The 284,396-nt window shown below is 40.3% G+C and overlaps 8 protein-coding genes across 10 annotated transcripts; 3 read left to right on the top strand and 5 right to left on the bottom strand.

The window, feature by feature from the left end:
- Positions 1–38,623: 38,623 nt before the first annotated feature.
- Positions 38,624–74,929, bottom strand: LOC118825252 (pikachurin-like). 2 transcript variants are annotated; one of them, XM_036595847.1, is made up of 23 exons: positions 74,590–74,929; positions 71,706–71,815; positions 68,398–68,484; positions 66,734–66,760; positions 66,355–66,472; positions 66,081–66,216; positions 61,255–61,421; positions 60,255–60,358; positions 59,808–60,162; positions 55,394–55,494; positions 55,090–55,190; positions 54,843–54,987; positions 51,773–51,971; positions 50,756–50,881; positions 50,387–50,630; positions 46,078–46,189; positions 45,844–45,960; positions 45,044–45,224; positions 43,125–43,203; positions 42,888–43,031; positions 41,555–41,638; positions 41,305–41,408; positions 38,624–39,423 (listed from the first exon to the last, which is right to left on the bottom strand). In XM_036595847.1, exons 1-23 carry the CDS (start codon positions 74,687–74,689, stop codon positions 39,278–39,280), a joined length of 3,087 nt encoding a protein of 1,028 aa, XP_036451740.1. In that variant the 5' UTR covers positions 74,690–74,929; the 3' UTR covers positions 38,624–39,277. The 2 variants fall into 2 exon arrangements, with proteins under 2 accessions (XP_036451740.1, XP_036451741.1); XM_036595848.1 differs by having other exon boundaries at positions 51,782–51,971.
- Positions 74,930–105,672: 30,743 nt separating this feature from the next.
- gdnfa (glial cell derived neurotrophic factor a) lies at positions 105,673–114,706 on the top strand. Its single transcript, XM_036595708.1, has 3 exons — positions 105,673–106,176; positions 108,771–108,992; positions 111,823–114,706. The coding sequence occupies exons 2-3, from the start codon at positions 108,797–108,799 to the stop codon at positions 112,362–112,364; spliced, it is 738 nt and encodes a 245-aa protein (XP_036451601.1). The 5' UTR covers positions 105,673–106,176; positions 108,771–108,796; the 3' UTR covers positions 112,365–114,706.
- Positions 114,707–118,423: 3,717 nt separating this feature from the next.
- LOC118824768 (WD repeat-containing protein 70) lies at positions 118,424–186,301 on the bottom strand. 2 transcript variants are annotated; one of them, XM_036595155.1, is made up of 18 exons: positions 186,249–186,301; positions 185,733–185,780; positions 185,508–185,591; positions 184,497–184,587; positions 183,480–183,666; positions 179,453–179,512; positions 176,596–176,729; positions 174,036–174,189; positions 168,159–168,235; positions 153,050–153,224; positions 141,855–141,954; positions 141,180–141,264; positions 140,871–141,009; positions 134,719–134,819; positions 134,259–134,338; positions 129,944–130,060; positions 128,140–128,302; positions 118,424–118,841 (listed from the first exon to the last, which is right to left on the bottom strand). In XM_036595155.1, the coding sequence occupies exons 1-18, from the start codon at positions 186,271–186,273 to the stop codon at positions 118,754–118,756; spliced, it is 1,908 nt and encodes a 635-aa protein (XP_036451048.1). In that variant the 5' UTR covers positions 186,274–186,301; the 3' UTR covers positions 118,424–118,753. The 2 variants fall into 2 exon arrangements, with proteins under 2 accessions (XP_036451048.1, XP_036451049.1); XM_036595156.1 differs by having other exon boundaries at positions 183,480–183,663.
- Positions 186,302–188,434: 2,133 nt separating this feature from the next.
- Positions 188,435–218,035, bottom strand: cplane1 (ciliogenesis and planar polarity effector 1). The gene is made up of 53 exons (XM_036595094.1): positions 217,293–218,035; positions 217,020–217,155; positions 216,825–216,944; positions 216,510–216,742; positions 216,315–216,421; positions 216,079–216,235; positions 215,576–215,679; positions 215,306–215,488; positions 213,644–213,893; positions 213,390–213,539; positions 211,706–212,415; positions 211,422–211,612; positions 210,689–210,769; positions 210,416–210,580; positions 210,051–210,218; positions 209,720–209,948; positions 209,187–209,317; positions 208,682–208,899; positions 208,272–208,436; positions 208,036–208,171; positions 207,502–207,611; positions 207,230–207,376; positions 207,012–207,135; positions 206,041–206,362; positions 204,577–205,513; positions 203,260–203,414; positions 202,778–202,917; positions 202,546–202,649; positions 202,393–202,451; positions 202,082–202,144; positions 201,665–201,857; positions 201,206–201,577; positions 200,458–201,111; positions 199,369–199,535; positions 198,945–199,041; positions 198,640–198,685; positions 197,905–198,039; positions 197,657–197,728; positions 197,303–197,427; positions 195,678–195,885; positions 195,308–195,558; positions 195,136–195,226; positions 194,751–194,951; positions 194,575–194,610; positions 194,072–194,105; positions 193,859–193,987; positions 193,410–193,569; positions 193,218–193,273; positions 191,764–191,901; positions 191,204–191,361; positions 190,342–190,437; positions 190,067–190,227; positions 188,435–188,831 (listed from the first exon to the last, which is right to left on the bottom strand). The coding sequence occupies exons 1-53, from the start codon at positions 217,371–217,373 to the stop codon at positions 188,712–188,714; spliced, it is 9,576 nt and encodes a 3,191-aa protein (XP_036450987.1). The 5' UTR covers positions 217,374–218,035; the 3' UTR covers positions 188,435–188,711.
- A 1,834-nt stretch (positions 218,036–219,869) lies between these two features.
- LOC118825083 (alpha-1B adrenergic receptor-like) lies at positions 219,870–220,874 on the top strand. The gene has a single exon (XM_036595620.1). It carries the CDS (start codon positions 219,870–219,872, stop codon positions 220,872–220,874), a length of 1,005 nt encoding a protein of 334 aa, XP_036451513.1.
- A 3,496-nt stretch (positions 220,875–224,370) lies between these two features.
- On the top strand, positions 224,371–225,398 carry LOC118825082 (alpha-1A adrenergic receptor-like). Its single transcript, XM_036595619.1, has 2 exons — positions 224,371–225,120; positions 225,156–225,398. The coding sequence occupies exons 1-2, from the start codon at positions 224,371–224,373 to the stop codon at positions 225,396–225,398; spliced, it is 993 nt and encodes a 330-aa protein (XP_036451512.1).
- Positions 225,399–225,804: 406 nt separating this feature from the next.
- On the bottom strand, positions 225,805–238,705 carry nup155 (nucleoporin 155). The gene is made up of 35 exons (XM_036595153.1): positions 238,622–238,705; positions 237,173–237,335; positions 236,915–237,052; positions 236,667–236,763; positions 236,024–236,094; positions 235,762–235,854; positions 235,348–235,611; positions 235,113–235,186; positions 234,914–235,005; positions 234,685–234,782; positions 234,423–234,590; positions 234,239–234,339; positions 233,941–234,111; positions 233,743–233,853; positions 233,516–233,610; positions 233,327–233,412; positions 233,108–233,170; positions 232,671–232,821; positions 232,497–232,563; positions 231,884–231,999; positions 231,699–231,802; positions 231,470–231,603; positions 231,090–231,281; positions 230,872–231,010; positions 230,630–230,765; positions 230,362–230,515; positions 230,157–230,261; positions 229,707–229,861; positions 229,494–229,623; positions 229,235–229,348; positions 228,975–229,095; positions 228,753–228,863; positions 228,272–228,408; positions 227,046–227,152; positions 225,805–226,960 (listed from the first exon to the last, which is right to left on the bottom strand). Exons 2-35 carry the CDS (start codon positions 237,312–237,314, stop codon positions 226,822–226,824), a joined length of 4,176 nt encoding a protein of 1,391 aa, XP_036451046.1. The 5' UTR covers positions 237,315–237,335; positions 238,622–238,705; the 3' UTR covers positions 225,805–226,821.
- A 1,790-nt stretch (positions 238,706–240,495) lies between these two features.
- Positions 240,496–272,951, bottom strand: LOC118824375 (nipped-B-like protein). The gene is given in 49 exon segments (XM_036594479.1): positions 240,496–241,632; positions 241,814–241,990; positions 242,213–242,387; positions 242,506–242,849; positions 242,979–243,125; positions 243,221–243,421; positions 243,538–243,645; positions 243,770–243,960; positions 244,057–244,207; positions 244,209–244,231; positions 244,348–244,438; positions 244,531–244,685; positions 244,791–244,884; positions 244,994–245,134; positions 245,298–245,434; positions 245,592–245,700; positions 245,836–245,889; positions 246,016–246,114; positions 246,356–246,490; positions 247,112–247,258; positions 247,402–247,500; positions 247,740–247,842; positions 247,976–248,196; positions 248,339–248,425; positions 248,517–248,660; positions 248,781–248,873; positions 248,875–248,914; positions 249,009–249,091; positions 249,187–249,319; positions 249,427–249,527; positions 249,658–249,738; positions 249,840–249,991; positions 250,241–250,472; positions 250,696–250,782; positions 250,918–251,024; positions 251,170–251,256; positions 251,350–251,421; positions 251,786–251,971; positions 255,272–255,445; positions 255,708–257,039; positions 257,515–258,051; positions 258,224–258,314; positions 258,464–258,615; positions 259,233–259,384; positions 259,497–259,608; positions 260,927–261,027; positions 261,745–261,910; positions 266,308–266,456; positions 272,555–272,951. Coding segments are annotated over 48 exon segments (8,040 nt in total). The 5' UTR covers positions 266,372–266,456; positions 272,555–272,951; the 3' UTR covers positions 240,496–241,260.
- Positions 272,952–284,396: the final 11,445 nt, after the last annotated feature.

Raw genomic sequence — 284,396 nt, 5'->3', positions numbered from 1 at the left:
AAAGTAAGCTCAACTTTATCTGGGTTACTGTATTTGCTACCATAACAGTACAGTACAGTATCTTATTTGATAAGATAACATTAAATAACATTATAGAAAAGATGTTAAGATCAGTTAGCTAACCATATGCTTTTCTTAGCCTAGCTTCTGACACTTGATCAGTCAGTCAGATTAAACAGGACTGTACAGTGCTCAGATTTGTGGTTGAATTTGTGAAGAGAAATATTACTATTAATGCTTTAGCATTCGCTCACCTGAAAGGGTAGCTTGCATCACTAAAACCTTCTCCTTATTAGACTTAAAAACTTTCCACTTTAACATTGAGTAACTAAACAGGTTTTTCTGCTTTGATTAAAATGAACAGAATCTCCAGAATCCATTTTTGTTTACTTTAAGTTGTTATACTCCTGCTGAAAAATAGCAGGTCAACTAGCCATTAGCTAGTTGACCAGCATAGGGTTAGTTTTTGTTTGAGTTTGATGGTTAAGATGGTCAACTAAAATAACCAGCATGACCAAGCTGGTTGACCAGCATGAGCAGTCTGATGAAATTGGCCAATTAGCATGTTCAGCATGGCTAAATTAGCCAACCAGCATGACCATGCTTTTGGCCAGCATGACCAAGTTAGTCGATCAGCATGACCAAGCTTTTTGACCAAAAAGACAAAATTAGTCGACCAGCACGACCAGCATAACGGAACTAGCCAGCTTGGTCAAGTTGGTCATGCTGGCAGGCCAGCTAAATCATCAAACTCAAATGAAAACATATCCGATACTGGTCAAGTAGCTAGTTAATCCACCAGCCTAACCAGCTGGTTGACTAGCATAGGGTTTAGGGTATAGCATGTTTTCATCTAGTCCAACTGGATATCCAGCATTTTGACCACTTAGATCACCAAACGTCATCTGAAACTAGCCACCAGCAGATGCTATTTCAGCAGGTAGATAAAGCAAAATCATGGAAATCAGATAGGAACAGAAGAATCATTCAGCTATTCAGAACCAGCCTTGACTGACCGACCTGACATGAATATTTAAAAATTTTGAAATCACTGGTAAAAACTTTGCAAAAATCACATAAACAGATTGTAGCATTTGGATCAAACAACACAAAAATGTGTTTTTTTTTCTGGCTTCATATCTGCACATCTCTATGACAAGGAGGAATTTTACCCTCTTAGAACTTTACAAACAGGATGATTGAAGAGATTTTCTGCAACATAGCCGCCTTGTTGAGCATTACAACATTTCCATTCATATTTCATCCAGTGAACTGTCTCCTCCTCCTTTATAATGTTTCTGGACTGCTTAACAGCTTGACAAGTGACTGATGATCGAGACATGCAGTTTTCATGATGCTAATTATTGTTCATATGTTTCTATTATTTTTTCTTTACAATAAGCAAAAACATAATTATTTGTTAGCTATATAGCTCCAAAGAGGCAAACTTTGGACATAAAACATGTCTTGGCAGATCGATTAAGAGGAAAACCGTATACTTATTTATTTTTTGCTGAAGTAGTAGTAGAAAGTAAAGTAAAGTAGTAGAATTATAACTAGAGGGGGAAAGGTTGTAAACAAACTTTGAGTTGGCCTGACAAAACCCTTGTTAAGAAAACCCAGGTGTTTGCTTTGTTATCCTAGGTGGTTGCTAAGGTGTTGCTAGGCAACTGCTATGAAATCCAAGGTAGTTCGTAAAGTGTTGCTAGGCTATTGCTATGGTATCCCAGGTGGTTGCTAAGGCAATGCATGGCCATTGCTATGGAGCCCTAGGTGGTTACTAATGTGTTGTTAGGCCATTGCTGTCGTATTCCAGGTGGTAGCGAAGGTGTTGCTTAGTCATTGATATGTTATTCCAGGTGGTTGCTAAGGCGTTGTTGGGCCATTGCTATGGTGTCCCAGGTGGTAGCTAATATGTGTGTATGTATATGTGCTAGTATGTATGAAGGGCAGTGTGAGAGATGTCCCTTGTGGCAGTTCTTGGCAGTTAGATCTAAATTTTCCCCTCCCTCTGCCAAATGAAAGCTTGTACAAAAACTACACATGTAATTGGTCCCAAAAGCACAAGCACAAGCTCACTATTCCCACATAGACTCCACGATCATGCAAAGGTATGTGGCTTTAGCTTGAAAACTGCAACCCATAAAAAATGGTAGAATAATAAGTAAGTTTATCAAGCCAACCTAATTGCAATGTGTTGACCATCTAAAATGCTACCAATAATGCCACCTACCTGTCTTCTGAAAGTCTTCACACTAATCCAAATCTATCTTCTCAAACCTCTATCTATCCAGATTTATCTTTCTCAGGGTTATGTGTTCCGTGGCTGTAAGTATTGATCACTTCCACGTAAAGCCTGCTGTCTAAGGTGTAGCAAACATGACCTCTCTACCTTACACCAAGAGGCCTTTCTTTCTTTACAGCAAATCAATCGATCTCTCTTGAGTTTCGTAATGATTTTCAAGCTGAGAGTTGCGTTCCATAACTGCCTGAAATGTTTTAGTTTGGTGCAGATGTAGACTGAGCTTACATCATGACATGTGTCTTACAAATTTGAGCTTAAATACCATGTGGTTGTATAATATTGAGGTTTGGTGCGATTAAAATGCTAACTATCGGAAAACTCAGGGTTCTAACAGGTTCTGCTGGAGAGGGACACCTGAAGCCCCAGAGTGAAATCACTGCTACATCTTGTTTGATGTCAGCTTTGTGGTGGAATGGACTTTCTGACCACGTCATTTCTTTTGGAGTACTGTGTGCTTTCACAGAAGTAATTTCCTCTTTCCATTTAGAGAACCATCAAAACCACAAAAGCAAATGATTCAGGCAATCATCAATTTCACACTAGAGCTGATGCAGAAATAACAACAAACAAACATGTCAGGTCACATATGGCTATGAAAGACGTTCTACTAGATACTAGACGCGAGGTCTTTCCACTGATGATAAAAAGTGATATATTGGTATGTATGTGCTTAAATCAATGATGTAGCCTACATGCTGATGTGCACTGATGACTTAATAACACGGATATCAAAAAATAGGGTTTCATTAACATTATTCAAGTGCAGCTCTAAAGTCTAAAGTGTTTATTATTTTTAGATGCTTGATAAATAATAAGCAATACAACATGAGAGTGCGTTATCACGAATAACGTGGTCATTTCGGTCGCTGGTACAAGCTGAAGTCAAGCACAGGAGATAATAATTATTCCCGATAACACATAGTGTTGAGTGTTCTATGCAACAGCTCTGCAAAACAAAGAAAAAAGTAAAGCAAAGAAGCCCTGAACATTGTATAAAAACATGCTTTAATATTGGCAATTCCTTCCGCCAAAAAAAGTAGTACCCGTTTGCATTCACAGTATCAGTCTCAACTCTGCTTTTTCAAGATTTTTCAAGATTAATCTGGAAGTCATTTTGTTAAAGCCAGTCTGTAAAGCATTTCACAGCTTATCTTGCTGGCTGAAGTTGTTTAGCTGTTTCTGCACAGCTGCTGACTGAAAAGCCTGCTTAGGGGCAATTAAAGGTTCTAAATATAATGTAGACCTGCTGTCACACCCTTCTTTAGCATCTAATCAAACAGGCTGCAGGTCAAATATTATCTATGTATATGTATGTAGTAGAAACTTACACTATATGGACAAAAGTATTGGGACACCCCTCCTAATTATTGAGTTCACCCATTGCTAACAGATGGATAAAATTAAGCACATAGTCTTTCAGTCTTCATAGACAAACACTGGCAGTAGAATGGGTCATACTGAAAGCTCAGTGCTTTAAACATGGCACTGTCAAACGATGCCACCTCTGCCACAAGTCAGTTTGTGAAATTTCTGGCCTGCTAGATCTGCCCCTGTCAACTGTAAGTGCTATTATTGTGAATTGGAAGCACCTAGGAGCAACAACAGCTTAGCCCCGAAGTGGTAGACCACGCAAACTCACAGAGTGGGGCCGCCGACTGCTACAGGGCACAGTGCCAATCCTCTTTTTGGACAATTCTATGCTTCCAACTTTGTGGGAACAGTTTGGGGAAGAACCTTTTCTGTTCCAGCATGACTGAGCCCCAGTGCACAAAGTAAGGTCCATAAAGGCGTGGCTGGGTGAGTTTGGTGTGGAAGACCTTGACTGGCCTGCACAGAGCCCTGACCTCAACCCCATCGAACACCTTTAGGATGAACTACATCTGACAAGATCAAGATCTGATTTTTCACAAGTTCTTATTACAAAAGCTTATCTTATAGAATCTTGTCTAATCTCCAGTTAGGACATCCTAATTTACTCTTTTAAATTCAACAGTCAACTGATGATCCGTGCCCAGCTGAAACATAAACATGTAATCAAAATATTGTTAAAAATGTAAGTTACGGCTTCTTACTGGTGTAAAAAGGTCAAAACAACACTATACTACTATAGTATATTGAGCACATTATGACAGTGGCCCCTGCTGTTAGTCAGAGCATCACTGTCTTGTTGTTTCTGATTAAAATTGTGCAAAACAGATAAAACAGCAATGTTATGGCATGTTTTCTGCAAATGAGCTGGGATGTGACTGACAGTGACTGTGACATTTTTTCAAAGGAGAAATGAAAAGTTGAAATGGCTCTAAAAGCTATAACAAAAATTGTTGGTAAGAAGGTTGAATTTTACCTTGAATTTAAGGTGCAAAGTCAGATTTTTTTTCTCTTGCTATTGCAAACAAACTTCTGTAATAACCTACGATAAAAAAAATCACAAAAGTGCATAATTAAAGGGTTCTTCCCTTGTGAAAGGGTTGTTTAGATTGATGGAGAACATGCTGAACATGATTCTATATAGCACCAAAAAGGGCTCTTCTGTTGTTATGATGTCAAGCTTGTAACAGTAGCAGAACCCTTTTTTGGTGCTAAATAGAACCCTTTTCAAAAAGGTTCTGTATAGAACCACATACAGCACTTTCCCCATCAGGGTGATGAATGAGTGATGAAAGGATTCCTCAGCTTTCATGCAGAGTGCTTTGACTGTTCATGGTTCTATGTAGAACCAATTTCTTTAGTAAAGAGCCATTGAAGAACAATTGTGTACATGTGTCATGCAAAGTTCTTTAGTGCGCTGGCTAAATTGCAATGTGAAACCAAAACTAACCGGATCAAATGTATACAGTGTAATACAAACATGAGCCTTGGCTCAGACTGTTTGGGGAATAAAAATGCCCTAAATTTACCACAGGACTGCTCAGTTTCAGTTTCCATTTCCCAAACACTTCAGCCAACCGTGCTACATTATCCCTGCTAATAAACAGCCACACGTTCCGCTCTGTCTCATCATTATTCAGCACCATCACTGTAACATTTTATGTGACAAGTTTTCATCCACACATGAAGGTAATAAGAGGGGACGGTGGAGATCGTGTCTGCAGTGTCTGAGATTTTTAAAATGCAAGAAAAGAAAAACATCTCACAATTTAACCCCCATTTTTCAGTTTAAATAAATGCAGTGTCATTACACTGATAGTGAACTACGCTGCCCCTCACTGTTGCCTAAAAATGATAGAAATAGACAGTTAAAATAGAAGTTAGGACACCTTGGGTGTAATAGCTACTGTCCTAAATTAAGTCCGAACTGAAGTGTTTATGGTGACCAAACAGAGATTTCGGAGTTGAGATGTTTCAGTAATACAGCCCCTGGGAGTAAACTGGGATCCCTAGTGCAAAACAGCATTAAAAGGCACCCCATACAAAAAGACACAATAAATTAATTTAACGATTCCCTGATGGGCAATGAAGGGTCTAACATACACACCCCACCTCTGTATTACCCACACAACAGCTTGCTCTCAGACAGGGATGCGCATTATAAATGCAATAATAAAAAGTGGGGCCTGACAACGACTCTAATGATTACATGAAGTGCTTAAGCCGAGAGTGCGGTGATTAAAATGAAGTGGTCATGCTGCCCGAGCTGCCTGCGCTGTTCATTTAGGTGCTGATCGTAAGAGGATTTTATCATGTATATTAATGTAATAGAATCGGGAACACCCATATGGTCATGCAATGCCTAGAAGGGATGCTTCCTGTTTCTCACTGGCCCACATCACTGCAGGAGAGGACATCACTCTCTCACGGTGACCTTGACCCCGAGGGCAGGAGCTACTGAAAGAGCCTGTTCATACTACACATATATACAGTTCGATCTAACCCTGGATTCTCTGTCTCACGACTGTGCATCACTTTTTACTGGTGTAATAAATAGAGTTGATGCAGTCAATAGTTGATGCATTAAGCTTGAGCTCTTTGCACATGCGCAGCATACATGCAACTAATATTGTATAAAAAAGGTGATGCTCGTCTGTGTAGCGCTGTGGCTAAACATGGTGTGTTTAGACTGGAGAGGAGGATGTTAAAACACATGCACTTAAAAAAGATTGTTCTTCAGGGGTTCTTTAGTAAAGGCAATGGTTCTATTTAGAACTATGAGTTCTATATACAACCCCATTTCCAAAAACGTTGGGACACAGTGCAAAGTGGACATAAAACCAGAATGCAATCATGTGCAAATAATTTAAAAACCCTATATTTAATTGAAAATAGTACAAAAACAACATATCAAATGTTGAAACTGAGAAATTTTATTGTTTTTTGAAACAATATATGCTGATTTTGAACTTGAGGCCAGCAACACGTTTCAAAAAGGTTGGGACAGGGGCAACAAATGACTGGTAAAGTTGTGCAATGCTAAAAAACACCTGGTAGTTAATTGGTAAAATGTTAGTAACATGATAGGGTATAAAAAGAGAATCGTAGAGAGGCTGAGTCTTTCAGAAATAGAGATGATGAGGGGTTCATCACTCTGTAAAAGACTGCAAGTGCAATAATTCAAGAATAACATTTCTCAATGTAAAATAGCAAAGAACTTAAGGATTTCAGCATATACAGTACATAATATCATTAAAAGAGTCAAGAGGCCATAATCTTCAGGCCCTCAGACAGCACTGCATTAAAAACAGACATGATTCTGTAGTGGACATCACTGCCTGGGCTCAGGAACACTTCTGAAAACCACTGTCTGTGAACACAGTTCGTGGCTGCATCCACAAATGCAAGTTAAAACTCTAGAACGCAAAGAAGAAACCATATATAAAGAGAATCCAGAAACACTGCCGAATTTTCTGGGCCTGAGCTCATTTAAGGTGGACTGAGGTGAAGTGGAAAAGTGTCCTGTGGTCAGACGAATCAAAATTGGAAATTCTTTTTGGAAATCAAGGACGCCGCGTCCTCTGGACTGGAGACCATCAGGCTTGCGGACCGTTCAAAAGTGACGGTATGGAGGTGCATTAATGCACATGGCATGGATGACTTGCACATCTCTGAAGGCACCATTAATGCTGAATGATTTATACATGTTTTGAGAGCAACATGCCGCCATCTAGATGACGTCTTTTTCAGAGAAGACTTTACTTATTTCAGCAAGGCGATGCCAAACCACATTCTGCATGTATTACAAGAGTCTGGGTGTTTAACTGGCCTGCCTGCAGTCCAGACCTGTCACCCACTGAAAACATTTGCCACATTATGAAAAGAAAAATAAAACAAAGGAGACCCTGAACTGATGAGCAGCTGAAATCCTGTATCAAACAAGACAGGGAAAATATTTCACTTTCAAACCTACAGCAGTGTCTCCTCAGTTCCCAAACGCTTACAGTGTGTTGTTAAACATGCACCCGTCCCAACTTTTTTGGAACGTGTTGTTGGTATCAAATTCAAAATGTGCATATATTTTTCACAAAACAATAACATTTCTCAGTTTTAAGATTTGGTTTGTGGTCTTTGTATTTTCAGTTAAATAAAGGGTTTAAATGATTTGCACATCATTCATCCCAACTTTTTTGGAAACGGGGCTGTAGAACCATCTTATGCTTAAAAGGTTCTTTTGAAATTGTTCTTCAGACTGATGGAGAATGTGTTGTATATGGTTCTATATGGCACCAAAAAGGGTTCTTTTATTACAAGCTTGACATCATAACAATAGCAGAACCCTTTTTGGTGTTATATAGAACCATTTTCAAATAGGGTCTATATAGAACCATATACAACACATTCTTCATCAATCTAAAGAACTATTTCACGTGCAAAGAACTATTTAAGCATAAAAAAGTTCTATATAGAATACATGGTTCTGAATAGAACCATTCCTTTTACTAAAGACCCCATGAAGAACCTTCTTTTTTAAGAGTGTAATATAAAATGATTTTGTTGAAAATGTTGTTGCTGACACTAGATTGGTTACAGCTGTATAACCAGCTTTATATATAATATTACTGTTAAATTATTTACTTATTATTTATAAAGGGTAGTGAAAGAAAGAGACGAAGGAAAAGTAAATCTACTGGACTGTGAGTGGAAAATGAGCGATGAAAAGAGGCATTTTGTCTAATACTGTGCTTAATCACTGGTGGGCCGTCCGGAAAACACTGAGCAAAAAGCCAGTGGGCCGCTGGCTTTGCTGTCAGCAGGCCAACAGTGGCCCACTGTCCTCTTGCTATATGGGTTAGAAAAGAAGCAAACAGAGGAGTGAATTTATAAACACGATTTATTTATAAGGCACACTGCCTCGGTCATTCAAAAGCTAAGGGAAATCTTTTAGCCAATGTGGGTTAAATCACAACCCAGTTTAACCTTATATAAGAGGCAGTCATCGTCTTCCACGAGATAAATTGTTTTCTATTCAAGAACAGAGAAATGTCTTTTCTAACCATAGGCCAAAAACTGAGACTGCGGAATAAACTTTGTATGTTGTCAACCTTTTTTGCTGTCAACTTTTAACATTTACCATTAGTGGTGGGTGATATAGCAAAAAAATATTAGATCACAATACTTCAAGACATTTTCACGATACATGATATGCACCACCATAATTCGTTTTTCTGAAATGTAATAAGTTGGAATAGAACCTGTATTTTCACATCTAAAAATACAATAATACTAATACATTTACAAGTACAGGGTGATTCAAAAAGACTAATCCGATTTCAGATCAATGAAGTAAATTGTAAATAGTTTAAGGAGCATAAAGTTCATTATGTAATTTTACAAGTGCTCAATATGACCCTCCTCCAGCTTTACGGACAACATCAACGCCATAGTCAAATTCACCCCATACTCGACTGAGCATGTCGGGTGTCGCTGCACTCACGGCTCTTTCAGTGCGATTTCGGAGATCATCCAGTGCTGTGGAACCAACGACGAACGCTCTGAGCTGTTGGAGGTTCACTGTCGACGAAAATCACACTGCACAGTTATGACGGATTCACTCTTATTGAAGTGGACAACGCAAAACGCTTTCTGCTCAGGGGTCTCATCTCCTCTCAGACGGAAGGGAGCCATCTTCTCGTGACAGTCAGAAACTCTATGACCCCCTCTTTCAATTAGTATGTGATTGGTTCCTCGGCAACTCACGGTAGTAAAAAATATGGCGCTTTGAAATCAGATGAATCTTTTTGAATGATCCTTGTACAATGATTTTTATTCAATGTTTGTTTACAAACTGTGATGCACTAATTATAATAATAGGCTAGTTATGCTCACTTTGAAATAATATATATAGTTAGTCAGTGCTCTTTAAGTACTGCCGATATCCACGATATGCTCAGAAAAGCATATTGTGACATAATTTACCATCAAATCCAAATATCGTCAAGAATCTAGCATCAGTTTTTGACAGCGGGCTTATGCTGCATGCCTAACCTGCTTGAGGGCTGGATAAGTTTGGGATTTCATACTACACATAGCCTACAGATGTTAGCAAATCATACTATATAGATATTAAGAATATAAAGCAATTATTACTCCAGTATGCACTAACATGGTGGCAGTGGTGAAGGCATCACTATTTGCTGTTATAAATACTTTACTTTCTACATATTAAAGTAGATTTTATTCCTTTGAAACACTCACGACTCCTTGTGTTTCACATGATTGGCTGTTCACCATAAACATTCCATTTTCAAGCATTAATTAAAACTTCAGTATCTAAACCTGAATTAACAGAGAAAGTTGTCAACCTCTGTTGGAAAATGAGTTATCCACGGTTGCATTTGTTAGGCTTTGTGAAGCTGAAACGTAGTCAGGAACCCTGTCTAAGTCTGACCTTGCTTTGTGAAACAGGCCCAAAGTCTCAGAGGGTCCATATTTTAAAATTTTCTTGTACTTTATTTTTCCCCTTGATGTCCACTTATAATATTTGTGTGGTTTTATGTAGTAAAAAATGGTCATAATTCATTTTTACATGACCATTTTCCAACCTCTCTTTATCCCTTGGTTTTAACCAGGCACCTTTTATTATTGTGCCTTTTAAACTGATATCCACCAACTGGCCACTCCATTAAGTACACCTCCTTATTTTTGTCCTTTTTATCAGCTACACTTGCTAGAGGAGCACTCTGTAGTTCTACAATTACAGACTATAGTCCATCTGTTGCTCTGCATACTTTGTTAGCCCCCTTTTACCCTGTTCTTCAGTGGTCAGGATCCCCTCACAGGACCACCACAGGGCAGGTGTTATTGGGTGGTGGGCCGTTTTCAGCGCTGCAGTGACACTGACGTGGTGGTATATTAGCATGAGTTGCACTAGTATGAGTGCATTAGACACATGCGACCAATATTAGGGAAAAAACAAAAATATTGATTAATATTGGGAAAAAACATGAAATGTGGCCTGTGCAAAAGTTAGGGCACATTTTTTTTTCTCAAATATATTAAGGCTGCATTGTGCAAGACAAGTGATGCTTCTCTAAGTCAGAAGGAAAAAAACACGCTAAAAAAAAGTTTGTGCGCTGCTGTGAATCACCCTGAAATAGTAATTTAAGTTACTGGAGTTTTTCTAACCACATTATACACCTTTACACACTCAGAAAGAAGGTCTGGCTCGATGTTTAGGCCTCAAATGCAAGTTTTGACTGAGTTCTCTATGACTAGTCCTTTAATGCACTCGCAATCATCAGATTCATCCACTCGGGGAAGGGGTCTGAAGCACAACCTAAAATACAAAGTGTTCTTCTGCACATTGCATATACTTACACATTTCCACCAGAGAGGTCTCCAAATTCCCAAAACTTAAATAGTGCAGCTTTTGGCTTAAACAGAAATTGTGCACTAAAACACGCAAAAACATACCATTTTTAAAGTAACTGTAGAGGATGTGTAACTTATTTTCACTTAGAAATCAACAAAACTTGTCATTTGACCAGAACTTTTGCATACAACTGTAAATCAGCTCTTTGAAACTCTTTGAAACTTGAGAAAACAAGCACCATTTATTGAACGCAACTGGACTTTTCTACTGTCTGACTTAAACCACCTCAAACTGGAATATTTCCACAACCAAAACTCAGCTAAATTAACAAAAATGCTTATGCAAGGCTTATAAAAGGACTTAAGTTGCCTTTTTTCACATAGGACAGAGGATGACACAACAACAACATTATGGAGTGCAAAATCTGTTCACACAGTGCAGGATAAGATAATGGATAGTAAACAAATCCAGTGTTGCGAAAAACTGTGAAAAAGGCCCAAAAAAGCACAATTGCAAATACAAAGAAAGCCTCATTCCCATCATAGAATCCAAAAATGAAGGTGTCTTTTACCTGTCTCCTCTGCGCTGACCCTGCGTCTCTAGGGAACGGACGAGGCGGACATGCAGCGTCTTCTGCGCAGCATGTGAGAGAGCAGCTGAGCGAGAGGCTGGAGGTGGAGATTGAGCTTGGAGGGTGAGCAGAGCTCAGACTGCTGCCCCGCTCTAATCCCATCCAGCAGGAAGGCAATCAGCTGCCCTCACACCCGCTCACCCGCACCGCTCACCCACCGCATTGATTTCCTATCCACTGTTGTCACATCCTATTCTTAACAATCTGTTAACCCTCACAAACACCCTTCATTATATTCTGCCCCTTATTGAGCTTTTTCATTCTCTTGTGAACCACTTTTAGTGCGATTTAGAACAGGGGGTCAAACTCAACCACTGAAAGGGCCATATTAAAAAATCTCAACAAGTCCATAGGGCAGCTGTGTTTTTATTTTGTTTTTACTTAACATTTTGCCAAGACCACAACTGGCCATTGTTTGTTCAAAATATGCCAAAACTAGACTACAGTAGCTGCAGATAACTGTTAAACCTCTTTAAATGTCCCCAAAATATACAGAGATTTTTAAAAACGGCCCAGTCGCTTGAACTAGACACCGGGCATCCTTTTTTTCTTGTTTTGTTTTTGTGGTGCTGTCCCATAGATCATTGTTGGGGAGGGGGTGGGTGCACATTATGTTGCAGTGTATGCTGGGAACTGTAGTGCAGTTCATAATGAAAAGGGCTAATATTAATAGAAAATTAAAATACTTTTGCAGGGCGAATAGGATTGTGCCACGGGCCTAACTTGGCCCGCAGGCCTTGTGTTTGACACATGCGATTTAGATCAACACATTTGTTGTGAACCAACATTTGCCGAAAAACGTTTGTCAAAACTTTTAACTCTTCCTTTTACAGTCCCTTATGTTCTAGCTATTAACCAGGAAAGTGTGTGGGACAAACTCCAAAAATACTAGATAACCTTTGGCTAATCTGATGGCTAAAACAGTCTAGCAAGTGGAATGCCAAACAAGTTCTAGGTTTCCAAAGCGCTGAGAAGTTATTTTGGGTAAAATGTTATTAATTAACCAGACAGTTAAAGTGATTTTTTAAGCAGGGAAAAAAATCAGAAAAACCTCCAAGTAGATATATTAGATAAAAAGGCGAAACACTTGAAGATGCACAGTATCTTACATAGTACATACCGGTCTACTGAAACTGAATGTGGGCTGCAAAAGAAAGTAAAGATTCCTTCTATGATTTTACTTTAACATTTTCCAGTTCATTTTCCTGCTTATAGCTGCACCATGTAAGTTGTAGGGATTTGGAGACCTCTCTGGTGGAACTGTGTAATTGCATGCAATGTGCGGAAGAACACTGTGAGTTGTGCTTCAGACCCTTCCCTGAACGGATGAATCTGGTGATTGTGAGCACGGTGAAGGACGTGTTATCTGAGGATGTGAGTAAAAGACTACTGTCATCATATAACGTTGCTTTTGTTTGGCATTTCAGTGTGATTTATTTATATTGTCCTGCAACATCATGTTATGTATAATTACGCTTTTATATCTTTTGTACCTCAAGTTAATACCTAGAACTTAAGGGACTGTAAAAGAAAGTGTTACCCCTACTAAGAAAATCAACAAAATAATTTGGGTGATCAAACTCGCATATGTATATATTAGTAATCGCAAGAAGCAGCCCTGGATTGAATGCATTATGAAAACTCACATTAGACCATTTGATTATTTTGATATTATTTGGAATTATTGATTAAAAATACACTGTATACACAAACTATACAGTAGTGGAATGTTGACAAAAACACTACAGTTTATTTATGTTTAAAAATATCCTGAGAATTTTATTTTGGCCAAAAAGGAGTGCATACCTCATTATTATTATAAATATTATTATACTATTATTCTAATCAGTTATACCATTCCAAAATCAATGAAGTTGAATCTGCATTTTCAGGTGATATATTTTACACCCCTAGTGGCCAACAGCTTAAAATGAATAAAACCACCCTTGCCAAGATGTGGCCATCATCTTTAATGAGGACAGATGTGTAGAAACTTTTGGAGGCCCACATATGCAAGTAGATGTCTGGAAATATCTGAAAAAATTTTAACAAATAATGCACAGACTCAAAAACAAGGTCCGGCTCAATGTATATGTTCAACATTATTCACGTGCTCAGGGAAGGGTTTCAAAGCACAATCGACATTACAAAATGTTCTTCCACACATTGTGTGCAATTACACATTTCCACCAGAGAGGTCTCCAAATCTCCAAATCGTACATAGTGCAGCTTTAAGGTGTAGTGTACTGGGATATTTTGCAACTTTTTTTGTAGCTCTAGGAATCTAAGGGTTAATCTCAAACACATCCTCCATAGAGAACAAACTTCAGCACATTTTAATGCACAATCACTGTTTATTTGCTGCATTTAACATATTGAGAGGAAATAAACGTGAAATGTGGCCTGTGTAAAAGTTCTACAATTTGCAGAAAAATATAGAAAAATACAGTATTTCCACACCACAGATAAAATGCTTTGCCAATATTTCCACATCACTTATACTACAACTGTGTCATTGCAAATGTGAAAGACAGAGGCTACATACAGCTGTTGGCAACACACCATCAACTCTTATTACTGGCCCAGTGATATACTAAAGCTAATGCATAGTCTAGTTTAACAGGTTTTTTTCCATTGCAAGAGGTCATGTTTATATTCTGGTTCAAAAAATCCAGCACCTAATTATTATTTTTTTCATTTTTAGGTGAATTGCTTTGCCATAATTTTGTGATACTAAGTCACTATTTTGAGACATGAAGTCATTATTTTGAGATGCCAAGTCATTGAGACACTATCTCATTATTTTAAGATGCTATCTCATGTTGAGATGCAAAGTCATTATTTTGAGACGTTGTCATTGAGACACTAAGTCATTATTTTGAAATGCTGTCTCATTATTTTTAGACACTAAGTCATTATTTTGAAATGCTGTCTCATTATTTTTAGACACTAAGTCATTATTTTGAGATGCTAAGTCATTGAGACGCTATCTGATTATTTTAAGACACTATCTCATTGTTTTGAGATGCTATCTCATTGTTTTGAGATGCTATCTCATTATGTTGAAATGCTATTTCATTATTTTGAGATGTGAAGTCATTATTTTAAGACACTATCTCATTATTTTAAGATGCTATCTCATTATTTTGAGACACGAAGTCATTATTTGAAGACAATATCTCATTATTTGAAGACAATATCTCATTATTTTGAGATGCTATCTCATTATTTTGAGAGGCTATTTCAGAATTTGAAGATGCTATCTCATTATTTTGAGATGCAAAGTCACTGAGACGCTATCTCATTAAGTCATTATTTTGAGACACTAAATCATTATGTTGAGATGCGAAGTGATTAGTTTGAGACACTAAGTCATTGAGACGCTCTCATTATTTTGAGACACTAAGTCATTATTTTGAGATGCTGTCTCATTATTTTGAGACACTAAGTCATTATTTTGAGACGCTGTCATTATTTTGAGATGCTATCTCATCATTTTGAGACACTAGTTTCTTCTCCTTTAGAGGACGCATTAACTCGTTTTCACTTAGAAAACCAACAAAACATAATTGTACTGGCGATTGTTCAAAATTTGCATGTGACTTTGTAAGCAAAGTCAACTCTGCATATTTTCTTGGGTAAAAAAAGAAGAAATTGGAGGTGAGTGTTGAAGTGTAAATGGGTTTTTGTGCAGTGTTGGTGGGGGTTCAGCTGAACAGTAGGAGCGACTATAATATATTGCCACAAATAGTTCACATGTGCAAATTCAGCCCTAAACCTTCTAGGCAGTGAACCCCATATCGTATGATAGAAACACAGAGAGGCATTAGAATGTGCATCATCCTCACAGTGAGGATTACAGAAATGACAGAAACAGCATCACAATGCCAGCAGGAAACACAGAGACGTGTGTGTGTAGCGGCAGATCACATTTCAGTGGCTGTGTCTGACATTTCAGTAATATATACTTAAAACAGGCACTGATTTTTATTACAGCATAAATAGATAAAGAGCAAATAAAGTTTTAGCCCCAGTCGTTTCTCTCGGCCTTCAAGCCATTTAACACATTTGTAAAGAGTTTGTAGGTCAGATGGGAGTCTGAAGATGTATCCCCTCTCCCCCTGGGCAGCAGCCGCGGTGCCACAGAGCATCAGGCCTTTTAAATAAGCAGCCATGTGTAAAGGGACTCCTTAGAGAGGAGAGATTACACAGATAAAAGCCTACCCACTTTTATCATCTTACGCTTCAAAAGCACAGCTAGCTCTCCTCCGCTGCCCCCTCGCCAAGACTTTACGGGACTGAATATCTCAGTACATACTGAGATGCCATTGAAACTCTGAAACATCTGATTTCAAATATTAAAAATATCAAAAGGTATAAATCAGCTGTCTCAGCACGAGCATATGAATCTATGGAGGCCAATAGAGATGCAAAGCTCAACTGCTTGATTAGGATTCCTTAAGGTCCTGGGGACAGTGGCACCGTAAGGGGGGCTGGACGATTACAAGGGTCCTGAAGGGACAAGGGCCTACAAAGATCGTGGCTTTTTTGTCATGTGATTTTTAGGCAAACTGAAATAATAAAAATAGTTTTAGATACAGTGCTAGCAGCAATGCATCATTCTGTCACCCCTCCAGTGAGCCCCTCTGTGTTAACGTCCAGTGGTGTGGCCTGGTCATGGTACGTCAGAAGAACGAGTTTTTAATTCAAATGAAACACAAATGAGGTTTTCAAGGCTGGGGTGGTATAAAAATGGTATATAGTGCTGGTAACAAACAAACAACCAAAAGACAGGCGAATGAAATAGCTTGCTAGCTCAGTGATATGAACTATATGGAAAAAATATATACCCAACCCATCGTCAACTGTTATTATTACTTGCCCAGTATATATTTATATAACTAAAGCTAATGTATAGTCTAGTTCAACAGAAGGTTTTTTCCATGGCAAGAGGTCATGTTTATATTCTGGTTTAAAAAAATCCAGCACCTAATTATTATTTTTTTCATTATAAGGTAAATTGCTTTGCCATCATTTTAAGACGCTAAGTCATTATTTTGAGATGTTTAGTCATTATTTTGAGACGCCATCTTATTATTTTGAAATGCTATCTTATTATTTTGAGATGCTATCTCATTATTTTGAGACACTAAGTCATTATTTCAAGATGCTATCTCATTATTTTGAGACGCTTAGTCATTATTTTGAGATGCTATCTCATTATTTTGAGATGCTATCTCATTATTTTCAGCTGCTATCTCATTATTTTGAGACACTAAGTCATTATTTCAAGATGCTATCTCATTATTTGAGATGCTTAGTCATTATTTTGAGATGGTATCTCATTATTTTGAGACTCTAAGTCATTATTTTTAGACATTCATTTAAGTGGCAGGAATAGGCTTTTATACCACAGGTATCTACATGGTTAGAAGCTTACTTTGAGCTCTGCCTTCATGAGACATTAGGTTGATTTATAAAAATCACACTCAGCTTTTTTCCATCCTAAAAAGTCTAAGTTCCCACCCACATTTATCCCCAAAATTCTCCCCAGACGTGTGTTCCCGGTGTGAGAATGTCTGGCTCGACAAGAATACATCAGTGCAACTATACAGTTTCACACCCCTAGTGGCCAACATCTTTAATGAGAACAGATCATTCAATACGGAATCAATTCTTGAACTCCAACACGTCTGGGAGTTGGGGTCAACACTTGGCCAATGAGAATCAGAGTCGAAATGCTTGGAGTTAACTGTTCAATTCTTTTGACTCCATACTTTTTCATCGTAAGTGGACAGAGGGACAGTTTGACGGAGGCCTGTGTAATGCAGGAAAGAGCTGGAGTAGTGTTAGTTTGTTTAATTGCCAGGCTTTACAATGGGCCAACACTGCTCACCAGCCAATGTCTGCCTCTACAGTGCACCGCTCTGCACCCTAACTCTCTACTGAAAACCAAACTCTAAAAAGAAAACCAAACTCTGAAAGGACATGGGGGGAAACATTTTCTACAATTGGTAAAAAAACCCACCTGCCTGTAAAATGACCTGAGATTTTTTTCTCAAATTAATTATCTCAAGACAATTTTCTCAGGATAATTTTTTGAACGTCTTATTTTTTGACTTCTCTAAACACTTTGCATGCAACCTAAAGCCATTAAATTGTCCAGAAAGCCGTAGCTGCTCTTGAATGAAAACCAATACCTCAGTTATACTTGTGTTCCTCCAAAACAGCCTGTTGTATTTCAAAACATATTTCAGTGGCGCTCTGATATAATATAATGACGTCTGTTGGCGAGCACTGAAACAATGTCTTTGTATTTGAGTTCAAAATAAAGTCCAATATAGCGGTCAGTTTCCAGTAGAATAATTCCAATCACGGATACACAAACTTCCAGCACCCCTGAAAAGTGGACAGTGGGCTTGGTGAGATAATAGTGAGCGGAATGCTGCCTGAATGGCATATTGGTGCCACCTACAGGGCAGAGGGAGTTTCCTATATATCTCAAGAAATTATCTCAGGATATTTAACATGACATTTATCCTGATAAAATTACCTTGTGATAATTATTTTATGATAATTATCCTGAGATTAATATCCCAAGGTAGTTATCTTGAGATAATTATCCTGAGAAAATTACAGTGAGATACTTATCCTGAGATAATTATCCTGAGAAAATTACAGTGAGATACTTATCCTGAGATAATTATCCAATGATAATTTGAGAAAAAAAATCTCAGGTCATTTAGTTGGCATATTTTTCCCCATGTCCTTTTAGGGGATCCATAGCATTTTCTTCATGATTAGGGTTGCAATAAACAATGATTAGAAAGAGTTCAAGGAAAGAAAAACAAAAATTAATTTTTCACAGAATGTTATGGAAAATATGATAAAGCTGAAGTTGGCTTCTTAATCGCCAGCTTCTTATTCAGATTTTCCGTTCCACCTTAAATATTGCTGCAGCTACATTCTGACACCAGTGCAACTGCTGCATCGGAAAGGAACGGAAAGTTTGGATAAAAAGCCAACTTCAGCTTTGTGATAGGAGGAACAGAAGGTAACGTCCAGCTGCTCCGGAATGAAACTTCACTTTAAATCTCATTAACTGGTTCATAACAGGTCATTTTCAAATCATTATGACTGAAGCTTTCATAAGCTTGAGCTCAATTCAGCAGACTCATTATGTCATATGACTTTAGACTCGCCTCAAGAAAATCCAGGAAAACTTGGGACTCGACTTTGACTTCAACACCAGTGACTCGAACTCTGACTTGAGCGTCATGACTTGGAAAGACTCGAGACACAAAGTGGAAGAAACGTGGACAGTCTGACTGCAGACGGGACTCTACACAGTCGGTTATTTGTCATATGAATGGATTTGTTTCCTGCTGTAAATTGAATAAACAACAACGTCGTCGGATGTCTGTTACTGTGCTCATGCTCAGTTTATTTTACTTCAGAAGACAAAGTGAAGCATATTGAGTTAAGTTTGCCTCCATAAACTGGAAACAAGCGAAGTGTCAACAGCATCGATGTGCCCTCACTCAGCACTGAAACTCCAGTCTTACTGCAGAAACTCACCAGGCGAACTGACCGTTTTTCTCATGGTAGCAAAACAAAAGAAACACAGCGTCTCTTTTTGACCGACTTAACAGCTTCTGCAGGTAAAACCAATACAACATTTACCACGAGGCTGTAGTTGACTTTTTATTCACCAGCTTCGTATTGGAATTTGTCGTTCCACCTTAAATGGTGCAGCAGTTACATTCCGGCGCCTCACTGCTGTACCATTTAAGGTGGGATCATTTTGCTGTCTTTTCTGTAAACTTTGTTCAGCTCAGTCATTTTGGTTTCTGTTGTCGTCTCAATTCAATTCAAACTAGCGCTTGTTTTTAGTTCGCTTAGCTAGTTTTAGTGCTGAGTTGGTTTTTATTTTAATCCTGTGCACCCAGTGTTCCCAAAAATGATCAAAAATTATCTTCAAATACAAAGCTTTTTTTAATTAAGACATACATCATCTAAACCGCTTATCCTTCTGGGTCACGGTGGGGTGCTGGAGCCTATCCCAGCTGTCATTGGGCAGAAGGCAGGATACACCCTGGACAGGTCCATCGCAGGGCAGACAGACATACACATTCACACCTAGGGGCAATTTAGCATGTCCAATCAGCCTGACTGCATGTTTTTTGGACTGTGGGAGGAAACCCACGCAGACAACATGCAAACTCCACACAGAAATGACCCTGGTCACCCGGCCGGGAATCGAACCCAGGCCATTCTTGCTGTGAGGCGACAGCACTACCCACTGGGCCACCGTGCCGCCCTTAAGTTCAGGAAATTAAGACGGGTCTTAATTTCACTCAACACGTGAACTTCCTGTTCTGCAAAAGCTGTTGTGAAGGCCTGTGGAACAGTAACTCATAAAAGCATGAAAAATCTTTATGGAGGGCAGTTTGCTGTGAATTTCGGTCCACTTTCAGAAACAACTTTGCTGTTGCTTTTACCCTAATTGCTTCTCTCTCGTACAAATTTTGTGTTTCAACCCCTGTGTTTCCCTGGACTGCATTTTGCCTTATTATCTGAAGGCTGTGAGAAGGACATGACCACCAGCTGATCTCCTAGGTCTACTCTCCACATCTTCTGCAACAAAGCACATGCTTGTTTCCCCAGGAAAATACAGACAAGAAGCTATTTCAGTTGTAAACAGACATAAAACAGTAATGAAAGGAGCAGTTAAAGGCGTCTATTCAGCTGCAAGTGAACTGCCCAAAGCACACTTTGGTTTTCCGAACTCTTGGTATCATGTTAGATTAGATTTATAACACATGGAAAAGGGGGCTCAAAGTTTCAGTGGACAGTGAAGATGGGCTGGACTTCTAACAACAGCCACTCACTATACACCTCTATGTATTCAGTATGAGCAAACAGTGCCACATGAGGTTCATGGCCTTTTTAAATTAAAGGGAAATTCCACTGAATTTTGTATAGTTAAATGGTTAAGATGAAAACAGAGTCATTCAGAGTGGTTTGGTGTGAAATGCTCCGGTCTAGAGTTCACAGCGGCGGTGATAAGAAATTAGACGTCCACTTCTAAAAGCTCTCTCACAGAAAGTTACTGCATGAAATGGCTGTAAACACTGCCTGAAACATTTGTTTTATGATGGTCTTGAGAGGTTTTTGGCCTAGAATGCATTATTTCAAATTCATTCATAGGCAAAATCGTCCCCAAAGAAAACATACTTTTTTAGTTATTCCACTATTTTACCATTATCAACATTGTAACATTGGAAAACATATTCACTGGTCATTTTGGATAGTAAATAAAATGGCTATATTTGTGTTGTAAACATTGTGACCCCTGGTTCCCATCACCACCACTGTAAGGACATCTCTTTAAAAAGAAACCACTCTGAATGACTTTGTTGACATTTGTTTGAAATCCCAATCATTATTCTCATCAGAGAATGCTGTAATGACAGTTAGGTTTAGTGCATATACACTGACCGGTCACTTCATTAATTACACCCCCTTGTATCTACACTCATTATATAATATAGATGCACTTTGTAGTTCTACAATTACAGACTGTAGTCCATCTGTTTCTCTGCATACTTTATCTCATCTTTACCTGAATTATCAGTGGATAGGACCCCCACAAGACCACCACAGAGCAGGTATTATTTGGGTGATGGATCATTCTCAGCACTGCAGTGGCACTGACGTGGCAGTAGCGTGTTAGTGTGTGTTGTGCTGGTCTGAGTGGATCAGACACAGCAGTGCTGCTGGAATTTTAGACAGCTCAGTGTCACTGCTGGACTGAGAATCGTCCACCAACCAAAAACCTCCAGCCAATAAAGTCCTTTGACCACTGATGAAGGACTAGAGGATGACCAACACAAACTGTGCAGCAGCAGATGAGCTATCGTCTCTGACTTTACATCTACAAGGTGGACCATCAAGGTAGGAATGTCTAATAGAGTGGACAGTGAGTGGACACAGTTTTAAAAAACTCCAGCAGCACTGCTGTGTCTGCTGGAGTTTTTTACTCGTACCAGCACAACACACTCAGATGGACTACAGTCTGTAACTGTAGAACTACAAAGTGCACCTATATAGTAAGTGGAGCAAAAAGTTTTGGCAAGTACTGTATTTGCATGTATACACAACTGTTTACAAGTTTGGAATCAATGTGTTGAATGATATAAAAGGAATTTGGTTTCAGATGAATGTTGTCTGTAGAAGATGACAGATAAAAAGCTGTATAGCATCAAGAATGATGTTATATTAAACTTCATATCCAGAATTCCTCATATTTGAAAAGTGGAGATCAATTTGCAACGTAGGTAACTTGACAAAATGAATGTAAATAAAGCATGTGCTATTATATCGTCGCTGTCCAAAGAAAAACAAGCATCTCCAAAATAGTAACTTTACAGGAAGACAAGGCAGAAACACTCTTACCTTTCAGTTTATGTTAATGTGAAGAGATTTCATTCAAAGTGATTTTAGAGCATTTCTATTGGTCCATGCATCATGAAATTTCTACACAACCTAAAGGACAGCAGGTGGGTTGAAACGATGTAGAAAAATAAAAATCAGCAAAAATGGAGATACATGGTTTTCTTTGGACAGCAACACACACATACACACACACACACACACACACACACACATACACACATACATACAAGTGTGTACATATATATATATTAGTTAACGTCCAATTTTGTTGAAATTGTGCACTAAAGTTTATATATATATATATATATATATATGTATATATATATATATATATATATATATATATATATATATATATATATATATATATATTGATACAATATACAGAGCGGGCTGTATTTTCAAATTAGAATCTCTTACCATCAGTGTGTTTCTCAGCTGTGGGTCCCCCTGTCTTTAGCCTTAACAGATCTCTCCCAGACACGGATCTCCCTCTGAAGCCCTCTGCTCAAAGCGTCTCTGTTGGACAGCAGTGTTGCGTGCGCAGTGGTTCAGGTCTCTGTGAGTGAGAATGGCTCATCAGCGTTCACTCTGGAGGACTGAGAGCAGACGAGGTGTGAAAGGAGTTGCTGGGTGATCCTGATGCTGCAGCTGCCTGCGCTGCTCGGCCCCCTAAGAAGCTCTGAGATGCTCAGTGAGAGCAGGCAAGCATGAGCCCCTTTAACAGTCCGCCTGCAGCTGGCTGCGCTGAGAGCTGTTAACTAGACTTGGCAGAGCGTTCAGAGCGTGATCCCAGCCTTGCCTCTTCTCAGTGGAGAGGAACTTCAAACCATGATTCCACTGTTATTTATGCATGACGTCACAGTCGTGACAAATTGACAGGGCCAGATTAAGGCAGTCTGGCGCCCGTAGGCATTAGAGTTATGGTGCTATGTCTCCACAAACTCTGCAAGCATAACACAAACAGTGCATATTCATTGATAATACTAAAATGTACAAAAAGTATACCAGTGTTTATACATTTGATTTCCAGTTAAGACATTTGTACTGTTTTGGTTCATTTACAGGTCAAAGTAGATTTATAAATCACTGCTTTCTGTCTTTTATTCCCTGTTATTTCCGTTTTTATTCCCAACTTTTTGGGAGTTGGGGTTTGTAAACAAACTCATTCAGAGTGGTTTGACATGAAATGGTTCACTGCAGAGAAACTTACTGACTCTGATTTCTTTACAGTTGTGCTGAACCAGGTTGTGCAACGTCTACAACACAAATATAGCCATTTTGTTTACTATCCAAAACAACCAGTGAACCTACATGTGACTTTTGAGCTTCTATATGTAATGTTGATGATATAAAATAGTGGAAAATCTAAAAAAAATGTTTATTACTTATTGGTTACTATTTTGCCTTATAGTCCTCTCTCTTTGCCATCAATAGATTTAAAAAAATAATAATTTCAGGCCAAAATCATCGGCTGTCAAAAGTATTGTGAAACATTTCAGACATCAGGCAGCGTATTTGTAACAATTACATGTATAAACTTTCTGTGAGGAGCTTTTAGAGGTATTAAACTCTTCAGACGTCTGGTTCCTATCACCACCACTGTGAACAATTCTGACTCTGCTTCTCTCTTGGCATCAAGCATCAAAAATCAGGGGAATTCCCCGTTATCCAGCTGGATAAAACTCACCTTGATATCAACTAACACCACAAAGAAAACAACAAGAAAAAAAAGAAGAAAAAAAATTTAACTAATGATTAAAGTGCACTGCATAAAAAGTAGAAGGGTTTCAGCGAAAGCATAGCCTGATAGGGAATCACCTCGCTAATGAAAATCACGCCAAAATGATTGTTTTGTTTGTGTTTTTACCTCGTAAAGTGTGTTTGCATGCACATACTGATTATTCAAATGGTCATGTAAACAGCACACTCTGATTTCTTAGATTGGAGTAAGGTCTAGAAATCCAATTTAGAATTCTGATAAAAGAGCTGGATTTCAGCTCAGTAATCAGATTTCTCATGTGAACTCTTACTCTGATTTCTTTCGTATTTCTCAGTCTGTGCATGTCCAAAAACAGACGGCGGTACTGGAAATAAGCGAGCAGCAGCAGCAAAACACTGAAATGAAGGATTTAAATGTTCTTCATCTTCTAGATGATGTATGTTCATATTTTCATGTAAAAATGGCTCTACGTTTTTTGTTTTTTTTTTTAAAAGCAGCGGCACGAAGTTTGAGTTTACGTTACATTTACATTACATCTGCTTCTGTGAGTTTATTGGCTGGTTGAAAAGCAGAAATCTGTTTACTGTCTGACTCATGTAGACCCAGAGTTTCACATTATCTGATTACTCAAGTGCATGCAAACGCTTTGATCGGATTACTGACAAAATCTGACTTTCTGCATTTATCAGATTAATAAGTGCATGTAAATGAACTCATAGAGATCTTGGTGAGTCACACATCTATGACATGTAACACTAAACAGATCAGACAAGCAATCAGACTGTTAACCACTATTTAGATAAGAGAGAATAAAAATAGAAATATAATAAATAACATAATAAAGAATAATGAATAATAAATAGCCATGGAGGAGCTAAAGAGAAGTGTGAATATCTGTACATACACACTTAAAAAAGATCATTCTTCAAGAGTTCTTTAGTGAAGAAAATGGTTCTATATATAACCATGAACACTCAAAGAACCTTTTGCATGATTAATGCATCAGATTAATGGAGAATGTGGTGTATATGGTTCTATATAGAACCTTTTTGAAAAGGGTTCTATATAGCACCAAAAATGGTTCTGTTATGGTTATAATGTTAAGCTTGTAACTATAGAGGAATCCTTTTTGGTGCTATATAGAACCCATTGCAAAAACATTGTCCATCAATGTGAAGAACCCTCTAACAATACTAAGAACCCTTTAATCATGCAAATGATTCTTTGAGTGTTCATATAGAACCATTTTCTTTACTAAAGAACCTTTGAAGAACCATCTGTTTTAAGTGTGTATGCAGATAAGAACAACTATACATGATAGTCTGATGACATTCACTATACAAACTACATACAGAATATTACAGAATGACATGAATATTTACAGAAATGTAACATCTGTAACCTCTATATTGATACTGAAGAGGCAAAACAAAGGTCAGACACAACAAGTTAATGATTTGAACTAACCAAACCATGGCAAAGAACTGAACTGGCCTTTTAACCGTCCCTGGGGAAATTATTTGGCTTTTGGTCTCTTCACTCAACTTGTCACGGTGCTTTTAAAACCTAGAAATACATTTTAACATATCAGGATCAGTATTGATTGATCAGGTGATGGATTATTGAGTGACTCCTTTGTTTTTCTGATGAGACAAAACCTGTGTGTCCATAGATTTGACCCAAAGAACACAACAGTGCTGTCAACATTTACTTTCAAGTGATGGACACAGAATGGACAAAGCTCATAGTCCTAACAGGCTCTTAGGTGGAAAAGAAGAACATATGATACATGTACAAACATCATAATGTAAAGACGTTCCAGCTGAGTTACAGTGACTCAGCTACTGTCAGAAATTTTACCCAGAAACATCTGATAATCACTATTTATAGAAATAAACTCTGTAATAGTGAAATAAAAGCTACATGCTATTTTAGGCCCAGTTTATTTTGGGTGTGAAAGCTCATCTTGTTAGCCAAGTGGTCTTCATCATCTAGTTAAGTGGTCCCTGCAGAATGTCTGGTCTTTGGAGGGTCACAGCATTACACAGAATAGTCGATTTTAATAGACCTTTTAGGCCATTTTGTAATTATTAGCATCCATTAGCATTCAGGCAAGCCCTGGGCCTAAGGCATTTTTGTCCATGGGAAAAGTAAATAGTGAAAATCATCAGGGTTAACTAATAATTTCCAAAACACGTACATTTTGTCTTGTGTACATTCCCCCTCTCCAAATATCACTGTCATTTGAAATACGAGATCTTAAGTACACCTGCACACCTACTTATTCATGCCATTATCTAATCAGCCAATCATAAAATCATGCTGATAAGGGCCAGCAGCTTCAGGTAATGTTCACATCAACCATCAGAATGGGGAAAAAATGTGATGTCAGTCATTTGACTGTGGCATGATTATTGGTGCCAGATAAGCTGGTTTGAGTATTTCTATAACTGCTGATCTGCTGAGATTTTCAGGCACAAGAGTCTGTAGAGTTACTCAGAATGGCGCGATAAAGCAAAAACATTCAGCGAGCGTCATTTAATGAGAGAGGTCATCAGAGAATGGCCAGACTGATTCGAGCTGACAGAAAGACTACGGTACCGTTAAATCACAACTCTGTATAATTGTGGTGAACAGAAAAGCATCTCAGAATGCATATCATGTCCAGCCTTGAGGTGGATGGGCTACAACAGCAGAAGACCACATTGGGTTCAACTTCTGTCAGCCAGGAACAGAAAACTGAGGTTGCAGTGGGCACAGGCTGACCAAAACTGGACAGTTGAAGACTGGAAAAGCACAGCCTGGTCTGGTGAATCTTGGTTTCTGCTGAGGCACACAGACGGTAAGGTCAGAATTTGGCACCAACAGCATGAATCCATGGACCAAACCTGCCTTGTGTCTATAGTCCAGGCTATTGGAGATGGTGTAATGGTGTGGGATGTGTTTTCTTGGCACATTTTGGGCCAATTAATGCCAATCAATCATCGTTTGAAAGCCACAGTCGATTTGTTGTTGACCATATGCATCCCTTCATGGCCACAGTTTACTCATCTCCTAATTGCTACTTCCAGCACGGTAACGCACAATGTCTAGAAAAACCCTCTTCTGATGTATCTTGAAGGTGGGAGGAATTTTCCAAAACTACAGTTGCTTTGTTTGGAAGGAAGGCAGACAGCCAATGCTGCTAGAAAACTAAATATCTTGTTACAGCTGTATATCTGTATTGAATTGTATGATGGTTGTATGATGTATTTGCATAATGTTGGGTATTGTACTGAGAGAGCACTGTTGAAAACATGAAATCAACCATATATATACATATATATATATGGGGGGGGTAATGCTGTGGGGTTGTTTTTCAATGGTTCGTCTAGGCCCCTTAGTTCCAGTGAAGGGAAATCTTAATGCTTCAGCAGACCAAGACATCTTGGACAATTGTACGCCTCTAACTTTGTGGGAACAGTTTGGGGAAAAACCTTTTCTGTTCCAGCATGACTGAGCCCCAGTGCACAAAGCAAGGTGTGGAAGAACTTGACTGGCCCGCACAGAGCCCTGACCTCAACCCCATCAAACTCCTTTAGGATGAACTAGAACAGAGATTGTGAGCCAGGCTCTCTCGTCCAACATCAGTGTTTGACCTCACAAATGCTCTTCTAGATGAATGGGCAGAAATTCCCACAGACACTCTCCAAAATTTTGGAGAAAGTTTCCCAGAAGAGTGGAAGCTGTTATAGCTGCAAAAGGGGGACCAACTCCATATTATTGCCTAGGGATTTAGAATGGGATGCAGGTGTAATGTGTAGGTATCCCAATATATGTGTAGGTTATATAACAGTATGTTGAAGTATGTAGTAACGGCATGCAGATAAAAATGGCTTAGACCTGGTATCTGTATTTGGGCATGTCACCATCTACAAATGATGCAATTGTCTATTCCCAGTTAACTTCCATTCAAAGTTAAGAAAGTTTTTTTCACTCTTCTGTGAAGTTACCATGTTGGAGATATGAGGTTTTGTTGCGACAGCAGCGATACAAGTATCTGTGAATGGGGTCCAATTTGTACAATGCATTGTGGTCCGATCACTCAAACCACTTTTGGAGGCGGTCAGTGACGCACATGGCCCCGATGCATCCCGGACAGCAGGGGAATCTTAAGGGTGGTTCCACTATTTTATTAGCTCAAGTGAAGGGTGTTAGATGAGCCCTCAGAGAGCTAAGAGACTGAGTAAGTAAGGCCAGAAATCATTGCGACCTTCTGCAATTCCCTTTTCAAATCTGAAAATAATAGCAGACAAGGCTGCTTCAAAGCCATAGCAACAAAACACTGTGGCGTCCAGGGGCATCAGACTGCTAGTAATGGTGGACCTGACTAATCAGGGCCCTGCCTGGATGAAGGGCCCTCCAAAAGCCTTGCAAATAAATTGATTTTGGTTTCTATTTGTCTAATTTTGATACTTTCTGTTATTAAAGAAATAAACACTAAGTTCCATGGTAGTTGCTTATCTGTGTGTTGCTTTTTTATTACAATTAGCCAGTAAGCAGTCACTTATAGCCCACACGAGCTGATAAAAAGGAGGATTTGATTCAATGCAGTTAGTAAGCATTTTAAGAACCCTGTGAAGTTCAGCCTCAGCCCAGTAGCGAAGCTGTAAAACTCTCTGTTAGTTGTAGAGGCTGCTGAGGGAGAGAGAGCTGCAGCTCTTCCTTTATTCATGTAACTAAAGACAGGAGAGAAAGCTAAACTCACCAAAGTAGGCAGCTAACAGGTGTTCCAACTCCAAATCAACCATTTGTTTAGCAGTTAAAAAAGTGATTATAAATATACTTTAATCATTTTTTGCTTTTGTTTTTCTCTTTTAAATGTCCTCTTATTACATTGGTTATCTTGAACAGAGACTAATTTAAGTAAGTCAGAATCTCTTACTCGACAAAATTACTTAAAGCAAGTAAAATGCCTAAAAATAATTATTTAAATAATAATTTTTTGACCTATAAATAACATAATAAACACTTTTTTTTTCTTGACCTTTTTGGCATGGGGCCTGAGAACACTTCTGTGCCAGGAGCACAAAATTTGATGATACACTCCTGGTAGCATCAGAGCATGCTTTGGCTCCCATGATGCATTGCTCATGCTTAGCTGGGTCTGTATTTGGTTGCATTTTCAAGTATGTGACGTTAATGCTCATAGTTTAAGTGAACTTTGCAGCAGTCTGGTTAAGTACTGTGTTTGGGAGTGTGGCCTGTCATCCAGGTTTAGGTCCTGATTCATAACCCCTGGCGGGATTTTGTAGCCATGATAGAGGTTTGAAGAGCATATTTCCTCCCTCTGGAATTAAGTGATTTTCCTCTCTTGGCTGCCGAGTCAATTCTAAATAAGGCTGGGTATGAACTCTGAGTTGTCTACACTTCTTCTGTGTACCCCCACCCCCCACCCCCACCACGATGATACGATACTTTAAAATGTTTAATATTTCAAACGAAAAAAAACACTGATACAACTTCATTACTTTACTCTGCTAGCTTGCTAGTTAGCAACCAAAGGCTACACAGCTTAATAAAGGCAATACATGATTGTAAAGTGAAACTTACAGCAATTATTCAAAGCAATTATTTATCAAATGTATGTACTCTTATGATCAGATATCTGAAAAAAAACTCTCCTGAATGTTTTAAGAATTGGCCGTATAGTTGGGGGATTGTGACTTTGATCCCTGGTGATGCTACAGCTATCTGTGGCAGAGAGTACAGTAGGCCTTAATCTCAGGGTGAGTAGGACGGCCCTAGTTCCTCCATCACTCAGCACAGCATGATCTCCTCCAAGCGAGTTGAGCTGTCCAATGATGTGTAGTTAGTGGCAGTTGCTGGCTTACCATGTTTTGGAGGAAGTATGTGCTAGCCTTCACCCTCTGGTAGTATTGTGTGATTGGGGGAGACCTGGCTAGCGGGTGGGCACGGCTAAATGGAGAGGGGATGGGAAAAATTACAAAAAAAAGCTCTATATTACAGAGTTGCATGAATAGCCAATTAGTAACTGTCACACAGCCGATTGAAAAATATGCTCCTCACTGTCCAGGTCTGGCATCAGCGGGTCATCTAGTCAATCATCATGCTAAACTCCACTAAAAAACTATGTAGCTATGTAGCTACACTGGTGACGTGATTTCAAACGTGAATGCAAGAGAAATGGAGATGCATCCTCTTGCCTTCCAAATTCTTCAAAATCCTCTATCAAAAGCATGAATCTTTGGCGCTCATCTTGAATCCCAGCACTTACGTCACTCTAGATTTGACATCGTCAGTGTTTGTCGCAATGCAAGTGACGCAAAAGACACCAAATTTGAGCAGCCAGAGCGTCCAGACTGGGACACATCTGCATCGGATTTCATGTGGTTTTTTGCTGTCCGGACAATCAAAAAATCAATCTGGATGCAATACCAAAAACTGGATTTGGGCTGGCAGTCCGGACAAGGCCTAATCAATTGTTTGATGATTGAGACCAACTGATTGAATGAGTGCATTCAGTGTGCTTCTGCTTGATGGGAGAACCTGCAGCCATACCGGCCCTTTGTGGATAAGACTGGTGACCCCAGTACTGGGATATGCAGGCAGCCTGCAATTAGCTGGCATTGTACTGAACAATAGAAAGACAGAAGACTAAATCTCAGAGAGCAGCAGGTCTAATTATTCTCCCTTGTTCTTTTGGCCACGGACTGCTTCATTTTCGATGGTGTGGACGTCACAATCAATCAACTGCAAAAAATCAAAGCAAAAAATCTATACTAGTAATTGAGATGAATGTCCTAAAATCAGAACCTCTATTAGTTCTGAATGACTGGAATTCGGTGTTATGACAACAACCATTTTTCAAGGGCTAACTCCAACTCTAACAGCACCTTGGGCCAAAATTAGAACATGAGCCACAAGTTAAATGCCATTTGTGGACAAGTTTCCGTTATTTTCTTTTGCATTCAATTAATATCTATGACTCAGTAGCTTTTTAAACTTAGCTTCACTCTCGTCAGAGGGAAACCCATCCAGCTTAACACTGTGTCAGTATTTCAGCACCATCTTCCTGCTAGGTTATAGTAAGGGTGTTTTTTGGTGATTTAGCCTGGCTGCTGTGCATATGCAGACTGAGCTTTGTTTACTTCCATGTTGCTCAACTGTCTACCATCAGAGTGTCTTGGTTGTATCACTGTGCTAGTGTTCCTCATTACAGTGAAGTCATTCTTATAGCCAAACCCGGAGGACAGATATTTTCTGAATGAGGTCTCCTCTTAATCTCATGTACTTCTCCTAGACACAGTTCAAGGGGACCTATTATGCCTTCCAGTTTTTTCCTTTCCTTTTTCCTTTTTGTGCATGTAAATGGTCTGCAAAGTTGTAAAGCCCAAAGCACACGCCAGAGGGAGTAACTCGATTGTGCTCAGCTGCCTGAAAGGCCTTGTTGGAATTCCAGCCCTTTTCTCGTAACACAATCCATATTACCCGCCTACACGCCCTCAAACAGCGCACAGCAACTACTGGAGGCCGGGAGGAGTTTGTTCAGTGTTGTAGCCATGTCGAGAAGACGCTGACCTGACTTTCAGGATCAGACTCTGGTTCAAACTGATATGGCAGAAGTGACGCCATTGGAAAAATAGCCACAGTGGTGCTTACTGGTGCTCAAGAGAAGGGTCCGTCTGCAGACTGCAAGACAGGGACGGAACATGTAGGGCTGGAACCGCTCTGGAGGCTGACCAATCAGAACAGGTTGGGTAAGATGACCAGTCAGAGCACACTGGGCTCATCTGGAGGCGGGGCTTAAAGACACAGGAGCGTTTTTAACAGAGCATTTCAGACAGATGGTGAAGAGACATGTACAATATGAGAAAAATAATGTGTTTTTGGAACACTGAAGCATGTAAATCTATTCTAACAGACCCCAAAAATAAATTTCTGAACATTAAAAATGAGCATAATAAGTCCCCTTTAAGTCCTGTTTGAATTGAGTGAGACTCAAGCCATTTTCTCCTCTTTCAGAAATTTGTCTGCTGAGAAAAAAACCCTCAGATTTTCTCACTTTGATCAGAATATTACACATACGGATTAACTGTTCTGTGTCTCAGCCCAGTCTTAGCTTAATAATACTTCCATAAGAAAGGTGTAAGACCTCGTTATTTTCTTATATAGCTCTGTATCACTGAACTCTTTCAGCAGCACATCAGTGTAGAATACTTTTCTCATTCTTATACTTACTTATACTTATAATGAAATGCTGATGTTAATCTCCTCTTTTCTCCTAAAGGGGGTTTTAGGAGAAAAAAATCAGAAATCAGTTCATTAATACAACACTGAGATCTGCTTTATTTCTTTGAGACAATCTTAAGAAAGACATCTTTTCCTCTGGGGGGGGCACTTGAGCAAGTGGAACATGTGCACCCTTGCTTTTAAATGGAAAATAGACTTTCTGTTGGAATAACTGTGTGAGCACAAGTTTACAAGTTTAACTTCTAAGTTTATATTTTTCATGTAACTTTTTCAGACTCCTATAAAAGAAAACTGTCATGTGAGTAGATGTGTGAAAATGCCTCACATTTTGCTGAGATCTTTAGGCAAGAACAAGGCAGGCCACCACGCAGAAGAGCTTATTGATTTGGAAGCACATTCCCGCAGATACAGGAAGAAAAATTTGGCCTGTTTTCTCAATGGTGGTTTCTAACAGCAGTAAGTATTTTTATCTCAAAACAATGACTTCTGAATATTTTGATTATATTGAAATAATAGTTTTGTAATTTTGACTGATTATGTCAAAATAATGGTTTATGTTCTCGAGATTTTGACTGATTATGTCAAAATAATGATTTATGTTCTTGAGATTTTGACTGATTATGTCAAAATAATGGTTTATGTTCTCGAGATTTTGACTGATTATGTCAAAATAATGATTTATGTTCTCGAGATTTTGACTGATTTTGTCAAAATAACAGTTTATTTTCTTGCGATTTTGACTGTTTATGTCAAAATAATGGTTGATGTTCTCAAGATTTGACTGATTATGCAACAGGTCACTTCCACAATGTTATCAACATTAAATGCAAATTTAATTTCTGCAAATTTTACTGCACAGTTTCTATTTATTTGCCAAGGTTGAAATACTGGACATAAATAAAACACATTTTAAATGTGTTAAAACTCCTGCATGAATTTACTATTAACTGTCAATTAAAGAACAGTGTTGGTCATTTGGGTTGTCAGATTTGTTTTGAGTGGGACTTTTTTGGAAGAAGATGCTTCTAGCCTGCTCCACCACTCGTACAGAGCTAAAATCAATATCCAGCTTTTATGGTAACTGGACAAAAAGAACAGACGTGTGGAGGTCTAGCTTGCTAGCTGTTGGTTATGCTAAGTTAGCTTTAGCTTGGTAAGTTTCTCAGACTCTGAAAGTGTTTTGTGTGGGCGGGGCAAGAGACGTCAGCCTTGTGATTGGTCAGGGGAAATCTTTATGGAAGATTTCCCCTGACCAAGATTAGGACCACCCAGTTTACGTCAAGAGGAGAGAAATATGGTGAAATATATCATCATTTATAGGTCATTGGAACATTATTCAAAGGGTAAACTTAGCACATGTTCACTGTTTGCCTGTAGGAACAAGATCAACCTAAATAGAAAGAAAACTCAGATTTAAGTTCCCTGGGTCTTTAACTGTGTTAAATGGTTTAAGTGTGTTTACATGCACATAGTCAGATTTCTGCAGTTATCTGATTATTCAAATGTAAGCATACTCCAGTTTCTTAGTTCAGAGCAAGGTCTCGAAATCCGATTAAGAATTCTGATAAAGACAGCTGGATTTTAGCTCAGTAATCAGATTTCTCTGCATGTAAACTCTGATTTCTTTCAGATTTCTCAGTCTGCGTGCAAAAACAGACTGGAAATAAGCAAACCAAATACATTCTTGATGAAATGAAGCAAAAATAAATATTGTTCATCTTCCAGATGATGTATGTTTATATTTTCAGGTAAAGTGGCACAATGTTTAAAAGAAACCCTTGTCATGTTTCACTCTACGTTTACGTCACGTCTTCTTCTGTAAGTTTATTTGCTGGTTTCAAAGCAGAAATCTGATTACTGCCTGACTCATGTAGACCCGGAGTTTCCCCATTATCTGATTACCCATATGTCCGAGGAAACGCATTGATCGGGTTATTGACAAAATCTGATTTTCTGCAGTTATCGGATTATTAAGACATTCATTGTCGGTTTTGAAAAAGAAACACTTTCCTGAACCACTAGCACAGCGCCTGAGCACGTTTACGGTGCGCACAGAAAAAAGAAAAAATATCATTGAGTTTTAAGATTTGCAGTCAAGTTTACAGCACCTTTAAATAATCTCAAATAGACGTGCTTATGAGGTTTCTAATAAAATTATGTTGCATAGCCACAATGTGTGCATATTTTTGTCCAATTGTCCCAGTGCAAAGCTAAAGAGGCAAACTTTAAACATTCAGCATGTTAAATGTGTTTGACATAAGAGCAAAATTATGTAAATTTGCTTTTTCACTAATCTGTTCCTTTAAATGGGCTTTCAAATTTGAGTGGGCAATGAAAGATAAAAGCTGTTGGCTTTATTTATTAGTTTCCACCTATACACACAGTATTTTGTGCCATTTCTAAAAGATTCATCTTATAGTGTTAGCATCTTCTATCACTGTTAGCACTATTAGCACGTCTGCGTTCTTTTTATGCCATCCAAAAACCACCAATTCATCCTGTTAGCAATGAAGGCCAAGCCAGCATTAAAGGACAGATCCTTAAACAAAAACATTTTTTTTACTGAGGAGCTATGAAGAAAAAGAGAGAGAGCAAAGCAATCACTAGTAAGTGATCAGGACTGTGACAAACTCATGCATTTAAGTAACTGGATGAAACTGTCATTGACAGCTGCTGTTAAAGCCTCCAGACCGGCCGCTGCAGGGGTGCGAAGCAGGAAGATGTTTGTGGCTAGTCAACAGGCTTTACTTCTGTAGGCCAGTCTATCACACACTGCTGACAATCCGAGCGCTGTTTAGCATGTGTCAAATAGGAATTTCTCTCACTGAATAAACGGATTAATGATTCAATTTCAAAGCGAAAAGAGACAGCGGTTTCTGCTTGAGCAGGTGTTCACCTCGCCAAAATCCCAACTGCTTAAGCAGTTCAAATAAATATATTAGAGGTGCTCTATAAGCCCATAAATGGAGTTACCATGCATAAATCTGGTGAATGAACAACAAAGTCCTGGACAAGGCTGTAAATTTGATGGGCTCTACTGCTGCGCTGTCTATAGAGATTTGGATTTAGCTCTGAAACCTCCTCAATGGAAGGCCCCATGCGCTACATGGACGAGCTTGTGTAACCTAACAGGACGGGAGGTGCAAGGTAAAACATCCGCCGCATAAGGCCATCTCGGGGGAGCTCTAGGTTGTATACAGAGTGAAAGCAAGAACCCAGTAGGGAAAATCAGAGGAAATGTGTCATAAAAGCTGCTAGCAATGGGGCAGTCAGTCCATGGAGTGACGAAGAACAGACAGAGTGAGGTGAGCAACTGGGAGCAGAGGTCATGCTTGGAGCGTAGGGGAGTGGTGCCAAGCCAGCAGAGAGGAGAAGCCACATCGTCCATCTTGCCGTGGGACAAGAAACTTTCTCAGGAAAGGGAGGGAGAAGAGTGATGAGCCAAGGGACTGAGGAACAAAAGCGCTCTTATTGCTGCAGAACATCTATTTAGGCCAGGGCAAAGCGGACAAGGGGTCTGCAGAAGAGCCTTCGAGTATCCTCACAATGTTGCTATTATAAGAGGTCATGCGAGCTAATTGCCCAAGACCCATATCTTCAGGCTAGAGATATGACGCAATAACCTAAACCACCAGCAGTGCATTAGGGCAAAGCAAATATCTAGACTTGAACTGATTCTTCACTAAGCCCTGCCACACTTTTGCCACAGCTGATAACCTCAAGCTGCGCTAACTGTAAAACAGCAGCAGAGTTCTTGGGAAGGTACAAGGTGTTACATGATGGTCTCCATTTAGCTACCCACTGGACAAGGCTAATCTAATTTACAAGTAACCAGTGGTCACCAACCTGGTTTCCTGCAGACATTAGCTCTGACCCTAATTAACCCCACCTAATCCATTTAATCACTGCCTTCAGAAGTCCTTGATTGGCTGAGTGAGATGTGGTAGATTTGAGTTGGAGATGAAGCCTGCCGGGAGGTTTCCAGTTATCTAGCCACTGGACGAGGCTATCTAACTTACAAGTAACACAAAGTGGCAGCATATTGTGCACTTACAGTTGCTACAACTGAACAGTCTGCATTTAGGGGTTTAGCAGGGTCAATTGACTAAGCTGCCTCTATGCTGTTTCCATGCTGTTTCGCTGTGCTAGTCAACCAAAGTTTAATAAAGTACTTTGAAACTCCACAGCGCAGTTATAATGTATAAAACTCACCAGGCTTTGCAAGTGAATGCAAGGTCTCCTAAAAGAAGTGTGTGAGTTTTATCGACTCCAGGGATTTTATGAGTTAACAGTAACAAAAAAGCCTTTATTAGCTAGCCACGCCTGCTAATTGGCTAACTCAGAGCAGACGTATGCGTGCGATTTCTGTCATATTTAATAGGTATTGTGGCCTTTGGTGTTGTTTAATCCAGATCATACATGTCTCACCTTTCCCGTGCATAAAAATTCGACTCCTCCTCCAAACTCTTGGGATGTTAGGTAGGCCAGTGGTCACCGACTTCCCACAGACATTAGCTCTGACCTTAATTAACCCCAAAACGGACCTATTTAATTATTGCCTTCAGAAGTCCTTGATTAGCTGAAAGAGGTGTGCTAGATTTGATTGGCGGTGAAAACTGTAGGAAGGTGTCCAGGAGGTGTGACCACTGAACAAGGCTATCCAATTTACAGGTCACATAAAGTGGCAGCATACTGTGCACTAATAGCTGCTGAGCTACATTTGAACAGTCTGCATTTAGGGTTTGGCAAGGACACTTGGCTAAGCCTCTATGCTCTTTCTAACCTTGGGTCTGCCCTGTACAGTGCAGACATGATGTATAATGATGTATAATGATGTATTAATGAACTGAACAGGCTTTGCATGTAAATGCAGGGTCTCTTAAGAGAAGAGCTTGAGTATAGCTGACTGCTCTCTGTTAGTCTCTAATGCTGCAGAAGAGCCACAGGCTGCAGAGATCCCTTAGTGAACATCAGCTGTCACTGTGACCTTAGCCAGAGCTCCAGCACGCATAACCACTTCTTAAAGGAATGCTTGAGAGCGCTAACTCTGGTAATAACAAATGAATGCTAGTAAAGCCTGTTATGCTAACCTGTCCCCATTAGCTTATGCACATTAATGTCTCTGGGCCAATTATATCTTTTAAAATGATTAAATGAACACACAGTCTAACAAAAGCTGACAGTGTCTTCTGCAGGTAGCTTTGGGGATAGCTCTTCACTATAGGGTTGTAATGAAAAATGGAAATGCATCTCAAGATATGCTGCTGCCTCAAGTCCACAATTTTGTTTCCCTTGAGTCAGTGTGAGCGTGCAAGAGGCTGAGAACAGGAATACCTTTCAAAATGGCAGCCAGGATTTCCTCAAAGCCAAGTGCAGAGGGGAAGCATGTGAATGCCTTTCGTTTCCCGGAATCGGATTGCTATTGGCTATAGGGGCCTATTGGCATTATGCTAATGTGATTATGCTAACTTGTCCCCAACTACTTATCCACATTAGTATCTTTGGGCAAATTATATCATTTAAAATGATAAAATGATCAAATTATCTAACATAAGCTGACAGTATATATGTTTTGCAGTTAGCTTTGAGGATAGCTCGTTGCCATAGGGATGTGATAAAAAAAATCTCAGGATCCTTTGAGTAAACATGAGAGTTTGAGGGGCTGAGAACTGGAATGCTCTTCAAGACGACAGCAAGGAGTTTCCCAAGGCCTAGTGCAGAGGGGTAGTTCGGAAGTGCTTTGCTTTTCCGTAATCAGAATGCAGGGCTGGTAGCCCTTTTGTTGTAGGGTTGTGTTAAAATCTTTGGATAGCCACTGTCTAAAGTCTACAGTTTTGTGAGTTCCCTTTTGAGTTAAACTAAGTTTTCAGGGGGCTGCCTTGAATGCCCTTTAGGATGGTGGCAAGGTCTGAGAGCGCCTTTCTTTTCCGGAATCAGATGCAGGGCTAGTAGGAGCCTGTTCGCATTATGCACATGCAATCATGCTAACTGCCTCAAAATGGCATCGTTGTTAGCCACCGTATGATTGGGCTTGTATTAAAATTCCAGTATCTGCTTCGGAATGACATGTTCTGTGGCCTGCTTGAAATGCTGTTGACAGACATAGCCTCAGGTGACTTCTGACAGAATCATAAGAAGGATGAGACAAGATTGCACCTCTCCTTCACATTGGCCGGAGACCCAGCTAGCCCCAGAGACTGTCTCAACTGATTTGGGCAGTGTAACTGATAACACTAGAGCAGATTTCGAATGAGTCATTCATTAGCTGTAGTTTGCTTATGGACACCCTCAGAGTAGAAGAGCACCATGCTTTAAAACACTAAGAGACATTAATTAACTCCAATTAATCTGAGTAAAGTTATATCATGGTGACAGTCGCAAAGAGACAACCACACAGCATTGCCACTAGCCTTGCTTGATGATCACCTCTGACGTAAACGTATGAAACCTACAGAGAGATGACATAACATAACAAAACATTTATTAAGGTTCAGTAAACTGTGTAGTTTCTTCCAAGCTTGAACGACACAAGCTGCAGTATGTCTGCACAACATAGAAATGGTTCTTCAGTGCCAAACATCTGTGGCATTGACCAAGCATTTTTGTGTGCTTTGGATTCGCAGAAGAAAAAAGGCAACGATTAGAGACATTTTTGAAGGAACCCCAAAAATGTTTCATAACTTGAATAGGAAGACTTCTGACAATGGAAACATTTTGAAGCTCTTCTAACCACAACCACATTGAGCAGAACTGTTGCTATGTTGTTAGGCATTCCCAAGAATGCTTCAGTTAAGGCAAGGAATTCCGCGTTATTAACAGATAATTAAGAAAATGCCACATTGGTTATTCATTCAATAATGATTCCAACAATCCTTGTAAACTCGCTGAAGGCCTCTTATGTAGACGATCAAAACAAGCACACAAACAACAAGAGATTAGAGTTCCGCTCCCATTTGTGAGAGCTGAGCAGTGCTCCATGCTCCAATAAGTGTCATAAGGCTTTAGGAAGATTGCGAAGTTCTTCAAGGAGGGATTAAGAGGAACCAATAGGCAGGTCAGTGCATAGCCTAATTCTCCTGAGTAAATGATCCACCACCTCCTAGGCCTGGTTATGATGTAAGCGCTTAACAGCTTTATAGAGATCATGTGATGAGGCCGCAGGCCTCACTGGAGACACGTGTTGATGTTTTTGCCATCAGAAGCATCCTCCATCAGTCCTATGTGGTAGTCAGTGGACAGAGTAAGGTGCGAGATGCAGCCAACCAGGCCACGTAGGTACGGCCTATGGTGAGAGGCTTCTTTTACTCCACCTAAAACAGAAACACCAAACTTTATTATTTACATCATCATTACCATCAACATTAGATGTGATCTTGATTTGATTACAAGCTAATTCAAAGCATTATGAGGCTTAAATTTCACCATCTTTGACTGAATTTGATTCATCTGTACGTAGGGATGCAGCAGTCTGTGAATTCTGGGCCAGTGCCAATATCTGATATTTTTCATGTACCACAGTATGTGAATAGCTATGAAAATAAAAACCATTGATTAGTAAATTCTGTTTGACCTGTATTTGATGTTTTTCCATATAAACTTCGTTTTTTTGTTTGTTTTGTTTTGGTTTTAATTTACACTCATATCAGATTTGATGCCTGCAACATAAAAGTTGGGACCGAAGCATGTTTACCACCATGTTACATCACCTTTTCACAACACTAAACAATCTTTGGCGGACTGAAGACACCAATCCAGTCTTCAGATGTGCAACCAAACAGAGCCTTCATTGTCATGTATTTTACTAGTGGCGCTAGTATACCCACATATTATGACACATCCTGGCTTTGGAACTTTATGCTGGTAACAATCTGGATGCTTATTAGAAGTTAAGCTCTGATTGCTCGAGCCCAGAGAAGTCGGCAGTGTTTCTCGACATTATTGAAATATGACTTCTGCTGTGCAAAGTACAGTCTTAACTTGGTTTTGTGGATGCAGAGCTGAATGGTGTTTACTGATGATAGTTTATCAAAGTATTCCAGAGCCCATGTGATGATATCCATCACAGAAGCACGCCGCCTGAGGGACTGAAGGTCAAGGCCATTCAGCTGTGGTTTTCTTGCCCTTCAGCACAGAGATTTCTCCGGATTCCCTGATTTTTTTGGTAATATTATGCACCATAGAATGGATTATTCACTGTTGGTGAGCCTTGACAAATTGTGCTCAAGGACTAGGCCTTTTCTGAATGCCCCTTTTATACCCAAGCATGATGATTACATTACATTTCACAATGGTCCTAGTCTGAAATTGCCCTTGTTTCAATTTTTTGGAAGGTGTTGCATCATGTAAGTCTTATTCAAGTTCAGAATAAGACTTACAAAAAACAATCATGTTGATAAGGTAAGGCATCATATATCCTGGCTTTGTATTGTTTGCATTTAAATACAGGTCAGTGTGGAATTACAAATCACTTTCTGTTTAAGTTTGTGTTTCACATACTGTCCTGACTTTTTTGGAACTGAGGTTTGTATATATCTGCCAATGCAGAGGCCAAATATACACAATTTTATGAAATGCAGACACACACACACACACACACACACACATTTTCTAAGCTGCTTATCCTTCTGGGTCGCGAGGGGACCTGGAGCCTATCCCAGTGGTCACTGGGCGGAAGGCAGGAAAGACCCTGGCCAGGTCGCCAGTCCGTTGCAGGGCAGACACACAGACATACACATTCATACCTAGGGGCAATTTAGCATCGCCAATCAGCCTGACTGCATGCCTTTGGACTGTGGGAGGAAACCGGAGTACCCGGAGGAAACCCACGCAGACACGGGGAGAACATGCAAACTCCACACAGAAAGGACCCTGGACGCCCGGCTGGGGAATCGAACCCAGGCCCTTCTTGCTGTGAGGCAACAGCAGATGCAGATATGGTTCTGATATTGTCATACATCCCTAGTTATTTTGGTAAGATTCTGAATTATTTAAAAAACATACTAAATACATAAATATAACTAGAGAAACTACTTACACAGTTTACTATATACCTTGGCCAAAAATGAGTATATACTTCATTAAATATTATGTCATATAAACCAAAATCGATGCAGTTGAATCACCACTTTAATAGATTTTACTTTAATGTTCACTGCTATGTCTATACCATCAGTAACATTAACACAGCTCACCTACATACAGGGCCCCACCAGTGTTGAGCTGTCTCATTCTGCCTGGCGATTTTCCCACTTTGGTGGTGGAGTTATCCACACTCAGTTTGCCCATCTGCCCATCTCTGAAGACAAGAGCAGGTATTTAACACAGACAGCAGAGACAGTTGAGAATGGGACAGCATGTGTCAGTGGCTGTTTATTCTCACTTTTAAGGCAGACAATAATACATCTGTCTATGGTTCAATGAATGCCTGATTGAGGATCTTACCTGACTACTTTAACCCTGTGCCATCTGCCATCAATAAACGATCCATTGACTGTGAGGGTATTCGTCCCACTACCGAGGTTATAGCTGGAGGAGAGTCACAATCAGAGAACGGTAATATTATATGTTTTTGTTTCTCAGGAGTGGATAATACTATATAATATTGTTAATATTATAACAATAATCACATTATTTAATGATATTATAACAGGCTTTGTATAAATAAATAGTAGTAATAAATAGTATTAAGTATTTGAAATATTTGTACTTTACTCCAGTAATGAAGAATACTTGTATTCAGGTGATTTTTCTTTTTTTTTCCTATGCCAATCATTCATTTAAATGTATATTTTTGTTAAATAATCCAATCAAAATCGTATCAGTGTAAAATGAAACTGCACATGCTAATTTGGTTTTAACCAACACTGGCCATTTGTCCAAGCATCACACATCAGCAAACAAAGAAAACTCAACACTTGACAATTATGACAGTAAATCATCTAGCGGTATAACTGTTATTTTCACTTAAGCATTATTTCTCTATACCTTTTCACACGCTTGTGAGGCATTACATCCTATGCTTTCCTAAATATACCTTGCTTGTCAGCTTCTAGAGCACTAAACAACTGCACAAGTCATAAAAAAGACATTTAATCCAATTACAGACAGCCTATAACAACAACAACTGAGTATAATATAATATACTGCATTGTAACAAATGGATTTACGGAATAACTGAAACCCCTTCTCCTTCCAATCTAATGCCCTATAAATTCCTATCTCTACCTTCTGTGTCCTGTGATGAAGTTTTCCCACCACATTACCACCCCATTCCTCCCTGTTCCTCAGTATTATCTGTCAGTCCTAACACCGTCCAAATAGCGGGGGTCCAGTCTCCCCTCATACTTCCACCATAGACTATGAGTACACAACAGTGCATTCATTATGGCAGTCTCAGTCACAATGATAATCTCCAGTGTGTCCACAGATGAATGCATTTTTTACCCAGTTCCCTCCCCTCCCCCAATTTAGTCCAGGCCAATTCTCACTTGGTAGCTAGATCACAAGATGGTGCCAAGCTGGGCATGTGAAGGCTAGCATGTGCTTCCTCTGATGCATGTGAAGCCAGTCACTTTTTGAACTGCCACTAATGCAACATCATTAGCCAGCTCAACATGCTTGGAGGAGAACACTAACTGGCAATTCTATTAGACACCAATGTTGGTTAGCTCTCCTACTTATGGGCTCGAACTTGTGATTTTCTGGAAACAGAGGCTATACCGTGCGTGTAGTTGTGCATGTTGGGGTGGCAGAGGAATGTAGATTTGTAATGAACCTGAAGACAACTGCTCCACCATGTAAAGCCAGAAACATGTAGTCACTGTTGGGGCGCATGGTGGTGTCACCTATCCACATCAACAGACCTTCCTGAGCTGTGCTTCTGAAATACATCTGTATGTGAGTCCTGGAGCCTGATACTCTGGAGAGGAGAAAGAAAGCAGGAACGATTTCATGTTTGATGTACAGTATTCACAGTGCTTATGTCTGTGTAGATTCCAGACTGAAAGGTTACCTTTTCAGGATGTCTTTGCTGTAATACATGAGGTAGCTTCTGCCAGTGAATTGTGGGATCTCAACAGCTCCACTCACTGCTAGAGGAAAACAGTGTGCTACAGGTGAATGGCCACTAGGCGGTGTAAAGTTCCAGAGAAGTCAAAGCTGGCAAAGATTAAAGGGGCATTCCGACCTAAAACTAGCATTTTATGTTATTTGTCATATTATGTATTATTCTGTTGGGCAGCATTTTGATGGAATTCACAATATGGTATCTTTTGTGTTCATCAGTGATCTCTCACCACAATACAGCATACCGCTCTTGTCAGAACAGACCTTGTATGTCCAAAATAGTAACTTTACAGGAGAAGGAAAAAGCATACTTTGCTTTCAATGTAAGTCAATGGAACCAGACTTCTTTCGAAGTCATTTTGGGTCATTGCTTTTGGTCCATTCATTATGAAATTTACACACAATGTAAAGGGCAACAGGCATTTTTAAAACCTCAAAAACTGAAAAACGGACAACAATGGAGATACGTGGTTTTGTTCCGACAGCAGTGATACATATACTCCACAGCAATAAAGAAACCCTGACCGCTAGCCTAGCCACTCCTGCAGAGGCTAATAAATACAGACATCATATTTAGCTTCCTAGCAGTAACATTAGTTGTCTGGCTTCCTTTCGCCAGCTAATGGGGAAAAATATTTCAAACACCCTGCCCTCAAGTATCCACACCAAATCCCTTTGTAGTTTTTCAAAAGATGCTCCCACCTTCAAGGTACTTCATCAGAAGGGGCTTTTCTTAGTCTTTAAACTGGAAAATCTCACTCTCAAGACTTTTGTGGCACCACTGTAAGAGGCAAGTTGGCATGTTTACAACTGATGTTGTAATGGTCATATTTTTCATTTTGGCCTGAGTGCCACTTTAAACAATGTTACTGTTGGCTAATTTATGTGGAAAAATAAATAAGTGCAAAAAGTACTTCATAGAGCTGTTCTTGGACAGCAGATGACCATTCAGGCAAAAACACCTCAAAAATAGCAGTTGTATTTCCAAGTCTATGGCAACTTGGTTAGCCCAAAATACAGTCATATGCAAAAGTTTGTGCACCCTTGGTCCTATTACCATCCATCATCTAAACCGCTTATCCTCCTGGGTCGCTGGAGCCTATCCCAGCTGTCATTGGGCGGAAGGCAGGATACACCCTGGACAGGTCGCCAGTCCATCGCAGGGCAGACAGACAGACATACACAGTCACACACACACTCACACCTAGGGGCAATCTAGCACATCCAATTGGTTTGGACCATGGGAGGAAACCGGAGTACCCGGAGGAAACCCACGCAGACACGGGGAGAACAGGCAAACTCCACACAGAAACAACCCTGGTCACCCAGCCGGGAATCGAACCCAGGCCCTTCCTGCTGTGAGGTGACAGCGCTACCCACTGCGCCACCGTGCCGCCCTGGTCATATTACGTTTTGTTTCATTTTTCAGTGAAAGTAGGTCAACACATGCTCTACAGTGAACATGCGTCTGCACATTTTAATGCACGATTACTCTTCATTTGCTGAATTTAACATACTGGGAAAAAGTAAAACATAAAATGTGGCCTGTGTAAAAGTTAGGCACATTTTATAGTTTATGTGTTATTTTTTCCACTGTGTTAAACTCAGTTAATAAATAGAAATTGTGCATTAAATTTGCAGCAAAGTGTCATATTTAAGTGTGTTCTCTGTAGAGAATGTTCTAACTTATTTTTACTTAGAAAATAAAAAAAAACAATGCAATAATTCCAATGTTACCCATGTTTAGCAGAAAATAACAGAGATAGATGCCAGTATCTGGTCAGCAGTGTGGAGTACAGACCATTTGAAAAGCAGTCACCCCATGTAAAGCCAGGAAAATGTCAATGAATAAGTGCTGTCATTTACCACTCTGGCAGCGTTTGCCCTTATACCCCAGTGGGCAGTCACACTCATAGCCGTCATGTTTTGGCTGGCATACTCCTCCATTGGCACACGGGCTGTCTGCACATGGGTGGACCGCATTCTCTACATTCACCCCTTTTAGTGAACCAGCAGTCAGATGAATGACATGGTCATTCACAATGACCTGGAAGGCAAACAGGACACATGTACATATCAGAACATCAGCAAGTCTACAAAATTAGACATTTTAAAGACAGATTTTTTATTCTTATCACAACCTCATTTCCAAAAAAGTTGGGATACTGTACAAAATTTTACTAAAAACAATGCAATGGTGTGCAAATAATTTAAATCCTTTATTTAGTTGAAAAGAGGGGATGAAAAAGGGGCATTCCTTTAAAGGGGAATTCCACTAATATTTCAAAATTTCTGTATAAATGGTAAAGATGTAAACACAGTCAATCAGAGTCATATGATCTGAAATGTGACATTGTAGAGAACTAACCAAGTCAGAATTGTTCACAGTGGTGGTGATAGGAACGATATTTCTGAAGCATATAATGCCATTTAATACACTGAACAGTTACAAATATGTGGACATGTTCACATCTCATCGATTTAAATATGCAAAAATTTGAGATTTTCAAACATAATATTTCAGCACATGTATAATATCAAAGCAAAAAGTCTAATAAATAAATGAAATGATCAAACATGGATATTCTCTCAAGACAAGCAATAAGTGAGATATATATATTAATAATATGTTCCAGTAGCACATGGCCTTGTGAATGCTAATGTACCTTTTGAATGCTTCCAGTAAAAGGCACGTGAACTAAAGCACTGTCCTTTGTGAGATCGTAGTTTGGGACGCCTCCGAAATAAAGCGGTGAGCTGCACCTGATCTGAGTGAAGGCACCCTGAAAGAGCGGCACGGAATCAGAAAAATGTGAGTGACTAAAAGACTGAAACCCTGCACCACACTGTTACATAGAAATGAAACATATAAACACATAGTGACCTTTACTATGCACTACCTCAGCCATGCCCTCCACAGGCTTCTGGTTGTCCAGCTGCAAGATGCCCCTTCTGGCTGTGCGAGACACCCTCAGCTCGTGCCATCTGAACAGACTTACTGGCTCCTCACTCCTGAAATAACAAGACAGAAAAGGACAAATATCATCACTGTCCTGCAGCGTTACAAATAAACTACAAAATTAAATTACTATGTATTATTTTATAAAGAATAAAAACTTTTGGAAGAAAATGTGGATTTAAATATTTCAAACAATTCACCAAAAGCTGTTTTTGGGTGTTTAATTTAATGGTTTAAGAATTTAGTGTACACGAAGTTATTAAATGATGAAATAATGATCTATTTACATTAATTTTTGTCAAGTTCTGCCTTTAGATTTGATCTCCACTTTTTAAAATATGGTACAATTCTTGAAAATTAATCTTATTCTCTATTATTAATCTCTATTACTTAATTTCTTGCTGTTATACAGCTGATGTTCTACAGCTTTCACAGTCATTTTATCATTTTCTACAGCTCTCCTCATCATTTACAGCTTCCTAGTGTTCTACAATTTATGTAAACCCTGCGAAGTTGCCCAGGATTGAGATATTAAATTATATAAAGGTTTTCTGGTGTCAGTGACAACATTTTATGTGAACCTGTGAACTCCTACAACCCATGTGTCAAACACAAGGCCCACGGGCCAGATCAGGCCCTCGACACTATTCTCTCTGGCCCGCAGAAGTATTTTAATTTTCTATTAATATTAGCCTGTTTTACAGTGCGCTGCACTACAGTCCCCAGCATGCACTGCAATGTTATGTGCACTCCGACTCTCCTCCCCCAACAACAATCCATGGGACAGTGGTTACACCTCAATTCTACACAGTTCTACGCAATTCCACACCAGTTGTATCACCAAACAACTAACTGCAGTTCAGCCAATATAAACACTTAACGTTAGCTTAGCAGCTCATTGAGGCCAAGTATTAATGAACTTGCAGCAAAGAAAAGATGTCAGGTTTCTCGTTCAAGCAGTTAGGTAGGTTTAAAAGACTGAGCTCCTGGAGACGTTTAAATTTTGAATATTTCAAGTATCCATGTAATATTTCAAAGTCTACTACAAGTGTCTGTATTTTACTGTTGAAGCTTTTGCAAAATTTGAATAAACAATGGCCAGTTCAGGTTATAGCACAACATTAATATGGCCCTTTTACTCGTTGAGTTTGACACCCTTGTCCTGCAAAGCCTTAAACCTGTCCAAATCATTAAAGTGCCAGATGTAATGTCAGGCGTCTGCAGTTAGATGGAGCTCTCTGCAAATTCAACCACCACCTTCAGCTTCAGACTGGGTTAGAAAGGTAGAAGTTACTATGGCCAAAACTGAGGGCTGCCTTGATGCCTCACTGCACGTGCACGTCTCATGTCTCAGTGTCCTAGAAGCGCTTGGAAATAAAGGTTCTTGTAACTGAATTGACTTTGAGACAAGCTTTGAAGGCAGCAACATGTCATGATGTTACCAAGACACTGACAGCTGAGCGCTAGCTGGTGGTACAACCTGCTAGAAAAACCAGCATAGACCAGCAGTGCTGGTCACTAGCAAAACTAGCATATGTAGTGTTTTGGACGTTGTTATTCTGGTCAGCAGCAATAGAAGCTGATATGCTGACCATTTTCAAAACCATTACATCATAGCTGTTGCACAAAAACCTTTTATCTCCATTTTTGTCATTTTTCACTTTTCCACATAATTTGAAAAGTCCAGCTACACCTTTGGCTTGTATTCAAATACTGGAATAAACCGACCAAAAGAAATGGTCCAAATTACTCACTGCAAAAAATTATATCTTAACAGGAGAAATCGTCTTAAATCTAGTCTAAATATCTAATATTTCTCATTTTAAGACGGCTGTACAAATATTATAAGATTATATAACTAATTTTTAGATGTTTTTACTTGTTTAAATTAATTTAAATAAAATTATCCCACTGTCTTGGTGGATAATTTTGCTTGTTGCAAACATATTTCTTAAAATAAGCCAAATTGTCTGCCAATATAGTGATCAGTTTACTTAATAAAATTGCTCAATAAAAGTAACAAAAAATCTAGAAATAAGTAAAAAATCTTATTATAAGCTGACAATAATTTCAGCCCTGAGGAATGTTAGATATATCAACTAGATTTAAGACAGTTTAACTTGTCAAGACACCATTTTTTGCAATGCTTGGATAAAAATCTGGTTACACTGACAACAACTTTTTTCTGTCTCCTGTAAAGTTGCACCTATTTGGAAAACAAGGTTCTGACTGCAACAACATGTTGTGTTCTCAATACTGGTGTGCTGGTCAATCAGCATGACTATGCTGGGTGATCAGCTAAACCAGAACGAGACTAGCTGGTACTGGGCCATTTTTTCTCCTGCAGCAGTTTATTTAATGTTAATTTTAATAAACAACAGCTCAATTTGAACATGTAAATTGAGAAACTTTTCACAACAAAAGCAAATATACACAAGTGATGAGACATACAACTATTTCATCTGTGTTCTCAGAGAGAGAGTGTGATGCACCGTGGTGTGAGGAAATCACACACAGGTGTGTAAAATAATGGAGAAGGACATGGTGGATAGCGATGGCTTACACTGAGCTTAAGTTAGACCCGCTCATGGCATTTATGTATGGCTTTAACTTGGGCTAGTAGTAGGGTTGTCACCTCAGCCCTGTAAAATCCCTGGACAGTCGATCAGTGCCTTGTTTTTTTTAATAGATTCAGCAGACAGGTAGCTGTGCTCACAATACAGCCTAAGCTAGACAGATGACGGGTCATCTACAGAGCCTAACCCTTTCAGTTATCAGGTTGAAGTGCTGCCTAGTGCCTAAACCTGTCCCAAACACTGTCGCTATGTTATGGGTACGAATCGAAACCCTATTATAATTGTGTTTTGATTAGTTCTAATTAAACACACAAATGGTTTGACTGCATAAAAAGAAGCAGTTTTAACTTCACAAGAAATATTAACATATAAAAATGCCTGGTTCCTGCACATTTTATGTCTAGGAATGGAATTTTTTCCTGACCAAGTAACCAAATACCTGGACTATCTGGGGAAGTCCTGGACAGGTGGTAACCCTAGTTAGTAATGAGGGTGAAATATATAACTTTAGGCCTGCAAAATGCAGAACTTTCAGCAGCCCCACAGTGTATATTCTAGTCATTCTGTCAACTTTTTAGTTTTGGTCATATAATAATGAACATATGGTTTAGTCATATAACAATGGACATAGTCAGTCACTCAGTTTAAACATGACTGGGTTCTTATGTAGGGTATGTTTAATGATTTTATTAATATGCTTTGCCGCACTTATCAGTACCGCAGTCAATAAGGGGAACACTTTTTAATTTCTCGGTGCACCAATACAGAATTCAGTAGATGTGTGCGCTCAACAGTGTGTGTGCATATCAAGTATTTTACACTGAACAGCTTTTAGATACGGACGTTTCTGTTTTATAACTTGTCGGTTAAAAACTAATCACACACTAGTAATAATTATGGTCGGTTATCAGTTGAAAGAATTCGCCAGAATTCACATTCCCGTAAGGACACACTGACAGCTGTAAGCTAAATGTTGGTCAAATTACATGTTTTGTTGATTTTGTAGGTGAAAACAGTGCACATCCTCTGCAAATGAGAAGTAAACGCACTTCTGCATATTTTAATGCACAGTTACTAAAATTACTATTGGGAAAAATTATAAAAATTAAATGTGGTTTGTGCAAATGTTATGCCTTTTGCACATTCTGTCTTTATGTTTTATTTTTTCCAATATGTTAAGGGAAAAAAAAGATACTGTGCACTTAAATCTGCACAAGTTTGTTACTTGTAGAGGATGTGTTATCTTACTGACACTCAAAAAAAAAAAAAGCCTTTGCAAATGGGCCAGATGGAGGTATCTCACATAGATGGAGGCAGCATCTGTTATGTTTTGGACACAGCCTAGTAACTGTACACCACTGAGCAGTGGCAAAGAATTGTAACCAGTGGCAATTATAACAACCAGCAGTGCCAGGTCCAGACCCCTTTCGTCTTCACTGAACCCCTTTTATCGTTACTTGCACAATTTTGCAACCATGACTCAAGGCAGTCTACGAGTTAATAATACACTTCAATTAGTAGCCTACGCTGGAGCATCATCTTGGTTGAGGCATTCAGTAGCAATAGCAAGAGAACAAATTCATTTGTAATTTTGTCAGTAATTTGCATCATTTTTTGTACTCGGGTCCATAAATACTACATCACCGTTACACCATTGATCTTAATGGTACACACTTGATTGCAGCAGCCCCGGATCCACAATCAAAGCGGAACTCTACATATCCTCCCACCAAGGTGACTGACAGGAAGTCCCTGCTGTCTGAGTCTTCACTGTAGAGCAGGGTGCCGTCATAGGCTGTGGGCAGGAAGGTCATTTCAAGCTCCATAAAGGACAGGTAGTGCTGTGCAGGCTGCGGCCAGGGCACACTCAGGTAGGATCCCAAGGTCTCATTAAAGAGAGGGAGGAAGAGCGAGAACGCTGTACATACATAAACATAAACACTGTCGGTCCAGTGGCAAATCTCAAACTCAACAGAGCATATAGCTGTACTGTAACTTAAAACTGTTTTCCTGAATACTTTGTTCGTAATAATGCGCACTTACTTTCCTGGCACAGTGGACCTCTATAGCCGAGTGGACAGAGACATACATGGTTGTCTGCTCGGTTAGCATAGCACACCCCTCCATTCTCACAGTTGACGTCTATGCAGACACCGTCACTGCACTCGCCTGCAACCAACAGTAGATATTACACTCATACCACACAGCAAATAGCACAATAATGCATAATAATACATTTGCATTTCGACAAATTGGTATAAATTACGTTTTATTATAGTAATATTCAATAACATATTAAAATTTTTGGCCAAAAGAAAAAAAAACTCAGGCTATTTTCAAACACAAAAATAAAAAAACATGTGGTTAAAAGTGTTTATTGTCTATATTTCACTACTGTGTAATAGTTCCTTCAGTCAACTTTGTAATCGTATCAAAATAATCAAATCCAACTTAATATGAGAGGCTAAAGTTTGTTATGGCCAGTTCCCACTTACTTGCTAGATGTCTCCATCTACATGATGCTACCAGACTGGGAGGGTGAAGGCTAGCACAGAGATAAGCCCCACCTTATCATTTTAAACTGCTGCTAATGCAATGTCATCGTACTTTCAGGAGAATGCTAACAGCTAATTCTGTTACACTCTCTAACAGATGCTTGTGTAGGCCAATTATGCTTTCTTGGACTCCAGCTGACGGACGGCTGTGGCATCGCCTGGAACCGAACTTTCAACCTCACAATAATAGGGCCAGTGCACTTGGGAGCCCATCTTGAATCTTTTCCTAAAGACCCATAATTGAACTGTTGTGTGGTCAGAGATTTACACCCTTAGCTAGAAGCTTTGCTAGGCTGTTATTATATAAAGCACCACAAGAGGGCCCTCTAGAAAAGCACATAGCCAAGCCAACGTCACCAAAAGAAAACACGAGTCTACTGAGATTTAGATGCTGCTCACAAGCCGAGCTGCTTAAACCCTTCTAAATCAGAGCAATATGAGAGAATTAGCCTACAGGTGGCAAAGGTGAGAGGCTAAAGGTGACAACACACATTCCATGACTCACTCTGCTCACCTACATCTGCCCCACTCAGAGCTCGCCCCATAGGCCATGGCCTCATGTCAATCATCCTGCCATTCACAGAGAGGCTCTGGACGCAGCCCTGGAAGCCCCGGTTGGTTCCGGCTGCTTTGGCCAGCCAATAAATGGAGGGCGAGCCACCGAGGTAAAGCGGAGTGCGAAAGGTGATCTTGGTGAACTCGCCCTGCAGTGTGGGAATAGCAAGGCAAAGAAGAATAGTGTCTGATTACTGCTTTTCAGAAATGAAGGCAGTCAAAAATAAACCAATGTAAGATACTGATATGGACATAGAATTAATATTAAAGGGTACTTTTTCTGCGTAATTCAATCAGTGAGATGTATACAAAGTCATTCCGATGTTCTGATGTGAAATGGCTCACTGTAGAGAGAGTTGGATCTCTTTTAAGAGGTGGTGACTGGAGCCAAAGTTTGCAAAGATAGCTATTTTATTTGCTATCTTAAATAATCTATGAAGTTAGACATGTCTTCTGAGTTTTTACATGTTATGTTGAAAGTTGTAAAATTGTAGTGAAGTTTTCTTCGCACACTAACTTTCATTACAATGCCCTGCATCTATTTTTAAAATATGCTTTAGGCCAAAACTTATTTCAAAACAATTTCTTAGACATCAGGCAGGGTATTTACCTTGTACCTGTCTCTTGTAGGTGATAGCTTTAGGAAACACAATGAAAATCAAGACTCTGTTGACAGGCTGACCAGTTGTGGGTCAGATTTCTTAGTGGATGTCAGGAAATGACAACTAAATCATGAAAACACTGAAATACTAAACCTTGGTACTAAAACTCAGAGAAAGCTGCTTTATGAGAAGTACTTTTGCTTCGCATACCAAACCTGAAGTATGAAATGCAGTAACTGCAGTAAAATGCAGTCAGTAAAGTAGCTTTTTATCATTTGAGAAATACTGCTGAAGTTCATCCTTTTCTATCTCAGAGCAATGCAGAGAAACTTGTTCATGCATTTGTTACAAGCAGAGTTGATCACTGTAATGCTCTTCTTACTGGACTTCCTAAGAAAATGATCCATCCCTAAAATACGGCAGCGTGCATCCTAACAAAAACAAAGCAGAGAAATCACATCACTCCCGTTTAGAAACTGCACTGACTGCCTGTATCGTTCAGGATAGATTTCAAGGTTCTGCTACTAGTTTAAAAGTCTCTAAATGGTCTTAAAGCTCCACTTACATCACAGAATATCTGTTCCTGTTCTAGCACCTGATCTTAGATCTTCAGATACTGACCTTTTGCAAATACCTTCTGTAAAATACAGAAAACATGGAGTCAAGCTCAGTGCCCACTTTTAAGAAACATTTGAAAACGTATCTCTTTTTAATTTGATCTGTGTTATGGTCTTATATGATTTTAAAGTAATACTCTTAGTTTCTTTTCTCACTGTTAAGCTTTATCAACTGTCTGTAAAGCACTTTGAGCTGTCAACCGGTATGAAAAGCGCCTTCTGAATAAAGATATTATTATTCACAGTAGTAGGAGTATTTATTATAACAATTTTATGTATAAACTTTCTGTGAGGCCGGTTCCTATCACCACCACTGTGATTTCTTTCTCTGTTAGTTTCTATACAATGAAGCATTTCACATCAAAGCATTCTGAATAACTTTGATTACATCTTAGCAATTTAATTAGGCAGAAATCTCAAAGGATTTGTGGAATTAAAGCTAATGTCTGACTGTCATCTTTACTAAAAAACAAAATACATTGAGTTAATTCAAAAGTGTTCCACATGAATAAAATACATTACACCAAAATTTTTGTCTTTCGTTTTACTTGTTTTTAGCAGTAACTGTCTTGATGTACAGCAAAAAATGGCTTGTGAAATCATTGTAAATGTAGTCAGTAATAATCTAATAATTCTCATTATGGAATGGCTGTAATATTGTGAAAGTGTCTTATTCTATTGGCAGATAATTTAGCGTGTTTCAAAAAAAAACAATTAAGTAAAATTACTTAATTAAGATCATTTTACTAGAGAAAATTAGAGGAATTCAGCTGATTTTTCAAAACGTTTTGCATAATTCAGGTAGTAAGACATGACCAAAGTCATTCTTATGGTTCAAATTCTAGAGAAACTGACAGTCAGAACTGTTCACAGTGGTGGTGATAGGAACCAGACATCTGAAGAGTTTGTCTACAAAAGCAACATCACAGAAAGTTATTACATGAAATGGTTATGACTACACTGCCTGAGACACTGTGATAATAATAATAATAATAATAATAATAATAATAATAATAATAATAATAATTATAATGATAATAATAATAATCATAATAAGTTACATTTATATAGCGCCTTTTTCAATCCCAAGGTCGCTTTACATAACAAAGGGAAAAAAAAACACCTAAGACTAAGCAGTGAGGGAGGAAGAAAAATGCTCATGAAAGAGAAATATACAGTATACAGTGTTATACACTAGATAAAATTTAGGCTTGTAAAACACATTCATAGCCGAGAGGACATGCAGGGCAAAATATTACCCCAAGAAAATGAGTTTTTTGGACTTTACCACTTTTTTTACTTCATCAACATTACATATAAAAAAAAATCTGGTTGTTTTGGATAGTAAATAAAATGATTATGTTTGCATTGTACATATTGTGACCCCTGGCTCTTATCACCACCACTGGAAAGAAATCAGAGTAAGCTTCTCTACAATGAACACATCAGTCTGAATCACTTTGTTTACATTATAACAATTAAAATGTACACATAAATAAAATTCTGAAAAATATGGAATTCCACTTAAAAACTAGTTAAAGAGTAAAGAAATAGGTTGAACTGCCTTATAATATTCTTATGACAATCACATAATTAGAAATATCAATACCACCTGATTTAAATTTTATTTTCACTTACTAGGATTTTTTTGTAGCGTAATATATTTTATTTATGTGGAACCAACATGTATATTTGAATTAAGTTTTAGGTAAAATGTGTGTAAACCTGTGGTATATTTTACGTTTCCAACATGCTAATATCTGAAATCTGCTGACATTAAGTTGAACACAATGTTTCTCACCGCAGAGCGTCCAGTAAGCGGTGTGTTATTGTCCACTCTCAGCCAGCTGCTCAGGCCCTCTCTGAACACAGTCACTGTGTGCCAAACTCCCAACGTCACCCGACTCCGAGCCGTTATCTGACCTGTTCCTGTACCACAGTTATACCTGCAAACACACATAGCGCTGACTAGATTGTGAAATACTCAACACACATGACTTAGATCACTTTTATTTCCATCATAATCTCTGTTTATATGGCTTCTGAACCTGAAGTGAAGTTTTCCTCTGATAAGGGCAAGCGAGGCAAAGTCCCCCTCTCCCTGGTCATTCTCCCCACAGTACAGCAGGAGGCCATCCTCACTGTCTGCCTATAAGGAAGCAGCAAAATGCTAATATTGCTAATAGTGACTCAAAATAGTTGTGTTCATTAGAATTAGATTCAGAATGTAATTGTAACTGAAATTTACCAGCTGTCTTGGACTGTTAGCCATGTTAGCATTATTAAACGAAGTATTCCTTTAATGGACTACAAAAAACACAAAATGAGAACCAAACTGATCGCATTTCTTACCCTGAATTCAAGTCTGATTTCAAATGAGTAGTAAGAGTTCTTCAGAGGTTCGAAGGCAATGTAAGAGTAGCCACTGAACTTCGGAAACCGTACAGCTACGACTAAAATGTAAAAAGAAAGATGGAATTGAGCTTCTTAGACTTCTCACACTGTGTCCCACAGGCTAAAATGGTTTGGATGAATCAGATGTTAGGCATGTGGGTCAAAACAGGACCAGATCCAGGACAACCTCATATGGTTTTGCCTCTCGTCTATAATTGTGGACCAATTCTGGTGTAAATGTTGTAGCCCAACAATGTAGTTGGGCCAGATTTGAGCCTTATACATCACCAAATAGCACTGTGCTAACTGCACAGCTGAATCAGCCCACACCTGTCTCAAAACATGTTGAATTGTAAAGTAATATCCAATAGATGTGCTTATATGGTTTCTGACACTGTATGGCATACTGTTATCTATGGCATATCTATGCCATACTGTTACTATTAACTATGCCAGTATGCCAAAATCTTCAAAATGGCTGTTTTTAGCTATGCTAATATGCTAATTTGTCTAATTTTAATAGATCGCAGTATGTCATACAGTGTTAAAAACCACATAAGCAAGTCTATTTCAGATAACTTCACAGCTTGACACTGTTTAAGGGAAGCGTATAATGAGTTAGGCAATCTGTGCAATGCTAAACTTTAAAATCTTCCGTTTTTTGTTAGCCACGTTAGCCTTGTTGCTCTAGTGCAAAACTACAGAAGCAAATATTTAACACAGAACATATCTTGGCTTATTGACTACTTTTGGGGTAAGAGGGAAACTGTGTGGCCAATATTTAGCCAAACTGTTACTTTATTTCTGAGGAAAATAGCATTGTTTAAAATAAGTGGTGAAAAAAGAGGAAAAGATGACCATAAGATGTTATAATAAGCAGTTAAAAAAGCAGGACCAAGAAATAGCTGCAAGGAATGAAAAACAAAAAGTGCATGTGATACATGTTGAGTCATATTCAAAAGTTTGGGCACCCCTGATCAAATGACGTGTTGTTGATTTTCATTGAAAATAGGTCAACACGTCCTCTACAGAGAACACACTACTACACACTTAATGCACAATTACTGTTTATTTGCTGAATTTAACATATCGGGAAAAAATAAATAAAAAATGAAAAACGTGGCCTGTGCAAAAGTTATGGCACATTTAATGATACGTTTTTGCCAATATGTTAAATTATCAACTAAACAGATTTTGCATTAAAGAGAGAATTGGCTGCAGAATTAGCAGAGAAATTAGCAGATAATTGTCAGAAAATTGTCATAATTAAGTTTGTTGCCTGTAGAGGATGTGTTAACTTATTTTCTCTTATAAAATCAACAAAATAAAACATAATTTGACCAAAGCACATTTGCATACAACAGTGTATCAGTGAATTTTGTATGGAGTATGGCACTTTCCTTCGGTCCCTCTGAGGTCTGGAAGGAAGGTCACCGCTGCTGTCACTGAGCGCTGCAGCTCATTGGGCAGAAACGAAGTGCCCTGTTGTGGATCTGTAACCTTAACATCTGTGACAAGTGTGAACGGAGAGAGTGCACTCAGGACGCCAGCACGTCTTCTGCCCTTCAGCAACGCCGCGCCACCGGGCTCAGCGCAGTGTCATGACCTTTTAAACACATTACTTGAAGAGGCGGCAAGAAGAAGGACAGTGCAAGCATATGCAAGTCTTAAATGTCACATAAGGCACCACAATCTTTATTATCTTGGGTTTGATGTGCCTGTCCTTAGGGACGCTAGGCCTTCTTTTAAAATGTGAATGTTCTTAATGGACCTCATTCACCAACCGTTCTTCAGAAGAAAGTTCTTCTTAAACTCCACAAAGATTCTGATGTTCACCAGTGTTTTGTTATTTGGGATTTGTTCTTAGGTAAGAACAGAATCTACACACACTCAAGAGCACAAAGGTGTGAGCAATTCTGCGGTTTAAGAAAACGTCATGAATCTGATGTAGACTTTTTCTTAGGACCTTTCTCAAGAACTAATTTAAGAAAAACTTTATTTAATATACTGGTGAATGAGGACCAATGTTACTTATAAGTAGAGCAACATATTCCAACCAGTAAACATATAAACACTATATGGACAAAAGTATTAGGACAGCTACTCATTACACCTACAGGAGCTTTTATGACATCCCCGTTCTAAATCCATAGGCATTAATATGGAGTTGGTCCCCCTTTGCAGCTATAACAGCTTCCGCTCTTCTGGGAAGATTTCTACAAGATTCTGGAGTGTGTCTGTGGGACTTGTTGCCCATTTGTCCAGAAGAGCATTTGTGAGGTCAGACATTGATGTCGAGAGGGCCTGGCTCACAATCTCTGTTCTAGTTCTTCCTAAAGGTGTTTGATAAGGCTGCGGTCAGGACTAGAGGCCAGTCAAATTCTTGCACACCAAACTCACCCAGCTATGCCTTTATGGACCTTGCTTTTTGGGCTTTCCCCAAACTGTTCCCACAAAGTTGAAAGCACACAATTGTCCAAAATGTCTTTGTGCTGAAGCATTAAGATTTCCCTTCACTGGAGCTAAGGTTTCTAGACCAACTCCTGAAAAACAGCCCCATATCATCATCCCTCCTCCACCAAACTTTACAGCTGGCACAGTGCAGTCAGGCAGGTAACGTTCTCCTGGCATTCACCAAACCCAGACTCGTCCATCAGACCACCAGATATAGAGGCGTGATTCGTTACACCACAAAGTCCAGTGGCGGCGCTTTACACCACTCCATCCGACGCTTGGCATTGTGCTTGGTCATGTAAGGCTTGCATGCAGCTGCTTTAGAACGACGTATTCTTTCACAAATGTTTGTAAAGGCAGACTGCAAGACTGGGTGCTTGATTTAATACACTTGTGGCAAAGGGACTGAAATAAACACCTGAATTCAATGACTACGAAGTGTGTCCCGATACTTCTGTCCATAGGCTGTGAAATGTTGAATGAAATTAACTGCACTTAGAGTTGTTGATGATTTTTTTTAAATGTGGCATTGCTTATTCCAAAGTATCAAGCTTCAAAACTAAATATCATGATAAATATCATGTTTCAAGAAAACGTCATGAAGTCTCATCATGATGTTTTTTTCATAATGATATTTTTGCCATATCGCCTACCCCTAACTGGAGCTTCCCACTTTGTGGGAACTGGAGTTTTCCATTTTGCTGTTGCTTTTGTTAGTTTGCTGCTCTTTGACTAATCCACAGATCTCCTGCAAGCACTGTCCATATCGAAGGTGATGAATGTATCACTTTGAAAGCCATTTAAAAGCTGTATTTGAATGAGAGGGCTACAATTGCAGATCCTATCATAGCAACATACAGCACGCATGCAGCTGGGCCTGGACTTCTACGGATGGTTTGAACAGTCCACCTTCGTTTATTCACTCTGCAGTCAAAGTAGCCATTAAGTCCAAGTTATTAATTATTCAATGTGAGGAAAAATATACAAAAACACATACAAAAGCCTGAACAATTATAATATAATAATATAATTTATTTATAATATAATAATATCATTTATAATATATAATAATATAATACCATTTTTTCCCACCATTTTTTTGTTCAGTCTTAGAAGTTGGTTGCATTTTCTTCTTCCCATGGTCTAAGCTATCCCAAACACATTCAAACACATTCAAACATGTTAAGGTCTGGGCTCTGGAGTGGACAGTCCATTGTTCTAAGAACACTAGCAGAATTTTGGATTCACAAACTACAGGCTACTAAACACCCAGACGTACATGAAGATCTAGATTTCACTGCTTTTTCTGAAACATTTAGTTATACTAAGCTTTGATGAATAGTATGGGCCAGAATGACACCATCTGCTGGAGTGTTTATAAGCTTACACCCTTTTCTAGGCCACAAAATTGTGTTTCAAATGGGAGATTCCTATTGGTGGAAAACCACTAGAAAAGGGCCATGTTTTGACTCCCTGACAAAGGCTTGCTGTTGAAACGCATCAGAGTTTTATAAAGGAAGTGCTCCTATCCAAACTATTTTTGGACACCAGCAGTGTGTCTGTTTTTCCAATTTTCTTCTTCTTTTACTTTTTTGCGGGTGGGGGGGGTGGGGTATGACAGGGTCTTGCCCAAATTTATTTGATGACCCCTGTAGTACATAGAGGTGGGAACAAGTTTTCACACTTGAGTCCCAGGGCAAGACAGTCCAGCCTCAATTCAAGTCCCAAATCAGTACAGGTAAGTCGAGTCCTAAACAAGTCAGTATGTATTCTTTAGCAGATATAATTCCATTTCAGCACTGAAGACCAAAAACAATGGTCGCATCATCAAATTTGTGACTTACGTGTGACTCAAGTCCAAGTAATATGACTCAAGTCCACACATCTGAAAGTAATCAGGCCTAATAAGCACACTTACTGTCTGAGCAGGTTCCTCCACCTCGGCCAAGAGCACAGTGGCAGCGTGAGCCTCCATTAGTGAAGTCATCGATACAGACGCTGTTTGGAGGACATGCTGTGTCCTCACAGGGCAGATCATACAGTCGCCTTGCCGGCCCTGTCCAGTGGTTCACTGGGACATGGGGAGCTGGAGCTGGAGTGGTGGAGAAAGGCTCTGAGGATGAGGAGAATGAAGACGTGCTGGCAGTAGGCGTTGTGGTGAAGCCAAAGCTCGAATTGTTCATGCCATAACTAACACCACTTAAGCTTGCTTGAGACCCTGAATTTCCCAAAGATGTTTGACTCTCTTGATCCACAGGAAGATCATGCATTAGCTGGAAAATAAAGGAGGGGAGTGCCATATTGTGAAATTTCATTTTAGGCATTTTATTAACTATAAACTGGACACCAATGATGATTGTCTTACCTCTTCATGGAAGGTATCAATGTGATAGTCATAAACATCTAAATCATAATCATTCAGTTGATGGTCTGTGGAGGGCTGTTGACCACTGCCAGTTTCTTGCACACCTGGGAACCAAGAAGGGTTGTCATTTCTCAGCCCATGTTAACAATGACTGACACTTGTTGGAATAAACGTCTTTTTTAATATAATAGGCCTTTATAAATGTCTATATAAGTTTATGTCAGTCATGAAAGACTTACGTTGATGTTGTGTAACCTTAAAGGTGAATTCCACCAATTTTTCAAAATGTCTGCATAATTGAGTGGTTAGGATGTAAACAAAGTCATTCAGAGTGGTTTGATGTGAAATTGTTCATTTGTAGAGAATCTTGCTGATACAGATTTCTTTACAGTGGTGGTGATAGGAACAAGGGGTCCTGATGTCTACAACACAAATATAGCCATTTTATTTACTATGCAAAACCACCTGTGAACCTTCACATGTCTTCTGAGTTTTTATATCTAATGTTGATGGTAAAATAGTTATAAATCTAAAAAAAAAAAATAGTCTTTGGGGACTATTTTGCCTTAGAACACCCTGCATGCATCCCTCCACCAAGAGTAAGATTAAAATAAACTGATTAAAATACATTATAGGCCAAAGATTTATCACAAAATTCCTGTAAAACTATGTGTCAGACATCAGGCTAAGTAATCATAATCATTTCATGTAATAACTTTCTGTGAGGGAGCTTTTAGATGAATTAAACACTTCAGCCGTCTGGTTCCTATTATCACCACTGTGAACGATTCTGACTCAGTAAGTTTCTCTGGAACAAACCATTTTACACCAAACTACTCTGAATGACTTTGTTTACATCTTAACCATTTAATTATGTGTTATGAGTTCCCCTTTAAGAACACACTCAAATATCCCCTCCCTAAGGGAAAACCTCTGGAAACGCAGACCCCAGATCTTTACACTAAGCTACTATGCCTTCACAAACGTCCCTCAGACTCACTAAGCGTCCAGATGGGGCCAGTAACAGGGCTTGGTTGGCTTTCTCCATACATGTTCACCGCCCGCATCAGGAACTGGTATTGTGTATCAGGGCTCATGCCTCTCAGAACCATGGAGTGGGTCTTTGCTGGCACCCTGATAGACTTCCACTCAGAGTCCAGCTCAGGTCTAGACATCAGAGACAATAACAAAACAAATTGCACAGAATTACAATACCTTGCTGTCTTCAGAAAACCTTGTGTCTACAAAGCTTCAACATAACTTAGAATAATGTAACTTCTAAAGGTTTTCGTTTCAAATTTATATCTTTTATTTCTATCATGCAAGGTAAAAGGCAGGAGAGGTGTGTCTTTTATTTCTATCATGCAAGGTAAAAGGCAGGAGAGGTGTGTCTTTTATTTCTATCATGCAAGGTAAAAGGCAGGAGAGGTGAGCCAGCAACCAGAAGGTTGTGGGTTCAAATCCCAGGACTGGCGGGTACACGTGGTTGTGCCCTTGGACTTAACCCCCCACTGCCCCACGTGGCGCTGCTCTACCAGCAACACTGTGCTGCTTCCAGACCGGACACGGTTTGGCAATTTCCTTCATAGGATCAATAAAATGCATAATGTTACGAGATTTTCTTATGATAGTCATAACTATCATATTGATAAGCATCAGCGTTCACGGCAAGTTCACTGTCATTTAATGATACTGGAAATGTGATCTCAGCAGTCAGGCCCATGATAGCCACTGTTCACTGGTACTCAGCAGCATAAATGCTTCAGTCAAGTGTTGTGGAAACAACTCGGTCGACTATGTTCCTTAGCTTAGAACCACAGTTGTCGGTGACAGTAATAAAAGCATGGTGTAGTTTAATAGAAATGTTTTCTCAATGATCGCTCACTGAAACAAGTGGAAATATTCAGTGAAAAAGTGGATTTCAAACTTTCAATCAGTTGTCTGTAAGTTAAAGAGTCTGAGGAATAGTTATTGTTGTACCACCTAAGCCAGGCATGTCAAACTGGGGACGGTTCGGGGCCAAAGTGCAGCAGAGGTTAGTGTTTACCCTCATCTAACACTAATTTTCTACACGAATTCAATTCATGAAGTCCTTGCTAATTAGCCGATGAGCTGAATCAGGTGTGTTTAATGAGGCAGTGTGCTGAAGTCTGCAATGTTTTGGCCTGCGAGGACTGGAGCCTGACACATGTGATCTAAGCAATGCCACTATCGATGGCAGATTGCAAAATGATGCCACAGCCATCCGTGGCCAGGATTCCAAAAAGTAAAGCGGTCTCTCTATGTGGGTAGGATGGTCCTCGCTCTCCATACACCACACAGCGCAATGCTAGCTAATGTTTTAACTGATGTAACAGAATTGGTAGTTAGCATTCTCTTCCAAGCATGTTGATCTGTCCTATGACATGGTGTTTGCGGCAGTTACACCCATTATATTTTTAATCATTATTTTGTAACCTGTCAATTCAGCATGTAAATCAAAAATAAATGTAATCCACCACAAAAATATGTAATTACCAGAAAGGAACCCTCAGGGTCTTCTAGGCCTTCAGAGAAGGCCTAATGATTGCTGGAAACTAAAAAAAGCATGTCTGTAATTTGTTAGTTAATTCAATATAATCATGCTTGTATTTTAACTCTGCAAGTATTATAGTGTAACTCATAGTGTAAGTTCATTGTAAAGTTCTGGGTTAAATTTTTCAAATGCATGCAAAAATGGAAAAGTGGCCAGTCAGGAATTGTTTTCTTCATAGTATCTAAGTAGATGTAGCTAAGCAAGCTCTCATATTGGATAGCACTGAAGAGAAGTCCTGACACTTTTGATTAACCATCAGCATAATTACGAAGTTGCAGAGGGAACAACCAATGATGTTTTGATTTCCAGTGACAAATTTTGTGAGGAAAAAGCGTCACTCTAGGCCTTCTGGAAGTCTCATATGCATCACTGAATGTGAGTAAGCGCAGCAGCCTAATCAATACGTTGTTAGAAATGGAAAACACAAGCAGCAGCAGCTCTGTACCAGACCCCTCATAAATATATGCTAATATGTCTGTCATAAGCTTCAAGCGAAACATAAAATGTCTGTTAGGAGCTTCAAATGTCTATGTTTGATGTAAAATTGCTAAAACTGAGGACGCTAGCAAAAATTAGCATCAACATACCAGCGGATTTTTTCCTTATGTTGTGACCACTTTTAGACATTTATGGCCCAAATTAAAGGCCCAGCTCTACTACTCACAGTTAATCACTGGTAATTATGTAACTACATTTAAATATTATAGCAAAATGACAATAATACTTTATCTAAACTAGTATTTATTTTTCCTAATAGCTAATATGAAGTCATGATCAGTAAAGTACTCAGCAGGCCAGTTTTGGTGCTGCAAAAACAATCCAATCCAACAGCTTCCACTAAAGTGCATTCATATGTTTACAACTCTGTGGTCTTGGGATAGTCTTGACACTGCTTCAGCTTTTTTGACTGGAGCTTTAAGAGTCTAGACAGCATTGGTTGGGTAAGGGCCATCTGGTTGCCATGAATAAGACAGACACCATGTGAATAAAAGGCTGTCTAGAACTTTTCATTAACACAGATCTACATAAACAGCCTTGTTCACTCATGAGCAGCTCCGGACCACCATTGAGATGCTGCCTAACATGTGTGCTATAGTGCTCCTCAACAGAATCTGGCGACTCTGGTGGACTCAACTGAATGGACTTGGAATTAAAATGCTCCCAAAAAGCTGCTTTTCAGCTCCCCAGCAGTCTTCTGGACAATAGAGCGAGTCACGTCTTTCTGATCTAAGTGTGTGGTCCTGTGATAACGTCAAATCACATTTGGATGTGAGGGCTAATGCTGAACCGCGTTTCCTCCATTCAGTCAAAATGCATCAACAACAACATTGTTAATGTGTGAACATGTAAAGAAACTCTGAGCTTCTCTGCTGTTACAGGTTTCTTATGAGCATCATTCCAGTCCATATGCTCTTCTGTTGACTTGGAAAGGGTACATGTGATTCAGCTTCAGCAGCTTGTTCTCATTTAGCATTTCAAGTGATTTATTATTTTTCCAAAGCTCCATATAAAAATGTCACTACTCATAAAATGAAAGGAAAGACACAGCCCAGGAGACGAGATTGACTGACTGATAAAGTTCCTACACCAAGTATGTAGGTTATCTGGAAAGCAATAGGTACAGTGAGATAAGACGTTTATGGGCTGCTGATGGTAAAATGTGGACCAGCTGAACAGCTGACACTATTCTGGGCCCATAAAGAAAGAGTTCAGGTCAGGTTGGTGCATTCTTGTTATTACATGGCTTTAACCAGCTCAAGCTGGTTAAGCTGGTTGACCAGTTTAGCTGGAAAACCAACATAGGGTACACTTTGATGGTTTAGCTGGTCTAACAGCATGACCAACTTGATCAAGCTGGTCAACAAGCATGACCAGCATGAACAGGCTAGTCGATCATCTTGATCATGCTGGTTGATCAGTTTGGTCACTCTTCTTGACCAGTTGGTCAACTTGATCATGACGGTAGGCCAGCTAAACCATAAAACTCAAATGAAAACATATAATTTGCTGTTTTTTGTCTACGTTTATAGGTTTAGCTTGATCAAGCTGGTCAACAAGCATGACCAAACTGGTGGATTAGCATGAACAGGATAGTCGATCAGCTTAAGCATGCTGATCCACCAGCTTTGTCGTACTTCTTGACCAGCTTGGTCAGGTTGATCATGACGGTAGGCCGTCTAAACCATAAAACTCAAATGAAAACATATCCTTTGCCGTTTTTTGTCTGAGGTTTAGCTGGTCCACCAGCATGACCAACTTGATAAAGCTAGTCAACAAGCATGACCAAACAGGTGGATTAGCATGACCAGGCTGGCCCACTAGTTCATGCTAGTCATGCTGGTAGACAAACTAAACCATCAAACACAGACAAAAACCAGCAAAGGATATGTTTTCATTTGAGTTTTATGGTCTTGCTGGCCTACCGTCATGATCAACTTGATCAAACTGGTTAACAAGCACGACCAAACTGGTGGATCAGCATGACCAAGCTGGTCGACCAGTGTGAACAAGCTAGTTGATCAGCTTGACCAAGATGATCATGATGGTAGGCCAGCTAAACCATAAAACTGCTGGTTGACCAGCTTAGGATATGTTTTCACCTTGTCCAGCTTGTCAACCACCTTGACCGTCAAAGACCTTCTGAAAACAGCTGGTCTTAGCTGTATTTTTCACAAAGGTGGTCTCCATTAAAAGGTGGCATCTATGGTATGCAACTGAGTTCCATAAGAACAATCTACACTACATGTTCAAAAATGTAGACCCCAGCTCACCCAGTGCTTCTTATGAAATCAAGGGTATTAATAGGGAGTTTGCCCCTGCTTTGCTGTAGCACCAGCCACTGCTATTTTGGAAGGGCTTTACACTAGATGCTGGAACATTGCTGCAAGGATTCGATTGCATTCAGCCATAAGAACATTAGTGAGATCAAGTGCTGATGCTGGATGGTCAGTTCTGGATCACTCCAACTCATCTCAAAGGTATTGGATGGAGCTCCATCACTCCAGAAAACAAAGTTAAACTGCTCCACAGGCCAATACTGGGGGGCTTTATACCCTCGTAGCTGACAATTGGGCTCTGGGCATGGTAACATTACGGTCATGTGTGGCTGCTCCAGAGCATCCCATTCTATTGGCAGTGCTTTTCTATGGAGATGCTATGGAAGCTGGGTGTGTACAGTTAAACATCTGAAGTTCAATCTACCAAACTGTGAGTCTACAGAAGTAGAGGAGCATTGCTGTACAACATCGTACCTGATATAGGACACGTGGAAGTACAAGACAGGTGGACTGTCGTCGCTTAAATCAGGTTGCCATGACAGTGCAATCTCTGTGTCAGACACGGCCGTGACACTGGGCTCAGGTGGGGGCGCCGGGTGCATGCAGTGATCTTTGGATGACAAAATAATGGAAAATGAAAATTGTTCAATTTGTCAACTGTTCCCGAAGGCAGTTCCTAATAAAGCATGTGGATCTAATGCCATGAGTGTATTTCCTTCAAACAAATCCATCTCCTTTTCAGACTGACCGTTAGCGCTGGTGCTGACACTCCGGGGCATGCTGGGCCGTCCCTGACCTGCCCATCCATAAGCCCCCACCGAGACTGAATACTCAGTAGCCACATCCAGATTTCCAATGACCGTGCCCTAGAAGAAAACCCAAAGAATATTCAGTGTTAGATGTATGGTCTGCATGAGATGAACGGCAGAATACAAATTATCCAGAAATTTTGAAAAATCAATGGCATTTCCCTTTACACTGCTAGGGCCTATCTGTGGACCAATGCTTCATCCAGAAATACCAGCATGATGATCCATTAAAGCTGGTAGGATCCAGTTATAATTTGCCTGCAGTATGGAGTGTTATGTTGATGTGTCGTGCATCTTAGAATCTCTAAAAGGACTTACAAATTCTGCATGGCCGTTATTCTGCACCTGAAAGAAACAAGCAGTTCATAAAGTCTTAAGTTATATTAAATTCTTACAAGTTTATTGTAATTTTAATAAGAATAGTAACATTTAGGAGCATCACTAAACTAAATTTACTGGAGCACATGCCCCACTACAATCACAGGGCGAAATATTTAACCTTGATCATTGGGCTAAACAACACAACACAAACATTACGACTGCATGAATTCTCAGACACTACATTTCCCATAGTGCCCCTGTATATTTTCTTTTGAATTTCCCATGAACTCAGACTCTCCAGCACCTGTTCTCAGTATAGAGACAGAAGTAGGCGGACATGGACGTACACAAGTATTTAACAAGTATGAGTAATACTAACACCTGTGTTAAGGGTAACCACTTGTAGTCTAACAAAATTGTAAACTAGGCCGCTAAATCAAAGATTTTAGGTAAGCTGGAAGCTGTTATTATAGTCTAATTGATTTTAATAAACACACACCCATTTAATAAACACACACACATTTCCTAAACCGCTTACCTTTCTGGGTTGTGGGTGATTTTAATACAGCAGGATTTAGTTTTACTTTTTTTCAAGAAAAGTAATTTTTTCAAATACAGGGACATTTTGCAAAGCTAGCATGAACAAATGATACAAAAACAAAATAACAAGTCTGGCACGAGAAGGGAGCAGGAGTGAGAGGAGCAGCAGAACAAGGAGAAGGAGTGAAAGGAGAACTGTAACTGGGAGAAGGAGTGAAATAAGAACCGTAACAGGGAGAAGGAGTGAAAGGAGAACCGTAACAGGGAGAAAGAGTGAAATGAGAACCGTAACAGGAAGAAGGAGTGAAATGAGAACCGTAACAGGGAGAAGGAGTGAAATGAGAACCGTAACAGGAAGAAGGAGTGAAATGAGAACCGTAACAGGGAGAAAGAGTGAAATGAGAACCGTAACAGGGAGAAGGAGTGAAATGAGAACCGTAACAGGGAGAAGGAGTGAAATGAGAACCGTAACAGGGAGAAGGAGTGAAAGGAGAACCGTAACAGGGAGAAGGAGTAAAAATAGAACCATAACAGGGAGAAGGACTGAAATGAGAACCGTAACAGGGAGAAAGAGTGAAATGAGAACCGTAACAGGAAGAAGGAGTGAAATGAGAACTGTAACAGGGAGAAGGAGTGAAAGGAGAACCGTAACAGGGAGAAAGAGTGAAAGGAGAACCGTAACAGGAGAAAGAGTGAAAGGAGAACCGTAACAGGGAGAAGGAGTAAAAGGAGAACCGTAACAGGGAGACGGAGTGAAAGGAGAACCGTAACAGGGAGAAGGAGTGAAAGGAGAACCGTAACAGGGAGAAGGAGTGAAAGGAGAACCGTAACAGGGAGAAGGAGTGAAAGGAGAACCAGAAAAGGGGGAAAGAGTAGATAAAAGGTTCTCAAAATTGATTTGGGTAAAAAGGCTACAGGTCCAAAGCAAACAAGACTCTCAGTATCCACATCAATACTTTGACACCAGGAGCAGCACTTTAACTGTGCCTGATTTGACATGTTTTCCTGGAGTGACTGGCAAGCAAAGAAGACGAGCTGTGCCCCATTTGATTTAGAGAGTGCTCCAGTACAACCAGCAGTCTAGAAACTCCCCTGACAACAAGGCTTTTTTGCACACTTACTCTGCTCCGCATTTCCAGGGTGATGGGAATGTCCACCACTACTTCTTCTCTTCCTGATGAGGAGCTCTTTGTCTCCGTGCAGGTGACCTATAAGAAGAAACAAATGCGTCACATCAAAAACGTTAACTGTAAAGTGTAAAATGGGGTATTAAGTGTAAAGGATGCAAGAATTTAGTCGTAAAATCAGCCTCAAAGATTCAAAGATTCGTGGCTTTCCTGGTTCAATCTAGTATTGTTTCAAGGAGGGGGTCACTCTAGTAGATGACCTTTTCACTCACTTGCTTACAAACCGTGACACCGAATAAGATTTGCTTTTGGCTTCTGTTTAACCAAAAACGTGCAGAGGGACACAGACAATTCAGTAATCAACCACCATTGATCTCTGTATTGACTAACTTGTGAACTAATGATCGGTTCAGTCATGAAGGACATAGCAGTGCAAAGTAGGCATGAGCTCATTCTTTAGCAATGTAGCCAAGCCATCATTAGGACAGACGCCCCAGCCCTGTGAGCACCACAGCCGAACTAATTGTGCCCAAGTGTTGAACCGTGACAGGACAGACAGACAGACAGACTCTCAAGACTAAACCTCTATTAAAACAACAAAACACGAATGGAGCTGCATGACAGGCATTCGATCTGGAGTGATGATGCAACGTATTGCAGAATAGAAATGTGTGCTAGATCAAGTACAAATGTAAAAATGAAGGTTCTTCAAGGGTTCTTTAGTAAAGGCAGTGGTTCTATTTAGAACCATGAGTTCTATATAGAACCACAAACTTAAAAAGATGGTTCTTCAAGGGTTATTTAGCAAAGGCAGTTGTTCTTTTTAGGACCGTAAGCTCTATATAGAACCACACACTTTAAAAGATGGTTCCTCAAGGGTTATTTAGCAAAGGTAATGGTTCTATTTAGAACCATGAGTTATGTATACAGCCACACACTTAAAAAAAGATGGTTCTTCAAAGGTTCTTTAGCAAAGGCAGTGGTTCTATTTAGAACCACACTTAAAAAAGATGGTTCTTCAAGGGTTCTTTAGTAAAGGCAGTGGTTCTATTTAGAACCATGTGTTCTATATAGAACCACACACTTAAAAAAAAGATGGTTCTTCAAGGGTGCTTTAGTAAAGGCAGTGGCTCTTTTTAGAACCATGAGTTGTGTATAAAGCTATAAAGCACACATTTAAAAAAGATGGTTCTTCAAGCGTTCTTTAGCTCTATACAAAACCATGAACACTTAAAGAACCATTTGCATGCTTAAATGGAGCCATTTGACCGTGCAAAGAATCGAATGGTTCTTTTAGCATTCATGGATCTATGTAGAACCACTGCCTTTACTAAAGAACCCTTGATTAACCTTTTTTTAAGGTTAAAAACGATGGTTCTTCAAGGGTTCTTTAGTCAAGGCAGTGATTCTATTTAGAACCATGAGTTCTATATAAAACCACACACTTAAAAAAGATGTTTTTTCAAGTTCTATATAGCTCCATTTTCATGCTTAAATGATTCTTCAGATTGATGGAAAATGTCTTGTACGGTTCTATATAGCACATAAAGGGTTCTGATATTGTTACAAGCTTGACATCATAGCAATAGCAGAGCCTTTTGGGTGCTATACAGAATCATTTTCAAAAAGGTTCTACATAGAACCATATACGACATATTTTCCATTAATCTGAAGAATGATTTCGCCATGCAACTAACCATTTAAGCAAGCAAATGGTTCTTTGAGTGTTCATGGTTCTGTATAGAACCGTTGCTTTCACTAAAGAACCCTTGAAGAATGATCTTTGTAAGAGTGCATTTGCCTGCTTAAATAGTTCTCTGCGTAGTGAAATGGTTCTTCACATTGACAGGCAACGTGTTGTATATGGTTCTATATAGAACCTTTTTGAAAATGGTTCTGTATAGCACCAACAAGGGTTCTTCTGTTGTTACAAACTTGAAATCGTAACAATAGCAGAACCCTTTTTCAAAAGGTTCTATACAGTATCATACACAACACTTTCTTTATCTGAAGAACGATTTCAGCCTGCAAAGAACCATTTAAGCATGCAAATTATTCTATACAGAAGTTGTGTTTCTACATAGAACCTTTGCCTTTACTATAGTTGATATATCATCTTTTTTAAGTGTATAGAGTGCGATAGACATTCCAGAGCACGTCTTTAACTAGAACCTACAATCATTCATAAAAAAGTAAGACGTTTCCTTCAGACGCTCTGAAACTGAAAGAATGACTTGCATTTCAGTCTGAAGAGTTAAAAGTACGACAGCTAAGAAATAAAGATTAGTTCAATTTAAGATTATCCACAGATTACGTTATTCCAAGGAGAAATGAAGTAAGATTTATCCTTCCTTTTCTAAACTGTGCGACAGATTAAAGCATCGGATTGATCCTTGAGACATACAATTTGGTTCTGCTCCAAAATGTCTTATTTTTGGGCTGATATATTTAACTGGTTTTCCCAGGTGTACAGCAGAGAGATTTCTCCTGACCCAGTGTCGGCTCTGATTGGTTGCTTGGTTACCTCACTTTCTTTACCATATAGACAACAGCAGGCATTAATGTTTGGCATGGTTTTGGCAAAAATGATTATTCTTAGGGAGTGGAAATCTGAAATTCCTCCCTCATTTAACAAACAGCTTTCTGAAACAGTTCCTTCTATAGACCTGGAGAAATTATGACATATCAATGCAGGTTCAATCAAGAAGACTGGGGAGGTATGGGACCCTTTCATTGAACACCTTCAATGCCAGTGACTGAGCTGTGGCATCCCATTTGGTAATTTAAATGTTTTATTATAATTATTATAACACCTGCTATTATGTTTTACATTTTTTTTTACTTATTGATATTGTCTGTTTTTGTTTTTTGGGGCATGGGCTGCTGTATATGTACAGTGTCTGAACTTTTGTCTTATTCTACAAAAAAACAATAAAACCAAAAACCAAATAATTTAATTAAAAAAAAAAAAGGGTAAGGAAATAAAGATTTTAAACCACACTGTCAGGTCAGTGTGGGAGGATGTGAGGTTTGCAGTAGGAAACAAACAGCTTCACTTGTCTCAACAGGCAAGCTGAAATTGGAAATTGAATTTGTCTGAAATCTAATTTATTGAAAACCAGTTCTCTCTATCCAGGATGGTGGGAAAGGGCTTCAGAAGTTCTGGTAGAGGTCATGCAGTGGTAGCACTTACTGGGTCCTGGATTAAACCCTGTCGTAAATGTAGATCATATAATTTACTCTATAAATTCAGACAAATTGCATACTTAGTAGCTTTTTCGTGGAGATGCTATGAGGTTTACCTTGTATCCAGTGGTGGTGCTCACATGTCGCCAAGGCATTCTCCATCTTACACTGATGGCAGTACAGTTTACACTCTCCGCCTGAACATCCAGCGGAGGGCTGAGGTACTCTGTAACAAAAAAAAACATCCAAATATATAACACACGTAACATTACAGCCAAAGTTTCACCCCTTATGGTAACCTTGTTACTGCATAAGCCCATTTGCAACTGATGTTGTCAGACTTTGCACCCCTTGTTAGTTTTTTACAAAAAGCTAGCAAAGTAAACCCCTAAAGAAGAGGGGTGGGGGTCTTTGAGTTTTCTTTAGTAAAGGCAATGGTTATATAACCATGACAACTCCTAGAACCATCTGAATAGATCTTCATTATAATTGTACACCTGTTGTACACACTGTTAGAATAAAGGTTCTGTGCAGGTACATTTTTCATTCATCAATGTACAAACAGTGTAAATGTTCCCTCAAAGGTACAACAGTGATTTCAAGGTCCAGTTGTGATCCTTAGTTTTTCCAGGTGAAAAGTAAATATTTATACCTTTTTATAATCTAATCTTTTGAAACAGAACAGTAAAATAAAAAGCCTGGAGACGAGACGGGGTGTGTGGAGTCAGTACAGCAAAATATCATTTAAACGGATTATGGTACAATTATGTTCCCTGACTAAAGGTACTGAGATGTTCCCTTGAGGGCACCGCCTCAGTGAAAAGAGGGGAACTGCCCCAGTGACAGTTTCAGACCTTTTTTTTGAGAGTGTCTGATCCTTAAAAGAACTTTTTGAAAAATGTTCTATATATGGGGTTCTCTACCTGGTCAAACGGTTCTTCATACTGATGGAGAATATGCTGTAGATGGTTCTGTATAGAACTTTTTTGATAAGGGTTCTATGTAGCACCAAAAAGTTTCTTCTATTGTTAGAAGCTTGACATTGCAACAACAGAAGAAACCTTTTTGGTGCTCTATAGAACCATTTTCAAAAAGGTTCTATACTAGTCGTGGGGCGATAAATGATATTATCGAATATCGTGATAATTTCAACCAGTGACGATATTAAATTATGATTTAATTTTTTATGTACCTTTGCCATGTGACTTTTTTTTTGTCGTTCTTTGTATTTAACCATTGACTTTGTACAAGCATTCTAATCTATGGTAGCTATGTTAAAATTTTAGACAATTTTAGAAATTTCAGACATTTAAGTATGGACCACGCAAACATAACTAATAACCTACAAATATACGTCTTTAAAATGTCACATTAGAATGTAGGGTTTCAGTCTGGCAAAGAATGCTGGGTATATGCAAATGAAACACTCCGCTACATGTGACCGTCTCCCTAGACGGTGAAAAATGGATGAACTTGTACAGAAGAAGGGTGTTACCGCGCCCGATTGGCAATATTTTGGTTTACAACCAGACGAACACAGAGAACCGTTAGATGTTAACAGTGTTACATGCCGTCTATGCAGAAAACTGATCATCACCAAAGGCGGCAATACTACCAACTTGCAAGCACATCTCAAGATACATCATCCAACTCAGTACGCTAAACTGGGTCCGGCACACAGAGAAGGCAGTTCGTCGAATCAATCAACAATCACAAGTGCTTTCACAAAATGTACAAAGTACAAATGTAACAGTGCAAAGGGCCAAAAAAGGCCGAGAAAGGGCCGAAAAAGGGCCAAGAAAGGGCAGAGAAAGGGGCGAGAAAGGGCCTGAGAAAGGGGTGAGAGAGGGCCGAAAAAGGGGCGAGAGTGCAGTGTAACCTGTTACATAGTGAAGGGTCTGCTGCCATTCAACACAGGTGAAGCCATCATTCAGAGAAATGTTACAGACCTTGAATCCACAGTACGAGCTGCCAAGCCGTAAATACTTCAGCAAGACAGCGGCGCCTGAGATGTATAATAATGTTAATTATGTATGAACAATCTAGGTTGTTAAAGACTATTATTATTATTATTATTATTATTATTTTCTTTTCTTTAACATAACTTTGTTTTTCCCAGAATTAATTATTAAGATTCACTGCTATAATTCTCCTTAGCTGTTCCACTGGGATGCAGCAGTTCACTCACATAGACTGCAGTAAAATGATCACGGGACTGAAACAGATGAAAGGCCCGCTCACTTGGGTTTTCCTTGGTAAATTAATTTTTAACACGATAATATTGTTTATCGTGATGATTCTGGAGACGAGAATCGTTTGTCTAAATTTACATTATCGCCCCAGCCTATTCTATACAGAACCATTTGCATGCTTAAAAGGTTTTTTGCATGGTGAAATCGTTCTTTAGAATGATGTAGAATGTGTTGTATATGGTTCTATGTAGAACCTTTTTGAAAATGGTTCTGTATAGTACCAAAATGGGTTCTGCTATTGTTACAATGTCAAGCTTGTGACCCTTTTTTGTGTTATAAAGGACCATACACAACACATTTTCCATCAATCTGAAAAACCATTTAATCATGCAAATAGTTCTATATAGAACTCCTGTACACTCTTAGAAAAGGTTCTTCAAGGGTTCTTTAGTAAAGACAATGGTTCTGTATAGATCCATACACACTAAAAGAACCATTTGATTCTTTGCATCATATATAGAACACATAGCGCCAGTGTGCACTATCTGCATTTGTACATGTTTCTTATTGTAGCAATAAAAACAATAATATTCATTAAAAAATGAAAATATCTTAAACTGAGATTTTACAATAAAATAATCTATAAAGTCTTTTACTGTAAAAAGTGGTGGTAATAATTAACAGTGTGCTTGTCTGTTCTAATTGACGCAAGACTAAGAGTCTCTGTTGTAAAGCAGGGCAGTTTTCATAGTAAATCTCTTACGTAACAACTTTCTATTGACAGCTCTACCATGCTGACCTGTCTTACCTGCTGTGCCATCACTTTTCCTCCTGACCACTCCGGCTGGCGTCCCTCCAAACATCAGCACCGCGAGAATGAGCACTGCCTGCAGTCTGAAAAGCTCCATGTCTTAGCCTAAATGACCGATACAGTGAAAAATGAAGTCTTTCACAACAGAGAGAAATCCCAAGATGACAGATAAGTCCACTCCTCACTCAGCGTCCAGCCTCCAGAGCTCCAGACTGAACCAGCAGACTGATGAACACACAGCCAAGAGACACAGACTGCTCCACAGCCGGCAGAGCAGCCTGAAAGAGTCGTCTACTGAAACATGTCCACTCAGTACCATCTCCCCACGGCAGAGTGCCTCACTCTCCCTCACTCCTCGGCTAGCGGTGCAGAGCTGAGGTGATTTTGTTAAGCTTGGAGATGCGTAACCATGTTAAGAAGATAACAATGTAATCCCACTCTCAGGGCTACACATTTGATAAGCAACAGAAGGATACACACTTAAAAAGATGCCTCTTTAAGGGTTCTTGGTTCTATTTAGAACCATGAGTTCTATATAGGACCATTCCATGCTTAAATGGTTCTTTGCATGGTAAAATGTTCTCTAGATTGATGGAGAATGTGTTGTAGATGGTTCTGTATACAACTAAAAAAGTTGGGACGCTGTGCAAAATGTAAATAAAAGCAGAATGCAATGACATGCTAATCATTTAAACCCTATATTTAATTGAATTTACTGAAATGGTACAAAGACAACATATCAAATGTTGAAACTCATTTGAAGAAATATTATTGTTTTTTTAAAAATACTGAAATTTTGCATTTGATGCAAAAAAAAGTTGTATTTGTTTAAAAATGTTGGGACAGGGGCATGTTTACCACTGTGTTGCTTCACCACTTCTTTTAACAACATTCTGTAAGCATATGGGAACTGACCAATCGTGTTTTGAGAGTGAAATGTTTTCCTGTTCTTGCTTGATATAGGATTTCAGCTGCTCAACAGTTCAAAGTTTCCTTATTTTCGTCTGGGTGGCAGCATATGTTGCTCCAAAACATGTTTATATCGTTCAGCATTAATGGTGCCTTCACAGATGTGCAAGTCACCCATGCCATGTGCACTAATGCACCCCTATACCATCATGAATACTGGCTTTTGAACTGTGCACTGATAAGCCAGATGGTCTCTCTCTTCTTTAGCCTGGAGGATTTCCTCAGTCCCTCTCTTAAATGAGCTCAGGCCCAGAGAAGGCGGCAGCGTTTCTGGATCCTGTTTATATATGTTTTTTCTTTGCATTTTACAGTTTTAATTTGCATTTGCTGAGGCACAGACTAACTGTGTTTACAGACAGTTCCCATGTAGTGATTTTCACTACAGAATCATGTCTGTTTTTAATCCAGTGCCACAGGCAGGGCCCGAAGATCACGGCCAGTCAATACTGGTTACTGTATGTCCCTTACATACAGAGATTTCTCCAGATTCTTTGATATTATGTACCGTAGATGATGAAATCCCCAATTTCACTATTTTACATTGAGAAATGTTATTCTTGAATTGTAACACTATTTGCCCGCACAATCTTTCACAGAGTTGTGAACCCCTCCTTATCTTTAATTCTGAAAGTCTCAGAATGAGATTCTCTTTTTATACTCAATCATGTTACTGACCTGTTGCCATTTAACCTAATTAGTTGTTTCCACCAGGTGTATTTTTAGCATTACACAGCTTTACCAGTATTTTGTTGCCCCTGTCCCAACTTTTCTAAAGATTTTCTCTATTGCTGGCATTAAATTCCAAATGGGCATATTTTTCAAAAAACATAACAAAACATCTCAGTTTCAGTTTCAGTTTTATGTTTTTGTATTATTTTTCATTAAATATGGGGTTTAAATGATTTGCACATAATTTCTTTTGCTTTTATTTACATTTGCACAGCATCCCAGCTTTTTTGGAAACAAGGTTGTAGAACCTTTCTGTTCTATATTGCACCAAGAATGGTTCTGAACCCTTTTTGGAGCTATCAAAATTATATACAACACATTCTCAATCAATCTTAAGAACCATTCCACCACGCAAAGAACCATGCATAGAACTCATAGTTCTAAATAGAACCATTGCCTTTCTAAAGAATCCTTGAAGACCCATCTGTTTTAAGTGTGTATGTACCATAAAACCAGCCAAAACAAGCATAAACTACACTATACAGAGATATTAAACTTCAGAACGTTCTGTCTGTCCAGGAAAAAGTGAAATCCTTTTCTGGCCGCTGTCAAACTTTTTAATATGTCAGCATTTCTTTATGAAGTTTAAACCACATCCTTTTATGCAGTTAAACCACTGAATGTTTTGAATGGTTCAACATAAGGACTGCTGGTGACATGTTTAGGGTCTATACAGCACTACGCCTCCATAACTGAGAAGAAATATATAAATGATGATTTTATATATATTAAGCTTATTACTTTCTCAATCGATGCCTTGGGTTTAAACAGATCATAACATCCCAGATAGCAGGCATTATTATTGTCCTGCAAACAAGGTCTAACTAGTTTTTAATCTCCTCAGATTTTCAGTGCACATAGTTTTGTATTTTTGAAAGAAATATTACAAAATACTGAGAGGAAAAAAATTATGACTAGGGCTAGTCTAAAATTATTTTGTTGAAATTTTGTTGCTGACACTGTGATTGGTTACAGCTGTATGGCTTCATTTATGATATTGCTGGTAAAATTATTTACTAAACTAAGTTTAAAAAGGATAATTAAAGAAAGAAAGAAAGAAAAATGAGTAAACTTGACTGTGAGTGGAAAATGAGCGATGAAAAGTGGCTTTTTGTCTAATACTCTGCTTAACCACCAGCAGGCTGCCAGCTTTGCCAATGAGTGAGCCAACAGTGGCCCATTATCCTCTTGCTCAGGGCCATAATGAGGATCTAAATTTGAGTGAGGTCCATTTTGCAATTTTCGAATGTGACCTACATCTCACAGTGAATAAAATAACTACCAAATATGAGTTTTACACCAACCGTAAGTTTATCCTTTCTTTTTCTTTACTCATTCGCCAAATCATTGCTCCTTTTTTAACCATACATATCTGCTATACACCTTTTCCTTTCATTTGTTCAATCCTCATCACTCCATTCTTCCATAAACTGCTATTATTGTTCTATAAACTTGACTCCAGTTATCCTGTTTTACTTTGAATAATCATTTAACTATTAATTTATGTTTGTTTTCATTTGCAAATACATATTGAGGCCTACACTAAATCAAGAGATAGTTTCAAATAGATTTTATTTCATTTACCCCTCTCTGTGTCTCTCTGTCTCTCTCTCTGCTTGTCTCTTTTGCATCTCTGTCCTCATTGATTACTGAAAAAACACACATTAAACATGTTATAAAAATCTGTCTGTACCAAACACCAGACAACAGGAAAGGTAGCCACTCATACAGTTAATGAGACAAAACACAGCCTAACACACCTGCTGACTCCTTAATAATGTTAGATACATGATGCTATACCATCAATATGCTGGTTAACAGTGAACTTTCTCATGCTGGTCGTATGTTATGAGTCGGTAACACAATACAACTTTAATTTAATCACTAATATAGCCAACTATGGAGCCTGTAGCCTATACTGAGCTACTGGAGCTAAAGCATGCTGATTCAGCCAGCAACACTGCGAGTGCTCAGCTATGGAGTTTACATTTTACAAGCATTATGTACAGAGCGGGCAGTTCAGTTTAGGGCCGAACCACAGCTGTTCTGGGGTCAGCTGAGAACCTGTCACTGTTCACTGTGTAGTCGCTTTTCCCACACTGGGTCCTGGGTCTCATAAAACCCTTCAGAAACGTCCGAGGACCTTGGTGTCCTAACGCTAGTCACGAACATGACAGGCGCTGCTAATGTACTAAAGCAGTTACGCATGGCAGTGGTTACTAAGCAGTGACTGGAGGGCTGAAAAAATAATGTGGAGCTTGGCAGATTTTGATCGGTCATAATACAGTGACAGTGCTCACAGAAAACAAATCAAATTTCATCATCCCAGAAATACAGCATGATAAATATTCTGCTCCTGTTTGATTGTTTCATTTAATCTCATGAATGGAGGAAAGTGAAAAAACCCTTCTGAAACTATGAGGTTTGGACCTCGGTGTTCTCATAGCTAGTTACGGCCATGCTCTTGCTATCTGCAAGGTATATGTACACCGATCAGGCATAACATTCTGACCACCTCCTTGTTTCTATGCTCATTGTCCATTTTATCAGCTCCACTTACTATATAGGTGCACTTTGTAGTTCTACAGTTACAGACTGTAGTCCATCTGTTTCTCTGTATACTCTGTTAGCCCCCTTTTACCCTGTTCTTCAGTGGTCAGGACCCCCATGGACCCTCACAGAGCAGGTACTATTTGGGTGGTGGATCATTCTCAGCACTGCAGTGACACTGACGTGGTGGTGGTGTGTTAGTGTGTGTTGCGCTGATCTGAGTGGATCAGACACAGCAGTGCTGCTGGAGTTTTTAAACACCTCAGTGTCACTGCTGGACTGAGAATAGTCCACCAACCAAAAATATCCAGCCAACAGCGTCCTGTGGGCAGCATCTTGTGACCACTGATGAAGGACTAGAGGATGACCAACACAAACTGTGCTGTTCTCCATCAATCTGAAGAACCATTTCACCATGCAAAGAACTGTTTAAAATGAAATAGCACCGGTTCCTTTACTAGCACACTCTTTTTAAAGAGTGTACTACAGCACAAGATCTGTAAGATACACTCACAACAAGGGGTTCTTTGGAGCGACTCACAGAAGGACCACTTCTGGTGGCATAAGGAACCTTTTGATGGATGTTTTGTAAAGAACGAGTGTCATAAATGATATTTTTTTTCCTGGAATAAAAAGTACAAGTCAAGAACTTTTATTTTTAAGACTATTTTATAGCAAACAGTCATTTATTCCCATGAATATCCTCCAGTATCACTGCAAAAACACAAACAACTTTGAAATAGTCATCAAACAGAATGCATTAAATTTGTGTGAGGTTCTTTGTTAGTGATCAGAGATCAGGAAGTGGAGTGATCCCACTTCTCAGAAGAGCTGAAAGTATCCCTGTTCCAGGAAGACAGTCCAGAGCCTTTCCTTCTTTCTCTCCCCCTGTGATCACACTGATGCCTGCGGCCTCTGCTTATCTGACCTCCTGCTGGTCATCAGTACGCCTTTACGGGATTCTCAGAACCTCAGGCTACCATCTGAGAACACATCAGCAATCAAGATCACAAAATCCAATAGAAGCTCTCAATTGTGCCGTTCTCATCCGTTTCGTAGTCCTTTCGATTTTACGACATGCAGGATTCAAAAAACAAATCTGATAGTGGTCAAACTTTGAGGCTCCGTGCTTAAAGGGTCTAATTTAATTGTCTGATTCAATCATTACGATATAAAAAAGTGAACCGAAAGTGATGTGAAAGGTTTAGAGTCTGAATTGTTCACAGTGGCGGTGATAGGAACCGGACGTCTGAAGAGTATAAAGCCTTTAAGAGCTCAAATAGAAAGACTCCTGATACATTGTTTTACAATAGGTTTCAGGTAAGGCTGTAGCCTGAAATGTAGTATATGCAGCGCTGCCTGCTCTAAAAATGCAGGGGTGTGGCTAAGATTAGGCTCCACCTATGGAGGAAAACTCTTTGTATTTCAGTAGTGACATGAAAACGTGGGACGGCATTTTTTAAACATAGTCATACAACAGTTAGTTCCAGCCACGCAAGCCGATTGGTTGAGAAGCGTTCTAACCGTGAAGTTATTTCGCCATAACAGCACGGGTTTTTCACAAACACTGTATCACTCAGCTGAGACGCAGTTGCTAAGCAACGACTTTGACAGCTGTAGGAGACGCTCAAGACATTTGAACGTTTTTACTTCTTACTTTGCCACAAACAGAAAATGGACACTTTTAAGATCACATTTGACCGACAGCCGATTTGGTCAGACTCTGAAGATGAGACGACACTAAATTCCCAAACTGTCATCACCACTGAGCAGCTTTTCAGTCGGCAGCTGTGACAGAAGACCAGCTAAACAACCTGGAATCAGCCAGAAATGAACCCAACACCATTCGCCAAACTAAATGGGCTGTAAGATGCTTTACAGACTGGCTGGAACAAAACAACATTAATAATGATCTGGCAAAAACTGACAAAACTGAGCTGAACTTGATATTGCGGCAGTTTTATGGCTCAGTCTGATTTGGCCAGACTCTGAAGATGAGACCACACGTTTGGCAAATGGTATCCGGTTCATTTTGGATAATTCCAGGTTGTTTAGGTGTTCTTCTTGTTCTTGTTCTTGTTCTTAACTTGTAAAAAGTTTATGACTTGGGAAAAAGTCTGGTTCCATTGACTTACATTAAAAGTAAAGCATGTTTTTTTCTTCTCCTGTAAAGTTACATTTTCTCTTTTTTCAGGACAAATGTTGTTGGATGTGGGCATTTCACATTCAATAAATATCAACACTATATTGATTAATATCACCTTTATTAGAGAAAAAAGTATTTCTATTATACATCTTTTCCCAGTGTTTTTGAATGAAACGCTTCATTTATCAGTCAAAGTGCTGTGGGAGAGAGACCCCTAGTGGGCTCACTACCACTCCCATTCACACGCTGCCATTCACAGCTCAGGTATTGTGCTCTTCTCCTGTAGTAGTGTTTGTAAGAGGGTTCTGTACTTCTGTGTATGTTGAGCTCTCAGAGGTATTCATAACGGCAGAATTGGAGATGACATTCTCAAATTGCACACACTGGGAGGCTATTTTCGAGAGTATGAGTGACATATTTAGGATCTTGGACCTTTGTGCTTTTGGCTTGGGGCAGCTCAAACACATTCCACATCTCTTACCCAAACACTGCTCCTCAACACGACCCCCACTGAACCCTGACTTACACATGAACCCAGGGGTCACCAGCGTGCTATTTCTATTTCAACAAAAGCCCAAGCATGCATACACACACACACACACACATTCCCCATAACATAACATATATAATTTCATTATGCTGTCCTTCAATTCAACTTATTTCCTTTTTCTTTATTGAAGATCTGCCAAACATCCATGAAAAGACAGCCATTAACAGAGAACTGAAACAGGTTGTAATTAACCCGAAAGATGTATACAGAGTAAACACTGGTAGACTCTATACTAATCAAATAAGCATGTGCTACTCTTTCTTATGAACACGAGAGGAATTTTTACAATTTTCAACACGGTAAAATGTAAACAAAGTCATTCAGAGTGGTTTGGTGTGAAATGCTCCCATCTAGAGGAACTTGTCGAGTCAGAATTGTTCACAGTGGCGGTGATAAGAACTCTATGAAATCTATGCTTCTTCAAGCTACATCAGAGAAACGTATTACACGAAATAGTCATGAATTCCAGAGACATTGTTTAATTATAGGTTTCAGATCAGGCTTTGGCTTATAATGTATTTTTTAAGGGCTCATATACAGGTAGATTTTTGTAAATATGTTGGTTTGCATGTGTGTGTATATATATATATATATATATATATATATATATATATATATATATATATATATATATATATACATATACATACACATACAACCCCATTTCCAAAAAAGTTGGGATGCTGTGCAGAATGTAAATAAAAATAGAATTCAATGAAATGCAAATCATGTAAGCCATATTCTAAAGGAAAATACTACAAAGACAACATATCAAATGTAAAAAACTGAGAAATATGCCCATTTTGAAGTCCAACAACAAAAAAGTTCCAAAAAAGTTGGGACGGGGGCCTGTTTACCACTGTGTTTCATCACCTCTTCTTTAACAACACTTTGTAAGTGTTTGGGAACTGAGGAGACACTGCTGTAGTTTTGAAAGTGAAATGTTTCCCATTGCCGTTTGATATAGGATTTCAGCTGCTCATCAGTTCAGGGTCTCCTTTGTCATATTTTTCATTTCATAACGCGCCAAATGTTTTCAGTGGGTGACAGGTCTGGACTGTAGGCAGGTCAGTTTAGCACCCAGACTCTTTTAATACCTAGCCATGCTATTGTAATGCATGCAGAATGTGGTGTGACATCGTCTTGCTGAAATAATCAAGGCCGCCCCTGAAAAAGACGTCGTCTGGATGGCAGCATATGTTGCCAAAACATGTATATATCGTTCAGCATTAATGGTGCCTTCACAGATGTGCCAGTCATCCATGCCATGTGCACTAATGCTCCCCTGAACCATCATGAATACTGGCTTTTGAACTGTGCACTGATAACAAGCTGAGTGGTCTTTAGCCTGGGGGACACAGTGTCCATGATTTCCAAAAAGAATTTCTAGTGTTGATTTGTCAGATCACAGAACACTTTTCCACTTCCCCTCAGTCTGTTTTAAATTAGCTCAGGCCCAGAGAAGGTGGCAGCATTTCTGGACCCTGTTTATATGTGGTTTCTTCTTTGTGTTTTAGAGTTTTAACTTGCATTTGTGGATACAGCCATGAACTGTTTTCATAGACAGTGGTTTTCAGAAGTGTTTCTGACACCATGCAGTGATTTCCACTACAGAATCATGCCTGTTTTTAATGCAGTGCCACCTGAGGGCCCAAAGATCATGGCCAGCAAATACTGTTTTTTGGCCTTGTCCCTTGCATACAGAGATTTCTCCACATTCTCTGAATCATTTAATGTTATTATGTACAGTAGATGATAAAACCCCCAAATTCTTTTCTATTTTACGTTAAGAAACGTTATTCTTGAATTGTTGCACTATTTGATCGTGCAGAGTGGTGAACCCCTCCCCATCTTTACTTCTGAAAGACTCCGCCTTTCTGAGATGCTTTTTTTATACCTGATCATGTTACTGACCTGTTGTCAATCAACCACCAGGTGTTTTTTTAGCATTACACAACTTTACCAGCCTTTTGTCGCCCCATCCCAACTTTTTTGGGACGTGCATCAAATTCAAAATGGGCATATATTTAAAAAAATAAATAAATAAATTTCTCAGTTTCAACATTTGATATTTTGTACTATTTTCAATGAAACATAGGGTTTAAAGGATTTGTGCATCATTGCATTTTGTTTTTATATACATTTTGCACAGCATCCCAACCTTTTTGGAAATGGGGTTGTATTTATATACACACACATGCAAACCAACATATTTACATATATCCACCTACAGCAGTTTAACCCCTTCCACCTTCCACTCACACTGAAGTTATAAGGAGTGTTTCAGCCCAGACTGCTTTTTGAGTGATAGACAATGCAGGGCATCTAATCAGAACATTTACATGTATTGGTCTTAAAGGAACAGTATCAAAAGCAGCCTCTTTGACTCTGACTGAGAAATAAAGAGGAGTTGGTAAAATGTAAAAAAATCATTATTATTATGACTCTACATAAAATTACACAAACTTTTTAGGTGGACCTTACGGCAAAAATAAACCAATCTTTCAGATCTTTTCCCACTATTTAGCCATTATTACTGCTACATAAAAACAACTTAGAAGACAAGTCTGAGTTCACTGATTGTTTTGGACAGTAAATAAAATGGCTATATACCATAAATGGCTGACCACTTCATTTAAACCACCTCCTTGTTTTAAGTGTTGTTGGTATGAGTGAATCAGACACAGCAGTGCTGCTGGAGTTTTTAAACACCTCAGTGTCACTGCTGGACTGAGAATAGTCCACCAACCAAAAATATCCAGCCAACAGTGTCGTGTTGGCAGCGTCCTGTGACCACTGATGAAGGATTAGAGGATGACCAACACAAACCGTGCAGCAGCAGATGAGCTATCGTCTCTGACTTTACATCTACAAGGTGGACCGACAAGTTAAGAGTGTCTAATAGAGTGGACAGTGAGTGGACACAGGGTTTAAAAACTCTACACACAAGGCACACAAGCTATGTCAGTGTCACTGCAGTGCTGAAAACGTTCCACCACCCAAATAACATCTGCTCTGTGGTGGTCCTGACTGCTAAAGAACAGAGTGAAAGGGGGCTAACAAAGTATGAGTCAGTAACAGAGCACTGATTGACTTTGTTTACATCTCAGTGATTTGAATAATGCATCTCTGGAATTCCCCTTTAATATGGCTCGCCTTGCTTAGCTTGCACTTTCTCTGCATCACTGTAGGCCACAGATGCTAAAAATGTTACAACTGTTGGCACATTAAACATGAGCATCAGCACTATCTAAAGAGCGGCATCTTGTTTTCCTCTGCATCTCACTGCCATCCTGTGGACACACAGGAAAAGCACTGAAACTGGAAGCCCTGCAAGCATGGAGAAACAGCTAGCGCTGGTGGTCTAGAGTGCAGAGCTCCACAGCTGCAAATAATATTCCAGGATGTGTGTTAGTGTGTACGTGCATGTGTGGAAGAGATTTCTGTGTCTCTGACCCCTCCTTTGGACCAGTGTGCGCTTCCACCTGGACTGGAGCAGGCCTTGATCACTGGCCCTCTTAAACATTACAACCTCCATTAATGCGTTCTCCGCTAAGCCATAGGCCAACAGGCCAAACAGAGCCGGAGCTTCATCCGGCCAAACGCTGACATAAAAAACAGATCAAGTTGCTTCAACGGTCTATTTTAGACACTCCGCCTTAATATATCCTGCAATATTAATAACCAAGAAGTGGTGTTGTTCTGAGGTGATGTGATATCATGTATGAGTTACGGGTTTATTAAAGACCTGCATTAAAAAAAGAAAAACTGATGTGTTCATCTGACACCCACATGTGCTTAGATTTATACTATTAACTAATAGCTTTACAATTTTATTTAGATGCTACTCTCTGATGCAATAGAATACCCATCGTATGCAAAAGTTTGAGCACCCCCATCACTAAAATTTTAGTGCACAGTTTCCATTTATTTTCTTAATTTAACATATTAGGAAAAAATACACCATAAAATAAAACACGCCTTAACTCTTGCACAGGCAGCATTTTAGGTTCTATTTTTTTAGCGCATTAATGCATGATCAATGCATTAAAATGTGCAGAAGTGCAAAACGTTATCTGACTAGGGTCGCGCAAATTTTTGCATATGACTGTAGTTCATGCTTTTACTCTTTAATACAATATAGCTTCTATGAACTAATAGCTTTACGACAATATTGTTAATCCATTTATCTCAAATACAATAGAGTATAGTTTCATGCTCTAATGGTCACATAGTTTAGTTATATTAACAGATAACAATACAAAGCTCTGCTTGGCCTGCACAGTATAATAAAGAGAGTGGAGTACAAGTTCAAGTAGTGCTTGTGATCATCATCTTGAACTTCTATAGCAATTTCTACAGTAATTGGACAGATATGAAGTTTTTGTACCATTTAAAAGTAACTTTTCTCATCATGTGTTTTTCAGCTACTAAAACTGTGTGAATAAGGCAAAACTTATACAACTAAGCCTCCCCAAATAAACAATAGAAGTCCATATCTTCACATAAATGCAAAGCAGTTGGGTCTATAATATGATGTGCATAATTGTGTGTCCAATATTGTCCTTTTAAATAATGTAATAAACGCAGAGCACATGGTTCTACAATACCTCCTTTCTGTAAAACATTTTCAGCGTATCAAAATAAAACTCGAAAAATTTTATTTTATTATTAAAAATAAAAGTCTTAAAAACATCAAGTGGTGTGACCATCCAAGCATATATGCAGATTAGGTAAATGATTAAAAATGTTCATTTATTCATATAAATCTCTACAAAACCTTTAAAATCATAACATGTTGCACAATATGGCAGCTTGAAAAGTATTCGAAAACTTTTATGATTAATGATTAAATCAAAAATGTGGCACAACCTAATACAAATGGCTTTTATTCTCACATGCTTTTAAGAAAGAGTGGTCAGCGTCTTGCATGATAAAAAAAGACCCCAAGTGACTTGCATGGTGCAACGCAAAGGTTTGAAGTCCTTTCACAAATATTAAAAAAATGATAATTTTTGAGACATGGTCAGGCTGGTCCAGTTCACCAGGTCAGGTGGTGTGACCCCTGGAAAACCATGACATTTTACGTTTATTCATTTAAAGGAAGGGTTCAAACACAGAGGTTTATACAGGTCCAAGTACAAAGACGTATAAATGTTTTCAGTAGTAGTAAATAACTTAATATTATATTTTTTATGTTATTGTGTGGTTGACATTTTCTGTTTGAAGTCCTGCATAAAAATACATTTATACCATTATAAAAGTTATGAAAGCAAAAATATATATACTGAATAAATTCTTGCAGATATAGAAATCATCATGTCACATCATGTCCTTTTTAATTAAAATTTAAATGATCAAATCAAAAGCCTTACTTCTCATTAGATCCAGTTCAAAAAAAGTCTTTTTCATGCAGATTCATCAAGAATGTGGTACAGATGTTGTGTAAATAAACATACTTCCTCATGCTAAGTTTTGCTGAACTACTTTGCCCCTTCTCATTTTTTAACACATAATTACACATTTATATTTTTACAACTACTTTTACATATTTAAGTTGTCTGGACCAAACAACTTAGATTTGTATTGAATTGTGTTTTGCATCCAATTACCAGGCTTTTTAGCAGCTGTTACAAGCAACACCACCTGTGGGGTTAGTGGTAACATTTGCCCGATCACTTTCGGTTGAACTGTTCACAAATGGTAGATGCTACACACAAAGTTTACATTTTCATTTGTAGCAGAGATATGCAGGTTGCTTGTTTAAAAAATATTAATCTTACTCAAATACACTATATGGAAAAATAGTGCAAAAGTATTGGGACACCTAATTATTGAGTTCAGGTGGCTCAGCCACACCCATTGCTAACAGGTGTATAAAATCAAGCAGATAGCCATGAAATCCCCATAGACGAAAACTGGCAGTAGAATGGGTCGTACTGAAGAGCAGGGTCATTAGAAAATTTAATTCATGTATCCATACAAAAGACCAGTTCTCCCCAAACACACAATGCAGTGGGCAATAAATTAAAACCTGGCTTTACTCAATGTAATGTCACTAAATAACAAAACACTCCTCATTCAAGATCTTGGTAAAGAGCATTAGTTTGATTTCATGTTTTTATCAGAAACGTGGCTCATGAAAGTGGCACAGCAACTCTACTTGAAGCTGCTCCTGAAAAGTACAGATTTATGCATACAGTAAGACAGGGTAAGCGAGGAGGAGCCGCCTCCCAAACAAAATAGTAACTTTTTGGCAGAAATGGTGGAATTAATATCAGTTGTTTCCATAAGCTATGATAAAACTCTTATCTCTGGGGACTTTAGCTTACATACTGATAATCCATCAGACAGTAACAGAGACTTTTGAAGAAGCGCGTGGGCAGCCGTGCCCACAAGCTTGGTCACATCCTGGATCAGGTAATCATTAAGGGTTTAAAACGCAAGCATGGCCCTCATCTCTGACGTTTTCATATCAGATCATTTCTGTACTTTCTTTCAAATCAATATAGAAGTAAGGAAGAAGCTACTTTTTACGCCAGCTTAAGAGAAATTGTCATAAATCAGAGGAAAACTAAGCTGCAGGTACATTATTAGTTACCTACTATAATGCTATGGAAATATCCGGACAGTCATACCTCTCTAGTGTAATTACTAAACACGAAGATAATACCAAAATCCTGTTTTCCACCAAAGACTGACAAATTAATCTGCTAGTGCATCTCATGGTGATTTATCTTCTAAAATTTGCGAAGTTTGCAATTCATTTTCAAAATGAAAAAGGCTTGATAAGACAGAGCTCAGCTCAGCTGACTGAAACGAGCTCCTATAACCTTCCTGATAAGCCGCCTACATCAGTAATGACATCTTTCTCTGTCATCAATTATCAGGAGCTTACAACCGTTATAAACAAATTAAGTTGATCCACATGTGATCTTGACCCTGTGCCTACTTCGCTCCATGGTTTTGACTGTGTTCAAAGTGATGTTTCAACTGTTGTGAACTGTTCTCTGTCAACAGGTGTTTTTCCAGACGCTTTTGAAACGGCCTTGATGCAGCCTCTGCTAAAAAAGAATAACATGGATCCTTCCATACTAAATCATTTTAGACCAATTTCAAACCTTCCTTTTTAAGTCTTAGAAAAAAGGTGTTTTTAAGCAATTAAATGTGTATCTGGTGTTAAACAAGTCATATAAAAAGTTTCAGTCAGGTTTTCGTTCTAACAATAGTACTTAGACAGAACTGGTTTGTGTTGCGAATGATCTCAGGCTCAGCACTGATGGATAAAATCCTTCTATTTTGGTCTTATTGGATATTGGAGCAGCTTTTCATACTGTTAATGACAAGATTCTAAAGTGTAAAGGGTAAGCCTCTCAGGCAGTTTTCAAGTTTAAAGCATATTTAGTGAATAGACGGCTCTTGGTTTCATTGGGAAACCATTTATCAGAACGTGTGGGGTCCCACAAGGTTCAGATTTAGGGTCTTTGCTTTTCTCTTTGTACATATTACCTCTAGGTGATGTCATTAGGAAACATAATATCAATTTTCATAGCTATGCTGATGACATTAAATTATACATTTCCATTCTTTCTGATCAAGACTCAGACCAGCTGTTGTCAGATATTTCTCAGTATTTCTAACAAAAACAAAGCAGAGAGATCACATCATTCCCATCTTGAAAGAACTGTACTGACTGTCTAAATCTTTCAGAATAAATTTTAAAGTTGTGCTAATAGTTTTTAAGGCTCTAAATGGCTTAAAGCACCTGCTTGCATCCCAGAATGTCTGTCTATGTTGCAGCACATGATCTTATATTGGCCTAGCAAATATTGGCCTTCTGTAAATTCCTTCCATAAAATACAGAAAATGTGGAGAGATGCATTCAGTTAGTAGGCTTCTATACTGTGGAACTCAGTTCCACCTTTTATTGTACAGATAAGAAACATTTAAAACTGTATCTCTAACTTAGCATTTAATTTAAACTCTCTGTCTTTTGATAATTATTTTTTTTATTTGATCTGTGTAATTGTCTTATATGATTTTACATTAATTCTCAATTTCTTCTATTACTGCTAAGCTTTATCATCTGTCTGGAAAGCATTTTGAGCTGCCACTGGCATGAAATTTGCTACATAAATGAAAATTATTATTACATTCCGCCCTGCTAGGCCTGCCCTGGTCAACAGTAAGTGCTATCATTGTGAATTGGAAGCATCTAGGAGCAACAACAGCTTTGTTACTAAGAGGTAGACCTTGGGAACTAACAGAACAAGGCCACTGAATGCTCAAGCTGAAAATCTCCTACACCAACATCAGTACAAGAACGTTGGGAGCTTCGTAAAATGGGCAGCTGCACACAAGCCTAAGGCCATGATGTGCAATGCCAAGCGTCAGCTGGAGTAGTTTCAAGCAAACCACCACTGGACTCTGGTGCAGTGAAAACATTTTCTCTCGAGTGATATATCAAGTTTCAATATCTGGCAGTCTGATTAACAAATATGAGTTTGGTGTATGCCAGGAGAATGCGACCTACCAGAATGCATAGTGCCAACCAATAAGTTTGGTGGAGGTGGGATAATTGTCTGGGGCTGTTTTTCAAGTTTTGGGCCCCTTAGTTCCAGTGAAGGGTAATAGTAATGCTACAGAAGACATTTTAGACAATTATATGCTTCCAACTTTGTGGCAACAGTTTGGAGAAGGCCCTTTCCTGTTCCAGCACAAAGCAAATCTCCATAAACACATGGTTTGATGAACTCCAGTGACCTGCACCTCAACCACACTGAACATCTTTGGGATATATTGGAATGTCGACTGCGAGCCAGGCCTTCTCTCCCAACATCAGTGCCTGAACAAAATGTTCTTTTGACTGACTTGGGACAAATTCCCACATTCCAAAATCTGGGAAGAGTGGAGGATCTTATAGCTGCAAAGGGGGGATGACTCCATATCAATGCCCATGATTTTGGAATGGAATGTATTTTTAAAATGGTCTGGTAAAACCAAAATGTGTTGGTGTATATTGCACTGTCAGCAACTCTTGCTGCTCACCTGTGTAGTTCCTTATATAGACACCGGGTTTGGTGCCATTTGATAAGCTTTATCTTTCTTTATTCCCAAAATACCCATCAAAAAAGAACCTGACATTCCAGCCTCTCCATGTGTCCCTCTAGTATAACGATTATTTTTGCCATTATCTTTCATCCTTTTTGCCCACATACAGTACAATGCGGTACAATACTGTCAAGGAGCTGTCGCCCCCTCACAGGGCTCTGAAATCGGATGACACTCCAAAGGCCGGGCGAGCAAAGGCGGCCCAGCTGGGACATGTGTCCCAATCTGGGCCACCTCCACCTTCTTGCGGTCTCCCGCTTCTTTTTTGTGTGTTGCCCTCCAGCCACGGTGTGAAAGTCCCATCTGCCTTCTCGAAGGCCCGGGCCTTTCTCTTGGCATAATGATCCCTTTAAGCCAATTCCCTTTGTGGAGCACGAAGGATCCCGTTTCTCTTTTGAAATCTTTTTTCTCCTTTCCTCCCCTCCTGCTTCTTCTTTATGTGCCGGTGAAAGGGAGCTCCTTCAGTTGTTCAAGAAAATAATCAAACTCCTCGTCGGTTTCACCACAAAGTCCTACAGCCGTCCGTCTTCGCCGTGTCCGCCTCAGGTGACGCGGACACCGATCCTCAGACTGGAAGGCGAAAAAAGCAAAGAAGACGTGAAAGAAAAGGAAGAATGGAATGTTAAAATATGTTGCAGTCATCTGAGAGACAGATAATTGACCCCACCATTGACCCACACTTAAATTTTTGAAGGTACAGTAAGAAAATATTGGGTGTCTCATTTTCTCATGACGGTTCCGGCGGCTATGAATAAATGAATCCTGTTCTTAACATTCTTTCAAAGGTAAGTATAATAAGCTCCTAATATATCACTGGTTCTGAACCCAGCTGTTAGACCTGGCCTTAAAAATCAATCTAGAGGCTAAGTCTTGACCGTGAACGGGTCACCGTTCCCTCTCATGCACAGTTTTCCCAGCTGTCCGAAGACATTTACAGCAGCTGTGTTGCCAGAGCACATCCCTGCATCTCCAAGCATATTTGTTATTGCCATGCACAGGAAGATGACAAGCGTCCGTAACATGAGAACGCATTTTAAAAGCACGGGTGGATCCATCAGCACAGGTCAACGGTGCATCAGCTATGAACAGGTGGATAACGCAGGCACAACTACATTTCATAATAGCAGTGGCAGGCAGGTGAGGCCAAATTTCACACTGTCTGAACAGACTGGATGAAAAATTGAAGTGTGGTGTGCTGACCTGTTGCCACAGCACAGTTTAAATTACCAAAAGGGGAATATGGTAGCAGTCATTGTACACAGCCTACTACAACTGGGCCTCTACTATTATCAATTCTTGTGTCTGGATGGGGAAAATTGGAAGTGGAGATGGGTTGTGAACCACATATAAATCTGAAGAGCAGATTTTTCTTATTATGTTTTTGCAGTTATTCAACTTGCTAGGAACAAATATGATGATTTTTCAAGCTATTCCTACTGCAGTTCCAACTGCATTTATCTCTGCGATAAAATAACACAGCTCACTCTTAAAAATGCTTCTTCAAGAATTCTTTAGTAAAGGCAAAGGCTCTGTACATATACATACACATATACATATACATTGTTGAATGCATACATGGTTCCTTGCATGGCTAAATAGATCTTCTCTATGATGGGAAACCAGTTATATATAGTTCTTTAAACAGCCCTTTTGAAATGGTTCTATATAGTACCAAAAGAGGTTCCACTGTTACAATTTAAAGAACCCTTTTTGACCAAGAATGTGTGAATCTGCTGTAATCAAACCATGCACTAGTAATGGTTAGTATGGGTAATACAGTTGACTCACACCACTGAACATGGTGTCCTACAGTATGTACTGCTTTTGGCACATATAGCAATTTACGGGATCTATGATGTGGAGTACTGTGCAAGTTAAAGAAACATCCTTTCATTTATTTAATTTCCAGTCAATTTCCAGTTACGTATTTTTCATTGTGTCAAGGAAAAAAAAGCAGAAAACTTATATTTAACAGAAATTTACACACCTAAATATCATGTTTTAGTGTTTACTGTGCCCACCTTGTGCTTTTATTACAGCTTTCATTCTATTTAGGAGATATGCCTTCGGGTTTCCAAAGAAATAGGCAGGGATATTGTTCCACTCCTTCAAAGTTCAGTCCAAGTAATCTCAAACATATTCAGTGCTGCTGAGGTCTGGACTCTGGGGTGGTCAGTCAATTATTCTGTGAACACCATCAGCTTTTTTGTTTGATTTGCAAAAGTTCTTGTTCTCTGTTGAGTTGTCCTCTTATAATGAAAGGATGGAATGTGGATTTTTCCAGATCTGAAGTAAGAGTGGAGCTTGATTTTCTCCTCTCTCTCAAAGATGAAAGCTTTAGGTGCTGTTTATCTGATGGGGACAGTTTACATGGTCAACCAGGTCTTGCATGGTTGTTTGGAGTCCCATTTTATCTGCCTCTTTTAAATCTTCCCAAGTCTAGCTTTGTAAACTCTTCTGGTTTTCACTTTTTCACTTTCCCTTGTGCAAGTGGATTATCTTATAGCTCATCTCCTGAGTAGTATCTCCTGAAAAACAGCTGTTTTGTCTTGGTAACTAAGTAAATGAAGGGTGGTCTCAGGCTTCTGCACTGTAGCTACACTCACTGAGCAGTTTATTAGGAACAGCTTCTTGTATCGACACTCTTTGTCCATTTTATCAGCTCCACTTATCATATAGGTGCACTTTGTAGTTCTACAATTACAGACTGTAGTGCTGCTGGAGTTTTTAACACCTCAGTGTCACTGCTGGACTGAGAATAGTACCAGGATTAAGAAACAGTGATCTAGATTGCTGTATGTACATTGACAAAATCACCTTGTAGCCCACGCTCTATTAAAAAAGATGGTTCTTCAAGTGTTCTTTAGTAAAGAAAATGGTTCTATATAGAACCATGAACACTCAAAGAACCCTCTGCATTATTAAGGGGTTCATTGCATCGGGTTCAATAGAAGAACCCTTTTTTGGTGCTATATAGCACCCTTTTTCATGCAAACTGTTCATTGAGTATTCATGGTTCTGTACAAAACCATTTTCTTTACTAAAGAACCCTTGAAGAACCCCCTTTTTAAACATCCATTTTACCAGCTCCACTTACTATATAGGTGCACTTTGTAGTTCTACAGTTACAGACTGTAGTCCATGTTTCTCTGTATACTCTGTTAGCCCCCTTTTACCCTGTTCTTCAGTGGTCAGGACCCCCATGGACCCTCACAGAGCAGGTACTATTTGGGTGGTGGATCATTCTCAGCACTGCAGTAACACTGATGTGGTGGTGGCATGTTAGTGTGTGTTGCGCTGGTACGTGTGGATCAGACACAGCAGTGCTGCTGGAGTTTTTAAACACCTCAGTGTCACTGCTGGACTGAGAAAAGTCCACCAACCAAACATATCCAGCCAACAGTGTCCTGTGGGCAGCGTCCTGTGACCACTGATGAAGGACTAAAGGATGACCAACACAAACTGCAGCAACAGATGAACTACTGTCTCTGACTTCGCATCTACAAGGTGGACCAATAAGATAGGAGTGTCTAATAGAGTGGACAGTGAGTGGACACAGTGTTAAAAAACTCCAGCAGCACTGCTGTGTCTGATCCACTCAAACCAGCGCAACACACCCTAACACACCACCACGTCAGTGTTACTGCAGTGCTGAGAATGATCACTCAAATAATACCTGCTCTGTGGGGGTCCTGACCATTTAACAGAAAGGGGCCTAGCATGGACTACAGTCTGTAATTATAGTACAAAGTGCATCTACATGGTAAGTGGAGCTGATAAAACAGACAATGAGCATAGAAACAAGGAGCTGTCCCTAATAAAGTGCTCAATGAGTGTATATCCTAGATAAGTTCAGTTTCTGGGTGTATTTGCTGCAGCATATAAGGACAAGCTAGCAACTCCACCAGTAGCACACATTCATTTTCAGTGAGGCTGAGAGGGGACATGACATATCTGACATTTCAGGGGCTTCATTAGTGTTATGGGAAAAAACCAGCAGTGATCCATCTAGAAGATGCAGTCAGCTAGAACTCCAGACTAGAAGAGAACCGGTGGGCATGACTCAGAACTCACTCTTGAGTTTTGACAGTCTGACTGCTTGTAATGCAGAAGGATCAACACACACTTGCAACTCACTACTGCAAACACCCATAACATCCCTAGCAAATGTAGGTTAAGACACGCCTGTACTCGGAGTCTCTTACCCTGATTGGCTACAGATGAATGTCAAGGACTCACTCAGGTGATTGTCTTCCTGATTGTCTGTAACTGCTGTGAACAAGACCATCAAATGACTTTGACACTTAGGAGAACAGCTTCACTTTCAATCAAGGTCAGTGAAATGCAGAAAAAAAGGCTGTGAAGGAGAATGTCTTTGGTTTTGCAACAGGCTCTAAGAACATTAGTTCAACAATCTAGATCAGTATTTCTTAATCCTTCCACAAGCGACCCACATCATCACACAGTTTCAAGTATTCCTTGACACCTGATCCAGCTCATCAACTGATTATCGAGCCCTTCATGCGCTGGATCAGATTTGCTGAATCAATGATATACTTGAGACTGTGCAGTGCAGTGGGTTGCCAGTACCAGGATTAAGAAACAGTGATCTAGATTGCTACATGTAATTTGACAAAATCACCTTGTAGCCCACACTCTTCTGGATGAAGATGGTTCTTCAAGTGTTCTTTAGTAAAGAAAATGGTTCCATATGGAACCATGAACAGTCAAAGAACCCTCAGCATTATTAAAGAGTTCATTGCATCGGGTTCTTCAGATTGATGTAGAAGGTGCTGTAGAGGGTTCCATATAGAATGTTTTTAAAAGAGTTCTATATAGCACTAAAAAAGGTTCTTCTACTGTTACAATTTCAAGCTTGTTACAATAGAAGAACGCTTTTTGGTGCTATACAGCACCCTTTTTCATGCAAACTGTTCTTTGAGTATTCATGGTTCTGTACAGAACCATTTTCTTTACTAAAGAACCCTTGAAGAACCCCCTTTTTAAATGTATACATTAGATCAATCAATGTAGTCGTACACTCTTAGCCCGCAGGATGGTTTAATGTACACACACTACACATATGTACATATATATACATGTGTGTATATATATATATATATGTGTGTGTGTGTGTGTGTATATATATATATATATATATATATATATATATATATATATATATATATAAACACACACGTATAAGGTGAATAGTTCTCGATATAGCTGCCATGCTTACATGCTTACAACTTCTTCCTTGCACACTGACAAGTTCAGTTCACCTCAGCTCTCATTGGCTGACAGTCTTTCATGCATGATGTTAACATCATGTTACACACCAGAGAATCAGTGTCAGTCCCACACTACAGGATACTGGGTCGTAAATACTGTAACATGTTGCCATTCACAATCGGGGCAGCCCAAACTGGACTGGCAGAAGATGAGAGGAGTAAAGACTGGTTGATAGACACCCCACACCACAGTATGATCAGGAAAGATCATCGTTTAAAATCACCCTGTTATCAGGATTGTCTAGAGGAGCAAATCAGCCTCAAAATCAGCCTGATTATCCTGTAGTGTGGGCCCGGCAAAATCCGGCAGTCCATGATAGCAACGATACCATATACTGAAGGAACTACGTTTCTTGGTAGAATACTTGTTTATATTATTAATAATGATTACTTTTAAATAGTAATAAACTCCTTTGCGTCGTGCCTAAGGACACCCTTCCCCATGGTAAGATTGCAGTAACGCCCAGCCTCTCATGTTCTATTGCTTTATTAAACTGATCTTCTCGCTCTGATAACTTCACCATTAACTGGACTGCATAGTTTTAATTTTTTGTCATTTAATCAAGAGCATGCAACTGCTATTCATGTTCACTGCAGTATTTAATAAAGAAACATAGCTATACAAGCAGCCTTTATTTTATCTGCTATGATAAGGCTAATAGCTGTTATGTTAGCGCCTAGCTAGCAATACATTCACTGAGTTTCAAATGAATTTTAGCAGCTCCACCAGCTTTTGAAAGTTTGAAAATGTGTAAAACCTAAACCTGTACCAGTACGTTGTTGGGTATACGCATTACCTTAGTAAGATGGCAATGAGGTGAACTTTTTTTACTCTGAGTCAGGGCTAGCTGCTCTGAGGTGATACTCAGTCCCTTAGCATGCTTTTTCACTGCAGCAAATTCACACTGAAGCATGGTGGAGCTCCAAGACATGATGGCATTAATGGTTTCAAATTAAAATGAACATAAAAATGAAAATTAGGGGAGCCATGAGGTGGATAAAGCAGAAAGCAAAAGGTTTTCCCAACAGACATTTTCCTTCATTCTTTCTCAGCAGTAGAAGAACAAAATGGGGCACGTTTGCACTTCTTAAAAGGCATATAGACCCTATTTTTCCCCCAAAACATCTGACATTACAGCCTCAAACACTAATGCTTTACCATTATTGACCATATTTGGGTTCAGTCTGTCCTGTTTGTATTTACCACCACGTGAAATGCTTCTACCGCTGACTGGATGTGTTATCCACCTAGAAGTATAGCCAACATTCATGTTTACAAACATTATGATTTGATCTGTAACTTGGCAACAAGTAAATTTGCCTAATATATCAAATATTACTGTGATATAAGGCCATTGTATGTTTGAATCTGCATGTCATACCTGGATACATTAACTGCACACTGCTAAAAGTATTTGGAATAACTAATTGGTAGCTACTAGCATATTTCCACATGTACCATTCATACACAAAACAATAAGCATTTTTATTATGTGTGTAAATATTGATATAAAACTGAGGGGACTTTTTCTTGCATGCAGTTGAGGAAATCTGTGTTTATGCCAAACATGGCACGCTCGATTTGCCTCGCCTACTCGCAAACATGAGCTGGCAGCCGGCCAGGCGTGATTTGTCTTTAATTAGGCCGTGCCCTCTGAAACATTCTGCATGATTCACACCAACTCTGTTGCCATACTCTCGCTGATCCTGCTGGAGCCGGGCCCACTGGAAGATTCCCGACTTCAACCTGACCTTGCAATCCAATTAACATTAACATTATCATGTACACTCAGCAGCGAGCCTCAAGGCCACTGATTAGCGTAGCTCTTGTCATTTGTTTATAGGTTATTAGCATTGTGAACAACACTGCGCATGTTACTGTTGGCATGACAGTCTTAGAACATTCAAGGAAGGCCTCACTGCCAGTAAATGATGAAGGATGCCAAAGACATTCCATGTCTAGGTGAAAAACTCTATTCAGTACAGTACATGCTAACATTTTTCCTCCTGTGTGGAAAACTCCATACAAGTCCAATTTCATCTAATTATGGAGCTATTTTCACATTATGTAATCTTAATTTCCAGTAATGACGGTTTATTGAATTTGAAAGTGTAGAACAACATTTAAGTATTTGATTGGTGCCAGAATACATATGAGGTAAGGAGAACCAGCTGTAGCAATAAGAAAATTAGTGGGTCTTTATGGGTCTCATTTAAAGCCTCTGTGTCGAGCTGTGCTCTATAACTTTCATGGCGGTTTCACTGAATGGTGCGTTTGAACTGGCCTTTGTTGTTATCTATGAGTGATTGATGCGATGGGAGTCAATGCTGAAGTGGATTCGGTTACTCTACCTGGACTCGCAGTCACTGATACCTCAGTCCATTATTACATAAGTATTACATCTGGTGTCATACTTGGAGGGAGGATCACAGACGTTAAGGTACTATAGAGCACATACAGTAGGTACGGCCTTAGGCAAGGTAGTGTTTCACGTGATTTTGAGTCGCAGGGATCAAACAGCATTAGTCAACACACCTATAAAATAAGTCAAAGATGGTTCAGGGAGCTTCAGCAAGATAAATACTATGGCTGTGACCTTGAAGCCGTGCTAACTCCCCTGCTCTGTTTTTCAGTTTGCGAGCCTACCTTATGGCCATACATGATCATTCGGGTCCAGCAGGCCAGCTGCCACAGCTTGCGAGAGAGACATAATATCCTCTGGATATAGAGTGACACGGATCCAGAGAGTGGCTTAGCTGCCTGCTTTCTTTGATCCGCTGGGTTGCAGAGGCAGCATGGCGCTGCCAACTCCCTGTGCACCATGGCCGGATGGACACCTCTCTCCACCCCCCGCCCCTGAACACATGATGGTGGCCGGATTAGATCAGGACTTGGAGGAATGGAGGCCAGAAACAGAATCCCACTCCGGACTCAGATCATTGCTAGGCCTGAAAGCGCACCCTCGCCCCCCCCCCAAACCATCCCTGGCACTTCCTCCTCCAATTAGTATGACCTTGTTACGTGGTGGAGGGAGTCTGCAGGCTGAAAGTCAAGACGAAGTCCATGTAATACCACACTTTTAGCACTGAATGCTAGAGGTTAGCATCAAAATAGCCCTCTGTGGTTGAGGAAATGGGTAGCATGTGAGAAGACTGCTGCAAACAACAAGCATCATCATTAAGGCATTGCCTTAATAATGTTAGCTGTGGACATTCATGACAAACGATTTGATTAAAAGACCGGTTATAGAGTGCTCAGCCACTCCATTATCCTAAAAGCAGTGCAGGTCAGAACTGACACCAATGTACATGCTTACTAAGGGGGCCCATACGCCCCTAATGAGACAGGGTGTGACTAGCAGCTGGTGGTGGTCATGCCAAAGGCCCCTCATAGGTACAATATCAACACAAAGGCATTCCGAAAGTGGCATCCATCCCCAGTGTGGTGGGCCTCCAAGCACAATCAGGCGTGACCGCAGAGGGTGGCTTGGGCAGAGGGCAAGCTGCTTGGGGCTTACAGAGACGGCACCAGGGTCCATCTGTGGGGTGCTTGTCCCGTGCGGACCCACCAGCAACAATTACCAGCAAGGGACTGGCCCTGCCAAATTCCTTGCAGCATTCCTGGTTTGGTCCTGTAGCAAGCTGGACACCGTGACTCCTGTAAGAATTTAGACTCCTGGAGATCAACCAAGTCAACATCGATCTGTAGGACAGGTCCCAACGCTAATGCAAAAGAAGGCAGTCTACCTAGGTCAGCTATGCTCTTGATAGACCTACTTGGCCTTGGCATGTCAATTCTGGAAGAAGGTACTGAGAAAATACAGACAATAAAATCCTGGGAAGATGTCCAGCATATCTTCTCCATGCTGTATGTGTCTCTGACGGCTTGGAAACTTAGTCGAGGCCTCTACCAGAGTCTAGAGGCCAATGGCTCCCTCGACCCGTGATGAAAGTCCAGAAGTATCTGTGCCCCGAAACATTAATCATCCCTTATCTGCATTTATCACATATAGCTGCCACGCCCAGGGAGCATTGCAGAGTGGAAATCTCACTCTCTGTTTTCTCCCCAGGGTTGCTCACTGATCTCTGCACTGTCCCCCTCTTTGCACTTAACCAACTCACCCTGCCTAAAGCGTCTCTAATAATAACTGGGCTACGATTGTGTGACACCACAGCCATTCCCACCTAGCCCAGATAACGCTTGCAGAACCCCTAAAACTTTTATCCGAGAGAGGGGAGGGATGAACAAAGGTGATGTCAAGAAACCCAAATGCACCTGCTCAGGCAAGATCTGTACTAACTACAGATTACATATTTCTGTCTTAAATCAGTTTAAAATAAATATTTTAATGGTAATGTTTATAAAAACGGTGAAGGCCAAATGGAGCATTCATTACTGGATTAACCTGCAAACAGACACTTGGAGAAAACAGTTGCAAGCTAAGGTTGAAGCACTGATGTTGTTTATAAGGTTAGATCGACCTGCAATCAACTAGCACAGATAATTTGTCTCGCACAGTAATATGGCCTGATTAGATTGGATACAAAGATCCAGTCCAGAGGTCTCAACCTGCTGCTGTTATGAGAAGAGCTTGGAGATTCTCCCTGAAGGTTGTCAAACCGTAGGGTTATGTATTACGTGTGAATTGTAAGGTCCTGTCAGAAAAATCCTTGGGAAACGCTTGCCTCCAGTAGTACTCCACTTATCACATGGGTGACTACTGTTCCCAGGCCCACAAAAAAAAGCATGGGTTTGGGTTCTGTTTCAAAGAAAATGGTCATAATCACTACTCAAAACTAGCTTGTTGACCTTTAACACCTACTGGCGTTACGTTGGTGCTGATGTCATGCATATTTACATTAATCTAAGCTTCACGCTGATTCACTTTCAATGCTTACTAATTCTTACTAGTTTATTGCTGTAATAATGGGTCCTCAGTCAAAACAGACAAGCCCTCTCAGGTGTTACCTAGAGTTTCAACCTGGAAGAAGAACAGGATGTTTACCTCATTTCTAGGCAAGAGGCCAATGGCCCGCAAAGGAAATAGTCCTATGTATGAATGGTACCCATGTTGCGTGGCACTCTGATCTTTGTCCACTCTCTCTACACCCGTGGCACATAAAGGTTATAATTAAACCATTCTGATGCCCAAAGTTCCCTGCTTACTCAATCAGAATTTCCATAGTCATTTGATTTTTTTTTTTTTTTTAACAACAGTTTTACACATAGGGGCAAATGTCACGTTACAAGCAGCTACGAGCAGACATTCATTGCATAACAAATTATTTTCAGCTGTCAGCTATTGTTCAATAGACTGACATCACAAAATTACCTATATAAAAATAGAGTGTGTCATGGTAAAATGCTAAATAATTTTTTCAATATTACATTGTTATATGGAAAGCATTACTGTGCACATGTATGCACTCTATCTGGACTTCGAAAACTCGCAAGACAGCGATTCCTTGCTGGAAAACCTAAAGCAGAGACATTGGGCCTCTAGCCAGTTATGACCGCACAGCATAAATATAACCATGCTTGCATATTTCGGTGGACGAGCAACAGAGATTGGACTTCACTATGGAATGAGAAGCTCAGAATGTCAACCAAAGCAAAATCAGCCACATAGTTCTTCTTCAAGGCCTTGTGAAGCTCTAATAAAACATCATTTCCTATAATGAGGTGTAAAGATCCTGAGTAAGTAGAGTACAGTAGGACATTCGATCAGAATTTCTATTAGTTAGTATTCAAAGACTTCACTGATTTCAAAAAATGCTTTACTCTAATTTGCAGTGTGGGTTTGCACCATGATTCTTTGGGATAAGAGTCATAGTAGATGAGTCATACCCTATTTGGAGTGGGAAACCGTGTCACAAAGGTTGCAGGGCTTGAAAAAGATGCTTGAAATATTAGGCACAGGTCCAAAAGTCAGGATGTACATTTACACAGTTGACATAAAATTGAACAATACTTTTCCTTTATGATTTCTCTGATTTTTCTTTTTTTTTTTATCCTGTTTCATAGTCACTCTGCATCTGTCACAAAAACAATTTTCAACATTTGAGAAACCATTTTTGGGTAACACTTTCTATGAATGTCACATTTGTAAGCATCTATAAACACATTTATAACATGTTATAATGTATTCATAAGGCATTATAAACATGGTTATAAATATTTATAAAAAGGAATTACACTGAATTACACTTTATAGCCATGTTTATTATACATTATGAATTGTTAATATAATGCATTATAAATAGTGTTAATAACATGTTATAATGTCAGTGCCAAAGAAGTCAGTCCCAGCTTGGAGAGCGTAAAGACAAATACCAAGCTAACGGTGGTGAACATTACCTTTCCCACATTGGGTAAAACACTGATGGCAGCACTAGTTTAAACTCTGACATTTGAAGCCTGTAATGTGCTTTACTGTGAATGTTTTAGTGTTTCAGTAAATCCTTCAGTTAATATTTCAACTTGAAGCCTCACTCTTAACACTGGAGGAGGCTTTAGTACAGTACGCTTCACTTTACTTAGAGCGGACAAATACGACTTATGAACTCTTATAATTTGTTATGATCAGTACTTATAATGTATTATGTTAACAATTCATAATGCATAATAAACATGGCTATAACATATAATGCATTTTTATAAATATTTATAGCTATGTTTATAATGTCTTATGAATGCATTATAACATGTTATGAATGTGTTTATAGATGCTTACAAAGGTGACATTCATAGAAAGTGTTACCCCATTTTTAATATAAAACAATATTTTTAAGAGGTTTAACTTAGGAATTTGTATAAAACAGATTCAAGTTTACTTTTTTATATATCATTAACATTATACTACATTTACAAAAATATATATTTTATTTACAAAAAATTGAGAATTTGGTCACTGGTGTTATCAGGACTCCTATGTTACATTTTAACACAGTATTTTTAGCTCTATTAAACTGCTTCATTAGGTCGAGGCTCATCAGAGAGGAAGCATCTCAAGGCACGAGAAGGCGAGTCACACTCTCTCACTATATTTCATTAATTTATTAATAATTTTGTTTGTCAGGCAGCACAGAACTTTTATGTGTCACCAGTGTTTAACTTAATTAAAATTTTGTCAAACTAATGTTGTATATCATCTGACCGCCAATGAGTCAGCCGATTTACAAAATCCTCAATTTTAACCCGAACGTCACTGGAGTCGCCGTCACTGGCGTCACACCATATTCATGTAACACCAGCGACATGTAAAATATGTTTGTAATTAAGCTCTCCTTTATGCATATATGATAATAGGAGATGTTAATGGATGTTAATGGAGATGTTAGAACCTCATTAAGAATGGTTTTAGGTTCTCTGGGGCTGTAAAGCATAAACTCATACAATGAAATATAAAAAAGCCCAAATTCTGTATCATTCTGTACAAGCATGCTTGGGTCTACACGAGTTGCAAGGCTGCATCTCGAAACACTATTATGACTTCAGCGCTGAAACATAAATATCAGGGGTGATTGGCATGCCTGTTGTAAGCCCTTACAGAGGAGAGACGCGCTCCAGGGTGTAGTCCCTCCCCCGGCCTGAAAGGCTAAACGAACACATGCAATAGTACACAGTCCAAGTCAAATAGCTCAGACACATTCACCTTAATACCTATTCAGAGCAAAACAAACCAGGCCCTGTCATCAAGGATTTGAATGTCAGGAGGAGGATTTAAGTCCATCGCTTAGTCTAATGTAATAAACCGTCTATCCAGCAAATACAATGAAACTAGCTTAGCTCTGGGAATGTTTGTGTTCTGGCTTGCTGTACATACCGTCTAGTTAGATTCATAGAGTCCATATAGCCAAACAGTGCAGGCCAAAACAGTTCTTTATGACAGAAATGACAGTACGAGATCAAAGGGCAGTCGGGGTATATGTTACCTAACAAAATGGCGGAAGCTCCTCAGGTGCACAACAGAAGTAACAGGAGTAGCAGGGTTGCCTTTCTGAGCCTTGTCATCCATATAATCCCCAACAGCTATTTGTGACACCAAACACCTTGCAGTCCGATGTTGAATATCACAAGGGGGATGTGTTATTCATATCAGGCCTGTTGCATGCATTCATCTACAGGAGCTGCAGTGCATTTCCATCCATGTTATCACAGGCTCTGTATGAGAAAGAGGAAGACATTGCATATTGTAGTTTTGGTCTTAGGCAAGAGCTCTCTCAAATAATGGATACACTGTGTGTTGTAGAAGCTTTTGGATGCTTCCAACAAAATGTAAAATCTAACTCAAAGTCTGACTCCTTATCTGTGAAAATGGCCAGTAAGAGGATGTGGTATGTATGCAGCTGACGAACACCTGTTTCAGTTTCAGTGTATTTCAGTGCAACCATGGAGTCTTTTGTGGACACACTGATATTTGTGGGCTGATGCCCTTCATTTATTTAATTTCCAGTCAAAGTGGCCATCAAGGACAGCTTATTCATTCTTCACAGATTTATATTTACATATCTGTTGTCAGAAGAAAACGGTGTTTCTCCATTTTTCAGTTTTTGACATAATTTGAAAATGTCTGCTGCCCTTTACATTGTGTGTAAATTTCATGATGAATGAACCAAAAGAAATGGCCCAAAACGACTTGGAAAAAAGTCTGGTTCCATTGACTTACATTAAAAGTAAAGTAGGTTTTTCCTTCTGCTGTAAAGTTACCATTTTGGAGATATGAGGTTTTGTTTCGACAACAGTGACATTTATTGTGGAAACATTGTCGAAACAAAACCTCATATCTCGATTTTGACAGTTTTCTGTTGTCCAATAATGATGAATTGCCCAAAAGAAATGGCCCAGAAAAAAGTCTGGTTCCATTGCCTTACAGTAAAAGTATGCTCCAACAGCTCTCTCTCTCTCTATTATTTATATATATATATATATATATATATATATATAGTAATAAGTATACATATATATACACATATATAGATATATGTGTATATATATGTATACTTATTATATTATAAATACAATACTTTATCTGTATATCTATATATATATATATATATATATATATATATCTATATATATATATATATATAGATAGATAGATAGATAGATAGATAGATATACAGACAGACAGACAGACAGATAGACGGATAGATGAACAATGGACTGACCACCTCAGAGTCCAGACTGCAACAACTTCTAAGACTGAACTGCGGAAGTGTCCTGGAAAATATCTTTGAAAAACTGAAAGTGAGTCTCCTGAAAAGATATATTCAGTTCTTGTGAACTGAACGTTTTGCACTTTTTTGAACTGAAATTGCCTTTTTGATGGGACGTTACATAAATAAAGACTGGTTTCTGACTTCTGCACAGCACTGTAAACAAACATTAATGAAATGCAGAAACTGGGATTACATTTACCTGGATTAGCATTACCCAGAAATTACATAACCCAGCTTTCTCGACCCAGGCTGGCCTAGTGGCGTCGCTGCATTCCTGGACATCTGATAGTGGACCGTCAGGCTGGCACAATCTCTGTTTATATTTACAGCTGTACAGTTAATTGATATGAAGAAAACTTTTGCCGCCTGCACGGTTTGGTCCAGGAGGCTGGTAAAGGGATGGAGGTGGTGGGGTGGAGGGGGGGAGTGTAGGAGGCGGACTCAAGAGACGTCAGTGCTCTCCAGCCCCATAAAAGCCATAAGGACAGGCACATGCGCGTCTGTATGGATAGCAGCGGTCGAGCAGCTCCCCCTTACAACTGAACGGGAGTGAAAGGAAGCGCAAAGCCCACAGCAGGAGTTTTACCTGAGCAGGAGGATTGGTGGGGGGCTCTACGGGGGGAGAGAAATGATGGAGCTGGACGGGAGCCATCAGTGAAGGTCCCGTGTGGCTGATCTGAGGGAAGAGTGGCCGGCTGTTTGGTACGACTCGCTGTTCGGTCTGCGGGGTCATGCTGCCTTTATTCCCAATGTCCATCGTGGATCTGCGCGTAAGAGCGCACGGACGGGAGCCAGCCGCGCGCTGAGCGGAGCGCACGGGACGAAGGAGGGGGTGGGGTGGGGGGGGTCTACCGAACACATACACACACACAGTGGACGAAGCGCTCTGAATGGATGCGGATTATTTGAAGGCTCCCTCTCCCGGACGCCACTCTAATAACGCAGCGTGGATCCTTCAACGTGACTCGGAATTGCGTGTGTGTCCGGACTGCAGGTCTGCATGGGTCCGAGCTAAGGTGAGTCAGGCTGGGACTGAGACCATAGCACTCTTCTGCACTCCTATAAGATCCGATTTTGGACCACGTTTAGGACTGGATGCCCAATCCAGCATGTAACCTCCTCTGGTTACACATTTCCAAGTACGTGGTCAGTGTTGTGGTCAAGGGAGCATAGCGTGTACCTGCTGTTTATGTCTGTTCACTGTTGTTTATGTAGACTTTAGGGCCAGGTGTTCCAGCACTGTGTGATTTTCTGGGTCTGTGGAAAGTGCATGCATGCAAGTTTGCTCTTGTGCTTGTTAAATAGTTCAGGTTCTCTCTAGACAAAACAACTTACCTCTACTACGGTTCTTTGAGGCTTCTTCAGTAAAAGGAATGGCTCTATATAGAACTAAATGGTTCTTTGCCTGGTGACATGGTTCCTCAGACTGATGGAGAATGTGTTATGTTGTTCTATTTAGATCCTTTTTGAAAATGGTTCCATATAGCACGAAAAAGGGTTCTTTGATTGTTACAAGCTAGACATCACAACAACAGCAAAACCCTTTTTGACATTTTACCATGCAAAGAACCGATTAAGCATACAGTGTTTGATACAGAACTCATGTTTCTAAATAGAACCATCACCTGTACTATAGAAGCCTTGAAGAACCATCTTTTTTAAGAGTGTATATAGCAGCAAAAAGCGTAATTCTATGCTTGATATTTTAACAATAGAAGAACCTTTTAGGTGCTATATAGAACCATTTTCTATATAGAGCCATATACAACACATTCTCCAAGAACCATTTCACCATGCAAAGAACCATTTAAGCATGAAATAGTTCTATATAGAGCCGTCCTCTTTACTACAGAATCCTTGAAGAACCATCTTTTTTTAAAAGCGTATACAGAACCATTTTCAAAAACATTCTATATAGAGCCATATACAACACATTCTCCATCAATCTGAAGAACCATTTCAACCATGCAAAGAACCATTTAAGCATGGGATGGTTCTCTAAGCTCATGGTTCTAAATAGAAGCATTCCCCTAACTAAGGAACTTTGAAGAACCATCTCTTTAAAGAGTGTATACATATTTTTAAAAAGATTCTATATAGAGCCATTTACAACACATTCTCCAGCAGCCTGAAGAACCATTCAAGCATTAAATGGTTCTATATAGAACTCACTGATCTAAATCTTGTTTAGCGTGTAGTTGGAACTCGGCTATCTATGGTTGAATGTAGCTGTTTCGGTTGCTTCTTCTTTCAAAACAAACTTGTTTCCCATATATGTTTAATGCACTATATTGGATTTGCAAGACATCACAGACAGACTGGTGTAATTAATAATGGGTCCTAGAGTCCTACAGTCAGTGTGCAACATAAAAACATGGAAAATATATGATAGCTAATTATTAGACACATTGAGAAAGGAAAGGAAAAATCTATAGATTTTTATTCCCAAATACATTGCTACTAGTTTTTTCCGTTCACTTGATTTCCGAAGCTCTCACCAAGAAAGTCCAGTATTTGTAGTTTCCATTCAATAACTAGTTTGGCTAATCAGTCCATCAGTTAATTAAGTCAGGTGTGCTGCTGATAGAATCTAACAAATCCATGCAACGGCTGGAGTGCAATGAGAAGTCGACCAAACCTGTGTTGTTCTAGGCAACATAATAACTTTTTTAAAAGCAAAACATCTAGGAACATTGTATACAGTGTTTTTACAGGCAAGAACACGCTTACTATACAGTCTTAAACAGTCTTCATGGGTGCCTAAGACTGTTGCACAGCACTGTTTTATAAACATGTTTATTATTTTGGTAACACTTATTTGGATGGTCCACTGTAGATGCTCAGGAGGTGTTTAAGTAACATTCAACTAAATATCTATTAAATGTAACTGCACATGAAAATCTATCCCTAACACTAAACCTAACCCCTAAGGCAAAACCTACACCTACTCCTAAACCTGACCTGACCCTAATGTTGCTGATAATCAATTATCACCAGAAATTTTGTTAATGATTTAAGTATCAGTAGATCATCTATAGGGGACCATCCAAATACACGCTACTGAAGGCAGAGGTTGCGAGTAAGGATCAGGGGCTCTGGCACAGAACACACATTCTCTGCTTCAGCTGTACTGACAAAAATCTGTTCGGCATTAACCGAATTTACGCAAGCGGTCTTTGCTATTCTGGACTTGTGAACTGAAGACTGAAGCCTATTTTTAATTCAGCCAATGTTTGCATTTTTAAACCCACCACATTCTATTTTATTCATATGTATCCAAAAGTACTCTTGATTTCAAGAAACATGCCAAACTTGTAATTTTTGGTATTTCCTGTCTTGCTCATCACAAGACGGATTTTTTGTAGGTTAACCATGGTAAATTAAAAAATTGTCAGTGACCCAATTAGAATGGAGAAGAAGAGACCTCAAAACAAACAAAATAATACAGCAGGGTCTCATATGTTTCACCTCAACATAGTCTCTTCCTTCTCTTTTCCTTATCCTGAGAAAAAGGATGGAAATGGAAACCAGCCGTTAGCCATCTGTATAACTGCACTTTGTGCAGGTGAGCCAGAGTAACCTTCAGCATGGCCTTTCCTTTTCTTTGCAGCTCCTTCCATAGGAACGGAGTCTAAAATGAAGTTATGGGATGTTCTAGCCACGTGTTTGTTGCTCCTGAGCTCTGTGTCCGCTCGCCCTCTGTTCCACAAGCTGCAGCCGTCGAAGAGAGCTTCACTGCCACAGCATCTCACTGAGCCCCTCGCTGTGGACCCCATCATAGACTCCCGTCCTGAAGCTGCCAGTCTGAAACAAGCGTCCATGGAAGAACAATGTAAGTCCACGTTTTAAAAAAGCGGGCTGGGGCTCTATTTGGCAGGGGTTGCCAATTCTGGTGCTGGAGTACTACTGCCTTGAACATTTTAGTGTGTTCGCTGCTCTAAAGCATCCACTTCAATTCAGGAAGTGCTTGTTAATTGGCAGACTAGTTGGATCAGGTGTGTTAGAGAAGGGAAATCACCAAAACATGCAGCTCGGGGGTACTGCAGGACCAGGACTGGGAACTACTGCTTGACGGAAAGTGGTTACCATGATGAGTGCACTTACTGTGAGACGGTTTCTTCAGCTGTATAAATTCAAAAAGCCCACCTGCTTACGCGTATCAGCATGCCTCATTTCAAAGTCGGACAGAACTGTGTTGTCAAACATCATTTTTCACTTAAGCAGAGAACATAAACTATGTTGACCGACTCTTCCTGTGTCATGGAAGACTAAGCTAAATTGCACCACAGTGACCCTTCTGCCAACATACAGATTTCCAATGTGGCTACGCTGAAACCAGAGCTTCTTAACCACGAGGGATACCAACTATTTGGCCCAAACCACTTTGAAAAGATCCGTCTTAGAGAAGATATGTAATTATATTTGTATCTGTTTTACAAACACCGTAGCTTCATACACTGTGGTCATAGCAGTCTTGATCTCCATCTGTCTGGGTATGCCATTATGCAATTTGAAAGTAAAGGGCAGCACAGATGACAACTAAGGTGACAGTGCCCTAAACACAGGGATTGAGTTGACCTTTCTTCTCTGGATTTGTTTAGCTTCCCTACCGCTCCTTCCAGCAGACCAGTGTTTATTATTTTCAGACTCACAAAGGGAGACTACAATAGCCATGTCCCTAACAAAGTTACTGCTGCAAATCCAGAATCCAGGCAAACGACGACACGAAGGGAAAAGGTTTTGCTGTATATGGACGTTTTAGGTAACAGAGAGCCATACTTTCCCTGTGTTTATGTCCATTTCAACAGCTGTGTGGGAGGTTCTCCATTTGTTTAACAGAAGATGACACTGTCTTGTCTTTACACGGCTGTAAACCTGCGAATTTTCTAGATAAGGTATGGAATGCTAAGCGAGTCCATCCCTTATCCTAAGGACTGTTTCCTTTAGTCCATGGTTTAGTGGCACACAACGGCATCCGGGTGTGCAACCATGTCCGTGTAAACGAGAACCTTCTTGTCAGGTGAGGCAGAGTAAACTTCAGCAGAGTAACCTTTATGTCCGAAATACATGTACATTTTAAAAGAACATGATATGCTCCCTCAAAACTCTTGGAGCCAAGTAAAAGCTTGGGATAGTCTGATGCCCACTGCAACTGCAGAAAGCAAAAAAGTAGGTTAACTGTACAAAACAAACACATATTGAATCACTCAGTGGTTTGTCCATGATATAGTGCCTCGGTATTTCTTTGTGTCTTCAGTAGTTGTGAACAGCTTTTGGTGAGCTTTAGAGAAGTGAGATAAAAAAAGATCACGTAACCTGCTGGCTGATAGTTCCACAGGTGACTCCTAATGAAATTCAGCTCCTGTCTGACCACGCAGGCAGTCTGCACGCTACACAAAGGGAAGGCGTTAAGGATAACGCTATCATAACAAGAATGACAGAATTCTCATCACACCCTCGTAGCACACACTCCTATAAACACACCTCAAATTACCCTGACTTACCTGGCTCATGGTGCAATTTAATGGAATTTTCGGATTGTCGCTTCCTCCAATTACATTACTTTTTGAGTGGATGCATTATAATACAATTAGTTTTGGTTTTTTTTTTTTCCAAATGACACATGGTCTCGAGAGAGCTTTTCCAGATGTCATAATGCAGTCCATTTCGCTGACTTGTGAGAGAGAGAACTTGAGGGAGTTCCTTCTTTAATGAAATCACTGTGTATTACACGTAGATCAAAGGACTCTTCATCTTTCTCCTCCACGTTCAAGAGCAGGACAGAGCGTATGTTTTGAGTTTGCCGTTCAACAGATGTATCCTGCTGTACCTCAATGTCATAATCTAAATGCATTTTCTGTGTATTTAAGGGGAACAGAATCTAGAAAATAAAATCAGTCATCAAGTGAGGGACTGCATATCACCTTGTATCTTTACTCCTTTCATTTCAGGAAAAAGGAGCACATTAGCAGGGACAGTATGTGCTCACACACAGAGGACAATAGTTCTCAACCCTATTCCTGGAATACCCTAGTCTCGCTGGACCAGATGTGATCTCATAACAAGAACGTCTGGAGACAACCATGAGAAACTCTGGGGTAAATGTGGGTGGGACCGTAGACTTATTAGGGTCGAAAAAGGAATGATATTTCTAAACTTCAGTGTCTTGTGAAGGTGGCGCTTGAAGTACGAGGTGGTTCACTTTTTGAAATTGTCAGCAAAGCCTCTCGTCAGCCCATGGATGTAATGTAAGTTAGTATGGCAGAAAAGCCCCCCTAGAAAATTTCAATTAAGCAGTAGTATTTGCTAGGACTTTAAAAGAGCACAGACTATCTGGGGGTAAGGCTTTAGAGGGGGTGCACCCTTGTTTGCCGCAGATTTTACAGCAATCCGACACCAAAAGTTTAACAAGTTGTCCTTAGATGTGTATGTTGTTATGAGAACAGATCTGGCCCCTTAAGACTGTCCTGCACAGTTATTTTCTCTGCTCTAACACACCCAACTCAACTTAGGAAAGGCTTGTCAAGAAGCTGAGTAGTTGGTTCAGAAAACATGAAAAAACGCAGGGCAGGGCAACTTGAGAATCAGGGTTGGGAACCTCTGATATAAGGCATGGCAACTCAATACTCAGTTTCTGATGATTTCTGTTTTGTCTCTTCAAGATGACATCAACGGCCTCTATCCGGAGCAGTTTGATGATGTAATGGACTTCATTGAAGCGACCATTGGCAGATTACGGAGGTCCCCTGCGGTGGAAGGTGGCTTGGAGGGCCGGAAGGACAAGGGGAGACAGAGAGGGGCAGCAAACACAGAAAGAGGAGGACGTGGACGTGGAGAAAGAAAGAAGGGTCGAGGACGGGGAGGAGGCCGAGGGAGCAAAGGGGGTCGAGAGGAACTGGTGAAAGGTCAAGGCCGTGGGTGCCTTCTCAAAGAAATCCACCTCAATGTAACAGACTTGGGGTTGGGGTACCGGACCAAAGAGGAGTTGATATTCAGGTACTGCAGTGGTCCTTGTCACGATGCAGAGACCAACTATGACAAGATCCTGAACAACCTCACCCACAACAAGAAGCTGGACAAAGACTCGCCTTCGAGAACTTGCTGTCGGCCGATCGCGTTCGACGATGATCTCTCTTTCTTGGACGATGACCTGGAGTACCACACTCTCAAGAAGCATTCCGCCAAGAAGTGTGCCTGTGTCTGACTTGAGGATGCGCAAGTGAGAGGGGGAAAAAAAGACACTTGGATGAAACGCAGGAGTCTCGCACTTCAGAGGGCTTGAGGCCAGTGCAAAGACTAATGCTGCTTCTCGGAGGGAAAGTGCAGGGCTTGAGTGTGTCATAGCTTATTCTCCAGACACCCAAAAAGCACAGCCCGAGAAAAGCTAGCAGCGCAGAGGCACACGACAGATCTGGTGGAAGTCTTTCAACCCAAAAGAGTGAGATTCAAGAGCGAAAGCTTCAGGAAAAAGTACTCTAGCTGAGGAGCAGCGACTAAGTATTCACTTTGTTACCAAACAAAACCAGAGCATTTCCTTATAAGTGTGGCTTCAAATGTAAATGATATCTAAATGGCAACAATAACATACTTCATCAGCAAGTCACAGACAAATCACAACCCGACAGCTGTATCGTTGAAGTATACACAAACACTAATTTAGGCAGTGTGTGTGGTAGCGTTTTGGATGGGTGCTTTGCTGTAAGTGAGTTGGAGAGCCTGTGGACAGCACAAATTTTATGGATCTCTCCATGAACTGCAGACAGTGGTGGTCATGCCATGCCGACCACAGCGGACCTCAAACGTTTACATTCAGAAAGTCCGAGCGCCCTTCTCAAGACGCGGACTGACCCCACGGCAGCCGTGACAGACTCATCACAAAAATGTTTAATATTCAGAAAGTTATCTATATATATAGTATATATGAAAAGCGTATTTATTGAAATTTAATTAACTTATTGTTATTTATTACGATCCATTGTATTAGAGTGTTTTTTTTCTTATTTATTTGTGGAGCTTTTTTTCCTCCGTCTTGGATGGTGCCAAAGTGGAGCATGTGTTTCTAAGGAAAAGCAGATGACGTGATAATCTAGCCTCAAGGTTTTAGCTGTAAAATAATCACTCACTGATTATAGGACATTAGAACCCAGTCTCACCTCTTTTGTTGGCTAAAACGAATGGTACAGTCAGACCTCATTTCAAAAATAATAACCAGATAACTTAAGGACAAGTGGACCAACTGTTCTTTGAAAGGGAAAAAAAAAAAACTCAGTTATATTTAACAGCTTGCTATACTCTTCACCATTACTGTAATTTTACATTGCTAAGGAAAAGAGAATCTAAATTTGGAGATATGGGGGGGGGAGGGGGTGCACAGCCTGTGGTAGACCAGTCAATGTTTACTCGAATGGAACAGTTTTAGCAAAACGTTAACATTGGCTCTCCAACTGCTCTACACCAATTATCTGTTTGCAAGAGAAAATACAGCTCCTGCCCAGTGTGTTTATTCTTAGACATAATAAATTCACTACTGGGGAGGTTTCTAGCATAGCTACACGGTGCCCCATGGAGACCCAAAAATCACAAACAGACAACATCCTTCTGAATCAAGCGGGGATTTGAAAAGTGCTCCAGCTACCTAACGTCTAGGAGTTCCTCCTGAGGTCACTAAGGCCACCTCAGCAGCTTGTCGGCCAAGTCTTAGCCCCCTTGATCTGGGTTTAGAAAACGATCCCCAAACATTTAACTTAAGCTGCTCTGATTGTCATGGCTCCCTGGTGTTTAATACCATTTAAGCAAGATCTGCTTCTGTCTTCCTCAGCCAAATTGAAATAAACCTCCTTAACTGAAGATAAAACAATTGGGAAGGCTGCCCCGCATCCAAGCACATGCCTGGAATAAAACGAGGACAGGCTTGGTCTGAAATCCAGATAGTAAACACAAACACGCACTCTGAAACAGGACTTTCATACAGAGTAGCACGCACTCTCAGAAACAGCTGGTGATGCCTACGTCACAAGCGTTGAGAGAGCAGATTTTGGTCTCTGCCACGCAGAAAGACCCTGGGGGAGCGCCTTGACAATTCCGTGGATTACGGAGCAAAATCAGGGCTCACACAACGAGCATGGAGCTAGCTTTACTCTATAATCCCTTATATACAGTACACAGCACAAAATCCACACAATTCAGATGGGGTATTTAGGCCAAACTACAACCTCACCCCCCCAAAAAATCACAAGTTAGCTCCATTTAACTTGGCATTGTTCATCAGCTGTATCTCCACAATCTTAAATAGCAAACATTAATGAGCCTTTTCAGAAGAGAGAAAATACAAGAGTGCGCTCAATAGCTCAACTGCTTGGCTCCATACCTAACACGCATACACAGTTGTGCATGCTGTGTTCTGTACTCCTCTGTCCTGGTGTATGATGGTTTGCTCAAGTGTTAAAGTGTTCTGTTGTGACTGAAGTTTGTGGATGCTTCTGAGGTGCTCTTAAGGTTGTGGAACCTTAAGGGAATCTTAGCACGCAAAGTAATGTTAAAAAAAGAGATGTGACGAGAAACAATTTCCAGTAAGAATTTGAAGGGAAGCAGATTGTAACTTTTCCATCCTGCAGTGTGTTGTCAAGTCCTGTGAAAAGTTGTCTTGTTTTGTGTTACTGAACCAAAGCTCTCTACAGACTTTATTTTTGTACAATATTCATTTTATAACTTTTTACAGAATAAAACTTGTTTCTATCACTTGGATGATTACATGTTGAGAAATCACAAATGTGCAAATGATGTCCTAACATTAACGTGTGCCAATACTCTTAAGGTAATGAAAAAAGAATTTTTTAAACATCCCACAAATGCAGACTAAGTGTACTTAATCATCGTTTACCGAATATTACACTGAAAAAAATTCAAACAAAGAAATGGACAAAATTACAGATAAAATTGAGGCTTCAAAGTGGCTCTTATTACTGCTTTTAGTAATGAAGTAGTGTATAGTAGGCCAGTTCAAAACTGCTCCCTAGTAGGTCCACATTTTTGCTTCAACTTGCAACACATAACAGCAATACGGTTAGGAACCACTGCTATAACATACATTTGTCCATTTTAATAGTGAGTGATGACTCAGTTATGCAGTTTGCACAGTGCTGACTGGTCAAGTATATGCTTCTATTCTACTACTGTTCTATTACTCTATTACTTCAGACACCAAACGTCTTCACTCAGTAACAAATTTGCCTTCTGGGCTGAACTATTGCTGTAAGATATGCTAGTAGTCAGAGCAGTACTGAAAGGAAAAGAGAAGGACACTTGGATCTCTGGGTTCGAGCTGGACTGAGGTGTGACGAGGGGCTGTAAGAATAAACCAGGCAGAAGAAAGCTGTCCAGCTCTTCAACTGCTGTTCTGCATTCCTGAACGCAGGCCCAGGATTCTACGGTAAACAAAAGCGGGTTGTAAAGCTACACGGTGCAGTAAATCTGGGCACTTGGAGGAAATGTTTCCACCGAGCTGAGGGCTCCGCGCAGAGAGAGGTAGTGCTGGGGCTGGGTGGGTGGGGGTGGACAGAGCTGAAGATTCGTACAGAGCTTCCTCCACCCTGCCTCGCAGCTGGTCTCACCGTCACAGCAACTCTCAGCAGACGAAAACATGACAATTCCAGAATAAAAATGAGCCACGTGAAGACTGTCAGTGCAGTGCCAGTGCAGTAGGAACAAGGTACCAGGAAAGATCTGGAAGTGGTTCAGTCCCTGAAGTACCCACAGACCAAGACCAATGATCAATTAAGCATGAGGAAACTCTGGACACAGCGTGTTCACCATGAATTAATTTGGCTAGATGGAAACACGATGCCCTCGAAAAGTCTGAGAACATCTTGGCTCACTGTTATGTTTCAATTAAGTAAGAACCATCCCTGCAGGTGCAGTTAGCAAAAACATTTATTAACTTTTACTTCATGTGTCCTCCTTGGTCTGAAGATAAGCCTAAATAAAGATCTGAGTTTTCTTTTCCAAACTGCTGAAAATCTTTTGCCACAAAGTTGGTTTGATCATTTGAAAGGTTTGAGCGCTGACATCAAAACAAGGAGATAAAATATTTGCACTCTGGCATTAATTTCAAGGTAGTACTTTAATCAGTTGTTCTGCCAGTTGTGCAGTTCTGTAGTTTTCTGTTTAATATGCTAAAACCATTACAAACTGCCAAGGGACACACTGAATATGGATATTGTGGGCTGAGGTCGATATCCAATATTTATAAAATATATATGTATAAAACAAACATTTATTAAGTGTAGGAACTGCATCTTCCCAGATTACCATTTCAGACAAATGCAATATTAATTTGTAGAGGATTATAAATGCAGAAAAATGAATAAAATGCAAATATTTTAGCACAACAGCACCTGCTCATACAGAGTAGTTGAATCAAATCAATCAAAGCTATGTTCACCTCGTAGTAAGCGGTCAGGCAAATACTACCGCCTGCCATTTGAGCGCAATGTGAAAACAAGACGAGGTCCACCGACGGGTTCCCAGTGACATATAGGGGCCGCAGCAGGCCCCCCAAAGCCGCAACACACCCTTCAGCCCACAACTAAAGCAGCAGGATGAGCGCAGTAGGCATGGATGTGGTGCGTGACATCAGCCAGTGCAGCATTCCGGCATTCCACGGCCAGGAACAGACACTGGAGCAGGGTGGGCAGCTGCTGACATCACCACTCAGAATAGGCTCTGATGGATTAGGCCGCAGGGCCGGCTAAGCCGCGCTGCTTCGCTACACATTACCGTTTTTGCGGAGACTTAAGCAAACGCTTTCTCCTCTTCCTTCTGGCTTGGGGGGGCTGCGAGGACAATTCGCTTTCGAGGGTTTTGTGGTTAGAACATTCTTTCGTCAGCATCTCAGGAGATGGCTGCCACAGCTGGTCCTAATGGCCCCTTCTCTGCAGTAATTACAGCGAGAGGGGATTTGGAAGGGGGAGAAATTCGTAGCTCAGAGGATTATTTATAGGTCTATATGGTAGTATCCATTGACTAGAAGCAATGGGGAAAAGGGAGGGGGAAGGGGGAAGGATTCTTATCCATGCATTGGCCCCAGGAAATAGCTTTAGATGGGCTCGAACAGAAGTAAAACAAGTGCATTAAAAGGGATCTTTGAAACTGATAGTATTTCAAGTTCCTGTGTCTAAAAAAAAATCCCCCCTGAATTTCTGCTAGGTTAGCCAGAGGGTAAATTCCATTGGGTTGTAATGAGTAGAAATATGTAATCCACGTATCCCACAAGCCCCACCTCATTACCCGCCCCATCCATCACCTATAGCCTATTATAGGTACTAGATTATGCAACAGATCTAAAAGAAGGCATAAAAACATTTCTTAAGGAATAAATATTGGGTCTCAGAATTGCACTGACAAAAGGTCAAAGTCTGAAAAACTACAAATAACAAAAACTATGCAGTAATTCACAAATATGAAAAATTTTTAAGGAAACATGCACACAGAGGAGTCCTGTTTGAAGTAACTGACAAATTACGTTCAAATGCCTTTCATGGCAGACCCATGCAGAGATCTGAGTCATCGATTGCCAGTACGAAAAGAATCAATGGCAGGCATTTTGCTGCTGCAATATTGCCATGTCTATTTCTCTGAGCAACTGCCAGCACTAAAAGGTAAAAGTGCTCTCCCAAGTGATGCTTGAACAGCTAGAACTGGCAAAAAAAGGGAAGTAGCTAAAAATTATTTCAAAATAAATATTTACCGAATGCAGTGACTCACCGGGAGAAAACCAAACACCTCTGGACTGACTAAGATAGACAGTGCATTTGGTGGAAAAGTCTAGGCCTGAGATGGGAGGAGGGAGGTAGAAAGATGGATTGCGACTCTTGAGATTCAGCAGATTGGAATCTGTTGTGACACAGCAGCCTCCTGTTTGTGTACAGGCCGGGAGTCACAGAGCTGGACCTCGGCACAAACATCTGAGCTCACCCTGCTGGAAGGCCACAAAGTGGTAATCGAAACGACGCGGCAACTGCAGAGGGGCTCCGAGGGCGCCCTGCAGCTCGAGGAAAGAAAAAAAAATATATATATATCACATTCCTTTATTAGAGAAATTTATGGACGGTCACACACCATTTAGAGAGGGCTGATCTATGTTTTCCCACACATCATGAGCAAAAAAGGTGAACAAACACACAGCGGAGGAAAAACACACACAAAAGCAAATGTAATTGTCGGCTGGTTTTGCCAACGCCAACACTTAAATGACAAAACGCAAACTGACCACACACAGTAGATGTTTATTTTTAAGCACGACAGAAAACTACGAATGGAAAAGAGAAGAAAAAATGATATCAAAGCCAAGTTATATCCAAACCACAGTGTGTACAACTAGGACTTCTGCCCATTATGGAAATCAATTACAAATGGGCTCTGCACAATGCTGAGGCTGTCTCTTCACTCGCTCTCTCATGCGCACACACATACACTAAAACTGGATGAAAAACTAAGAGTTTGAACACATTTTTTCGGAGGTTACAAACTCCACCAGATTCTGTGTCCATGAAAACTCTCCACACGGAGAGAGAAAGGGAAAACAAGCGCTCTTCTTTAGATCTTGCGCTTCTTCCACTCTGGCTCCTTGTCAGTGTCCTCTTCTTCGGATTCCTCTTCTGCAAACACAGGATCCGGCTGGGTCCTACGCAAGAAACGAGACAAGAACCACAGTCAACCCGTTTCTGCAACATCTCTCAAGTGTTATTTAGAAATGACCCTTGGTACAGTGCACTAGCCTCCATTCCTACTGTATTTTAACTTCATTTATCTCAAATGTTGTCTTTGATTTCAGTCATTTCTTCCTTTTCAATTGAACGTTTGCAGAATACTGATTGATATCTCTCAGCCAATCACAACAGTCACTATACACTACTTCATCCATCAAGCGAAGGAAGATAAAACAAAGGACAAACAGCAGGGGCAGTACATTATTTCAAACTTATTTGGTTAATTGAAGAATGTTTAATTTTCTGTGAAAATATTTTTATTAAACATTTTCAGTAAATAAACAGACAGACCAACAAACAGACAGACATACAGAAAGACGCAAATTCATCTAAAATAAATCCAATTCAACAAGGTCCTGTCCCAAACTTCTTTAACAGAGTCAACTGCCGCAGACCAAGCGACCATACTATCAGCCTTGGCTCGATTCAGTCTGGCAGTGACCTGCTCCAGCACCATGACATCCATAAAATAGAGCAAGTACGCAGATCTTAAGTGCACACTCAGTTCTGCACAAAATTTCAAAATTGCTGTCTTTACAACTCTCAGAGAAGCCATTACTATTTTCTTTTGACTGGGTTTCAAGCTTCCACCGCAGGGGTCCATGCTGCCAAGGACCTCCCTGCCAGCTCCCACAGCCTATATGGCACTGCACCGGTCCCCTATGCTGGGTCTTTTTGCGCTGAGCCTGGCCGGGTTACGCGGGCTGCCCGGCCACCAGGTGCTCGCCGAGGGACACTACCCCCAGGCCTGGCTTCAAGGGTAGATTCCGGTAACCCTCTCCCGGGCAGGGTACACAATCTCGTGTCGCCTAGTCAAGGAGGATTTTGGATAAAATTTGTCTCGGCCTTCCCTCCAGACTTGTTCACCTTGGGAGACTCTACCAGGAGCATACTGCTCCAGACAACTTGGCTCTGAGGATCCCTAGACCACAGTTCCCTAGGCCCCAATCCAGGAAGGGTTACTGTGACCCTATCTGGATTTAGTGGTTAAAGATGATGATGATGATGATGATGGGTTTCAAGTATCGAAATGTCTCCGAGCAGAAACAAAGCTGGATCTAAGGGCAGGTCTACTTCTAAAAGAGTAGTGAGCAAGGAAGCTGTCACTTCCCAGAGATGCTTCACTAGAAGACACTGCCAGAAAACATGAATAAATGTTCCGAGAGCATCTGAAGAGCATTTAGAGCAAAGTGTAGCAGTGGAACAATTCACTTGGAATGCCCGGCAAGAGGTTACATAAAATTAGTGTGCCAGTTTATTAGTGTATCAGCTGATGGGCAAAGACTTTCAGATGAAGAAAATAAAAAAAGAAATCGGATCCCAATCCAAATCTGACTCATCTATGGCTGGGTCACGAGCAAAGTGTTAGAAATAACTTCGTTATTTGTTAGTAGATATCATGCCCCGGGATAAGAATGTCTACTTCAGACAAACGCTGGCCTGATCATTTGGAGGTCGTTGGTGTTTTACTTCCATTTCCACAGCTGAAAAAGTTCTAGATTAAACTCCTGTGGAAGACCCATCTTACTGTGACAACCATACAATGTTTTTTTCCAAAATGTACACCTCTGTACCTAGATGTTCCTTTGCACAAGAACTTTTTAATGCTACAGTTACTACCAGGTGGTTCAAACTGAAAGTTTGACAGATAATAACTAAGAGAAGTGGGACTTGTTAGAATTTTATGGTAATCCAGTGGTCAACATGGCTCTTTCAATCTTCCCGTAAAGCATTTTGTAGACTTGCTTTTAAAAGAAGCTAATTTATTATTATATTTATAATGCAGGATATAATCCAAACGTCTGAGTGTGTTCCTACATCTGTTACAGCGTTTCCGCTCAATGAGGAAAATGAACATACACAAGTAGGTGCCTTGACAGATGACGGCAATATAGTCGGCCTGAAGTTTGAAAAGCGCTGGGAAAATGCTGGGAACTGCTGTTACTACTCTAATCAAGAAAGACTTGCCAAAGCTTCTGGGAGAGCCTGAATAAGGCCCTCAGTGAAGGAGATTAAGAGAGAATGTTTGGGGGAAGGAGTGGTAGAAAAAGAGACAGATAGAAAGGGAAAGCAGGAGTGATTGAGAGAGAGACTGAGAGAAAGGGAGAGAGCGCGATAGGGAGGCAGGGGGATTAAACCATTTCCCTACTTTCATCACTCTATTCAGCACAGTGATTAAAATGCAACATCTGGTCCTGGGTGAGTCATGGTGGGGACGCAATTTCACCAGAGAAACGGGTACATAATAAAGAGAATGCACTGAGAACAATTGTGCCGACACCTCAGAGAAACCTTCAAGTTTTAAAAGCTGGACAAATGCTCCACATACAGACCAAAATTTGTTTCCCTCACCTTATCTTAGAAGTGCTGCAACAGGACAGTAATTAATCGTATTGTGATAAAACACATAAATACACTGCATAGTTTTATGAGGATTTCGTGGAAATCATCAGTACTGAACGAACAATGGCCAAGTGCCTGTTTCATAACAAAGAGAGCATAATTAGCAACATTTAAAAACAATTTAAAGTATAACTCAAAACTGCTAGCCAGTACATGACTAGCAAACACACACTTGAACAGTTGTACACACACAAAATTATAATATTTTGCATTAAAATACTAAAGTTTACTTAATTGCAGAAAATACATGTTTCATTAGTGACAATTCTTTAGATAGGATCTGCCTATGGAGTAAAATTCTTTGTTTTGGAAGTGACATGGAAAAAGTGGGACAGAATTTTTTGAATTACTTTTTTTATTTAAAAATTAAACTCCTGATCTATCTAAATCTTTCAGCTTGAATTTAAAAGGATTCAAAAAGACCTTTAAAAAACGTAAAAGTCTTATTTTCTCAAGTGTAAATTTAGGGGTTATGGTTTGGGACAGACAACTCCCAACACAAAGTCCCCTCTAAATTATGATTTTGATTATGAAATTATGATTAAACTAATGCAATTAATGCCTTGAGTTTAAATAGATCATGACATAATCCTTGTAAATATATATGGTCTGAATACTTAATTGTTTTTTACTGTGGGACTGCAGTTTGAACTAATTTGATACAAAGGTCCATATGTGCATGTATATATAGTTTTTTGTATATACATGCACACCCACCTTGTACCTACATTTATTGCCTATTTTATCAGCTCCACTTACTATATAGGTGCACTTTGTAGTTCTACAGTTACAGACTGTAGTCCATCTGTTTCTCTGATACTTTGTTAGCCCCCTTTTACTTGTTCTTCCATGGTCTGGATCCTCACAGGACCACCACAGAGCAGGCGTTATTTGGGTGGTCATTCTCAGCACTGCAGTGACACTGATGTGGTGGTGTTGTGTTAGGGTGTGTGTACGAATGGATCAGACAAAGCAGTGCTGCTGGAGTTTTCAAACACTTTACTTATTGTCCACTCTATTAGACACTCCTACCTTGTTGGTCCACCTTGTAGATGTAGAGTCAGAGACGATAGCTCATCTGTTGCTGCACAGTTTGTGTTGGTCATCCTCTAGTCCTTCATCAGTGGTCACAGAATGCTGTCAGCTTGATATTTTTGGCTGGTGGACTATTCTTAGCACTGCTCTGTCTGATCCACTCATACCAGTGCTACCACCACGACACTGGTGTCACGGCAGTGCTTTAATACCTACTCTGCGGTGGTCCTGCTGTGGTGGTCATTGTACAGCTACAAAATGCAATATGGTAAGTGGATCTGATAAAAGTTTCAATCAGTGTAAAGATGTACCTAATAACGTGACCAATGAGTGCACAAACATCCATAAGGAAAAAAAAAATGAAAACAGAAAAAGAAAAAAAAACAAAAAAAACAAAAAAAAACACATTACTGATTAAATCTACTTTCAATAAGACAAAATTGAGCTGACAAATAAAAAAAATAAATACAACTAAAAACATAAATTTAGGTTTTGTCGTCTACTGTAGCCACGAAATCCAGCGTCCTTCACAATGGAGAACGGCTGGACATCTAAGGCAACGAATTCCAGATTTTTTTGTTTTTTAGTTATGATATGCATTTTGGAACTGTCATTCATGATTTTTTTCTCATTTAAAAAAAAACTGTGGTTAAAGATGGTGTCAGTGATGGTGTCAGTCATTTCGCTCTGTTTCTGTAATTTTGTTGTATTCTACATTTCGAGCAGGATGTTGCATTTTCATTAATAGTGTGGTGGAGAAGGTTTTGGGTGTTTTACTCCCTTATGATGCTCAGCATGAAGAGTTATTACAAATCACTTATCTAATGTCCCACACAGAAAGCAGCAAAGAAGCAAATAGTTCCACAAAACCGAAATGTTCACTGTTGATCTACTACTGCTCAAACTGTGAACATGTGCAGGAAAGTCAAGGGAACAAACAGCATTTTTAATCATTACTTTTCATTTTCATTACCAAACCATTTTTAAGTTTTACATTTTGATGCTTTGTTGCAGGCCAACTTAATCTTTGCTTTTTCACGAAAACGTTCAGCTGTTTTTCTCTTTCAGCAGCCAAAATTTAATGCATCCTTAATATTTTTTTTAATGTGGCACTGCTGATGTATTTTGTTTCAACTCACCAATCTTCAGAAAAAGAAATAACGTGATGCATTTCGTGTATCTTGAAAATGTCTTCATAATCGTGATGTTGTATTTTAGCCTTAGCGCCCACCCCTCCCTTATCTTTAAACACTGTTGGTCCTGTAAAGGGCAACAGTGACCTCACCACCTGCTCTGCGTAGTTCAAAGAGATTACAACCCTGCATGCTTCATGGAAGCACTCAATTAACCGCACACTAATGCTAGCGCGTGGTCCGGTCAGGTCCAGCTGCCATATGCCACACACCGCTAGGACCTAGAGATGGAGTGTTCTCCAATGAGATCATCGAGACCACTGGTGATGGTAACTAGCAAGGAAGTATAACCGAGGACACATCGGGGGAAAGACATGGTATGTGTAGTAGCAGAAGCAAAAGATAGCAGTGACACAGGACACAAGAGAAGGTATGCGGTTGACATGCAATCACTATCCAGGTTCTCGAATGTCTGCTGCATAGTATTTCTATGTGGGCAGGTCTCCGAGGTTATGTGTGCATATGTGTGTGTCTGCGCCTCACCAGTCTGCTCTCCGACACCTGAGGAAAGCAATTAAAGCTGCACGACAAAAGAAGAAACAGGATCGTTCGGCCATGGAACCCTTTTCTGTGCCAAAGTGCTACAATAGCTCTTGTTAGTGTCAACAGTGTCATTAGCTGTAGTAATTGAGGGATGTGTGTGGACGAGGACGTGCTACTCTAAAAGGCTGCGCTCCGTTGTAATGATGCGGATAAGGTTACAAGCTACCGTTCATACGTCAGAGTCACCAACAGTAGCCTATATTTCAAATTCACGTCTCTGTTAGGCTGCAACAGAACATGTAAACGTCTGTGTCACAAAATTAAATTATAGCACACTTAGGTAATCCCATGGATTACTCAAATGTACCACACTTGAATTTCCATTTTCATTCATCATAACGTTGAGATTTACATAATGACTTAAATGTCAAGGGCTTTAAAGCAATTCCCATTACATTTTTCAGAACTGAAAACACCTGCTTTGAGAAAGCGGAAGAACACAAATCAGAGTTTTAAATATTTGTCTTAACACGGCTATTTATGTTTTCCAAATAAGTTTTGTGTTCCGTTTGTCAAATATGCAACCGTTCAAAATTCAAGTTTGTGTTCACACAGCCCACGCTCTTTTAAAAGATTTTACCCCTTTAGTTTCTTTTCTTACTTAATTTTCCTCCTCCCACAACAGTTTTTAATCTGACATGCAAGAGCCATCCATTTGTGACATAATCTCATGAGACGCTCATGAAAACATGAATTAGCAGAAAGTAACACAGTGAATCGATTCAGCAAAGTACAACCCCAGTTCCAAAAAAGTTGGGACGCTGGGTAAAATGTGAATAAATGTAAATAAAAAACCGAAAGCAATGATTTGCAAATCTCATACACCCATATTTTATTCACAATAGAACACAGAACACATATCAGATGTTGTAAATGAGACATTTTACCGATTCATGAAAAATATTAACTCATTTAGTATTTGATGGCAATAAAATATGGATCTATGAGATTTGCAAATCATTGCATTCTGTTTTTATTTACATTTATTTACACTTTACACAGAGTTCCAACTTTTTTGGAATTGGGGTTTTACATATTAGTCCAGCCAAAAGCATGTTTAATTTGTTTGTATAGTATATTTAATGCTGTATGTTCAATATGTTATATGTTTGATGTGTTGTGTGTCACTACACAGTAACCGGCACTACAGTGGAAGATTTAATTCAGCGTTCGGGGCAATGATGGGCCAGTTCAGGTCAGTGTTAGACAGAGTTTTGTTAGTTTCTGATTTGATGGTGTCGTTCAAGTTGGTTTCAGACAGAATTTTGTAAGAATTGGGTTCAGACTCAAGATGCAACGTTGTGCCTCAGGTCAGACTCGGACGGAAATTTCTCAGGAAGTTCAGACCAAAACTTAATTTGTAGTCTTATATTTTTACTCTTTGTTGTCTGCCAATTAAATCTGCTTTTTTCAGTCACAAATTTCAGCTGTTTGCCCTTTTCAGTGGCTGAAATTGTAGTGCAGCCCTGCTATCAAATTTCAGAAAAACTAATACTGTGAAGCAAATCAGGCATTGGGAAAAATGTCTTTCTGCATTGCTAAAACTAAGTTTAAATCACAATGTGATGTGTGTGTTACGTCAGACTTCAAGCCCTAATACAAAGTGCACAAAAAAAGAACCAAAGCTGCCTTCTAGGGTTGTACATCTCTGACTTCTTACATAATTTGATTCACTGAAATTACAGTTCTTTAGTAAAATGATTTGAATGCATCATGAAATCACAAATTTTACCATAATTCAATTTGATTACACTACGTACACAAACATGACAGAAGGAACAACATTACTGTGCAACAGTTCCAAGCATCTAAAAAATAATACATAAAATATTTGCCTGTGCAAAAACTCCATACATTACAATAAATACAAACAAATAATCCACTGTGATTTCCTCTCCTCAAGGAAAGACACAATTTGTCTAATCAATCCATCAAATTAAATCAAATGTGCTCCTCGTGGAATTTAACACATCCATTCGATGGCTAGAGTGCAGCAAGAAGTCACAAACCACACCTGTGTTCTTTTAACTATACGCTATTCATCAAACCAACATGTTAAATCACTTTTTGAAAAACAATTCTTGATACATTTTACTATATTTATGTTTATTTGTATTTATTAGTGTTTTGGCAAGAACTGTATTTGCACAGTAGTGGAATACATAAAAATAAAAACAATAAGCTTTTTTATTTATTTTTATGGTTGAAAATAGAGGATTTTGGCCAAAACAATGAGAGAACACTATCAAATATTTGAGTATATGTAATATAGCGATTGTAACTCCCCACTAATACAGCTTACAAAGGGTCTGATCTAGCTCTGCTATCTGTTACTAATCAGGCCTTGTCAGGGTGTACTCTTTTTGGACAAGCTGGTGGGTGAACAGACCACCTCTGAAAGCAGCTCCATTCCTTCATCCCAGTCCAGGTAAACATCCCGTGGAGGAAAGAGGACGAAGAAGAGGGGGAGAGATGGAGAGATAGCAGGCTGACAGCTTCTTATCAGCCAACGCTCCGGGAGAAAGCATTTTTTCAGTTCTTTTGGGAACTAAAAGCTACCCTCTTAACTGTGATGCACATGCCAAAAATGTCAATACAAAAACCAAGACAGGTGCCTTTGCTTATAGTCTGCAGTCCCACATTTTTTAACGATATATAAACAGAGCATAAAATTAGGGCTTCGACAGCCATTAAAATTCCAAAAAGTTGGAAAAAGGTCTTACTGAAACACCTATTTGGCAAAAGACGCAATTTTCTCCACAAACGAGCCAGTGCACTTTGATTAAAGGGGGATTCCGGCCTAAAACTAATATTTAACATGTACGTTGTCATGGTATGCTCTACTTTGCAATGTAGCATTGTATTACAATTTTACATACTGTTTTCATGTTTTCATGAACATGTTCTGTCCTACTACAATACCCAGCTTACAGTATGCAAATACATCACATAACAATTGAGAATCCCTGTGGTGCCAACCAATCCTGACTGCTAACCTAGCCAGTGATCTACAGGCTAACGAATACAACCAAGCTGGTAATAGTATAACTCTTAGCTTGGTTGTTGAACAAGATTCAAATGTAAAATGCCTGTGGAGTTCAGCATTACAGTGGAAAATTTGTAATATGAACCAAACTCAGGATAGCTAGGTAGCCACCTTGCTAACATTAGCTTTTACAATGCTGTCCTCCTCATCTATTTCTGTCACTCAAGTCATCTATTCTGTCCGTTGTAACAGCAATTAGAAAACAAGCAAGGGAAAAAAAAAAAAGAAACGTAAACAGCCTTCCCTCAAAAACCACCCTAAAGATGTTGTAGTTCCTACAACCCTTAAGACACATCGTCCAAAGTATCTTTTCTTGTTTTTAAACCAGAAAATCTCGCTCTAGAGACTGATGCACCGCCGTAGGAGGCGAGCAGACAGGTTTACAATATGTAGCGATGGTTACATCTTTGATTTTGGCCAGCGAGTCCTTTAAAATAATGAATCCAGTGAGAAGTCTGTAAGAAACATGTCACAAATAAGCATTTTAGAAAAACCTGACAGGCCTCTTAATCTAACTAATACTATTTTCCATTTCCTCCAGATGACCTTTGTCTCTACTACAGCTCAATCTGCAACATGAGTCATCTCAGGTAGTCCTTCAAACCTGCACAGCTTTTTAAACATTCATGCATCAGTCAGCCAAGGTGTGACAACAGGGGTACGATACGCAGGTGCAACCTGAGAGGAGTCACGCACACATGAGTACATACACACACACACATACACACACACAAACAAACATGCTCCCTATCACACACATTCAAACACACAAAGACCCCTCAGCACACTCCAGTTACAGCAGCACTCGTCTACATCACTGGCCTCGTCTGCGTGAGGGGCTCCATGTTGCCTTTATGCCTGCCAGGTGGCTGTTTTTTTTCCTGTTTTCCTAAGACTCTAATCAGAGACCTGCCTGTCACTCTTTTTTCCTATCTCCTATCTCTTCACCCTTACCCTGTCAGAGTGATGTGAACCGACTGCGTGGTTACTTACTGCTCATAGGCCGGGGCGACCCAGTACGGGTTCTCAGCTGCATCTTTGGCGTGCCGCAGGATGGCCTCTCGGGGGTTGCTGTCGTCCGTCTTGTCCAGTGCAATGTTCTTCACGATGTAGGACGACAGGGTGCCGCCATGGGCTGCCACACGACCTCCTCTGCCTGCTCCAAAACAGGAGAAAGAAAAGGAAACGTGAGGCGAAATGCACACCCTTCTGAAACGTACAAAAACAACTCAATACTGCCTTAAATTAATTCGTTGTATAACACTCAGGGCTGGGCAAACCGGGCCTTCCTCCTTCACATGTACACGGGCCTAAACGTTAAGGAAAACATCCTCCCCCGCACAGTGAAAGTGTATTTATGTTGTAATTAAACATAGGATACACAACAATCTGATGGAGGCACAGAGATGGGCTGCTGGGTTCCTGTTCCATGATTAGGGAGCTGAGTGAGAACCCTCTGGTTAAAACCGTAGCCCGGCAAAAAAAATAATTTATGTAATTATCGCGTCTGTAGTCCATCAGCAAAGACTAGTTTTGTGTCCGAGGTTTAGTTGTGCACTGGAGTTATGAGGCTAAGTTAACAAGCAAGGGAACTTTAGAGCCTACAAACTGCCTAAATCAACACATACTTGCTTTAAACCAACTGAGTTGTTAAGTAATCTCAAATGGACTATCTGACATACTATCTACAAACACAGACAAAAATACAGACATAATTCAGAATTCAAGATAATTATTCCTACTTTTGATTGCTATACAAGCTACTTTTGTTCATTTTTACAGATACAGATTTATTATTTATTTTATTGCATATTCGTATTCATGTGAACAGCCCTACTTCAAACAGCTCTGGTCAAATTACATTAAGTGAAACACCTCGAACCTAACTATGCAAACAAGCTTCAAATTCTAGTGCACAGTTTCTATTTATTTGCCAAGTTAAACATTTTAGGAAAAAAATAAAACATGCAATTTAAAATGTGGCACTTTTGCACAGGCCACATTTTAGATTTTATTTTTTTCTGGTTGATTTGTTAAACTGTTGATTTCAGCAAATCATCAATAATCGCATATTAAAATGTGCATAACTGTGTTCTCCATAGAGGATGTGTTAACTTATTTTCATTTAGAGAATCAAATAAAAACATGTAACACACTCAAAATATTGCATACGATTATAGATATACCACTGTACACCAAGTCTGAGATCCTGATATAGCTTATAGCTCCAGTGTAAAACTAAAGAATGATACTCAGTACACAAAACATTTCTTGGAGGATGGACCATCTAAGGGGAACATTATGTAAATTTGCATTTGTTTTTTGTTTTTTTTTTACTTTCATCATCTCACTTTAAAGAGAGTTTGTGGTCCTGAGGAGGGCGGCCGTTCACCACTACTGACAGGACATGGAAAAGGTCGTGGAGGCCAGAACGCTGTCCCCGCAGTCAGCTGGGAGGGGCTTCCCGAGTCTGCGTCTCACTTTTTTTTTTTTTTTGTGGTTCTGTTCTGAAGGCTGACTCAAACAGAGCAGGGGAAGAGCCAAGCCAGTCCCTGCTGGTCCTCTGCCAAGTCTTTAATGTAATCTTACAGTGTGTTTACTTAAACCCGCAGTCTCAATCCCACAGAGGCCAGCCACAGCAGCCTCGGATCTGGAGGAACTGCAGCCAGGCGGGGACATAGCGGCTGGGGCCCGATGGGCCAAATACTTGTGTGTGTGTGTGTGTGTGTGTGTTACATCAGGGTTGGGGTTGTGTTGGTAAGGCAAAATCCACCATTTGATGGGGGTTTTACATCACCTGGACCAGACACAGGCGGCTCGGGCTTATGGGACCTCACAGGGTCGAGCCGGTCCTTCTCCAGCTGCTTCCTGGTGCTGCGCTGTCTTGCCTCTCGGAACATTGGCAGTGCATGGGCTAGGGAGAGAGAGAGACACACACACGCACATTATATATACATACATACATACATACATACATAAATGTACATAGGAAAAAAATAAAACATGCAATTTTTTTTCTCTCCACCATCCCTCTCTCTCTCTCTCAATGGCCCATCATTCCACTTCTCCCCTTGAATTTTCCATGGCTATCTGGAGATGCGTCACTCAGGTCAGCCTATCACGTTACTGCACAGTGAATCAGCACTTGTTAAACTGTGTGGTAAATACTTTGGTTGTTACTAGTGATGATTTCAATAATCGATTAATCGGTTCATTATAGTTTTGATCAATCGATTATTTAGGAAAAGAAAATAGTGCAGCCGGTATTCTGTCAATGTGCAAAAGGTTAAAGCACCTTATAAAATTAGAATTAAAAAGCAGGGCAGTAAACAGGTAATTCGCTCAGAAAAACACTAAGAATACAAATAACATTAATACAATAACATAACATTTTGCTATAAACCAAACTGACCATTGTTTATTCAAAATACATAAAAACTTCAACAGTAAAATATAGGCACTTGTCGTAGACCTTGAAATATTACATGAATACTTGAAATATTCAAAATGTAAATGTCCCCAGGTGCTCGGTCTTTTACACCCACCTATTTGCTTGAATTAGACACCTGGTTTTGTTTTTATTTGCTGCAAGTTCATTAATCTCAATTTCTGAGCTGATGTTAAGTGCTTATACTGGCTGAACTGCAGTTTGTTGTTCGGCGATACGACTGGTGTGAAACTGTGTGGAATTGTGTAGAACTGAGGTTCAACCGCTGTCCTTTAGATTGTTGCTGGGGTAGGAGAGTCGGAGTACACGTTACGTTGCAGTGCATGCTGGGGCCGGATAAGATTGTGTGTTGTGTGGGCCTTGTGTTTGACATATGGGATCTAAAACCAGCTTTGGGGAATTAATACTTCATTAAATTAAATGATATTTGTTGATTTTACAAGCAAAACACATTTATTGCTATAAAAACAGACACACACACACATTAGTGTTGCTGTGGTGGCGAAATCTCCCATCTCTAAAACGGTGATTTTACATGACAAAAGAAAAAACTTTCTTAAATTCGAATGGAATCTAACTGATTTATATGATTTATATGGATTTAATGGATAAATAGGATTTTGAAGTCATTTCTATTGGTCCATTCATCTCAAAATATTAACACAGCGTAAAGGGCAGCTGACATTTTCAAATTCTGCACAAAAAAAGAAAAACAACAAAAATGAAGACAAGTTTTTGTTCCAGTAACGACGGTATATAGATAGAAGCGAAGAGAAGCAAACCAAAACTCACAGACGTAAAGCTCACTCCAGAGCCTCTAACTGAGAAGGATGTAAAGTGAGTACTACACCCTTGAGCTCCATCATAGCAACCAGTGGGGGTTGTAAAGCTCGCTGTGTTTTTATTTACCTTTGATTAAGGTCTCCCGATTTCACAGTGTGTCAAACACAACCAAAACACATGACTGTGGGAGCTTGTGTTTGGTGCGTGCTTGTATATGTGTATGTGTGTGCGTTGCACTCCGGGGTCACAGGGAGAAACTCGGAGTAGGAAAGATGAAGCGATTTTCCATTCAGGGGCTCTGTTGTCACTGTGCAGTGTTAATTCTTCTCCTGCATGCTACATTAAGCAAAAAGGTTACTGGTGACACATTCAATCGTTCTTTTTTTTTCTCTCCACCATCCCTCTCTCTCTCTCTCAATGGCCCATCATTCCACTTCTCCCCTTGAATTTTCCATGGCTATCTGGAGATGCGTCACTCAGGTCAGCCTATCACGTTACCGCATAGTGAATCAGCACTGGTTAAATTGTGTGGTAAATACTTTGGTTGTTACTAGCGGTGATTTCAATAATCGATTAATCGGTTCATTATAGTTTTGATCAATCGATTATTTAGGAAAAGAAAATAGTGCAGCCGGTATTCTGTCAATAACTAAACATTTAATGTCACATACAAAGTTTCTTTAAACATTTTAAAAAAACATGGATTTTTCCTCCTTATGCATAATTCTCTTTCAAACAAAAAACACCTTCCCTATCCTCAAAATCAATCTGTATTGCCCTAAAAAAAAAAACACTTTAACTCAAGGTGAGAAAAGCGTAGAAACAAAGGAACAACACAGGGAGCAAATCTTACATGGCAGTCCTAGTATTATTATGGAGAGGGTCTGATTCTCCAAAAACTTTGCACTGCTATTCAAATAACATCTCATCTAATGATAAAGCAAAGATGAATGAATTAGCTTGTGTGGTTGGTAACATCATAATCAAACCTGATTTTAGCATACGAAGCAGCCCAGCTATCAGCCATGTAGGACCACAAAGCATGTTCCCCACTCGTCAAACAGCAGCAACTATGCATGCAACGTCAACGTTTCCAAAAACAGCCGTCCACATGAAACACAGAAAACGTTTTTTAAATCTCCACCCTGGAGAGCATTTTCCAAAAGCTCCGTTTTGAGTGAACTAAAAAGGTAATAAAATTTGGAGAGCGAATGTTTTAAAGAAACTTCCATGTCGGAATCAATGAGCAGGTCTGTGTGAATTAGCGCACTAGCAAGGAATGAGTATAATTTAGCAGAGCAGTTCAGATGAAAACACAGCTCATCTCTTCAGCCAACACTGTTTATTTCACTAAACTAAAACAGTTTGCTGAAAAACAGACAATGACATGCTGTTTTTAAATTTTGTCTATATGTTTACTGTGGTTTACTCACCATACTAAGCATTTTGCCATTCTCTGTCACGAATATGTTACTTCAGATCTTACAGAAAACAGTCTTTTAAAACAATGGTAAAGTGAAGTTTTCCCCACAGTTGTGCATAACACAACTACAGCCTCCCTCTTTCATACAAGTGATGTAAATGAGGAGCACAAAGTCATAACAACCAATCGATTAGATTCAACGATTTTTTATTATTGCCATTATCAATAAGGTTGATTAGTTAGGCCTAATTGTTAGCTCTGATTATTAGTGATCAAGTAACCTATCAAATTATTTTGATGACTAATCAAGCAATTAGAAATAATAGTATTCTAATAATAATAATGCCATAATAACAATGCATTAATTCCTTGTTATTGAAGAGCAACATGCTGATGCAGATCCTTGAATTCCACCCCCCCCAGTCCTTTGGAAATACCTGCAGAATCGCTTGTTATGCAGGTTCAGCTAGCTTTTATAAGAGGCGGCAGGACTCCCAGTGTTGTCTTTTTTGTAGAATGTTTTCAAAGTGTACAGACAGAAAAATGCCTTGGACTTGGTGTGAAGGTCCCACTATGCTAAAATTGTCTGTAAAAAAAAATCGTATAGGCCTTAACAGTCCAGCCCCACCCTCAATCGCTATCGACTATCGGTCGATCGCCTTTGAGCACGATCGGTGATCAGTACCGGCCCCAGCAACACTGATTGGTCCATCTCTACAAACAGTTGCTATGTTCTGATTCTGACTGCTAATCACTAACCTCGATTCAAGAAGAATGGGGAATTGTAATCGAATAATTTTTAAAACTGGGTAATCATGACAGCCCTGCTCAACACTACTATGAGCGCTGGAGATTATCCTTCATGGTATACACAGGGATGGGAGTTTGACGGTTATGTGAAACTGAAAGGAGTTATGTACAGATTGGGATGAGGGGATGGTACCAGAAGATCATGCAGGTGGGGAGGGGAGAGAGCGTTGGGGGCAAAGGGCGTGTGTGTGTGTGCGCGTGTGCGTGGCACGCTCTGGCGTGAGTGAAGCCCTCATGGCAGGCGCGTGGCTTCTGGAGTGACGGCCGCTAATGGCATTGTGCCCTGCGGGTGAGGGACCGTGTGGGACAGCAATCCGATGGAAAGCACTCACACAGACACACACAGACCCGACTGCGGCACTAATGGGCCTGTGACAGAAGTGAATGGAGGATAACGCCTCTGAGGGCGGAGGGCAGCACTATTGTCTACCCAAGCTGCTCTGGCATTACGTATGATAGATAATGTGCAAGTGAGTCAGTGCAATTAGTGCAAGCATGTGTGTGCATACATCAAAGGCAGGCGTGTGCGCCTCTATTTGTGTGTGTGCGGTTTGTGAAAGATAGCCCAGGCTGTCTGGCTACTCGCCCCTGGCCTGTGAACAGTGTGGTAAGTGTGAGGTTTGCTGGCTGGACTTCTGCGGCACTCACGGGTGATGATGTAGTCTTGCGTCAGCGTCTCGGCCTGCTTCTCCTTCCTCTTGTTCTTCACCACACATAGCTTAGCGCCCCTGAAAAGTCCAAAAGGGGAGGATCTGAGTGAAGATCCGATCTCTGTAAATTCAAAAATTACCCTACGACTTTAACTATTACCATGCAAACATTGATTTCTGCAAAAGAGGCCCTGGCATCCCCTGCCCTTAGTAATCATTGCTAATGGACTCGAACAGGACAGTTTAATGAACAGCTTCATCTGACGGCCTCCACGGTTAGTTCATCAGACATGTCTGTCTCCACTACTCTATCTGATCCTTCCTGAAGTAATTACTGAGCTGTGAGTCACTGGGTGAGCATGCACATGCACAGAGCTATTATTCCTCTTTGGAGATGTGTGAACTGTGGGAGAAAGAGTGTCTGGCCCAGGGGGAGGGGACACTTGAGCTCACTGCACCTCTGACTCTTGACTGGGTCGTAGTAGACCTTGGCCAGACCGTTCCCTGTTCCAACCATGATCTGGTTCAGCTTCGGATGCCAGAGACAGCGAACCACACTCTGGAGAGGGAGAAAGAGACAGAGCAAGAGAAAAACAGAAGGGGGTGGGGGGTGTTGAGGGGAGTGAAAGAGAGAGAAAAAAAATTCATTTGGGACAGGAAAAGGAAACATACGGAATGCCGAGGAAAACAGTGAGCAGAAATTAAGATAAGGGAGCACTTTTCTGCAGAAGGCTCTGAAATGTACGCCAGCTGTATCTGCGCTGCTGAGCAGAGGTGAGACTGGACTCTCTTCTCACTAAGCTCCAGTTGACTATATTTGGGTGTTGGGTAGAGGCCTGGATCTCGCAGTCTCTGTGTGACAGATGGGCCACTGCCAAGGGGCATGTGACCGTGTGTGTAAGTGAGAGAGTGAGAGAGAGAGAGAGAGAGAGAGAGAGAGAGAGAGAGAGAGAAAGAGAGAGAGAGAGAAAGAGAGAGACGAAAGAGAAAGAAAGACGGACACACAGACGATGTAGTGGGCAGGAAAAGCTCTACAGCTATGAACGTGATGGACTGCATTAAGATTTGAATAGAAGGAGGGTGCATGGCTACTCTTCTTTGCACACGTCTTCAACTTGTTCCGCAAACAGGAAACTGTTCATTTTATATTATAAGAATGCCCGACCGTGGAGAACCAGAGCTATAAGACCAGGCTATATTTAGTGCATCCCACAGCACATTAAGGCCAAGTACATTAAGCTATATAGGAAATCCAGGGGGAATGTATCATTTTTGTATAGTAAACACAAAAGTCAGGGACAGATTCGAGTCTGTATGGCTTCTGGAAAACAAAGTGCGGAGAAGAGTATAATAAATACTTGTGAGGTGGACAGAATGGAACGACTCATTCCAAACAACCTTAGTGCTGGTGGAGTGTGCAAGGGAGAAGCCTGTAGATCAACAGAGACCTGCAGGGGCAGTAGGGGGTCTGCAGCAGGGAGAAAGCTGCTTAGCGTCCAGCTGTTGAGGTCTTCACCCAGCCCTGGACAGTCAGGGCTCCCTCTCTACCTCCAATCCAGAAGCCTGTCTCCATTAAGCCCGCGTGACCCAGAATAGGGCTTTAGACCCTTTATCACCGTGCCCCGCAGACCCTTATTTACTTAACTGGATGTAGTGGGCTTAATCCGTCCCACTGCGCATGTGGTGGAGTAATTGATTATTTAGAAAGATCCAGAATGAGGACTGAAACTTTCCTTATGCAGAAATGCCAGTAATCCCTTTGTAGTACACATTGCATCACAGCTCAAGACTACACGTTTCATTTTCAGCACATCTGCACACACGATGAGGGAAATGTGTGAGTGGCATGTGTATGAGGAAAGCTCGATTCAAACTGTGCAACAACAGATGTCTTACAAGTTTTCTGCCTGTCACATGAAATAGGGCCAATAAAGTTACAGTCAAATTTGCTGCAGATATCATTTATGTTCACATGTGTTGTATTCCACATCATATGATAAGGATTCTTTGAAAATGACCACATTGTGCTGGGGACTTCAAACAGCACAATTTAATGACGAATTGCTGTTTGTGGCTTTTTAGACATACATTATAGTAGTGGTCACATTCTGAGATTTGGGCCTAAATTAATGACACTGTCAGTCATAGACTGTCTTTGGGTGTAGAACTATATCAACCAATGACAAACAAGTCACATTAAGCATTTTAGACCATGGCAGGGCTCAAGAATTATGTCTGCCCGATTGCCCGGGGCAAGTAAAACTCATGTCGGGACAGCAGCACGAAAAATCACTTGCCTGGTTGGGCAAATTCGTGTTGAGGTGGGGGGATGCACAAACTCAATTCACTTGAATATTTAACCCCTAACCATGCAAAAATGGTCTTATCCATTCACGCATCGAGTCAACACAAACCAATGGCTCTGCCTGGTAGCCAGTACTGTACTGGCTTAGAATGTAAGGTATTTGCTAACTTGCACATGCAAATGCTAACGTTAAGATTTTTTGTCAAGATCCTTCAAAGCATCCATGACAGCCAATTCTTAACTACTGCTTTTGTTGTCCAATCTGGAATTCTAGCTTTTTGAAGAGCCAGGTTTTAAAAATAACATGGCTTGCTGAAGGAAAGGTTCTAATATTCGCTGACTTGTGCAAAAAGAAAAGTGAAACAATACTGTGAGAATGCACACTTATTTCAAAAATAAACAACCGTAACTAAATAAATTAGCTTTCGTGTGCTCATTTATATTTGAACAATGCTTTAAAATACAAAGATTTGTGGTTTGGGACAGTGAACATTCAGGTCACTTGCCAGACTGAGCAAGTTGGGAAAAAAGTTAAATTTGAACCCTGTATGGATTTAAAACAACGGCCAAAGAATTTCACAATTGGTGTTTTTTGTTTTATAATTGTGCAGGATACCTAAAAGAATATTTGTTCATATAGGTAACAGATCTTAAGGCATACGTTCTCCTTACTTTATTCGTCCTCCCTTCCTTCATCACCTTAAAACGGGTTTTAACCTGGCGTGCTGAATTTAGAAATAAACAGTGAAAGTACAGATCAGTGCATCCAAAAGGATGTTGGCTCAGCCAAAACAGCTGGAAGTAATAACCCATACTTTACCAAAATGCCACATGGTGGTTTGTCTAGTACATTTGGTCACCAATATCAGTAAAATTTAACAGTACTTGAGACCAATTCAATACCACAACAAATGCAGAAATGCCATTAAGCACAATTCTTTATTTGCAAGCTATATTATGAAAACCCTAGCAATTCAATGATCAGCAATTCAAAGGCTAAACCAGTGAGCTGAAGGTCAGTGAAAACTGATCAAACATTCTAAAACAATTACCAACGTAATAATGTTGGCAGCTGTTTTTATAATGTCGAGAAAAAGAACTGGCAAGTCCAGCGAGAGTGTATAGGGGAAAACATTCTACTACCAACAATCACATAATTTGATTGCGGTTTTGAGATGCACTATATTACCTTTATTACCTTGCTAACCTGCATTCAAATTCAAACCATTTCTATCGGCTCGACATTTTTAGACGGTGGCTCAAACAAAAAAAAGGGTCAAAACGACAATCTGTGCTGAAATCTGCATGTGGAATTTAAATTACTGGGCCTCCATTCAGTGACGTAAGCGACAATGTGAAGTCTGAACCAATCACAGTCAGAAGGAGGTCTCAGATCACACGCTTGTCAAGACGTCTATTTAGCAGCCACAGCAACCCGCCCCAAACCAGCCACACCGTTATGGCTCACAAAGATGTCTTTTTTTTTTGCTCTGAAACGTCTTCTCCTTTGAAATATACTGGTGGTTGCAGTGCTGCGGCAGCAGTAGCACTGGTTGCCAGTGTGGTTTTCTAGAATGCGTGCTGAGTTCTTTATTTGCAGTCAGTTAGACAGGATTGTGGTGCTGAATTAACTTGATACTACCACTACTTTACACAAAACAGAACAGTTACATTTTTCTACATTTTTTATGGACTTTGCACCAAGTGCTGGTACGGCTGACATCCCTATTTACATGTGCATCTCAGTTTGTAAAAAACTAAATAAAAATGAAATGACGCAAGACAGAAAAATTAGGTCTGGAGCAATGACAAGAGGAGTCACCAGCTCTAACTCGGCAGGATTTTTTGACTGCCGTGTGAATATCCAATCTTTTCCAGATTGAATTAGTGTTTGCGGGAAGGACACAGGGGGACATTCGGGCGTCCCCTTTGTTCTTGAATCTTTCCTAAACAGTGTGAGCTGTCTAGCTTGCAGGAGGTTTGTGTCAGGCCAAGTGTACGTCATAGAGAGGGAGACCATGAAGACACATGGGGGATAAAGATGAGTCTCAACACTGTGGCTAGGTCTGGTTATAAAAGAAAAACACACAACACCACACACACAGTGCGCAGCAGAGCCAGACTACCCTGAGAGAAAGAAGAGACAAATCACCTGTGCCTCGACCTCCGCACCAAAGATTAAGGCTTAGCTGTATGTCATACAGTCTGCCTTTAAGAGCAGGGAGAGGGAAATGGAGAAGCAGGTTTGTGTTCAAAGTGTGTCAACCATGAGCTGTGTACTCTAGTTCATGCAAACAAGGATGCATGTGTGACACATGGTGTGAGAATGGTGAACGTGTGGTCTGGACGCCAGCCCCAAGGGGCCCCTAGAAAACCTCAGGAATTCATCTACACCTCTAACCAACAAAAGGAACCAACCAACGGTCCAGATAAGACTCTGAGGCTGTCAGCAATGTTTGGACGAAGGTTTCAAAATAACACTGCGATGGTGGATGAAAGAAACATATTACTACCCTGTGCTCCGTCCTTCTGGGCTGTGTCAAGCATGGGCGATATGAAGGAGTCAAACCACGGAAACATCAAAGCAAAACACCTGCATCCTGTCTTAACAGAGCAGGATAAGCCTGCAACGGACAAGCTTTTAGCTCAGTGCGGCTTTATGCGGTTTGATTACATTGGACTGTATATATTTTTAGCATCTGCTAAAGCCTTTCCATCCTGGAGACAGAGACGACCTTGGCTTTATGTTATAATACCACCCTATACCCGGTGATATGTACAAGAACGTTCACTGCACTTGCAAAAAAGAGAAGTTCTGGCTCTCCAGGCATGTTGGAAAAATGGACAGCTCACCTGATTTCTTACCTTGTGAAAACGTGGGCTAAGCCAGGAGCTACCAATAGAGTATTTGCATAAGCTATCCTGGAAATGTGCCCTCTGCCTCCCCGCTTCTTGCCCAGAGCACGACCCTGATCCAGGGTTATGTCGAATGTTTACACCCACATGATTGGTGGCCCTTCTTTTCACAGGACCGCCTGGCGCACCACTTCATAAAAAGACAGCACTTAAATTCTTCAGCCGAGAGCCACGTTGGATAAACACGGTAAATAGCGGGCTTGTCAGGGTCGCTCCGGGGCAAGTCACCTATAAATAACTCTGGGAGGGCCTCTGAACGCTGCAGAAGCATTTGCACAACTGTAAACCTGATTCTGTAGATACAGAACATAAATGAGAAGACACACTTCGACACTGGATTCTCTTTGTTGTTGTTAAGGCTGCCAAGATGGGGAGCAGAGCACCAAGGTCGCTTTCCTCCATCAAGTCTTGCTGAAGATGAGCCAGACTGAGGTAGAAGCTATTAAGGCCCCGTCAGGCAGCAGTGCTATGACTAGAGATGACTAGAGTGACGGCGAAGTTCTAAAGCCAAAGCCCACTCGCGTGACAAATCTGTTCAAGAGCGCATTCCATCATGAACAGCCATGGACAGCCATCAAGCATTGTTAAGAGAGAGGGCTTCATGTCTTCTGCCCCAATCATCCACTCACTGACCTCAACAGCATCCTGAGATGTTTCACTTGCTTCAAACCAAGTCCCCTCAAAGAGAGTGTCATGAATTTCACTTTCTTGAACAGAGGAACAGATCGAGAGTTTCGTTTGTTCTATGCAAGTGGGAGAAAATCACTCCCCTGCATTAGCTATTCAACCATGACAATGGTACTTCCAAATAACTTTTTGCTTGTGCAAATGGTCAGATACCTGCCCTGTACTAAGTAGATATCACAATTCACAAACAAGCATCGTCAACCCTGCCAGTTCATTTGCATTTCCAGCAGCGAGAGCATGCTGTTCCCCTGCTTGGGTTTGGCTAATCTTGTAAACAGTCTTTCTCCCCAGCGGGCAGACCACAAGGTTTCATTTAATGGGATTTTTGTAGTATTTCATTAAAAAAAATGAGACTTTTCTCATTCAGATCACCCAGATAGGTGGATGAAAATATTTCACATTCCTAAACATACTTTTCCAAAGGCCTATACATAATTGAGAAGGGTGTTAAATTTAATTGAGGCAATCTACGGGCAGCTGTAAAGGGTAATAGGCAAGTCTAATCCTCTGAGCTGAATCAGCTCTAGTTAAATGGACGATTAAGAAATTAGAGTAAATCTACATTTCAATCTGTTAGCCATGACCTTCCTTACTAAGCACAAAAGGTAGGCTGTAGCACTTGGAACAGAAATATCATCTCAACCAGTCTGTGTTTATGGAAAAGACTGGTCAGAGCTTTGTGTACATGGCTGGCATACTTACCGCACTGGCCACCTCAATCTCATACACTTTCCTGAAGGACTCTCTGTCGAAGAAGACCAGTTTGCCATTTCCCTCTTCTCGCTTCACTGAAGTGCCTGTCACCAGGAGTTTATCATCAGGACTGAAACAGCAGTCTGTCCTGCGTTCAGATACACAACAGCAGGGGAAACATTATCACCAGCAACCCTCAAAATGGGCTAAATATATAAACGCTATACTGTGTGCTTTATTTGAAGTCATCATCAACTTTATGAACTAAGAAAGAGGAGAAAATGTTAGACTGCAAAGACTATAGACAACTAGGCTTACATTGGGAAATAGGAGGTCAACCCTGTGGCCACTTGGAGGGGCTTCTTGAAGTTGCGAATGTCCCACGTCTTTAGAGTGTCATCTCCTGCAAACACACACAAAATGGTATGAATATGAAAAGAGTAGAAAATCTCAAGACTAAGAACAATGATGAATGCCGAGATGCTAATCAAGTGACTAATGAGAACATTAAAGTCTTTTAGCATGTGATGGAATAAGATGTGAAAAACTGAAGATCAATTGTATGAGAGTGTGAATCAGACTCGGTGTACACTAAGCGGCCAGGCTGACTGCTCTGAGGTCAGACTTCACTCAGATGTGTCACACTGAAGGCTGAGCAACGCCTGCACTGGGGATCTCCACACGCTGACTAATGAGTCAATTTCAGCCAACGGTGGACAGCGGGCTCAAAGGAAGGTCTGTAATGCAAGCCAAAACCCAAATGCGTGTGTATATGTAAACCAATGGACCCTGCTGGAGAGCAGCACTCAACCTCTTCTTCTCATGTCACTTTGGTTTCAGAGAAAAAGACAAAACCTTCATTCTTCAGGGACAACGTGCCTTTTGTCGCCAGGGCCAGACACTGCAACCCCCAGGTTCTGCACAGTCATAGATAAAACAGCAACTGCTCCAGATTGACGGAAATACGAGGGTTGATAACAAATAGGATCTCACCTCCTCGTGAAGCCAGAGTTGTTCCATCATAGGAAAAGGTAAGGCAGGAGGTGTCAGAGCCAGGAGCATGGGCTTGGCGACAGTGGAACTTTGTGTGGACCTAGACAGACCAAACAAAAAAAAATGAATTGGATTTTCAAGTAACAGCTACAAACTTTCTTCATCCATGAACATATACAGCACATATATTTCAATTGTGACTCAGACTCAAGTTCACCATAAGGCTGTCGCCAAGTCACTTTTGTGCTATGTGAAGAGTTCCTATTCGCCACTTAAGTCACATAAAGGCCCTTTCATGCTCGATCACTTTAGGAGGCCATGAGGTTTCCATTTGCTGGAGGGGGAAAAACATACCATGTTTGAATTCAACCCTGAAAACCACCAAAGTTTTGGAAATGTTTGGACCTTTGCAATTCCATCACTGTTTTGATCTGGTAAAATCGAAAATGTCTGCCATCGTTTACCTTGGCCTTGACAGTCTACCATCTTGCTGACATTATCCTGTTAGAATTACAAAGTACCATCAATCTAATATCAACCTATATAACAAAAAATTGGAATCCATGTTCTGGAGTCAAGTGTAAGGTTTTCATTTACTGCTTTATGTTATTCAGCATAAATTTACTGCCGTAATCCTTGTAACCTATTCCTCTTATCCACACAAACAAATTACTTAAAGTCTGCAAGAATAAAGATGTTATCTTCTCCTGAGGAAAGGCCCTCACTCAACGGCTGCTTGAAGAACCCTGTCTCATGCCAAAGCTCTCGTCACTCATGGTAAAAATCTTCAGAATTCATACTCCGTTCACAGCTCAGGTCTCAGCGCTCCCTGCCTGAAGCAAAGAGCTTTCACCAGTGATCACCTCCTCATCACGCCATTGTGTAAAGAACCTGCACATAGAAAATGTGTCTGCATGTTGATGGTCATTGCAACTTGAGACATGGCCAACAGTCCCTGTCCTAGCTGGTGTTACTGCTGTCAAGTCAAGCAGCGATGACTGTGTGTGGTCTAGTTCCATCAATGCACATGGACAACAGTGGAGCCCCATGGTAGGAGAAAGACCCTGCACTCGAAACAGCTGGACCCATGTTTATCGAAGTTGGGATGGTGATTTAAAGCAGTTAGTAAAAGCCTCTATTCAGATCCATCAATAGCTGTGCTTGGGTAAGGCTCTGCAGCGTTGCATGTGACGAGATGGACACGTGCCTTATGCCACAGAAACTGAGTGGTATTTCCCCCATGGGACAAAATCCATAAAACTCACCGCACAGCCTGGCAGCTTTATGTCCAAGTGTGGTTTTATTCGCAGGTTAAAAACAGCCAATAAAAATGAATTTCATTTGCACAGAATGGCACATTTATAGATCATAGAGAGGGACAGGAATGGCAATTTTGTCTCTGGGGAGTGCTGAGTACAGTAAGAGTGTGCTTGGTGTTTAACACCAACACTGTCCTCCAACTGACCGAAGCTCTGAGAAACCAAACCAAAACCACTTTCACATACTAAAAACTGAACACGCGAAGCATATAAACTAAATCATCTGTTAGTTATCAACTCCCACTATTCTGAAACATAACACACAGAATAAACTTTTTTTTGTCTATGCTCCCTTTCAACACAGACTGGCGCATTATCTGAGGAGCAAATCTGACCAGGTGTTCTCAAGACGGGCAGGAAAATCCACTCAGTGCCTTCTCAGCACCTAGCGGTCTGTTTAACATTTGACTCTTTAGCATTAGAGAGGGAAAATGTGCCAAGGTCCACAGATCAAGAGAAAGGCTGAACCTACTCCAAAGCCACATAATAAACATAACCCTCCATCACTTTCTAACAACCTAAACATGTTTCTTGCTTTCTTTTTCTGCTTGTAACTAGTGAAGACATTGAAGATCTGTTCTGTGTGTGAACCGTGTATATAAAATGATATATATTCTGAACGATACAGAAATATTTCTCAGTTTGTCTCTCCCTGGTGCCTCTATATGGCAGGATGCAGTGGATAGCATACCTACACTAAGTGCAACCAGACTGCATGCATAACACGAGACAGACAAGAAATATCAGGGAGGTTTGGCAATGAGTCTACTCAAATGAATGGACACGTTACGAGACACTGCATATGAAAATCATCATACTATTTTACTAGTAGCATAATAAATTAAGACTGATAGAAAATAAAGGCAGCTTAATGTTAAATGCATGAGCAGTCTTTGGGGTAATGAGGGGGAGGAAAAAGAGAAGGGAAAAAGATAAATGAAATGAGGGGATAAATGATTGGTTCAGAAAACATTTTTACAAGGTCCATTACAATCATAAGGGTTTTTATGAGCTGACATTGCTCATGTTTAAAGCCTGCAACATATTATCTGGGAAAAAAATTAACAGGGCAAGAAAGCTACCTTGTTTTTACTGAGCACTAGGACTGTGACAACTAATCATGTAAAATTGATTACTCAATGAAAACAAATTAACATTCACTATGAATTGACTAAGTGATTAGTGATTAAACATGGCGCCCAAAGCTATGTTCAGTGGACCGATATTGATCCACAAGGGTGCAGTATTAGCCCACAAATCAAAGAGAAAATCCAGAATATGATGGTACATAATTTGGTATGATATCATAAATGCAACTATGTTAGTAGTTACTAACTGCCTGTATATGCAGTAAAAGATTTTGCTTGATGAGGTCTAGACTGAAAAGCTCAGCAGACAGGCTAACAGGCTACTCCAATAATATTCAGAGTTAGGTTGTGGTAACACTGGACTGTGGCCTCACTATTTTTTCACTAGGCTGGAGCAAAAACAAGTTGAGTATGGGCAATACTGTTACAATTAAGTTTGGTGAAAGGCTAACTTTAATTAACTAGCTTGTTTTTTTTATAACTCTGAGTGACAAGCGACATTATATTAACGGACAGGCAGTTCCTGTTAGCAAAGCTAAATTAACCCTACCAAAAGCAAACTGCTTTTTCCGCGTTGTGACTTTTCTCATTCAAGTGGATTGGCTTTTTTTTTTGCATTGTGTATTTTTTCTCACGCTCAGTGTGTCCATTGCCTTAGGCTATACCAAAAGACTCGCTGTAAAACTGGAACAAAGTAAAGAATATGCCACTTAAATGTCTGTTACAAGCTTCAAATGCCTCAAAAGTCTTAAGCAGAGCTGTAGCTTTAAAGCTTGTGTGGGAAATGAATGTACTGCACAATTTGCTTGGCACTAGCATAACACTGAAATCCCCATAGATTTCAGCCACTGGAAGTAAGTGTTATTGTAACAGTGGTACTTAGGATAATTATAAAACAAACATTTCTGCAATAAATACAACTATATACTGATTTGTGTGGCTGTGATGAGTTCATGAAATGACAGGATCAAAAAAGCATCAAAAGTTGCTCAAATTTTTTTTTCCAAGGGTGCATTAAAATGGCTTCAAAAGCATTTAATTACATTGGCTAATACATTCAGGCATCTTGATAATGCATACTTTTATTTCTACTGCTCTGTCTTGCAGTAAGACACAGAGCCTGGTAGATGAGCTATTCTACTGCTATAGTTTTTCAACTAAGGCTTCTGTTGTATCTTTTAAGGTATTTTGGATCTTTGAAAGGCTCTGCATAGTATGTTATTGTTCCCTTGAGCTATTTTTCTCTTGTTTGGTCTTTATTACTCCATTAATCATTTCAAATACTCGCTTAATTGTGGAAATGAATCGCTAGATTATGATAATAGCCACAGCATTACTGATCTCTATGAGTTATCCATTAAGGCTACTATAACAAGGTTAACTAAGAGACTGTTTTAGCTATGCTAAGATCTCGAAGCCTTGAAGCTCTCAAAGACACCATGCAAAAAGGTGCATCCCAGCTTGTTATGGCAATTCTAACCCTGCTTTGGGATCCATTTTCCATTTTTATTTGAAATATCGAGTGCACATTCCACAAGTACATAAGCATGTGTCAAGGGCACCAGAAGGCCGGCTAGCATGTACTTGGAGATCAAGGAGAGTGACAAAGAGACAGATATGTAAAGACAGAGAGGTGAAAACCAGTTTCCTGAGTCACTGGTGAAGAGGATGAGTGCAGCATTGTCACCCAGGTGATGGGCAGGGGTACGAAGCAAAAGGGGCATGGTTGTCAGCACTCCCACAGGAGCTAGCAGAGAAGTCATTAATGTGGAGCGCAGAGATAACACTGCTTCACACACCCTTAGCACCAGATTACACTCAACCAGCCCTGCGCAGCGTCCTCCGAGGCTCCTCTTTGCCACTCTTTTGCCAGACCAATTTTCTCTCGCATAATTGGTCCGTGTTTCTCTCCTCTTCTGTCGGCACTCTTTATCTGACTGTCTCCACCTGCTCACAGCATTAATGGAGCGCAGCCGTACTGATTGCTAAAAGCTCACAAGGCCCACTCCAGTTTAATTCATTCGTGACCGCGCCAGGAGAGTCGCACGGTGTGAAATTGAGAAAACGCAGGTACGTTTACTTCTTATCTTGACCAAGTCTGGACAGTTTGGCAAGCTCCCAGCACTTTCAGCGACTAAAATTTCACTATTCTACTTAAGGTCCCACCACAGGGTGAGCGTTAAAAGAACAAGCTGCACCCTCCATATACTACTGAAGACTGACAGGATCTCCAAAAACCCTTTAATAAATTCTAACAAAATGAATTCAACGGCGTGGCAAGCGCAGGGCTAAACGCATCAGCTTAATGGTCAGGACATCCGGCCTAGCGCCTTCTCCAGTTTCAGCTTTTGGCAGAGTAGCACACGGCACCCCCCTGCTGCTGCTGCTGCTGCTGCAGCTCTTCTGGGACTTCAGGGGGTACATTTTGTCAAGCAGAGACATAAGGTGAGGTCTGTTGGACTGGCATTGAGGGAAACAGGTGGAGATTTGATTAGTGTTGACACGATATATCTAGCCCCCTTCCCTTGGCGGAGAAAGGCCGCCACTGTCCCGCTGCTGGAGGACCAGGTCAGGTTTCCGTCTGACCGCGAGCCCTGATTACTGGAGGAGCCGAAGGCGAAACTCTTGCCTCTCTCAGTCTGTCATCGCCAACACCAGGATAGGGATCAGCCACTGGAGATTTCACGCTCCGGCTCTTCTTTTGAAAAAACACAGGTAGACAGCTTGCTTTGACTTTGTGGAATCTTGATGGAAAACCGAGGGGAGAGCACCTGACCGGTGTAGATGCAGGTTTGGCCTTAAGAGTCAGCAAAGGATCACTCTGAAGCAGACATTACTGCTTTACGCTCTGCTAAGCAAAGTCAAATGTGAAGGCACACAGATGTTTCAATCAACCTATTCCCTTTGATTCTGCTTAGGGACATAAAGGTAATTTCTTGAATTCACTCTCCAGAGATTTGTCAAAACAATCCTAATCTCAGCAGTCAATAATGCCTCTGTGCACAAAGAGCGTTTTTCCTTGTAGTGTTTTAAGAAAGGTCTACCAGTCAATTAAAATAACAAGCAAGATAAGGTCTTATACGTTTTTAAAACACAGGTTACTGTAATTCACCAACAGGTAGGGTTATACTTGAAAGCCACAGTAATTAGGACAGACATTTCCTCACTTAGGATCTTCAGGTTAGGAATATTCAGAGACTGAGATTTAGCAAGACAGTTAGTAAAACATGGTTCCAAGTCGAAATCCAGAGTAAACGTTAGTCGGCCAATTTCAGGCACTGACATAGACCTGGAACAGCGCCTTCATTTGTTTTACGATTGTGCCTTGAAGAACTCTTTAAGTGAGAGCAAACTTGCCCAGATGTGCAGCTGAGAAGAAAGTCTGCTCTTAAAGCTAACGCAAAAGCCTCCGTCACAGCTGGAGGAAAACAATCAAATCATGAAACGAGATATTTGCTGCTTGTCGAGGAGGTGTACGTCATTCTGGTGCTCCCGTCTGGAACAGGCTTGTTCTGCGTTTTACATCTCTGATTAAAAGAACAAGATCAGCTGCTGGGTAGGGAGTCGTCAAGCTGAACGGAGTGTTAAGAAGTAGAGGAAATGTGTAAAACACGGTACAAATGGGACAGATAAACCAATGTCAAACACACACACACATTCAAAGAACATCCTAAAGGTGTGTTTGTGCACATTCAGGGCTCGGTTCCTTGAGTGAAGACTAACAGCAACTGCTCAGTTGTTACAACAGAAGGACCCTTTTGATGCTATATAGAAACCTTTTCAAAAAGGTTCTACATAGAACCACATACAGCACATTCAATCTATCTGAAGAAAGCAAAGAACCATTTACGCATGCAAAGGGTTCTTTGAGTGTTCATGGTTCTATATAAAAACATTTTCTTTACTAAAGAACCCTTGAAGAACCATTTTTTTGTGTAATTTACATTTCAGCCGTCACTTCTGTAAGGATGTTTGGAAAGAATCTCACTCTGTAATGGGTAATGTAAACTTTTACAACATTTAAAAAGCACCAGAGGTACTGGAAACTTGCGTCAAATTTCCAGTCAGATTATATGATTTAATACGTGTTGATAGAAAACTCAATTACAATAATTAATTATTTATTGAATTAATAATTTATGAACTATAATAAATCCTGATAAATCTTTTATCAGGGTTTACAATATCACTTTACTATATTAAAAAAACAAAAAACAGAACAGTGAATCTGTCAGAAATTATTTCAATGTAATATTTTAAGGCTAATTAAAATATTATTACATTTATTTTTATTAAAAAATTTAATTTAAAAAATGTAAAAGTATTGGGACTCCTCCGACACCTGCTAAGCTTTCGCTGGGCTCACTGTGATCGTTTATATCAGCGTCTCTCATCACAGAGGGAAAGTAGCAACACGTGAATAGAATGTGACTTTGTAGTGAACCGTGTACCTTAAAAAAAAGTTTAAAACTGCAGCTTGGTGGACTAAAATGCTGTGACGGCATTTCAAACTGTCCACGATAACACTATCGTGTGCTGTACTGAATTACAAAATACCAAAAAAAAATAATATTCATGGCACTAAAATTTATAACTGTTTTCTTTTAGTTTCACTGACTAACAGAGAAGGTGATCTCTGTGCAGATAAGTGGACGTGCCATCTGCAGGCACATCTAAAGCGCCAGTCATAGCCACAATCATATCATAACATGCTTAAAGAAGACCTTTATTATGCTGTTTAATGAATGCAGCCAAATCCAGGTCTGGCACTTCCACCCTACTGAAAACAGGCAAAGTTTGGGGAACCTGAAATTAGCAGAAGGTACGGAGGCCCTTCTTTAGGAGTGTGAAGGGTGATGGGCAGTTTCCCTGAAAGATAGAGTTTCAGCACATGGTGCTGAGAAGGAAGCCAAGATTAACAGAGGAAGCGTATCAAAACACTGTAAGAGTTAGCAACTGGAACCGAATACCTTTTCACCCGTTAGCATGAGATTTAGTGTGGACATCAACTAGTATATGTAAACTACTGCTTTATAGAGAGGAAGTCCCACATCTCAAATAGGGCTGTTCACATAAACAACAAAACCTCCTATTAAAAGCGCAACATGCCAACTTCGACTACGAAAACCTCATCTGACACAAATATGGCCAAAATGCTGACAAAAATCATAAGGCAGACTGAACAGTTTGTACTTTGATGTGTTGTAAAACTGAGGAACTGCGTACATAATGACGTAAGGCTCCTAGCTAATGGAGCACAAGTGGAGCGTCACCCATCTTATTTGGGATTGCAAGCCATAACTACACAGATGAGAATGCATTACCTAGCAACCATCAAAAAGGAAGCTTGCAGCAGTGGAATGCAGGCTGAGGCAAAGGAACAAGCGCGCAATCAGGGTTCATGCTGAGCAACACCAAAGGAATCGTCTAGATCTCCAATGAAGGATCAATCAGGCCCATCACTCACATACAGGTGAATGCCCGTCTGCCCCAATAACAAGATCAAGGTCGTCTAGCAAATTGAAACTGTCTGTATGCATGTTCAGCTCATGAGTAATGGCTGGAGAGGTAAGCCACTGACTTAAACAATATACCTAGTCTAAACTGTAACATCATAATTCGGATGGGCTCATGACAGCAAAGGAAGACGCATCAAGTCAGGAAGTTCAAAAAAATATGTGAACAGTATACGCATTATTCGAGAAGGTCTGGAATGTGGATTGCACGAAGTCCAGTAAAGTACGTCATTCTAGGTCATACACAGCTTCATTACACGAAGGAAACTCTGGCCCAATGATGGCCTTCCTAAAGGCCAAAGAGTGGGCAGAGCTGCTGGACCCAGAAGACAGGGCAGGGGTTCAAGCTTGGACCTTCAAGAAGCAGGCTGTTATTGTAAGCTCCTGGTGAATGCAGGGTAAATATTTAGTCTACAAGAACAACCTCTAATAAATTACAGTTTTTTTTTTTACCCAATCTTTTTGGGTCAGCTGCTGCAGACGGAGGCAGCTGGGGGTCTGAGCACAGAGCTGGGCAGCCATGACCGATGCATTTGCTCAATGAATAATGTATTTGCATTCACACTGGCTTACAGTTATCTGTTTACACTTTCTTACAGTGTATCACGTAGCCCATTACATCTCAATCCCAGAAGGTCACACATTTGTCCACTCGTTCAGACATTAGTTAATGTCATGTCCCCTCAATACGGCGCCTTTGTATTGTGCTCGGAATTCTTCCTCCTCCACGTGTAAAAGGTAAAAGGTTCTCAGGCTGAAAACAATGAGTCAGTTTTGACAGTCCTTGGCAGCTACATATGGGTGGCTGCATATACAAGTAACACATCGTGTTGCTGACTTTCCTTGGCCATAAAATGCTGGACTTTGGCCAGCCAGCCAGGAATGCAAGACACCTGGGGACATCGTCTGTTATCTAAATAGAAATAACTTACAGCCATTGACATGGGGTTCTGCAGAGTGTTAAAGCTCAGCCCTTAAGTCCTCCTTAAATAAATACACTGCAGGGTGAGACTTTGGCCAAAGGTGATGGAAAGAAGAACTTCTCAGGTGCACCAGAGACCCTGGGCGAAAACCAGACAGGCAAAGTCACTCCTTTTTTGAGAGGAAATAAGGCAAAATATGAAGAACGCATGAAGAACATAATACAATACTTAAAAGTAAAGAGGGAAAAAATGGAAAAAAAAACCCTGCCTGAAAACCAGACTACCACTGCTATAGCTGCAGTACCTCCAGACACTTAAAAAGATGCTTTGGTCTGGTCTGCGCTAAAGTATATTAGTTTAACAGGGATGAGAAGGTAATGTAATAAAGTAATTTGGTAAGCTGTCTGAGTCCTTTACTTGCCTTGTTCTGCCTGGTGTCTGGCTGCAAACAAAGACCCGTGGCCTGTCACTCATGGCCTTTACACGACAATGCTGGTTACATGCAGGCCCTGATCACACACATTCACAATCACTCAACCTTGTAAAGAGAAAGAGAAAGAATGGGTGGGGGGCTTTAATGGGGGTACACAGCAGGGTCCATATGCTCTGCATTAACTCCTAACATTCCTGCTACCAATTAAGCCCACATCCAGACCAACTCTGTCTTTTAATGATGATAATCACTTCAGACATTTCAGCTGAACATCAGCCTGATTTGGTTTTTTCGGCAAGTTTGTTTAGAGAGAAAACCTTTTGAAAAACTGCATGGGACTAACTTAAAGGTAAACCCCCCACCCCCCCATCATGCCATTACAAGTACACTAGTGAGAAAGTGTAAACTTTCCGGAGTCGGTGGGAAAAAGGAACTGTGGCAATAGCGGCGATGGGAAGGGTCATAACAACGTGGGAAGGGATTAACAGTGATAGCTTGGACCGAACATCACCTACTCAATCTTTCAAAATTGCTTTATGAACAGTTTCCCAGGTTTCTACTCCACTTCTACCATAAATGAAGACCAAAAAAAGAAAAAAAAAGAAAAAGAAACAAACTCAACATTGGTCGGGTTGCAGCATGACAGCTGTGAACGAGTATATGAAGGATTGAGTGCCAAACCCTCCCTTTTTTCTAAGTGATCCCTTTAGAGGACGCGTCACCTGGTAATTTCCTCCAGGCTTTGGACACTGAGCAGAACTCCGTTGTCGTGAAAGCCTCCAAGGCTGGCTAGGAAGACCGCAGAGCAGACTGTACTAAGGACATTTATACAGTCAGATAGAAGATGTGACTGTCTGACCAAGGGTCTGGTTCCACTCAAGTCACATTGGTTCATTCTTCACCATCTACAGATGCTGACACAGACACACAGCACCCATACACACAGTTAATTATCTGAATCAGACAGAATGCTACTCAGGAGCCAAAGAATACAAGCACTTCTATGCCTCACTCAAAGAACTGGAATGCACAGTCTGATTGTGCGTAATTAATTAAAAGAACAAAGGGGTTATAATTAGATCTCCCAGTGACCTCAATATTCCCCTTAATCATGACACAAGCCTATTACATCAGATGCTATTTTTCTACTAGACAGATCCTTATCATATCTTTCAGTAGGAATGGCTAAAACTGAGTACACAAGAACCCATTTTGCGCAGCCAATACAAAAAGCCAAAATGCCTGCTTGCAGTTCAGCAGTGTAAACTGGCAGACCTGAAACTTCCCCCAGCCTCTATATCTCCTTTGCTAGGAGTTCACTAAATGGGACCTTATAACAGCATACCTTCCATTACTCTCTGGGGTACATTCTGAACTGAACACACACTGCGAGCCTGCCCTGAGGCCTGAACAAAAGGCAGAGATCCTCAAACGGCCCCACATCTGCTCAGAGACCAACACACAGCACGCATCAACTCTGACCGCAGCCTCTATCCATCCATGTCACGCCTGAGACTAGGCAGGAGGACACCCAGGCAGCTTATTTACAGAGGAGTGCTGCCGTAAACATCGTTTTCCTCACTTTCCCGCTTCATGACACTGCAGAGACCTGGTCAGTATCACTGCCCCCATTGAACTTTAACCTGCTTCAGTCTTGGATGGTCAAGCCTATGCTGACCTCTTGTTTCCACATGCCAAGGTTGGCATGACAGTGGCCAGCACCATTTTACTGCTCCCCTCAAAGCCAGACACTTCCCCACAGAGGCCCACCTACAGCAAATATCCAAACCACTTAAACATCCTGCTATAAAAAAAAGAGCTTCTTGACATCACTTGTTTGCTCAGTTACTGCTGTATGCAGACAAAAATGTAATCTGCACAGTCACTGAAGACTTCAGAGATAGTGGAGGACTCACGCTTAAGTTTCTGTCCCAGATCTGGATAGTGCCATCCTGGCAGCCTGCGGCAATGAGCTTGCCATCCCGGCTGTAGGTGCAGCAGGTGGGGGTGACTCTCTTGCCCTGCAGGGAGCGAGGCTTGAACACAGACTTGTGCTTTTTCTCATTGTTCAGGTCCCAAGTCCTCACAGTCCTGATGAAAAGAGAGGCCAAAGGTCAGTCACAAAGTGTACAAATCACTGCATATATCAAGAAGTGATATACTGTGTAAAGGTCAGAGAGCACCCTTCATTTATTTAATTTCCAGTCAAAGTATTACGTACAAGTTATTCACTTTTCAGCATCAGAAACAGAAAACATTTAACAGAAAATTATACAGATGACTGAAGAACTATATAAAATTAATAATTGTGAACAGCATCTGAAGCAAAAGTGAAGCTTGATTTTCTCCTCTCTCTCAAAGATAAAAGATTTAAGTGCTGCTTATCTGATAGCAACCAAGTTTTGGTTGTTGGCCAGATCTTGTAAGGTTTTTTAGCAGTCCTATTTTGTTAATATATTTTTATATATATTTTTTTTACTCCAGTTTTGGAAACTCCTGTCCCCGCCCTCCACTTCTTTCCCTTTGACTTTAACCCTTTTTGCAAGTGGATTATAGTACATATAATCCCCTCAGCAGACCTGCCAACCTTGGGAAAACATTTTTCAACATTTAATTAAAAGCCCACTTTGCTTAGCACATGGTCATTTCCCTCACTTGCCGTCCTGTCGGTGTCCACCTCATCTGACGTCAGGTTTATTTTAACTGTAAGGCACACACTCACATACACACACCTCCCGGGCAACTTTCTAGGTACCGTTATTTCTGTGGCATGTGCACTTGCTGTTTTCATTCTGCCATGATCTACTCTTTTCATTATGACTAGGTTTGGCTGCAATAATAATTATGACTGCAGTAGTGTGAAAAGTCACGTTTAACAATTGGCGACACACAAACAGTATAACTTAACATTACCAACTTAAATGCCTGATGAACAAGCAAGCTAGATAGCAAATTATGTAACGTTAGGCTAACGTTATTAACATTATGATTTTTTTTACCCCAAGGTTGGCAGGTGTGCGTTAGCTAACTCCGTCCACAATTTCAACTTTCCACGTCCACTCCAGATAACTTTTGCTGAAGTGTCAAAAGCACCGTCCTTGTGGAAGCTTGTGGAACCAGCCAGACGGAGTGAGGAGGGCAAATGAGAGGAATATAAAACATTTCGTGTTGCTATCGGTTTGCAGTCCCTTGAAATAATTGACATTTGTCATCCCCGAGGAATAAACCCAGCGCTATGATTGGTCGAACACTTCTTCTTTTGTTTTTCGGAAGGCTTGATGCTGCTGCCTCTTGCTGTTAGAGTTGAGTACTGCATGTGCACAAGCAAATTCTCAGGAGTCATGCCACTACACTGGAATGACAAGACGTGGAAACAAAAAATGAAATCACCACAGCAGTACCACTAAAAGAGCTTATCCTGCACAATTTTGAACGACTTACAGAGTTCTACAGAGGTATGCGTGCATCTATCCTGGATGCTATTGGGTGTCATGTCATAGCTTTAAGTATGACGCAACCATCGCAAGCATCCATACTGCTCAAATATTTCTTCAACAAGGAGGAGTCATAAAAGCAGCGAGAGAGAGGAGAGAGAGAGAGAACAGTAGATCAGCATGACAGGCATATTCGAAGGATCCATGAAATTCCAATTTTCTTCTCTACATCTGCTCAACACATTACAGCTGTTGGGGGAGGAGCGAAGAAAGAAAGAGAGCGAGAAATAAAAACACACACAACAGCCACATGCGCATCTTCGGCACTGGGGAATTAAAAAAAAGACAGGAGAGCAATGTAATGTGATTCCCAGGCAGCAAACGGTTGCTTTTTAGTGCAGGACGCTGGCATGTCGGATACGTGGCTGCTGAGATGCAAACAGGCAAAAAGCAAACTCAGTATTAAAAAGAGCAGAGTAGCACCAGTCAGGTTTTATTTAGGTCAGGCCACTCAAGAGGACCCTCAAGTGTCACGGCAGCAATGTGACGGACAGGGAATATAGATAAACCACATAAACACAGGCTGAATGGGTCACAGCTACCCTAGGGTGTCGAAGACAGGCTCCTAATATAGCTGTTGAGCAGCATATTTTACTTCCGCTAACAACACAAACACAGCACAACTGCAAGACTGTAGTGAGTTAACAGACCCAAAGATGTTTTAACGCTGGTTCCTTTGTTCAGAAAGACAACTTAGTTTGTCACCTTTCTCTCAGCATTGACTTTACATTGTTTGCTGACTTTCCCCCCTCAGACAGTGACCCCTATCTAAGGCAGAAGCCAGGAGTCAGATGAGAGGAAAAAAGGAAGGCAGGAAGAGGTCAGCGTGAGTCAACCTGTTCAAATTTGCACCACACCAAGCAGGCAAGAGCGCCTGGTGCCTTGAGAGTCAGACCGGCACGCTAAGCGTGTCCAAGTGCTTCTCTGCCCTGCTGTATACTTTAACTTGCCGTGACCCCCTGGGTCAGAGGGTCCTGAGAGGACTGTAAACACAACGATAGCTCCAATAGCAGCCAGGACTGGATTCCAACACAGCTACATGCTCATCGTGTTTAAATAAGGGAGGGGGGGTGCATAGGGATGCCAGGGAAAACAAATGTCAAAAAGCCTGTTTGAGGATGGTGGGAAATTCATCATATAACAAGACATACTTGGGAATAAGTTCAGACACCAACAAAGCAAAGCTCCATCTAGTTTTAGCTAGTGTTGTAGCATTCGAGTGCGTGCTCGGGTAAACTAATGGTCTCAGTCTAGTCTCGGCCTCGAAATCATACAGACTCAGCCTAATCTGGATAAAGAGGACTCTGAAACTGTTCTGGAGACTAGCCGAGTGCGACGCCTCCGCCTGAGGTAACTGGAAACAGAAGTTTTATTTTGTCATTATTAAAGATCAACAATTCCTTCAGAGAGGATAAAACATCCTTTCTCTACATATTTACATAAAATCTGTTTACTGTCAGTTGAGGATCTAATTGATCTCTTCATGATGGCTGAACTGGTTATTATTTGTTTGTTGATGTTAATTGGTTCCAAAATTCAAACATCCTCTGAACTTCCTCAAACAATGTTATTATTACTATGTTTACCTCAGCCAACAACACAAACGCAACATTTAAAAAAATGGATGCATGTTGTTGGGTTTACCACTGGATGTCTGCACTGTATAGGATCAATTGGCATGGGATGAGACATCTCAGTATAAAAGACAGAGATGTGAGTGGCTACTCGATTTATGCCCCGTCTTTACTCCAGATAAGAGCAGAAAACATATTGAAACAATAAATTCATCCATTTGCTGTTGTCGGAACAAAACCTTGTATCTCTATTTTTGTTGTTTTTCAGTTTTTGACATAATTTGAAAATGCTTTTTGTCCTTTATATTGTGTAGGGGTGCGGGAAAAAAATTGATTCTTAGATGCATCGCGATGCGGAAGTGAACGATTCTGAATCGCACAAATGTCAAAAATCGATTTTCTAAATATTTCATTTAGAACGTAATGTTGACGGAACACAAAAGGCGGAACTTGGAAGTGCGGAAGTGCAGCGCCCGGACAGTCTGTGGCGGCACACAACAAAAACACAAGTGGAAGAGCGAGAAATCCGACCGGCTCCTCTGCATTAAAGGCAGGTTAGATCAGGAGTCACAACCCAAATGATAACATTTTGACCTTTCAACAAAAATCAAACCACCTTGGGAGCCGCAACATTTAATGTCCAGTATGTGTTAATGTCCTAGTATAGGCTAAACAATATAAACGAAAACGCAGATTTATTTTGCTCTGCTTTAAGCTTTAGCTTAGCTCAGCTATAGCCGCTTGCCTCCCATCTCCGCCAGAAAACCTCAGAAGTAGATCAGTTAAATGTCTCTCAACGTTCGACTGTATTACGAGGCTGAAGTCGCTTCTCGTTCTCCAGCTTCTTGTTCGAATTTACCCGTTCCACCTTAAATTCTAACTGAGGCGCCGAATGTAAATGCAGAACCATTTAAGGGGGAATTGTAGAATTCGAAAGAGAAGCGACTTCAGCCTCGCCACTTTTTACTGTTTGACAGTCTCTCGTTGCAGATTTAACGTACCAGGAAACCAACTGCGCTGCTTATAAATGCGAATAACACATCGCTGCTATGTGACCTGCAGTCTGCACGGCGGTTCTCAGTCGTTGCGAAACAGGGCTTTCGCGCTATGTTGCACACGTCCCATCTCAAAGATATTTTACTGACACGCCGATTCCCCTGCCCCCGTCTCTACAACAAGACCAAAACCGAAGTTATAAAATCACTGAATTAAAAGGGTAGAATAGCTGTAACGTGCTGCGTGGTCATCCACTGACACTGGATCTTATTTCACCGTAACTGTGCATTTTACCGCAGATGAGTGGCAGCAGCGTCTCGTGCTCCAAACAAGAGCACTGAATGAGAGTCTTCCAGTTCACTTACCACATCACTTCCATTTGTTTTATTAAAAAAGATATTGGAAGTAAATTCATTATGAATCATTACAAATACTTCGCTTTAAAAGTAAATTCATTATGGATCATTACAAATACTTTGTGTATATTTTGTGTATATTGAATACATTTCTGTTGGTTTTTTTTGTATTTTTATTTATTTACTTTCTGTAGAGTGGTTACCTGTGCCTCACCACAAGCATTTCAATGCATACATGTCCTGACATGTTGTGCAAATGACAAATAAACTTGAAACTTGAACTCGAATGTTGAGCTCACACAGTGAGAAGATATAAATGCTATATAGAAAAAAAAAAAGATGCATCGATAATCGTTTTATAATCGCATCGCAGCCCTCTGAATCGTAATCGAATCGTGAGGTGCCTAGAGATTCCCACCCCTAATATTGTGTATAAATTTCATGATGAATGGTCCAAAAGAAACTGCCCAAAATTACTTGGAAAAACTCTGGTTTCATTGACTTACATTAAAGGTAAAGTAGTTTTTTTCTTTCTCCTGTAAAGTTATCATCTTGGAGATACAAGGTTTTGTTCTGACAGCAGTGCATTATTGTATTTTCCTTAAACTTTTGCCTTACTGTCTTAAATGAACGAAGTACGTCATTAGCATCGGCATTAGCTTGGAAATTCACAGTCAACTTCACCGCACAAAACTAAACTTTTTTCTGTGAATTTTACATGTTCTGAGTTGTACAAGTGAGATAGGACAGTAACGTTAATCTACATGCAGGCTTGATCTTAGCCGCAGAGAACACAAGTAAACGCTTCTTTGAGTGCCCCCATACTTAAGAAACTCCATTTCCACACCATGATAGCACTTTCACCGACAGATGAAAAGGACTATCAATCGAGTGGTCAATTTAGGATCACAAGGGATATGTCTATAGAGAAAGAAAGTAGAAATCTAAGTCCCCTGAGAGGCGAGTGATGGCTGACCGTATGAGGGGCCTGTGTGGCGACAGATGGTCCCACCTGTCTCAATGGAGTTGTCTCTGTGCTGTTTACACAGGATCCTCGTGCTTACAGCACCCATCCTAACTGGTAACGGAAACTTTTCACAGAGCACAAAGAAGGGATAACTGAAAAGACTTCAATGGCCCTCTTTTTTTTCTTTCCAAAACATAGAAGGTTTTTTTTGTTTTTTTTTTGGTACAATTTCGTCATGTTATTTCTACGGGTTGAACAATGATGTAAGGCTGAGTTTAATTTGAGAAAGGTGCTATGTTAAAAAAAAACAAAAAAAACAAAACTAAATTTAAGCTTTAAATTGAGAGGGAACCAACAGGTTGCTGGCCTCCCTGTGTCCTGTTCATTTCTCTCAGCCGTTCTCCATGCCTTGTACAAGCTTCTTTCCTAGCCAGTCTAAGAAATGTTTAAAGCATTAGTGGAAGTGTTGGTCCAGCAAAGCTGGTGTATGCTAGCGTGCACACGAAGTGCTTTCATAATTATGGATATTGTATGTGTAACTGAAGCATGTTTAATTGAATGTGACGGGCAAAAGTGTGGTGACACGGAACCTTTCCCCTCCGTCCCTTCTACCGTGTTAATTCGGCACACACTGAGGAGGGTGTGCGCTAAAAGACGAAAGCCATACAATCCCAGTCATGCGTGGGCAGTTTACGACCTAACACAGCCATTCACACATAAACCTAGAGGTTCAGGCCTGACGGGGGCCTACAACGCCCCCCGTCCTCTTTCCACAACTCTCCCCACCTCAGCAGATGCTATCTGCCTTAGGGCTGGTGTTTAGCTCTGGGAGACACAAGTGGCAGGGACAATTCCCCCAGATGAATGGATAAGGAGGGCGGTATAAAAGAGTAGCTGATCAAAGCAGAGGGATGGGGCTGAATGGGGCTGAGGGTTGAGGCCCCTAGAGGCTGGATGTGTGGGTGTTATCACCCTGCTGATTACGAAGAGAAGCTGGCCTTGTTTTAGGGGCCGCTGACGATAAGGGGGGGGAAGTGCCAGGGGAACAAATAAGGCTTTGCCAAGCAGAGGGGATTCCTCCACTCGAATAATTAAGAAGGGACTGCTTCTTGAGCCACCTCCAATCAGAGCACAGATTGTTAAAGTTGTTGGACTTCGAATAAAGACGGACATGCACCAATAACTCTGCTATTCAGTTTTTTCAAAGAATAGTAGTGGAAGCGACTTCCTCCCAGTCACATGTTGGAGAAGTGAATGAGGACATCTGGGGGTGGGGGGGGTGGGGGCAAGGTTCCTCAGAAGTACAGCGTTAGCCACAAAAACACAAACTCCAAATGGTATGAGCATTCTTGATGGAGACATGGAACACTTCATCTGTAAAGGGGAGCGCAGTTTCAGACTCACTGGACTGTAGACGAACCTGATGCATCTCTCACCCAATGCCCCGACTTGTTCCTCAGCCCCAAAGGACATGAGTCTCACACCATTTTAACTGTGGAGATGTAGTTTCACGGGTGGAAGACAGAGTTCACCCCAGTAAAAGGCCCAAATTAGGTTATCTCCAATTCCATGGTGAGTTGCAAGAGGACAGGGTTACATATAGAAAAATGAGAGACATACTCTGGCGACAACTGTGGTATGCAAGAAATGAACAAATATTAAGTGATCTTGGCATCTCAGAGAGGTGAAGAAGGTTATCTTGCAACAAATGAGACTAAATACATGTCTAAAGTGATAGATCATTCATAAATAGAGGAATTTCGAGTGCAACATTTTAAACATATTTGTCTACAATGTAAGTTTATGTAATAAACATTGACAAAGTGAATGTTAAATACCTTGTTGTGTTGCTACAGTCAAAAAACAATGATGAAATGATGTAAAATATGAATACATTTTCTTCAACCAACTAGTTTCTGAACAAGATAAGGACCATATGCAGCTCAGCAAAAGTTTCAATATCACCTTGTAACATACTTTCCCAACCCTCACCTAAACGAAGTATAAAATGCTACAAAACCAACCACCTGGAAAAGAAAGAAATATTTCAATAAATTCAACACAGATCAATGTCCATCCATATGGAAATTCCAGGCAGATTCCAATATTTGATTTTTTTTAAAGTACATATCTGTCAGTGCTAATTTATATACACACTTATAAAAAGAAGATTAAGAGACATCAGAATTGCACTGCAGAAAAATCTAAAACTTATTTGTAAATGGTTTCCTAATGCAGTAAAATATACTGGTATGATTCCGATATCATTGCTTGCGCCCACTGAATACCTTTAAGAACAGGTGCCAAACCACCAGTAAAGGCTCAGACAGAGCTTTATCCTGAGCCAAAATCCCTATACTCACGCCCAGTGGGGCATTTAAGGAATCCGCGGCATTCGATCTAGAGCAGAAGATTCTTCAGGTGGTGTTACAGGAGATTTGAGCTGTGGGGCAAAGGGTAGTGGTGTGGAGAGATCTCTCAGAAGCCATTACACGGTGTCAGAAAAATCTGACTTTACAGCTTGCCCTCGGCAAACCGTGGGCGAAGAATGTTGCCTCATGAAAAGAGGAGGCTGAATAAACTATATTGGCAGCCAAAACTGAGGCACTGAGGCCCCACATCAGGGTAAATGTTTCTGAAAGCACATCAGGTGAATAGCATTCGTCTCACTGCAAGTGAAGCAGAAATATGCAAGCCAGAAGTTGTTCTCAGCAGTGTAACCACATTAGCATCATTTGTACACAACAGGGTAATATGAAATTAAAATTAAGCTCACCACATAGTTCTTTGAAACAAATATGAAATCTCTGAGCACAAGCAACTTCATGGGAGTATGGGAACATGAATTCACACTTTATGATTAAAAACAAAAAAACACATGTTCTGTAGAGCTTCATGTCAAAGAGCACTCTACTCCCAAGATTATAATATACAGCATAACGCTCATCAAATTACTCAACTGGACATTTCTGCAGCAAACATTCCTCGAGTATGGAAATCCCCTTGCATACAACTCTTCTATGTTATCTAAAATGCTTTTAATGCTATCTCACATGGCAGAGAAAGCAGTTCTTCACCAAATAACTTGGCAGGAAAGCCGGTCTGCTTAAAGCAGGCTGTGAATAAGCACATGGGTGGCCAGGGGGACGTCTAGTCTTATTCAGATATGAATGGGGAATGTCTGCTGTGCAGACTAAATGGCAGAGACGGTCGACAGCAGTGTGGTGGTTAGAAACTGGCCAATCATGAATGGGCTAGAAGCTGACAAACTGTATAGCAACAGCAGATGGGCTACACAATTGTACAGTTACAAAATAGACTTACACTCTTTGAAAAAAGAAATTTAAGCTGTCAGATTTTTTTCTTTGAGCGATACTACAGAAGAACCATTCTGGTTTCCTAAAGAACCTTTTTTATAAATGAGATGTCTAAGTGTGAAGAATTTAAAGGTACCTAAAGGAACCTAATCCAAAAGGTAAAACCTTTTATCAATTTAAGGGCTTTACCACTACATTATATGTTGGTTCTTTAAACTTCTTTACTTCTTTAAGGATTTTCAAACTCATGCATTTCATTTACAAAAACTGTTCTCTAAAATAACCCAAAAACTCTTTTTTATGGCTTTGGGGCCTTTTTGGCATGTTTATTTTTATGAGTGTATAAGGTAAGTGGACCTCATAAAGCGGCCAGTAAAGTACAAGGAAGGTGTTGCTAATAAAGTGGAGAGTGAGTGTAGAAGTCCCACCGCCTTTGGTTATTGTTTTGACATCTGACAAGCTTTTGAGCTGGGCATGTCAACTATGGTGGTTTCAATGTTAACGACAGATGATTTACTAAGATTTTTAATCATTTTTGGAGCAACACATCCAAGATTCTCCAGCATGCATTTCAAGACATACACAACACTGTGATATCACAGCAGCGAAATAGGACTACGTGGATAAAGCCTACGGATCACATCCAAAAAGTGAGAAAACTTATCAAATAGTGATCCATGTAGAAGACTAAAATAAAACAGCAGCAACAGCAGCACTGCAAGGTAAGGAAATACATAACTGTATGTATCTTAAGGATGAGACTGAATGCCCCATTAGGTCTTTTAAATACAATTAAGGTAAGCTATCTGTAATCTAGTTTCAAGGGTCACACATGATCTTGGAACAAGAACATATGTCTGGGGACAACTTGTTAAACTTTTGGTGACAGACTGTGCTGCAAACAAGGGTACACCCCCTTAAAACCTGCTCCCAAACTCCTATAGTCTGTGCTCCTTTAATTACCAGAGTATAACTGATGACAAGCAAAACAAGCTAACTAGCAAAGCGTCTATCTTAAACCAATGGAACAGGTTTTCCCTACAAGGGGTAAGTTTCTTGAGGGACTTTTCAGCCATGCTAACTTATGTTATATCAATGGACTAATGACAGGCTTGTTGTCCGTCAGACAATGTTGACAAGTGCACTTTTGGCCCCTTCTTTGAGCTCCGCCTTCACAAAACATTGGATTAGTTTAGAAATCTCAGACTCAGTTTGTCAGAATTTCAGAATCTCAGCTTGTTCTCACACTACAATACGTCCCCACAAGCTCCCACCCACATTTTGCTCAAAATTCCTCAAGGTTATCCCAAACTTTCATGTTGTAAGATCTTGTCTGGCCCAGCAAGAGTAATCATTCTCCATTTTGCTCTAAAGTTCACATGAATTTTGTGCTTATATCGACTTATATCGATACTAAAACCAACAGAGAGATTCTTTGTCGGCAAGCCAGTCCTGTTTAATCCTGATCCTGCACCTTTCCTCGCGTCAACCGTTTAGGAAATGGGTAAAATTGACTCCTCCAAAGTCTTGGGATATCAGGTATTCTGTTTACAGCACCCCACAAAAAACACTACGGAATATACAGTGGGTGCTTGAAAGTTTGTAAACCCTTTAGAATTTTCTATATCTCTGCATGAACTTGACATAAAACATTGTCAGAAGTCCTAATAGTAGATAAAGAGAACCAAATTAAACAAACGAGACAAAAATATTAGACTTGGTCATTTCTTTATTGAGGAAAACGATCCAATATTACACATCTGTGGCAAAGTATGTAAACCTTTGTTTTCAGAGCAGCAATAACTGCAACAAAACATTTCCAGTAACTGTTTATTAGTCCTGCACATTGGCTTGGTGGAATTTTAGCCCATTTCTCCATACAAAACAGCAGCAAGTGTTATGTTGGTGGGTTTCCTCCCACGAACTGCTTGCTTCAGGTCCACAACATTTCTATAGGACTAAGGTCAGGACTTTGACTTGGCCATTCCAAAACATAATATTTATTCTTCTTTAACCATTCCTTGGTAGAACGACTTGTGTGCTTAGGGTAGTTGTCTTGATGCATGACCCACATTTTCTTGAGTTTCAGCTCACGGACAGATGTCCCGACTTTTTCTTTAGAATTTGCTGGTATAATTCAGAGTTCATTGTTCCATTAATGATGCAGCAAAACAGGCCCAAACCATGATACTACCACCACCGTGTTTCACAGATGGGATAAGGTTTTATGCTGGAATGCAGTGTTTACCTTTCTCCAAACATAACGCTTCTCACTGAAACCCAAATGATCTATTTCGGTCTCATCCATCCACAAAACATAGTTCCAACAGCCTTCTGGCTTGTCCATGTGATCTTTAGCATTCTCCTCGCAACCCTGCCATGCACACCACTGTTGTTCAGTGTTCTACTGATGGTGGACTCATGAACATTAACATTAGCCACTGTGAGACAGGCCTTTAGTTGCTTCGAAGTTACCCTGGGTTCCTCTGTGATCTTGCGGACTATGATCTTTGTTGGTCGACCACTCCTGGAGAGCGTAACGATGGTCTTAAATTTCCTCTATTTGTACACAATCTGTCTGACTGTGGATTGGGGGAGCCCAAACTCTTTAGAGATGGTTTTGTAACCTTTTCCAGCCTGATGAGCATCAACAACTCTTCTTCTGAGGTCCTCAGAAATCTCCTTTGTTCGTGCCATGATACACTTCCACAAACATGTGTTGTGAAGATTAGACTGTGACAGATCCCTGTTCTTTAAATAAAACAGGGTGGTCACTCACACCTGATTGCCATCCCACTGATTAAAAACACCTGACTCAATTTATCTGCTAATCCTAAAGGTTCACATACTTTTGCCACTCACAGATGTGTAATATTGGATCATTTTCCTCAATAAAAAAAATGACCAAGTCTAATATTTTTGTCTCATTTGTTTAATTTGGTTCTCTTTATCTACTTTTAGGACGTGTGTAAAAAACTGATGACGTTTTAGGTCAAATTTACGCAGAAATATAAAAAAATTTCTAAAGGTTTCAGAAACTTTGAAGCACCATTGTATCTGAAAGTTTGAAGGGCCCAGGCATAGTTATCTGTGCTAATTTAGGACTGGACAATCATTTAAGGGAAGGGTTTAGCAAAAAGACAGTTCCAGAGCTGTGAAGTCTTCTCTACTCTCCTCACTACACCGACCTCTGTCGAGTACTCATACAGGTTGAAGGGGGACCAGTGACGTGAGTTTGCAAGTTGTTTAGGCTACAACTGTCGATAATTAAACTTGATTATTAAGTTGTGTCTGTGAACCAATTTTTTTTTTCCATTCATGATAAAACAAACAATAAGCCATTCTGCCCTGCAATCTGTCATTATGACCATTTTAAAATATGGACATTATAGAGCTTTTGTACAGCGCACTGCTAATAAAAATTCACACCGATTTTACGAACACGTTTATCGACTAATTGTCACAGCTCTTGCATGCTGGCATGGCTGACCTTTGGGCCAGCAGTTGGGATCAACGTGCAGCTGTTCAGAGTCCCTCGAGCCCTGCACCGCTGCCCCCATTAGCAAATCAGAGGGACCGCCTCACTCATACATTTTCATTAGGCTGTGGGCTTAATCTACAATGACTTGGACATTATCACGCTTCTTAGCCAGCTTCTTCTCACCTCTGACCCTCAGCTAATCAGACTGAAGCGCTGTGCCTCACTTGAGCAAAGCAGTGGAGTTAGCCTCCAACTCCCCTGTCTCATGTTAACACCCACCATGATCATTATACTCTCTGCGAGACCCTCTTAGGCTGGAAGTGTGATTGAGAGAGACAGAGGCAAGAAATAAAAAAGGAAAAACACAGGCGAAACACAGGGGAGCCAGGCCACACGAGTTGATCGCAGAACACCTCCCGTCACTTCGCAGCCCCCTCTCCCAGTCTCTGGAGTCCACGGTGCTGAAATGAGGTCCAGCCAGGGACAGCGCACATCTGCAGCTGCTCTGGCCCGAAATTGCTCCCTGTTCCCTCCTCTCACACAGCTGGCAACACCCATGGTAACGTGCCACGGGATGATTTCCAGAAAGTAAATTAAACCGGAATAAAACAGCCCCGTATGTGTAACTGCAGGCCACACTGTAAACACTCGACAACGTTGTTTTCTGGTGGCCATTTTCAATAACAATGACAGTGTTGGGTTTCCACACTGTGGCCTGTCCAGACCATTATAGTAATCACGGAGTGTGCGCTTACAAACACACATGCAGCCTCAACTCATGATTACATTAGCGGAGTTAGCTTTTCAATTATGAAAATACATTTTATATATTTGTTTAAAGTGGTTTTAAACCTTTGGTGAAATTTGCAGCAGTACTTTGAAAGACATAAGAGTTTCTCTTCGGGCTATTGGGTATTTTTGTATCACCTGCCCTCTGCAAACCTGCTTGTTGTCGACTAAATAACTTTTTTTTCACTACCTGAAAATGACATTAAAATGAAATAATCAATTTAGACATACTTGCTGACACATCTTCTTGGCAGCTTCTACTTCGCAGAGCTTGAGGTGTACTTTTCTTTTATTTTTTTTTCCCCGTTTTGTTTTCACTGCGAACCAGTCAGTCGTAAAATCATGAACATGTGTTAGCAGTGTTTAATGCAGGATCCTCACAATTCACTTTGTAAACAACCTTTCTAACATTAGCAGTACAATGGAAATTTCCCTTAATACCATGACTGGATTCCTTTTTTTTTTCATGTTAGAACCATGTATCTTTATATTTTATGATTTATTTTAAACCAAAGCTTAAACAAAATCTGACACTTCTAAGAGGCATTCGGACAACATATTGTTTGTATGTTGACTTCTTCAATATAGACTTAAAACGGGCTGCAATAAATATTGATAAAACCCAATAAATACGATAATTAAAAGTTGCAGAAACAGAAAAGCCTTTCAAATAACCGCCAGGTTTACCACTTTTATGAACCCGGGAACTTCTGTGGGGAAACAAACGCTAATCGAGCCAAACACTAGATTCTCAACAGTAGCACGCAGCTGCAGCTCTGCACATCGATCAACACAAAGCGGACTCCTTGTGATTTGGCAGAGTTTGTAGACTCTCACAGTTCCAGACAATAGTTTTAACTTCAGATGCAGCCCAAATAAGTTTTGTACATCCCTGGATTGCTAACAGGCTCTCAGTTGCGTTTATTACTGAGAAGAAATGAGAGTGCTCTGGCTAGCCAGCTGTCCAAAGCGGTAAGAAAATGATTGATATTTGCTATAGTTCTAGACAAACTTAAAGCCTATCTCTGAATATTATCAAAGACTGTCAGCCAGACTGTTTGCTGAGCCGGTTAGCCTACTCTAATAAAGACAGTATCCAGTCTAATCAGCCTTCAGAGAGCCTGTTAACAGCAACCAAAAGCCTCCCATTACGTATAAAGAAGCTCTTTGGGGGAATTGGCGTATATTATCCACAAATGTCATTACGGATGTCATTTGGTCCTGGCAGGTGACGTACATCACATAGAGCTAATAGATAAGAGAACAGTCAATTGTAAGAGAAAATGGGGGAGTTTGAAGTGAAAATGTTGATGATAATCAAAGGATTCACACAAAATACATATTATGGCTTTAAAATGATTCTTATTAGCATCATATATCACTCATATATATATTTATTTATTGTAAGTTTTTGTTTTATTTTTTGCTATTCCTGGATCCACCATCCTTTTAAGTTTCCACATATGTGGAAAACTTAAAAAGCCATTCCAGTATAGCAATTTATGCTACTGTTGATCAGATTGTGCTATTGTGATATAAGTAATAGGTAGATATATAAGCTAGAATAATCATGACACATGGTAAAAGTGTGTAAAAAAGACATAGTAAAAGCATTGGTAAAAGACACAGCAACAGCAAGTTTGGATCATTAAAAACAACCCTTGCGGGAGACACAGAGATCCTGAAGATTATCCGGGATTATCCACTAAACCACAAGAACAAATGGTGTTTTGAAACGAACAGCCTCGCAAGATATGAGGCAGGACACTCTGGAGTTGGCCGTGATATATTCTGCTGAGGAACAAACTTACCTTTGGGACAGCAGAAAACCTAGAAAAGTTCACTGTACTCAAGGTCTGCATTAACACAAGTGACCCTGGTTATATAACTCAAGCACTGAGTCAAAGAAACCACTGTGGCAGGCATGGCTGACCTTTACTGCCTTAAACTGCTATATGCACTGGAATTCTATATTGAGCTGGAGGGCTCATGCTCCTGAAGGGGCCTACCTCTGTACTCAAATTTCTGCTCATCTTTTAGGGATTACTCACCCATCGTTGGAACAGGTGAGGAACTCTTCTTTGATCTTGGGGTGCCAACAGCCGCTGTTCAGCATGGCCGTGTGGCCCTGTGGAGCAACACAAGACAAACAGCTTGACATCAACTGTCTCTGTGGGCCTCAAACACAGAGTGTGAATAGAAGGAATGTTAAATGTGCCCTGTGGGTTTTTTTAAGTACTGTTAATTTACAGGCAACTGAATAAGATGCGATGACAGTTCAGCAGTAAAACACAGGGTTCTAATGTAATCTTTTTGCCAAGAAACACTGGTGCTTCTGTACTGAAATGAACAGGAAAACACAGAAAAGTACAACTTAATATGAACTTTTTTTATTCTCTCTTTTTTCTTCATTTCTCCCATCAATCAGAAAGGATGCTAATTCAGCAATCAGGTTTTTCCTGCATTGTCCAAGCCCTTAAGGATGATTTGAAATCAACATTAGAACATATTTTCCATCTTTCAGTATTTATTATGTTCTTTCTTGACAGTTTCTTTCATTTCATCTGCGTTCATGTCATTTATCTAGTCAACAGAAAGTATGTATTTTGCACCCTGCAGATCTTGTCAGTTTGGCCTGTCAGCTTGTTTACTGGATAGTCAGTCTTGATGGATTCACACTTTATTAAAAGTGTATTATAACAATGCAATTTGTGCTAAAGAGAATGTAGACTAAGGCCTAATCCCATTTCACCCCTTGCCACTACCACTGCTCCCTTCTCTATTGCGTGTTCACGCCTAGGGGTAGGGTGTCCCGATTTTTGTGGTGATAAATGGGTAGGGTGAAGTGTTGGGGCTACATCGCTTTTCAGAGGCACAATCCAAACGGAGTGTTATGAAAAAAAAAAAGAAAAAACGGCAAGATGGCTGCGCAAGCGACCAAAAAAAACCTACATATGTGAGTATTTTCTGTGTTAAAAAATGATGACAACCATTGTATCTTAGTTTAATGCCACTTCAATGTATTATGGCCCTTTTCTTCACAGCAAGCATAAAAAATATTAGTAGTATGCTAAAGTCTCAGTAGCTAGCTAGCTAAATTCCCTGTTCCTGCTGCACCATTTAGGGTAGAACGGGTAAATTCCATAGCTGACTTCAGCTTTATATAACTGGAGAATTAGGGGTGGGTGATAATAAATAATTGCCGCACCACCCCCTCTTTGAAGGCATATGATACCCTAAATTTAACTAAGCGAGGTGCTTAAATTTCACCCCAGTCACTGCAGACTGGCAGGGTCGCCTACAGAGCACCGCTAGTAGCCTGTTAATGATGTAATGTTCTTTTTTATTTGAGGGTCCCATTTCGTAGTGGAAGATTTCAACCACTACCCCTTGCAACTCAGTTCCAAGGAGCAAGGTGACACTCGAAAACAAGGGGTAGGGGTAAAAATAAGAAATGGGACTGGGCCTTGAGGCTTCTTAAAAATTAAATGAGTGCACCAAAACTTGTCTTGTTTGGAGTCGGTTCTTATCAGTGAGCTAAGCCAATTGATCTGACTCACTGAAAAGAGCTGGAATGTCCATCACTAGCTGTGCAATTTTTTATAGCACACCGATGAACTCTACAAAACTCATTTTTCCCTAGTTTTAATTTGAAGTCTAATCAAATTTAAAAACACTCCATATGGAATATTTCTCTGTTATTTGAGAGGGCCATTTAGCTGCTAGTTTCTCTGCATTGCATCCATTTTGTGTCCTGTTTAAATGCTAGCATGTGAAATCAACACGTTTAGCTTTAATTTGGCTAATATTGCTGGGCAGTGAAGGTGAGATTTACGTGAAAGTGCAGCAAAGGCAAAAGAGTTTAGCAGTGAACCAGCAGCTTTTAACTTTTTCAGATTTGACAGCTATGCTGGTTGGTCATTTTGCAGGTTAGTTAGGCTTATTATGACATGCGCGATGAGTCATTAAGCTAATTTTCTCCTAAAGCCCTGCAAATATAGTTGCATTTGAGGGCAGTGGCATGCATAATGGAGTGGTAGGCTATTCAGAGGCAAAGTCTGTCATCGTAGAGGCTCCAAAATCAACACTGTGGTCACTTTTTCTTTTTTAAAGGAGCAAATGTGAGCATTATGCTCAAACTGCAGAACCCCGGTGCCCTACAATAATTACGAAACGAATATTTTCCCTTAAGCCAAAATATCCTTTTCGTATCAGACACTCACTCATTCCACACCATTTTCCTAAAAAGAAACAAAACTGCTTGAAACAAGCCTCCTCAGGAGCCCAACCACCCTCAAATGTTTCAAGCTGTGTGATCACTCACTATCAACCTCAAGTGATTTCCTCTGTTCAAACAGCACAGTAAAATTAGCCATAACAAATAACAACTTCAAGCGAGGTTTGCTCTGAGTGAAGCTCCTCGTGCCCAAAAACAGAACACTGGAGCGCTGCAATCACGGTGGAGTGGAGAGAATTTACTGCAAGTGCCCCATCCAGCCAATTAACCTGCACATACATACACGTAACCTCAAAACCAATTTGACCTGTTTTGGAGTAGCAAAGCAGATCAAACGAGCGGGAGTTGGTTCTCTCTTTACTGTTCCGCACCGAGTTCTCAAAGCTGCGGGCTAATCACATCTCTAATGGTATGACAAAGTTAATTTCTCCCATACGGAAAAAAAGAATAACAAAATAAACAACGGTGGTCAAAGTGCCAGAGATTCAGTTGAATAGGAGGAAGTGTTCTTGCTATGCATGTACGACCCACTCTTTCAACAGCACAAGACAGCTAATTGGCAATGACTAAATAGAAGCAGACAGACACTGGTATATATTTACACGCACGCAGGAAAACATGCCGAGCGCCCCACAAGGAGAAACAGCTAAATTACAAACAGGAGCAGGGAGAAGTGTCACTCTAGATTCTAGGAAAGCCCTGTGTGTGTGTGTAAGGGAGAACGTCTGTGAATGGCATGCGGATACAGCACATTAGCCTGGGTCACCTTCAGTGGGCCACCGCTCAGCTTCACTCCACAGAAAACTGCCTGCAAATTGGAGGCCAATGGAGCAGCGCAATGTTCTCACAAGGGAACTAAAAAAAGAGGCACACCCATTCACCCGGGTGTGTGCGCGTGTGCTGTGTGACTGACTGTGTGGGGCGCAGGGAAACGGACAGACGACCAGGTGCAGTGTTTAGTGACCCTTCAACTCACTGATGCAAGAATTTGAACCACACTTCATTAGGACTTCAACAAACACAGGCTCCAGATGCAGCAAACAAATAGCAGGACGCACCCATAAACTAACCAGGTCACTGCTCGCTACTTCTGAACTAACTTCTTGGAACCTTTCTGTCTATGACCAACTCTAAAGAAATGAGCATTTCTTCCAAATCAATCACAAAACTGACATGGAGCAAACTACACAGGTCACTCACAGCCATAGAAAAACAGCATTTAGTGTTTTACAGCCTTTCAAATCCCAGGCTGACGACAAATTTTTGGCATACTTCAGAATAATCACATCATTAAAGTTCCTGTCGACATGGCTGCAAATGTTTACAATTTTATTTTAATAGTAAAGAAACACTGCGGATTAAGCATTTATGATTGTTACTTTCAGGAAATATTTGTAAAGTAATACAATTCAATAGTACTTAAATGCTCCCAATATTCCAAGCTGCTGGCTGCTCACAACTGTGTGAGTGTGTCAGAACACACATCACCACCGACACCAGAGATGACACATGCAGCAGGCTGGATCAGTGGGATTCAGCCCCACACACCCGAGCCCCCCTGCGGGAAAATAAATGACCTGCTCTTCTCGGCTGCTCCCTGGACGGTAAGTAAAAAGTACAAAACGGAGAACAAGCGGCTAATGTTCGAGAACTCTGGCTTTCATCTTATGACGGGCAGATCACAGACATGTTGTGTCTGTTATTTGAATGCTCAGCACTAATGTTTTATCCATAACCTATAGCTAGCTAGCCAACTGGTCACAAGCTTCCATTAAAGTCAGTACAGTCATATGTAGAGACATGGTGGAGACGTCTTTCATGTGCCTCATTGTGTGCCACATCTGTAAAGTTAAATAGTGGGAATACACTGAGAGCCTTGACGTAAGTGGGGAGACAGCTAACAAAATGCTAAGCTAACATATAGTATCGCTTATAATAGGACACAACAGGTGTCTAATGCAAGTAGGAAGCAGCGTCTAACAAATTTAGAAAAGCTTAAATAACCTACTTGCTGGGAGTTTTGGATGGGAGTCAGAGCAGAATCTCTCAACAGTTTAATCTTTGGTGTATTCATATGATCAAACTCATATAGGTGTGTAAAATTAAGCATAACGCTTTAACAACCTAAATAAAATTGCTGACTTGCAGTTAACTAACCAAAATTATTTTCAATATCATCCATAATATCAAAAATAAGAATAAAAATAAAAAAATAACAACAATACAAGTAATATGTGCACCACAATTCAGGCAATCCATTACAAAAGTGGACGTACTTATTTTACATGCACATTTGTATAAACAAATGCTGCAACTATGTAATGTTTCATTTAAAGACGTACTACACTGTGCCTTTGCTTTGTCCTACTATAGAAAAAAAATACACAGCTAATGCAGAACAGCATTTAAATATATTATTTTAAGAAAATAAACACACTACTCAATCACATGATTCTACCATATTTAAAAAAAGACGTTTTGTTTATTTCACACCAGATTTTTTCCAGTTGTAATTTTAACATTATAAAGTCTAGTCAGTAGGGGGAGCAGTGTGCTCACAGTTCACCCTCAAACTCCACCTACGTGCACAGCCTTGGGCTCACGAGCTGCTGAATGCTGTCATTTTATTGTCTCCCTATGAGATCCTGGTAGGCATTTGACACACTAAAGCTGGTTCATCATTTGCGCTCAAATCTCCACTTGTTTCCAGGTGGTACGAAAGCTTCATTAATCAGACACAGAGTAGTTTATACATCATGTCATTAACACGGTCAAATCCGTGTCCTTTCTTATGCAACTCTGATGACTAAGAGCCCTACGTCTCTAAAAGCTGCCTCAAATAAAATAGCGAAATATCTGTGTTGCAGCCACTGCGACCTCTGGTTACTATTGCCATCACTGTAAAGAAAATCAGTCTATAAAATCTTCTACAATGCCTTCTACAATTTCAAATCACTCTGAATAACTTTGTGACTGAATTATGCAGACGTTTTGTAAAAACTGGAATTCATTTAGTGATTCAAATTAATTCAATGTATCATACATTGTAACGAGAACATCTGAGGGACAATAATAAGAAATTCTAAGCTAAATGTGAGTAGGAATGTAGACTTATTAGGAAGGTAACCGATAAACCAATCCAACGTTTCTTGAAGGCAGAGCTCAAAGTAGGAGCCGATGGTGCATAATACACAGAATAAAAACAAACACGACCTCTTGCAAAAGGAAAACAGTTTTGTTCACTGACAATAGCATTTTGCTAGCTTGTTTCACATGTGTTACTGATTAGCCTCCAGATGTTAAAAGAAAACGAACTCAAGAAATTTGGGGAGTGGGTTTTAGAGGGGGAGTATCATTGTTAGCGGCAGATTTTGCTGTAGTACAAGACCAAAGTTTAACAGGTGGTCCCTAGACCATGTATTCTGGTTATCAGATCAATTCTGACCCCATGAGACTAACAAAACCAATGCTCCACTAATATCAGTGCACCCTAAAATTGGCTAAATATCAATTCTGATGCTATAAAAGTTTGCTTAATAACATGGAATTACTGGTGAAGCAAAAATCCTTCAGTGCAAGGACTGTGCAGGTGACTGAAATATGGGTTAGAGTGGTGTATAGACTTAATATCTCCTTTCAGCTACGTTCTAAAGTGTTCTGCAGAGAAGCCACATAAGTTAAGGCATGGTACCTTGGTATTGGCCATGTCCACAATGTACTGGTCCCCTTTGACGCATTCTAGAACCTGAAAGCCATCCCGATCGAGGACTTTGGCTTGGGAATTTCCTGCCACCACCAGAATCACATCACCAGTGATGCTGTACTGCAAGGATCTGATTTGGTGACTGAAAGAAAAGAACACAGAAAGGTGTTACAAATTATAATAATATGCTAATATGTTAGTTTAAGTCCCACAGAAACAATTTAATTAGTGAGACAAAACGATCAAGATTTATATGGAACAATGAAAAACCTTGATCACAATTTAAGACTTCACAATTAAAATAAAAAGGGGGGAAAGTCATCACCCTGTCTTCAAAACTATTGCAGTCCAGTTCAGACTGCTGACCCACAAGCGTGATTCTATACACACAAATTGAAAGTTTTAGAAACTTAAGTTGCCTATCCTTATACAATTTGTAATGAGTGACAGGATGACCAAAAACATCTTAAATCAATACCCAGTATGCCATCTCTAGTAAAAAAGTACATAATAAAGAAAAGGCCAGTGGCTCTGAGTAGCCAACGCATCCAGTACGTTTTGTACAGAAAACAGCCATGCGCAACGTGTACAGGAAACTGTGAGAGACTTCATGTCTCTACCTCCACGGTCAAAAACATCTGCCTGTTGTGCAAGACTTCCGACCCTTCTGCTTGTTATATAACAGCTTTTAATTGTGAAAAGTCACATGGATGAGACGCCAAATAAAACAATATTTACGGTAGTCATAGTGATTTTAAACACAACAATACGCAAAAGTGGTAGTCTTTGTCGGATGTTTGGTCCGTTTAGTTCCTTCAGAAAAAAAAGCAGGGCATTCCCCGTACGGAGACTCCACACGGCGTTGAGATCACAAGATAAAGACAAGAAAAATAATAACAAAGTTAAGCTTGAGTGCGGTGTTTTCAGAGTAAACCAGATAGTATAATAGCAAACAAAAGTAAATTGTTTGAGAACACTGACAAAGAGAGAAAAAGCTGAAAATTTACGGTTTAAAACCACAAGCTTATTTCTCATTTTCTCTCCTTTGTATGGGCAGTACTGCACGTATCCCTCAGGGATCCAATCATAGTAATCAGACATACGTAGCACGTGAGTCAACATAAAAAACATTTAGGGGCAGCTATTCCTGAGTAAGGCCATGCGCATTTGACTTAGTCATGCTGAAAATGCAATGGAATTAGTTCAAAAGCTTGAATGCCAAAGCATGGATGCATCTCACGGACAGGAGTGTTACCCAGTGTGGGTCACTGCCTTTATAGTCTCCACATGGGCAGTATTGTCTTTGGCTGTGATGCGAGGAGTTTACTGGGGGAGGAACAGCACAGTTTGGCTGATGAGCTGGTTAATGTGCCGTGGCATCGCGCTGATCGTATGCGGGAAAGCCTGCTCCAGCTCAGCCAACTGGCTTCCAATATCTCAAGACACCCAGTTTTCTAAAAACTCACTAGGGTGGGTTTTTCAAATGTTCTTTTTAAATACATCTAGTATTCGAAGTTTCCTTCTTTATATCAGATAGAATTCTTTTGGAACAAAGTACTACGGTCAACAAAAACAGAACTCTTTGGCAATAACTCGGCTCATCATGTTTTGAGAAAGAAAGGCTGCGTGATCCGAAGAACACCATACTCACAATGAAATATGAAGGCGCAAGCATCGTGATCTGGTGCTGCTTCTCAGTAAGTGGCACTGTGGCGTTGCATGCCATACAACAAAACTTGAACAAAGTGATCTACCGGGACATATTCAAAGAGAACTGAATCTCATCAGCCAAAAAAGGGAGAAGACTGACCATCCTCAAAAGAGATCAGTAACACTGAGATATATAACTGGCTCACTACACCGATTCATCCCTTTTTAAAGGCTCAGGCTTTAGCGTGAACCTTTTTAAAGGGACGTTTGTTAAGTTCTTCTTCAGACAGCTTTCTACATGCCATGTGCTTATATTGGAAAAGGTAATAAACATTAACAGTGTTCCTTGTATATTTGTTTTTTTTCCTGTAGTGAGAAATATTACTCTAAAATGTAAATGAACACTGTCTTTTGAAAATATACACATTCCAAATACTTGTATTCCTTTACACCCCAATCCTGCTCAATTACCTTAAAAAGACTTGTGAATAATTTCAATTAGACTTGCTTATGTAGTTTCTGACATCAGGACATGTTACCTATAAAGTGTATAAAAGTACAGAAAAAGATGGCTGATACTACTATTTTAGCTGTGCAACATACTGTTTAGATACCTATTTTCATGTATTTGTTGATCTACTCCTTTACAAAAGAAAACGAAACAACATCTAGACATATCAAGACACAAGCCCTTCAACTGGCTCGGCATCTGGGTGCAGTTAGTTGGCCGGGCCGATCCGACATGAGAGAGAGGCCCCATTCCAGAGGGATGAGATCTAACGTACAACGATGCACATGGGGTCATGCGAGGCCCATGGGTTGAAGAGAGTGAGCCTAACGTAGATGGAGACGAGCAGTGCTGCTGACAGAGATGTTGTGGATCACTGCACGTTCTCACCATTCGCATGGCTGCAGGGACCTGAAGGCCTGCAGCGCAGCGTCCATCCCGGCAAAGTCCCAGAACTTGACGTCGTAGTCATAGCCCCCCGTGACCAGCCGAGCACCAGAGGGATCAAGGCCGAGCGCAGAGACCTGTGGAACACCAGACAGGAAAATGGCAAATCACAGGTTAAAATAAGCACAACGATACACATTTAATTGATTTCTCATGAACACATTTACTGATTCAGTGGGAAACGTGCTAATCAATGACAGCAAACAAACAGTAGCCAAGATAGTTTCATTAGTTTGCCAAGCTTACTTAAGACTTGCTGTTACACATTAAGCTGAGTGTACACTACATGACTTCTAAAATCTTAACAGATTTCGAAAATGGAGAGCACCACACACACAATATGTCAGTGTAGGGCAAGCACTCATAAAGATAAGGCAAAAAAAGGGTATTGCAGACATAACGAGCTTCGGCTATGAAAAGCTAAACTGTTCGTGCTTTTCAGCACGGACAAACTTATTTACAAAAAAGTTGGGACAGTAGGCAAAAAGCACATAACAACAGAAAGCAGTGATTTGTAAACTGTCTTTTATATGTATGTATTTGAAAACAAACACATTTAATATTTTATGTTACCAGTTTAAATGATTTTTGTAAATATACGCTAATTCCGAATTTGATGCCTGGAACACAATCAAAAAAAAGTTGGAACAGGGCAATGTACGACTGGGAAGTTTGCAAAACGATCACAAACACCTGTTTTGGAACGTTTCACAGGTACGAATAGGTAACAGGCAATGCTATCATGATTAGGTATAAAAGGAGCATTCACGGAAGGCTCAGTCATTTACGAGCATTGATAGCACGAGGTTTGCCACTTTGCAAAAATAAAAATTGGGTGAGTGAATATTTTTAACCTGTTCGAAACCATTACACACTGCACCCCAGCTCATGTGCACATCCATCTTATCATCCATGGTTTTATTCAGGGGCGCATTCACCCACTCCTCAAATTCCAGAGCCAATATGAATGCAGCTAGGCTACAACGTTAACAGAGAGACAGAGAGAGAGAGAGAGAGAGAGACAGAGACAAAGAGCTTGGGCAAGAGAGAGCAAGAGAGACTGCAAGGGAGAAAATGTGTGAACACATGAAATTTCACTCAGCGGGAAAACAAACTCAACACAAGCCCAATATTTTGCATGAAAAATAAGCCCGAAACCCAATATTTTGTCAGCACGATCAGCCTTGGGTTGGAGTACCAGAGCTCTAAAATATTTATCATTTTACACAGATGGTGTGGTTTGTTTAGCGTTTCAAGGACTCAGTAAAAAATATACATAAAAATAGATCAATTGTTTAGTAGACAGAGAGGAAACGTGTAGAAGAGACGGTTGATGTGGAGAGAGAAGAATTCTGAAGAGGTCTTTAACAATGGTATTACTGGGGAAACATATCTGTTTTCTATCATAAGCAGGGTTTTCGCTTGTCTTTTGTCATTTTAAATGATTTTGTTTACAAGGCTAAAGCTCATATAAGATGAACTGACACAAAGTGAAAATGTGTGCTGTGGTCTGACAAGTCCACTTTTCAAAGAAGAAAAGGACCGTTCCAATTGTTACCAACACAAAGTCCAAAAGCCAGTGTCTGTTATAGTGTGGGGAAGTGTTAGTAAGTAATTTGCACATTTGTGAAAGCACCATTAATGCTGAGGGATACATACACCAATGTATCCTGCCATTTATACAAAGTTTTTTTTTAGGGACATCCCTGCTTGACTCAGCAAGACAATACCAAGCCATATTCTGCATGTGTTACAAGTGTGGCTTCGTAGTAAGAGAGTGCAGGTGATACACTGGTGCCTGAGTGCAGTTCAGACCTGTCTCATTATGGCGCAATATACAACATACACGACTACTGAGCAGCTTCGATCAAGCAAAAACGAAAAAAAAATCCACTTTCACAGCTTGAACAACTGGAGTCCACAGTTCCGAAATGATTACTAAATGATATTAAAAGGAAAGATGATGTAACACTGAGGTAAAAATACTTCTGTCCCAACTTTTTTGGAACATGTAACAGGCATCAAATTTAGAATGTGCATATAAATACAAAAAACAAATAAGTTAATTAGCTAAAAAATGAAATATCTAGTCTTTGTACTGTTTTCAGTTGGACAGAGGTCAAAAAGGAGTTGCCAATCATTGCTGTCTGTTTATATTTACACTTTTCAACTTTTTTGGAATTGGCTTTGTACAGGAAACATAGCAAAAATGCAATATGTGGTTGAGAAATGCAGATTCCAGTGACAGCTGTAGAAATATTTTACTACTAACTGGAAGCTGGCTTGAAAGAGCGACTCTTTGCCTGTGTTCACCAAGCAGCTCCTTTATCCCTGCGACCCACTGCGTACATGTCTCTTCACCTTTTCTCTTTCTCTCCTAGCTCTCTCACCGGCTGCAGCCTAAATCACTCGTAAAACTACATCAACAACCAAAGGTCAAGCATGTTTAAAAAACCTCTGAAGGCCTCAGATCACTCCAAACTCTCTCACACTACAAGATCATCCTTGTTATTGATCTCTTCCAATCAGGATCTCAACCTGGAAAATTGGCGGCAATTCAGGGTTAAAACTGGGCTAGAAGTCATGCACTGTATGCCCAGCTTTAAGACTTTGTAAGAGTCAGGCACTCTGGCTTTTACAACTATTGTAAACAAAACTACTAGGCAAGTTCACTGTCCACTTTCATTTATAGGCCAATCCAATAGGTGGCATGGAAAGGATAAGTCACAGACACAAGACTTTTATTAAAAAATAATAATAATTAAATAACACACATACAAAAAAAGAAATAAGAACTCACTGTCTTGGTACCATGCTGAAGTGTGATCTCATGAGTGTCTGGAATCTTCTTTACTGGGTCCTGTAAATAGAAAACAAGAGACAGATGGAGAAAGTGAGTTAGAAATGAAACAGAAGTAAAATATGTACTTTCAAACTACATGAGGGTATCCCTCAGTCCAACACGACCCTAAGACAAAACAAAGAAATGTAAAGAACTCAGCCCCTCCACTTTACAGGTCTTGTTTTTCAGGCACCTGTGAATGTTTTTATTCAGACAAGACTAGCGGCCTCCCTCACAAAGCACATTCAAGGTTCCTGTCTCAAGTTTCAGCTTCACAGAACCTAAAAAAATGCAACTATAGTTAACTGGTTTTACAACAGAGGTTAACAACTTTCTCTGTTAACCCAGGTTTAGATGCTCAAATCACCTGATGACAATCTGATATCTATGGCAAACAGCCATTCGGGTAAAACATGAGGAGTCCAGCAACTGTTTTTGCAAAGAAGGAGAAAGAAATCATTCTACATAAATATGTAGAGACTACAGCATTTACTGTTTTAGTGAACAGCAAAAAGCAAAACCGCCGGCAGTTGGTGTGTTGCTTATAACAGTAATACCTGCTTTATATTCTTTATCACTATATAGTATATCTATTACTATGTAGTATTATTATTATTTGGCTTCTTCACTGAAAAATTATACTTTTCACAAAAACTTTACAGAGGAAAAAAAAGTGACAAGAAAAAGGACTGGAGGGCTCCATCTCTATTAGAAGGCTGTCCCTGATTGGTCAGAAACTCTGGCCCCATTGGTACAAGAGCTGTTTATGATCTAAAAGCAGGTTAGGCATGCAGCATACGTTACCACCCAGTAAAAAGTGATCCACCATGGTTAGATTGCTTAAAGATAAGCTTAAAGTACACATGAAGAGGAAATCTTAATGCATTTTCCTTCCGTACCATGAGATACTTCCAAGTGAAATATAGTAGTTCCTGACACCATGATGTTAGAGATATTATACATGATATTATTTGTTAATATATTTCCCCACCCGCTGGTGCATTAGGGACATAATCACAATTTTAGTAGTGTTAATGTTTTAAAGGTGGGCAAAAGTCGTTATACTTTCATAGAAAATGATGGTAAAACTAGAATTTTGTCTCTTAAATGAGATATGAGAAATCATGCCTAATATGACTAGTGACATGAACTAAAAAGATTAAAATAGGTTTCAGCTTGACTTTTTTCACAGTAGCCATAAAACATAATTTCTGCCGTTTTTTAAGCTTCCTCAGTTGTTTAGCTGCTCAGGGGCTCCCACCCCTCCACTTTCACCTCTCATTCCTCACTGGAAGGTCAACACAGTTATGGATGGAAATCATTTATTTGATTATAGTCATTAAATATATCCAAGTTGATCGGTGCTATCTATTTCATTGGCAGGCATCACTGTGACTAACATTGTGCTCGTAATGGGACTGTGGCTTCTCAGTAATGCTTTATAGCAAAACAAAGCCATTTGTGGCAGGTGTCACCTTTCACAACACCTGATCTCCAGTACGTTTTGAACAGGGATCATGATTGAGTGCTTTCCTTGCTCTAGCACACACATTTCAACTCAGGAACGGCTTGTTAATTAGCTGATTAGCTGGATCAGGTGTGCTACAGCAGGTGAAACAACAAAATATGCAGGGCTGGGGTGCTCTGGTAACAGGGCTGGTAACTACTAGTTTAGTGCATGGATGTCTGGTGCACCTGGTCTGACAGGAAGCATTTGCACCAGCAAAGTGATATCAGTGAGGCGGGCCCGTCACCAGCCGCCATATATCACGCAGGCCCACTGCGGCCATCAGCCACGGCGGCCCTGGGAAACGAGGGCATCTGCTCACTGTCTGCCGTGGCGTCAAAGCAGAGGAAACGTTCAGAGAGGCTCAACATGTCACACAAAGGAGTGTATTAGGGAGGGGTGAGAGAGAAAGAAAGGTAGAACGCACTTTTGCAGGGAGCGAGAGTGCGTATGTGTGACAGCTTCTATATACGAGTATATCTCGAAGTAATAATGGCAACACGCCAATGCAAGGGTGAAATGTAAGTGTCAGTAAGCTTTCTGAAGCACACTGTTATAGTGTTAGTTATAATGTGAGTATTACTGCTGTAATAGCAACATACTGCACAATAGTAAATCATAAACTCGTTGGTTGATTGATGCTTCAAAGATTATAGCAGAAGAGACAGAGTCAAACAAGAATTAGAAGGTAAAATTATAAAAAAAAAAAGTCGTGAAAATGGTGCTAAAAAATAACATGAAATAAACCAAATGAATCTCTGGTGTTTCATTCATTCAATGTTCCATTTAAGCTTCGACAAATGAAACCTGTGAAGAAGCTCAGATGAAAATGCGAAGCCACCAATACATAATGAAACTCTGCTGCCCCCTAGTGGAGAGAGATTGTAACAAAAATATAAGCAGCATCCAAAGACAGACGAAAGCGCTGCATCTACAGAGTTATTAAACAGAAAGGATGGTATATGTACATTATTATGCTGTTAGGAAACATTAGTCCAGGTATAACAAGTCAAGTCTATGTATGTTGTATTGGGTGCATTCTAGCATCAAAAACTGGCTTGCTATCAGCAGCAATTCCAGAGTGGGCTTTTAACTGCATTTTAGCACTATTAACAAGTACACTTGTGTTTCAAAGTTTGGATTCACATTTTAAAAGTTAGGAATCACTGTTTAATACATTTTTTAAAATGTGGCAGATACGTTTGCACTATAATTTATGATGCTACTGCTGTACAACTTCACAGATTTCAATTATGTAGTACAAAGCTGTCAAAAATGAACTAAAACATGAGTGAATGAAGATTCTGACAGAGATTTTGAATGAACATTCCCTTAATCAGTAATCAAATAAATTAGATATTGTAATCAATAACCAAATAGGTAGTATTGGCTAACAGAGAATATTAATTCTCTCACAAAGGGTAGGCCTTAGTCTGTCTACATAGGAGATTCCAGACACTGGAAAGCCCCTGGGTTCAAAGACAGGTCTGTCTGTACTTACTGACCCAGTGAAGAGAGGGCAAGTTGATCTTGAAAGGTAAAGCAGACTGGTAAAAACCAGTTGAAACCAGTTTTTAGGAGTGAGCGCAACATGTGATGACCAAATTGATGGACAAAGAGATGCACCTATTAGAGAACAAGCCAATATCAAAATTTGAGAAGTAAGGCAGGGGGATATCAAATTACCCCAGATAAATGGTACATAAACTGTTGTTTGGAACACTGTGTTTGCGCAGTCGGGTCTCTGTGCCACCTGAAATAAAAAAGAAGCCTTTTTCCCTTTTCCACAAACTCAGCATCTGAAGACTCTTTCCTTTTTGACATCTTTTGAGAACTTAGAACAGTTATTAGTGTAGGTGTTTAGCCAGTATTAAAAGATTTCTTTTTTATTTATAATATTATGTTGGAGGCCTGGGGTTGAAGGGGATAGCCCTTGGTCCCGACAATTCCTTAAAGACATTGAGAATAATGTAATAATAAAATTAACATCCAAAATGCCTCACATTTCAAAAGTGGAGATCAAATCTCACAGTAAAAAACCTACCAAGAAATTAATTAATAAATAAATGTTATCTATTAATACTGATTAAAACCTTCAATATTTAATACAACATTGATATACACTCTGCTGTCTAGCTTATAGTATTTCAATCTATACTGTATAACTTCAAATGTATTAAAAATAATACCAATTATTCAAAGGACAAGTGATTCCAATTTTTTGAACATTTCAGACACCAAAACATTTCTTACAAAAATGGCCAAAAGTAGGTCTTTCAGTTTTCAGCCAAGAGAGAAAAAAGGCCTAAAATTTTGGCTGAAAATAACAAGCTATAAGTGAAAGTCAGTGGTCGATCTCATGTGCACCTTAACAAAATTTTTGCACTGCAGTTTCAGATTGTGCAAAGAAAAACAAACTCGCAAAGCATGCACTTTAAATTTCCCCAAGAGTGAAACCAAGTAGACTGCTATACATACATCATCATCCTCCATGGTATCATTATCATCATCATCGTCGTCATCATCGGCTGTACTGCCTCTGTATCCTGGTGGGAGTGGGGGTCCTACCAACTCATCATCATCATCGGCCTGGGCAGTGAGGCCTGGAGGGACCGGAGGGCCGATGAGTTCTGAGTCACTGCTGTCATCGCTGTCCTGCTGCCTGCTTAGAAGAACAACTACAATAAGAACCAAATTCCCAAAGACTCAAACAGAACTGAAATTTCAGCCAACTATTAACTGCCAAATAAATAACTGTGATTAGCAGCTGAACTGCCTTTTTAAAAGATAATTATACTAAAAGCCTGTACTGAAGTACAAGTTTAAAGTGACCAAATTGACCAACTTTCTTCCGAGCTGTCGATATTTAGTAGCTTCCAGCTGATGACAGAAACAGCCCAAGCTCGAATAAACCACCAGTACTCACAGCTGCCCCTTTCAGGTGTCATAGCACCTGTTAGACATTAGAACTTTTGTTACCCAATAAATGCAAATGGGTAGAATAAGTGGTTCCACTTACTCAGCTACAGACACTTTGAGTATTTCCAAATGATAACACTTCTACTCAAGCATAGTTGTGCAAAAAGCAACCTACATTTGATCTAATTTTTGCTCACGCAACATTTTAGTCATTAACATTTAGTTACTAATTCCTTGTTGGCTATAATTTTATTCTGTTGGTTCAGCTCCTGCATGGCTTTCCAATTATTTTAGGGTAAAAGGATCCCTAAAAGGGAAGAATACTATTCATATTAATATACTTAGAAAGCCCCTAAGACCTTGAGTTCCAGTGCCGATAGCTCCACTGCAGTTCTATAGGGAATTCAAGTTGTTTTTCGGAAAGACACTCAAGTCATTATTTAATTCAAGTTACAATTGATTTGCCACTATAACTGTAGTCAACATTCAGGGCTTAGGGTTTAATATTGGTGCAAAATTCCTGAAAACAGATGGGGCATGCCTGGTTTAAGAAATAGCTCTGGCATTAAGACTCACCTGGAAGTGGATGCTGATGGTCTTTCCCTTCGCTTGGAGGCAGTGCTGGGACCACCGCTCAGTGCTCCTTGAGTTTCTTTCTGCCTATCCTCTGTGAAATACAAGAGAGCTTTATTATAGACCAGATCAGAACAGCATCAACTACTCCACACTGTCAAGACATATTTCCAAATATACATCGAACAGCCATAACATTAAAACATTCTACACTCATTGTCTGTTTTATCAGCTCCACTTACCACATCAATGCACTTTGTATTTCTACAATTACAGACTGTAGTTCATCTGTTTCTCTGCATGCTTTCTATTATTTGGGTGGTGGATCATTCTCAGCACTGCAGTAACACTGACGTGGTGGTGGTGTGTTAGTGTGTGTTGCGCTGGTATGAGTGGATCAGACACAGCAGTGCTGCTGGAGTTTTTAAACACCTCAGTGTCACTGCTGGACTGAGAATAGTCCACCAACCGAAAATATCCAGCCAACAGCGTCCTGTGGGCAGCATCCTGTGACCACTGATGAAGGACTAGAGGATGACCAACACAAACTGTGCAGCAGCAGATGAGCTATCGTCTCTGACTTTACATCTACAAAGTGGACCAACAAGGTAGGAGTGTCTAATAGAGTGGACAGTGAGGGGACACAGTGTTTAAAAACTCCAGCAGCACTGCTGTGTCTGATCCACTCAGACCAGTGCAACACACACTAACACACCACCACCACGTCAGTGTTACTGCAGTGCTGAGAATGATCCACCACCCAAATAATACCTGCCCTTGGTGGTCTTAACCTTTGAAGAAGAGGGTGTAAGGGGCTCACAAACTATGCAGAGAAACAGATGGACTACAGTCTGTAACTGTAGAACTACAAAGTGCACCTATATAGTAAGCAGAGTTGATCAAATGGACAGCGAGTGTAGATCCAAAGCGGTGCACTGAATGAAGTGGCCGGTCAGTGTATTCACCTACATATTTAACAAAACCTTCGTTTTTCAAAAGCTCCACAAAACTGACCTAAAACTCGTTGACTCCTTTCAATGGCCGTCCTCCGAGTTTGCTCAAAAATGGCTTCTAAGTCAAATGTTCGAGCCTTTTTTCCTGTCGGAATATGAGAGGGAAGAAATAAGGATATATTACGACCACGACACACTACAATATTCCACAAATATAAAAGTCTCAAGCCTAAATTAGCTACAAAAGTATTAAAAATTATTCAGCAGCAAAAGTAAAGCTACTCACCAAAGCCAGAAAAGCCCATAACAGAGGATATATCTTCGCCGGTCTTTTCTGAGGAAAAATAAAAACATACATTAAGAAGCTGAAGCCAGCCTCTTGTTCGAATTTTCCCGTTCCACCTTAAATGGTGCAGCAGTTACATTCTGGCGCCTCAAGTCAGAATGTAAATGCTGCACCATTTAAGGTGGAACGGGAAAATGTAAACACGAACCTGGTGAATAGCAAGCCAACTCCAGCCTCATATAAATATCAGTCACAAACAAATGAACTATGAACTGAATAACTGGTTTTGTTTGTAAGTTTAAAAGGAAGTTATTCAGTCAGTCAGTCAGCCCCTGTGCTCGCTAATGTTAGCTTGATGTTAGAGAAAATTCACCTAATAAGCAGCCAGCTAGACAATAAAGTTAATATATTTTATATTTCTGGTCAAAATGATTATAGTACTGTGTCGTACTGTACAAATAAAATTGCTACCCCATTTACATACACAACTAAGAACATAAATAAAGTCAAACACACCATCATCTCTTCCACTGGCCGCCATTCTTCTTGAGTGTCAACATTAGAAACCGTTTCTGGAGCGCTTTAGCGCTACCTGTCAAAATAAAAGTCCAGGCTTCAGTTTCAAGTCTTTACTCCAGATGCGTACATTTTTTGTCTTGGGGGCAAAAATGTATTGTTTGTGGTGGGGAGAGGGCCAAAAAGACAAAACCAGTATACAAATAAAGAAGGTAGGTAGGATTTTTTCAAAAAAATGTATAACATTACAGTGTATTTTGTAATCAAAATACTTAATTTGTATTTATTTGTAAGAGGAAAATAAGAATTTGGTAAGGTATATATATTAAATATAATATAAAATATGTTTGTTCTTTCGTTGTGCGAAGGGGTGGGGTTAAAAGAAAATTTTTCTAAATTTCTGCATAATTAAATGTCATATCAACCAAATTATTCAGAGTGGTTTAGTGTGAAATACTTTGTTATTGTGTCAGAATTGTTCACAGTGGTGGTGAAAGGAAGCAGGTGTCTGATGAGTTTTATGTCTCTAAATGTTCCCTCACATAAAGTTGTTACATGAAATGGATATGAACACTCAGGTCAATGTCAGAGACATTGTTTTATGATAACGTTTTGGTCTAAAATGAATTTTAATGGAGGGACACATGCAGGGTGTTCTAAGGCAAAATAGTCCCCAAAGAAAACTTGTTTTTTCAGGTTAACCTGAGTAGCCTTGGTTTATATGCTACCAGTGGTCACAAACCCTGGTCCAGGAGATCCACTTTCCTACAAAGCTTGGTTCCAACTGCAATCTGCCACACCTGCTCCAGCTAATTGACTTCTTCAGAAGGCCTTGATTGGCTGGATCTTAGCATTACCTGAGGGGAGGGACAGCCAGTTATACAGCAGACCCAAAAAGTAGTTGGACATTTATGTCATAATTTCATTCAGTCATCTTTAAAGCCACTTCACCTCCTGGGTTGAAGCCTATCCTAGCGCTCACTCGGTGGAAGGCAGGAAACACCCTGGACAGGTTGCCAGTCCATCACAGGGCAGACACACACATTCACACCTAGGGGCAATTTAGCATCTCCAATTGGCCTGACTGCATGCCTTTGGACTGTGGGAGGAAACCCACTCCACAGAGAGAGGACCCTGGTCACCTGGCCAGGGAATCCATCCCAGGCCCTTCTTGCTGTTAGGCTTTACACAATAATGCCACAACAAAAACAGGAACCTACTAGTAGAGGGACTTTGTCAATTTTTAATAACAAATAAAATATTTTGCTTGGACTAAACAATATATTTTAATAGTACTGGACATGTACACCATGTTCAGGCTTACATGTCTTTACAGTCAGAGTTCCTTTTGATGATCAATAAACACAAGCTCACTGGCACCACTGTAAAAAAAAAAAACCAACAACAAAACAAACAAAATAAAAACAGCCCCAGACCGTTCCACCTCTGTTCTTTACAGTAGTTTGATGTTGTGCTAAAAGTGTTTGTCTCTGAAAACAGTATCATTTTCTTACATTTTTTATGAAGCGACCTAAAAAAACTTTAAACAAAGTTTACCAACAGGTAAAACAAAGTGTCCAAATACTTTTTGGGGCCACTGTATGTCCAAAAGTATCCAGAACACTCCTAATTCTTGAGCTATTTAAAAGGTGCACCCATTGCCGACACAGATGATCAGCAGCTTCTGTAATTGCCAAACAAAAGCTTTGACAATATAATGGGACGCTCTGGAGCAGCTTCACATAAGCCTAAGATTAGAGATGCCATCAGGCTATGAATCAGTGGAACGGTGTTCTCTGGAGTGAAGCAGCTCCATCCACTACCTCTGGGATGAGATGGAAATCCAGAACTAATCATCCAACATCAGCACCTGACCTCACTAATGCTCTTGGGGCTAAATGCAATCAAATAATATTGCCCTAGAATAAAAGATAACTAGAATAAGCAGTCTTAATGCTTTAATGGTGGCAGGCAGAATTATGTTGAACATGAACATATAATTCTTTTTTGTCAAAAATAAATTTTATTTAAAAAAAAAATTCAATATATTACAAATACCAAACAGACGATATTTTTTTACACCAACAACCTTTCTATTTCGATTTCATTTTTCTGCCAATTCTTGTGAAAAATCAGATATTAATGCTGTAAATTAGGAGAAAATAATTAAACAATGCAGTAACAGATCAAATAAATATGTTTAATTCAATACAAAACCTGAACAGAACTAGATCGCTGTATCCAGCATTTGCTAATTACCTGCTTTATTATTAAAAAGCTTCTCTAAATATGCTTAACCTGTACAGAGCTAATCAGATATACTATACAATTTGGATTAAATATTCAGTCATAAACCAGGCAATAACAAAACACACAGTCAAGAACAATGCTGATGGACGAAAGCAGCAGCCATATACTTAAGTCATGTCTGTCCAGCCTTTCAGCACTCCTCCCTTTCTTCAGTTAGACCTCTCCTTCTTCAGCCACTATCCTCTCAATGGCCGCCCAGTCTAGTTTACTCAGCATGCTGCCAGTGCTCTCTGAAAGGGTCTCTAGTCTGTCCTGATCAAACTCCACCTGGTCCTGGACAAAACACCAAATACGAGATTGATGTAAACATGATGTACATATGCAGATGTTGAAGATGGCTTGCACAAATTGTTCAAAATCTTTGTGTAATTCAATCACAAACAGGTAAACAGTCATTCAGAGTAGTTTGATGTGAAATGCTTCGTTCTAGAGAAACGTACTGAGTCAGAATTGTTCGCAGTGATGGTGATAGGAACCAGACGTGTGAAGAATTTGATACCTCACAGAAATGGTTATATATACACTGCTTGATGTCTGAGACATTGTTTATTCATTCATGGTGGAGGGATACATGCAGGGTGCTGTAAGGCAAAATGGTCCCCAAAGGACACTTAAGTTTTTCAGATTTACCACAATTTTATTATCATCCATATTACATCTAAAAACTTTTTGGACAGCGCATAAAACGGCTATATTTGTGTTCCTATCACTACCACTTTAAAGAATGGGTGTCGGCAATTTTTCGGCAATTAACCATTTCATATCAAACCACTCCGAAAGACTTAGTTTACATCTCCATTATTGAATTATATACACGGTTTGAAAATTTGGTGGAATTCTTTAGAAACATAGGCATAGATTAATGAGGGCGGTGGGATGTATGGAGGGGGATGAACTGTCCCGCCAAGTAATTCAACATCCAGACTTTGTGTTTTTAATAGGGTGTTATGAAATTTTACCAGAAAAGCTTTTTTTAAAATCACATGTTCTTAAACAATTATGGCTTAAAGAGAGAGGATCTTTTCTAATGTTCAAGACTGTCAAAGCTGTTTAAAAGTGAGGTAAACTAAGCAGGACACTGCCAGCTCATTATCTACCACAGACTGTAGCTCCCCTGGATTAAAACAGTGCTGTAGACTAATTTGTAAGCTATATGTGTCTAGCTAGTAGGTCTGACAGATTTATTTACTTTGTTAAACAAAAAAACGTCTACATCTGAAGGTGTCTGTGTGATACCAAGGTATGTCTAACTAGGGGCTGTCTGGTTGGACTGAAGAGTCTAAGTTTGAGCCCCGTTGTCCGGGGCCTGGTTGGTGCTGCTGACCAGACGTTAGAATGTCCAGTTAAGTCTCACTCTAGAAGCGTGAGCAGTGGTATGAGCAGTGCGCAACCCCAAAGAAATCTACACCACTGGTTAAAACAAATCAAACCACACTGCCATGTGGAAACGTATTAAAGAAATTGTCACAGCATTTTAGATAAGCAATCTGGATTCAACTGCTTCCCACCTGCTCCATGTCATGGTTTTCAAGTCCAAGAATCCTGCGAATCTCGAGGGGCGTGTCCCAAGGACTCACTACATCTCGTTCCTCTGTGTCCTCCTGGTAGGGCTCTCGCTGTTTTAGAGTCTGCTGTGCGGCTGGGGACTCGTTCGGCCTTGTTTGGGGCCCTTTATAATGGCAGGACAAAAACAGGTAATACAAATCACACTTTCAGTTAAGAACATCAGGCAAAGGCAGCTGACTTAATCAATCAATGTGAATATATATGAATGAAAGCTTACGTGGAGCTGTTATCTTCACTCTTGGTCGACCTCTCAGGTCAGTCAGCATGCCCCGTCGTGTAACCTGGGAAAGCCGGTCACCAGGAAGTGCGCTTGCTAATTGGATAAAGAAGTAAAGAAGTATTCATTAGGGGCTTAAAAATGCCTTGATGCACCATGATGGAAAATCTGAGGGTGGTGACTGAATTACATTGATTTTAAAATGTTGCAATTGATTATAATGGATTCAATAATAGTAAGACAATAGTATTCAATAATGTATGCAGTTACTTTTTAAATTCAAATAAGTAAGTAAAGTAAGTTGGGTTTAAAGGTTTAAAGGTTTATTTGTTTATCTGTTTAAAGTAATCTAAATGAATAGTGGTACAAGTTAAGATTTCACAATGCACAAAACTGTTCTGAAGGTAGTAAGAAGGGATGCACCGAAATTCCATGTTTTTATATGAACTATTTTATTATCTATTGTTAGCTTGGTTTTGACCTACCAAAAGCACATTTTATCAAAGGTGTATTTTCTGTATTACCTTGTAGTTTTATGTATAGTTTGTTTATTCAAAAGCATCATTAAAAAATAAACAAACAAACATGCCCTTTCTTCTGCTTTTCAGTTTTGTTTTTTGTGTCTTAAATTCCAGTTTCAGCATGGAATTTTCATTCTGGTGCATCACTAGCTGTGAGGTCAGTGATTCACATCCCTACTAATGATTATATATATGAAAGCTGTGACATCAAAGTTCTCCTACATTACAGAATACATGTCTAAGCACACAAACCTACATATACAAAGTGCAAACGGAGCTTCCAAGTTAATAACTTTTAAATTAATTTTTAGCATATTTCAAAAAATGAAGGAAAAAAGCACCTGGCCTATGGAGTCCAAGTCTGCTGCTAAGGATCCCAGGTGGTCCTGATGCACTTCTCCTCTGGAGCACTACGGTCCTCCCAAGTGCTGAGACAGAACGCGCTCGTCCTCTTTGGGATTTGGGGCTTTTCTTATTCTTCCTCGTAGACTGGTTCAAACTAGGAGGGGGTGATACGGAAAAAACGCAATATTACAATATTTAAGTTGCACCAAGAATGAACAAATAGGGCCACATCTAAAAAATGGCATCTTTTTTATTCTATGTTTCACACAGTGCACCGCACTAAATTCAGTTAACCAGGACTGTTTTATAATGAGAGCTGTTCAGTGTTCTAATATCCACAATATGCACAGAAAAGCATACTGTGATGCAATTTATCACAATAATAATAATAATATCATCATATTCCCAGCACTTAAATTGTAGCTCTTGTAACACAGTCCTAAGTTTTTATTTGTCCATTTATACGTTAAAGCTCCCACATTTTCATACCTAAGGAAGTGAGCATGCTACACAAAAATATTAGACTGACTCTTAATAGGACTGGGTGCACACTGACCTGAGCCTGGAGTCTTGGGCCTGGGTCATGCTGGTGCTGCTGGAGGCAGTGGGGAGGCTGAGGGGAGCAGTGAGCAGGTCTGTGATGAGACTGCAGGCTTCACGGGCCCTCTGGGAGTGGTGCTCCAGCAGGGCCTGCCTAAGAGCACAAGAAGCTTGAGTGCAGACCTTAGTGTAATAACATCATACTCTAAGGGGCAGATTTACTAACGTGTTGCACCATCGGAAACTCTATTTTGGTTCAAAAGGTGGCTGCTGTGATTTACTAAATAAGCCCAACGGCTCTTTAGTGCCTGTAATGAGAAGAAACCGGCGGAGCTGTTCTTTTGCCTCACTGCACATGGATTTAAAGGAATGTTGTTCTCAATGCATAAAATACTGGGAGGAGATTATTATAAAGAAGCACCTAGTCTGATATATAAAGACTGATACTACATACTGACTCTGTGCTGTTTAACACCAGTGAAAAGCTTTTCTTATTTTTGGTGCTAATGTGGCAGCCATTGTTTATGGTCAGAGAGTTTTTCAAGCACATTACACTTACTTTCAATGAAGAAAAAAATAAATAAATAAATAACACATTTGCCATGTCACATTATTTTTAATGCAATAACGGAAATAAAAGAAATAATTCTTTTTTCAGTATTTAATTTTCTTTGGGTTTACCATACAACACTACGAAGGAGCAAGTTTTGCCTAAAAAATGATTTATCAGTTTTCTTTTCGAAACAGATTTGATTATTAAAAGCACATACTGAAAATCTTCAGTTCTGAAATCCCTGCTTTACTAAAGCTATCCCTTATTTAGCCATTTCTGTGCTGTGGCTTCTGTGATTTATGTGGTAGAATGTGGCAAGAGGTTACACTCAAAACTCCCAAACAACCTGGATGCTTTCAGCGAAATTAAACAGGGGTTTTACGATATCATATGGTTTCCAAATGCACTCGGCACAGAACCAATGCAACTCATTGTTCCAGCTGAAAGTCTAAATATTTACTTATTCTCTTGATATTTTATGTATAATGTCGAAATAACCTGTAATTTTCTCAAAAGTCATTTTCTACTTTAAATAATCACATTCTTTCTTGATAAGTAATAACTCAAATTTTAATAAATAAAAAAATATATATTATTTTCACCTAATGATTTCGAACCTGAAATGGATGGATAAGTCTTCTTTTTTTCTGGTGCAAACAGTTTTTCATGTAAAAGTATGTGAGCCAAACAGGTGGTTATATTGCAATGCTTACATGTTAATAATAAAGTTGCGCCTGTGTTCATTTGCATGAAAGTTCTTAGTAGACTGCTGCTAAATGGGCCAACCCCATCAGCACAAAGTGTTGGTTGAGTACGGGTAATTAGCGCCTCTCTTAGTAAATCTGCCTCCCTTTTGTGTACTCGGTGTGCAATGCAGGACAAAAGGGAAATGTTTATGCATTTACACAAAAACATACTTGTCTCTCTCCTCTTTGATTTTCTTGTTGATTGCCAAGTCTCTAGAGGATGGATTCTGTCAAAAAAACAAGAGGAGACAATTAGACACAGTAAATAAAATTTCAGCTCAATCAAGTTGATTTCAAATCAAGTGAAAAATTCAAAATCTCTTTAAATGCTGAGGAAAATAAATAAGAAGGGACACTGCCTACCACTGAGACAGGGGGAGTGAATGGCTTGCGCTCCATCTCTTTCTTCTCCTCCCTTTGTTTACGGTACTCCACCAGTCTCTCACGCTGCTTCTTCCTCATCCAGGATCTCAGCTCCTTCCTCTCCTCTTCTATCATAGATCTCTTCTGCTGCTCCTCCAGCCTGCAGCTCACCACCAAAAATAAATAAATATAACATTTTATCACTGATTTGAGTGTTTGGCATTGAAATGTTCTGCGATAAATAATCAAGAATTGAATCACGTTCATTACTTTTACCATCCAAAAACAACAATGTTGCTAATAAACAATGAATTACAATTACTGTTAGTTAACATTTCACAAAGAAAATCAAGTTTCATTCACTGATCCCCACATTAACATTTTACAGTGAAGTGTCTACTTTCAAGTACACAGACAACAGCAAAGCCAAGCAAGCTCTCAGACCGTACCTGCTCTGCCTGGCCACTGAAGGAGAGAGGTGGAGTGCTGAGGGCGAGAGGGCCCCCTCCTTCACTAAATCTCCCAAGATGTCAGCAACATCACTCAATCCACTGAGACCCAAGGTTTTATCAGCTGATCTGTTGATAAAAATCAAAAAGGTTTAAGTGGGTAAAAATAGTTGGTAACTACGCAAAAAGCTTTACTTACTAAGGAATACTTACATGTTAGAATTCTCCATCAACGATTCAGCCAATTCTACAATAAAATAAGCACAAATTGATCAGAAAATTGGCACAGAATGTTCCTGCAACAGCGAATAATTCAGCGCATATATTATACAGTCATATGCAAAAGTTGGAACACCCCTTGTCAAAATACATCTGAAAATAAGTTATCATGCCCTCAACATGGGTCACAATATGACATTTTTTTCTGTAACTTTAAAGTGCCCAACTTCTATTTTTTGTTGAATTTAACATATTGAAAACAAAGAAAACATAAAATATAAAATGTGCACATTTTATGTTTAATTTGTTCCCCCAGTATTTTACATTCAGCAAATAAACAGTAATTGTGCATACAAATGTGCAGACATGTGTTCTCTGTAGAGAATGCACTTCATTTTGCCAAACATGGAACTTTCACACACTATGGTATATGTGCATCAACAACACTACAATAAAACCAGTTGGGTGAAATAGAGTGCAGTATATAGGTCACTTACCTTGGCTGGCATTCCACGGAGGCTGCTCCGGTTTCACTAGAAAGACATGAAGATCAAGTTGACCACTCAGACTGAGAACTGGGCTAACTTACACCATTCAAGTGAACCTTTACATTGCTTTGCCTTGGATAAACAACTAATATACAAAGAGTAAGTTTGTTTATGAAGTGACATACCTGTAGGAGAGATGCTGACTCGATGGACAAAGCTCTGTGCAGATGCTGCAAGAGGATAGAGAGTGGAGCGCCCCCTCAGGCCAAGAGGAACATTATCACGTGGTGCAGAGGATATAAACCCTCCATCCTTCAGCTTTTCTTTTTCCTCTGTCATGTGTGCTTGCTCCCCAGTATGACGTAGCATGTATCGGACATTCTTCGCTATTAAGGTCGAGAATAAATGCACATTACAAGGAGATCAACACTTTCATACTTCCTTTGATGTGCTTATTTCTAACAGACACTCCTTTCAAAACAAGTATTTATATTTCATATTTACATAAATACTAATTTAAATACTATCAAGACTAAAAATGTGGTGGAGACAAAAGTTTATCTAACTAACCTTCCTTTGTAACTTTAAGAGTGCTAGAATAAGGCTCGTCCTCCTCACTGGGCATCACTGCAGGACCCAGGGTCTCTATAGTATTCACCAACTAAAATACCAAGATACAGCAATTAAGTTAAAGAGAGGATAAATGCATACAAAGAAATGATATACAGCTAACTTAACTTACCAGCCTGGTATTGGCAAACTCTTGGTCCATGTGGTCAGCTATGCTCTGCAGTGCGGCCAGCTGGGCGTCCATCTCAGCGAGACGAACTGAGACTTGGCTGCGGGACAGTAGGGCCCGGTCCCGTGGGCGTTCTGTATTACCAGGCTTTTCTGGAGCCCTGAAATCCATCAATACCCTGACAGTGACAGGATCTCCATTAGGTTCTGATTGAACACTCACAGCGGCAGGAGGAGAGAAATTTGTTGAGAGACCTGCAGGGGGCAAATAAAAAAAAAAAATGAAGGGAACAGAACAGATCTCTTTAGAATCCGTCACCTGTTTACAAAGAGATTAATATAATGATCCAGCTAAAGGTTAAAGGCAGCAGTACCAGGGAGTTCATCATTCTGCTCATATGTATGGAGCTCTGCATTGGTTGGGGTAGAGTTGGTCACGGAAGCAGCTAAAAGATGAAGCTGAGCGGATGTAGGTGGAGATGAGGACGTGGTCTGGGCAGGGGTCTGGGAAGGGGGCAGGTCCTGCAGTAGACTGCCATCCTCCAGATCGATCACATTGATAAACCTCCGGCCATCCATGTTCTGAAAGAGACACGAACAATGCTGAGTACGAAAGTACACACATATATGATCAGTTTGAGATGCATAAAAAGGAGAAATATCAATTGTAATATATTTGAATAATATGCAATAAAGTGTGCACAGATTTTTTTTGGCCAAAATAAAATTCTCAAGCCATTTTCAAACATAAAAATCCCTAAAAAAAAACAGGTGTCAGATATTTCTTAGTGGATGTCAAAAGACTGTCTGCAACAAAACTGATTCTTAGTACTAAAAATGAGAGAAAATTGCTTTGTAAGAAACTTTTTGCTTCATATACCAAACCTGAAGTATAAAACCTGGGTGTTACCATAGCTCTGCTGTATCCCACATGTAAATGCAGTCACTAAAGTAGCTTTTTATCAGTTGGGAAAAACGCTCAGGTTAAGCCTTTGTTATGCATTTGCTACAAGCAGCGTTACTGTACTGGACTTCCTAAGAAAACAACATAGCCTCTACAACTCATACAAAATGCAGCAGCACAGATTCTAACATAGACAAAAACATATCACCCCCATTTAAACACTGTACTGACTGTCTGTAATTTTCAGGACAGATTTCTGTTACTAGCTTTTAAAGCTCTAAATGATCTTAAACCACCTGTGTACCTCACAGAATGTCTCTCTATGTTCCAGTACGTGATCTTATATCTGAAGGTACTGACCTTCTGCAAACAGCTTACGTAAAAAACAGAAATGTGGAGAGACTCTTTCAGTTATTACGCTTCCAAACTGTGGAACTTAATTCCACCTTTTATTAGAACGTCAAGCTCAGTGCTCACTATATCTTTAACTTGGTGTTTAATTAAAATTTTAACTCTCTTTTATATTTATCTTTTTAATTTGATCTATGTTATGGCTTCATATTATTGTAAATGAATACTTTTCACTTTTATTTATGTAATTTTCCCTTGTATTGCTGTTATTAAACAAACTATAATAAAAGAAAAACTCAACTCTAATTACTTCTATTACTGTTAAAATGAATCATTTCTTATTATGTAAAATACTACTTTCATTGTCAGTATTTTACTACTGTGTAAATAGTTTCTCTAGTCACCTCTGCATATTGAGTATATTTTTTTATTCTGTATTTAATGTATAATTCAATAATTAAAAAAATCAACAATTACTGAATTATACACTATTTAATAATTATGTAATAATTATTCTGAATCATGCCTAATGTGGCTAAATTTCTGCTTTCACAATGCACTGAACTGTCTCCTAAAGAATCGTAATCAAACAGAATTGCGTGGTGCCCTAATGAACAGTTCAATAAAGAGAGTATTGTTGTACTATTACGTTCAGAGATCTGTGACTATTAACCAATTATGATCACATTTATTGAGTTGACACTACAGCATTGTCTACATACAGAACAACAGGTCTTTGCTTACCATATTTACATTGGTCTCTGCAGAGTCAGAGCCCTCTGGCAGCTCATGAGACACTTCCCTAGGAAAGCGCAGGTTGAGGAACACATCGGGTGGAAGAACTGGGGTCACATTAACATGTCCACCTCCTGTAGGGGTGACAGAAATACAGCTGAGGGCAGTCATCTAACTCTATCACTGTCTGAATTACCTGACCTTATTTGGAATGGAAATACAGACACTGTTCCATTTCAAACCCCGTGTGCTGAAGTACAGAGCCAAAACAAGACGCATATAACTGTTCAAATACGTACGGATGTACTGGAGATGCTCTGATGTTGAACTTTATCTAAAGTAATGATGTAAGACAGAACTTACTTGTAGATGCAGAGCCAGGAGACACAGGAAGCTGGGCTGAAACAGCTTTATCAGTGACGGTGTGAGGTGAGGCTAGAAGGGACAAAGCCATCAGAAACATCAGCAGAACTTTCTTAAAGAGTCCATATCACATAAAATCAAACTTTCCTTGCTTTTTTTTAATAGACTTTGATTTAGTATGTAAACATTGTACATTAGTTTCAAAACAAACCCTAATCCACACAAGCTGCAAAAACAGTACTACATACCAGGGTCAGTGTTGGTGCAAGCGTCCTGGATTTCAGGGGGCCGTTTCTGTGTGGCAGCAAAAGCATGAAGCTCTGCTGACGTGGAATAGGCCTCATCTAGCAGTCTTTGACCAGACAGCATTGAGTCGAAGGAACCTGTTAAGTAAATGTGACAGGAGAGTATAAACAGTGAGAGAACGATGCTTTTGTGCAGAACACAGGGACTGAACAAAGAAACAGTTTAACCTCAAATGCTAACAAGGACAAACTGTAATTATCTACATAACTGCTAATTAGTGGTTATTAGCATTCATCAAAGCTGTACTATGTAAGATTTCTTGTTAAAAATAAAAGTAGTAGCATTACTGAATCATGGGTAAAAATGCTAAAACATAGTGTGAGTATGCTGCCTTGAGTCGCTCTGTAAAGCCTGTAAAGCCCAACGTAAAAACAACATTATACTAATGAAGATATGATGACAGCAGATAATTCAATGCCAGTGATGGAAGACACCTTCATCACCAAGTTCTGACTGAGTTCCTTTTGAATTAATTTGCCCGTTCAGGGAAGGGGTCCGAAGTAAAATCGACATTTCAAAATGTTCTTCTGCATGCTGCACGCAATTCCACAATTCCACCAGAGAGGTCTTTAAATCCTTAAACTTAAAAAAGTGTAGCTTTAAATACTAGCAGCACATATGGGCTGCTTTAATAGAATTCTGTGAAGGACTATTAATGCGTCTGTGAAAGCACTCACCTAAAGGAATGGCATAGCCATCTGGAGTAGTTTCTTCTTCCTCAGGCTGCAAACATAAAAAAGTACTCAATAAAAAATACAAGATTATTTACAAAAATTTTTGGTCAAGTTGAAGTACGAAGCCTGAAGTACAAATACAAGTTTGGTGCTGCAAAGACAGCAATAAGCTCATTTAAAAAAAACACATTTCTGTCCTTTATTTAATTTTGTCTGTCTTAATTTTAAAAACATTTTCTAACTATACAGAACTACATTTAGCTGAAGGCCTTCTGGCATTCTTCTAATGAAGATGATGGTTGCTGTACCTGAGATGGAGGGATTATAGAGTCCTCTGGCCTGAATGACACTGCAGGCTTTTCTTCTTTTTTATTCTCCCTTTTCCTCTCTTCTCTTCTTTTGAGCCTGATGAACATGTATTAAAAGCACAAATTAAGCAGAAAGCACTACAGATGCACATGTTGCACCATAGGTGGAGCTGCAAAATAGCAGAAATATCGTCCTTCACATTGGAAATAGATATGACAGTATACAGAGAGGCTGCATAAATAGATCATTAATAATTTTAGAGAACAACTGCTGGAAAACAGTACTGCTTTTCTGCTTACAAGATCCTAGCTATTATGCACGAAACCCAGTAAAGGCTTAAGAACAGGGTGCTCCAGAACAGCATTCTGGCAACCTATGAAAGAATGAAATCAGCGAATGGAAGAAGCTAAGTCAGATAGGTACCTCTTGCTGGAGGGGGCGTCTGTACTTTTTCTCTGTGTAACTTGGTCTGCCTTGAGGAGTTGGAGCTTGGAATCGGCTCCCTGTTTCTTCACTGCAGCCCAGCTCATCAGCTCCTCCAGCGGGATCAGACGAGGAGTACGAACAAGAGGCGCACTGTACTGCAAACCCTGCAATTCAATAATTACAGAACTTTGTTCAAATATTATTTCCACTACCTTTAAACCTTTGGATTCACTTGACATCCTACTTTTCTTTCAAACTGGCACCAAAAAGTATTTGGACATTTGTGCCATTAGGTGTATTGTGTTAGAAAACAAAATGTCAAACCAAAGGGCATTTATTTTATGTCACGTTCTTCTGGTCAAGTATTCTTTTACAGCGCAGCTGAATTGTTGTCATTTAAACAGTTTCTTTGCAGGACTTTGTATGTTTGTATCCAAAATGCTATTGTGCACTTGTGAGTTCATGATACCATCAATGAACACAAACTCCACACCATTGTAAAAATGGTTATATGGTTAAAGGTGTCCAAATTTCTTTGGTGGCCACTGTATATATACAGCAGTAACTTAAAGTAGTAAAATAAAGATTGAGAAATTGTAAACTATATGGCAAAACTTTTTTTTATGTTTTAATATCCCTAGTATGCTCTGAGCTGCAAGAAGTCATTTTACAGTTAAATAACAATATACAATAAAATAAAATATTAATTTACAGTCATTATTTTTTTAACAGTAATTTTTGGTCAAGCTAATTATTTTATTATAAACAATTTTTGGTGCTGTACAGCTTTCTCAGGCATTTTAAAACCATCTACAGCTTTGCTCTTCATTCTGGACACATTTAAGATGTCTTAACTCTCTTAATTCTTTGTCGTGCACAGCGTTTGAAGTCATTTTAGTCATTTAAAATATCAAATTTCACAATTATTGGCACTGTAAAGCTTTCTTAACAATCCTAGAACCATCTACTTCTTTGCTCCTGCTTCTGGATACACTTAAAATGTCTAAACATTTGAATGGTAATGCATGGAGCACCATTTAGCTTCTGGCTTGAAATGTTTTGGGTGTAGAGTGGACTAGAGCTTACTGTACTTGGTGGGTCAGGCTCAGCGCGCAGCAGGTGAAGTCTGGGGTAGTGACCCACTGCTGTAGGGCCCAATGTGGGCTGCTTCACTGTAGCAGAGAAAGGGATGTGAGGCAGCTGGATGTGTTGAGCCTGGGTGGCAGGAGGAAAACGCAGTAGTGGGAGCCCTGTTTGGGGTGCAGGAGGCAGGCGAAGGGCTTCCTTCTCCGCCTCCCTCATAGATGGTACTTTTGGGAAGCATAGTCGAGCTTGTTTGGGGTACTGGTTAAGGTTTAGGTGTGCTGGTGGTGCTGTGGGTTCAGCACACCTCCTACTGTCCTCCTCTGCTCTCCTGCTCACACTGGACTCATACTGACTGAGGTTGAGGTGAAGGGGCTGGGGGCCCCAGGCCTCTCTTACTGTGACCGGAAGAGGGGGACGAAGTAGAGCCGATTGAGAAGGAGGCAACTGGAGAAGCTTCAGCCCCTGCATTACAGGGGTGGTCATCTCTGGGGGGTTAAAGACAGGACGGTCATGAGACCTGCCATTGGAAAGCGCCGATGGGGGAGCTTGATTCTCCACAGTGGTGAGAAGCCCTTGAGATGGACGAATAAAAGGTCTTCCTGCTGTCTGGTCACCTCTAGACCAATCTGAACGAATAGTCAGCTGTTGGATTTCCTACAGTCAGAACAAACAGACGAACAGCTGACACATTATTTGTGACATTAACTTATAACTTGTTTGGAAATATCTCATTTTAGATTTTTTTTACCTGAGTGTTGAATCTTGAATCAATAGGACTTCTTCTTTCTTCACAAGGACTCAGTACAGGTTCTGCTTCCACACTGGACGGCTGCTGGTTAGCAGCTCTGGTTTTCCTGTTCTGGGGCTCAGAAACAGAGATCTGCTCATCTGCATTGTCTAGTCTTACGTTTTGAGTTGTTTGACTGTTTATGCTTTGAGGACGATCTGCAGACTGTGCCACAGTGGGTACGCTGGCTTGGTCCTGGGTTTGTGCAGGTGCAGTGGCATGGGAGGAAGGCACACTGAGCTGTGCCAGCAGCGGGTTGGCTTGGGAAAGGGGCAGGTTTGCAAAGGAGGCTCCCACAACTTGCATAAGACTCATGAAGTTGATCTGCTGCAACTAAAATACAAAAGAAAGTAGGTAAAAGAAGATAATTTTTTCAAATACAAAAAAGTTACTAAACATTCAGCTCTGCTTTTCACTCACTTGCACTAATCTGAAAAGCTCATCCTGGAGAAGCTGTCTGACTGGATCTGGGTGTGCGTCAGCTCCGCTCTGGGGCAACGCTCCACTGGGAGGATGGCTTGAAGTTCCAGGCACAATTGGAGGGTCTGACACTGGGAGACATTCCTGATCAGTCTTCTGAAGAGATGCTGGTTTTGGAGCCTCATGTAGAGGACTAAATGAGTAACAGAGATAAAACTTACAAAACTTTTATACTTACAGATAATGGAAATGTTGTGGTAAAGTACAAAGTAAAGTACTTTTAAAGTAAAAGTTACAATCGTCAAAAGTGTCAAAATGTTAATCAGAACTATGACGGATCCTACAGTATAGTGGTAAAGCATTAAGACGAATGTATGTATACAAAACTTCAGCTTGGTACTCAGTTTAGGTACTTGCCTGGATGCTGTTTCATTTCCAGGTTCTACAGGTGTGCTGTGGCATATGCCACCTTCCTCAGAGCTATAACAGAGACATCTTGATGTTAGATCATCAAAGCTTGAATACAGAACAAAACAATGTCAGTTGCTTGGTTTCAGTTTACCCACACAGTCAAAGGAGGTGCTTTGTTTACACTCAAACCATGGCAACCTGTATGACTAAAGACTTATTGGCTAGAGCCAAGCCTTGGGATGCTTTAAATGCTCCTGTTGAAAAAGGGGTTCTACAATATTAACATAATTTTAATTCAAGCACTGAACTGAACTTACTGAGATTCGGACGACTCATCAGTCGTCTCTGGGCATTCCAAATCTGCCAACGTCAAAGCCTGAAGAAGAAAACAGCGAATCACTGAATTTAGAAAGCAGCCACTATATGGTCTGGTACATTTAACTGGAATGTTCTCAGGCAGTTGTGTTCACCTGCTCTCTGGGAAGTCTAAGTGTTCTGCTCTGGGTCTTGATTTGAACAGAAATATTTGGCCCAAATAAAGAACCTTCCAAGGTCTCCACAATACTGCTGTAATCTGCAAAAAGAACACAAAGACTCTTGGAAACAGCCATCTAAAAGGAGAAGATCACTATTTAAGTAGCAATCAGCAACATAATCAAAATGGTTCATTATTCAGGCTGGTAACTCCAGCAAAGTTCTTACCTTCTGATTCAGACACTGGGAGCAGTTCGCTCTCTCTTCTATTGTCCTCTCTTTTCATCTCAGGATCAGAGGTTATGTCCTCAGGCTCAGACAAGTGAGAGACGCTTTTGTCTTCCTGAATCTCCACAGACTCACACATCCTGCAGAATAAAACAATGCTGCAGAAAAACTGAACAGGTCTGGGTTTTCCAAAAGCACCTTAGCACAAAGACGATTCTTAAATGGTACAGCAAGCATCACAATGGGCCAGTTAAGATAATCAAGCAGTTATGATGATCGTGGAACTAAGATCCTTTTGGGAAACCAGGCACAGTTTGATTTGTGATCAGTGATTAGTTTAAAAAATGTTTAGCAAGTCCCTTTTTTGAGGAACTCCTGTTAGCAGGGACTTCAAAATAATTTGTATATTCGTCTATCAGGGGTTAAACGGAGCACAGGACACAGAGCTACATGTTCATTCTTGAAGCACAACAGGTACTCACCTAGAGCTGTGTCCCTGCTGAGGGTCCAGATCAGGCAGGGTGATAGGGGTCCCTTCTGAAGCAGGGTAGCCGGTGTCCACACTGCTCTCTCTCTCCTTCCTCCAGCCAGACTGGGGCTGGAGGACAGGAGCCACAGTAATCTCCCTCTCCGGAACCTGTGTCAAGAACGAAACCATGTTTAAGTAAAGCTTAACAGCCCTCAAGAATATTTTATTAATACACCTCTAAACATGCTTTTATTGCTCTACACTGTTCAGTTATTAATTGCAAGGCTTACTTACAGATATTAACCTCACCAGTGTTTCCCACACATAGATTACACTTTGACGGTGCACCCAGGTATAGGAACACCACCCAGGAAAATTTTGACTCATTTTAAAATGCTGAACATTCATTTTAACACAAAAATAATGGCAATTTTATTGCTACATGAAAGCAGCTTGGGTCAGGGAAGGAGAAGAGTGAGAGAAAGAGAGTAATGGAGACAGCAGAAGAGTGAGCAGCACAAACACTAGTCCTTGTCTTCTTTCAGTTCAAAAGAATGCCTAATTGCAGTTACACTAGTGACTCAGTTAATATGTACCTAACCTTCAAGCACTGAAAATTATTTGAACAAGAAGTCGCACAAGAAGGAGGAGAGACTTGTAGCTCAAGTACCCTGATGTGTGCAGATTCACTGTGCCAGGTAAGTGCTTTGCTGTCATTAATCCAGCGTAAACTATACTGACATACAGTCAGAAAAAGGCTATATCATAGAGAAGTGCATTTTGGAGCTGGTATTCATGTAAAAGGCACATTTGGAGTCTACCTCATTCTTTGTTCTTGACATGTGCTTAACGCTCTTTGCCAGCAATTCGGGTCTCTGCTGTCAGTCATAAAACACTTCAGTTCAATGTTATTTTTCCTGCCCAAGCCCATAAAAACTGCTGGTAGGCTGTAGTGAGACCTTCTGGTGCAAAAAGGCTCAGAAAGAGATCACCATCGTTTGCAGTTCTAACAAAGATGCCAGTCTAAAACTGAGCCAGGCAGGTCAGGTCAGGTATTATTTTGAATTTAGTTATTTATTTATGCTCTTGAGTTGGTGTCTGCCCCCGTCCCCCTACTCCCCGCCTCAGCACCACAGTATATTTCAAATATGTGGGAAATTCTGATGGGAAACACTGCTTGCAATAAAATATTCAGTAACTACTATGAAACTAATTTCCTAGTTACAAGACTGAGGAACTGAAATTGGGATGCTTAGGGTTTAAAAGGTTAAAGACCAATCAGTACAATTCAGAACAAAATAATGGACAAACATCTTAAACAATAACTCACTTTAAGCTGGACACAGTGCTTGTCAACACCCAGCAGGGCAGCAGTAAATCTCTGCTCCAACAGCCTAAGAGCAAAGAGCACAGCAGGAGCTGAGGCTTTGGCTCTGATGACCACAGGCTCGCCTGCACCCTCTGGCTTCTTTCTGCTGGGCTGAATGACCAGGACGCTTCTGTCTGCCCAGCGGAGCATCCATTCCAGCAGCCTGCCCAGCTGGGGAAACTGAGCTTCCATCTTGGAGTCCAGCTCCAGCTGAAGGTCCACATCAGGGCGGGATACAGTCTTAACAGGCCAGCGCTCTGTTTGTGGAGTCCATGGGAACGAGTTCTGGACTGAGCTCATTTCGGCACTGACAGCAGACCCCCTGAGTTGTGCCTCAATATGGGCCTGGCTACCATTCTGGCGAAGGCTAAATAAACCTGGCTGTTTCCCAGGGAGAGGCTGAACAGCCATGCTGGTCCGAGTTGTGTGGGTCTCACTGATTATAGATGCAGCGAGACCGATTGAGAGGGGTGGCTCAGGAGTATCTGGAAGTGTTTGAAAGCAGTGGCCAGCGCGAAACACAGGGAGCACCACATCCCGTTTTCGGCCAGCTTTGCGGCGTTTCAGTGCAGTCAGCATGTCGAAGGTGTCAGAGTGAAGCTCTCGATCATGCAGCTCTGATGAAAAGCTGCTCAGCAGAGGAAGCTCTGACTCCTCTGAGTCTAGGCTGTCCTTCTCCAGCACATAGCTGAAGAAAAGCTCCAAAAAGCGGAGATATTCCTCATCATCAAGCTCAAACAACCATGTTCCCACAGCTGGTAAGGAGTGATCTTTGTCATCTCCTTGCTCTGTAACTGACACCTGGACTGGTCCCTTGGTCACAGACTTGGAGCTTCTGTTCCCTTTTTTCTTAATTTTTGATTGTTCAGGGCTGTCCTGAGCTTTAGATGACTTGGAGCTGGAAAAACATGGAAGCACATGCAATCATTTAAAGCAAAGCAGCTGTTTTTCACTTTTTCACAGTACAATCAAGATTAAGATATAACAGTAACAGGGCAACGTGCTGCCTTAAAATGATGTGACCAGTTGACAGACAATAGTCCTGTTTGTCTTTTGCCACTGTATAAACCAACAACCAACTGCTCTCACAGACTACATTGCAGACCGCATTCCCTATAGGGAACAAACTTAAATATGGCAATTTTCTGCTAATTTTTGTGCAAAATTTCTATTTATTTGCTGAGGTTAACATATTGAACAAATTAAAACATCAAAACATTTGCACAAGCCACACTTTATGTTCTTTCCAAATCTGAAAACTTTTGCATATGACCTTTATTACCACTATTTCTGTGTTATTTTGTTAAATGTGTCTTACTACTATGGGAGAGATCAGTGGTTATTTGTGTTCTTTGATGATAATCAATTAGCTTTGAGTTTGGGTGGTAAGGGGAGATGTAACAGTAATGACATTAGTAAGAGTACCTGTAAGGTGATCTGGCCTGCAGGTCTGGAGAGAGAGGCTCTGACAATGTATCAGCAGTGTCCCCCTCACTGCCCACTAGGGGCCGCTCACAATCTGTCAACGTGCTGTTACTCAAGCTAGTGCCCAGAGAGAATCGGCTTAATATCGTAGCAGCTCCTCCCCGCTCCTCCTCTTCCTCTCTCTCCCAGAGATGCCGCTCCAGCGGGGCCAGAGTCTTAGCCAAACGCCGCTCCTCTCGGCAGCGCTGCCTCCGCTGATCCTGTATCAGCAGCATCATAGTCTCAGGCTCCTCTTCCTCCTGACCACCACTTGGCTGTGCGGCTATGCATAAATTGGTACTTGTTACTGATAAGCAAATACAATCGATTACATTCATATCATCGTTGGAACAAAATCTATCTGTATTTGGTTTTGTCATGACAGTGATGATATACGGAGATTGTCACAGTACCTCCATTTCAAAACACTACTGTTCAAAAGTTCATCAATGTTTTCAATAACATTTGAATCCAAATAGATACATAAAAAATCTTTCTAATAAGCTTGTCAGGTGCCCTTTTACAGATTTCAAATAATTACAAGGAAGCTGCAAAATAAATGTAAGAAATTTAACTAACTGATTTTATCAATATCCAGAGTTATTTTTCGAATGGTGATCAAATCTTGCGACAGAAAAAAATTCTGGCAAAAAAAAAAATTAAATAGATAATTAGATGGATAATTTAGTTTAATTTGTTAATAAAAAAAGTATTAAAAATGCTGTCCCATATTTTCAAGTCACTAAATCACCGAAATATACCAATTTGAACCTTGACTTTGAACCAATTTGGTAGAATGATCCATATAAAACAAAGATTATAACAAGACATTTCAAACTTGAATGAAAGTATATGTAGGATGTCTTATGCAGTGCACTGAAACTGTGTGTAGTGCACTTTCTAGAGAGGCTAACCCAACAGTCATGTTTAACCTTGTTTTGAGGTCTGCACAGTGCAGGGCCTTAATCTTTGCATCAGTGAGCTGTACTTGTCCCGCAGAGGTACCCGGACAGATTCCTCCTCTTCTGGAAATATCCTGACCAGTGTCTCTGCCACCTGCCCATTTGGGGAGAAGAAAGCACAAGAGGGGTTTAGACACCAGCTTGAGTTGCTGATGGACACAGAGTATTCTGAATAGGCTGGTCTTTACCATTGGAATAGGAGGCAGTTCGGCCACCAGGCTGAGGGCCAAGTCCTGCAGTATCTCTTCAGCACTGAGGAAGCGGGAAAAGGGCAGCAGGCGGCAAACCCAGCGCAGGGCCTCCTCGCACAGCTCGGACACATTAACGTCTATTAACTGCAACACAAAGCACTCCATACAGAAAAAAAACAGCACTGCCAGTCCAGACTTCTATTAGAATATCTATAATAGAATTATTAATTAACATTAGGGCTCTGTTGGGTGATTTTTGTGTAGTGCACCTCAGAGTTTTGAGACTTGGTTCTAGCAGTCTGATACTTTCTACAGGAAACAGTGAGCTGGTCACGAACATTTAGCATCCAGCACAGCCCACACAACTCCCTGAAGCACACTGAGGAACACATGCAGACACACGCATACATTTATACACAGCAATCATTTGAAAAAAAATAAACTGGATACACAATGAAAGAGAGAATTAGAAGCTAATAATAGAAATAACCTCACAAATGTTGCGTCAGATAATGCGGTCAACACCGAAGGTCTAATGATTACCTTAGTACTTTTAGGAAATGATATCACTTAGCACAATTAACACATTTTCAGGCTTTATTCCTTTCTGAGATATAGACTATGCAAGCCTAAAATGTTGTACACTATCTACTGAGCAAAAAGACATTATCTCCTGTAGGTACTGATCAAACCTGAGATGGTTAGCTGAAAACTTCTGTTCTTAAATTCTGTTAGAATCTCTTAACTGTTACTTTCATATCTTCGCAGTGAGACTCTATTGTAACCTATAAAAACATACACACCTATTGTCTGTTTAGCAACGTTGTCCATGTCTCCATGCCCACTGTGCCCCAGGCGGAAAAACCTACGGCGGTTAGTGAACTTCTTCAAGCCCTCTGGCAAGATATCATCTTTAGACTCCACACTGTCCTTTCTGACCTGTTAATAAACCATTGCCAGAAAGCAGGCACTTCTTTAAAATGAATTCAATAAATCTACAAGCTGAGGTGCCCAAATGAGAGGCAGCTAAAATGTTTACCTTGCGGAAGATCTGGCGGCAGCGGCGCAGGCTGCTTATGTACCACTGGGCAGCAGGCCGGGAGCAGTGGGCAGCTCTGAACAGCAGCAGCACTCGCTGCAACACTCCAGCAACATGGCAGCGCAACTCTCTCTCCAGGGCCAGCACTCCACCTTCAACTGAGTCCTGAGAAGAACACAGAGACATTATAGCAAGAAAGTTTAAATGGCAATAAAAATGCTAATATTGGCTGAAATATATGCCTGCATTCAGTGTCTGTTCTTGAGTCCATGCTTAGTTTTCTACAACTTTTAAATGATCAGTCAAAACAACGGTAATCTATTACCTACTGCTTTCATTCATTATTAGCTGTGTTGGTGCTTTTGAGCTAGATATAGCCTATGGCTTACTGCAGGTTCTGTGGAGAGTACCTGTGTGTTAGGAGCAGGCTGTGGACAGTACAGAGGAGGTGCCGGCAGGTAGAATGCAGGAGGCACAAGCATGGGGAGAGAGGAAGCATGCTCTTTGGCTGAATCCAGCAGTTGGGTGAGGGGCTGAGAGACAACATCCACATCAGCCATGACTGAAGCCTTCAGGATTTCCTGCACTGAGGCCTGTAGTAACTCCATGTCTTCTACTTCCACTGTATCTGAGAGAGAAAAAGGTAGGTGTAAATTTTGTGAAGAACGGACCTCCAGAAATAGCCAAAATATACTTATATTAAAATTAAGGTATGCTTGCTCTTTCTCCTGTAAAGTTATCATTTTGGAGATATGAGGTTTCATACTGACAGCAGCGATCGTGAGTGGGTCTGTATGTATGTATACACACACACACACGCACGCACGCACGCACGCACGCACGCACGCACGCACGCACAGTACGTGGGTCAATAGCTTTCCTTTATGTAGGAATAAAATTAACTAAAGCGCAAACCTGTTCCAGTTTTGAAAGCTTGGCCACTTCCATCAAACCCAGTCATGCAGCCCATTAATGACTCCAGCTGAGTCTGAAAGATACAGCCAGGCTGCAATTCTGTAGGGATGTGCAGCTCTTTCCATTTCAGCCTAAAGCAAAAGGCAAAAACTCTTTATTTATCATCATTATAGATTAGTGGTGACTAACCCTTTTCCTGGAGGTCTACTGTCCTACAGGTTTAATCTCTAACCCAAATCTAGCACATCTTATTCAGCTACTTAAGGCAATAATTTGACAGATCAGATGTGATGGATTAGTTTTGGAGCAAAAGTCTAAAGAAAGTAGATCTCCAGGAGCAGGGCTGGTGACCACTGCTCTAAATTAGATATGTGAATATCTTTTTTTTTTAAAGGACAGATCAAGGCAAGCTTATGAAATCATAACTTCTATTACAACAAAGCATCCCAAACATTACATCTATAGTGCAAGATGGCAGAATATTCTAACTGGGTATAAACCCTGAACCCTAGCTGGAGTAAGCCAAAACAGACCTGCTGAAGTCATATTGCTGCCTGCAGTAGGTGGTGTAGGCCAGGCTAAGGGAGGCAGCAGTTTTCCAGTCACCCAGGCTCTGAGCCAGCCACACAGCTTCAGGCAACAGCCCACCCAACAGGAGGAGCTCCAGAGCATAGTCCACCGTCCACACTTCTGACAGGTGCTGTGATCGCACTGCACCCGCCACCCTACTCTGAGACAGCACCACCATGCGCCGCCCTGACACTGACACAGTACACAGTGTGAATTCTCCAGTAATCAATGGAAAATCTCTGTATCTAGCCATTATCAGTCAACCCTTTTCCAGGTTCTTATGTTGTTACTCACACAGAGGTAGATGTAGAGGAGGCAGGATGTCCACATTGTGTGGTGGGAAGATGGCAAGCGGCTGGTTAGTGAAGTAGGAGGCCATGAACCTGCCCAGAGACTGCACCACTGCACAGGCGACTTCGCTGTTCACCCACTGTGGTAGCCAGCCCCCAAAGTCCGCCTCATCTAAGAAGGAGGAGACTGTGAGCACTGAATATTGACACATTGTGCTTCAGTTTCTGGTTACATAGAATTAATAAGCCACAGAGAAACACCTGTTTCTCAAAACAGTAAAACATGAAAATTGCTCATAATGAGAAAGAAAATGTCTGGAGGTGACAGATGATATTCTTTTGGAGTTTTATTATTTATGTGGACCTTACCACAGTTTTCTTGGTCATCTTCTATCACCTGGCCACTTTGTGATTGTAACCGCCTGGCCAGGGAGTCACACATGGCCTGGGCCTCCCTTAGCCGATACTGGAAAAGCTGGCCAAACAGAAGAGCCAGGCAGTAGCGTGTCTCAAGAAAACACGTCCGTGGACCAGCTGCATGACATGCATGGACAAGGGTCTATGACAGAGGCTTATGTGAATGTAATTTAATTCTAACTGAAATGATCATAAAGTCAGCATGACGTGATGTTAAAGGCCTACCCCTTTCTCTTTCTGCCCACAACTGGACTCGCCATGCCTGGACACATTCACTGTATTCACCTAAAATGAAGTGCTGTTCTCCTGCAGTTAAAGAAATATGAGTCAGTCCACTAGAAATGCTAAGAGATTCCCTGCAAAGGAAGATGTTTTGAATCCAATTAGAACACTTTATGAAAAGAAAAAGTACTTTGGGAAAAAAAGAAGCAACAAACATCCTGCAAAAGAAGCAAATCAATCCTGAACTCTTCTTATATCAAAAACAACTGTAATTTAAAAAATAAAAGCCATTTTCTGTCTGAATGAACTTAAAGGGCCTACATCCTACACTCCTGGCAAGGAGGGTTCTATATAGTACTGAAAACGGGTTATTTAATTCATAGAAATAGTAGAACCCTTTCAGTGCTGTATATTGTGTCGCATTTAAAAAGCACTTCATGCTGATACACTTCTAATAATCTTGCTATGAATAGGTAGGGCTAAAGCATAATAGCTGAATAAATGTAAATGGGTTGATTTTTGTGATAACACAAAAACAATCGATTTAAAACGTGCTGTTTTTGTAGCTTAGTTTCCAACATGGACTGAACAGACTAGGGAGTGAATGGTACAGTTGGAAACTTTAATGTTTATATAGTACATCAAACTTCCATTTCACAAAAAGTGAGTAAAACCCACTTTTTCCAACGATATGGGCCCTTTTCATGTATGAACTTACTGGTCGACTAAGTCTGACCTGTTGTGTTATGCAGGGCAGGGCTTTCCTCCAGATGATGTCCAGCTCTTTGTACAGCTTCCTGGATTTGAGAAATGATGTCTGATATGTTCTCTAGTTCCTTGCTCTGGCTTGCTGGGTTTCTTTGATTGTATAACTCTGCCCGATACTGCAAGGCCTGCTTGTACAATTCCCTCCATATAGTTACCAATCTAGAAAAGGTTAAAAACATACATGCACCAAATTAGCAAGAAAAACAATCTTGATTCACCATCTCTTTCAACGACCTTAAAAATCAAGAGAACCTGTTTGAGGGTCTGTTCAGCAGCGGCAGCTGTGGCGTCACAGCTTCAGCCTCTTTGCCTTCCCATAATAGTGGGACAAAGAACATGTCTGAAGGACAAGGAGAACAATCATTCTGGTCCAGATGCACCGTCTTCTGAGGCAAAGTGTATGTTTGATCCAGACTCTCGGACGCCTCCTGGAGAATAAGAAGAGCTGCTGTGAAGTTCTTAGAGGAAGGAACGCTGGCCACGGATAAGGGGAGAAAGAAATGTGCAAAACGTTGAATGAGGTCCACCACAACCCTAAAGCAGCTGCGGCTTCCCTGATGAGGGGAATCCCACGGCAGGAAGCAGAGCAGAGACCTGAGGAGGTCAAATACATGAGAGGTCCAGGTTCCTCTATCCTCCCTGTATGGCTGCACCGCTGGGAGAGCGATCCGGAGCACGCGGGCCAACCGAATGGCACAGGAAACAGCGTATTTCAGCAAACGCTCTCTCTGATCCATGATGCCACCATGGGACACTCCGAGAGCCCAGGCCGTTAGCAGGTTTCGGCGCACCATGGCCAGTTCCTCCAGAAGAGCCGAGGAGCCTTGCTCCGAGTCTTCTGGATCAGCAAGGGACTGAGCATGAAGGGTGTCAAACATCGAGGCAAACTCTAGCCTCCCACCATCTTCCATAACTGAGTGAGTGTACTGGCCTACATCAGAGTCCTCGTCATCATCCTCAACCTGGAGAACCACAAAGAGCAAAAAGGATAAGTATGGCCGGGCAACATTCTTGTCCAAATCAGCTACAGGTATATAATCCTAGTAGGTGAGATTATGGTCTATCGGGGCTTTAACTGGGCCTGAAAACTGTTCAAACCTGAATACAGCCCGAGTCCAACCCAGCACACAACAAACCTCCAAATCTGGAACTCAAGTTTTGAGTCCGGAACCATCATCACGCAAATAAAACTTCATATTTTCTAAAGATAGAGCAGATTAAATTACAGTGTAGTTACAAAAACATAAAATAATATATATTAAAAAAACACCAGTCTAAAATTAAAAAAGATATACATCAAGTAATGCTTTTAAACAGCACCATATACATTTTTAGTCTTGATAAACTCTCCATAACACACTGATATAGCAAGATATTAACCTTCACTTGCTGAATGCTAAAACTCGACATTCTTACATAGAACATGCTACATGTGACACTTAACATAGTGTGGGCCTCATGGACCTCGGTACTAAATTCTGTCTGTGACTCCAGCGTGCCAGGATTAATACTGTTTTAAGGTAGTGACAGCAGGGAGGAAGAATAAAATAAGGAGTAAACTAAAGCAAGCGGAAACGCAGGGCAAAATCTGTTAAAAGTAGCAGGCGGGCTGTGAGAACCTAACTGCACTGGACACTGGCCCACCAGGGACTGTATTTGTGCAGGTCTGCTATAGGCATAATTTGGCTCATTAAAAATTCAGCATTTTCTAATTTGCAGCAGCACCCACCAACAATGATGGTCATTGGCGTATCTTTGTGGTTGTGTATGCATTTTTTTCATCTGGAACTCTCACATTTATATTAGCTGCTTTCACAAACATTACTTTAAAGGCTTGTTGTATCGAGTTTGATTTGTGAATATACTCAAGTCGATTACAGAAAACATAATAAGTTCATATGTATAAAAAATGCAACTCAGTAAAGAGTTGGCTGACCTGTGCTCTCTCAATTGTCAGTTTCAAGTCTCCTGTATCTCGAAGAAATAGAGGTAGAGTTGATGCAGACGTTTCTTTCTCTTTCAGTGCCAACAGACTAGCTGTGAACTTCAGAGTGGACATGGACTCCACTCTGGGCCTAACCTGGGGCTAACCAAACACACAGATATGCACAGATTAGGAAATGAATGCACTGTTAGAAATAAACACAATGAAACTAACTCTCATATTTCTATAGCATCTACCCAACTCACCTGCTCTGACCCCAGGACCTTGCACACTCTCTCCATCCCCTGGGCTGTGTCCAGAAGGAGACTGCTCATCAGCGAAGCAGACGAGGGCTGACTGGGCATTTTCAGCATGGTCACCATGTAGCCATCTGACACAATGAGGCAAGGCAGCCGCGGGTGCCAAGTCACAGAGTACCGCTGTCTCATTGGGTCACGGAGAGACACACTGGAGCTGGAGATGGTATCATCTGGTGGCTGCAAAGGCACTGGAGGTCTGTAAAGAGGTCAGTAAGTCACATTAAACATAAGCAAGAAACACAATAGATTCTCATGCATATGGACATGCATGCATTACAGGGTGTAAATATCTTTCATTATTTTAATGAACCATGCTGAAAAAACTGGAGAACTGCATCAGCATGCAGTCTCAAACCAGTGGTGCCAAAAGCCGTAAACATGTTTTGGGATCATTAGTGACAAACGTTTACTGCTCTAGTACTTACATGTAACAGAGCACAAAATGACCATGTTGGAAGAGGAAAAAGAGAGAGCAGATGACTAGAAGATGTAGGAAAAGAAGAAAGGGAAGCATGATGAAAGAGGACAGGGATCAGAAAAAGAAAACCAGTAAAACCAACAATGAAAAGAAAATGAGTTTAATGGATTTGGATTAACAGAGAAGCAGAAAAACAGCACACTAACAACGTACTTTTCCCAATAAGGGTTATCCATCATATGACACTAAAACAATGACCTCATGCACACCTGCTTGTTTCATGTGTCTTGAGCATCAGGATTATGTCTGGATAGAGATCAAAGTCCCCAAGATTTAAAAATGATTTAAAATCCATCACTCAAACCACTTCAGGAAATGATCCGAGACACATTTGAGTCAGATATTATACAAATGTGAGTGCATCCATATCTCCAAGCCACATTCAACAACCAAAACTAATCCCTGTGCTATGACGCTGCCTCTCCTTCCTGTTCTGCACATGGGAAAAACACCCAGCTGAGTGCCATTTGACTTGACTCAAAAGAGTTTTTCCTCCGAGTTTACTTCAGCAGCTTTTCTAGGTCCGAGATACTTAAAGCATAAGTTCGGTTTCGCTTTACTTCACCTCATTGTTATCCATTGTCTCGCTGCAATAGAATACGTTTTAACGCACGTGGCCCATGACCATGATGGCTAATACTGAAGGCTAATTAAACAGTCATCTTCTTGTAAATATCAGTGTAAAGCTGGTGTAAGAAAATTAATAACACCATTAAAAACTGTGATTTCAGGCCACTGATTTATTTAGAGAACAAGAAAAACTAGTAACATCAATCGCGAGTAGCTGTTGTATATAAGCTGATTTGCATATTATGCCCCAAATAACAATCAGATTTTAATCTGAGTAACTGGAGATGCATTTGATCATCAAGTGTGAATGCATGTGGTTAAAATTTTATCAGGTTACAATCCAGATGCAAGTCACATGAAAAGACTGTGTGCAAACAGGGTCAATGATGCAACTTCACAGTGTCCAATCAGCATCTTTAATACAGAACACAGTTGCAGTAAAGCATTAACAACAGCCAAGTCCTCACTTTTGTCTCAGTAAACATGATTTTACCAAAAATATCTGTTATATCTTACTGATGTCACACTATATTAAAGACCATCTTATCAACTCCACTCACCTGTAAGTGACCAGCGGGTGAAGAGGCAGGAAGTGTGCCGGGCCAAACTCAATGTCACACCCTGTGGTGGAAAGAGAGACCAGACCACCCAAGCGTGCCAGCAAGAGGAGAGAGCCTCTCTTCAACACACAGGCAAGATAGAGCCCTCCTGGACTCCAGCTTACACAGCCCACCCAATATGACCTGCAGGCAACGGCAGGTCATTAAAAGTGGCTATGGTTTAAAACGCGATTGGCATATGCAGAATAACCACACTGGCTTGTTATTTACCTCACATATTTTGATGGGATGTTGAGCTTCTTACTGCCACATCCGCCTAGTGAGCTGGATATGGTCACAAAGTTCTGGACGCTTATGTACAACACCTGAGTAGCCTGTAAGACATGAGGGCAAAATATGTTGAAGATAATGTAGAAGCCTGTTACAACTGTACATTTTAAAACATATATCTCGGCAAATAAAATAACCTTAAATCTAGCCAAATATCTAATATTTCACATTTTGAGACTGTTGAGAATATTATAGAATGTATAACTTATTGCTAAATTTTTTTTTAGCTGTTTTTAGTTTGTTTTTTTTTAATCTACTAAAAGTATTTTATTCCATGGGCAGATATTTCTTAGCTTGTTTTAAACATTTTCTGGAAAAAGCAAAATTATCTGCATTCTGTATTGAAACAAGCTAAAAATGTCCAGAAATAAGTTAAATAACCCTACAGTTATTTCTGCTGATAAGACAGATTTCTTTGCACTGTAAAGACTGGTTTAATTTACCCTCGGATCTTTTTGGTTAAGGATTATTGCTAACAGTTGTCCATCAGGTGAGAAGGCTGGTACCAGCGATCCTCTTGACTTCACAGGTCGACATGCAGGCACAAGGTGGTTGAGTGGATAGGTCTTGGTGACCCACTGTACACTGTATCCTTCCAAACTGTAAAAAAGACAGATCTTCATTAAATTAATTCAAAAGCGACAAATCACTGCCTGCTCTCACGTCTTTGGAATCAAACCTGAGTTTCCTCTCCCAGGTCTGTTCCCACTGAATCTTCAGGAAAGTGACAATCAGCTGCTCTCCACTGGTGAAGACAAAGGCGCTCAGGCAAACATCACCCACAGCCTGAATAAGAGCAGAGAACAAGAAAATGCTTGAAAAAGCAGCCCGACAGTCTGTTTAACCAATGAAACAGACCCTCAGTTGCTCTCACCTGGCTCTGGACAAATACAGAGTGAACAGATGCCTCCTTGTCTTTAGATGAGGGCAGCCGTGCATTTTCTGAGGATGCTATCTGACTCCAGCGGCCCTTGACGTTGCTGTCTCGCAAGCTGTTCAGATCTTGAGGCACCAAGCATTCCCAGATGAAAACCTGGCCAGTAACAGTGACCAGGAGAACCCTCTGTCCATCTCCCGACACCAGCAGAGAGGGGCGCAGTGAAGTTGCTATGTAAGCATGAAACAGCTGGGTCAATGAGATATTTCTAAATACAAATGAAGAAGAAGAGCTCACAGTAACTACACTGACCTTTACCAGCAGAGGCCAGCTCATATACTGCAGATATGGCTGTGACCATCTTTAGGGAGTCTTTGTCTCGGTTCCACAGAAAAAGCTCTCCAGAGACCAATATTCCAGCCAGCCACAGACCTAAGATAAGCAAAGAGCAAGTTAGACACTTCAATGCATCACAAATGCCGTGAAACATTTGGGCTCAGGGCTCACCATTCTGTGACCCAGACATGGTCAGTACTCTTGGCAACAAAGGCTGAAGTTTTGGGGTCTTCTTTTTGGTCTGCCCTGATACCAGATTGATTTCACTGATCCGACTGTCATCCAAAAGAAAGACACCTTCCTTCTCCTGAAAAACAAAAAAGCAAGAAAAGGCTGCACTTGTGCTGTAAAAAACGTTAGAAAGATGTCAGATGATAGAAATCACTCCATAGCACGAAGCACACTCAGATCAACATTAAGTACAGTGAAAACCGAAAGTCTCACCTTTCCGAGCCAGCAGAATCTCGGCCATGGCTTTTTCCGTTTGATGCTGGACGAGAGAAGGACCTCGAACTTTACCTCCATATCTGCAGAATCTGACAGGCCGTCCAGCCTCTCTGCTTTCTTTGGCTTTCAAATCAGTGCCATCCATGTTCTGACTGAGGTCATGCTGATCAAATCATCAGAGCTAGTCTGCTAAACAGCAAGTCGTTTCTTAGAAACATCTGAAATTAAAGAGGACGTGCAGTTTAGCGGCGCTGTAATAACGCTACCAGCTGCTTAGGAAAACATTAAGCTTAACCTAAAGATGTAACGCATTGCCACTTGTGGACACAAAAAACAGCTTCATCCACTCGCGAACCTACAAATGAGGGCGTGTGTTGAAACTACTACTACTAGCTGAATAACAGACGGAACTTAGTAACTTTACGTTTCAAAAGGAACAGCCATAAAGCTGTTTTTACCTCACTTTTAGCGCCGCTAATCAGCGATAAGGACCGTTAGCTGTTTTAGCTAGCTAGTTAGCTAACGCTAGCTTGTCAGTTAGTAACTCATCCAAACGAAGGAGTAAACGGTCAAACCTACAGTACTTCAGCAGCACTGGTTTAATTTCCATCTCTAATATACTCGTACTGTAACCCCATAATCATACAGCACATTTAAGTCAGCTAGTTCACGTTTGTTTACAGTCCATAGGCGCTTTTTTTCCGAAACTCGCTCCGCTTCCAAAGCTACACAGCGCTGAACTATAATTCCCATGATTCCAGGTTCGTTGCCATGGAGCGGGACGCAACCGTGAAGACACACCCACACATTTTTTACTGTTGTACATTACTTGTTATACATTGTTGCTGTTCAAAGAAGTATCTCCAAAATAGTAAGTTTACAGGAGAGGGCAAAACGTTTTCTTATATATATATATATATATATATATATATATATATATATATATATATATATATGTGTGTGTGTATAAAATCATCGGTATTTAATCATTATGAGAAAATATCATTTACATAAGAACAGATGGTCTGAACTTTACACAAACTAAAGAATATATAAAAGAACATATATAACATATAGTTGCTGTCCAATGAAAAACAAGTATCTCCAAAATATTAACGTTACAGGAGAAGGCAAAAACACTCTTACCTTTCAATGTAGGTCAATGTAAAGAGATGTTCCAAGTGATTTTAAAGCATTTCTATTGGTCCATGCATCATGAAAATTTTACACAGCGTGAAATGATGTAGAAAACTAAAAATCAACAAAAATGGAGATACATGGTTTTCATTGGACAGCGACGATATATAAAACATAATATATAAAATAAAATATATACAAGAATGAAACAAGAAAGCTAAAATGTATATATACGTATATATGCCAACAGTAATGTTCAGTGGAGGGGGATAATCGTCTGGTGCTGTTTTTTAGGGCCCCTTGGTTCCAGTGAAGGGTAATGTTAACGCTACAGTATGCAAGACAATTTAGACAAATATGCTACTAACTTTGGGGCCACAATTTGGGGACGACCTCACTGAACACCTTTTAATTTACCTGGAATGGTGATTGTGAGGCTGTTACAGCTGAAACTGGGAGCCATCCCATATTAATGCCTATGTTTTTGGAATGGAATGTCCAACAACCTCATATGGGTGTGATGGTCAAACGTCCACATACATTTATCCATAGATATCTCAACATTTGGTGTGTCTGATTTAATCTCATCTTCAGCTCTGTCTGCACTTCATTCTTTGCATAACTGGAAAATCTCACTAGTCTAACTCACTAGAAAGTTCTTCATAGTGGACTTTCACTTTTTGACCACTTGTTACAGCTGTAGCAGATGTTTGTAAGAAAATGATTTAGAAATGATAATAAGTAATGATAGAGGTGGGCAATGTGATGATATTTTAGCACTATCATGACACATTTTGTTATTGTGATAAACAATGTTCTTTTCTGAGCATGCTGTGAACATAATCAGGACTTGAAGAAAACTAACTAACTGCATGTTTTAAATAAAAAGAGAGGATTATTAATCTGAATTCATTAGATTTAGGGCAGCGTTGTATATGAAAAGTTAAATAAAACCATCATACCCAGGCTGTTTGTAAATGCGGCAGTACTAGTTCATTGTGCCTGTGTGTCAGAATATTGTGATGCATGTCTTTATTGTGAAAATGTCTTTAACTATTGTATGATAATATTTTTGCTATGTCACCCACTCCTAAATAGTGATTTATTGTGGTGGTACTCCAATTGCCATTGTGGCATTTTACCTATGCTAGACCATTCAGGCTATACAGACTAACTAATTGTAGGAAAAACATTAATATGAAACATAAAGTGGACTGCTTGTACTCCCAGTGTAATTTGTTCTGAGTGAGACAGTGGAAACAAATCTGCAGAATCTACATTTCAACAAAGTGGGAGGAGATTTGAATGGCTGTATCCATGGCCACACTGATGAAATTAGTGTGTGATGATGTCATTGTCTGTCATTATAAATTTTAGACTCAACATTCTGTGCCATAGACACCCAAACTTGCCTTCTGAAAGACAGGAGAAGTTGAAATGGATGCACAAGAGTGGATGAAATCTACAATAAGAGGCTTTATGTGTCTGTCTGGGATTATTGGCAACAACTGGCTGGGTTTTCGCTCTCTGCCGAAATCCAGATCTCAGCTCCGAACCAGTGACGTCCTATTTGTCAACTTAGCTTTATCCAATCTAATCACAAATTACATGGTGGACTTGCCGGACACCCTGGACTTTACAAACAACTTTTTGTTGGGCAAGAGGTATTGTGGTGCTTTCAATTTTTGCTCAGACCTCTCAGAGACCAGCAGCATCTTCACCACCCTGTTCATCACTGTGTTCTGGCATCAGAAGCTTGTGGGCTCTCTAAAGCGTGGAGGGGCTCCTGCGCAAATGGACAACATACGCCTTGTTGCAGCATTGCTGGCTGTGAGCTGGATTGTAGCTGTCGTGTTCAGCAGTCCCCATTTCTTCTTTGCCTCTGAGAAGAACGGGAACAAGACTGCATTGAAGTGCATGGAAGACTTTCATTCTCATGAAGCCAAGCAAACCTACGAGCTCCTGTACCTTATATGTGCAAACATTGCTCCCATTCTCGGGATTTTTTTCACCAGCATCCAGATTACAATTACTCTGCTGCAGATTGAGAAGCGAACCAAGGTCAACAAAGGAGGTAACACTTTAGCCAAGAAAAGCAAAAACGTGCCAACAGATTCTGCAGGATGCCCACAAAGACCACCAGAAGCAGTTCTCAGGTCCAACGCTGTGGCCCCCAGCCATGTACCAGGTGTCCAAACTTCCCATGCCAGATCCAGCTCATCTTCAGGAAGTCTGCTGAGGGCTGCCAAGAGCGTGGTAGCAGTGGCCACTATTTTCCTGATCTGCTGGTTCACTCACCTCGTTCTCAGCATAATCAGCACTGTTAAGGAGTCCAGTCTGGTGGTGGAATTCGCCAGTTACATAGGAGCAGTTTACACATGTATCATCCCTTACATTTACCTGTATGGGGTGAAGAAGCTGAATTGTTCCTGCAGAGGCTGAAGATCAGCTTGTCAGGATGAGTACTGCTCTCCCTAACCAGGACAAGATGGGACAGGAGGGGAAATCAGTAAGCTGTAATGTGACTAGACAAGGTGGCACACTGTAGGTAGAAAAAAAAAGAAAAAAACAACAGTGGAAAGTGATGAAGAATATTTTCTATATACGCACAATCCTGAAAATAAACTGTCCTCTATAGAGAACAAACTTAAACATGGCACTGTTGTGCAAATATGATTGCTTAATTTCCATTGTAACGTATTTGAAAAAAAAAAATAAAACATAAAATATTAAATATGCCCTAACTTTTGCACAAGCCACATCTTATGCATTTTATTATTTTATGTATTTATTTTTTTAATTGTGCATTCAAATGTGCAGAGGTGAGTTCTCTGTAGAGGATGAGCTAAATTCGAACAGGGGTGCACAAACTTTTGCACACCACTGTATACTCTCTATATGCATACAATATGTATTTTAGGTAGCTTATACTGTGTACTTCATTAACTGTACTGTCTAAATTTAGACCTCTCAAGATTTAAAGATGCAAGTATTTTTAAATAGCATCTCACTTTATTTTGATTACAGCACAAATAAAGCATTACTGTACTGTAATTTGTTGTTTCCTAATTGGATTTTATCAGTAAAATTATTATTATAAAATTAAAGCTTCTATATGCCATTACAAAATGTAATGCACATGATTTGTTACATACAATTATTCATTTGTTTAGGATGATTACTTTTACTTTCCCCCCCAAACAGACTGAATTTGAGGTAGTTTTAATATTTGCAGTCTGCTCTGGCTTTCGGGGCCAGATGTGCCACTAATAATAATTATATCCTAAAGTCATTTGAGGCATCATAAATTGAGCCACCTACTTAATTATATGTTATTACAAGTAATGACTGTCAACCAAGCAGCAGGAAATCATGCTTGCGTCACAGGGGCAGCTGGGGCAGCCAATTTCTTGACCTGCAGGGAACAATCAATATTAAAATCATTATAAATCCATGCAGCAATAAACCAATCAAATTAGACTATTTTGTAAACAACAATTAATAAGTGAAAGTTAAAATGAGGCTAAACTTTATTTGGTTTTTATTTTCTGTTCCAAATATGCCTTAGTATGGAATTAATAATGTATTTAGAATTAGTGAAAACAATTTATATACAATACTGCACTAAAGTCAGAAACTACCCATTTATTTATTTCACTTCCAGTCAAACCCGCTATTAAATACAAGTTCATTTTTCAGTGTCAGAAAACACTGAATGCAATATCAAATTGTCCAGTATTTGGTGTGTACACCCTTTGTCTTTATTACAGCTTCCATTCATTTTGAGATTTCAGTTTCTCAAGCAAAAGTTCAGTCTTAGAAGTTGGTTGCATTTTCTGTTACAATTCAAGTAATCCCAAACACATTCCGTGATGACGAGGTCTGGACTGTGAAGTGGCCAGTCCATTGTTCTGAGAGCACCAGCAGCTTTGTTGTTTGCTTCTTTGTCTAGTTCCTTTTCTCAGTAAGAGCTTCTTGACAGCTACACATCCTTTCAGACCCATAGTGTTGAATTGTCTTCTCACAGCGGAAGGATGGACTGTGGATGTTTTCAGATCTGAATCAGGAGTGGAGCTTGATTTTCTCCTCTCTCTCAAAGATGAAAGCTTTAAGTGCTCTTTATCTGATTGTGACAGTGTTGGTGGTCTAACAGGTGTTGTGGTTAGCAGTTCTACTCTCTCTGTTCCTTTTTAATCATTTTTGAAACCCAGTTGTGAAAACCTCTGTACTTATTTTCCTTTGACTTTCTCCTTCCTTATGCAAGTGGATTATCTATATCTAACACCCTCAAAAATCTCTTTTGAAAAATCCTGCAGTTTTGATTGAATATTAAATGAAGGGTGGTCTCTTTTTTGGCTTTTTTGAGGCTGACTTTTGAAGCCTTTTAAGAAAATGTCAACAATGTCAGTTCTGCAGGACAAATAAATGCAAGTAAAGCAAAATGAAGTGATGGTGTAGAGACCGCTAGATGCTTTTGGAGGACATTATACCCAGGTCTTGATGAGATGGAGGTTAAAGGGGATGAAGCACCTGTTCCATTTTAACTTACACACCTCCTGTCTGGCCAGGAATTTTGAAAATGTCATACAATAAAATCTAATGTTGGTCTTTGTAATCGCACCAACATAATAATATTTAAAAACAGCATTTTCAAATTGACTTTGAAAAGATCAATAAATAAACCAGCAACTTTAAACCAAAGCTAGATAGGTGACAAATTCAAGGAAAAGCCTGGATAAATGGGTGGAGAATCAGTGACATCTGCATTTAGATCTATGGTTAAGACATCAGTTGTCCAAGCAGGGTTGGAAATGATTCAATCATAAGTGTACATTCAGTGATCATGATGCTCATGCAATAGAACAAAATGTAAAGAACAACAGAACAATCCTTCCTCTGTTAAGAATGCAGGAATTGAAAATGTCAAAGCAGGTCATTCTGCTGCCATGGTTTGGGTCCACTTGTCCTCTTAGAGTCATTACAAATCAATACAAAGCTATTCTGACTGATCTCCTGATTGCTTTCCTGATTGAAGAGTGGTCTTATCCAGGATGACAATGTCCCCAATCCACAGGTCACCAAATGGTTTGACAAGTATGACAGTGATGTGAATCATATGCTACACCTTTCGCAGTCAACCCAGTTGAACACCTATGGGAGTTTTTCGACAGCTATGTTACCACCATCATCAAAACAACAATCGATGGAATATTGTTTGGAAGAGCTGTGCTCCATCCCTCCAAGCTCATAGTGCCCAATCATCTAAGACACTTCATGTTGGTTTTTCCTAGGGCAAAAGCCAGGGGGAGATGTAGGCATGCGGAGGCACAAAACAGGCCACCAAGGGAGCCAAACAATTATGGCTAAGAGGAATTGGCTTTAGAAAAACCAACCTCAGTGACAGCACAGGTAGTGGAAGTGAAATGATCCCCAGTGGGAGGTAGCATGGTGTTCTTGTGAACCCTTCCCCAGAGTACCAGCTCCAGACTTGGGCTTGCGTGTGGTCTGCTGGACTCAAAGACACATTGTCCCTCAGCTAACAACTGGTTAGACCTCATTGGCAGTGCGAGTCAGTAGTTCCAAAGGAGGCTCACGTTTCTCAAAGATATCCTGCCTATGGGTCAGGACAGACAGTGCACTTAGTGTGCCTAGCTGGCTCTGAAACTATAGAAATAAAAACTGAAATACATCATAAAGCTATAGTTAAGGTACAGCAAAAGATCTTCTAGTATTACAATCCTAAATAAACAGGGGAACTCATTCTACATAGTGGGAGGAGATTTTTGTATGATCATGCAGATCACATGAAGTCATGATGTCATGACTCCATATAAATTTAAAACGACAGATCAAAAGAGCACTCCAGGCTGTCCTGCGCAAACTGTCCTCTATGGTTTTGCTGCCAGTCTTTCAGCTGGGAAGAGTCCTACACCTTGAGATGAACGCAAAAGAGTGGACGAAGTCCATAATAAGAGGCTTCATGTGTCTGTCTGGGATTATTGGCAACCACTGGCTTGGTTTTCGCTCTCTGCCAAAATCCAGATCTCAGCTCCGAACTAACGACATCCTGTTTGTCAACTTGGCTTTATCCAATCTAATCACAAACTACTTAGTGGACTTGCCGGACACCCTGGACTTTGTAAAACGTTGGCCCATGGGCAAGATGTATTGTGGTGCTTTCAATTTTTGCTCAAACCTCTCTGAGACCAGCAGCATCTTCACCACCCTGTTCATCACTGTTTTCTGGCATCAGAAGCTTGTGGGCTCTCTAAAGCGTGGAGGGGCTCCTGCGCAGATGGACAATGTACGCCTTGTTGCAGCACTGCTGGTAGGGAGCTGGATTGCAGCTGTTGTGTTCAGCCTTCCACAGTTTTTCTTTGTCTCTGCAGCCATGTGGAATGAGAGCCTTGTAGACTGCGTAGAATATTTTCCCTCTCAAGAAGCCAGGCAAATCTACGAGACGCTGTACCTTACACTGGCAAATGTGGTTCCAATTGTTGGGATTGTGGTTGCAAGCATCCAGATCGCAGTTACGCTACTGCAAAATCAAAAGCGTATCAAGAACACCACCAGAGCGGGAACTAGAGGAGGTAACCCTCCGGTTGCTGAAGACCACAGAAGAGCTGCAGGAGGCAATGCAATGACAAGCGCTACAAACACAACTCCTCCAGAATTCTCAAGCAAAGTTGTAACATCCCCAACCATGAACAAGCCGTCCGAAAGACACAAGACAGATCTATTTCATCTTCAGGGAATCAGGTGAGGGCTGCCAAGAGTGTGGTAGCAGTGGCCACTGTTTTCCTGATCTGCTGGCTAATTCACCTCTTGCTCAGCATAACCAGCACTATTTACCAGTCCACTGTAGTAGATGAGATGACCAGCTATATAGGAGCAGTTTATACATGTATTATCCCTTACATTTACCTACATGGGGTGAAGAAGTTTAACTGCTCATCCAGAGATTAAAAACCAGCTCGTCAGGATGCTTATTCCTCTTTCTTATCAGACATGGTAAGACAAGAGGGAGAAGGGAATGAGTAAGATACAAAGTAGCACACAAAGTATTCACACTCAGTTTTAAAGTCAAAGGAAGGTAAACTTGAAAAATGAATGCAGGTCTCAAACATTTCCATTTTATGGTTTTATGTAGGTTAATGCATATCGGTAGTAAGTCATGTTTGCTTGATGTCACTTGGGGAATCATAAACGAGCCCTTGGGCTTAATTATGTCTTGTTACGAGTAATTATTGTCAACAAAACAGCATGGAAACCATGCTTACGTCTCAGGGACTGCAGAATACTTGGCAAGAGGATGATCTTGAATGATTTCTGCTGAAATCAGTGTATTAAATATTAAAGAGAAAACAAAAACTGGATTGAGAGATTATTTATTCTTATTTCGTTGCTTTACATTACAAATTCGAACAATCAAACCTACTTCTGCAATTCAAAAAGAGGCAAGAGTTTTATATAAAAACCTGTAATTTAAAAAAGGTATCCAATATAGAATCTGCCTCGTGACAAACAAATGACATCTTCGTCTTAAATATTGACACTAGGCTACATGCCAAAAATTAAAAGGAAAAACAAAATCAGAAAAATCTGACTGGAATAGACGAGTACATGTGGACAGCAAATTAAAGACAACCTAAACCTTTGACAACCTAATGGCAGACATCCCGAGCACTAACGGTGGCTCCTGTGTTACAGCCAATTTTGAGAAGTGCTTTCAATTTCATCTCACGGGCACATTCTAATTAGACTACAGTGAATCCATGATAAAAGTAAGTGGAAATTTCCATCAATATGGAAGTGTCAGCAATGAGCTTACCACTGCAAGCACAATTTGAAACAGCTTCATCCAACAATCATAGGATTCTTTTGCTGTTTGCTGTTCAACACGGAAGCGGTAACAACCCCTTTTAGTTGTCTCCAGGTCTTGGACAAAGATTCATACACTTTCTTGCAAAATTATCATATCAAACACTTTGACAAACACACAACTGAAATCACTGAAGTTTGCAAAAAAGTCACTGTTCCAATCCCATCTCTTGTGAACCTACAGCACCCTTGAAAACAGTTTGGCAACTTAATTCCTGTATGCTTAAACAGATGTAAAAGACTTTCCAGGCACTAAGAGAGGTAAACTTGTAGATCAGAGATCTGCTGGAACTGTTTGAATATTTGAGGTTGCATATTTAAAGGAGTGAGTGCTATTAATACACTTTTAATCCCTTAGCATTTTTCCCCCATTTGAGTAAACTCTCCTAGGCCATTGGTGCTACTTTCAAACTCTTATGTGAGCACAGAAGTAACAGAACAGCAGCAATGAGACAAAAACCATTCAGTCATACATTCATGTTACTACGCAAGATGTCACGCTCTGGTCTCAATGCAGTTTCTCTAGTTTGGCTTGCAGAGATTTGAAGTTGCGAATGATTTCCTGCAGGGCAGCGTTGGGGCTCAGAGACTGAAGCTCCACCAGATAGCCACAGATGTTGTCCAGACATACATTGGTGAACCTCCGTCTGAAAAAAAAGGCAAGACATAGGGTAAGGGAGGTTCATAGCTGCGTGACAGGAATCCAGGGAACATAACGTCTTTGAGTTCTACCTGTCATATGTGGGCACTCTGCTGGGGTCGTCCACATATCCTGACAGAAGCACATGAATGCATTCTACTAAGTGGAGAGGCTTCTTTAGACGCTGCCAACATGGATCCTGCAGGAAAACCATGAGAAATTAGTGAAACTGGTGAAAGTTCAGGTCAGAAGCATGAGTCAGAATTGTAATGACTTATGGTATGTTGGTAGTGATATCACTTTAAATACACTATGGCAAAAAGTATGTGGACACTCCTTTTGAATTAAATTGAGTTCAGGTGTTTCAGCCATACCCACCACTAACAGGTATATAAAATGAATTACACATACATGCAGTCTCTATAGAAAAGCATTAGCAGTAGAATGGGTCGTACTGAAAAGATAGGCGACTTTAAACGTGGCACTATTCCAGGATGTGATCAGAAGTAATTTTGTGAAATTTCTGCCCTGGTCAACTATAAGTACCATTACTGTGAATTGGAAGCATCTAGAAGCAACAACAGCTCAGCCACAGAACGGTAGACCACACAAACTTACAGAGCGGGGCTGCCGGGTGCTGAAGTACGTAGCGCATTAAAATCGCCTGCCCTCTGTTAAATCACTCACTACAGAGTTTTAAACTGCCTTTGGAAGCTACATCAGCACAAGCCCTGTGCACTGGGAATTTCATGAAATAGGTTTCCACAACTGAGCAGCTGCACACAAGCCTAAGATTACTACGTGCAATGACGAGCGTTGGCTGGAGTGGTGTAAAGCACACCACCACTGGACTCTGAAGCAGTGAAAACATGTTCTCATTATCTGGCAGTCAGATGGCATCTATCTAGGACCATATAGTGTATAATGCACTCATATAATTTGCACACTCTTATTAACACACTATTGCTCTTAGGTTTATTCATCTGTCTTTGGAAAACTGTAGGGAAAAAAATGGATTATAGGGACATACCCCAAATCACAACGTGCCATGAACACATCAGTTCAGTCAACATATAGCCTCATATTCAATTAAAGTGTCTCTATATACATAGATATTGACAACTTATTTACATATAACCATTTGAAGTATAACATTTTAACTGACGTTCACAATAAATATTACATCAAATGTTAAAAATGGTACTGATAAGAACTAATCACTCAAATATAAAAGAGCACATAATCACATCCACACTTCCATGTGCTCTAAAAATGCTTTGCCGCTAACCGAAATACAGACTGATAGCAGGTCTCATACCCGGCTCTTGAAGAGCTGATCATACACTTCCAGCAGACGTGGGAGCTGCACGCCAATCTCCTGCATAGTGAAGGTGACAAAGCCCACGTCCCAGTTCAGCTTACACACCTCCTGCTCCAGAAACTTGACTAGGAACTCTGAAAATCAGAGAATTAAGAAGATGGTAAAGAAAAACGTCACCTTTTCAAAACTGGATTTCATCCTTTTTTTAAGCATTAAGTCAATTTTTAAGCAGAAGTCTGAAGTGGGGGAAGGAAAAATGTCTTTTAATCTGTCATCAGATCACAACAAATGTCAAATAAAAGCAAAATAATGAATTGCAGAGGCAAAACCCTTTGGCACCTAAGAGCAAATGCAGGCATGCCTTAGCAGGCAAAAAAGGGATCAAGGGAAGCAATTAAACAATTTATATTTGACAAGTGTTGACTTCAAGAGAGTAACCCTCAGAGACACTGTGTTGACAGAGGAAGTAAAATGGTACCCAGAGGAAAGTAACGTGGTGTTCCTGCATACAGCTTCCCCAAGGATACCAGCTTCAGACTCAAGGCCCGCATGCGGTCTGCTGGACTCATAGCCACACTGTCACTCAGCTCTGTAATTTGAAAACATAATAATAATAATAATAATAATAATAATAATAAGTAAAACAATCTTTACAACCGTATCAGCAGTATCATTCACACTGCTCCACCAGGAGACCTACCTTTCTCCATTATCTCCTGCCACAGAGACTGGACCAGGATAGGATCTGAATGGCCAGCACAGTGAATAATAGCCAACTTGCACTCAGACAACCGGAAATGGTCTGCAAACTCTCCATAAAGCTATAACAAAAAGAATGCAATTGAGAAAAGCACAAACTGAGGTAAATTACCTTTCCTCATAAAAAACACCCTAGTTTTCACCAGGTTCTGTGTTGACTACCGGCTGAAGTCTCTGCTACTGAGACCACCATGTGCTTACCTTGGTGATGTCCATTAGCTCAGAGTCAAGCTGAGATATTGCTCCCTGTACAGAGGGATGCTGTGAGTACTGTCTGCTCAGTGTTTCCTGAATCTGCACCTGAATACGCACCACCTGGAGGGCAAGAGATAGAAAATAAAGTAACAAGCTGTGAAAATCCAGCTATTAAACACTCATTCTGCCTAATACAAAGGAACAAAGGCTAGAAGACACGGTCAACATTCTGCATTAGATTAAAGTCTGGCTTGATCTTCCATACCTCCATCTTCTCTTCCAGTTCATGCAGGAACTCGCCATCAGCTCCCATGGATGAGATGCAAGACGAGCTCTTGGCTGAAAGAATGGCCCGGGAGATGTACTCCAGCCTCTGTTTCAGAGAAATCTCTGTGCTGCAGAAACACAAAGATACAATCTGTTATCTTTGTGCACTTCCAACTTACAGGCTCAGCTCCAGGAGTCTATGGTGACGCACCTGTGCATGTCAGCTAGCCTAGCAAGGACATGAGCCGCTTTGCCAAAGTTGCGGCTTTTCTCGTAGTAACGCCACAGGAGATCCATGTTGCGCACTTTGTTCTGGTCCTGCTTTATCATGTGCATTAAATGGTCCTCAAGGTAGGGAGAGTTGACCTATGCAAACCAAAACACAGAATCGGCAGTTAGCATTCATCTTCAAGCACCTTGAGCTGTCAGATGACTCTGCATTAACAGCAGTTTGAAAAGATAAAGTGGTTGGGTTGTTATGTCTGAGGAAACATATGCTTGTCCCCACTTTCCAGGTTGGTAGCTTTGTGTGATAAGGGGACTAAGGGGAGACCTAGCTAGCAGGTGGGAACTGGCCAAACTAGGGAGAAAACGGGGGGGGGGAACATAGATAAAGTACATACAAAAGTTTACTGACTCCAATGCAGAAAACGCCTCTTACCTCAAGGAGTTTGTCAGTGAGGTCAGCCTGGATGAGCCAATTATAAAGAGCGATGTGGAACAGTTCGTCTTGCGACCTCTGAGCTAAACCAAGCATTTGCTCAAACTACAAAAAGCAAAGAGATTATTAAAACTACATGGAAAAACTCAGATTTTATGCTTTGCCTATATTCAGGATGATATTCACAAATAAAAAGTAAACTCACATGGGCGGCAGCATCCTCATTGCTGAGCATATTGGGATCAGACGTCATAACTGGGGGCCCAGGCTGCTTTGGGACACTGGGAGACTGGGGAGCTGCTTTGCTCTGGTTCACCAACTCCTGCATGGTGTCTGTGATGCACTTATAACAAGACAACCTGGGCAGAGGCACAGCCGGTTACTGTTAGGTATTATGACCAGACACTGTAAAGGCTTGGATTAATTATGTTTGAGCATTCCGAGTATACTGAACCCTAGAGATGGTACATTACCTTTCCTGGAAGGCTTGCTGTCCGACAGCATCTTCCTCTGGCTCTCCGTTCTTATAGAAGTGTGGGCCCAATCTCTGGGGGTCTTTCTTATCAGCTGCTGTGAGGCACAGCTCTACAACACCCTCATAAAAACGAACTAGAGAGGAAATGAGGGACCTTTATTTGCCCATTGCTTGGAATTTTGAGATTACCTGAATGAGATTACCACATATAAACGAGTTATGCGATGTATGTGCATTCACCTTGTCGATACTGAGAACAAACAAGTGGCAGGTCCGTGTGGTGGCTGATCTGTTGGTACAGCCGTAATGACTCTTTGACCACGCGCTCCTTCTCTGCCTTATTCTGGACCTGCCTGGAGCTTTGCAGCAACTCATTGGCCTGAAAGGAGAATGGTAAAGTTTATAAGCAATGCAACTACTGCCTGTACTTAAACAGGTTTGAGACAGAAAACCGTTACCTTAGAACAGACACTGTCATCACTGCTGTACAAAAGGGGACAGATCTCACGCAGATGGCAGCTGATGGCATCTACAGAGGCACTGTCTTTTATGTAGACGTTGATGAGGGCAGTGATGAGCGCTCCGGTCAGCTCACGGCCACGAGTCACCACATCTTTAAAGCTGAAGGCTTTCAGCTGCTCCTGGAAATCCTGTAAGACAGGATGCATTATAGACACATTAGAAAAACGAGAGAGAATATGAGACAGAACGAAGGATGATGCGGGGGAAGGAACGGTCTTTTTCAGAGAAGAGGAGCAGACAACTGAAAGAGGTATCTGGCATTAAAAGGGATATAGAGGGGGCAGAGTAGTGAAAAACACTTATGTTGGGTGCACACCTTAGGCAGTTCAGAGATGATGAGGCTGAACTGGTGATCACACAGGAGCTTCCAGAGGGCCAAAGATTGAAAGGAGCGGTGCACCAGTTGCTGGATGCCCTGCAGGGATGCCTTCTCATAGGCCTGTGCTTCAGCTGTAAAGCAACAGCAACATAGTCATTCAGTTTTGCTCTCTCTCCCTCTCACATATACCCACACTTACACATACAGACCAAAATCAATTCCGTACTGTGGTATTTCCTTTGAAGCTCTTGCTGGACTTGCTGTGAGCTGGCACCATCTGGACGCATAAATCCTAGCAGCCTCTGCTGTAGGTTGGCAGGAGAGCTGAAACTGTGGGAGAAAAGACAATTAGCAACTGTAATCGTACCAATGTACAGGCAGAATGTGAAGGTCATGGAAACGGGCTCCTACCTTGCTGCACCTAAAGACGTGGGGCTGAACTGGGAGTTCTTATCAAGAAACTCCTTCAGGCCTTGCAGCTCCAGCAGAACTGTCTCCAGATCAGATGAACTTGCTGTGCTCTCCATCTGACATCACAAGAAAGGAATCAAAACATGATGAGAACATCAAGAAGTCAGACACTGCACACAATCATCATCAACCAAATGAAATACTGATACTTGAAGGACATTAAATCCAACATTAAAAAATCCAGGTACAAAGTATGCACAGCTGTTGACTTCCATAAAGCACATGAAGTCAACAGAAATGGTTAATGGTTTGGTAAACGTACAATTTAACGGAGTATGGTCCAATGTTACAGTGAAGCATGTATAGTAGAGTTACGATGGAAGAATAGTAGCAATAAATAAATTGTCGGTACTTGCAACGTCTTAAAAAAAATCACTTCAACAGAGCATGGCCAAGACAGAAGTTTAAATCAACTCATATATTATTAAGTTGTTCTACTACAACAACAACAACAACAACAACAACAACATTTCATTAAGGATCCCTATAAATTATTGTTGTATTTACAAATGTAATGAGTAATTGTCAATTTTTAACATATGTGCTTACTCACAATATTCACAGTTTGGCTTCCTTTACTGATCGTCATCTCCACTGCCAGACTCCCATCCCAAATGTTGCTGTTATAATGTAATAAATTACTATCAGAACAACTAAGCAAAGTATATGGCAAATAAATAAATAAATAAAAAATTAAAAAGTCCAAGACGCTTTTAGTCTGGCTCACCCAAGTATGCGAGCAAAGTAGACACTGATGCCGTTGTGCTTCCCAGAGAAGAGTACTTCAGGACCAGATGACAGAGCAGGAATGGCAGCACTACCAGGACTCATGGGGGTGGCAGGGATGAAGGGGGTAGACACACTAGGAGGCATCATACCTGGCACAGAGAGAAAGAGAAGCAGGCACCACTCAATGCATCATACCAGTAAAAACAAATTCTAAAATGAATATACATGTTCAAACATAAGGACTACAGAGAATGAAATATGTAGAAAGATAGCAAAGAAAGAAAAGAAAAAAAGAAAAATGGACTATTAAAAAGTTCTGCTAGCATTTTTATTTGATCAAAAGCAAAGCATGCTTTCTAAGCCAAAGCTTTGCATAAGCAGTAATTAATTATGCACATCAGGACCAACTGGTAAACGAGAAGATAGCTTAGGTACCTGGAGCTGGCGTAGCTAAGAAGCTGGGATTGGGAAAAGGACTACCAACAGGCATGGGGGACCCTACAAGTACAACAGTCACACACTATGGGTAAGAACTAGGCTGACCACAAATTGTAAGCAGTCAGTCACTACATAAGACATACTGCAAATTTAGTACAATCAAACAAACAATGTAACTGCTGGACTTGGGTAGCGAATACTAGTGTTACAAATCACCTGGTACAGGAGAACCAAGGAGGGGTCCAACATTGCTTGGTGCACTCATAGCAGAGGGGAAACGCATTTGAGCCTCTCCACCATACCTGTAGCAAAAATAAATTAAACATTTAAAAAAAAATAAAGCGCTTACAACGCTGTTCCAAGGTACTGAAGTAAAGAATAAACCAGCTACAAATAGGTGTAGACCTGAAGAAAGCTCGAGTGGCCCACAAGGAAACCTCTCTGTCACATGCAGCACTGGAGCAAGCCAAGATCAGAGCAGTGGCACATGCCTGTTCTTCCTGTAGAGGAATACAGAGCAGAAAGAAATTAATATAGCAGGCAAAACACACAAAACCTGTCTAAATGTGCTTATGAAGAGAAGGAAAATATAAACATTTAGGAAAATAAACACTGTGAAAGAGAATCCATACCCTGTGGAGTTTGAAGAATCGCTCAATCTCTTCACTTTCACCACCACCACTGCTTACCAGCAGATGGCGCAATTGGTCAACCGGTCTAAGTTTGTGAAAGATATGACTTCCCTGTAAAGAACCAAAAAGGTGACCATACTTAGGTAATTGCACACTGGAAAAGCAAGAAGGTGCAGATCAAGGAAAAGTGACCTATACCTGGGCAGAGAGGAGCACAAATTTCTGAGGTGGGATATTGTGTTGCTGAACCACCACTGGCGAATCAGTTATTGGAATGAAGTCCTTATTTAAAGGAGTTAAGATTTTAGGTGCTTTGGTGTCTTCAAGGGCACAGAGTGCCCATGTGTGTCCATCTATATTTGATGTCATCTGCAAAAGAGTGAGAGTATATTCATGTTGCAAAATTGTGAAAGACATTATGAAAAATATCTGAAAGGCATTACTGCCTGTTGCATTACTATGAAACAGAAAATTAAAGCATGAGAAAACGTTTAACCTGGGCCTCCATGAGTGGCTTCTTAAAGGGAAAGGAGTCATGGTTAATACACCACAGTATATCACTGTCCTCTGTCTCTGATGCTGTCATCAGCAAAACTCCTAAATCACAAAGCAAAACAAAAATTAGGCAAGCTTTACATGCACGAAACACCTTTCATAACTGTGTCAGTCTTGGGCTTTACCTTTGCTGTAGAGTGCCTTGTGTACTTTGGCAGGCTTCTGTAGGGTGGAGGAGGCTGAGAAGCCTGGGGGCAGCCGCACATGTACCAGGGCCAGCAGGCTAGGCCGGGCCATGTTCTGCCTGGCATTAGGTGGAGTGAATGGAGTGGTGCTGAAGTACAAACGTACACCTGCACAGTGCACACAAATTCCAGAGTTACTATGATTTGAAAAGAACCATTGTATTCCTTCAGATGAATCTGGTTTCCTTCCAAGGGCTCTTACCAGCATGAGTGATCGCCAGGAGCTGGCAATCAGAGGACTCAGAACGATCAATAACAGCAATCTGGACGATGGGTTTGAAGACAGAACGATCAATAGTCCTGAAAGAGACATAAAAGCAAGTGATAAAACGGACACCACTGGCTGACATGACACTTTGCACTCTATATGCACAATAGCCAAAACTATAATAACTAACTAGCTTGAACACATGCGTGAAGTGCTGCCCTACCTGGCAATATTCCCAGCAGCAGAAACAATCGAATTCTGAGACATGGCTGCCACTCGACTCATTCCCTGCCCATCTGCACCCAAATCGTAAACCTGGCAGAGGTACAAGTTGGTCAGCAGCATAGTTAAAACACAAACGCACTGAACAACAATTATAAATAAACAAACAAAGAAAGAAAGCAATAAAATTTTAGACCGACCTGCAGCACTCCTTTCTCAGATCTTGTGTACAGAGTGTTGCGTGAATTGTCAATAGCAATCTGAACAACCGGATCTATAACAGTGCATGATTCAGGGAGAAAATTATACAAATTGTGACGTGACTCCAAGACGCTGTGCATAATGAGGAAGCTAGTGCAATGCAAAAAATAACTTAATACCTGACAAAATCAAATGCTAATAAATCAGGTATGTGTGTTTATACAAGTTCCTCACCATCTTCAGAGAAGGAGAACTGCAGCAGGGATGGTATCAGGAAAGACAGGCTGCTCTTGGAGTGGTTTATCTTTTTGCAGCGCTGGCTGAACCAGCCAGCTTCAGCCTGGTAGGCAATCTCGTAGAGGCAGCCGTCCTTGCCAGCCAGAAAGATGCGTCCCAAATCCGTGGAGGTGATGGCCAGCATGTAGGTATTGTCCGTGGGGATGGAGTAGAGTGGGTCAGGGAGGAGCTGCATGGCTCCTGACATACTATCATTTAATCCTGTGAATTAAACATAAGCAGGAGAAGCTTCAGCACACCACTTCTGTCTTAAGCCACACATTTCAGCATTACTTTTTGAAGTACTGGAAGCATGTGGAGTTTAGTACTGTGATATGGGAATAGTCAGGTTGGTTTAAATGAGAGGCCTACCTGTCTGAGCCTTGGGGAAGCTAAGACCAAGGATCACCACATCCACAGGTGTGGCCAACACTAATAGGAAGTGGATGTGAGGCTGGAAAATTCCTGTGGGAGAATGAAGTTACCACATGTAAAACATGCCGTCTATAAAAAGTCTAAGTAAACACACAACAAGTGTACAGGTAATTTAAAGACCCAAAGAAAGAGCTCTGTACGAAGATGTTTTGAATGAGAGATTGAATGCTGAACAATGCAGCATTAGAAAGCCACTCACCTACTTTTGGTTTTACTAGCCCAACTGAAAGGATAGTTTCACTCAGCCCATCAAAATATGCCACATCTCCACTAAACAAGTGGGGAAGAAACACAATGAACATTAAAAAGGACCATATCTTACATTTTTCTTGTATTTCTTTTCCCTGGGCTCCACTTATGACATTTGTGTGAGTTTAAGCACCAAAAACAGCCCTAACTCATTTCTGCACAACCATTTCAAACCTCTCTATATCCCTTAAACAGGCTGATTTTGTTACTGTGCCTTTAAGACTGACATATGCAAGTGATCTCTATTCCGACTGACTGCCCTGTATTTAGCCTTTGAGTCGTCTTGAAACACTCCTTCTACCTTCAGTGTGAGAGGGGTAAAGCTAAACTGAGGTAGTCTGAACGAATGACATTTGTACATGTGGGTGTTGTGGCGACATCACAAAAACAATTACTCAAAACAAGCAGCTTAGTTTCCATATAAGGACTGGAGAGTGAATGGTATGTTCTAAAACTTTAACAATGTTTATCTCCTACAATCAAATTCTTTTACTCCAAAAAAGGGAGGAAAATTCAGTTTCTTGTGATATGGAATTAGGGTTAACCAATCTTGCAAATGTTTTATTACTTCTCACTTTAATGTCAGTACTCACCCATCCTCATAATTCCACATGAATATGTCATTATCTATTGTCAGCCAAGCCCTGCTGATCTCAGGGAAAACTCCCATCATGCAGTTGCACTGCATGTCTGCAAAGTGAGGGGGTTAAGGTATGTATTCACAATAATGTTGAAGTTAAAGTAAGTTAAGGTAAAGCTATTGTGGCATTCACATAAAGCAAGGCATGTAATCACTGATTAGTCCTGTCACTTCAATTGAGGTGTCCATATAAAAGGATACGGCTAAACTGCTCCACAAGCTCTGGAGGGAGAGGGACTCTGCGAACGGCACTCAGCTCTGGCAAGTTGGGCACACTGATAAGCCCTGGTCCCTGTAGAGGGTAATCCATGTCTGATAGCCCAGACAGAGAGGGCATATCTGACAGAGAGAGATGGACAGAGAAGAAACATCAGCATCTTCTGACCCCCCAAAAAAAAAAAAACATTCAGCATAACTGAGATAGTTAAACACGTAAATGACAGCCAAGGGAGTTCTTACTGTGTGAGGGCACATTAAGCAGCTCTGACAGGTCGGGAAAGCAGCGATCTTCCTGCAAGTGTCGGTCGATGAGCCGGCCTGAGTTTTCCAGAGCCTCTTGCAGAGCTGCTGCCATGCTGCTGGGGCCCAGGCTTGACGGCATAGCTGCAGTGATGGAACTTGCCTACAAAAAAGTCAAACAGACTTTTACATGTTTCAGCAACTTTTACATGCAATACCTTTCTAAAATAAACTGTCATAACATGTAAAGTACTTACATAAGGACAAGATATCCATTAACAACAGTCATTACTCTATCTTCATTTTAAGAGAGGCATATTTTGTTTGCTGATGGGTAGTAAAACCATTTATGGTGTTCCATTAGTGCTAAACACCGACATTTCAAGGTTTTTTTTTTTAAATCCAGCCTCATGATCTCAAAAGGAAAGGCGCTTCTGAATTGTTAATTGTTTTAAATCACAATTTGAAAGAGTGCGATTTTAATTATGTCCTGCATTATTCAGTGCTGTCTCAAGATGTTTTAAGCTGGGACATTTCAGCAAATAACACAAAGCTTGTTAACAGGCAGTCTGGCACACTACATTCAGCATTCAAGCAGCCTTTAGCACCTCAACCTTAAAAATAGATGTGCCTGAGCTTGAAAAAACAGGACTGGAGCTGAATTAATAGAAAATAAATCACATTTAAATTGCAATACTGATCAGACCAAGACAATAACATTATCATCTGTTCACTTCTTTTCTTTAACTGTTGAATTTTTTGAGTTTGGGAAACCAAAATTAAAAACATGAAGTGTCTTGTATCTTTTTTTTTGATGAAAACAGCAGTCGTGTAAAACGAAACCAGGCAGTTCTCTCATGTAAACACGGGATATAACGTCTTTACTAGGGACTCAGTTTTAGAGGAAAAAGTGAAGACTTTTTTTTTTATATCAAGTCAACTGTTCAACTGTAGCTAGCAGTATCAACCCATACCACGAGGCTGAAGTTGGCTTTCTGTTCGCCAGCTTCTTGCTCGAATTTTCCCGTTCCACCTTAAATGGTGCAGCAGTTGCGGCTCAGCCTCAGCCGACAGAATGGAACTGCTGCACCATTTAAGGTGGAACGGGAAAATTGGAGGAAGCTAAAAAATAAACAGCTGACTTCAGCTTCATTCACATACCTTATTTACGTTCACAGTTAGCCAAATTCATAGAGTTCAGTGTCTGAATTTCTAACCGTTACCGAAATAACGGCGTTTCTTTACTGCTGTTTTTGGTAAATCTGCATCACAGACGTCAACGGTTAATGCTAGCTTAGCTAGCTTAACAGCTAACCTAGCTCAGTCTGAATCCCAAACAAATCATGAAGCCATGAAACTCAACCGTTTATCAACGTTTATCCGAAAAAGCGCCGGCGAGGCGTTTCTAACCGAACTCACTCGTTTGTAACGGTTAAAAATGGAACTTACAGTTTAAAAACTACTCGCCGCCTCACAATTCCACACTCTCCCGCCAAGCTCGTGCGCTACAGAACGGCTTGCAATGGAGCACCGGGGCTTCTATTTCCGGCTCAAATATTTACCACAGCATTGGTTTTCATAATAAAAGTCCCTCTGGAGCAGTCGGGAGAACTTTACTACGGACTAACGTCAGGCAGAACCGAACCCCTAAAGCGCCATCGGGGAAAATATATATATATTCGCAACGGCGTTGGGTTCCCTTGCAATATTTTTGCATTCTCTCGCAAAGTTTATGCATTCATTTGCAATTATTTTGCATGGCTTCATGCATTAAAAACAGCTGTAATTCACTTTTACATTTACATTTTCCAACCGCTCTTCATCCCTTAGAATTAAACCGTTTTTGTTGCTTTGCCTTTATGACTGACAAACATTAGTGACCTCTGTTCTGATTGGCTGTCCTGCATTGTGCCTTGTTCAAAAAGCAGCACTGAAAATCGCAGCTTAGTTTCCGTAAGTGGACCGTATAGACTGGGGAATAAACGGTACGTTTAAAACAAGATTTTTTTATATTATATTGTACTTTTATTAAAAAAAAGTAAGTTTTGCATGATTTAGAATGAACATTCGTGTTCTTGGTCAGTTATAGCTTCTACCTCTCTGTGCTGAATTGTTCTGTTTCCTTAGAAGGTCATAAACAGCTTTAATACGGAGCAGGCCTACAGATCCCCATTAGGTACGTGTTACTTTGTTTCTTTATTACACCATGGTTTTATCATTTTTAAAATGGTTTCAGCAAATAAGGTATTAAAGATTTTCACAATCATGTTTTGACTAGTCTGGTCTATGTGACAAATCATGAGAAGCCTTTTAGAGGGCAGTCCACCCACCCCATGACGGTATCAGATTTCATACTGAGCAGGGCTGGCAACTTCGAAATTTAAGTTCTTAAAAAGAAATAATAAAAAAAAAAAAATCAAATCGTTTTAACAAGGCATTGAAACACAAAATCCTAATTATTTATGTAATTTAATTCAGAAGTCTTCAAATCTAAATCCTGAATCCAGTCCTGGATTTTATAATCACTGGCAGATATAACACTGGTGGCCAAACAGTTAAATCGAAAGGTCTGTTTACTAACAGTGATTACAAAATCCAGGACCGGAATCAGGATTCAAGGTATAGATTTGAAGACTGCCGACAGTCTCAAGGGGGCGGTTATTTTTCCACACACCTGTGTGTATATATATATATATATATATATATATATATATATATATATATATATATATATATACACACACACACACACACACATATATATATATATATATATATACATACATACATACATACATATATACATATACATATATATATATATATATATATATATATATATATATATATATATATATATATATATATATATAAATAAATAATTACCCTAATTTAATTACATATCAATTTGATGACAGGCACAAAGCTTTTTCTGCAACCCACAAAAGACCTCAACCAAGTGGGGAGGAATCATGTATAGGATACATCTAGCCAACCCTGCTACTATCAGTAGTTTCAAGGAAGTAAAGACCAACAGTCCACCCTGCTAGGAGTAGACAGAATGGTCACAATATATTTCTTTTCGCAAACACAATGGAAGAACGCTGATCTGAAAATAAAAGGCCATTCAAACTAGGGCAAATGTTTGATAATGGCAACCTCTGTCTTGGTGTTCTGCTCTGACTTTACATGGAAAAAAAACAGACAAAAACAATCAAAACATCAAAGTTTCGAACAAGGGAACACGAGGAGCAATTTAGGTTGTCTTCCAGGTGCTACTATTTAAAAAAATAATAAAAGTCAAATGCAAACAAGACAAGTAACAAAGAGAAGTAAAAAAATTTATTGCAGTATTTGTTCCGCCAGAAGTGCTGGGGATCCCTTTTTTCTCTCTAGGGTGACCTAATACATCAAAATCTACATTTACAAAAAAAATCTCCCCCTGCATGTAGGCCACAGATACTGCATGCTCTGCTTTTAACAGAATAAATTATGTCCAGGAGACTCCATTGTACAGCATGAGTAAACAAAAAAAGGAGTAAAACATAAAGCAGAGGAAATATTTAAAAGTTTCTTTCCCTGGACACTGAGCTAAGCTAAAGAAATCCATCCGGTGCTAGGTTTAACTCCAAGAACACTTTATTAAGAACATCAACAGACTAATTTCCAACATTCACTTTAAGTTTATTTTTTTTAAACAGATTTTTTTTGTCAGAGATATAAACATTTTTGTTTTCGTTTGTTGTTTTTTTTGTTAAACTATGATACAGTGGGAGTAAAAATCACACAACCGAGTTGCTGCACAACAGCGAAGGAGCTCCCACACAATGTTTTCCAAACATTTCCTTCTGTATGCGTTTGTCCTGTTTAACTTAAAATGTGTCCAGTATTCTCTCCTGCAGGTCCTCGCGAGTTTAAAATGCTTTTCCTCCCCTCCTCCCTCTCTCCGTGCACTTCTCATCACAAAAGTGAAGCTCAAGGTTTCGTGAGTCTGTAGTATTCTTTTCTTTACTGTCTGGGTTTAGAAAATGTTGGATCCCAATAAAGTTTGGCTGCTGAGAGTTCACGTAAGAGTAACTGTAGTTTAATTAGCTGGAAGTCCCCTCCTTGGCTGCGTACAGTGAACGTAAAGTCTGCACCATTTTATTAGTCAGCTTGTGCGCACTTGTCAAGGCGATTTTCTTGTAAATGATGTCCGACTCCTTGATAGTGTCCACCCAAGGCACCAGTTTGCGTCCGTCCCGTTTCTTGGCCTCGGCCCAAGTGCCGGAGTAGGAGCCGGCCATCCAGTGCACGCTGTAACCGTTGCTCGTCTTCTGGATGACGCGAGCTATCTGCGGCCGGTCCTTGTACTTCGGGCAGCAGATAGCGATGACGTCCATGGCTTCTACCGTTTCATTCATTTGACCTGATGCCTCTGCAGAGTCGCCGCCACCACCTCGTCTGGTTCGCCGTGACGACTGTAGAAGAATATTGAAAAGGGAAAGTTTACAAAAAATGAATTTTAAGAAGTTTCTAAATTATTATACAACAATCTAATTTGAAAGATGAACAAAAAAATGTTTATTTCTCCTGAATGGAAGTACATCTTTTTGGAAATGGAAATCAACTCTCTATAAAATATTTATAATAGAGACTTACTCCAGGCGCCTTCTCATCTCCATCGCTCTCTTCATCGTAAGAGTCAGCAGCGTTGTTCTTCGGGCTGGAGCCTCCCAGAAGAGCAGTGATGGCTTTGTTTCTGGCGTGGGCGCTAGCCGACGCCTCACCTTCCTCATCCTCCTCATCTGGGTCCAAGTGCTCCATCAGTACCTTAAACTGTAGAGCAAACTCAAGTCAATTTGCGTGATGAGTTATGAAAATAGTGAACTGTCAGCCTAAGTCAGAGATTAACTTGATCATCAAGCCATATAGTGGAGATGAATTACAATGCCAGATGCTACATTTTTTTTCACCAAATGCTGTGAATATTTAAGAACGTCAATCAACAAGTCTTAGAGTCCAGTAGACAACAACTCAATCAAGACAAAAGCTACTTACGTCCAAATATTGCTTGACTATCTTCCTCTTGATGTCATAGGTGAGCTCGGTGTTGGATAGGCTGTTGGTCAGGAAGTCTATCGTCTGCCGTGGACTGAAATGCACGTTGTTTTTTCTGTTAACAGCCTTGTCATACACTTTCGCTGACTCCGTGGGAGAGTACTTCTGGATTTTGCTGTTGAAAAGAATACGAGTTGAAAACAAGACTCTATTCCAGTAATTTACAGTGAACTGGTTTTACAGGAATCACTTCCGACATAGTGTTAGGAGTTTAATCAATGAGTGACGCATACCTATCTGAGAAGCCATAGAGGTTCTTCAGGTGCTGCTTGAGCACTAACAAAAGCAGGATGCCCTGAGAGGCATTCGCAAAATCCAGTAGAGGGAGGGGGTTGTCCGGGAGACGGTCCATAACTTTATCCACGTCCTCAACGTCCAGGTCAGAGTCAGAATCAGAGTTCACTGCAGCCATGGCCCGCTTGGGCTTCTTGGCCCTGCGAACAACCTCCTCTTCGTCGCTGCTGCTTTCCCTGCTGCTTGATCGCTCCTCTTCATCATCTTCCTCCTCTGAACTGTATTTCTTTTCTCGCACCTTCTTTTTCTTCTTTTCCCGCTGCCTTGGTTCCTTTAGCAAAGACTAAATGGTCAAGAGGTGAGTGTTAAAACAACAGAGCACAAAGTTAATTGATTGAAATAAAGAAAAAAAAAACAAGGAGAATAAATAACACAAAAAAAACAAAACAAACAGTGACAGAGAGCTGGTCACCTCTTTGAAGGACTGCAGCAAGTTGCTGCCAGACACAGACAGCGTGATGTCAATGTGGTGCATGATGAAGAGAGGCTCTTCCTGGGTCTGGTAGGGGAAATATGCCAGGTTGTCAGCGATGAACAGCAGCATGTTCACCTCCGTCTTCTGCAAGGAAACAGAAACAGTGGGTTTAGAAGACTCACTAATGTCACAAGCCACTATGATACCTCAACCTGTCCCATCTGAATGAAACAACTCACCGCGCTGTCGTCGAACAGGTTGAGCAAGGAGACGAGGAATCCTCGTCGGTGCTGTCTGTTTCCTCGCACCATTGTAAAGAGATGGGAACAAAGGGCTGTACCGGCCTCGTCTTGACGGAAACCTCTGATGAGGGTGTCCTGAGATGCCAAGATGGCCTGCTGCACCTGGTAGGACATCTTCATCCCTGCCACAGCCTTCATCTGGTTTCATACAAAGATTGGATGAATCAGTATACAACACTACCAGATGAACAGTGTTAGGTCATATAAAAATTGGTTCTAAATGCTGCAGGTGTAAACAGGCTTAGGTCACTCACATGAATGAATCCTGTGTACTTCTTATCAATTTCCACCAGCTGCTGGTCTGCTTTATTCCTCATTGTAGGCTCTGGGTCTGTCCCCATGGCAATCAAATAGGGTACACACTATGCAAAAATAAATACAAAAGCCATTCAGACTCGCTGGATTAAAGCAATACGCGAGAAGCCTCCACTCAGTATAACATTGAGTACAATGGGTGCTGCTTAAGTTAGTTCTGCAATTCCGTACCTGTACAGGATGAATGAGGCCCTGGTTGAGCGTAAGGGCGATGACGTTGAGGGCAAAGTGTCGCACGCTGGACTGTGTGTGGAAGAAGGCCTCCAGTACCTGCTTCAAGTACAGCTGCATGATGGAGCTACTCATGCCTGAGGAGATGTCTCCCATCTCTTTGAGGTCTTCTTGCTTGGACAGCTTCTTCCCTGCAGAAGCATAGAACAGTCAGAGGTTCAAACAGGACAGCTCTGCTCACAGTCTAAATGAAAAGGTGAACTAAGGCTATGTGGTGGGGAACTCACACTCTCTGTCAGCCTCCTGCATACGAGAGTCCTCCTCCTGCAGGTACGTCTGCAGATTCTTCAGCACCTGGATCTTCAGGTTTACCGACTTCTTCCTGTCGGAGAGGAGGCCGTTGTACAGAGTCTTCACTTCAGGGACAAACATCAGTCCCTGGGTGCTGGATGAACAGGAAACCTAAGAAAAGCGGTGGAGCAATTTAGTTTTACATACAAAAGATATTTTTTCTTTGCCTGTAGTCTCCATTGGGAACACATTACAGCATGCAACAGACTTTAAAAGCTAAAACATACCTAAACCAATGATGGCCTTGGTCTGGACCTCCTCGTCCTCATTCTTGGTGAAGTAGAGAAGGAGCTCCAACACTTTGTCCTTTATGACGACCTGCGAGAAACAGACCATACCAGATATAAGTGACTGGATGTAGAAGGTCGAACCCGAAATTCTGTGTTCAGTAGAAGATCCCATAATTATACCTTGTTACTGCCTTTGAACTCCTCACGGTCAAAGTCAAAGTGCCTGCACAAAGCCCCCACAGTAAAGAGGGAACGGAGCAATGCAGGTTTGTTGGACACTAGGATCGTGCTATTCGGGTCCTCCTGATGCTGGGTCTTCAGCTTGTTTAGAGCCCCTATGGAACATTGGTTTGTTAAGTACACTTTGTCAGCACACAATGCTTCAGACACACAAATCAGAAAATTAAGATATGCAATAAACTTAACTGCAATACCCTTACCATAGTATCGATTAAAACAAGCCCAGACGAACTTGTAGTTGTGAGTGACCTTGTTTACTACTGCACCAAGACAGCTCACACAATGCTGCACAACCTGAAGAGGGCAGAGATAGAATACAACATTAATGAAAGTAAATGCACGTTCTTGATGCACTCCAAGTCTCTCTCACAGCAATGTGAATTTTAACTGACTCTGTACTGACCGTCATGCCATATTTGATGATGAGCTTCATCAGGTCTTCCTCTATGGTGGTGAGAAAGGTCTCGCTGGGGTGGTCCATTAGAGGCACCACTAGCTCCAAGATTTTAGCCACATTACAAATCACCATGAAATCATTCTGGTTCTGTATTTATGGAAGACACATGGAAGAAATCACTCAACAAAACTTTCAATTTGAGAAGTCTCTACTACAAAATGCATCATTCTGGAGTGTGGTTACACTAATGGGCCACTAGATGGCCACACATCTCCAAAGTTTAAACACCGCAAAAAAGTTTGGTCCTCACATTGCACTTGGTGGTTAGATAGGGCTGCATGGTCATGGCATGTTTCACCATCAGCTGCGCTCGAATTTTGCTGAACAGGTATAACGTGGTGATGCAAGCCACCAAGCGATTTGAGTTTCCCCCCTTATTCTCACAGTCTAAAGAATGACAGCAAAACAAGAGAACATTAGAAACCGAAGAAAACAGTATATCAAAAGGTGCTACTGAAATTTACCACAAATGAAAGGTGTGCTTAATATAACAGATGAAACTGAAAAAAACAAAATTGTGGCCTAAATTGCTTAAGCACAGTACCATCGGGAGACTCTTCATATTTGAGGATGTGCTCCACTAGATTGTCGACGAGCTGAGCGCAGGCCTTCCTGGCCGGCTTGTAGGAGGCGTCTTCCTCCGACTTTAGCAGCTGCACCAACATTAATACATGAACCACAGTGAGAAAAGAGCAAAAGGACAGAGAACACACACACACACACACATGGTGCTACCACTGTGCATTACCACATCCTGCATGAAGCTTTATGGACAACAGTACACTCACATTCTGAAGCAGCTGTTCAAACCAGTCATAACCAGAATCCCTGCACGCAGATACCTGTCAAGAGAAATTATCTCAAGGTTCATCATGCATGAATACTGTGAGATACTGTCAATAAAAATAAGAAATATAGTCGACATCCAAATGAGTTTTGTTAAATTAGGCTCTTAATTTGTTGCTTACCACATCAGTGATATTGAGGATCTTCCTGGTCATGGCTTCTTTATCATGGTTTGGAGTTGGGGTGAACCAGAGCTTCTGGAATGTTTCATTCACCAGTTTCTGAAGTACAGAGTTTAAGTCATATCAACTGTTAGCAAGGGGAAAAGAGATCCAACCCCTTAAAGTTGTGCATTTGGCTGACTGAAGGCAGGAACACAAATAGGCTATGTTAATATAATAACAAAAAAAAATATATATATAAAAAAAAACAAAATATAGATGAAAAAATAATCCCGGACAAGCAATGAAAAGTACATTAAAATAAATAAACAAACAAAAAAAAAGTTGGAAGGACAATCACCTTAATGCCTTCTTCATCGTTGACCCTTCTAATCATCTTCACACACATCTCCGTGATCTTGTTAAAGGTGGGCTGCTCCAGACAGATGTCTCGCAAGATCTTGATCACCCTCTTCCTCACACTAATGCCCGTGTCCTGGAGTAAGGAGCCCATGCATGAGCGTTCATAACGATGCACTCTCATAATTTCAACATGATATACTATCCACAGCCTATAGGTGGCGGCAAAGTGTCACTGAGGATTTTACCTAAGGTGAACTTTCATACTTAGAATGAACTTTAATCTGGAAAGGGACCGTGTCGTCGGCACAGCTGTAACTCTCATTGTTCGGACTGCAGTAGGAGCTATTCAACATAAATGCCTAAAAGGCAGCACATTTCAGCTAGGGCAACTAAGGCCAACATGAGCGTACAAGAGAACCACACTTTCAGATGTTTTTAACTGGAGATGACATACATTTTTGCCCAGAGGACCAAAAGTGAAGATGAGCACAGAACCATGGATCAGGTAAATCCCCATGTAATTCATCTATGTATTGTATGGCACTGCCTATGTAAAACTCATGTTACTGTCAAATGTTTCCCATCACATAGCCAAACAAACATTCTTTGTGGGGTACAGTTTGGAAACCATAATATACAGAGCTCTCTGCTCATTAGCCCTTAAGTGTAGACAGGGAACAGTACACAACCTATACATTTCACAAGTTTTTGGACTACTGGGGCTGTCAGAAGAGTCTAAGGCATCACCACGTACCAGTATTCTCTCAATAAGCATGTCGTAGTACTGCTCGGTCAGCTGGGGACGACTTAGCACAAATCGTCCAAGCAGCTCTACGGCAGCCTCCCGCACACTTGTGGAGTTGTCCATCAGCCGCCCATGGACTCCACGCTGCATGTCCAACTGCGCACACATACACACAAATACATTATCTCTCTCACATACACTCAGCAGAATCAAGACAAAAGAAACACTCAAGCCTTTAAAACAGGCCTTGTCCTTTTCAACAGGTTCTGGTCAGACAGGTGCTCTGTCCTGTCACTCACCCTGGCCAGAATGCTGGGGTCCACAGCTACCACTTCAGACAGACACTTCATTGCTTTCGTTCTCACAGCTATAGCACTCTCTCCCAGCACTCTCAAGATCTGACCAACACAAAGTAGGAGACCTTTGTTGACAACATACTTCACAAAGTACACAGTATACACTGGAAAACTGGAAAAAATGTATTTGTCAGTTTTGAAAAGCTTTATTTAAATCTTTTTTGTCTTTATAAAATTATTATGTTTATATATATAATCGTTTCAGTCGTGTTTCAGCAATGTTCCACCAAAGATCTTAAAGTTTCAAAAGCTGTCTGAGAATATGAGAGCATTGTAATTACCTGCGTTAAATAAATATCAAAGCTCTGTGCAAACGGCCTCATAGAGGCCAAATATCGCACAATTAAACAGGCATCTTCATAGTCCACTGTATCCGAGTTCATTCTGAAGGAGAAAAGGTATGTTGAGTTAGAGTCTGTTTGGACAGTCGTCTATCTACGCTGGGTCTGTACTCACAGACCACAGACAGAAAAATGCAACTCAAACACAGGTGAGGGAGAGGGCTGGGAAGGCTTACTTTAGTGTGCTGAACTGTGAGGGCGCAGTCTTGATTATGGACCGCAAGAACTTCTTGCGCGCCTCAGCTCTCTGCATAATCTCGCCTGTAGTCTCAACATCCTTGGCATGGTGCTGGCCCTCTGACGAGTCTTCTTCCTTCTGATTCTGGGACTTCATGGCCTTCTCTGTTTCTGTCGTGGTGTCCCGGAACCACTGAGCTATGTAGAACTTCCTTGCAAACTGGCAGGGCACAAGACAACACAACCACTTAGATACAGGCCTTGAGCCATATTAAAGAAAATAAATATTCAATTAAAGGAAGATTAAGTAGAAAAAGCATTGAATGGTTCAAATCTGAAGTGTCAGCAATTAGGGTCCTTACCAAAAGAGAAGGGTCAGTCTCCACATTTTCATCCAGGTAGTCCAACAGGGCCTTCTGCAGCTGCTGGGTCTCATCATTGCCAGATGCCTAAATGAGAAAGTAATAACATTTATAAACCTGAAATAGGGAAAAAGTATTCTCCTCTGGCGTGAAGAAGTGGATATGACTGTATGACTACCTCTTTGAGGATGCGGTCTATGGAGCGCTGATCCATCTTACTGGTGACTGCGTCCTTCCTCAGCCGAGCAGCAACTGTGCCCAAGTAGTCCAAGGAAGCTACTCTCAGTGCCATCTCTGTCTGCTTGTTACTGAACTGGTGCACCTAGGGACCAAAAAAAATATAAATAAATAAATAAAAACACACACAACAGGGATGGTTCTCATCTGGTGCTTCAGAGTGCACCACACTGATAAAGCACAATTAAAAGGTGGAGCCACTCACCAGCAACCGGCCGAGGAGACTAAGGAGCAGTTCAGCAGCAGGCCACTCAGGCTTGTTGACCGTCGAGAGGAGGTCCTGCACAAAGTTTTCAAAAGAGTGGCCTGTAGTCCTCCTCACCCTGTTTGCTACCACACCTGAAAACCACAGGCAGGGGTCATGGTTAGAATAGTCAGTTTCACTGTATATTTCATTGGAATGTAAGCACTGCATGTCTAAGACAGTCCTTACTTTTTGAGGAAAACTGATAGGAAGTTCTGTGCCGTCCTCATTGCAGTCTCATACGAGTTTGTGATGAGGACATCCTGGTCCACCTGAAAATAACAGTTTACATGCATTCGTCAGGGAATTTTTTTACTCTTAAGTTTAAAATTAAATTAAAACAACTGGAATTCCAGCGTTCCCTTACTTTTTTGTCATACTCATCGTCTGTGTTGTCCTTGTCAGTAGGCAAATGCACTACACACTGAATGAGCTGAAGCACCAGAGCTGTCACCATCTGGATGTACATGGGCTCCCCATCAACATCACTGCTGTTCAACCTAATAGACAAAAAAGGCAGATGTTTTCAAGGAAAAGTAGATTTTACCAATTTCAAACTTCGTATATTGGTCTTCAAATACAAACCAACAAGACATAGCGGATTTACCTAAAGTTTCTTAAGCTCCTCTTGCTGGTGGGCAGCCTGGCGAGGGAGGTAAAGATCTCCTCCAGGATTAGCTGCCTGTGCTTCTCATACCGGGAGAAGACCTGAGGAAGAAAGACAAAGGCAACCATATTCAAAATGGAACCTACATCACAGAAGGACTGAAGGTGTGTGTGTGTGTGTGTGTGTGTGTGTGTGTGTGTGTCCGTCCATCAAGTATGTGTGAAAACTTACAGCGGTAACTAGCTTAATGGCACAGAGCTGGAGCTCACTGACATTCTCCACAAAGAACGGTGTGATTCCCATAGAAGAGACCTGCAGAGGCAGACAATTATTAGCACTGAGTGACTGATCCTTTTAATAGATTCACTACAGAAATAACACCTCCAGCTGTGGTGAAACAAGCAGTGGCTCACCTGCAGGATTGTAGTGTCAGTCAGAAGCTGGATCTCTAGCAGCTCTGAGATGTTGCTGACGATGTCACACACTTTGTTGTAGAGCATGACAATCACTCTTTGCTTGTGCGTAGAGCACTTGGCTCGTTTGGCTTTCGAGCTCAACATCACACCTGTCAAAGACAGGCATGTAAAGGACCAATTAGAATTAGAACTTTTGACCAGTGCAATAATTACATGATGTGCTTGGACATCTTAAATCCAAATGCCCTTCCAGTGGCACCAAGAAAAAAAAACAAACAAAAAAAAAGCAGCAACAGCTAGCAGAAACCCCACAAACAGTACAACTAAAGAAAGAAAATATTTTCTGGAAAAAGGGCATTGCAGTTTCATGACAACAACATTGGGGGCTCATCACTGACCTCCATGAGGATCCACTCTGTAGACAGGGTCATACTGGGGGTAGAGGGTGTTCTGCAGGTGGAACTTGGTGTACTGTAGCACCCTCTCAATCACATCCTCAATGTAGACTGCCTTGGGCATCTGTGGCGAGGTCATGATGTTCAAAGCAGTTAGACAGGCGTCGGCTGATTTGGTCACCCGCTCCATGATGAGGTCACGCCACAAGCGCTCCTCGTCCTCTGCATCATTGTCCTGGGAGGAGAGGGAGGGAAAAGAGAGAGGGAGTGAAAAAAGAGAGACAGAGAGAGAGACAGAGAGAGAGAGACAGAGAGAGAGAGACAGAGAGAGAGAGACAGAGAGAGAGAGACAGAGAGAGAGTGTGAGGGGAGGGAAGGGAGTATCTGACTGCAGCATTTACAACAGAGCTACAATTGGAAATAAAGTCATGTTTCTACAAAAGCTCAGCTGCACTCACATGGTTCATAAGTGTGGAGAGCTTGGCTCCATCCTGAATGTTTTTCTCCAATATGCTCAGCACCTTCACAAGCTTGTCAGATGGAATCTGCAAAGCGAAGAACTCAAAGTTAAAACCTGACATAGACACACACTCAACTGAATGTGTAACACACAGCCAGTGTTGTTCCAAATCATCTCCACAAAGTTATAAGCCCCTCCACATCAGCTAGTAGCAGCATACCCTGTACGCGATGCCCATGGCTTTGATTTTCGCCGATTCACTGCCTAGCTCATTCAGCTGGTGTTTCCCAAGGAGCAACTCCTGAGGGATCTCGTCCTCGTCTGCGGCTAAGTAAGGAATGGAAGAATTTATTAACTCTCTATCTAATGCTCTCACGACACCACAGGGATTCAACACAGTGGAGAACAAATCTAATGTCTTTAGTGGACAACAAATCAAAATAAAATTAATGACCATTAAAAAGTTACATACCTAGTGATAAGTCCACATCCTCCAAGTTTTCTAAAATGTTGTCCACACTTGCTGAGAACCTCTTAAACGTTGAGGAGTCCATCATTTCTGGTGGGGAAAAAATGCAAAAATTCAGAGCCAATGTTAACCTTAGAACATTATCAAGACTGTAGGAAAACCATGACCAACATCTGAGCTTACCTTCTGGAGTTAGCTTCGGCTCATACGCTTTCCTCTTTTTCTGCTTCTCCTTCATCCTCATCTTTTTGGCAACTGAAAGCAAAAATGCCCCATTAGGCAAGACATGCGTGGGCCATTTCACAGGCTTCCAACTCTTTTTAGAAAATCATTTTCCAGGACTTACATATATTATAGCTTTTTGAACTGTATTTACAAACATTCTTAACATTCAACATAACCAATCCCTAACAATCCCTCATCAGTTGGTCGGTCGCTTACTATGAGTAGTGACTCACCTCTCCATTTTTAATGCTACATTTTGTATCATACGCACACGCTGGTGTACTTTACAAGGCAATCGTACATAGCATTCATCTGTCCACATGAGACAATGCAGGCTCCAAACCTCACAAAAATTTTGCCATAAAGTAGTGCTCTTTCTATATTAGAAACTCACTGTCCGTCATGCTGGGAGGGGGCGTGTCATCTTCAGAGTCGTCTGGACTGTGGTCTCGGTATCGGCTACCTGAGCCTCTGCGGCCATCATGGTGGCCACTCCGCCGGCGCTCTCCAGAACCCCTCCGGTCCTTCTCCTCATACTCCCAGGTCCGGTCCCGGTCCTTCTTGGAACGTTTTGGGGCCGCTGAGAATCCCAGAAAGAGAAACACTCAAATCGGACTGTGTTTGCTTTACCGGGGTCATTATTCTGATCAACCAATTTCCCCGTTCCCTTTCATTTTAATGATAAAAATAATAATAATTTTAAAAAATGCTTTGCGACGAAATAGTACACTTAAAAAGGTAAAAGTGTTAGTGTAAGATAAACAGTAATAAAAATAAAATAAAGAAAAATAAAACAAGGCAATAAAAATACATAAAATTATAAATAAAATTGGTTGCAGTAAATTTGTAAATCAAAGCTACATTTATTTAGCTATTACTTCCTTTGACTTGTTTACTTCACTTGATTGCATAATTATGAAAGGTAAGAAGTACAGAAATGGGCCTCTCCAATTCTTCTGTAATGTATGCAGGGTATTGAAACATGATGGAACATTCAGTGAGGTACACAGATCCTAAACCATTATCAAATTGAACTCAAACAGTTTTGGGTACAGAAAAAAAATTGCAACACAGTTCACTCATCTTTGGTGTTAATGGAATCTACATAGCTCCCAAATGTCAATATAACTTCAGTGATGGTACTGTCTTCATGCTTGCAGATTTGCATACTCAATGAGGATAGGAGAAACTTACATTTGTGGTCAGTAAATATATGATGAGTTTCATTCAAAAATACTGTACATCCATTTGTAACAATTAGGAACACGCTTTTGAAAGAATTTAGAGCTGACGTATAATACAAAAAAATAAATAAATAAAAATTGTATTTCTCTAATAAAGCTGGTATTAATAATAAAATAGCACTGATATTTCTTGCGTGTGTAAAGCCCACTCCCAACAACATACACCGACCGGCAACTTCATTAAAGACACCTCCATGTATCTACATTCTTTGTCCATTTTATCAGCTCCATTCAGTGTAAAGGTACTTTGTAGTTCTACAATTACAGACTGTAGTCCATCTGTTTCTCTGCATACTTTGTTAGCCTCCTTTTACCCTGTTCTTCAGTGGTCAGGACCCCCACAGGACCACCACAGAGCAGGGTATTATTTGGGTGGTGGATCATTCTCGGCACAGCAGTGACACTGATGTGGTGGTGGTGTGTTAGCGTGTGTTGTGCTGGTACAAGTGGATCAGACACAGCAGTGCTGCTGGAGTTCTTAAACACTGTGTCCATATTCTCAGTCCAGCAGTGACACCGAGGTGTTTAAAAACTCTGACAGCACTGCTGTGTCTGATCCACTTGTACCAGCACAACACACGCTAACACACCACCACCACATCAGTGTTACTGCAGTGCTGAGAATGATCCACCACCTTAACAATACCTGCTCTGTGGTGGTGCAAACCACTGAAGAACAGGGTGAAAGGGGACTAACAGAGTATGCAGAGAAACAGTTGGACTACAGTCTGCAATTGTAGAACTACAAAGTGCACTGAGTGAAAAGTGAAAATAAGTTTACACATCCTCTACAATTCTGCATATTTCACTGCACAGCTACTGTTTATTTACTGAGTTTCACATACAGGGTGGGGAGGGGGCTGTACAAATGTTATAGCAAATTATGTTATTAACATTTGCAGAACAAAATATCTGTGTGCTCCCTATAGAGGGTGTGTTATTTTCACTTAGAAAAATCAACAAAACATGTTATTTGACTAAACGTATTCAAACTTTTGTATACAACTGTATATGTACTGGTTTACAGCATCACTTTACCGCATGCAAAAATCCCTGCAAATTTGTGTTTCAGTATCTTCTAAAAAACTATTATATATTAATATTAGGGTGCTGCTGCTCTTTGGAAAAGATGTTTGTTGAATGGACACCAGAGTAATTAAAAACATTTTTTGATTGTCATTTTTGCATTTAAGAGAGGAACAGAGCACGACTTTAATATGTGTGTAAATAATCTGGATCTGAAATGGTTAACATGCAAACTGCCAAGGATGCATTGTTAATTGATTATGAAGACGAATGCAGTGTGGCTGTATCGCCAAGTACTCTAGCCGGTATTAAACAAGCAGTAATTTAAAGTTGGTTTAACACATGCCTGCGTCACACAAGGGACCTCGTATTATTAATTGAAATTTTTTTGTTTTTTTAATACAACAAAGAACACCTGTCTGCAGCCTAAAAGAGACTGTGTAGTTTATTATATTGTAATTTCAGACAAATAAAACAATTTTAAGGACCCACAAGCACCCGAGTATTAGATAAATAAAAATAACTTTTTTGGGAAACTCTTATCAGCAAGTGGGAAGTTATGATATTTCAGATCCCCCAAAAACTTATTTCATTTGATTTCTGCTATTAGAGTATAGCTAGCTAGCATTTATACTTAATAAAAATAAATGCAACTGAGAGCAAGCTGCTTAGCAGTTCAGAGCAGTAGGCAAATTTGCACCTGGAACTGAAAGTGAATGCTTTCTTTTGTTTTTTTTTTTGTTAGGTTTCTATGCAATTAAATCATTAAGATGCAAACAAAGTAATTCAGCGTGGCTCGATGTGAAATGTGGCACTCTAGAAACTTTCAGAGTCAGAATCGTTCCGTGTTTAACGCCTCAAAGCTCCCTCACTGAACGTTATTTTACACGGTCTAAAATATGCTGCGTGATGTCTCTGATATTTTTTTTTACTGTAAATAAGATTTTTGCCCAAAACACATATCTTTTAAAATCTATGCATGGTACATAAAGATACTGCAAAATAGTACCCAAAACAATAGTTTCTTATTTACCATCATCAACATACAGAAACAATAACAAAACAATAAAACTGCTATATTTGTGTTATAGACTAGGCTGGTGCCGATTGGCAAGTGATATTTTCCATCTATCTATCCACTGTCTTGTGATAAACTCTTTATACTGCATTACATTACTTATTAAAAATATACAAAATATAATGCATAGGTGCAGTCACTGTGGCCTTTAGGCTACGTCACATGGTTAAGGTTTAGCTGTTTTAACAAGAAGCGAATTATAAGCTGTAAACACATCTACAGCAAACACTACCAAACCATACCAATAACATCCAATGGCTTATATGTACTTTTTAGGCCAAAACATTCTCAAAACTTAGGTAAAACATGCATTATGCATCAGGCAGTGTATTTGCAACTATTTCATGTAATTATTTTCTGAGGCCGATACTGTCACCTCAAATTAGAGTTCTAGAAAAGTTGGAAAAGGTACAATGCAATAAAGTATTGATGAATTTAGTTACTTTACCATTTTCATATCTTTAAATGATCAAATTTATCAAACTTCATCAAATATTCATAGATTAAACACAAGGAGAAGAAGTTCACTCACACTCCACAGATTCGCCGTCGTCATCAGAGCTGACCTCAGCGTACTTGGGCTTCTCGTTGGCCGTACTACGCTTGCGCTTGTTCATCTTCACCCTCTCACACAGAGGCATAGTGGACTCGATTTCTGCAAGCAGATGAGGAGGAAGCTCCTTGAGCACCGACTCATCAATCCCCCCTTGAAACAGGTTAATAAAGGACATTACTCCTTTATTCAAGTAAATCATGGCCCTACAAACAGGTCTCTACATAATACATCAAATCAGTGTACATACATTGTTAATATGTACAAAGCTACACAAAGCTCACAAATCCAGATGTGTGCTTAACGCCTTTGTTTGAAGTTTTGTACTTACCAAACATCTAGTATGAAAATTAAAGAGGAATTATTTAAATTAGATGAAAATTTTTCAGTAATGCCCTTTACACAATGGCTTTACCTTTGGAAGACTTCCCATAGCCAGGCCTGTTCTTGCTGGATTTGGAGCTGCGAGAGTTCCTGTCCTTGATGATCTTCTGCACCTCGTCAATGGACAACTTCTGCAGGACCACCACAGGCTTGGGCCGTTTGCTGATGTCTTCCACCAGACCCAATCTCTCCAGCTTAACTCGCGGCTGGCCCCAGCTGTCTCCAGGCCGTCGTGCTTCCGCTGCCGCTGGCACGTTCCCATCTTTATCACGCTTCAGTTTGGGAATAACAAAGTTCTTCAGTGCACCAGACTTACCGCCCAGCAAGTAATCAGGGAACTCGCTAGTCTTGATGTCAGTGGCGGGCTGCTTGGCCCCATCAGAACGGTTCCGGTTGCTATCCGAGCTCCGTCTTTCTTCTTTGCTGTTGTGGGATTTTTGGTCAGGCCGTTCAGAGCGGTGTCGGCCCGAGTCTGATCCTCCTCGACTCTCCTGTTTCACCCGTGGACTGTCAGGCCGGGGGCGGTGCTCGGGAGAGCGCTTGTCCCTGTGTTCTCTTGACTCGGGCCGGTGCTTTCGCTCTCGGTTCTCCCGGTCCCTATCCCGCTCCCGGTCTTTGTCACGCCCCTGTCGGTCGTGTTCTGCCTTACTTTTCGGTGTGTCTGGCCTACGAGGTTTGGAGCCATCGTTGTCACGGTCCCTGTCCCTCTCACGGTCACGGTCTCTGTCCTTCTCACGGTCACGGTCCCTGTCTCTGTCTTTGTGTTTTTCCTCTTTATGGCTGTCGCGGGAGACCTCAGAACGACTATCGTGTTTCCGTGGCGTCTCTGTGCCCCGTCCCTCAGACCGGACCTTGTCAGGCTTGCCATCATGTCTGTGTTTCGACGTATCCGACCGTTTGTCTGAGCCCTGTGTCTTGCCCGTGGAGTCCCGCCGACTATCATGCTTATGTTTTGGCGTCTCTGGACGGCCATCTGAAGCCAGTTTTTGTGGCGTTTCTGCCCGCTGCTTGATGACATCGGGCCGACTGTCCACTGTCCTCTGCACTTCTCCATCTGTTTTCGACTTGAGCCGTAGAACCCCAGCTGAGTCTGAGCCATCTTCAGGCCAGCGCTGGGCCTCCAGGTCAGGTGTGGGGCAGGAGTCTAGTTGCCCCTCTGCCCTGCCTGCTTGTTGCAGGTCTATACTGACCATCAGGGCTGGTCTGTTAGCCCCATTGCTGGCAGCACTAGCCTCCTGAGGTGCCAATTTGTTCCCAGCACTGCCCCCACCACCCACGGTAGGACCTCCTGTGGCTCCTGCAGTGCCACCAGCGCCAGGCTCCTGAGGGTATGAATCCTGCTTTCGCTTCTTCAGAGGTTTGTCTAAGCAAAAGAAAACAATAAAACAAAATTAATTACACACAAATATCTAAAGCTAATTGATTTCTAGTTGAGACGTCAGATCAACGTTTAAGTTAAAATAAAAATAATTGTTTCTCCTTGATAAATTTTTAACTTACTCTCTGATCTATAAACAGATTAGACATGTCAAAAATACCAGACTCTGTAGTCTTTAAGGACATTATTAAGTTCACTGTTTTCAATTTCTAAATATATTCAAAAAAGAAAATGTTTTATTCTGAAATGTTTCACTTTATTTCTGCATTTCATTGTTCAAGACTCTACATACCACAAATGTGACCTACCTTTCATGAGTACTGAAGTCTAGCCACGTCTAGTGGCTTAAATCCTACATATCAAATCAATGATGAAAAATATACTAAGCCACATAAGCAGTTAGGCAAAAATCCATCAAAACCAAAGCACGCTGATGTGGAAACAGAAAACTGAAATTTACCTTTATCCTGAACCTCCTTGGAGCCACGCTCCCGCTCAATGGCCGACTCTCGTTCTATCCTCTCAATTTCTGCCAGGGCGTCCATCTCGGCCTCATCATAGGGTGTCCCGCTGACGCCCCCGGGTTGCTTCGATGTGAGTGCCCCTGTGTTCTGCAGCACTGGGACTTGCTGGTAGCCCGACTGCTCCGGGAGGCACTGGCCTCCAGCCAGCCGCTCCTGGGGGTTCCTAGGGTATGGCAGACTGTTGCAGGGCAGTTCATTCTCGGCGTCTGAGCCATGCTCCACACTGGGCATGAGCTCGGCCGACTGGTCTGTCTCAGACGACTTGACCCGTGACAGCTTCAGTGTGAGCTTGGTGGAGTCCTTGGAGGGAGAGCTGACAATATCGTACATGGCGCCCTTGTCTCCTTCCTCCTTAATCATTTTCTTCTGCTTCTTTTTCCGGTCGGGTGAGTCCATGAGAAGGTCAGGAGCAGCATCCCGCGGTGAGGTATACGGGGGCGGAGACTGAAGAATGTGAGGTGGCCGCGATCCAACTGAAAATAAAAGCAAAACACACCTGTTGACTGCTGAATCTAAGATTGCTGTGTGGGCTCACCCACACAGCACAGTGGAAAACTAGATGTAACCATCTCCACTTGCATTAGGGCAGCAACAGGCCACAATGTTAACATGCAGTACGGCTATTTGTGAGTGATTTAAACCTACCTTTCGGAGTCCCTTCACTTCCAGCAGGCGAGCACACTGATTGGGGCGATCGGAGAGGGAAGGATGCGTTTCTCATGGAAGGATCACTCTCCTACAAAATGAAGGGTCCAGTGGTTACCAACTCAGCTTTATATTCATCAGCTCTCACTTCAATGAACACCCACTTTTTACCCTCTTAACTTGCTGTGACCAAACCTGTTGCTCAACACCTCTACATAATTTCTACAAGCATCCACTCACCTCACTACCCAGTCGGTGGACGATGCTCATGTACTCTTCATTGGAGCAATGCCGCGCGTTGTGGTTGGCCGAATTACTTGACATTTGCCCCGAGACCTTATTGTCGTGGATGTTCCTCATGCCACCAGGAACCATGGGACTAGCAACAGACACTGCAGCACAAATCACAACATGATTTAATTTATTTAACATATAATCAGTTTTATTAAATTTTATCAAACTTGATCTTCGCCTTTAGAGCAGGGGTGGTAAATTGGTGTCCAGTACAGTTTGGTAGTTCACCTTCTTAAACAAACCCCCCAAACATGGCAATTAACAGATACATGTAATGAGGTGTGTTTAAGCAGGTAAATCACCAAACTTGTGAGTTTAGGAGTTGGGCACCCCCCCCCCTCCCCGCTTTAGCGTGAATACAAGAGTAAGACCATGATGAGTAATTAGTACTAAAAATGCATCAATTACAGTGATGGTTTTGTGCGTAAAACACATGAGTTTGTATATACCATCAATAAAAACTTTTCAGTACGTATTTGACAGACTGATTAGTGCTGGCAACAATTCTAACAAAATAATAAAGTATTAGTTTAAATAAGAATTCTTCATTGAATTAATGCAACTGGGTTTGTACTGGCTTCCTGAACATATAAATATTAAAACCATGACACGTAGATCAAAACTAGTCCACAAAAGACTTACATTTGGCAAATGCTATCAGCACACAGCTGTTCCCACAGCTACTGTAAGTGTGAACTCTGGCATCTAGACCCACCTTGTTGAATCTGTTGGTGCTGGGAGTAGCTGGGAGGGTGAGGGTACTGCATGTAGCCGGCAGGGCTCTGTGGAGCGTAGGGGCTGGGCACGGGGCTGTTCTGCTGGGGCATGAACCTGGCCCCAGAGCCCGTCTGAGGCTGAACAAAGCGGCTGTTGGGAGAGGAAAAACTCATCACTATACAGACTGTTCAAACACTAGTGGTCACCCCACAAAAGCAATGTACATAATCAAAACTGATATGAGAAAAATGTAGCAGAATACCTAGGTGGGCTGGGAGTAACAGTGGTTTGCTGGTAGTTTGTGGATGCCGGGCTTCCATGCATGGAATTGTGAGACATCTTATATGGCGGCATCATTGGCTGTTGCATTATACCTTCAAAAACAAAAGAGAATATTAAACAGCCATTCAAAACACAAAACAGACCCTATTAACTACCCTATTATAACACATTAGTACAGCTGACCTCTACAGTATATAAAGATGACTGAGTCACATTGGCCAGACTTCTAATTATAAACCAATAGCTTTAAAAAAAAACAAAAAAAAAAAACACATTTATACAATTTACCCATTACTCCAAGTTTGTCAATTAGCTAAGACATAACTGGTGCCTGATCTTTGCCCTTTTATTTGTTCACTTGAGCTACGAGGCTAAGAAGTAATAGTAGCTTATAGTCACCAGTTATCACTGTACAAACACGAAGCAACTGTGTGAAGATTTAGGCATGTGTCTTGTCCGATTTACCTGGTGACTATGAGTCTCAATTTCTTGTTAGCCACATTAGCCTTACAACTTCAGTGAAAAATTAAAGAAGCAAATATATCTTGGCTGAATGACTACATTTAGAGGGGAAAAATTACTTTTGCCTGAATCTTGCTTCACAATGTAGGTAAACATCATTGTTTTCAATTAGTCAATTACGTGGTGAACCACTATTACTACACAAATTTTACTAACACAACTGACAGACAAGTTTAGGGGGTATTAGGACAAGATCATGAAATATTTTAGAATGTACATAAGAGTACAATTCACACATTGCTTATTGATTCATTGTTGAAAACAACATATGAACACAAGGAGCACAATCGTTGGCACATTATAACAGAGGCATCTCTCTGGATCAGAGCCACCTCATTGGGTTTTTCGCTTGCAGTAATTAGCAGAACTGAATACTACTTATAATAGCCAGCAGAAATTTTAACACTTCATAACTGAATCAACTTCTATTCAGCCATAGTCAAGAGATAGCCTATTTGGGGGAAAAAAAAACTAAAATTTAAATTATTTAGGATGAAGTACAAAACGAAGCTTTACTGCAATAAAATTCAGAACCACAGGCCACGTGGCTCATTTTCACAAGAAAGCAGGAGTATAAATCTACCATATTACAACTAAAACAGATGAAACCCTATCCAAACATGCGAAAATCACTCAAATATGACCACAAAACTGTAAAAATCACTCAGCTCTGTTTAAAAATGAATTACTGCTTCACAAAAGCCCCCACACCAGACATCTGATCCAAGAAACACTTCAGGAGAGACAGAGTTATGAAAAGGACTCTGCTGGAGAAGCCTGGCAGAGCTGCACTAGGCCTTTGCATTGTGCTCCACTGGGTTCTGAGTCAAGGGCAATGTCTCCATGTCTTCTCCTTACCGCCCTGAACCCTGTATCGGGTGGGCATACTTTTCTCCCTGAAGATGTTGGGGTTCCTGGACAGCACTGTCTGCAGCAGCACCGGCATGTCTCCCTCCGGGTCATCACTGCCCGGGTTGTCCTTCAGCTCTCTGTACAGATGGACATTGAGTGATTTTTAAAAGATCCATGCAATAGAATAACCCCTCAAATGACTCTGAAATAGATCTTGGCCTGAATGTAAGGGTGGCCGATATGAGGATTACTATTGCTATCATGACAAATTATTAATTATGTCATAGGTTGTCACAATGTGCTTTTAAGAGCATATTGTGGAGAAAGTCAGTACTTGAACACTGACCAGCTGCATGTTTAGGCCTGTTTAACTGAATTCAGTGCATGAAACAGTGTGCGAGTTTAAAAAATATCGCATTCATAGGTTTTGATGTTATGTGGCACCACAGATTCCTTTTTGTCTGTTGCAACTTTAAACCTCAGAAAAACTGAATACGATGCAGAGATTCTTTAAACTTTCAAATGCTGGTCACATTTGCATATCTCATTCATAAAAATCCCTAACGAATCCACTGAAAGGTTATGAAGGGAACCACAAAAGGTTCTTCAATTACATTGCTCCAAAAAACTTTAAGAGTATGTGAAAAACAGACAAAAAGGTTGCACTCTCTTTTTGGTTTAGGCTAAAGAAATTCTCAAACAAAAACAAAAAGGTAAAAGTAGGTGACATTCTTTCCCTCCCTTCTAATTTAAACTATACATGAAACTATGAAGTACATACAGAACACAAAAAACAACATACAAAACAAAAAACAGATGTAGCAGAATGGCCAGTATAGAGACGGGATACCCACATGTGCTCGGTGGAGACCTGGTTGAGGCTGTGGGCCAGCTGGGAGACAAGGTTGTCATCCCTGCGGGCCAAGAGACAGTTGACCTCCTCGGCAATCCTCCCATTGTACAGCAGGCTCTTAGTGGTGGTAGCAGGGAGAGGGGAAGGCAAGGGCAGCTGGTTTAACACTATAAAAAGACAAGAAAAACGAACACGAAATTTAGTCACAATCTTATTGTGCTGTGCCCAGATTAAGGAAAATAAATGAAACTAATAAGCCACAGAAATTTAAGAAGTCTTGGTAAGATTCACATGTGAAACATCTAAGGAATAGTTTGTCAAAAAATTGTTTTTGCACAATTTTCCACTTCCCACAGATGCAGCTGAAACACTAAAACATGCTTGGTGTCCCAATTTAGCTTCTTTAGTTAGTACTTTTCTGTAAATACATGCCAAAAACTTCTCTGACTCTGCTCAAACGACACACAGGTCTTCATTCAAAACACCTGAAGACTAAAGAGGCTGCCCCCAGCATTCGGCTGCATGATGAAGCTATGTTCATTTTTATAGTTTACAGCATGTCATACTGTGCCCTGAGCGCCTTGTCAAGCCTGTGCGATCTTAAAGACCTGGACGCAGTTTGAGGCGGATGAGAGAAGTTTTAAGGAAGTATTTACGGAAAGGATGATTGACTATTGACTTCTAGTGTTTATTAGCAATGTTAGCCTTGTAGCTCCAGTGCTAAACTAAAGAAGCAAAGTTTGGACATCAAACACATCTTGGCTGATCTACTACATCTGGGTGGGAAATAGTGCAAATTGTATTTTTTGCTAAACCATCCCTTTAAGCACAAACTATGGCTGGCAAGACATTTAAAAGGAATCACTAATTGAGAGGGTTATGCTCCTTTAAATGAAACAAAATACCTGCACAAGGCATTGTGTTCTTGGTCGTTGTGCACAAGCTCATGATAAATAGGCCAAAACTGAAAAGTCTTTATCAGTATCTAGGCCTTCGCTCAGAGATTGTAATTTACCAGCACAAAAAAAAATTAAAGGCTACAAATTTTGAGTACTTTGAAACCTAATTAAGTTTAATTTTAATACCACCCTGCACCACACCACACATTTTCCTGCACTATTTATCTTCTCGCCCCATGACGGAATGCTGTGTGAAGATTGGCAATAATCCTCAGGATTTAAAAATAGGGGATATTTTTGGTACTTTCAGTACTACACAACAATGACATCTGAACTACTTGTGACAATGAAGTGTAAATAAAATTAAATAAGGAGAGCAGATTATCACGAAATGAACACCGTCATTATTCAGGTACCACATTCATGTATGCACCCATGCAACACTACACACACAGTTACCAGCACATTCAGATCCAGAACTATAAAATTCCACAACGGACTGCAGGTTTGCAGTTCACAACAAATCAATAAATAAAAACTGCCAACAGCCAAAGGCATGAATTGAGATCATGAACATTTACGCTTTCAGTTTGTAAACAAAGAGCAAACGCTTCAATGTTTAATTCATACTGATGGGGCAAAAAAACAGTCTGTTTTTAAAAGGAAATATTTGAAGTAACCAGAAGGTATAGTGTCTTTTTTTAAACATGTACTTGGCCTTATATCATCGTCTTAGATCATCTTCAGCCTTTATCAAGCCATTACCAGTAACACTGCTGTGTGCCTCAGCACTCCTGAAGGAGAACACAGTACACTTGACTTGTTGCACAGCTAAGTGAACACACGACTGCTCAGTATGTCACTCAGCAAAAACAGAGCGTGAACCATACTGTTCAGTCCTGCCAGGGAGCCAGCACTGTCACGGCAACGCCACAGCCATTCACATTCCCTCTGGACTCTCCTGGCACAGACAGCAGCAGGGCACACCTTCACATTACACGCAGTTCGTATTTCACCAGTTCGTCACTTGGGAGCCCGTAAAACAAACATTACACAAAACAACAACAGCATGGTCAGTGTTCAAGTACAGACGATCTCCACCATATGCTCTTAAGAACGTGACTTTAACAACACTACAAAGAACCTCCTCCTCCCACAAGATAGAAAATGTCATACCAACTAGCAAAACTATACAATTTGCTACCTAACTATTAAATAATTTAAAGCACCTACAGATGGTGTGATACCATTGATAGAGACTCTTATTGAAATCCTGAATATAGGCCTAAACACCAAGCTCATACGTTGACTCAACAATTGTTTTAAGCACTTCATTTATGCCTATGTCCGATATATCCCACAGGTCACGCTCTAAACAGTCTGTGTCTAACTCAACCACTTTAAGGGCCATATTAAAAAATCTCAACAAATCCATGGGCCAGAGAACACCTATGTTTTATTTCATTTTTAATGACCATTTATCAAAAAAACCGAACTGACCATTGTTTATTTAAAATACACAAAAACTTCAACAGTAAAATATAGACACTTCTAGTAGACCTTGAAATATTACACGAATACTTGAAATATTCAAAATTTAAATGTCTCCAGGAGCTCAGTCTTTTAAACCCACCTATTTGCTTAAACTCGACACCTCACATCTTTTCTTTGCTGCAAGTTCATTAATGCTTAGGCTCAATTTCTGAGCTGCTCAGCTGAAGTTAAGTGTTTATATTGGCTGAACTGCAGTTAGTTGTTTGGTGACACAACTGGTGTGGAACTGTTTAAAATTATGTTGAACTGAGGTGTAACCGGCGTCCCATAGTTATGCGCTGGAGTAAGAGAGTCGGAGTGCACATTACATTGCAGTGCATGCTGGGGACTGTAGCACAGTGCACTGCAAAAAATTAAAATACTTTTGTGGGCCGGACAAGATTGTAGTCTTGTATTTGACACATGGGCTCTAAACTGTACTAAAAGTCTAAACAACAGGTTCACCTTCTGTTGACACCTTTGCTCTGTGTTTTGGAACAAGTTTAGCAATCTCCCAATAAACATTTGAGCAGTGATATTTCTTTTTTTCTTAAATTTCAAACATGTGTAGTAATATAAAAACTTACAATCAAATACAAGATGTACATACACAAATGTGAGGCAATTTTTGAGGATGTCAAAGAACCTTAAATGTTCACCATTTTTAAGTAGTGATGCACCAAAATGAAAATTCCTGGCAGAAACTGAAACTCAAGACACACCTGGCTGAAAAAACAAAAACTGAAACTTTTTTTTTTTAATTTGCCATTTTATGCTTTATACTTTTGAATAAACATACTAAACACAAAAACTACAATAACAAAGAAAATACGCTTTTATCATTGATAAAATCTGCTTTCAATAGGACAAAAATTATTTTACACAGTTCAAATTTAGTAAAATTATTACAATATTTAGGGTAAAGTTTGCACTATGAAATCCGACATTCACCACAATAGATAATGACTGGCCATTCACAGCAATAAACGTAAATTTATTTTTAGTTCTAATCTGCCCTTTGGTACAGTCATTTGTGAAATTTTTCATCATTAAAAAAACACTTGGCGTTAACCCACTCAAAGGACCTTCTTTTCTGCTTCTGTTGCTCTGCTGAATTTCCCGTATTGAGCAGGATGTCATTTTCAGAAGTTACTGAGTGTTGCACCCTCTAGATACTTGGCAGGAACAGGGATTATAAATCGCTTATCTAATGTCCCTCACAGATACTGTGAAATAGTTCCATGCAGCAGACTTTTTTGTTTCCATGGCTGCTCAAACTGTTTTGGTTTTATAGTTATTCACACAACAGCCCCTTTTCTCAAATATAGTCAAGGGCCCAACTCTGATCTTGCCACACAGATTTACAACTACTTTCAAACAAAAACACCTTATCCAGTTTGTCAGGAAATTATAAAACCTTCTATAAGCTAGATCACGTATTATGTGGCAGCGAATCCAGAGAACGTCAGGGTTTCGTGCAGGCTTTTCTATTTACACCATACAAATTCAAATTACAGTGAAAATATTGATTTATTGTTTAGATATAAACTCACATCTTTGTGTGCTATAGACTCACTAATATTAAACATAAATTAAACTTTGTTAAAATAACAGAACACTGCAGTAACCTTTAAAACCCATGGTTGCAAAAACTCAATGCTTTTTATAATCATAAATTTCTTAAACAGTTTAAAAAAGGAAAAAAAAAAAATGTCAACAAACTCCATGCTTGGGCTTATGGGGGTTAAAAACCTAAGCTTTAAAATGAGCTGCTTTTAATTGAAGCACTTCACTTAAGATGAGCGTCTAAAAGTAGGCTATCATGCTCACACTACTCAAACACTCTACTACCCCACAGAAAGAACTACACAGCTAACATCACATCACACAGTGTGAATGAGTGATTTAGCCTAGATTGGCTCAGCTTCTTTTTTCCCCTTCCAATAACCGATCCAGCTTTTCCTGCTGATATCGGCTCGATATGCCGTCTCTATAAGTACCTTTTCTAAAGTGTTTCTCATGTGGTTTGATTAGTGCCAAGAAGCCAACAAGTGAAAGGAAAGCTTTTCTCCAATAACCACTAATAGTCTGATATATCTGAGCAGGTGTGTGTGTGGATGTGCTTTACGTACAGTCAGTGAGGCTAGCAATCCCAGCAAGAGTGGTAATGGGAACATGAGGCATATCCCCATTCATGCTGAAGATGGGGGTGGGGGGTCGTGTCGATGCACAGGATGCTCAAAGTCTCTGCTCTCCAACCAGCCTTCACATCTCCCTTCTGCTGCAAGAACAGAGAAAAAATAAATAAATAAAACACTTGATAAACATGAGCAAAGACAACAAATTTAACCTTTAGGCAACAAATGTTATACCTTGTTTGCTACTTATTGATTATACTCACACTCTTCTCAAACAATCTCTCTTTCAAACATCTCTGAATTAATTTAAACAAAGAGGACCTACAATCACTCTTTTTTTGTTAAACTCAGTAGTTTTTGGGACAAATTTAGTTTTTGGAGCCACAAAAATTGTAGCATAAAATAAATTTCATTAGCAAAGGCCTTTAGGTAGAAAAGTAAATGTTAATACATTGAAAATAATAAATAAATTACAGCTTCTGACAGCAAACCACATCACCAACAGAGCAGAAACACCTCAGAAAGAAATCAAGAAGTCAGAGCACTTTAAATTAACAGACAATAAAAAAAAATGCTCAGTGAAACATTCGCAATAAGAGACTGGTATTCTATGGGGCAACAAGAAGTTTGACAAATCATCAAAATTATTGTTTAGGTACAGCAATCCTTATCCAAGTACTGCCATATGTTCAACCCACACTGCCTCCGACTCAGTTCCATTAAGTAAATTCTTCGGATAGGAATATGAGCACTTTATTCTCCTTTTTTAATTAAACAGTTTTACTGCAAGTTTAAAACTTGTCAGCACAAACAGCAGATGTGTTTACTGTTACAAATTTACAATCACATGTTTTTTACCGCTATATCAGTAAAAATAAAGTCTCCTCCACACACATTTAGTACAGCACAAGAGCTACTCTGCTACTACCACACCAACAAGATCGCCACATTTGAGGAAACTTTAATTTTAATGGTCTACAACACTGGATAGAGGTACTCTGTTATTTGACCGGGTCTTTGTTAGGGTTCAAAGATTAATTGTTTTATATCAAAATCACAATTTGAAAGAATGCAATTTTCAAATTGCAAGAGCTGCAAGTTCTATTACAGCCTAGATTATCAACAATGCTGTCTTAGGTTTTAAGTTAGGAAATTTAACATAACAGAGCTTCAGAAGCAAACCAACAGCCATGTGCTGTGTACAACACAACCACAACCAAGCAGCAGTCTGGCACCCTATGTTCAGGGTTCAAGCTGGTTTGCCTGCCCAAAAGAAAAAAGGAAGTTGCGGTCACAATATCAATTAGTAGTTATCCAAAATTCTTTAGCTCTAATTTTGTTAAAGTTCACTTATGCACAGATATAATGCACATGCCTACCATAATAAGTGTGAACTAAAACAGTTATGAAAATTGAAGCATACCTTCTATTAAATGGACAGCTGAAAACTGCTTCAAATATCTCTGCTTTTAAGGGTGATTGAGTATTAGTATTCAAAGCATGTAAAGCCATGTTTATCTTGCTATCAGCAAAGTATTCCTACTATCTAGTCCAAAGAGCTTAAATATACGGTTATCGTCACACAAAATAGGAGAAATCAGGGATGCATAACCACATGAATGCACAACGAAAGGGAGCAATACTGGCTAATGTTCTGGCCTACAGCCTTCGTGATGCAGGGAGCTCAACAGCAGTTTTGGCGGGTGGGAGTTACAAACACTAGTTGCTTATTTGCAATATCTACAACATCAACCCAATGCAGGCTACAGTGTCATTGACAACGGCTAAAAAATTCCGGCTGCACCAAAACACAGACATTCACATTGATCACTCAGCCAAAGAAAAGGGAACCGAAAAGTACTTCAAGCACAAAATACGTAGAAGAGTAAGATTAAGTCATGGGTTAAGACAGGCAGGCATTTCAAATTGACTCTTCAACTCCTCAGGCCAAAAACATCCCCATAGGGAAAAAGAAAACTTAAATAACCGGCACATACAAAGTTGATAAACTACTAATGGTTTCCAAAGCTGAACATGTATTTACAACACAATCCCAAAGTCTGCTAACAGCACGTCACACAAAGTTCGCCATCAAATAAGAACAGGCTTTTTCAAGTATGACGTGCATAAAAAATCTGATTGTTTCATGCAACTGGACTAGCACAACTGGGGATGGTTGCTGGCAAACTCCAACAAGCATGCTCGACATCTTTAAAGGGCAAGAATTCCTACAAAAACTAAATGTGGTCAAAAACCTCACGTAGGTGTTCTAAAACCTAACTGTGCATCTAACACAACAAATCAATAAATTGATGGGATCAATCATATGAAAAAAAATATAAATATTTGCCTGCATAACTTCCACTGCCACAAAACTCAGCAACGCCATAATAAAACAATTAAATAGCAAAGAGCATCTGTATACAACATGGCCCACCCTATTTCACTGTCAAGCTGCAATTAATTTGCTGCAAAACTTTAGCAGTTAAAGCAGCATGGGGCAAATATTTGACCAGAGCATGAGACGCAACTTACATTACCTTGAAATGCGGAGTGTAAGGTATGAGAGGTCTTTGTGATCCATCTGCATATACACACAAACTGTTGCATTACAAGTGGAACATGCAATTTACATTTGATAATATAGCAGGCGTATTTCACAACAAACTACCGTATGTTGTGAAACTTCGTCTCGAAGACAACTACGCAATCCCAGTTTTAAATTAACACAAACTAATAAATAAACAAAATAGTTACAGTTATGATGATTCTCCTTTAACTAGAGGATAAAATGGTCAGAGTATCTCTAACAATGACCAAAGATGTCAACTCCATTCCAACACTTTCCAGCTCCAAACTACTGCCTGATAAGCAGCAGCTCATATAAGGAAAAGTTACAGTTCCAGACCATCTGAGCTGGGGCTGGGCAATAACACAACAACATCGTTATCATTTTAAATTATATCACAACAAGTCACAGCATGCCCATCAGAATCTTCTTTCTAACTGCTGGTTTGATTAAACAGAGAGGATAATTAGGCCTGTTAAGTCTGTGAAATGTAAAATATATAGAACTGGATTTAGAATTTACAGTAGCATTTTTAAGTTTGGCACTACATTGTATGTACAAACTTATCAGATGTCAGATCAATATCTTGAGATACTGTGTATCGTGAAAACTTCTTTACATACTGTGATATTACACTGTTGCCATATCGCCCAGCTCCAGTCTGAGCCCAGGTGAGTCCCCTGCAGGGCTGCAGCCCCCATAAACAAAGCAATTGTCAAACCCCACTCGTTCATGAATCTAGTCCTTTAAGGGGTGGGGATCAAATAAATAAACAGAAGATCTCAAATTACAGCTGCCGCCCCCATCCCAACCTCCGCAGCAGCAGCGTTGCCCATCCTGCTGTATCTGGGCTGGTCAGAGAGGGGCGGGAGAACCGCACAAAGGATTATCAGATGGTGGGGAGAGAGGGGAGGGAGGGAGGCAGGCAGGCCAGTCCCCGGGCAGCAGGACGGAGCCTACACGACCTGACATCAGCCAGCGGCTTACACATATTTACACCCAAACTCTCCCACATCACTGAGGCAGCGGAGGCTCAAGGATGCTGCTAACAGCGTGGAGCTGTTTCACCAACGCAAACTGGCATAAGCATAAGCAGAAAGTTAGAAAGACCACCAAATGCTAGCTGAAGGGTTTACAGAGTGGAGGTCTACGGGTAAACTGACAACACCAACTTGTTCAGTTTCCATGTTAGCTAGCACAATCAGATCAGCATCATTGAGTCAAACGAGCTGGACATCTCTAAAAAATGCGAAGAATGGATGAGCCCCTAATCCTGCCGTCGTGAATGGACACGAATGCTATTAGCTCAGGCGGATTACTTTCAGCGGACAGTTTACAACAAGCAATGGCCAAAAGTTTTCTTTCTGGCAGCAGTTAATATCAGCAAATCCGACTTTTAGTCATAAGCAGTTCGCCATTCATTTTAAACCGAGCGAAAGTGCAAAGCGGAGAGGACTCCGGTTCTACCCTGCACATCGCTAAAATCCTAACAGGTAACCTAACGTAACAAGCGAACACAAGTCCCCCTTCACTGTGCACAATAGCCCCCTGCACGGAGCTGAAGTCAGCTTCTTATTCGAATTTTCCCGTTCCACCTTAAACAGTGCGGGCTCCTGGACCATTCTGGAGGCGCCAGAATGTAACTGGTGCATCATTTAAGGTGGAACGGGAAACTTCGAACAAGAAGCTGTCGAATAAGTGAACTTTAGCCTCATATAGCCTGCTGCTACTTCAAAACACGAAGCTAGCGTTAGGTGCAAAGCTGTTTAGCATTTTTATCCGAAAACAACGCGAATACAATTGTCTGTTTTTTTACCTGATGCTCCAGTTTGTCCTAAGAAAAATGTTTCTATTAACAATCTTACAACCGCTGCAGCGAATTTGTCCAGGAGCTAAAGCTACAGAAGTAGCAAGCTTAGCTAACCTTAACTAACCTACATTAACGATAAGACAATTGGACTGAATACCTGTGTGACATTATTAGACAGAAACAAATGTTAACACTCGGTAGAAACGAAAAGTAACCCGTGAAACGGCTAGTTATCGTTAATATGCACAAATATGTTAACTTAGCCGTGTACTTCTGAGATTAGTTAGCTAGCTTTAACAATTTTAGACATCAGTTAGCTCAGTTATGCAAGAAATATGTAGCTAGCTAGGTTAACGCACTCAGTATGAATTAACTTAGCCGGTTGGTTTAGAAAAGGGTAATTATACCTAGCTAACTTGCATAAAGACACAACTTACTGGAAAACCACAACTGCAATTTGGCTAGCAAGACAGCTAGCTAGTTAGCTAAGGCTAGTGCCTAATAAAAAAACGGTCGAGCTTTATTTAGCCAGCTAACGTTAGCTAGCTAGGCGAATATTTTGAAGTTATAAGGCTGGAATAAATTTAGATACATACAAAGTAAACGAAATGTTAAATCTGCATCTGAAAATATAATGTTCGTTAAATACAGCTCATATGTTATTTGCATCCCATCGTATGCTAATGTTAGCTTAACTGAAACTGTTTCACAGTCCTAATTCCGTATTCAGTGAGCTGGGAACGATGTCGGAGCCCTAAAATTGAATTAAATTCTTGAGACCGAAATCCATTCCGTTTGGTTAAAACCAGAAACTAGTCTGAAGTAACAGTTAACCTTCGTGTTGTTGAGGTATCGATATGTTATTGTGCTACGTGAAGCTTTTCCCCCCCTCACCATTCGAACCACAACAATACGAGAGATTGACAAATCTCAGTATTCAGCCAAACAACGTTAGAGAGAAAGCGGGCACAGTTGGTGTGGTAGTCTTTGCTACAATTTTTTAAACTAAATTTCGGTAAATTAATTAACAACGACTTAATTATGTATCTGTTTAGTTTCTATTTGGCTCCCCACGACCTTGTATACACTCTGGCTAATAATAAGCAATGTACTGCGCCAGTGAATCAAATGCTCAGTGTTTGGCTGGCCGGCAGACAAGAAATGCCTCTCACGGTGAAACGGTTTGTGTTGCCTTCAACAGAGTGAACTGAACTCGAACACTTTTCCCTTGTTTTGGTAAAAGCTGACACAAACACTTAACTGTCGCTGTCCAGTTATTATCTTATTTAACGTCAGCCAGCGAGAGAACAAGACCAAAATAACGATAATAATAAAAAAGATGCTATACTCGCTCATTATTTATGTGGCCGGATGATGTCTGACAAACATTGTTTACACCGACTCGCATACAGAGCTTTAGCTGCAAATTAGCTATTCAGTTCTAACACTAGTTAGTTAGCCAACCAGCTAGCTATCTAGGCCTTTTCTTGCTCCTGTAGCAAAGGCAGCTGCTCCAAACACAGAAGGCGAGCGCACTAAAAGGCTGAATCTGCTGGCCAATTCCGTTTCAATGACCGGTTTGGCCTTGCAGCCAGCTAAGCTAGGCTAACCGAACCGGAGCCGCGGCCTCGCCTGAGGTCACTCCCCCGCGGCCCGCCACCGCGTATCGGCACGCCAGGCAGCGGAGCGCCGGAGAAAAGGCAGAGCCGACGGCTAACGGCTAGCAGCTACATGCTAACCAGCTAACAGCGATGAATAACACGCAAGTTTGGCCGAGGCTCGGCTGCACGGTCCGGCGTTAACGTCGCTCGCCGCACGCAGCGGAGCCGAATCTAACCAAGCAAACGGGTGTGGTTATTTACCTCAGGACTTGATGTTGTTTTTTCGAAAAAAAGAAAGAAAGAAATGGTAGCAAAAAAAACGAGTGTCTCTAGCTCCCCTCTCCGTTCACAGCTCCTCCGAGTAATATAACAACAATAATCCGGGTCGGGAGGGTTCGCTCTTCTTCCTTCTCACTGCAAACATGAAGGCTGGAGGGAGGTAAACATTCCCCGCGATCGCTGCTGCTTTTCGCCGGTCCTGCTCCAGCCAGCGCGGACTGTAGAGTGTTGTGTGTATAAGAAACTATTTTCAGGGAATATTTAGTGCGGCGGAGGGGGGGAAGAAAAAGCGAAAACCCTGAAAGACTACTGACGCGGTGATAAAAGGATCCACTCAGACACTCTCCCCCCTTCTCTGGCAGAACAAAATGCCGACCGGAAGCGCTGCTGCAGGAATGACTCCCTCCACCGGCGCCAAACCAACCAGCAGCGACCCGCTGACTTCCGAGGCCACACCGCCAGCCTGCTAATGCTAGTCCACTCTTTCACTACAACTGCAAGTCCTGGAGTCCACCTGAACTGCACTGGTTCACGCTTTCCTCGCACTTGAGTCATATTCACTAGCTTATAAAGTCTTTTTTAACCTGGGAAACACATAAAGGAGGAAAACAACCCCACAAAGTCCTTGTCAAGACCTTTCCCAACTCTCAGGACTTTAAGTCCTCATCTGTGCTGCACACAACCCACTCTTCTCGCTCCTGAACTCTACACTTTCACACTTTGAGTCATATTATTAGCTACTGACGAAGTCCTTCTTGTGAGAAAACTCAAAAAGGGAAATAACCCTGCACAACACCCTGTTTTATTCTTGACTGACTAGTTTAATATTTTCCAACTCATAGACCTGAAGTCCTCATCTATGCAGGATACTTTTACCACAAGAAAATCACACACTCTTCCTATTGTTTAATTGAGTGTTTCTCAGTTCCAAATCTTGGAGGTCTATCATGTTTTTCTTGCAATTTAGTCATTTTATTAGCCGATAAAGTCCTGCTTAACTTTGAAAAACACAAAATAGGAAGAACGTGCACAAAACCCTGTCTTGTTCTAGACAGCGACTAGTTTAATGTTTCCCAATCTCAATACCTGAAGTCCTCATCTGTACTGCACACAACTCAAACAGTAAAAAGACCCTCTTCTCACAGTTTTCTTTAATGTCCAGTCCCACCTGAACTGCACAGTTTCATGTTGTCTCTGCTCTTGAATCATTTTACAAACTAGTCCTTAAACACTAAAGACAAAAGAACCACACACAAGACCACTTCTTATTCTTGATACTGACTAGTACAGTATTTCCTAACTCCAAGGCCTAATCTATACTCTACATTTTCACCACAACAAATCACACGCAGGACCCTATTTTCACGGTTTAATTAAGTGTTTCTCAATTCCAAATCTGGGACGCCTATCTGAACTGCACAGTTTCATGTTTTCCTTGCAATGGAATAATATTAATTAGCTGATAAAGTCCTTCTTAACTTGGGAAAACACAAAAGAGGAAAAGAACCATACACAAGACCATGCCTTGATCCTGTCACTGATTAGTTCAATGTTTCCCAATCTCAACACCTGAAGTCCTCATCTATTCTGCACACAACAACTCACAGTGAGAAGACCCTCTTCAAATAGATTTCTTCAATGTCCAGTCCCACCTGAACTGCACGGTTTCAGGCTGTCTCTGCACTTGAATCATATTACAAGCTAATGACCAAGTCCTTAAACACGAAAGGTGAAAAGAACCACACACAAGACCATCAGTACCAAGTCCTTATCTATACTTTCACTACTATACACTATACACTATACACTTTCATCACAATAAATCACACGCAAGACCCTTTTCTTACTGCTTAATTAAATTTGGAATTCAGTTCCAAATCTTGAAATCTTTTCTGAACTGCACAGTTTCACATTTTTCTTTGGTTAAATTTTTAGCTGATGAAGTCCTTCTTGACATGAGAAAACACAAAAAGTAAAAGAACCCCACATAAGATCTTGTCTTGTTGTTGACAAGGACTAGTTCATTGTTTCCCATCTCCAACACGTAAAGTCCTGTTCTGTACTGCACACAAGGCCCTCTTCTCACTTTTTGAACTGCACAATTTCATGTTGGCCCTGCACTTGAGTCATACCGTTTCTGAACTAGATAAACACAAAGACCTTGCACTGTTATAAATACTGTCTAGTTTAGTGTTTCTCAGCATCAGTCCTGTAGTCCCATTGAACTGCAAATTTTCTGCTTTCTGTGCACCAGAGATACTTCATTAGTTTGATGTGGTGTATCCCAACTCCATTGGAGTCCTGATGTTTTCTCTGGACTGAGTCATATTATAATCAAGTCCTTCTCAAAATGGGAAAACCAAACAGGTGAGAGGCCCATACACAACACCTTCTTTTCATTATCTATTATGAATGTTTCCCAACTGAAACACTTACGTAACATTATTAATCAGCTGCAGGGAAAAGTTGCAGACTACAGCATGCCATGTGGTTAACTTCAGAACAGCTTTGGTCGCTATCAGTCAGTAACTTATGCTGATAAAATTGACCAAAAGTGCACAAGAAGTGTACATATATGATGTGACTCATCAAATATATGGTTGTTTAACTCATGATGAAATTTGGCAGGACCACAGAACTGTTCACACACAGGCACGTGCTTGTAAATACAATAAATTTGTTGCACATTCACCCGTTTCTAGCACCAATTAGGACTTATGTCAACACATGCATCAGCTTGCCTTTCATATTACCTTTCATAGTATATCCAAGATGGCCTTCATCTTGTCAGTCTTTCTATGTGGCATATTGTAAAGGCCACATCTGTTTAAAAACTCATTGTATTTTCAAATTAATATGCATTTATTTATTTAATGATTCATTAATATGTAATTTAAGGATTTCCTCTGCTTTTACTAAATTTATGTGTAATTAAATCGTGACAATGTAAATGAAGTCATTCATGACTAGTTTTTCAAGCTTTTAATTAGTAAACACCATAGAAAGCAGAATGTCTGACAGACTGTATCAGATTGAGTTTTCAAGATCATGATGTGCCACTTTATTGAATGTTATTGCATGTAAGTGGAAACTATAATTTGGAAATCTTTTGTCTATTAGAATTTGTCAGGAATAGCTGAAAATATTTTTTTTTCCTTACAATTTCCTTACAATTTCCTTACAATTAAGTCATATTCATTAGCTGATAAAGTCCTGCTTAACTTGGAAAAACACAAAAGAGGAAGAAAACATGCACAAAACCCTGTCTTGTTGATCTTTTTATATTGTTCCTTTTGTATTCATTTAGAATCCTTTTTTGTATTTCCATTTTGTTGAAGTTTCTTTGTCATTCAAAGCTCTCTTGATTTCTCTATTTGTTTTTACCTTTGTATTTGTGTTAAAAATATTTTCTTTTAATTCTATTTTTATTGTGTTCACTCTTTTATGTACACTGCTTTACTGCTTATTTAATAATACTGTAAAATACTTCAAGCTGCATTTTTATGTATGAAAGGTGCTATGTAAATACAGTCACATACAAAGTTTGAGCACCCCTTTCTTTGCTCAGTTTTAAAGAAACTTTCTGAATCAGAATTGTTCACAGTAGTGGTGATAGGAACCAGACGTCAAGTATTTAATGTCTCTAAAAATTGCCCCACAGGAAGCAAATTATGCTGAATGGTCAATGATACACTGCCTTGTACATCATATTTGCGCCTAAAATGTGTGCTTAAATGGTAAAGAGGTACATGCAGGGGCTTAATAAAACAAAGAGAGCCTTTTTCCCCCAAATTTGTTGCTGTTTTCATATCATCAACATTACATATAAAAATCAGAAGATGTGTAGGTTCACTGGTTATTTTGGATAATAAATAAAATGTACATAGTTCATACTAGCATGAAAGCTATGTAGTCATGAGGGATGAATTCTGGAATTGTCCATATTTCTGTGTAGTAAAATAAATTAAATGGATTAAATGTTGTTAAACACAATATTAACATTTCAGAGTGCTCAGATTAATGTGCCTACATCCTGTATTTTTGTAATATTACACTGTAACAATATATTTAATGTATTTGTAATACATTTTGTATAACTTTTCTCAGATCATTTGAAAGATGAAGCCATATGAACCGTGTGAAATGTGTCATATTTGCCTTCAACGTTTCCGCCTTCAAAGCCCAGGTATCCAATTTTTCTGTGTCCTGAATATTTCAAGCTTACGTGATTAGTGCTTGGACCCCTGCAATTGCAGCTTGCGAGTATTGTTATGTTTAGACGCAGATTTTCTTAAACAGCTCGAGGGCGCCCTCTTGTGGGGCAGCAACATTGGTGCAATGCACATAAACTGCAAACCAAATCAACTGCCGTTTAAAAAGTCAAACACGTCAAGTGCTTCAGGCAAAACAAGAACATTGGCAAATTCGAGAGGCTCACAAACCACATCATTTGGTAGAATTATAATAAAATAATTAAAAATTATTGACTATTTTATTAGCAGAACCGCACAATATTTTCGTTTTATTCTCTTTAAGTCGTGTCCTGGGGAGAAAACTAAAACAGGTATTGGAAAACAAATACCACAAGACTGAACTAAGTTATTTTGTATTGAATTCATTGCAACATTTAATTTCTGGAGATATCAAACCCCCAAGATTATTAAAGAGCCCTCATCCAACATTTTTCTTGTTTTATTTTAATTCCTGAATTCTGTTACAATGATTGTGTAGGTTGTATGTACCCAAAACAGTCATAATCCATGTAGACACAACCATCCTCTCTTTATCCCTTAGAATTAAGCAGGCTGTTTTTGTGACTGTTTCTTTAAGACCGATATATGCAAATGATCTCTTTTCTAATTGGCTGCTGTGTATTAAGCCTTAATTAAAAAGAGATCCAGGCCGAAACACGTCTTATAACTGCACCAAAAATGGCTGTGTCTAAACAGATATAAGATAAATAGGTGGATATGTGTAAATGAGCTCATTTTTGTGACATCACAAAAACAGCGAATTCCAGACAGTCTGTTCTTGAAGCTTCTTTTCCGCAGATGAACTGTATGGAGTAGGGAGTGAATGATATGTTTATAAAATGTTCTCTTCAAACTATTTCATTTTAAAAAAGCATGGGAAATTCAGCTTTCCGTATATGGGCCCTTTAATAGCTCTGCTATTCAGAAGCATTGCTATCTTCTCTGAGCACTAAAGCTAGTCTCATATGCACTTTAACACAAACACACACACATAAAGAAGTTGTCTTGTAAAGAGACTCTGGTTGTTCATGCTTTAAAGTCTCACCACTGTAGCCAAAGAGCCTTAAAGGGGAATTCCACCAATTTTTTACTAAGTTAAAGGCCCATAAAGGGCCCATAAAGGCCCTTTTTTTGAATTTTTTTCCCTCTGAGATGCACTAATGATGTTTGTGTGCATTTATGTACCCGTTGAGTGTCACATGACCATTTGTCAACCTCTCTTTATCCCTAACAATTAAATAGGCTGTTTTGTTACTGCACCTTTGAGATTGATATATGTAAATGAGCTCTGTTCTAATTGGCTGCCTCATTCAAAAAGCAGTCCGGGCTGAAGCACTCCTTATAACTTCAACATTAGTGGGCAGGGCTAAACTGCTGTAGCCTGAATAGGTGGATATATGTAAATGTGTTCGTTTCCGTGACATTACAAAATGAGTGAATTCCAAACGGTCTGTTTTTGAAGCTTAGTTTTAATAGTGTTTAACAGTGATTACTTCGTCAAAGTCTTTTATTTTGCGGACGGGTCTTGGATATTCAATTTAATAATGCGAAGATTTAAAGGTAAATGATGAAAATAGATCATTTCCTTATTTTTTCATGGGCCATGATGTGACTGCTAATAACAAAAATGTATTCAAGCAGTTCCACCAATTTTTCAAAATTTCTTTAGAAATTAAATAGTTAACAAAGTCAAAGTCAATGTAAACAAAGTCATTCAGAGTGGTCTGGTGTGAAATACTCCGTTCTAGAGGAACTTACCAAGTCAGAATTGTTCACAGTGGTGGTGAATGGAACCAGACGTCTGAAGAGTTTAATGCCTTTTAAAGCTTCCTGACAGACAGTTATTATATGAAATGATTATTATTATACTGCCTAATGTCTAAAACATGGTTTTATAATAGTTTTAAGAAGCTTTTGGCCTAAAATGTATGTCTTTTTTTCCATTCATGGTGGAGGGATGCATGAGGGGTGTTAAGAGGCGAAATAGTCCATAAGAAAACTTTTACCGTCGCATTACATATATAAGCTCAGCAGACACAAGTAGATTCATGGTGGTTTTGGATAATTAATATAATGGCTATATGGTTCCTATCGCCAACACTGTAAAGAAATCTGAGTCAGTAAGTTTCTCTCAAAGTTAACTATTTCACATCAAACCACTCAGATTTGACTTTGCTTACATTTCAAAGTTAAAATCATACAGAGATTTTGAAAAGTTGGTGGGATTCCCCTTTAATACATATTCTATATAACTACTCTGAGAAGGGATATTTTATGTGGGCAGGTAGATCTTTATGCATGATGGTTTGGAATAGTTGGTCCTGCTACTGTGCTTATATTGTCCACCAGGGGGCAGCACTGTTCCAGCAATGGAACAAAGATTTTTGCGCAACCTTCAATGATAACTGACTCAGTGTATAATCTGTATATATTTTATATGTTTTACTCATAATTAACACTTTCTTTTTTATTAATTATCTAATTAAAAATATTTAAAGGAGAATTCCATCAATTTTTGAAAATTTCAGCATAATTTTTAAGATGTAAACAAAGTAATTCAGTGGTTTGATGTTAAATGGTTGGTTTGTCGAGAAACTTACCAACTCAGATTTTCTTTACAGTGGTGGTAACCAGGGGTCACAATGTCTATAACACAAGTATAGACTTTTTAATTACAAAATTAAAATATATTATTATATATTTATATATTATATATAATTATAAAAATATGTTTTCTTTGGTGAGTATTTTGATGTATTTATTATACACTCACCTTGTACACATAAACTTGAACAAAATACAACTTTAAAAGATTAACAAGTATAGAGACTATTGTCTAATATTCTGTATACTTTGTTAGCCCCCTTTTACCCTGTTCTTCAGTGGTCAAGACCCCCATGGACCCTCACAGAGCAGGTATTATTTGGGTGGTGGATCATTCTCAGCACTGCAGTAACTGATGTGGTGGTGGTGTGTTAGTGTGTGTTGTGCTGGTATGAGTGGATCAGACACAGCAGTGCTGCTGGAGTTTTTAAACACTGTGTCCACTCACTGTCCACTCCTACCTTGTCAGTCCACCTTGTAGATGTAAAGTCAGAGACGATAGCTCATCTGCTGCTGCACAGTTTGTGTTGGTCATCCTCTAGTCCTTCATCAGTGGTCACAGGACGCTGCCCACAGGACGCTGTTGGCTGGATATTTTTGGTTGGTGGACTATTCTCAGTCCAGCAGTGACACTGAGGTGTTTAAAACCTCCAGCAGCACTGCTGTGTCTGATCCACTCAGACCATCGCAACACACACTAACACACCACCACCACATCAGGGTTCTATATAGCACCCAAAAGGGTTCTTCTATTGTTACAAGCTTGACATCATAACAATAGAAAAATCTTTTTTTGGGTAATGGTTTTATTTAGAACCATGAGTTCTTTATAGATCCGTTTCATGCTTAAATTGTTCTTTGCATGGTGAAATAGTTCTTCAGACTGGGGGACAATGTGTTGTATATGGTTCAATATAGCACCAAAAAGGGTTCGTCTATTGTCACAAGCTTGACACCATGACAATAGAAGAACCCTTTGGGTGCTGTACAGGACCATTTTTAAAAAGGTTCTATATAGAACCATCTACAGCACATTCTCCATCAATCTGAAGAACACTTTCATGCAAAGAACCCTTTAATCATGCAAAAGGTTCTTTGAGTGTTCATGTTTCTATATTGAACCATTTTCTTTACTAAAGAACCCTTGAAGAACCATCTTTTTTAAGAGTGACAACACATTCTCCATCAATCTGAAGAACCATTTCACCATGCAAAGAACCATGAAAACATGAAATGAATCATTGTTTTTAAATGTGTATTGAGGAGTATGGAAATCTCTCATTGTTTACTTTGGGAAGCTTAGTTGTACCACTGCAGTAAAACTCCACAATGTAGGTCTATACTTTTGCCTTTTCACTGTTAGTGGAGTATATAGTATTCTTCAAACAGTGCTATATTACAGCCACCAAGAGGGTAATTAAAATAATATAGGTCTTATTCACACAATATACGTAAAGAAAAATTATGAATTTTGAGAAATATCTGTCAGATTGCTGTCAAAATTCTTAGATGACTTTGCTAGGGGGATATGAGAAGATGGCTAAAAGCACATTCTACATTCAACACATAACTACGTAAAATATCCATGTTGGACTTTACTACGTTAGTTTGTGCCCAGCTTTCCCTTATTACTACCACTACTACTACTACTACTAATAATAATAATACCTACTACTACTACTACTACTAATACCTACTACTACTACTACTACTACTAATACTACAACAACTACTACTACTTTTAATAATAATAATACTAATGACTTTATAAGCACTTGTTAAAAAACTATTTGTTTTGATTGTTATCAGTGGTAGACAGTCTATATGCATATTAATTAAATATTGATTGTAATGTATTGTACAGCACTTATGTATTGTATTGTACTGCTCTGTGTTTAACTCTGTTCCTTTTTCACTAGGTGTCAATGACTTTCTGATTCTAGCAGTATCTGAGCTCAGGACTGGCTTTCTCTCTAACCTATTGGTAACTAGCAAAGATACTTTCTCTGGATAGACAAAGCACTTTTTGTAAGTCGCTCTGGATAAGAGCGTCTGCTAAATGATGTAAATGTAAATGTAAATATGCAGACTGTTGATGTGCTTTAGCTACCAATACTTTCAGAACTCTCAATAAATTCTAATGCACTGCAAAAAATCATATCTTGTCAAGTAAACTTACCTTGAATATAGTCAATAATTCTAATATTTCTTGTATTGAGATTGTTGTAAGCTTAGTTTAAGATTATTTACCTTATTACTAGACATTTTCACTTGTTTTAAGTGATTTTATTAAGTAAAATTATCTCACTATATTGGCAGATAATTCTACTTGTTGTAAGACATGAGAAACCAATTTTACTTGATAAAATGACCTAAAACAAGTAATTAATGTCTAGAAATAGGCTAGATAATCTTATAATAAGCACACAACCATCTCAAAATGGGAAATATTAGATATATTAGATATATTAAGATCATTTCACTTGATGAGATACCATTATTTGCAATGTGAGGGAATATGTCTTTAACAGTGCTTATATTTATATTATATAGCTTTATTCTGTTTCTGCACACAAACCCATTATCCATGGTGATGAGATCAACAATTCTGTTAGTCAGTAAAATACAGGCAATGTGTTTCCTTTTCCCACTTTTATTCAAAACTATATTTACCATAGCCAAACCTACAGTTTCATTTAACCCATGTAGATTTTAAACCACATTTAAACCGTACTTTTTGTGTGAATCTAAGGGCAAATATCCAGCAAGGTGAACATCATCCCAATGAGCACGACACGGAAAAGAAAAGCAAAATCACAGTTTCCATTTGAGTGAGTTAGTATCCAGTCAGCATGGCTGTGTCTGTAACGCTGAATTCACCCATTTCTCAGACCGACAGAACGCTCTGGCTCGAGACTTTCTCAGGAGTAAACTTCAAGTAAACAGTCGTTCATAATATCTACAATTAATAAAAGCATCTACATATATTCATAATATCCTCTATTTATGTTAGCAAACGGCAGCAAAAGGACAATCTTTCAATGCTACCAAGACATCCTACAGAACAATAGGGAAAAATAAAGAAATCAGCATAGAAATATGTACAGTACTGTGCAAAAATCAGAGACCACCCTTCATTTATTTTTAGCTTTCAGTCAAAACAGCCGTTAAGTACAAGACATTCTTTTTATCAGGAGATATTTCTGAGGACATTAGATGTAAAATAATCCACTGTTGTAAGAAAGGGGAAACATGAAGTGAAACATGAAGTGAAAAAATGCTCAAAAAAGGATAAACAATGATCCAGAGAAGATGGGACTCCTAATAACCACCTGAAAGACCTAGTCGACCACCAACGCTGTCCCCATGTAAACAGTTACAGCTTTCATCTTAGAGAGAGGAGAAAATCAAGCTCCACTCTTGATTCGGATCTGAAAACATAAGGTGTTTCTGTCCATCCTTCTACTGTGAGAAGACAACTCAGCGCTATGAGTCTGAAAGGATGTGTAGCTGTCAAAAAGCCATTCCTGAGAAAAGGAAACATTAAAAAAGAAGAAGGACAAGAGGAAGAAGAATAGAACAACAAAAGATGTCATCTGAAATGTGGAGTGAGTGGTGTTTGGACTGATGAGTCTAAGAGAAGCAGAAAATACAACCAGCTTCTAAGACTGAACTTTGTATGTGTGGAAAAATATCCCTGCAGATTTCTTTGACAAACTGAAAGCGAGTCTCCTGAAAAGAATGGAAGCTGTATTAAAGGGAAACACTGCTCACTAAATACTGAAAAATCTGATATTTAGTTGCTGAGGCCGTTTTCTGTTAAATAAATGTGTTCTGCTTTTTTCCTGACTCTGAAAAAATGAATTAATTGTACTTAGAGTCCGTTTTGACTGGAAAGTAAATAAATGAAGGATGGTCTCTGACTTTTGCACTGAAGTTTATAACAAAATGTGAACATTCTGGCTCTTCCAGCATCGACAATAAAGGAAAACGCACAGCATAGGAACTTAAAGAAGGGCGAAATACACTTGTCTTTGAACACAGTGGCGTTTCGTGGAGTCTCTGAGAAGGAAACGTACCCCAGTAAAAGAAGGGAACTGCCTATTATGCAATATTTGAAACTGATTTTGTAAATTAGTGATTGGAAAATTTTACCTGGATGGACTAACCATCCATCTCAGACATAAAATCTGTATTTTGGTCAGAATCCTGCTGGACATCCCACCCCCCAGCATGATACTTTGGACAAGGATGGTGGACATGTCCATCCAATTACCAAACAGACATTAACTTCTTGGTAGAGCTTTCAGATACTCTGACATCCATATATGTGGCTAAACACAATTGTTTTAATCACATGTCCTACTTTCCATTCTTCAGACCATCTCGCTTCACCTTTCTAAACCATCTTCAGTGCCAAACATTCAAATTCCAATCTGAGGAACATTTCGACATTGTGTCCAGTCTCGGTTTAACTAAAAAGTTCTCAAATTACTGAATATTTTCACATAGGCCACATTCTGATGTTCGGTGATTGACATGCGGCCCAGGAGTAGTGACCAGTGCAGTATAACAGAACACTGAATTAACAATAGAGATATCAGACACTATTACTAAACACGTAATTCAAAAGGGAACGGCAAAGAACAAAAGTAGCCAATGAAAAACAGGAATAACAGTCATCACAGGCTGAAAAAGTCATGCATTGAATTTACAGGATTCAAATATGCCCAGCATTTCTGAATATTATTGCTAATAATATTTAATGGGGCGACTAAAACAAAGAATTTTCAGCTAACTCTGAAATGCAGAATTACACCCCCTTAACCTCATCAGTTTGACAGAATTCACAATTTTGTATTCTTTTTGCGTTTTCATCAATCAACATTCACATACTACAATTCCCAGCATGCTCTGATATACAGCTTATCAATCTTGAGACTATTGTGGCACTGCTATATGAGGTG

The sequence above is a fragment of the Colossoma macropomum genome, unplaced genomic scaffold (assembly GCF_904425465.1).
Source record: "Colossoma macropomum unplaced genomic scaffold, Colossoma_macropomum, whole genome shotgun sequence".
Classification (NCBI taxonomy): domain Eukaryota; kingdom Metazoa; phylum Chordata; class Actinopteri; order Characiformes; family Serrasalmidae; genus Colossoma; species Colossoma macropomum.
This window is presented reverse-complemented; position numbering and strand designations above follow the sequence as displayed.

Coding starts and splice junctions, on each gene's coding strand:
- LOC118825083 (XM_036595620.1), top strand. CDS start 219,870: ATGGATGCACAAGAGTGGATGAAATCTACAATAAGAGGCTTTATGTGT.
- cplane1 (XM_036595094.1), bottom strand. CDS start 217,373: ATGGAGGTAAAGTTCGAGGTCCTTCTCTCGTCCAGCATCAAACGGAAA. Junction 205,514..206,040: donor CAGGCCAGATCACCTTACAG/GTACTCTTACTA, acceptor ATGTTTTTCCAG/CTCCAAGTCATCTAAAGCTC. Junction 194,106..194,574: donor TCCGTGGAATGCCAGCCAAG/GTAAGTGACCTA, acceptor ATTTTATTGTAG/AATTGGCTGAATCGTTGATG.
- nup155 (XM_036595153.1), bottom strand. CDS start 237,314: ATGCCGTCAAGCCTGGGCCCCAGCAGCATGGCAGCAGCTCTGCAAGAG. Junction 235,187..235,347: donor GTTCTCCTTCTCTGAAGATG/GTGAGGAACTTG, acceptor GCACTGTTATAG/ATCCGGTTGTTCAGATTGCT. Junction 231,604..231,698: donor GCTTCAAAGGAAATACCACA/GTACGGAATTGA, acceptor GTTGCTTTACAG/CTGAAGCACAGGCCTATGAG.
- LOC118824768 (XM_036595155.1), bottom strand. CDS start 186,273: ATGGCGGCCAGTGGAAGAGATGATG. Junction 141,265..141,854: donor AACTCTGGCTTCACGAGGAG/GTGAGATCCTAT, acceptor GTGTGTTTGCAG/GAGATGACACTCTAAAGACG. Junction 141,010..141,179: donor TTGACCTCCTATTTCCCAAT/GTAAGCCTAGTT, acceptor ATCTGAACGCAG/GACAGACTGCTGTTTCAGTC.
- LOC118825082 (XM_036595619.1), top strand. CDS start 224,371: ATGAACGCAAAAGAGTGGACGAAGTCCATAATAAGAGGCTTCATGTGT. Junction 225,121..225,155: donor CAGAATTCTCAAGCAAAGTT/GTAACATCCCCA, acceptor GCCGTCCGAAAG/ACACAAGACAGATCTATTTC.
- gdnfa (XM_036595708.1), top strand. CDS start 108,797: ATGAAGTTATGGGATGTTCTAGCCACGTGTTTGTTGCTCCTGAGCTCT. Junction 108,993..111,822: donor AGCGTCCATGGAAGAACAAT/GTAAGTCCACGT, acceptor TGTCTCTTCAAG/ATGACATCAACGGCCTCTAT.
- LOC118825252 (XM_036595847.1), bottom strand. CDS start 74,689: ATGGAGCTTTTCAGACTGCAGGCAGTGCTCATTCTCGCGGTGCTGATG. Junction 66,473..66,733: donor ATAACGGCCATGCAGAATTT/GTAAGTCCTTTT, acceptor GTTTTCTTCTAG/GGCACGGTCATTGGAAATCT. Junction 50,631..50,755: donor AGGTCCACTGTGCCAGGAAA/GTAAGTGCGCAT, acceptor ATGTATGTACAG/CGTTCTCGCTCTTCCTCCCT.